Below are 287549 nucleotides of genomic sequence, written 5' to 3' on the forward strand. Positions count from 1 at the left end.
GGAGGTAGGTGGGTGGCGGCGGCGGCAAGGACGCCTCTTCCTCGTCTCTTCCAGGCAAGCTACACGATCGCTTTGGGTGCGCACTGGGGGCGCATGGAATCGCCCTCAGTATGCCGTGTGGAATCCCCCTCAGTCCCAAGCCATATAGAGCTTTATAAGTCATAACCAGCTCTCTGAATTATGCCCAGAAACAGTGCAATCACATGCTCCGCTAACTGGCCTTGCTTAATAGCCTGGCTGCAGCATTCTGGACCTACCTCCTACTCTTAGAGTACAATTCCGTGTCCTCTACGGAGGAAAAGGGACAATTAAACCTGTTCATTTAGTTAAGGCTACTCGTCCATATTAAACTCCCATAATAACGTTACAAGAATCAATAATATTACAATAAAACTGCATAGAAATAACCAAAACAAGATAAAAGTAGAGAAGAAACAGCAGCCATAAAGGCTTAATTGTGAAGTAATCTCTTACCTTTACCTAGCAACTCCAGTTGTTGTGTCTCTTTTGCAGCCAGGAAGGTGTTCCAAAGAAACTCTCACACACCCACGCTTCTGCTCAGAATCATGGTTCAAAGCAGCACTGAGTTATTCCCGGAAGCAAATGACAGTGGGCTGATTTATGGACAATAGGCAGGCTTAGCAAGCACTTACATAGGGAGATAAGCGTGCATATGCTCAGGTGGCCATGTGCCCTGCTCTACAGAGGGCAGGCCTCTATTTGAAGAGCTTTCAGAGGACAGCCCTCACTTGTAAAGGCATGCTCTGTTTGAAGGGCTGTCTGGTTCAAGTCTGGTTTAAGTTAGGGTGGCCTTATGAAAAGGAGGACAGGGGCTCCTGTATCTTTAACAGTTGCAAAGAAAAGGGAATTTCAGCAGGTGTCATTTGTATATATGGAGATCCTGGTGACATTCCCTCTTCATCACAACAGTTAAAGTACAGGAGCTATACTAAAGTGACCAGATTTAAAAGAGGGCAGGACACCTACAGCTTTAACTTTTGTGATGAAGAGGAAATTTCAGCAGGTTCCCCATATATACAAATGGCACCTGCTGAAATTCCCTTTTCAATACAACTGTTAAAGATACAGGAGCCCTGTCCTCCTTTTCCTATGGTCACCCTAGTTTAAGGTCAGAAAGGACCTTGGAGTTGCACCCAGGGCCGGGCAAAGCTGGTAGTAGGCCCGGGCCAGATGGGAAATGTAGGCCCCATTTGAAACTGCTCATTAAGTATTTTTAATCAGTTCTAAATACATATGAACTAGAACGATTTATAAAAAAGGTAATGGCAAGCACTTTTATTCAAGATGTATATAAGACATCACTTCTTCACATTCAGAAATGCTTTACAGGAGAGCTACTTTGTAACAAATCTTTACCAAAGGGTCCCCCTTTATCTCTACCAGGGGGACTCGGAGTAGGCCCCTTCAAAATCGTAGGCCCATGCCAACTGCCCCCACTGCCCCCCCTTCTGCCCAGCCCTGGTTGCACCTCAACCGGTGTTAGCATCTGAAGGGCAGACAGATCACAGATCACCTGGTCCACAGTCTTTCCTACTATGAGAACAGGTCTGTGTTTCTCATGTCTTTTGAAATATTGTTTAATTCAAATTGTTCGGTCTTCTGCCTTGATTAACATAGCTCTGCTTTGGATTGTAACAAAAGCTCCATGGTGCTTATCAGCTGCAGCAGCAAGAGGCATGGGAGAAAAGGAGGTCACCAGGCTGGCCATTGTAGTAGCCTTGAGTGATGGTTGTTATGATGGAAGTTAAAATTATTCCCAAACTCCATGGAGACCAAAGAGGCTCAGAGCTGGCCTTAGGCTCCCTTTCCAAGTGGTTTGTCCTGGCTTGTGCCGCTGGAATAAGCCCAAGCACTGGGAGTTTGGGCAGTAACAATAACAATAGGACTCACATTACTAAATCTCCATCTGCCCTGAACTAACTCTGGCAGGCTCCCATGTCAGGAACATAATAATTTAACCGTCTCTGGCAAATTCCAGTGCTCCTTTTTTATGTAGCTACTGAATGTACCCTTTCCAGGCTGAAGTAAACAGTTTGGCAGTTTGAACGTAGCCAGTGAAGGAAAGAGAAGCCGGAGCTTTTGCTGCTGGCTAGCAAGAAAGAGGAGGGACGGAGGCTTAGGGAGGAAGGGCAAAGGCATAGAATTGCTTTTTAGGAACTGATACTGATTTAAAGTAGGGGTGCACAACCTTTTTAGTCCTGATCATATCAGGTGTCTGCTAGGGTACCGGGGGCTGCACAAATATGCATGCACACTCCCATATAAGTCCCTTTCTCTACACACACACACACACACACACACACACACACACACACGCTTCTTGCTCACATTCATCCCAGCAGCAATAACATCAAGGTACTGAAGCATTCACCCCCGCCCAGCCTTGCCACGCCAACACAGTAGCCAAAAAGAGAGTGAGAAATGCTCTAGAAACAGGCGGCGGTATGGTTACTGCCACAGAGCAGGCACCCCATTCCTAGAGCATTCCAGGAAGTAAGTAGGAACCTTCAGTCACTTGTTTCTTGGGGTGCTCTAGGAGCAAGGACACTTAGGCCATGGCTAGACCAGGCGATATCCTGGGGATCGCCCCAGGATCATCCCTGTGCATCCTGGGCGCAGGGAGTGATGATCCTTCCCTCGCCCCGGGGATATCACCCTACCTTTTTAGCCTGCTTTTCCCACGGTCTCGGAATGATCCCAAGACTGCGGAACGTGTGGCCAGGCATCGCAGGTTGTCCCAACTCCTCGCGAGTAACCACGAGGAGCCAGGAGCTGGGCAAGGGGCACAGAGCCCATCGGGGGTGGGGTGGGGGGAGTGGATGTATATATATATATATATATATATATATATGTGTGTGTGTGTGTGTGTGTGTGTGTGTGTGTGTGTGTGTGTGTTAAAAAAAACTTATGTTTGGCGTTTGAGTGCTCGTGCGCTCCTTCTCCTTTAAAAAAAAGTGGGCGTGACATCCTCTTCATCCCTGGACATCGCACACCGCATTTAGACTGATGGGGGGGGGGGGGGAATCTCGTGATCATAAAATCGCAAGATCATCCCCCTCAGCCTCCCTCATCTTGGCCTTACAGCCTGTTTCTTGGGCATTTCCGCTCCTCCATCCCACACATTGCTTTGGTGGCAGCCAGGCTGGACTGGGGTGTGTGTGGAGACTTGTAGGCCACGAGTTGTACTTTTTCCACACCTGCTTTAAATACTAACACTTGTCTGTCTGGGTGCATATCTCCTCCCCTCTGCTGGACTTGTATTTATGCAAACCACTGACACAAAATCAGACATTACAACCAAACACAAGGAAGACTCCAGTACTGTTTGGTCAAAAGGACAGTGACCTTTCAAAAGGCAGCTCCTGAAATTTGTTACCCTTTGGAGAAGTGGTGAAAGTGAAACCGTGTGGTGGCACTGAGGACACAGCAGAGAACTACCATGAGTTTCCCCAAACACCTCGTTGCCAAGTTTGCAGGGGGCTGAGGCAAGGTGGTTTCAGATGGGGCGGGGGGAAGTTGTCCAGTCACCCTGCTGTCCTCCAAGTCCTGCTTTTTCTCTCTTTTTTAACCTAGTACTAGTATTCTAGTGGCTTCTGGTAGGTAGCAGCAGGGCCAGTGCTACCATAGAGGCCACTCAGGCGGCTGCCTAGAGCGCCAAGCTAAGAGGGACGCAGGGCACAGCTCAGCACTCATGCGCATTGGCTGTGAGCCGGCCCGGCCCGAGGATTCAGCTGGGCCTGGGCGGGCGAGATGGTGCCCCGCACCCGCCCAGCCAAAGCGAAGCCAGGGGTGCTGGGGTGAGGGTGGGGCGGCTCCACGTTCGGACTTCAGAATGCGCCCAGAAGAGAATGTATGGGTGCATGGGGTCTTTGTGTGAATGCATGTGTTCATGCGTGTGTTTGTTTGGAGTGAGTGATGCTGAGTGTGTGTGTGCACGCGCGTGTGAGTTGGGGGGGATGATTTGGAGGTGATATTCCTATTAAATAATGCATTTTAGACCCGTAGATGTTCCTTTCCAATTTGTTTGCTATAATTGGCATGACGTATTTCTTGCACTTTAAAATAAATTTAGCAGTTTTAAGTTTTGTGCTTCTTATTTTTTCCAGAAAACATCTGTTCTTAAAAATCAAAGTTGCCATTTTGGGGGGGGGGGGTCTGTGAAAGTAGCTCACCTTGCCTAGGGCGCAAAATAGTCTGGCCCTGGGTAGCAGTAGAAGCCCTCCATCTGGAAGCATCCAAGGACAAAGAGGGGACCCAGAACCTGCCACTGCCTCATTTCACACACCACAGATCAATCTGGGCCTGGAAGCTTTTAGGACCAGGGTGGGCAGAACATAACACATGACCTGTTTTGGCCTGTTGCTACCCAAGAGACTCTCTTACTGCCGTGATTGGCAGGAGACCCTTCATTCCTGACTTCTGGCCAGGGCTTGGTGGTTGTGCCCCTGCCCATCCACCAATTGTAGCCAATAGATTGAAGGGGCAGGATGAGAGAGAGAGAGAGAGAGAGAGAGAGAGAGAGAGAGAGAGAGAGAGAGGAGGTGGGGCTGTCCATGGTCCTTGCTCTCTCTTCATCAGCATATAAGCCATTCTGAAAACCGCTTGCAACTCCTCCTACGCATGTGTGCACTACACAGACACGGCCTGTAACCTCTGGCAGCCTTCTTTCAGAATTGCCTGGCGCCTTGCATATAGAACAATTCCCACCCTTGAAAAAAACAAACCAGTGTTCGCCTTTAAAAAGCAGAAATGTAACCCTCTTTCAAGGCAACATTCTGCTGCCCCAAAACTCCCCTCAGTTCCCTATTTCCTCCTCCTCCCTCAGCATGTGAGACGCACGGTGTTTGCCGCTGGACTTTCCCCATTTTGCTCCACAGCAAACAAGACCTCTCAAGTGCTAGAAGCCCACAGCGGAGAGTGAAAGCAATAGTTCTGTGCTTCCCTCCCCCTCAAAAAAAAAAAAGTCCCAGAGTGCAAGATCCAGAGGGTGCTGACTGCTGAGCCCTGCTGCTGGCAATGGCCCAGAGTACAGAGTGAATGGAAGAGTGAGTGGGGGAGCAAGTGAAGGGAATGATGCCAACCATGGATAGCTGTGATGAGACACAGCTGGGAGCTGGCCACGTGAGCCGTTGGTGTAGACTTTTATTTTCACTGGCTCGTTCCCTCCCGGCGCATATGGAGATGGTGGGGTCCCATTCCACAGATGCCTGAGGCACAAAGAATTTGCAAAAGGAAGATGCGCCCAGCGGTGGTTCAGGGACACTGTGAAGAGGGGAGGTGGTCATAGAATCATAGAATAGCAGAGTTGGAAGGGGCCTACAAGGCCATCGAGTCCTACCCCCTGCTCAATGCAGGAATCCACCCTAAAGCATCCCTGACAGATGCTTGTCCAGCTGCCTCTTGAAGGCCTCTAGTGTGGGAGAGCCCACAACCTCCCTACATAACTGGTTCCATTGTCGTACTGCTCTAACAGTCAGGGAGTTTTTCCTGATGTCCTGATTTCCTGGAATCTGGCTTCCTTTAACTTGAGCCTGTTATTCCGTGTGCTGCACTCTGGGAGGATCGAGAAGAGATCCTGGCCCTCCTCTGTGTGACAACCTTTTAAGTATTTGAAGAGTGCTATCACGTAGGAGGAGGAGGCAGCAGCGGCGGCCCCGCATCGCCCCTTGCGGGGACGAGGCGAAAAGTTTCCAGCCTCGGCGGCTTCGCTGGGGAGTCCTTGCTGCCGCCCACCTCCCCGCCGGCCTTCTGCTGCCGGCCAAAGAGCCCCCCAGGTCAGAGAGCTCGGCAGAAGAGGCGGCTTCTTCCGCCGAGCTCTCCAACCCGGGGCTCTTTCGCCAGCAGCAGGAGGCCGGCGGGGAGGTGGGCGACGACGGCGGTGGCAGCAAGGACTACCCAGCGAAGCTGCCAAGGCCGGGAACTTGTTGCCCCGTCCCCGCGAGGGGCGATGCGGGGCCGCCGCTGCTGCCTCCTCCTCCTCCGTCTCTTCTGGCCAGCAGGTGGGCAGGATCTACACAATCAGTTTCAAGGCGCACTGGAGGCGCACGCAAGCGCCTTCAGGACGCCTTCATGGTGCTGTGTAGATCCGCTCCTGTAGTGAAGTATGGAAGCGACATTTGCAGCAAATAGCTTTTCAACAGGAAATTGGTGCAGGGGCTGTAGGGGGTGGGGAAAGGGTTCAAACTTTCCCTTACATGCTGCAGTCATGATCTGGATTTCACTCTGCAACCTTCCACTGCCACTATTAGAGAGAGAGAGAGAGAGAGAGAGAGAGAGAGAGAGAGAGAGAGAGAGAGAGGAGAAACTGAAGCCAGGCATCTGAAGAGGTGGTCTACCTCACATGTAATTTGACCCTACAGTTGTCCCCAGTTCCAAACTTGCATACCTCTGCAAGCCACATTCTCCTAGACTTAGCCCTGCAGCACCTCATTTGCAATATGGAGATAATAGCATTGACATACCTTACAGGGTGTTTGTAAGGATTTTTGTTGTTGTTGTTTATTCGTTCAGTCGCTTCCGACCCTTCGTGACTTCATGGACCAGCCCACGCCAGAGCTTTCTGTCGGCTGTCGCCACCCCAGCTCCCCCAAGGTCAAGTCTGTCACCTCCAGAATATCATCCATCCATCTTGCCCTTGGTCGGCCCCTCTTCCTTTTGCCTTCCACTTTCCCTAGCATCAGCCTCTTCTCCAGGGTGTCCTGTCTTCTCATTATGTGGCCAAAGTACTTCAGTTTTGCCTTTAATACTATTCCCTCAAGTGAGCAGTCTGGCTTTATTTCCTGGAGTATGTATGGACTGGTTTGATCTTCTTGCAGTCCAAGGCATTCTCAGAATTTTCCTCCAACACCACAGTTCAAAAGCATCTATCTTCCTTCACTCAGCTTTCCTTATGGTCCAGCTCTCGCATCCATTTATTTATTTGCATTTTTAGACTGCCCATTAGCCAAGGCTCTCTGGGCAATGCACAATTGAAATCATAAAAAACAACAGTGTCAGGTAAAATTTAAAATATAAGAAGTTAAAAAGATGGTATAAAACCAACTGGATACTGTTGTTTTTATGCTTTTGATGGTTTTAGATTTTTATATATTTGTTTTTAATGTTCACTGTTTTTAACTTTTGTAAACCACCCAGAGAGCTTCGGCTATGGGGTGGTATATAAATGTAATAAATAAATAAATAAATAAATAAGTTAATTTCCAGGGAGCGCCTCTATAAAAATTACGTTTTCAGAAAGCGCTTAAGAGATGTTACGTTCCCTGCCTCCCGAACCGCACGAGGGAAGGGTCCATCCGAGTGTGGGTGCCACTACAGAGAAGGCCCGCCGCCGAGGGTCTTCATGGTAGCATTCCGTTTGTTTCGGAATGGCCAGAAGGACCATGCATATGAAATAATGTATATGAAGGACTTTGAGCACTCTAAAGTGTTACACAGATACTTACTTCAAGTAAGCTTTTGTGCGGTCTAGGTGGTAGGAAGACTGAAAATTGTTGGGGGTGGGGTGAGGGCGAGGTTTTGTTTTTTTAAAAAATACAATTTTTTCACGAGCATGAAAAAGAGAAATATGAGAGGCTGTGCTTTGGCCTGCCTGAGAGCACGCCATGGCACCTGCCCTATAAGCCCTCCATCATTCTCTGTGTGGGAGGTGACAGGCTGCACTTGCAAAGACACTCTGCACAGGCTCAGCGGTTCCTCTCCTCGGTGTATTTTGTCTCTGCTTGTCTCACCTACACTGTGGTTGGGACTGTGTGAGAGTTGATCGCACAGGAGAGGGCAGGGGAACTGAGGAGTGGAAGGCCCTGGTTTTTTTAAGGCAGGGATGAGGGCCTGGACCGGATGGCTTTGATGGTCTCTTCCTGCAAGGCAGTTGTGGGCCAGCAGCCTGGTGCCGCTGCGTCCAACAGCTGACTTCGATCAGAGAGGAAGAGGAAGAGAAAGTAGTATCACATCAGGCCATGAGGGGGTTGAATGTTGCGTTCTGCTTTTACATTACCAATAGAAGCATCAAAGGCGGGGGCAGGAGGACCCCCTTACATTAAATACATGGCTAATTTGATGGATGAATCTTAGGCTGCAGCCTTCATACACAGTCACTTGGGAGCAAACCCCATCGAATTCAATGGTGCATACATTCAAGTAGACATGGATAGGATTATGTGCTATTGTTAGAATGGAACTTCTTCAGACTGAGATGTTTGTGCAGGCCTCTCTGAGTCATGGATAGGTTGAATAAGTAAGCAAAATAACAAAGGACCATATTGCCTTTAAATTGGGCGGTGGGACCAGTGAGGTGGGATGGGAGCTAGGCATGACCATGGACCAAGCTGCATGTGACCTTTGCATCCAAGGTGCAGAATTTCAAAAATGCAAATTACATCAGCTGGGAAACTGATAGTAACCCTTTTCTCCCATGCTCCAGCCCAGAGGAAAATCCCTCTTCTTAAAACAGTATTTGTTTGCACACATATGAACTAAGGTTGCTGTTCTTGAGGTTAATTTCAAGTTTCTCTGCCCTTGGACTCTAGAGATGAAATCTTTGGAAGAATAGAGAAGGCTCAAGTTGCAGCTATCCTAGAATGAAGAAGTATTTGTGAGATTAAACATTCTCAGGTGGTTGGTTGTTGTTTTTTACAAGAAATCCTTGATGGTTAAAACAACAAAGAGTTTTGTGGCAAATTAAAGCCTAACACTTTCATTACACATAAGGTTTTGTGAACTGGTTGCCACTTCTTTAGATGGATGGTTATCCCGAGTTCATGATATGCAGTGGAAATCCATTCATCTCACCAATTTAAAGATTACACTACATGCATCAGATGAACTCAACTCTAGCTCACAAATGCTTACGCCATAATAAATGTGTTCCATCTTTAAAGTGCCAGAGGAGTCTTTGTTGTTTTTGCTGAAAGGGACTATTAACAGCTACCCTCTCTGGAAACTGTTATAGTCTGTTCATTACGTGGAGAAGCGTAGTAAATTACGTCTGTTTGTAGCTCAGGCATTGGTGTGAGTACAGCACCCTTGTTTTAATCTGCATAATGTTGGGGGCCCTATGAGAGGGATTAGAGGACACATTCAAGCATGCAAACTGCCCTCTCTTCCATATAAAGCGGTAAAGTCCAGGCACAAGGTCTGCTGTTTATGTAAACTAGCCCACAAGCTGAGAATCTTCTCAGCTCAGACACAGTATGACTTCCATCCAGGGCTACAGCTGTACGGGCTCTGTAACTCACCTGTGCTGCGCCTTCCCCCGTTGCTCGTCACATGACGCAGCTGTCAATTTGCTGCTCCACCGGTTTAAATGCCCTAAGATGCGCATATTCGTAGGTGCGGATTTACCTCGACTTTTGTTATTTACCGCGCCTTTGGTGACTTTTAAATCGCATCATGGTAATGTATCATTGGGGTACTAAAAGCGTCTGCCTTGCAGAAGTGGGGGTGGGAGGGAGTGGAGAAGATGTACCCTCCGTGCGCAGGGGGAACTTACTTCCGAGGAAACACATCTCCCTGCCCGCATCTATTCCTCCCCGTGTCAGAGTAACTTAAACAAATGCCTCAGAACAGGCAGGGGCGGTGGTGGGTGGAGGGGCTGACAGGGCCGGCGCTACCATTGGGCCAACTAGGCAGCCGCCTAGGACGTAGACCTCAGAGGGGCGCAGTACTGACCTTTAAGGGTCACAGTTTTATACAAATGAACTGTTTTAAGAAACATCATAAAAGGAAAATATAATAGTTCAGAAACTCTTCTTGAACAGCTGAATCGAAGTTGGCAATTTGTGTGTGTGAGAGTGCAAGTAGCTCACCTTGCCTAGGGTGCAAAATAGTCTGGCAACCCTGGGGGCTGAGACAAGGGCAGGCTGCTGCAGCGTAACGCTCTTTGAACAGGAGCGAATCACGGAAAATGCAGGTTAAATAATAATGAGATGCAATCCAGCGGCGGTATAGCTGAGGGCCAGGACTTTCTCACACTTCTTCGTCAGCATGTTTGGGAATGCTACAACATTCCGATCAGTTGCACAAAAACCGGGCTGGGCCAAGGCTTATGCTGAGTGCTTAAATATGTTTGTCCTCTCTAGCATTGGCTGTGTTGCTTTCTCAGGGATTCTGCCAGGATCTCTGCTTTTCTGAAGGCAAAAAGCAAATTTTTCCTTATATGGCAGGGTAAGGAGCTGAAAGGAGCCGGATTTTAAACATGTTAAGAAATTAACAGGGGACAGCCTGAACTGACTTAGATCTGGTTTTGCCACCATTTCCTTTCTGATAGGGGCAGTGCCTATAATATGTGGCAGGCAGGTATCCAACAGGTGCTGCTTTCTGTCTTATGGCATCTGGACTGCTGCATTTGTTGAGCTTCTGCCTGTTGTGTGACATATTCTCTTCAGAGATGTGCAGTGCCTTTAGTAGGCAAATGGGCAAGCAGAAACTGAAGAGGCACAGCTTGGTGGATGCAAAGCAAGACCAGGGCTGGACCATTCAAATCTGACATTTGCAACTTTTTATTTCCTGACAGATATACATGTCCGATAAAAGAGACAAAATGCTTTCAATGGGAAGTTTACAGATTTATTCATGCAGAGAGCTTTACCACACCAGCATTATACTGTGCAATCACTGCGAATTGCATGCAAAGGACTCCGAAGTTTTCCAGCTTATATTGTGAAGTACTCCCATGAATCCTGCTTTAATTGCGCTTCTTAACCAAAAGAAGTGCAATATTTTGCTACTAGTTTTCGAGTGTATCATTTGTTGTTTTCCGAGCGGCCACTGGGGCACAGGAGCATGATTTGAAGAAAAATTAAACAAATGCTTACATCTGCGTAAGCTTTAAAGATAAAGACATCAAAATTGGCACAATAATAGATATTAAGGAGAGCTTTAAGCATACCAAATTTGAATCAGATTGGGTCATCTATTGATTTTTAATGATTTTTTTTTTACATATCCCCCCTTAAACCCATTTCCTGGTATGCAGAGGATCTAGCCACCTGGTAGCAGCAACAACAACAACAACGGCAACAGCTTAGCGCTGTAGGGGATAATTTGAGGGAAACAGGTACGTGGGATGAAGCTCTGAGTCATGCATTGTTGAATATATGTAATGTATGTTTGGGCTTATGATTTTGGATGTCTGCTGGAAACAGGAAGAGCTGGTTGCTCCTGAACTCAGTTTGGAAGTTTGTATGTCTGTCCAAAAGGGGCAAGTGCAGGGCTGTCGCTGCCATAGAGGCCAGTCAGGCAGCCGCCTAGAGCGCCAAGGTAAGGGGGTGCCGAACGCCGCACCCAGAAGTCGCCCTCACACTCCCAGAGCTGCTCAGGCCAAGTGAGGGCAGCTTCCGGGTGCGCCGTTCCAAAGACGCCCTTACGCCCCCACCCCAGCGTCCCTGGCTTGGCTTTGGCTGGGGGCCTGCCCAGCTGGAGCCAAACTGGGATGCTGGGTGGTGGTGGCAGGTGGACGGCTCCACATTCTGACTTCCAGTGCATGCTGGACATCAGAACATGGAGCCGTCCGACTGCCCCCCACCCCACCCCAGCGTCCCGCCCAGCCGAAGCCAAGCTGGGACGCTGGGGCGGGCGGATGGCTCCACGTTCTGATTTCCTGCACGCGCCGGATGTTAGAATGTGGAGCCGTCTGACCGCCCCCACCCCACCCCAGCGCCCCACCCAGCCGAAGCTAAGCTGGGACGCACGTTCTGACTTCGGGCAAGGGAAAGGTAATGTGGCCTTCGCCTACCTGGTGTGGGAGTGGGGGGGGTACGGTGGGGGGGGTACGCTTGGGGGGTTGGGATGTGTGAAAGCAGCTTACCTTGCCTAGGGCGCAAAATAGCCTGGCAAGTGTGAATCCTGAACAGGCTCAGTGCTCCAGATACATATGTCTGCATACAGCCTGACAAATAAGCAGTCTGGGCAGAGGAATGCAGGCAGACTTGCTGATCTGGAATGCAGGAGGACACCACCCCCCATCTTCCCCTTGCCAGCCAGCTCTGAAAACCAGTCTGTTCCTTCTTTCCTTGGCCAAATTCACCCTATGAAGCGATACAAAAACCTAGAGAGAGGGAGAGAGAGAGAGACGACGTGTTTGCATAATCAAACAACATGCTTACCACATTTGCATTATTTATAGTCTTTGAAAAGGAACTTGAGGGCTCATTGCACCAAGGCGAGAATGACATTTGGGTCTAGGTTTGCCAGGCTGGCAATCCAAGAACTCTGTTACCTTTAAAATGGCCAATGCAGGCAATGATGTGGAATGGGAGGATGTGCTTGGCACCCCTGCTGAGCAGTGATCGAGGGATGGGGTTCACAACAGCAGTGGCTGAGTACTACCTCATGTCCCACCTCTCAGGATGGGTGGGGATTTAATTTCAGTTCACTTCTGATACGAACCTTCTCAAACTGGGGAGAGGCAACGAGTGGGATACCGCAGGGCTCAGTCCTGGGCCCAGTGCTCTTCAACATTTTTATTAATGATTTGGAAGGTGCATGGAACGCTTATCAAATTTGCAGATGACACAAAATTGGGTGGGATAGCTAATACCCTGGAAGACAGGAACAAACTTCAAAGTGATCTTGATAGGCTGGAGTGCTGGGCTGAAAACAACAGAATGACATTTAATAGGGATAAATGCCAAGTTCTACATTTAGGAAATAGAAACCAAAGGCACAGTTACAAGATGGGGGATACTTGGCTCAGCAATACTACAAACGAGAAGGATCTTGGAATTGTAGATCACAAGCTGAATATGAGCCAACAGTGCGATATGGCTGCAAGAAAGGCAAATGCTATTTTGGGCTGCATTAATAGAAGTATAGCTTCCAAATCACGTGAGGTACCGGTTCCCCTTTACTCGGCCCTGGTAGGCCTCATCTAGAGTATTGCGTCCAGTTCTGGGCTCCACAATTCAAGAAGGATGCAGACAAGCTGGAGCGTGTTCAGAGGAGGGCAACCAGGATGATCAGGGGTCTGGAAACAAAGCCCTATGAAGAGAGACTGAAAGAACTGGGCATGTTTAGCCTGGAGAAGAGAAGATTGAGGGGAGACATGATAGCACTCTACAAATACTTAAAAGGTTGTCACACAGAGGGCCAGGATCTCTTCTCGATCTTCCCAGAGTGCAGCACACGGAATAACGGGCTCAAGTTAAAGGAAGCCAGATTCCAGCTGGACATCAGGAAAAACTTCCTGACTGTTAGAGCAGTACGACAATGGAATCAGTTACCTAGGGAGTTTGTGGGCTCTCCCACACTAGAGGCCTTCAAGAGGCAGCTGGACAACCCTCTGTCAGGGATGCTTTAGGGTGGATTCCTGCATTGAGCAGGGGGTTGGACTCGATGGCCTTGTAGGCCCCTTCCAGCTCTGCTATTCTATGATTCTAAGTACTTCATATTCGGGACAAATTCGAGATTTAAAGAATGCAAATATGGGAGAAACCAAAACGTACAGATGTTTCCATCTAGGCCCAGGGTTGCTCAGCCTTTAAAAGTCGGGGGTTGGATCCCTGTGTCTTCAACCATGTCAAGGCTGAATTAGAGTTGTCACCTCTTTTTTCTGACAGGCTCCTTCTGGTGCTGGAAATAAGTGTACTGATTGAATGTGGCTGATGTAAATGGAGGAAGTTTTTGTTTGTTTTCGATAAGAATTTACCAAAGTTCTTCATAAATCTCAAGCAAAAGAGGTTGGGATTTAAAAAATCTGAATGTGGAAGAAAGGAGAGTTGACAGCTTAGCTCATCCTTACCAACTTCCCTGATGCCAGCAGCCTATTATTTATGGCAAACTGATTCGTTGTTTTGCTCACCCTATCATGTAAGAAGCCCACCTGTTACAGAGCCATGTCTGTCACTCAAACCTCTAGAGATTATCCTAAATCATGTGATAGTGACTCTCCTGCCCTTGAGCAATTGGCTAAGTAATTATCAGGTGGAGCCTGACTCCAGTGTCAACAGAAATTTCATGTCTTGCCCAAATTAGCTCTGATCTCATGGTAAATTCCCATGCGATAGGAAGTGCATGTTGCAATTATACATTCAGTTTCTCTATTGAGCAGACCAAAAGGTCAGAGAGCTTCAGCCCTATGGAATGCCACAGATGCCTTTGCCCATCACGTACCTGACCATAGAAGTGTGTTTAGTGGTGTGGGGTGGGGTTTTTTAAATGGTCAATGTTCCTGCCTTAACCAAACAGAGACTGTGCAGAGAAGAAACTTTTTCTTCCTCATATACTAGAAATTGTCACCCAGCAAAACTCACTGGCAATACATTTAGGATCGATGAAAGAAAGTTGTCTTTCACATAATGCCTAAGGCTGCTTCCAGATGAATTTTAAGGAGTGGGGTGGGGTCCAGTCGTCGCTTTCCACTCATAAACTTCCAGTGTTTTCCCATTACTTCTTCCATCTTTTTTGTTACCACAGCAAATCAATTAAGGAAGAAAAGACTGAAATAGCTGCACAATGAAACTAAATGGTACTGCTCGGACCCGTCCGTCTGGAAGCAACCTCACTAACATATGGATTTCGCTAGGACCGGCCCTACCATTAGGCAGAATGAAGCAGACTCCTCAGGTGGCAGATGTTTGGAAGTGGCACCAAGTGTTGGAAGAGAAAGCTTGGAAGAGAGTTGTAACTTTCTCTTAGAACTTCATTGGCTGCCAGTCCAGGTCCGGGCCCGATTCAAAGTGCTGGTATTAACATTCAAAGCCCTAAACGGCTTGGGGCCAGGTTATTTGAAGGAACGCCTCCTCCCATATGTGCCTGCCCGGACCTTAAGATCATCCACAGGGGTCCTTCTCCGTGAGCCCCTGCCAAAGGAAGTGAGGCAGGTGGCTATTAGGAGGAGGGTTTTCTCTGCTGTGGCACCCCGACTGTGGAACGAGCTCCCCAGAGAGGTTCGCCTGGTGCCTACATTGTTTTCTTTTCGTCACCCACTGAAGACCTTTTTATTTTCTCAGTATTTTAACACCTAATTTAACTTAAATTTAAGCTCTGCTGTTTTAATTTCATATTTTAACCTATATCAATTTTTGCTGTGTGGTTTTATCCTGGTCGTGCTTTTTATATTGTATTTTGTATTTGTGTTTTAAATTGTTGGTTGTTTTATTATGCTCTTCATGGTTTTGATTTTTGTGAACCGCCCAGAGAGCTTCGGCTATTGGGTGGTATAGAAATGAAATGAAATGAAATAAATAAATAAAGAGTCAAGAGCCAGGCAGGCCATAAAAAATGTACAAGGGACTGTTTTACACCGGAACAAAGAATGGGACGTACTGTATTCCGCACAATTAAGGGGGGGGGAAACACCTTGCAGTCATTTCCTGACATTCACACCTATATATTGAAAAGAGGTGTATAGAGCCACCTTCATGTGGAGTGGTTTTCACACTGCAGCTGCCATGCCGGATGAAGAAACAAGACATTTAAATGAAATAATACATTACATGCACTCGTGCACAGATAGGTCAGTGTGAGGTGAAAAGGCAGTGGCTTGCACCCTTAAACAGAAAATGTTTTTGGATGGAGTCAAAACACTGTGTTACGTGCCTCGCTAGCACTACAGTTCAGGGGTAGAGCGTGCACACTCCGTGCTGAAGGTCCCAGGTTCAATCCTCACCATTTCCAATTAAAAGCATATCAAGCAGAAGAGGAACAGAGACTCACACATGCAATCTTGGACACCGGCTGCCAGTCAGAGTGGACAATATTGGGCTAGATGGACTAGTGGTCTGACTTCGGGTGCTTCAGATGAGATTCTCATTGTGCCATTACCCTGCCTCGTTCACAGAATGTTATCCAGACAACGTGACTTTCATTTGCAATCCTTCCACGTAATAGTAATACCATGCCTTGTACTTGGTTGCTTCTTCTGTCTTCTTCCTTAACACAAAAAAAAAATCTGTTAAGACAGAATAGCTGTACAATGCCTTCCGATTGATTATGCTAGGAATCCTGATTGGTAATGCTAGGGGTCCTGATTGGTTATGCTAAAAGTCCAAGGGGGAGGGGATAAGGTAGACCTGATTGTTAATTGTTAGGAGTACCTCAGTGTAAGGATCTTTTCAAGGATTAGATCTCACGTCTCCAATATTTGAGTTCAAAACAGTGGTTTTGTGTTTTGGTGCTCAGCCCCCGCCTTGTATCTAGGTTGTTCGGTAAGTTGCTTTGCTTTTAGTCTTGCCAGTTTATCTTCTGGAAATGAGTTTTTTGTGATTGGCCATCCCACCCACCCTACTGCAGCAATGCTGGCAGCCATTTTGTGATAGCACCCATGACACTCTCAAAATTCCAAATGTGCCCACTGCCCCCCAAAAGGTTGGGGACTCCTAGATTACATGATTTTACCAATTCAGGCACACCCTTCTGTGCACGAGAGCTGACATGAAATAAGACAAAAGTGTTTGTGCTGTCCTCGGAACTGCCCAGAGATCCTTCCAGTTCATTAATCCATGGTGGCAGGCAAAAGTCCAAAAACCAAAAACGGAAACAAAGTTTCTTCTAATGCTAGATAAGGAGTTTTTGATGTCACAGGAATGCAAGACTGCATACACATTTTGTATTTTTTATGGCCTATTTATACACTTTTGTGTTGTGTCTTTTTAACCCTTTATATGCTACCTTGAGAGAGTTCTACCCTTAAAGGCAGCCTAAAAAGTAATCTTAAATAAAGCAAGGAAATGTCAGGATACAGGAACCTACCTTCCGCTGACAAGGACCATGTGCCTCATCAGCTGATGTCTAATGGTTTTGTTTGGACTGTAATGTGACTTAGATCCCCATTGTCAACATGCAGGGCTTATGTGTTGCTGGGACTGGAGAAGGGAAATGAGGTAAAGGAGGGAGGCCATGGATTTCTTCTTTTTACCATACAAGGAATATAGTCAAAGGAAGCTTCACAAAGTGTGGCCCTGCAAGGACTCTACCACTTCAGAATGCAACTGGGGGAATCACGTTTTTGGATACTCTGCACCGATAACTGCCTTCACTTTGAAAGCCTGGGAGAAGTTTTAGCTCAACTTTCTCTCCAATGCGATAGTTTTCTATTAGCAGAGAAATCTGCACCCCTACCCCAAATAAGGGAGAACATTCAAAAATGTACTTCTGCCCCATTCCCCATTCTGAAGTGATAATGTTCCAGGAGGCATGTACCATGGCTGTTTCTGAATGCGTAGATCAGCAATTAATTCTTCTGAATCTCCACTTGTATTTTAATGACTGGAACACAGAGACGTGGATCTCACATCATGTTGTGATTCATTGATCTTTTCATTCATTCATAGAGCGATGGATAGATAGATATAGAACTATGGATGTCTATGGCACTTTATACATAAGTTAAAAAGACAGATTCCTGCACCAAGTAATTTATCAATCTAAGTTTTCAGTCAAGAGCAGAAGGAAGGAAGGAAGGAAGGAAGGAAGGAAGGAAGGAAGGAAGGAAGGAAAGAAGGTAGGTAATGGGATGAACACAGAGGGGAACTAAGGAGTACAAAGATGTCATCACAGGTGCAGTTCCTGTGTCTGCGTATCAAAGGGCTCCATCACACCACCGATTTATAGCACACTCACCATGCCTGGTTTTGCAGCCTGTCCTGCACTCATTTCGCCTCTTCCCCTCCATGTTTCGTTTCTTTTTGGAGCCTGTTTTTCCCCCCTCCATGTGAAATATCTGTACGCTACCCTGAGATCTTATTGATATAGGGCGGGATATAAATGTTTTAAATAAATAAATGTGCTCCTCCTTCCTGTGTGTCCTTGCATTCTGTGAGACCATCCCGTTCTTTGTTGAGTGTGTGTGTGTCTAAGGGCGGTCTCGCTAACAAAAGAGGAGGGCGGGATGTCTGTGGAAGGGTGAGTGTGTAGGGCGGTGTCACTGATGAAAACAGAGGGCAGGGTGGTGATCCTCCAGTGCGCCATTTCAATTTCTTTTCCTCATCATTCTCCTTGGGAACACCTGCTGGATCACTGGTACAGAGTTCGCTGAGTCAGGGGGCTTCCACACACAGTCTTCGGGGCGCCCCGAAAGTGCTTCAGGGCGCCCCGAAAGTCCTAGTGTAGCTACCTGGTCAGAAGAGACGGAGGAAGAGGCGGCGGTGGCAGCGGAAAGTTCCCAGGGCTCGGCGGCTTCCTTGCCGCCGAGCCCAACTCCCTGCCGGCCTCCTGCTGCCGGCAAAAGAGCCACCCGGGTTGGAGAGCTCGGTGGAAGAAGGTGGGCTCTTCTGCCGAGCTCTCCAACCCGGGTGGCTCTTTTGCCGGCAGCAGGAGGCTGGCGGGGAGTTGGGCTCGGCTGCCGAGCCCTGGGAACTTTTCGCTGCCGCCACCGCCGCCGCCGCCTCTTCCTCCGTCTCTTCTGACCAGGTAGCTACACTAGGACTTTCGGGGCGCCCCGAAGACTGTGTGTGGAAGCATAGTCAGTCTATCGTACTTTCGTCCTCCAACACGGTTTATAAGGATCCTAGGGAAAACATTGAGTGCTCTTTTTCTCCCCGCCCCCTTTCTCCTATGTTTTACAGTGCAACAATACTTCCTTGAAACTAGGATAGGTAGACCATTCCATGGGCATGCAAGGGGTTGACTTTCTCTAATCTCTTAGGTACACCATTGCATCACAACACCATTTCAGCCTACCAGAATTGCATTCAAAAAAAAAAAACATGGGAAAATAAGAACTAGGCCGGGGGAAGGAACCCACATCCATCTCAAAGTCCCTCCCAGCCACAGCAACCAATGAACTGCAAGGGGAAAGAGAAGAGGGGAGACAGGGCGGTGTGTTAGCGATGCGAGCCCGCACAGGTGAAAGGATGCATGCTCTGAAATTGCGCAACAACGCACACACGTGAAAGTGATCAGCGCTTGATGGGCTGTCGAAACGGAGGCGGATAGTGCGAAGACAACCCAGGGGGGAAACCGTGGTGTGATGGAGCTCAAACTTTACAAGTTCAAAAGCAGGAAGGAAAATCATATTTTGAATCTCCTTTCTTTGTAACATATGAACAGGCCCAGTGATGGTCAATTCCTAGCCTCTTATTTATCAAAAACAAGGTTGAAATGACAGGATAATCCAAGCAGATTAAATTAGGTTTCCTTCCAAGCAGGAAGGAAAGATCCCATTCCACACTGTCAAAAAACAGCAGAACAACCAAATAACTCTCAGTTTCTTGGGTCACAGAATCCTCCCAGCTTCCCCCTGAGCCTTTTCTTCCCCAAACCATCAATAGGCATAATAGTAAACTTGGTCCCAGGGCAGGTACTACCATAGAGGCCACTTAGGCGGCCGCCTAGAGCGCCAAGCTAAGAGGGGCACCGGGCGCAGTGCAGCACTCATGCGTGTTGGCTGTGAGCCGGCCCGGCCCGAGGATTCAGCTGGGCCTGGGCGGGTGAGATGGCGCCCCACGCCCGTCCAGCCATAGCAAAGCCAGGGACGCTGGGGTGGGAGTGGGGTGGCTTCACGTTTGGACTTCCACCCGAAAGATGTCCTGGAGGGCGCCATGTCGCCCGCCGAAGCGAAGCCAGGGACGCTGGGGTGGGGGGTGGGCGGCTCCACATTTGGACTTCCAGAACGTGAATGAGGTGCATGGGGTCTTTGAGTGAATGCATGTGTTCATGTGTGTGTTTGTTTGGAGTGAGTGATGCTGAGTGTGTGTGTGCACGCGTGTGAGTTGGGGGGATGATTGGAGGTGATATTCCTATTAAATAATGCATTTTAGACCCATAGATGTTCCTTTCCAATTTGTTTGCTATAATTGGCATGACGTATTTCTTGCACTTTAAAATAAATTTAGCAGTTTCAAGTTTTGTGCTTCTTATTTTTTCCAGGAAACATCTGTTCTTAAAAATCAAAGTCAGCATTTTTGCGGGGTGGGTGGGGTGAAAGTAGCTCACCTTGCCTAGGGCGCAAAATAGTCTGACACCGGCCCTGCTTGGTCCCCAAGCTTCTGCATATGTACAAAACCTTAAACAAAAACCCCAAACCCAGCCCAAGGAGGAATGAGCATGCTCAATGGCTTCCAGGCAAATTGAAATCGGGGGGGGGGGGATGTGAATTGGCCTGACTGAGACTGTACTGCTTATAGCAGGAGCGGGCAGAAGGTAGGCCGGTATCTCTTAAATGATTTGCAGAAGTTTGGCAAGGTTTTTTGATTCCCATACCAGACCCTAGTTTTTGGGGATCAGCATAATCATGGCGGGTTTCCCGAGGTACGAATGTTTTCCTCCTGGGATTGTCCTGCCTACCTTTCTCAGCACCAAACCATCAGGGCACTGCAGAGAGAAAGAAAAGGTTTTGTCGCTGTGTGCAAGATCTTGTGTGGTGAGCTTGTTTGTGACTAAAGAGTTATATGACTCAGCCTTTGACTATTTTTAATTGAAAAAAGGAACAAAGAACAGAACTAGGGGGGAACTTTAAACTAAATACCTAGATTATCTTTTTTACGCAAGCATGCTTCTTTCCATGTGATGGTTGGAATCCCTTCCCACACTCGTAATCTAGAGTGATTTGAGATCAAATCCTTTGGCAATTCAGGGAAACCATGGGAAGAAAATGCTGTTGCAATTCTCCAGTAGCTGATCTGGACAGGAAATAAGGCATCCAGGGCTGGCGCTGCCATAGAGGCAACTCAGGCAGCGGCCTAGAGCGCCAAGCAAACGAGGGCGCCGAATGGTGCACCCGGAAGCTGCTCTCCTAGAGCGGCTTCCAGGTGCGCTGTTCCAAAGCCGCCACCCCGGCCGACCCCCAACCCCAGCATCCTGGCTTTGAAGTCAGCGCCTGGCTGGAAGCCGCTCCTGGCTTCGAAGCCAGGACGCTGGGGTTGGAGGTGGAGGCTTCAGAACGGCACGCCAGGAAGCCACTTCCGGGCATGCCGCTTCGAAGCCTCCATCCCGACCCCCAACCCCAGCGTCCTGGCTTCAAAGGCAGGAGCGGGGCGGAGGCTTCAGAAAGCGCCTGCCTAGGGCGCAATATAGTCTGGCGCCGGTCCTGAAGGCATCATCTACTAGGCTGTACACAAGCTTCTAGACCTCCTCATAGCAGGGGATTTGGGGAAGATGAAAAAGCATGCAGCCAGTGCTTAACATGTAAAACAAGCGAAGTCACACACACTCAAGATATTTATATGCCTTTGCAACCTTATTTTTCAAAAGTATATTCTGTTCCCCTGCTCACCGGAAGCACTAACAATCTTACCTCTGGGCTGGTCGACATGCAGCAGAATGAGATGGTCGTCTGGGTAAGAGATATTTTTCAGTGCTCGCTTCCATGAAAGGCTTTCCGCAAGTACAAAACTAGCCCAGCAGGGAGCAAGCTGGCCTCAAAGCTTTTCCGTCGAGCAACTACTTTGTTTTTATTTGAAGACAGTTTGTTTTGCACAGGAGAGCATTCACAAACAGTACCGTCTAGCTGCAGTTTGAATCTGTACAATCCACTATGCCCAGGGGGGGGGGTCTATACGCTCTATCAACCCCCGTAGCGGCTGCACAGTGGCGCTGCATTGTTTATATGACACAGCTGCCAACTCGCAGGCACATCGGGCCTTTACTCCCACCGAAACTGTGCGTTTCCAAAGTCTCAATTTACTGTGACTTTAACCTTTGCTCTGAAGTCATCATGTTGTTTCCCGGCTTCGGTTTGGGTTATCCAGTGGACGTAGCTCTGCAAGTACGGGGACACAGGGCAGGGGGCAGGAGACGGGCTTGACAAGGGAAGGCGCTGCAATTTTTCATGGCTGGATAGCCTGCGCTCCCTCCTGCCCCGTCTAGCTTTTTTGATTTCGCCTTGAAGCTGCGGTGCTGCGGGCTTTTGAGCTAATCACCTTCTACCACTTCTATACACCACCACCACCCGAGCTAGCATTTTTGAGTGGGCAGGAGGAACTTGGCCAATATGTCTTTGGTAAACCTCTGTCTCCGAGTGGGGACTGTTTCCTCTGGGGCCAATCTGCACAGGCAAAGGAATCAGGCGCAGCTCTTCTGTTCCCTCTCTGTGGCTATGCTGCTATCACGGCTTGGGTGGGGTGAGTTGTGCCCTTAAGGAGGGGTCAGAGGTAAAATGCTCTCTTTCCAGGGTGATGCTTCAGGCTGGGCAGGAGAGAGAGAGAGAGAGAGGGGGGGGCAAGCAGGTGAACCACATCTTCTTCTCCTCTTCTACACACAGCATAAACCAGACTTTCCCAACCTGGGACCATGCATGAGGAATTGGTCTGTGATGCTGACAGAAAAAACAGCAAAACCACTGAGTAAAAATGTCACAGCACCATAACTTTATCCTAATCAAGCAAAAAAAAAAAAGACTTATCAAACATTTTACAAACTTTGACTTTATTTCCCTTTATTCCACTGTATTCTGAAAAGCTGACAAATGCATGGCAAATAAATAACCATGTGTATGCCAAAACTGCACATATAAACATTTTAAAGAATAGTCAAGAGTAAAACGTGTTCTTTTTTTTATTACTTTTTTTTTTTAATGAAGTTAAAGGAATAACAGGAAAACCTTGAACAGACAATTTCTAGGAAGGAGTGCTTCCGTTTTACGATTTATTGTAAAACAGGCCAGCTATCAACAGAAACCTTCTGCCTGTTTACCAGGGATGAGCAGAATAAAGCAGACTGTGGTGGACCTCTGGCCAATTTTTGATGAGCAACCAAAGGCATGCAATTAAATAATAATAACAACAACAATAATAAGCAATTAGTTAATTAAACCCACTCCTACCAGAACTGATTAATTAAGGTCTTGCTCAGGAATGCCATGACCATGCCAGTGAACAGGAAACAACTGATTCTGAGGGAAGAACAAGCCAAGAAGCAGAAACTACTTTAAAATAAAAAAGGAAGGAGGAAGCCACTTGTTAAGAGCCAGTTCCAAGAAAAAAATGGGACTTTTGCTCAGCGAGATTGCTTCTCATTTAATTTTAACCCAAATTTTCATTGATTTGAATCTAGGTAAAGAGTGTCACACTGCAGCAGCAATAGCGATTTATCTCCTGATTTTTTTTTATAGTGCAGTTATTAATGTGTATATGCGCACATTCGCATATACGAGGCTATGGATTATAGATGAGGGAAGCTATACATTTTATCTGCAGAGCTCTGCAGATTCATAGAAAAGGATAAGTGAGTGGGGAAAGGAACGAGGCAACAGAGGAGGATGCGAGCGGGGGACTGAACATGTCTCCTGTCTCTCGCTGCCTGTTCGCCCCTCTTTATTTTCATTTTAAAAGCTGTATCTGCCCGTTCCCTATGTAAGTGGAAAAGTGAGTGGGGAAAGGAACGAGGCAACAGAGGAGGATGCGAGCGGGGGACTGAACATGTCTCCTGTCTCTCGCTGCCTGTTCGCCCCTCTTTATTTTCATTTTAAAAGCTGTATCTGCCCGTTCCCTATGTAAGTGGAAAAGCGAGTGGGGAAAGGAACGAGGCAACAGAGGAGGATGCGAGCGGGGGACTGAACATGTCTCCTGTCTCTCGCTGCCTGTTCGCCTCTCCTTGTTCTCATTTTAAAAGCTCCATCTTAATTCAACATGAAAACGACAGGAAGGAAAGAGGCAGCCAGAGAACGAGATAGGTGGGAAGCCAGGGAATCAGCCAATCACTTTGTCCTACCCTCAAAGCTCCGCCCACATGTCAAAATGCAATTTAACTCCCCCAACGACACATAACCATAACGCGGTGCAAACTCAGACGTGATCCAAAAGATGCGGTAAATCGCAACTGCGAATATGCACATTATTGCGTTAAAAAACTGGCGCTATGGTGAATGGATAGCTACGTCCTGGAACGCAAATATGCACATTTAGGTCAGGGTAAAAGCTGTATAGACAAGCACTGGACTTCTGATTACTTAAGCTGCAGTCTCTTTCCCAATATTCTCTGGCATGGAATTTGCCTCTGCATCTGCTATTTTGTTGTGCATTTCCATAACTGCCAGCTCAGACCCCCATCACTTTATAAGTGATGTTGGAATTCTCTGTGAGCCCCTGCCAAAGGAAGTGAGGCAGGTGGCTACCAGGAGGAGGGCCTTCTCTGCTATGGCACCCCGGCTGTGGAATGAGCTCCCTAAGGAGGTTCACTTGGCACCTACAGTATATGCCTTTAGACACCAGGTGAAGACCTTTTTATTCTCCCAGCATTTTAACAGTCTATAATTAAATTTCAACTTGGTGTTTTAAATTTGTAATTTTGCATTGCTGCTGTTTTTATCTGGTTGAGCTTTTATATTGTATTTTATATTATGGTTTTATACTGTTGTTTTATACTTTGAATGTTTTTAATTTTTGTGAACCGCCCAGATAGCTCCGGCTATTGGGCAATATAGAAATGTAATTAATAAATAAATAAACAGTAATCCAAGGTGCGCTTTACCCTTACATTGGATCAGGATTGACGTCATGAGTAGGCATTTTACCTTTACATTGGATCAGGGCTGACGCTAAGGGTCCAGCAGGAGTCCAGTGACGAGAACCTCTTGGAGTTTCTCCACCTCTTCACCAATGCAACTTGCTTGTTCACCTGCCTCTCATAGGTGAAGGAGGAGTTGGAAATGCCCCGGCCTGAGCTTGCTCCCTGGCTCTCTGCCCGTCAAGCAAGCAAGTGGTAGCGATGATGAGAAAGCAGTAGCAACTGGTGGTGACAATGGTGGTGAGAAAGGAGACTCACTGAGGGAGGGGAGCCATGGAGGGGTTCTTGCCCAAGTTCATAGGGGCAAGGCAGTGCATCTCCCCACCCCACCCCATGAATACCAGTCCTGACATAATCTTGAGACTGGGAACAGTGACTGCTTATACTGCGCCTGCCCCATTCATCTTTGCTAGGGTGACCATATTTTGGAAACCAAAAAGGAGGACAACATGGTCGCCCCATAGGGGCGTGTCCAGTACCAAGGGGGCGTGCCCACCCAAACATAGCCTTGGTCACATGTCTGATTTTACAGCACACAATTAAGACAAATCTGTCCTACATAACATCTTAATGTTAAAATCACTGAAACAATGTCATAACCCTCCAGTTTCTCTCTGTTTCTTCAGTGCAGTTTCCCGTTTTTGTTTTTGTTTTAGAACGGGGAAAATGAGGTATTATATCTAAGAATGCTGTTTCACCATACGCATTTGAGCTATTCTAGGGTGACCATATTTTGGAAACCAAAAAGGAGGACAACATGGTCACCCCCAAGGGGGCGTGTCCAGTACCAAGGGGGTGCGCCCACCCGAACATAGCCTTAGTCACATGTCTGATTTTACAGCACACATTTAAGACAAATCTGTTCTACATAACATCTTAATGTTAAAATCACTGAAATAAAGAACAAGTGAGAGATTCAATGTATCTGAAATTAACTTCACTCACTCCTACTTTTGTAGGTTTTGCTGTACTTTGAAGCTTTTGCTATACTCTGTGTGTTACATTCTCCCCTTCCCTCAAATATCTTTTCTGACTGTATCTTCACTCATTGCAAGCTGCTGTTGTTGTTAACAGGGTTTGCTACTGGCCCCAGATCTGTTTCAAATTTGGTATGGCTAAAGCTCTACCTAAAAGCTATCATGGTGCCAACTTTCAGCTCTTTATCTTTAAAAATGACGGATTTAAAAATAATAATTTTAAAACCTCCTTTTTAAAAAAAATCCTAAAAAATCAATGGATGAACGTATCTGTTTCAAATTTGGTGTGGCTAAAGCTCTACCTAAATCCTATCATGGTACAAAGTTTCATCTCTTTATCTTTAAAAATGACAGTTTTAAAAATAATAATTTTAAAACCTCAATTTTTAAAAAATTCCTAAAAAATCAATGGATGAACAGATCTGTTTCAAATTTGGTGTGGCTAAAGCTCTACCTAAATCCTTTCATGGTGCAAAGTTTCATCTCTTTATCTTTAAAAATAACAATTTAAAAATAATAATTTTAAAACCTCAATTTTTAAAAAAAATCCTAAAAAATCAATGGATGAACGTATCTGTTTCAAATTGGGTGTGGCTAAAGCTCTACCTAAATCCTATCATGGTACAAAGTTTCATCTCTTTATCTTTAAAAATGACGATTTAAAAAATAATAATTTTAAAACCTCAATTTTAAAAAAATTCCTAAAAAATCAATGGATGAACGGATCTGTTTCAAATTGGGTGTGGCTAAAGCTCTACCTAAATCCTATCATGGTACAAAGTTTCATCTCTTTATCTTTAAAAATGATGATTTAAAAAATAATTTTAAAACCTCAATTTTAAAAAAATTCCTTAAAAAATCAATGAACGGATCTGTTTCAAATTTGGTGTGGCTAAAGCTCTACCTAAATCCTTTCATGGTGCAAAGTTTCATCTCTTTATCTTTAAAAATGACGATTTAAAAAATAATTTTAAAACCTCAATTTTTAAAAAATTCCTAAAAAATCAATGGATGAACGGATCAGTTTCAAATTTGGTATGACTAAACCCCTTCCTAAGAGCTACCATTGTGCCAAGTTTCATGTCTTTACCTCAAAAAATGACGGAGTTATAAGCATTTTTGTTAATTCCCATTTGAGCTGCTCTTCGAAAAAATCCGGATTTCCCCTCCCCCCGGATTTGCCATCAAAAACCTGGGCAAATCCGGTGATATGGTCACCCTAATCTTTGCTTTCAGTTTCCAGCCAGGTGGAGAAGGCCCAGGGCAGGACAGGAGGTCAGTTATTAAACACAGGAGTGAGGAGGGGATGCCCTGGAGTTTAACTAGCGCTGCGGGAGCACTTGCCTCGCAAAGAGCTAGTAGCATGACCAGGCTCCTCCGTGCCAAAGTAGCTCCGTTCTGAGAGGGGAAACAGCACTCGTGCTGTGCGCATCTGCCCCGTGGTCCATCTCTACCCTAGTTCCTCACAACGTGGAGGACAAGGCTCAGCCAGGGGAGGTCAGTAAATTAAACCTGGGAGTGGGAATGGGGATTCCTCAGTTCAGAGCGGCTGCAATGCAAATGGGAAAACATGGAAGGGGCAATGAGTGTGGCTTTCTGGCAGGCCCAGCCAGGCAGCACTGCAACCTGTTAGGCCTTCGGATTGGTAGCCTGTGGGAACGCCTGCTTCATAAAGCATCCCTCATTGACTGTGGGCCTAGACCTACCTGTTAATCCGATGGAGAGTAGGGGCGAGCCCGTGCTGCAGCTAGCGCGGGCCGTCGTCCCAGTCTACATGTGACACGCGATGGGGTAAGGGAAAGCCCCGTCGCGTTGGCCATTTTGTTTTAAACTTAAAGGGGCCATGTGCGCAGGAGCGCACCAACAAGGTAGGTCTTTTTTTTTAAAAAGGGTTCCCCACTCCCCCTGCCCCCGATTCCCCCCACAATGTCTGATGCCCCCGCCCGCCATGTCCGATCCCCTGCCCACCCCTGCTCACCCGCTCGCCATGTCTGATCCCCCGCCCACCATGTCCAATCCGCCTGCCCCCCCACTCGCTCGCCCACCATGTCTGATGACCCCTCTGCCCCCCCCGGCTGTGATCTCCGATCCCCCCCCGGCTGCAATCTCCCCACCCTGGCTCCGCTCTTCCCACTCTGGCCCCCATCTCTCCCCCCCCTGCGATTCCCCCCCCAAGCCCAATGGGCACAGCGCTGTGCCCAGTGCACAGCTTCTCTTGGCTACTCGCGAGTAAGCCGCATAGCCGGGAAAAGCCGCAGAACCTGCTAGACCTTCCGCAGCCCCAGGCTCAGCCCGGGGCTGCGGAAATACTGGGCCACAACCGGTGCAGGTTATCCCGAGTCAAGGAAGGGTTTAGCCCAGGCTGACCCCGGGATCCCTTGTGCATCATCTGTGCAAACTCTCATCTAGCAACGGCCTGTGACTATGGAGATCATTGGCTTCCTGCCCTGTTCCATGTGGCACTTTAATTTAAAGTGAAGCAATGGGTTGCTTTTCAGCCCACAGTGAGGTGAGGTGAAGTGGTGGTGATGGTGGACACATGAAGGTCACCCATCTTGGAAGTGTGTGTGTGTGTGTGTAGGAGCGGGAAGGTATTGTCTGAATCGTCAATCCCTGCCAATTGCACAATTATAAGGGAAGAGGCATGCCTTATGTACACTGGCTTTTTGTGGTCTAACCGCCACCTCTGACCTCCATACACATGCATGGGATTGAGCTGTTAATGTTGGTATGTGAAAACATCATAAAATCATATACTTTCATCCACAAAGGCTGAGAAAATGCTGAAAGAGAACATAAGGGAAAGGGAAAGATGGCCAACGGTCACATTATAAGGATCGCCGTTCCAAATTTCATTCATGCACATGGACATCCACAGGAAGGGGAAAGGAGAGGCAGTTGACCCCTTGGGGATAAGCATCATCTCTAGATTCCCAGGTTTTATTTATTTATTTAAATCATTTAAAGAAAGTCAGGCTGTAGCTCTTGTAAAACATGAAATTGACTGTAGCAGCAATGCAATTTATTACAGGTTAGAATAAGGGGGGGAGGGGCGGGGAGGGGGAGGGGGAGAGAGAGAGAGAGAGAGAGAGAGAGAGAGAGAGAGAGAGAGAGAGAGAGAGAGAGATTGATTCAAGGGAACCTGTCATTTTCAGCTCTTGCAGAAGGCCCAAGTAGAATCTCTCCCCGTCTCTTCCTTGGTTTTTACCATCTTTTCTCATTTATTATAGAAATAAAGAAACCTCTGTGAATGTATTGTGCATTGCCTGTAAACCAGAGCCTAGTAGTGGATTGCAAACTGAGCAGGTAAGCCCCACCCCCAAACCAATATTAACCATGCCCTTCAACCCTGTAGGGAAAGCCTCGTGTGGTGCAGAGTGGTAAGCGGCAGTTACTGCAGCCGAAACTCTTCCCACGGCCTGAGTTCGATCCCAGCGGAAGCTGGTTCTCAGGCAGCCGGCTCAGGTCAACTCAGCCTTCCATCCTCCCGAGGTCGGTAAAATGAGGAACCAGCTAGCTGGGGGAAAGGGAATAATGGCCGGGGAAGGCAACAGCAAACCACCCCGCTACAAAGTCTGCCAAGAAAACGTCAGCGAAAGCAGGCGTCCCTCTATGAGTCAGCAATGACTCAAATGCTTTGCACGAAAGGTTCCTTTCCTTTTTTCCTTTCAACACTGTAACGACCTTTGGCCTAAAAGACCATTAAAAGGACGAAGGGAGTCATGGAAAGAACTGAGGGTTTCACCTGTGGGTGGAAAAACATTGTCTGGTACAAGTTCTACCCACGGTGAAACAAGAGACGTTGTATGCACATTTCTCAGTGGCCTGTCTATACACTGTCTATACTCATAGAATCATAGAATAGTAGAGTTGGGAGGGGCCTATAAGGCCATCGAGTCCAACCCCCTGCTCATTGCAGGAATCTACCGCAAAGCATCCCTGACAGATGGCTGTCCAGCTGCCTCTTGAAGGCCTCTAGTGTGGGAGAGCCCACAACCTCCCTAGGTAACTGGTTCCATTGTCATACCGCTCTAACAGTCAGGAAGTTTTTCCTGATGTCCAGCCGGAATCTGGCTTCCTTTAACTTGAGCCCGTTATTCCATGTCCTACACTCTGGGATGATCAAGAAGAGATCCTGGCCCTCCTCTGTGTGACAACCTTTTAAGTATTTCGAAGTACTCCGTTGTGGCTGTGCATTTGCGCTCTGTTGTTTATATAACTCAGCTGCTGATTCACAGCCACATCGTACTATTGCTGCGATTCAGTGTTAAACACCATTTCGGACTGCTGTATTTGTGAAGTGAATGAACCAGCACTTTCTTGTCCTATTTCTGTCATTTGTGTACCTATTCCTGTACACTTCTAGTGGGTTTCCTTCTTTAAGATACAAAATACAAGTTACATGCAAATAAATGCAACTCTGAGTTAACTGCAGCCCAACCCCCAACCCCCTTTTCAGAAAAGCTGATTTTGGAGGAGGAGAAGAAGAAGAATGAAAGTCGAGAAGTGTGGGAGGGGCAAAATATTTCCCCCTTTCTAAGTCATCCTCAGCTCCTTCTCCTCCTGACCCCCAAATTTCAGACAAGTATTTGATCACCCATTAGCGGTGGAAAGGCCTTCATCAGGCTAGATGGTGCAAAAAGCAAGAGGTCAGGAGACAACAAAGGGCTTTGCTAGACCTGCCAGGATAAGCCGGCAGGGAGGCGGGGCGACAGCGCGCTGATGTTAGCGCGCGCTGCCCGGGCTACCAGACGCGCGACGCGCGGGGACGTTGGGATCCCTGCAGCGTCTGCCATTTTTTTTTTTAAAGTTTAAAGGGGCCACGTGCGGCCCGAAGACTGCGGAGAAGGTAAGGGTTTTTTTTTAGTTAAACCCCCCCCCATCCGCTCCTGATCTCTTCCTGATCTTTCTCTCCCTCCGTGTCCCGTGTGTCGTCTCTCCTCCTTCTCCCTCCGTGTGTGTGTGTGTTTTCTGTGTCGTCTGTGCTTCTTCTCCCTCCGTGTGTGTGTGTTCTGTGTCGTCTGTGGTCCCTTCTCCCCCCCCCCCCCGGGATCTCCCCCCCCGGCGGGCACAGCGCTCAGCGCTGTGGCCAGTCCGCAGCTTTTTGCGGCTACTCGCGAGTAAGCGAGTAGCCGCAAAAAGCCACGGAAGTCTCTAGACGTTCGCTTATGGCGCGTTAGAGGAGGCTTCAGTGCGGCCTGGAGCCGGATTCCCCTGTGCGTCATGTGGAAGCACAGCAGGGAAACCGGCTCTCAAGGCGCGCTAAGGCCTCGTCTAGGAACGCCCAAAAAGTCTAAACATAAGGCCAGATGTTGTGGCCATGAGTGAGGTCTGCATCTTAGATCCAGTCTCAAGATGGGGGCACGCAATCCTATGCATCTTTAGACAGAAAAGTCACGCATTTCCCAGAACTCCCCATCCAGCAATGCAAGTCGGTGTGGCATTTCCTTCTGGCAAAGTATCCAAGAAAACGTTGCCAGAGAGTACTACCTCATCTCTATTTTGGGTCCCCACCTTTATTTATTTATTTATTACATTTCTATACCGCCCAACAGCCGAAGCTCTCTGGGTGGTTCACAAACATTAAACCATCATAAAACAACCAACAGTCTAAAACCACAAATACAAAATACAGTATAAAAAGCACAACCAGGATAAAACCACGCAGCAGAAATTGATAGAAGATTAAAATACAGAATTAAAATACAGAATTAGAACAGTAACATTTAAATTTAATACTGAGAGATTAAAAAGGTCTTCAGCTGGCGATGAAAGGAGTACACTGTAGGCACCAGGAAGACCTCTCTGGGGAGCTCATTCCACAGCCGGGGTGCCACAGTGGAGAAAGCCCTCCTCCTGGTAGCCACCTGCCTCACTTCCTTTGGCAGCGGCTCACGGAGAAGGACCCCTGAAGATGACCTTAGGGTCTGGGCAGGTACATATGGGAGGAGGCGTTCCTTCAAATAACCTGACCCCAAACCGTTTAGGGCTTTAAATGTCAATACCAGCACTTTGAATCGGGCCCGGACCTGGACTGGCAGCCAATGAAGTTGTAAAAGGACTGGCGTAATGTGGTCTCGCCGGCCAGTTCCCGTTAGTAAACGGGCTGCCCTGTTTTGTACCAGCTGAAGTTTCCAGACCGTTGGCTTCCAAGCTTCCATTCCCCTCCCCCCGCCCCTGGAAATATTAGTCTAACCAATTAGGACTGTGTGTATTTTGCATGTTTCTGACAACATTCTCTATTGCACATCTGGAGGATACTAGGTTGGTGAAGTCTGCTCTATTGAAATGGAAAAGAGTGTGTCCCAGCCCTCTGTATGCTGGTCTGGGGACTCTAGGATGAACTCAAGTCAAAGCTTCTCTGCTTCCTCCTACAATCAAGACAACACGATACTACTTATCAATTGGCTATTGAGAGCCTCAAGTTCTTCTCATTGGTACCCAAACACACCCACCTAGAGTCAAGCACTCCTCCAGTTGGCAATGCAGGCAATCAGCTTCTCCTTTGGTGCACCTGGAAATCTTTTTAGTTGCCAACCTAGTCCTTTGGCAGTTTTATCTTTCTACCACCATAAATGGTCTACTATTCCTGTACTCAGAGAGAATCCCCCAAGATCCCATCAGGAGAACAGTCTTGTTGGGAACGGAGAAATGATCAGCCTGACAGAAAGCTCCATCACCCCTGAACGTTTGCCCTTGTATTATCCCCTTCCGTTTACTTAGCGTTTGAAAGCCTTACGTTTCATTCATCTTCACACCTCTCCTCGGAATCGCTGTTTCCCCACACCCTGCAGATCTAATTTGTACCTCCCCTTACAATCTATTGGTTGTTCGCAAGGACACCTCGATGTGGCACACACCCTCCCTTTCATCAGCAATGCTGACTGCCCTCAGAACATCAGATTGAGTACGATGAGATAAAAATACACGTAGAGGGTCAAGCGCATTGCTGGAGAAACCGTTCCTTCCCTGCACTTGGAAACCTCGCAAAGAGGGGGGGAAGAGGCAAGATCAGGGCAGGACATGGACAGCGTCATCTGAGTCCTTTGTATGCCATGTGCTGAGTCCTTTGTACACCATGACAGCGGGCTATACCGCTGGTGTGATGGAGCTCAGAGTCCTGAAACTCCTGGTGTTTCCTTCCAGGCTCTCCATCAAACGATCCATGCCCAGTAAAGCCTTGCTATAGCTTGAGGATGTCTTTTCTTCCTGCCATCTTCCGGATTTACCCTGACAGTGAGGATTGTCACTCCCCCTCCCTTAGATGTGTTTTCAAACAGATCTTAAAGAAAGTAAAGTATACTATGAGCTCCATCCAATGAGCGTTTATTGCACACTTGTTACTGGGCACTCACAGAGTTTGCTCAGATCCCTCACATGACGTCGTCTGCCTCCCTTCTGCCCCTTCTGGCCTTCCTTTCGCAACAACAACAACAACAAAACGGGTTAAGTCCGATGTATTTTTAAACACGGAATTGCTGCTCTCTCCTGCTGTGTGCAGGAGAAGCAGCGCCATTAGAACAGCGGACTCAATGGGCCTCATGCTCATTGAGTCCGCTGTTTCCAGGAGTCTGGAAACAAAGCCCTATGAAGAGATACTGAAAGCACTGGGCATGTTTAGCCTGGAGAAGAGAAGATTGAGGGGAGACATGATAGCACTCTTCAAATACTTAAAAGGTTGTCACACAGAGAAGGGCCAGGATCTCTTCTCGGTCTTCCCAGAGTGCAGGACACGGAATAATGGGCTCAAGTTAAAGGAAGCCAGATTCCAGCTGGACATCAGGAAAAACTCCCTGACTGTTAGAGCAGTACGACAATGGAATCAGTTACCTAGGGAGGTTGTGGGCTCCCCCACACTAGAGGCCTTCAAGAGGCAGCTGGACAACCATCTGTCAGGAATGCTTTAGGGTGGATTCCTGCATTGAGCAGGAGGTTGGACTCGATGGCCTTGTAGGCCCCTTCCAACTCTGCTATTCTACGCGTCTATGATTGTGTACTTCCTCTTTTGAAAAGACGAAGTAACTGAGGAATGAAAACACAGGTGGAGAAGCAAAGGTAGGAAGCATGTTATGGAGCTTTATTTCTCTCTCTCTCTCTCTCCCCCCTCCACCAGTTTTCCAGCTTCCATTACTCCACCCTTCTTTCTCTGCCAATGCTGAAGCATCGCCATGCAGGTACTCTAGGCAGGGCCGGTGCCAGACTATTTTGCGCCCTAGGCAAGGCGAGCTACTTGCGCGCACCACCCCCACCCCCAAATTTGCAACTTCGATTCAGCTTTTCAAGAAGAGTTTCTGAACTATTATATTTTCCTTTTATTATGTTTTTTCTCAAAACAGCTAATTTGTATTAACTGTGACCCTTAAAGGGCAGTACTTCGCCCTTCTGAGGTCTGCGCCGTAGGCGGTTGCCTAGTTGACCTAATGGTAGCACCAGCCCTGACTCTAGGCTTACTATTGCCTTATCTCTCCATATCTCTCACCCTCACTCTGCCTTTTGGGACAAGCCTTCAGTAATTTAATTTATAATTTGCTGCATTTTTTTTTACTCCCTCAACAAATCTCTGCCTTTTCTGGAAAAGCTTTGGACTTCTTTCTGTTACTCCCTCCTAAATACCTTTTAAGGACATGCTGCTAGCTCAACTAAAGTTGCTACTGTTGCGCAAACTGAAACTCAATTATTCTTCAAAATCAGCGCTGCACCAAATTTGGCAATGGAGCGCTCCAATCAAAAAACGCACGCAAAAATGCATCTATTAATGAAAATATATTCAAATGTGTTATATTACCAAAAAAAATGCTTGCGAAAATGTGTATGTTGGGCAAAATTGTGTACAAAAATGCACGTGTTAGAAATGCACACACAAATGTGTACACATATTCATGCAAAAATATTCTCAAGGTTTGCTATGAAAAAAACTTAAGATGGGGGGGGAAATCTCAAAATTTAGAATAGAATAATGAGGAACTGAAAGAAACTGAAATTGTCAGCTTTGTCCATCACTGACAGTGTCTGGTGGCAATACCGTGTTTGAGCAGAGGCTGTTGCAGATACTTCGTATGGGCTTCCTGCAAATGATTGGAACTACACAGTGAGAAGTGACACTTGATTTCGTTTATTTCCTTTACTATTTGAAACCTGTAAAGTCAGTCCCAATAACAACAACAGCAGCCCTCAGCTCCAACCAGCTTTGAGCTCACAGGCCATTGAGAAAGACCTTGCGTCGAAATGCTTCTGGCCAATGGAAACAACTTTACTGAGCGTTTTTTGTTGAATTGTTGGATGGATTGATTGTATTTTTGCACATGTGATAGAATGCTTTGAATATATTATTTTTAAACATTGCTATTCATAGAATCATAGAATAGTAGAGTTGGAAGGGGCCTACAAGGCCATCGAGTCCAACCCCCTGCTCAATGCAGGAATCCACCCTAAAGCATCCCTGACAGATGCTTGTCCAGCTGCCTCCTGAAAGCCTCTAGTGTGAGAGAGACCACAACCTCCCTAGGTAACTGATTCCATTGTCGTACTGCTCTAACAGTCAGGAAGTTTTTCCTGATGTCCAGCTGGAATCTGGCTTCCTTTAACTTGAGCCCGTTATTCCGTGTCCTGCACTCTGGGAGGATCGAGAAGAGATCCTGGCCCTCCTCTGTGGGACAACCTTTTAAGTATTTGAAGAGTGCTATCATGTCTCCCCTCAATCTTCTCTTCTCCAGCCTAAACATGCCCAGTTCTTTCAGTTTCTCTTCATAGGGCTTTGTTTCCAGACCCCTGATCATCAATCTATAAAATTGTTATTTTTAATCTTCTTCCTTAACTTCTTTGTTGTCTGTTGTGGCAATATTGATGCCAGGGACATAGAAAGCAGTCTGAAAGATCTACTCCCTTGCAGTGTTACAGGAAATACTGGGATACCTGTCTCAGATTCCACACACAGCAACGCACGTTTTGTGAGTCATGTCCCCCAGCAAAATTGCCAGGGACCTAGCTCCTTCCTATCTCTCCTCTCTCATCTCACACTATTGCCCCGCTCGTGCTCTTCGCTCCTCTGATGCCATGCTTCTCGCCTGCCCAGGGGCCTCTACTTCCCTTGCTCGGCTTCGTCCATTTTCTTCTGCTGCCCCTTACGCCTGGAACGCTCTTCCAGAACATTTGAGATCTACAAGTTCAATCGCAGCTTTTAAAGCTCAGCTAAAAACCTTTCTCTTTCCTAAGGCTTTTAAAACTTGATGTTGTTTGGACTTTATACTGTTAGTTTTACCCTACCCTGTGCCTGTTTGCATTTTCTTCCCCTCCTTATTGTTTTACCATGATTTAATTAGAATGTAAGCCTAAGCGGCAGGGTCTTGCTATGTACTGTTTTACTCTGTACAGCACTATGTACATTGATGGTGCTATATAAATAAATAAATAAATAAATAATAATAATATGTAGTCCTCTGATTGTTCAGAGCAGCCACACTTGGGAGTTCCCAAACAGACCAGCCTTGATTAAATTTCCCCCTTCCCTGTACAGTGAGACACGTTGGAGCCAGGTGGCACCATTTTGATGGCTACCAAAACATGACTAATTAGAGATGTAAAAAGTATGGTAATTTTTTTTAATAAATTTTAAAATCAACCCAGCTCCTATAAGTGAGTTCAATACTGTCCTTTATACTCCACTGTGCTTAGAGGCCCAAGAAACTATAATCAGACATCATAAGAATAATGATTTCATTAAAACTTATTGGATGGATTAAGACATGTACAAGGCAGGATGCTGTAAGACACTGTCAAACAGTTGATCTTTCTGCTATAATTGGAGTTGCATGGATTACAGCGAAAAAGCACCAAAAGGTAATTTCCAATTTGGCCCAGGCTTCCCCCAATTCCCTCCAGGCCTCAATTATCATATTTCTTCTCTGAATCAGATCTTTCACTCCATTGTTTGTTTGTTTTTTAAATAAAGAAGGACAGGGACATTTTCTCCATTTTTTCTGGGGGGAGGAAAATTAGGGGGAAATGGAAATGTATGCAATATTTACCAGCTCATCAAATTTATACTTTACTGATCTAAAAATATTAAACGTAACGTGTATAACTTATTTATTTATTTATACAGCCCAACAGCCAAAGCTGTCTGGGCGGTTCACAAAAATTAACTTAGCATATAAAATGGTATTGTTTGGTATATTTATGAAATGTAAAAGTATAAATGCTTTTCTTTTATTCAGAAAATATTCACTTGTGTCATATTGGAGATGAAGATAGACATGTAAGCTGTTCTATCCTATGGTACGTAAAGCATATCTTCCCTTTTGCCAGTGGGTAAAATAGACGTAAGGTGGAGAAGAAGGCAAACAAAAACCATCAAGATTGTATTAGACTAAAGGAGTTTGTATTATTTGAATGTTGAAACTATTCAACATTCTGAGTATGTAGACCTCAGCATTATCATGCAGAAACAGAAGAAATTTGTATTTTTATATTATTATTATTATTATTATTATTATTATTATTATTATTATTATTATTATTATTATCCCACCTTTTGCCCAATACTGGGCCTCAAGGCGGTCTTACAAAGTTTAAAATATACATTGTAAAACCTAGGAAAAGAAATGTAAAAACAAAACAAAAAAATGTTTAAAATACACAACAAAATTATAAGTCATTAACATAGATGGAGGACCAAATTACTCTCCAAAGGCCTTCATTAAGGAGTGGCAAACCATTTGCTTAGTCAGTTAAATTTGATAACAATATATCTTCATTGTACATAGTAAGGCACAGTCCTGTGTAGACTTAATTAGGACTTAATTAGGAGCAAACCCAGTGGGACTTGATTTGGAATAAACATTTTTAATCAGTTTTTTTGTTGTAAGTTTCAACAAAACCTAAACAGTAAAACAAAAAATAAAAATAAAATTTAACTACATACTTTGAAAGCTTTGGTTTCAAATATTATAACGTCCTTAAAAAATGGGGAAAGGAGTAAATCACACAAAAACTTCAGTACAGACAGATCAAATATCCAAAAATAAGTCCATTGAATGGTGCCTATATACTCTTTCAAATGTTGCTAGTGATGTTAGGTCTTCAATCCATTGCATTATAAGTGGTGAGTTTTTATCTTTCCAATGTTGTAGTATCAGTATTTTAGCAGTCAAGAGGGCACAAAAAAATCCATGTATGTTACATTCCAAGAAGCAGGTACATGATTTAAGAGAACGTGTAATCAGAAAATATTAAAGAGCTTTCTAATACGAAGTTTATCCATCTGATGACTTCCTCCCAAAAGGAGGCAGCTACTGGGCGCTTCCAGAACATATGAACAAAAGAAGCATTAACAGCAAGAAAATCAGCAAAGTTAGATAAAACTTGCTTAAGGAGATTCAGGGCCTTGCTAGACCCAGCCGGATAAGCCGGCAGGGAGGCGGGGCGACGGCACGCTAACTTTAGTGCGCGCCACCCCGCCTCCTAGACGGCCGACACGCAGGGACTACGGAAGCCCTGCAGCGTCGGCCATTTTTTTTTTAGTGTTAAAGGGGCCACGTGTGCCCCGAAGACTCGGACAAGGTAAGTGGTTTTTTTTTAAAAAAAAAATTATCCTTCCCTCACCCCCATCCCGTCCTCGGCTCTCCGGCTTTCCCCCTACCCTGTGCCATCCCTGGCTCTCCTTCCCTTGCCCCTCCATGCCATCCCTGGCTCTCCTTCCTTCGCCCCTCCGTGCCATCCCCGGCTCTCCTTCCTTCGCCCCTCCGTGCCATCCCTGGCTCTCCTTCCTTCGCCCCTCCGTGCCATCCCCGGCTCTCCTTCCTTCGCCCCTCCGTGCCATCCCCAGCTCTCCTTCCCTCGCCCCTCCGTGCCATCCCTGATGTCTGGCTTTCCCCCCCCCCTCTCTCCTGGCGGGTCTGGCCTTCCCCCTGCCCCTCTCTTCCCCCCCCAGGATCCCCCCCCCGGCCCGATGGGCACAGCGCTCGTATGAGCGCTGTGCCCAGTCCGTGGCTTTTCCCGGCTACTCGCGAGTAAGCGAGTAGCCGCAAAAGGGCACGGACCCTGCTAGACGTTCCGCAGCCCCAGCCTCGGGCCGGGGTTGCGGGAAAGGCGCGCCATAAGCGAATTCGCTTATGCCGCGTTAAGGGAGGTCTCACCGCGGCCTGACCCCGGATTCCCCTGTGCGTCATCTGGATGCGCCTCACAGCATGCTAAGACCTCGTCTAGCAAGACCCTCAGACTAAACATCCATAGGAACAAGCTGCAAATGCCATAGTAACTGTAGAGAATGTGCTGAACCTCTTTTTAATTTTATTTACATCCCACTCCATCTCAGTAAATAATCTGTCTTTGGAAATCCTTGCAAAATTCAAGTTTATTTCTCCAGTTAGAGTCCTTAGCTTTCCTTATGAATTTGCTCTGAACTTCCGGGATTTCAGAAAGGAGATGAATTAAAACAAGGTTTTAGCCTTTTTGTTGTTCTTTGATTGCGTGTATTCTTCAATTATTTATTTATTTATTAAAAACTTTACAAACTCTCAGAATGGAAGAATCTGAGGCAAGTGAGAAACAAGAAGGATCAGAAACTGCCTTGTCTCTGTGGGTGCTTCCAGGTTTTATATCACCATTGCCTTTGCGACATCCACAGAATGTTATAGGGTGGTGTCCAGACATTGTGGTCTTCAACTTCTAACCCTCCTGTGTTTTCCCACCATTTCTTCCGTCTTTCCTCTTAGTGCAGGAAATCTACTAATGAAGAAAAGCTGACCAAAGCCGTCTTCTTCACGTCAGCCGCCCTTTGACTCGGACCACACTTGCATGAATAATATGCTTGTCAGACTCATAGTTTCGCCCAACTACATGAAAATGCTCTGAAAATGCTCCTCCCATATGTACCTGCCCGGACCTTAAGATCATCCTCAGGGGTTCTTCTCCGTGAGCCCCTGCCAAAGGAAGTGAGGCAGGTGGCTACTAGGAGGAGGGCCTTCTCCGCTGTGGCACCCCGGTTGTGGAATTAGCTCCCCAGAGAGGTCCGCCTGGCACCTACACTGTACTGCTTTCGTCGCCAGCTGAAGACCTTTTTATTCTCTCAGTATTTTAACACTTAATTTTAACTTAAATTTAAATTTTACTGTTCTAACTCTGTATTTTCATCTTATATCAATTTCGCTGCGTGGTTTTATCCTGGTTGTGCTTTTTATACTGTATTTTGTATTTGTGCTTTTAACCTGTTGGTTGTTTTATGATGGTTTTAATTTTTGTGAACCGCCCAGAGAGCTTTGGCTATTGGGCGGTATAAAAATGTAATAAATAAATAAATAAATTCCACAACTTTTTGAAGCACACTTTCAACATCAGCTCATACTACCTGTTTAGTAAGCCAGGGAAATACTTGCAATTTTCAGTCTAAAATATTCCGCATCAATATTGTTACTGGTTGTAACAATACTATTTTAAAACACTACTTTCAGGCATGAATTATACACCCACACTGAAAATAAATAAAATAAATCTAAAAATATATACTCACCGGGAGGACTGCTAAGAAGCTGTTGGATACTAAGGCCCAACGTGCCCCCGCGAACAGAGTTGGCACAGGGCGTGTCTATACCTCCCGGCGGTCCGGGAGGGAGGGTGGAGGATCTCGTGATATGCAGATCACCAGATCCTCCCCCTGCATTCACACATGGCGCGTGATGTCCAGGAAACAAGGAGGATGTCGTGCCCTCCATTTTTAAAAAAAGAATACCAGAGCTGGAGCACCTATGCTCCAGTGAAAAAGTTTTTTAAAAAAAGCTCCGACCCCACTCTCCATCCCAACTCTAGTGGCCCTGGACTTTTCCCATCCCGGCTCTCCCTCCCTGCTCCCGGGATCCCCTGTGCGGTGTACACATGCCCATAGTAACTTCCCTCTCATTAGAGGCAATGGGAGCAGAAAAGAAAAAGAAACACACACACATTCTGCCTTGGCCAGTGTGAGCCAGCAGAGCCTAAGTGACACTTCCATCCCCATGACACTTCCTGCTTTCACCTTCGGATTCCTCTGTAAAAGTTATGGGAAGGGCTGCAATTCAGCCTCAGGGGTTGAAGAGACGTTTCAGTCTCCAGTATCACCTGGAAGGGCTGGAAAAGATTCTTCTCTGAAGCACCAGTGAGCCACTGCCAGTCAGTATAAACAAGACTGAGCTTGTTGGACCAATGTATGACTCGGCATAGACAACTAAATACGTCCGTAAAACTATTTCACTTATCATTCTGAAGGGCGGGGAGAAACTATTGCAAGATGAGGGTTTCCACTTCCCCACAAATTTCTCATTTATTTCTCTGGAAATGGTGAGGGAAAACTCCATGGTGAGGGAAAACTCCAAAAATGGGGAAAATGCAGGGCTGGCCCTACCATTAGGGAGAGTGAAGCAGTCACCTCAGGCAGCAGATGCTGTGAGGTGGCAGCAAGATATTGGAGGACAGAACTGTGTGCAATTCATGCCACCTGCTCTGTGAACCATATGGCCCTTTCTACACCTAAGAGCCTTCAAGGAGGGAAGGGGGGAAATTCCAGACTTACCTACTTCCGGGATCGTTCCCTAGCATACAAACGCCAGTGCGACAGCCCAACGACAATCGGGGATGTTGCAGGCAGTATTTAAACAAAAAACAAAATCAGGAGCCGGGAACACAGTTGTGCTCCACCCAAAAAGTAAGTGTTGTTGTTTTTTAAAAAAGCCCTGACCCCACTCCCCGCAAGCCCAAATTCCCTGGACTTCCCCCCTCCCCGGGACTGGCTCCTTCCCTCTTTGCTGATCCCCGCTACTCGTGGGGAGGAGGGAAGAAGCCAGGAAGGGTGTCCACACCACCCATGGTCCTCAGGATGGTCCAGGGACAGTGAGAAAAATCGGGATTATCCTGGGAAAATGGAGGAGCCATCCCTGCTTGCCCCCAGGATCCCCTGTCCATCATTTGGATGCACAGGGACACCCTAGGGATACCCCTGGGGGCGAAAGGCAGGTGTAAAAAGGCCCTAAGTTAGCCTGCAGTCTTTAGGTGCAGCGGAGGTTGCGGTCTCTTTAGGACTGAGCCCTAATAGTAAGACAAAAGAAGGAAGCATGTACTCACTACATCAGCATGGCTTCTGCAAGGTAAATCCTGCCTCGCTAACCTTTTAGAGTTCTTTAAGAGTGTCAGCAAGCATGTGGATGGAGTAATCCTGTAGACATTGTATTTGAGGACTTTCAAAAAGCTTTGGGCAAAGTCCCTCATCAAAGACTTTTGAGTAAACATAGCAGTCTTGGGATAAGAGAGGAGGTCCTCTCAGAGATCCGTAACTGGTAAAAAAAACCAGAAAGCGTAAAGTAGGGATAAATGGACAGCTCTTAAAATGGAGGGGTGTAACAAGTAGGACCTGTGCTTTTTAACGTCATCATAAATGATCTGGAGTTAGGGATGAGTAGTGAGGTAGCCAGTGACACCAAATTGTTGAGGTGGCAAAGACTAAAAGGGATTGCGAAGAGCTACAAAAGGATCTCTTCAAACTGGGTAAGCGGACATTAAAATGGAAAATGTGGTTCAATGTATGCAAATAAAGTGATGCACATTGGGCAAAAAATAATAATCTTAACCACATATTCACTAAGGGGGCTGAATGATTGGGGTTGAACGAAAGGGGTCTTGAGGTTGTGGTGAACAACTCAATAAAAATATCAACCCAGTGTGTGGCTGCTGTGAAAAATACAAATTCTGTGTTGGGGGATCATTAGGAAAGCAGTCAAAAATAAAATTGCTAATATCATCATAATGCCTTTATACAGATTTATGGTGTGACAACGCTTGGAAAGGGCTGCAATATTTAGGGTTATTTTGTTTAGGAAAAAAAGGGGGAGAAATGATAGAGATGTATAAAGTTATGCATGGTGGATAGGACTTCTCCCTCTCTCGTAATACTAGAACCCAGTGGGATCATCCAGTGAAGATGATGTGTGGGAGATTCAGGACAGATAAAAGGAAGTACCTAGAGTATTGCGTCCAGTTCTGGGCTCCACAATTCAAGAAGGACGCAGACAAGCTGGAGCGTGTTCAGAGGAGGGCAACCAACATGATCAGGGGTCTGGAAACAAAGCCCTATGAAGAGAGACTGAAAGAACTGGGCATGTTTAGCCTGGAGAAGAGAAGATGGAGGGGAGACATGATAGCACTCTTCAAATACTTAAAAGGTTGTCACACAGAGGAGGGCCAGGATCTCTTCTCGATCCTCCCAGAGGGCAGGACACGGAATAACTGGCTCAAGTTAAAGGAAGCCAGTTTCCGCTGGACATCAGGAAAAACTTCCTGATTGTTAGAGCAGTACGACAATGGAATCAGTTACCTAGGGAGGTTGTGGGCTCTCCCACACTAGAGGCCTTCAAGAGGCCATCTGTCAGGGATGCTTTAGGGTGGATTCCTGCATTGAGCAGGGGGTTGGACTCGAGGGGCTTGTAGGCCCCTTCCAACTCTGCTATTCTATGATTCTATGACTTCTTCACACAGCACATAGTTAAACTATGGAATTCACTACTACAAATTGTGGTGATGGCCACCAGTTTGGAAGGCTTTGAAAGGGGATTGGATAAATTCCTGGAGGAGAAGGTTAACAATGGCTATGTATAATATTACCACCAGTATCAGGAGCAGTATACCTCTGTCTGCCAATTGCCAGGGAATACAAGCGAGAGGGTGCTCTTGTGCTCAAGGCAAAACCAAAACATTTTGCTGCCTGAGGCAAAGGGCATGATGGCTGCCTCCTCCCACAACAATTCCATGTACAAAAGACAACCAGACTGGTAACTGAATCTTGGTTCAAGGTGGGACAGCGTCTTGCACTTCAAATGAGGGGAGCAGGGGAGCTTAGGGGATTCTGAGATCTGTCCTCTTATCATTTTGCTGCTGCTCCCCTCCAGCATCCCCTCCACCCTCCAGCATCTGCTGCCTGAGGCAGCCGCCCTACTCACTTTGCCTAAGGGCAGGGCCGTCCCTGCTTGCACTCATGGGAAGACCATGCTCGCAGTTTTATCATAAGCATCTGGTTGGCACTTTGGGAACAAAATCCTGAACAGAATCAGGCCTCTGGTGTGATCCTGCATAGCTGCTATGATGATGGTGACGATCTGATCAGTATGGGAAATGATCATAAAGGCATTTAGCTAGAATCAGATAACGGTTTTAAATGAAGTTGCAAGTGGCACCAGTGTCTTTTGCTTCCCATGCCGTACACTTGTCTATTTCCTTTGACCGCCACCCCCCCCCCCCCCAGTCACCATTGGTCGAACAGGTACAGCAGGCTTTTCAGACCATGCGAAAGTCCGTCAAACCGCCTTGCCAAAGGGGGGGGGGAATGCGCGCCTCCCTGGTGGAACGGTTTTCTCTTTAAAACTGTTTCCGACTCTCGGGTGAGCTTACCACCGTTCCCTGTGGCCCGTCCCCAGCCCTAAAAACGTCCCCTGCCCTCCACTCCACTTCCTGGAATCCTTCGCCCTGCGCGGGAGGGGGTGTGGGGTGGCGAGATGCAGCCGAACAGCTGCGTAAGCCGCGGCCTGGCTTGAGCAACCCCTCATTCCTCGGCCACGAGGGGCGCGGCGTGGAGGGGGGCGCGTCACTTCGCGGCTTTCCTCCCCCCCCTCCCCCGGTCGGAGGGTCTGCTTGAAAGCGTGGGGAGGAATCCAGCAAGCGGGAGTTTCCCTGGCCCCTCGTGAGAGCTGGAGGCGTCCCGGAACTGCCTCGCTGCGTAAAAACGCTCCCACCGAGCTAAGCTCTGGCACAAGCGCGCTCGCCGGGGTTCTTGCCGCAGCATCGTGGTGGACTGCAGCCATCGCGGTTCTTCCTTCCTCTGGCTACTGGACTGCTCGCCCGTCTCAAGGGGTCTCGCCAGACCAGAACCCCGCACCAGCCCTTTGAGCGACGGATTTCCCCATTGATCAACATGCAAAGCTTCCTCGCCTTCCTCCTCCTCCACCTCCTCGTCTCCGGCACGTGGGCAGGTAAGGGCAGGATGATTTCCGCTGCTGCCGCAGTTATGATTTCTATCTCCAGGCTTCCCTGGCACCCTTTCTCTCCTCGCCACTGTAGTTGCGGATCTGGCCCATTAAAAAAAGTTAGGGATCTGGCCCATTAAAAGAAACGGATCACCCACCCGCTCAACAGATGGGATGAGAAATTCTAGCAAACGCACAGGGCGTAATTGCTAGAAAAAAGTGAACCTGGGGCTCAGCTCTGTCTGGAAAAACCAGGCTCGGATCTGGAAGAGCTCCTTCACTCCAGATTTCCGAAGGGGTGAGAAATGCACTCTTTACATGCCCACGGGCGCTTTCATCCTTCATTCATCCTTCCAAGGGTTGTCATCAAGAACGGATGCTGGGAAATTAACACAGATCAAAAACCTCGCCACAAATTAATCCCGACCTAAAGTTTAAGCCGATTTGTGATTTTTCTCGCTTTTCTTTTCTGGAAAAAGACAGGGGTGGTTTTATTTGGTTAATCTTAAAAAAACAAACAAACCCAACAACAACAACTGCAGAGCAAAATGAGAAAGTAATGCATTACAGACAGCCAAAAAAGCATCCTTAACGATGCCCAAAATCTGTTGCCAGAGGCAGCTATCTCCCAGTTTGCTTCCTGGTAAGACTCCCTCTGACTTTTTTCCTGTTTTTGTGTGTGTGTGTGTGTGTGTGTGTGTGTGATTTGGAAGGAACTACCATCACCACCCATCCCCAAGTTGGTGCCTTCCAGATGTGTGTGGACTACCACTCCTAGCACTCCCATTTGGTGGATGCTGGGCATTGTAGTCCAACACATCTAAAGGGCACCAGTTGGGAAAAGCTGTGCTCAGATCCCTTTAGAGATTTCCTCCTTTCACACACCCACTACTGTGAACACACACACACACACACTCACACACCAGTTTGTCAGATATCAGTGTTGACTATTTTTGCACATTTCTTTCCTGATCTTGCTGTTGTATTTTCTGGAATGAACACGGTAGGAAGTAAAGCCTCTTTCAAATGCAGAAACTACAGCCCAGCGTGACTTTCCCCAACCCCAGATAGAATATTACACTCTGCCTAATCTTGCGAATGACCAAAAAAGTGTATCGGTGGAATAATAATAATAATAATAATAATAATAATTTATTTATTTATTTGTTACCCGCCTCTCCCTCTGGATCGAGGCGGGGTACAACACAAATGCAAACACCATAAAATACATACAACTAATTCAAACGTTTAAAACCAGCGCATCATTAAAAGCAGCACACCATTAAAAAAAGGCATCTTAAAATTCAACTGGGTAGGCCTGCCGGAAGAGATCAGTCTTTATGGCTTTCTTAAATTCTGGAAGACTGTTAAGGACTGAAGCTGTGGGATACACCAGAAGTGAATGAAAACTTTGAGATTTGTCTTTAGTAAGAGTGGTGCAGAATGACAATGAAGATGTAAATCAGCCTTCCCCAACCTGATGCCTTCCAAATGTTTTGGACTACAGTTCCCAGCATTCCTGGGGCTGATGAGAGTTGGAATCCAAACCATTTAGAGGACACGAAGTTGAGGAAGGATGATGCTGAAGATGTCATGTAGCCAGCTTATTTAAAACCAACGTCTGATGTGAAGCTTTTAATATTTTACTGTAGTGCCATACAGTAATGAATTCACATTCACCAACACCAAAGGGTCTCACCACTTTTAAAAACTCCCCCCCACACACACACACACACTTCAATTTGGTGGGGAAAGCACTGCATGGATGGTTGTGTGAGTGTTTGACAGTCACACTTTTTAATTAGCCCAAAACTTCTCATCCAGCAATGCCACCCCCTTATCAAAATCAGAGCCCCCTGGTGGCGACTTCAAAACTAAAAATGGGAGATCTACTTATGGATTTCCCATGCTATATTAGTTTCGCCCTTCTGAGAAATGGAAATTGGAGCTACAGCCAGGTATCTTGATGAACCGATGCACTGCAGTGTTTAGAATATTGGTTTTGCATGGGGGAAGCCCAGATTCAAATCCGCTTCAGCTTTAGCCACAAAAGATCACTATCACTCATGGCACCAAAATGCTTCTCCGAGCTCTTTTTATGAAAGGCATCTGCGCATGTGTGTAACTCAAATAATACTGACGGCTGAACTCCCAACTTCCTTGCTAAATGAGGCTGCCACATTTCCAATTTTAGATTTAGCCGCTATTGGACGTATCTGGCATTGTGTTTCTTGTGCTTTTTAAAATTGTATTGCACTGTATTCCTTTAACTTTATATAATCTGCCAAGCAAACCTTTGTTATTGGGCAGATTAAAAAATATATAATAAATAAGTATATTAGAAGTGGGGCTACAAACATTTTAAAAAATCAGTGTTTTTGTTAATTTATGCCTCTTTCACCACATGCTCAGGCCTTTTGGTATATTTTATGAATTGTTAGCATCAAAAAACAGGGTAGATAAAAATGATTTTTTTAAATTTAAATTGGATTTTTTTAAATAAAATGCTTTTTGAGAAAAAAATCTATCTAAAGATAGTTTTCTATTTAAGATACATTATAGTCCAAAGGTTATTCATCATGAAAAAATGATTAGTTTTTAATTATGTAGCATGAGGCTGTTTACATTTTTTGGTAAATGAATTCCATGTCATTCTCTTCCAGAGGTTTCTGTAAGATTATTTTTCTCCTTCCAATAAAGTACAGCAGAAAAGTTCTCCAAATATGAATGATTAACCTATTAAACTGGAGATAGTTCTACTTGCAATAAGTTTATAATTATCTATCTATGATGTGTTTCTAATAGTATAGCCAAATCAGTATTTTATATATATATATAACTGTAAAACTAATCTGAAAAGTTGCTATTCTAAAAATGAAATCTTCTTCTGGTTGAAAATATTAAGATTATACCAGCAAGAATGAGTCTTTGGTAACTCTTGAGCTGTGTGAAATATAACGAGGAAGAATGCACTTTTTTGGGGGGGGGGGAGTCACATGATTAAATCAAGCCTTTGTGAGTAGTAATTTAAATCAAATCCACCCTGTCAAAAACATATAAATTGAAAAAGACAATGTCTTTTTAGCTTAGTTTTTACATGTGTAAGAAGCTTTCCCCTCCTTATAAACATTTTCTGAAATAAATGACTTCCTAAACAGTTACTCTTAACTCCTCCCCCCTCCCTCTTTAAACACCATGACTAAAGGGGAACTTTTGTCAGGGTTAACCAAACATGATAAATAAGTGTGATTGTCACCTTGAAAAATTCCACTCTGAATCAGGGGGAATCTTGGGTGGGCAGAACTGGATGGGTAAAGTGGGTGGGTGTGTTAACCAGCTACCACCAATTATTATTTTTTAAACCTAGTCATTTTCCTATTCTAAAATAAAGCTCTCATTCTTTAAATGGCATAACGTCACAAAATAAAAGGCGTTTTTTCAACAAATTCTAACGTGGGGCTGATCAGCTCTCCAGGTGTGCTGGTGGACTTAACAACCCTGCCTTGGCTAAAGCCCTGCACACATTTTTACCTTTAGGATCCTCATATAGAAGCCGAACAGGAGAGAGGATAGGGCGGAATCCAGCCGGATTCATAGACAACAGATTCCCTGGGTGATGATGAGCACATCTCAGTAGCTGATGTAGCCATGTAGTAAATTCCAGTAATACTTTGTGTCAGGCTTGTGTCTGTGGCTCAGGCCATAGCTAGACTGGACTTTATCCCGGGGCGATCCCTAGGATTGTCCCTGTGCATCCACAGGACACACAGAGGATCCTGGGATCAGGGAGGGATGATCCCTTCCTTGCCCCGGGACCCACGCACGGGGTACAGAGATCCTCAGGAGCACTGCGTAGGGTGACCATATGAAAAGGAGGACAGGTCTCCTGTAGCTTTAGCAGTTGTATTGAAAAGAGAATTTCAGCAGGTGTCATTTGTATATATGAAGAACCTGGTGAAATTCCCTCTTCATCACACCAGTTAAAGCTGCTGGTGCCCTGCCCTCTTTCAAATCTGGTCACTCTAGTATAGCTCCTGCAGCTTTAACTGTGGTGATGAAGAGGAATTTCACCAGGTTCTCCATATATACAAATGACACCTGCTGAAATTCCCTTTTCTGTGCAACTGTTAAAGATACAGGAGCCCTGTCCTCCTTTTCATAGGGTCACCCTAGCACTGCGCCCATGGGTGGGGGGGGAGCAGAGGAAAAAAATTTTTTTTAAAAAAAAACCCACTTACCTTTTGTGCATAAAATTCTGTGATGGCACTATAGAAGCTTCATCTGGAACTCCCCTGTGCATGTTGACTCAGAAATAATGTCCACTGTGTTCAGTGGGATTACTCTCCCTAGTAAAAGTCCAAAATCTATATTATGTACGTAGTAATTATATTAGGTCAACCAAAAGATCACTAGAGATGTACAAGACCAGATTTTGGTGATCTTTTGGTTAACCTAATAAAGGTATTGCACGAATACGGATTTGTATGTTTTCAACACACCTTTTCCCCCCTTCCTACTAAGTGTGTTCAGGAGTGCAGGCTCAGCATTCCAAAGGTTAAAAGGGTTGGTGTTTTTTTTTTGAAGAGTTCTTTTATCATTCATATTGTCAGCTAAGCTTTTCCTGGAAAGGAGCTGTTTTTCTTTGAAGAATGAGCAGACTAAGGAGTGGCAGAAAATTCCTTTTTTCGATAACTGGCAGTCTAAAGAGCAAATAAAACTTGAATGAGTCATTATACAAAGGAAAAAGGAAGCCTCACCATCTCTTCAAGGCAGATCTCACAAGTCACACAAAAGTACATGTGTTTCAGTGGCAGGGTGCGTAATCCCCAAGCATCCCAATGGAACCATCAAGGCTGTGGATTTCAGGAGCAGAGGACAACAGCAAGCTCAATTTAAAAAAAAAAAGCAGGGAGGGGCTACAGTGTTTTGTTGAGTGATGCGTTAGATCAGTGGTTCCCAAACTTTTTCAGGTCACCGCCCCCTTGGTTCCACCAACTCATGCCCAGTGCCCCCTACCCTACACTATAAAAATCATTATTCAGAATAGCGGTTTTCAACGACCCACTAAGGAAGATAATAACAATAAAATTCAAAACAGTAACACTTAATCGAATATTTATTCAAAATCTGAAGCACCCGCCACAGGCTTGCCGAGGGAGGGAGGGAAAAGAGAGCAAACGCCTCTGTTTTGCAGCCGGCGTGGCGGGGCACACCAAGCAGGGTATGTCTCTTCATTAGCGTTTTGGTGCTTTTGAAACATTTCAATTCACCGTTAAAAGGACTCTTTCTGTAAACCGCCCAGAGAACCCTGGCTATGGGAGTGGTATATAAGTGTAATAAATAAATAAATAAGCGGTATTAATACATGTGTGAATTCTTCCCCTATATGGCTTGGGACCAAACTACCTTCTCCCATAAAAATGTCCCTGGGTTTTAAGACCTTCTGGAGAGGCATTTATTGGAAAAGACCACCTCGAGTGCCCCCCTGCCACCCCCTTGCCTCTTAACGCCCCCCTATGTAATCCCACCGCCCCCAAGGGGGCAGTACTGCCCACTTTGGGAACCACTGCGTTAGATTAACTGATGAAAAGTATCTGCGCTGGGCAAGGCAATCCTATTGCAGCTGGAGAGGAAGACTCCAAAGCCGAGGATCTGCTAGCTCCAAAGCCCTGCCAGGCTCATGCTTGCAGAATGGAAAGTCAGGAGGAGGGAAGCGCATTCTTCTGGAGGTTCCCTTCCTTTCTGGCCTAGTTTTGTTCTTATCAGATTTCCCCTCCCACTAGTCTCAACGGGATGGAAAATAAGTACACCAGCACCAGGGATGGTGTACTTCCCCCTCTGTTCCTGGTGCATGTTGGGGGGACAGGAGGGTCCCCCGATCCACTCCTGGCATGGCACCTATTGTCATTACCGCTGTTGGAGCACCAATGGTAGAGGAGGTTTCCATGTTCACAAGTACGGGTCTTGCAACGGCAAACCTGCTTCTCCATCCACAGACCTCCTTCTCTGCCTTCAGACCTCCCTCTTTGTGGGTGGAGACGGAGATTCTCTTGAAGGTTCCTGGGACACCCTCCCAGGGATCATAGCAAAGCACTCCAAGACAAGCACCTACACAAAAGGAAGGGCAACTGGTACAATCTTAGACGAGGCATTTTCCCTTCTCAAATGCATAGCTCCCACAAACAGGGCATTTCTACGTGAGGCTTCTATCCTGCACCTTTACTGGGGCTTCTGCTTCTGAATTCTTTGCAGGATCAAGATTGGCTAACAAGCTACCTGCAGAACATGTTCCAGTTCAGACAACACAAAAACCCACAGTTCAACGAACAACCCCCCCACACACACACACTCAACCACTGAGTGTGGGTTACCGTGTTGTGTGAACAGTCCCTGCTTTCCTTTGCCCCAGCTCACTGCACGAAGTACACAACAAACACAAAGTCAACAAACTCAGCTCAGCACTCCCTTCAGCTTGGCGCCCTGGGCAAGCACCCAGCACATCCACCCCAAAAACCAGCCTTGTACTTAGAGTAGACCCATCGATTTCAATGAGACTTAAATTTGAAATTGTTGTCTCTCTGTGTGTGTGCTCACTGTTATATGTTTTTATGTAAATGGTTTCACACTTTGTATAAAGCATTTTAATGGTTTTTAATTTGTCTAAACCACCCAAACAGCTTCAGCTATGGAGCGGCATAGAAATGTAAACAATAATAGTAATAATAATTAGTGCTTTTTTCCAAGTGTTTTCTTTCTCTGCCTTTCTGTGTTTCATTATACAGCCACTAGATGGTGCTGTGGTATAGCAGAATTGTGCAATTACACAAGAGTTTAATGGTGCCATTCAGGATATACCAGACTTTCCCCATTAAGAGAAAAAAATTGATAATGGGCGCAAATTACAGAGGATAAAAACATCATGTGAAGGACTTGCAAACTATGATGAGTGAACAAGCACAAGCGCACAATAAAAGCCTCGTGTAGAAAGGCTCACAGTGGCTGCTCATCAAATGCTAGGTCAAAAAGTGGTACTGATTGCATGTGTGAAACAGCCACGTGTGAAACAATTGTCCCCTCCTTACTAGGAACATAAATAATGCAACGTAATATAAAAGCAGGACTACATGTTTTCAGCAATTTAATGAGATTGCAGAAAAGGTGCAGTCTTCCTGACACATTATTATTATTATTATTATTATTATTATTATTATTATTATTTATATAGCACCATCAATGTACATGGTGCTGTACAGAGTAAAACAGTAAATAGCAAGACCCTGCCGCATAGGCTTACATTCTAATAAAATCATAATAAAACAATAAGGAGGGGAAGAGAATGCACCAAACAGGCACAGGGTAGGGTAAAACTAGCAGTATAAAGTCAGAACAAAATCAAGTTTTAAAAGCTTTAGGAAAAAGAAAAGTTTTTAGCTGAGCTTTAAAAGCTGCGATTGAACTTGTAGTTCTCAAATGTTCTGGAAGAGCGTTCCAGGCGTAAGGAGCAGCAGAAGAAAATGGACGAAGCCGAGCAAGGGAAGTAGAGGTCCTTGGGCAGGCGAGAAACATGGCATCAGAGGAGCGAAGAGCACGAGCGGGGCAATAGTGTGAGTTGAGAGAGGAGAGATAGGAAGGAGCTAGACCGTGAAAAGCTTTGTAGGTCAACAGGAGAAGTTTATATTGGATTCTGAAGTGAATTGGAAGCCAATGAAGAGATTTCAGAAGTGGAGCAACATGGTCAGAGCGGCGAGCCAAGAAGATGATCTTAGCAGCAGAGTGGTGAACAGAAACCAACGGACTGATGTGAGAAGAAGGAAGGCAAATGAGAAGAAGGTTGCAGTAGTCCAACCGAGAAATAACCAATGCATGAACAAGAGTCTTGGCATTAATAATAAAGCAAGTTTCTAGACCTTATGACTGCAAAAAAAATGCTAGAAAGTGTGTGAGCAATTCCTGCTCAGAAACCACAGGGGAAGCTAGTCAAGGTATTCTGTGGTTTTTGAGGTGGCTGTTCAGTGCCCTCGTCATCCTCTGCCCCTTCATTTGACAAACAAAACCAGAATAAGCTATGGACAATTGTAAAAAAATAAAAATTAAAAAAATTGCAAAATAGGAGAAATTGTGCAATTTTGTTCCATTTGCAAATGTGTTCCAGCTTTTGTGGAGGCAGAAATTTTAACTTTATGTATGTGGGGTACATATAGCATGAGAGGATGTTTGGATCCAGAACATTTCCTTGTTGATAGCTCTTTTCTGTTCATGTGCAAAGATGAACAAAGATGGGCACCTTTATCTAAGAAATCACGTGTGTGAAAATAGGCTTCCATGTAGTTATTACTTGCTGGATCAGGAAGAACAAACCTAAATGTGATGCTCAAATGGGAAAACGAAACTAGAAATTATGTCCTGACCATTTAGAAGCAGGGATAAAAAGATGAAGTCAAGAAACCCAGCACATTTTACACCAGAAATAAATTAAAATAATTGATGGAACACAGGCTAAAAATAAACAATTCAAAGTACAAACATATGAAACCAGATAAACATAGGATAAGTTAGACAAGTTCACAAAGCGTCAGCTGCCTGCCTCAACAAGGATCCATTCTAGACCAGGAGGCCCAGTCTCAGCATTTAACATATACTAGGGTGACCATATGAAAAGGAGGACGGGGCTCCTGTATCTTTAACAGTTGCATAGAAAAGGGAATTTCAGCAGGTGTCATTGGTATATATGGGGAACCTGGTGAAATTCCCTCTTCATCACAACAGTTAAAGCTGCAGGAGCTATACTAGAATGACCAGATTTAAAAGAGGGCAGGGCACCTGCAGCTTTAACTGTTATGATGAAGAGGAAATTTCACCAGGTTCCCCATATACAAATGACACCTGCTGAAATTTCCTTTTCAATGCAACTGTTAAAGATACAGGAGCCCTGTCCTCCTTTTCATATGGTCACCCTAACATATACTTAAATTAGATACTGTAAAGAGCTCCTTTATTTAGACTTTTAGGGTCTAAATGAGGATTATATATTTAAAAGTTGGTCATTCCAGAGGGACACCAGGACTGTTCATGGGATTTTTTTCCTTGGAGGTAGATGTAACTGGAAGTAGGGCTTGGAGTCCACCGATACACAAGGTGGTTCATCAGAGGTTACGTTGTCAAGTCCTCCCTCAAATTTACAGCAGGACCTGACAATTATTCATATGTTAAGGTTTTTTTTTAATGTAAAACAAGGAGTTGGATAAAGGGCAAGGGATATTAACAGCCAGGTACCTGTTTCCTGAGAAACATAATTTACCTTGTTGTCTATTTTTGTGAACCGCCCAGAGAGCTTCGGCTATTGGGCGGTATAAAAATGTAATAAATAAATAAATAAATAAATAAATAAATAAATAAATAATTGTCTATACCCTCCTTCTATATTTCTTCATGTCTGGCGTATCTCCTTTATTCATTTATTTTCCTATCTACTCTTTATTTTTCCCATAGTAATCTTACCACTTTTATATTCCCCTTATATGTCTGTATTTTATACAAGTTATATCTATTGTGCTTTCAGGTACTAAGGAGGCAAAATTCATTAGAATTTGGCCAGAAAAGGCTGTGGTGGAATATGGAGGCTCCATTGTGTTAAATTGCAGCTCCAACTGTGAGGGAATTCGCCTTGAGAGCAACTTAAACAAGATTTCCGCAGGAAATGGGACGTCTTGGAAAGCCTTCAATCTCACCAGTGTCAATGACTGGGAGCCTGAATCATTGTGCTTTGCTCCATCGTGCTCCTCAGTAGCACCTCCGCGTACAAAGATCACCGTTTACAGTAAGTCATGTATCAGGCTGAGTTGGAATAATAATTTGTCATGAAGGGCTGCTGACAATCGAGAGTGTCAGTTGCCTTGGGGAAAACTGGAGGTTATTCACTGAAATGGGGAGGTGTCTCCCTTTCAGGGAGGTTGAATTTCAGCTGGAAAGGAAGTGGCTGACTCAGCAAGCTGAATTGAAATCCCTGAGCGAGCGTATGACGCTCCCTTAGGCTGGCTGACTCTCACCACGGGTCCATCTCGCTCAGTAATCTGACTGGGAGCTGTTCTCCAGGGCATCGCACAGGAATCTTTCCCAGCACAGTTACCTGGGATCCGGGAACATGGTGCCCTGATTTTAGAACTGTTTCCCCACAGAAGCTAGCCTTAGTGCCATTGACCCTTTGGCCTTTTTGACCCCAGTTGAAGAACCATGGACTGAGTTCAGACAACGTGATAACTAACAGCGGTTTAAATAGTCAGTGGTTGGTTATTTAACTCACGTGGGTTATCGCGTTGTGTGGAGGGATTTTTTAATCAACATTTGGTTATTTGGAAAAAATAATCCACACACAGAACGAACACTGTGCCGAGTTGGCTATTTGAAACACCATTGTTTATCGTGTAGTGTGGTGTGCATCGTTGGTTATTTCGTCAGACACTGAGTCGCAAGGCAAGGTCATAGCAGCATCTGGCACTCTAGTCCAGCCAGCAATGGCTGATGGGATACTAGTGCGAGGACTGATGGGGGAGAGAGAGGAGGGGATGAGTGACTCAACTCACAGTGGACTAATAGTCAATTCAACGCTGACCCTAATCCACACCATGGTTGATTTTTATCATGCTGTGTAGGGAGCACCCCCTAAATTAACCACTGTTAATTATTGCCCCACTGTTGTTGTTGTTGTTGTTATTTATTAAATTTATATAGCACCCCATAGCTGAAGCTCTCTGGGCAGTTTAAAACAGTGAACATTAAAAACAAATATACAAAATTTAAAACCATAAAAAGCATAAAATACAAACGAAAACAGACAATATCTGTTTAAAACAACTTTTCTGGGGTCAGTTAAAAAACTCAGCATATGCTGTTAAATGTTGTTAAATGCCTGGGAGAAGAGAAAAGTCGTGACCTGGCGCCGAAAAGATAACAATGTTGGCGCCAGGCGAGCCTCATCGGGAAGATCATTCCACAGTCGGGGGGCCACCACCGAGAAGGCCCTCTCCCTTCTTGCCATCCTCTGAGCGTCCCTTGGAGTAGGCACGCGGAGGAGGACCTTAGATGTTGAGCGCAGTGTACGGGTAGGTTCATGTCGGGAGAGGCGTTCCATCAGGTATTGTGGTCCCAAGCCATGTAGGGCTTTATAGGTTAAAACCAGCACCTTGAATTGGGCTCGGAAACATATAGGCAGCCAATACAAGCGGGCCAGAATCAGAGTTATATGTTCAAACCTCCTTTTTCCAGTTATCAATCTGGCTGCCGCATTTTGCACAAGCTGCAGCTTCCGAACCGTCTTCAAAAGCTGCCCCATGTAGAGGGCATTGCAGTAATCTAATTTGGAGGTTACCAGAGTATGGACAACTGAAGCTAGGTTATCCCTGTCCAGATAGGGGCGTAGCTGGGCCACCAACCGGAGTTGGTAGAAAGCACTCCGTGCCAGAGATGGTTCTAGGAGAACCCCCAAGCTACGAACCTGCTCCTTCAGGGGGAGTGCAACCCCATCCAGAACAGGTTGAACACCCCCCCATCCGGTCAAGAACCCCCCACCAGCAGCATCTCAGTCTTGTCTGCATTAAGTTTCAGTTTATTAGCTCTCATCCAGTCCATTGTCGCAGCCAGGCACCAGTTCAGCACATCCACAGCCTCACCTGATGAAGATGAAGATGAAAAGGAGAAGTAGAGCTGCATGCCATCAGCGTGCCACCGAGGCCACCTGAGCCTCCAGTGACAGAGATGGGTCTAGGAGAACCCCCAAGCTGACTATCATGTTGCCTTTTGAATTCCATTCATTCCTAATTTTATCCTGTTCTTCATGTTGCAGATGTTTGATTTCATGTTGTTTTCTGCCCTTTTAATCACTGCATTGTTCCTGTTATTGAAATAGTTTTGCAATATTTTGTAAACTACCCTTGACTTTTCATTATAAACTGATGTATAGGAGATTAACATAAAATAAAATAAAATAAAATTAGGGATGTCAGAGATTGAACCTGGATGCTTTGCTTGCAAAGCATGTTCTTTACCACTGAGTGACAGCTCTTCCTCTAATCTTCCCTGACCAATTGAAGGGTGATGTAGACTCCAAGCTCTGAGAAAATTATAATTTGATATTTGACCATTCCAAGGTTTATGCAAACGTTTAACTGCAATCCTCACCCAGAGTATGTAGCCATCTCTTTTTAAAAGGAATTTTTACATTGCCTCGTCCTAAAAGCTCATGGTAGATATCTATATATTGCCATCCATGCAAAAGTATCTGAATAAAATGAAACACTAGGAAAGTCCCTCCACAAGCACATCAGGTGGTAAATTGGGGAGAGTCTCGCGGGTTGTGTACAGGTGAAAACATTGGGAGCCCCTCTTCTGCAAATGCTCCCTTTGCTCATAGCCAGTCGTGCACCAAAAGACAAGGCTATGTATTCTTTGCCCTGGAAAAGATCAATTCTGGGACCTTATAAATTGGGGTGTGCACGGACCCCCCACTCCGCCCCGTGGGCCGATCCAAAAATTTCGGATCGGCCCGCTCCGCGCCGCTCTGCCCATACTCCGCTCCTCTTCGCCGCGGAGCTCCGGCTCCGAATCGGAGCTCCGCAGTGGAGGGGAGTGGTGCCAGGTAAAGCAGGGAGAGAAGGGCGGCCTAGACTTCCTGGTTGAACCGCGGGCTCAATTGAAGAAGCTGAGGGACCGCGGACGGAGGCAGGTAAGGGAGAGGAGGGGGGGTTTACCGGGCCCTGCCGCTGTCGCCGCATGGGCGACAGCAACAGCGGCAGGGCCCGTAAACCCCACTTACCTTTCCGGCGGAGCTCTGGATCGAGGCGAAGGATCCGCCTTCACCTCGATCCTCTTCGCCACGCTCCGCCGCCCCCCCAATTCTCTTCGCCTCCGCCTTAAGGGGAGGCGAAGCACCCCGCTCCGCTTCTAATTTGCCGGTCCGATTAGAAGCGGAACACATCCCTACTTATAAATGATTTGAATTAGGCACTTTCCCCTATTTCCATATGGATTGTATCATTTAGTCTGCCATTTTTACTGTCTTGCATAATGCAATCTAATTTTCTAGAATGCAGGCCCTGAAGCGTCACCCCTTGGGTTTTAAGAGGGTTGTTGAAGCCTGAAACAACGTACACTGCCAGGGTTCACACAATATGGCAAGCCACGGCATGCGCCCACTGCGGTTTGCATATCCAAAGTGGTGGCCTACGTTGGCTTGTCATGATGTGCAAATCATTTTATACTTTTACTACCTCATATATATTAATAAAAATTTACCATGTTTTATTCTGTTCCAGGCACTCCAGAATTTGTAGTGCTGGACCCAGTACCAAAGATGGAGGTGGGCAAAGAGTATACCTTGACCTGCCAGGTTTCCCGTGTTGCCCCCATCCGGAACCTCACTGTGACCTTGCTCAAAGGGCAAGAAACTCTTCTGGTGAAGACATTTGAGAATCACATTAATGTTAAAGCCGATGATGTAATCGTGACCCACAACATGACCGCTCAGCGGGCTGATCATGGCGAGAGGATTACCTGCCACACAGCTCTGGATCTGAGACCCGAAGGGCCGCTCTTTGAAAAGACATCCAGCAGTCAATCACTAAAGAATGTTGGTGAGCTCACCTCTCTTGCTCCATTTCCCGTATAGAAAAGTTGTAACAAGACAAAAGGCATTCAGTCATTGAATTTCTGCTAACGGGCATAAATCCCGTCACACATTTTGATGGTGCAAACTTACCACCACTCAGGAGATTATGGATTCCCCCCTCATTGGCTATTCAGCTTCCTGAATAACCAAGAAGAATTTCTTTTTGGGCTTCAGTTTTCCATCCATGATAGAAATATTTCATTTTGTTATTGAAACAGAGTTGTTCCTTGCAATATGCATAGAAACTACAGCTGACTATAAGCGCATGTGCACATTGTTTGCAGGTTTTTGCTCATAATTTCCCCCCATTGTGCCAACATAGTTGCTCCTATATAGGCTGTTCATTGTGGGGTTTTCTAACTCTTTAGGTTTGTTTTCAATAATATTAATAATAATTTCTTACTCGCCTCTCCATTTTGATCGAGGCGGGGAACAACAGTAAATATAAAATACATAAAACTGAATTAAGAACATAATATACATTGTTAAAACATCCTAAAACCATTCTAAAAACTTCTTAAAATTCCCCTGGATAGGCCTGCTGGAAGAGATCCGTCTTGATAGCTTTCTTGAATGCTAATAGATAGACTGTCAAGTTGACGAGGCCATTCCACAGCCTGAGAAGAGAAGGTTCCCTGGATAATAAAAACATTTTTAGACTTCTGCAATGTTCAGGGTTCCCCCACCCATGTTGATACCTCACTCTTTTTTCTCTGTGGCGTTGTTTTGACTCCATTTCTGTTGGCATCTCCACTTACCACCACAGTTTGCTCTTTGAGGACGATATTGTCTTGACTGTGGTTGCTCTTTAAAAAACTGCCTTGGTTCTTTTATTATCTTGACAGTTTTTCCAGTGGATCCCAGTCTCAAAACCCTACCTTCCATTGAGACCAATACCGAGATGACTGTGACATGTGATGCGTCTGGAGTTTTTCCAGCTGAAGAGGCCCAGTTTGTAGTCTGGTTTGCAGAGGAGAGAAGGAACTTCAGCAGGAGTGTGTCTGGGGACACAGTGAGTGCCCAGGCTCTGGTGTCCACTTCATCAGCAGGAGAACATAAGTTGATCTGCACAGTCTCTCTGGGACCAGTAACCAGAACTGTAGAGAAGAGAGTGGATGTGTACAGTAAGTATCATATGTGTAATAAGCCGGTCTGAATTCCTGACATAAAATTCCCCTCCTTCCATCCAATCAAAATGAAAAAAAACTTATTGAAATTGCCTTCTTTGGGAAAGCAAAAGCCACAACAGTGGGTTGGATCCAAATGAAGTTAGATGGATGTAGTTCCAATTGACATCAGTGATGGATATCTTGTCCCAGTGTTATTTTGAATCAGACCTATGTTCAGTTAACACCCCCATGCCCCCCCATTAGCCAATTTGTCACACTAATTTGTTGTTGTTGCAAAAACAGCTTTCTATACTATGTTGATATGTGTTTTTGGCTGAGAGCTGCATTGGAACACTTGGGCTAGGCAAAATCCAGTGAAAAACTAAGTTCCAATGTACACATTAGTCCAGGAAGTCAAGTCGTATCAGAAGTTACAAAGATCAAAATTCCCTAAGTTTCCCTAATCTATTACCCAATTCTTTGCCTGAAGGCACCCAAGGAAAAGAAAGGAAAGGAACCTCTTGTGCAAGCACTGAGTCATTACTGACTCTTGGAGGGACGGCAGCTTTCGCTGACGTTTTCTTGGCAGGCCTTATAGCAGGGTAGTTTGCCGTTGCCTTCCCTGGCCGTGATTACCTTTCCCCCAGCTAACTGGGTACTCATTTTACCGACCTCGGGAGGATGGAAGGCTGAGTCGACCTGAGCCGGCTGCCTGAGAACCAGCTTCTGCTGGGATCGAACTCAGGCCGTGGGGACAGTTTCAGCTGCAGAAACTGCTGCTTTACTGCTCTGCGCCACACACAAATGAATATAAGTAAATTGATTCTCTTTGTTGCTAAGAGGGAATAGTATAAATGTTGCACCTGAGGAGCATGTTGTGATGGGGGCAAAACCTGCCCTGAGAGCAGGTGAACAGATGTCCAGAAAACAGGGCCCCAGTGGGGGTGCAAGTTGCAGGCCTCCCCTCCACACCCTGGGCCTGCCTGTCAAAAAGACAGATGTGGTTACCATTCATAACAGTCAAAAGGATGGGTATTTGGCTACCATTCATTAACAGCCTTTCAGAACATTGTTCCAGGAGGTGGAGTCAGGACAACTTCTCCATGTCAAGAGGGGTTGTAGTGTGTGTTTTGGTGTGTGTGACAAAAGATTATGGATGCCCTTCCACTGCCTGTCACAAGTGGGGAATTAGTGGTTCTCCAGGTGTTGTTGGACTACAATTCCCATCTCCTCTAAGCATCACGCAGGCTGGCTGTGGCTAATGGGAACTGGTACCCAACCATACATAAATGGTCACAGGTCTCCCATCCCAGCCTAGATGGGTAAAACTGGCCCGGCCACATGTTTCCAGGACGCCCACAAAGAGGAAAGGACAGAAGCAGTCTATTTTCCACTTCACCCCAGTTTCTTCCACAGTATCTGGTATTCAGTCCACCACAGATATACTACTTTTTAAAATGATGGACAAATTTTATTATCATTGCTAATATAGCCACTGATTGACACAGAGCTAAGTTACAAACCAGCTAAGTTCATTTGACAGGATTGAGCTAGTATTGTAATAACTGTAGCAGGTCAAGCAAATGGGATGTGTAATGGCTGCTCTGCTGTATTCTTTTACAGGTTTGCCCAAACCCATCCTGAACGTTGACCCACAAAGGAGCCTCGTCAACGAAAGCGTGGTCATTAATTGCAGCTTGGATGGCACGGAGTCCCCTGGTATTGAAATGCAGATCAGAGATGCCAAGGGAATCTTAGCAACCGGAAGCCCTCCTTTCCTGATGTTTCCGGTGAAAACGTGCGAAGAGGACGATGGGAGGGAATTCATATGCCGAGTAGAGTTGACGGTTGACGATCGCCCGGTTGTAAAAGAGACATCTGTAAACCTCATTGTCTTCTGTGAGTAGGAAATTCTGTGAATCATATTTTATTCTTAGAGATTAAAAACGGTTCATTTTATTCCGCAAAATAACAAATTCTGCCATCAGAATGAATCACGCTCATTACTGGGCACTCATGGAGTTTGCTCAAGTCCTTCACATGACGTCTGCCTCTTGCGCCCCTTCCGCCCCTTCTGGCCTTCCTTTCTGGACAACACCCCCCCTCCTCGTTAAGTCCGATGTATTTTTAAACACTGAATCGCTGCTCTCTCCTGCTGTGTGCAGGAGAAGCAGCGCCATTAGAGCAGCGGACTCAATGGGCCTCATGCTCATTGTTTACTTCCTCCTTTGAAAGAGGAAGTAACAGGAATGAAAACACGGGTGGAGAAGCGACAGTAGGGAGCATGTTAACCCCTAGTGTGATGAAGCTTATATACATATATTAATCTTTGTAAAAAAAACAAAAAAACAGAGCACTTCAGCTACGGGGCTTTATATAAATGTAATAAATAATAAACTAAACCAGTTTAGTGTTTGCTGTAGTGGTAAGCCTGTGTTTGGGCTATACCATGTCAAACTGCAAGTGGGAGTTCAGATGTCTCAGTGCTAGTACAATTAAAACAAATCCTACTCATTGCAAACTAGCTCAGCCTTCTCCCTGGCATGATAGTTTCTGTTGATGAGAGATTTTGGTATTCAGGCAAACTAGCCCCCACCTGCCTTCCCAAGTGGTAAAGGTCGATGTTTCTCAGAAATCTGGGAGGCATCTGCATACTTCGATTTTCTTGTCAGTTAATTGCTGAACACCTGATCAGCATTCACATCTGATGCGCTCTGTTAGAGAGTTGTGATCAGATATCCTATGACATTTAAAGAACATTTGAAGGACCTGTAGACAGTGGACACAGAAATAACCCTTTCCCCCATGCTGTTTTCTCAGTCCCAATTGTCGCATTCAGAGCTATTATTTGCCCTGTGTGGGGGAGGTAAATAAATAGGTACCTATCAACGGTCAGGGATTTGGATTGGGAAAACGAAACAACAGCACTGTGGTCCTGATCCAGTCCGCTCTTCCATGGTTGCCTTCAGCATTTTTAAAAACTGCAGTACCATCTGCCTCGTTGGTATACATAAAAGGAAGTACTTCTTCACACAGTGCATAGTTAAACTATGGGATTCGCTACCACAAGATGTAAGGATGGCCCCCAATTTGGATGGCTTTAAAAGAGGGTTGGATAAATTCCTGGAGGAGAAGGCTATCAATGGCTACTAGTCCTGATGGCTATGTGCTAACTCCAGTATCAGAGGCAGTAAGCCTGTATGCACCAGTTGCTGGGGAACATGGGTGGGAGGGTGTTGTTGCACCATGTCCTGCTTGTGGGTCCTTGGTTGACAGCTGGTTGGCTGGACTAGATGGACCCTTGGTCTGATCCAGCCTAGCTCTTCTTATGTTCTTATGAGACCCGATTATTGATCTCGACTCCCCAAGTCACATGTAGTTTGTGTGAACTGACTCCATTGAAATGCTTCTGTTTGGGGTACATGAACTTATATGACAGTTCAATCTGTGGTGCTTGTTCTGTGACAACTTATTCACACAGAGATGCCTTGTGATGAACATGTATCCATCCATCAATTTATCAATTTATTTATTTATTTATTTATTACATTTTTATACCGCCCAATAGCCGAAGCTCTCTGGGCGGTTCACAAAAATTAAAACCATCATAAAACCATCAATTGATGTATTGACCTCACAATAAGACATTTACACCAGTTAACATAATCTCTTTCCGTTCCCAGTCAAGTAAGCCAGTTCATACGTGTGTGAGAGCCAACCCCAGATCCTGTGCAAACTCCTAGATTCAGCATTGCAGGCCGTGTTCCATGTTCTGCAGCCTGACTGCTTCCATGTAGATTCTGGGATCCACTCAGGATCCAGCCTGCGTTGCCTAAATGACTACCAATTCTGCTGGCGTTTTGTGTGAAGAAATGGGATGCTGCACTTCATCCGTATTGCCAAGAAAAATAACCCTATTCTTCGTTCTAGATGGACCGTGGATGAACGATTCTAGCTGCCCTGGTATGTTGACTTGGCAGGAGGGCAGTGAAGAGACTTTTACCTGTTCAGCTTGGGGAAACCCACTGCCAATGGTTGAATGCAAGAAAGGTGACAAGGTTTACAACACTGGAGTTAAACAGCTGGTCAACGGAGGGCATCATGGCATCTATCATTGCATTGCCACCAATGGATTTGGCTCTGACGTTAGGAATGTGACCATACATGTTGAACGTAAGTTAACCTCCTTGTCCTAAAAAAACAAAGCAAAAACAATCTTTGGGCTTTCAGCAGATATCCAAGGATGGCATAACTTTTAGGTTTATTCCCTTAACCATTTTGTGGTTAAGCAGCATGGTTTAGTGTGTTGTCTGAACCAGGCCTGTGAGTTATAACAGATATACATCCTCATCAATGACCTAACAGAGCCCTATGGAGAGACTCCTTTGAGTTTGGAGCTGAGAGATGCTCGCCTGAGGCTGGCTGAGTAGCCTTTGCCAGTTAACAGCCTTGGTGGAAGTCAAACATTCTCAGCTTCAAAAGCCAGAGACTAGAGACGGCCTTTCCTGATTATTATTTCATTTTATTTATTTATTTATTTATTAAATTTTTATACCGCCCAATAGCCGAAGCTCTCTGGGCAGTTCACAAAAATTGAAACCATGAAGAACATAAAAACAACCAACAAATTAAAAAACAAGAATCAGATTTATAAGAATTATATCATAAGGTCTTTTAAAACTGGCTTTAAAATGGAGAACGTTGCCCTCCAGCACCATCTGTACCTGGGTTCAAAAGAGTGGGTTTGTGTTTTGGATTTTTGACCCCACCTTTGCCTCAACTTTTCTTTTAGTTTCACCACTTTGTGTTCTGAAAATTAGTGTCTTGTGAAGGGCCACTCAAACCATGGTGACTATTTCATGAATAGCACACACACACACACACACACACACACACACGATATCCATTTTGTGAGTATGCCCACAGCACACTTTCAAAATTCCAAATGTGCTCACCACTCCAAAAAGTTTGGAGTCCCATATTGTACATCATAGGGCAAGTTTGCACAACCTTTATGACCCCGAGGACTGCATGTGCTTGGGGCTCAGGATTATGTGCACAGACACATAGATGCATGCACAGCAAGGAAAGAGCAAGCTGTATCCGGATTCCCTGAGGGAGAAAACTTGGCAGGGGTTTGGGGAGGGTACCTGGGAGGGTATAATTTAGGCCTTGAACAGGGGAAGGATTGTGCACCCTTCCCATAGGTAATGTTGTCTCTGTTGGACTGCCTTCAATTCACTTTTTAAAAGATTGCCTGTCTCCCACCTCTGTGGACTTGATTGCACTGATGCCTAATTCTATGCCCCCTTTGGTATGCAAATACTGCTCCACAACTTTAAATTATTGGGTGATTTCCATTAAAACATTCCAGATCCTGCTTTTGGAGTCAAGCACATACACAATCAAGTTTCTTACAACACTAGGGGCATCCAGAGAGTGGCAGGTGTTAGAGGGTTAAGTATGCCTAGCATTCAATAGCATCCCAGTTGTAGGAATCAGGAGAGGTTTGGAAGCCAGGGAAAGACACAGGAGAGCCAGGCAGTGCTCCTACACTGTGGTCCCTGGCACAAGCGTCGTCCAAGCCCATACCTGAGCATTTAACATTTTGCGACTTCCCGTGTATTTCCTTTCATCCATGAGAGCTAGAATGTTGTCCTTTCCCAAACAAAATGACGTGCTTTTTCCCCCTGCAAATGTCTTGTCTAAATGACGGAACTGCAACTCTGTGGAATTGTGTTTTCCTTTCACAGCTTCACAGCTCAACATCCTTGCAATCATCCTACCAACTCTTGTGGCGGTTATTGGTCTTGTGGCTGCAGTGAGCTATTATATGTATTACCGAAGCTATAAAATCGGGGAATACCGCCTAAGGAAGCAGCAGCAGCAGCAGCAGCGGCAGCAAGAAGCAGGATGCCCCATGGAGCAAAAATGCCTGAATGGCAACGCACATAATGAGACCGTCTAAGTGGACAGGTGGCTGCTAGGAACGGAAGAGGAACTTGGCCCCATTCCAGCAAAGGTGTAGCGGCTATCAGCGATCGTCACCCCACCTAGCTGGGGGCATAAAGTGGAAAACCATTCCTCAGGTACGGAACAACAGATGAGCAGTGCTCTAATTGGACGTAGCCTTAGAGATTTCTGCACTTCCAGACAATGGTCAGTAGCATTCACTACAAAAGATGGGTGGGAGAGACTTGTGCCTCATGTCTTCTTCTTAAGACCCTCCTCTTCCACCCAAGAATTTCCTCCAGATTCTTAGCTCAAGAGGTGTTGAGACAGTTGTGGATGATTTGAAAGAGTTCTGACGGCATTCAGTAACTCAGCGGGAAGCGACACTAGGAGAGACCAGGTTGGTGCACTGGAGAGGAAAAACCAGCGCTGGCTTCTTCTCCCAGTAATGGACAATCCAGTACTAAACTTTGATTTCCTGCCATGTGAAGTGTCTGCCCTGAACCTTTTTGTACCATCAGATTTATTGGGATTATCAGTGGGCAAGGACATGATCTCACATTGCGTTTCAGAAAGAATGTCTATTTCTGGAGCTATTCACTAGCAGACTTTTCACAACGCAAGCCAAGAAAAGCCACATTTCTTCCATCGCATGTGATCAAGTGGCAGGAAGCCTGGATGGTTTTCTGCTTTGTCTCCTGGTCCGCAAACTCGGGATTATCTTGTTCAAAGATATGACTCTAAGTCGACTCACATTTATGAATGTCAGCCTGAACTCTGACATGAAGCTTTTCCTAACCAGGGGAGCCTTTGGATACTGAAATGAACTGCAATAAACAAAGGGCGTGGAGCAGGCCCAAGTCACCCGCTGCAGCTGAAAATAACATCCTCTTTAAGGTGAAGGGTAGGTCTTAAAATGAGGGATGTTGGGTCATGCCCAGTTTTCCCACACCTCTGCTGGTATAAAAGCATCAGAATCAGTTCAGGTTTTTTTCTACACATGAAGCTTTTCTACACGTGTGACAAATGGGTGCATGGGTGAAAGCACCTTCTTGCATTGCACTTTTAGGGGTACACATAACACATGTGAAATGGCCCTGGTCTGTTAGGATAGCAAGAAAACTCTCTTCAAGACCCTTCAACTTGTGGAACCATCTGGATTTTTAAAGAACTCCTTGACTGAAACCGAACATTGTATGTGAGTGTTTTCCAGTCTTTGAATTTACATTCTGGATAATGAGCACCCAAACAACAATTTAATTGAAGGGATGGCACATTACTTTTCATACATCTTCTCAAATGTGATGGATTCCCCCCCCCCTTACAAAACCCAGCAGGTCATTCTAATACTTTCTTTGATGCATTGAGTTTTACATTCATGTTTTATTGCAGGAAGTATTATAGCAATTTCTTAATTGCTATCATGCCATCAGCGGGAAATTGTATCAGATAAAAAGCACAGCGGGTGGCCGTAGAAGTAGAGTGAATCAAAGAGTTTAAATAGTAAAGGTGATGTAATGTTTAAAACTGTTTCGTAAAATAAATAAAATGTTTACTGCAACATGCTGAGTCTCTCTGTGTGACTGCAGAACACTGCAGGTTGCTAGCAGTAAGTTGGATCAGGAATCTTCCGAGCAATATAAGGCAGACAATGGTGGTACTTCCTTGGCTGCTCTATCATGTTATTAAACAACCATCTATAAAGATAGGAACAATCTGAACAAAAAATTGCAGATGCTGGAGTGAGACTGTGTGAACACCTCCTAATACAGGGAAGGCTAAATTTGGATTCTGGTAAGACAACAAACCTGAGCCACTGAAAAAAGAGAAGGAAGGATCAGCAAATTGGGGCAACCACAAGGCCTGCTGAAATGTAAAAATTAACAAACCAAGGGGGCAGCCCAGTGTGGAGGGAGCAGGCTCAATGGCCACAGAATGGAAAGTGTCCAATAAAAAAGAAAAAGAAAACTGGGTGTGGAATGGAATGGTATATCCGGAAGAGCATGGCTGGCTAGCTGGCTGGAACTCTGAATAGGAGCATTCCTGTTAGAAAGTGAGGGTATGCTGCAACATTTTTGCACGGGTGGTAGTATCTCCTCAAAGAGACTTGGGCCTTGTGTCTTTTGCTTAAGACCTCCTCTTCCATTCAAGATTGCCCTCAAGAGGCGATCAGACAGCTGCAGTTGGGTTTGTTGTGGGTTTCCACTTGTAGTAAATGTATTTTGAAAACACATTGGAAATAGGACAATGGTCCTGCAGCGGTGATCAGGTAGAAGGGAAAGAATCAGATCTCTCTCTTTTTTTAATCTCTAAACTTCCCTAAATTTACCCGACCCCGCACTACGATAGTTTTAGCTCCACAGCTCCATCCACTCAGTCTGGGTCTGAGCCCCAAGACACCAAGCAGCCATAATCAGGAAAAGGTATAGTTAAAATACGCCAGTTAAAATAGTGTCCAAACCTCACATTGGTTCCCATCCTCCTCCTTGCCTGGCCCTCTGAAAACACATCAGTCGCTTTGAATGGGAAAATGCCTCAAGTCGTCTCTGGAAATAGGAAGAGCGCCTCCAAATTGACATCTCTGCAGTGGACCGGGGAAGACTTTTACAGGAGGGCTAAGAGCATCAGCTAGCAATAACAACACCCTCAATCACCCTTCAAGAACATAGGAGAGGACTGAAACTGTGGAACAAGAGAGAATTTTGCAGGATGCGGTTTCCCCTTACTTTTTTTTTTTTTTTGGTAAGAAAGGAAACCCACCCAAACATGCACAAATAGTGCTCTTGCTGTCACCCTAACTGATTGCCATTTCAGTCCCAAAGTAGTTTTGCTATGTGTGTCTGTGTGAGAAACATTACTGGATAAAAAGGTAAGAAAAGAAGTGCCCTGATGCTGGATCAGACCAAGGGTCCATCTAGTCCAGCACTCTGTTCACACAGTGGCCAACCAGCTGTTGACCAGGGACCAACAAGGCAGGACATGGTGCAACAGCACCCTCCCACCCATGTTCCCCAGCAACTGGTGCACACAGGATTACTGTTTCAGATACTGGAGGTAGCATGCAACCATCAAGGCTAGTAGCCAGTGATAGCCTTTGCCTCCAGGAATTTATCCAACCCTCTTTTACAGCCATCCAAATTGGTGGCCATCACTACATCTTGTGGTAGTGTGTTCCATAATTTAACTATGCACTGTGTGAAGAAGTCCTTCCTTTTATTTGTCCTGAATCTCCCACCAAGCAGCTTCATGGGATGACCCCGGGTTCTAGTATTTTGAGAGAGGAAGAAAAATGTCTAGGTAAAGGTGTATATTAAAAAAAACCAAAAATGGAGTGCAGAAAAAACATAGTTTTTCCCATCTGTTTTCCTTATTGGGACTTAGATACTTGGTTCTATGGAACTCCTTGCCTCAAGGCTTTCTCAGCTATAAAACTTTCAAATGCTGCCACCCTCTTTTCCTTTGAGAAACCCAGTAGTTTGGTTCCAATGGCATAGGCATGGAATTGTAACCATCACTGGATGCAAAGTGATAAGATGAGTAAAATTAAGGAGTTTATTAAGGGAATTAATTTGTGCAAGGGCATAACAGAATGGGATTGCTTAAATTCAAATAACAGAATGGGATCTCCAATGTGGTGCCCACACCAGCTGCTCTACCCACAAAGCCAAGCTGAGGCACCCAGTAAGCTGTTACCCCGCCTTCTGCAAGTTAGGTACTGCAAAAATTTGTCTGAGAAATTTGGTCTGCACAATCTCCAATGATTTTAAATTGGTTTCATCCCAAGTTGGAATCCCAAAGAGCAATTGTGACATACATGTTTATTCTGCTGGGAAAGGTTTAGAAAAGTGCAAGAAGAATGACCAAGGCAGCAAGTCCTCTACGTGAAAAGTTTACAACAGTTCAGGCTATTTAGTTTAGATAAATAGTGAGCAAGGGTGGGGTGGGGTGGGTTCATGAAAGAGGTGTATAAAATTCAGCTTCATGGAGAAAGTGGGAGAGGTTTTTCTCCCAGTCTTATAATACTAGAACTTGGGGACATCCAACGAAACTGAATGGTGAGAAATTTGGGACAGACAAAAGAAATTTCTAAAGTACTTAACTCATATAGCACATTGTTCAATTAAAGGAATTTGTTATTAGGGATGTGCTCCGCTTCTCCTCGAACCGGAGACGCAGGAGCGGAGCGAGGGGATTCGCCTACCCTTAAGGCAGAGGCGAAGAGGATTGGGGGGCCTGCGGAGCGTGGCGAAGAGGATCGAGGTGAAGGCGGATCCTTCGCCTCGATCCGGAGCTCCGCCGAAAAGGTAAGTGGGGTTTACCGGGCCCTGCCGCTGTCGCTGTCGCCATGCGGCGACAGCGGCAGGGCCCGGTAAACCCCCCCCTCCCTCCTCTCCCTTACCTGCGTCCGTCCGTGGTCCCTCGGCTTCTTCAATTGAGCCCGCGGCTCAACCAGGAAGTCTAGGCCGCACTTGCGGCCCAGACTTCCTGGTTGAGCCACTGGCTCAATTGAAGAAGCCGAGAGACCACGGACGGACGCAGGTAAGGCCCCCCTCCCCCTTGGTCTTTGCAGGTAGGGGAGAGGAGGGAGGGGGCCTTACCTAGCGCCACTCCCCTCCACTGCGGAGCTCCGCAGCGAAGAGGAGCGGACTATGGGCGGATCAGCCCGCAGGGTGGAGCGGGGGCGTCCGTGCACACCCCTATTTGTTATCACAATATGTAGTGATGGCCACTAACTTTAACAACCGTAAAAGGGAGTTCATAGAGCATGTGAAGTGATCAATGGCTACTATATTGCTTCTAATATCAGAAGCGGCATGACTGCATATGCCATTGTTGGGCAACATAACAGGGAGGGTGCTGTTGTGTTTATGTCCTGCTTGTGCGATTCCCATTGGGGCATCTGCGTTGCCCCTGTGGAAACAGAATGCTGAACCAGAGTGGCCTTTCATCTGTTTCAGCATGGCTTTCTTACTCATCAAACGTTATCTAAGGAAGCCAGATTCCGGCTGGACATCAGGAAAAACATCCTGACTGTTAGAGCAGTACGACAATGGAACCAGTTACCTAGGGAGGTTGTGGGCTCTCCCACACTAGAGGCCTTCAAGAGGCAGCTGGACAACCATCTGTCAGGGATGCTTTAGGGTGGATTCCTGCATTGAGCAGGGGGTTGGACTCAATGGCCTTAGAGGCCCCTTCCAACTCTGCTATTCTATGATTCTAATGGGCAATAAGGCCTATGATAATAAAGGTGTTAGCTCTCTTTAGTTAGTATCAGATAACAGTTTTTAATATAGTTAAAAGGAAGTGGAGATGATGAAAAGTTGTGTGCTTCTTCGGGAAAAAGGCATGAGAGCGATCACTGAAGTGATAAAGAAAGGAAAAAACGTGTGAGGAACATGTAGGAACCACAAGTACCTATACCAACAAAAACTACATTTAAAACTATTCGGGGAAATAGATGAGCTTAACACAGAATTCCATGGCTCAGTTTTGATGAAAACTGTTTACTCTGCTTCAAAGTTATAAAAGACAAAACAAAACAAAAGGCAGGAGGACACGATTTGTTTCTGATGTCAGGGCCATGACAATCAGATAAATACTTGATGTAATTTGTAACAGAAGAGGAGATACATGGAATGTATCTCCCTCATCTGGACACATCTGCCTGGAAAATCAGTTTGCCACAAAAGGTTGGTGGCGCTCTCTGAAGTGCTCACCTCACTGGAGCATGGCATTGGCGTTGGGGGCCCTCCTGGTGACAGGAGGGTGCACAATTTGCAGCTCCACTGGTTCACCCAGCCTCATTAGAGGGCTAGCCCTGCTGCTGTGGGTTACAAATGAATTTAATTTTATTTATTTATTTATTTATTTATTTATTTCATTTTTATACCGCCCAATAGCTGAAGCTCTCTGGGCGGTTCACAAAAATTAAAACCATTAAGAACGTAATAAAACATCCAACAATCTAAAAACCCAAATACAAAATACAATATAAAAAGCACAACCAGGATAAAACCACACAGCAGAAATTAAAACAGCAAAGTTTAAATTTAGGTGTTAAAATACTGAGAAAATAAAAAGGTCTTCAGCTGGCGACGAAAAGAATACAGTGTAGGCGCCAGGCGGACCTCTCTGGGGAGCTCGTTCCACAGCCGGGGTGCCACAGCGGAGAAGGCCCTCCTCCTAGTAGCCACCTGGCTCACTTCCTTTGGCAGGGGCTCATGGAGAAGGGCCCTGTAGATGATCTTAAGGTCCGGGCAGGTACATATGGGAGGAGGCGTTCCTTCAAATAACCTGGTCCCAAGCCGTTTAGGGCTTTGAATGTCAATACCAGCACTTTGAATCGGGCCCAGAACTGGACTGGCAGCCAATGAAGTTGTAAAAGGAGTGGCGTGATGTGATATCGCCGGCCAGAGATCACATCACAGTTCAGATGGTCAGGGTAAACAGAGACTGTCTCTGCAGCCAGACGTGTATTCCACATTGTTTCTACAACTGATCAACTTAAATCCAACTAGTCCCAGTTGCATGTATACCACACTAACATTCATATGTGCAGAATTGCAGGGGTTGGGTATGGATGTGCCTGTTGTTACTTTCCATCTGATTCTGTGGATAAAAGCAATTTATGTAGTAAGTTCCTGTCCTGCAGAGTGTAATAAGATTGTTATACGTCTCAGAGGATTCCACCTTTTGATGCCATATTTGGGAGCCATTGGAAAACTGATGATATTGGTATTGAGGAAATAACTGATGATATCTGGTATTGAGGAAATCCTGGAGCTGGCATTTGTGGGTAATGCTGTGGGTCATATAATGGTAGGCAAAGCATACTCACATGCTCATATCAACAGCAGCAAGTGCTCTACTAATAGCAGAAGTGTACTACAATGGACCAATACAATATTCCAGAGTTGGGAACTGCTAGAGAGCCCACATTGTTTTCACCTTCAGACATCAATAAAAACACCACAGCAAAGATCTATAAAGAGAAGAAAGAACTGTCCCCCAAATCCAGTGAAGCAATGGGGATTGACCATCAAGGAAATCCATTACTAAGGGAACACCAGTGTAGCAGCTAAAGTCTTCAATAGTTCTACAACTATTATTCAAAAGGCTTGAAGAAACTAAAGAAATGCTGAGAAAGAATAGAAGAACAGTATACTGTTCCTTTGGATTATGTGCCTTCACATGGTTGATATAACGAAGGGCAGAAATGCCTGGAAACTGGAGATTACATCTGCAGAGTCTTGAAGTAATATTTAAATTTTTTCAAGTGTTGGACACGATAATTACACCAAATGTGCCAGACTATACATTCCGGAAATGACGGAACATAAAGACAAATAATTAGAACTTAGACAAAGTATTCCAGGAAAGTAATTTCAAGTTAAAGCATCAGAATATGGGCTGCAATATGAACAGATATGTTCATAGAGCAAATGTTCCTGCAATCATCCAAAGTTCAAGGAGGGTTGATACGTGGGGGTGTGGAGAGAAAACATTCAGCACGCAGAGAAATAAATTAAGAACATCAAGAAACTATCTACAGAGAGCTTAAATTGATTGTCTCCCTCCAACTGTTAATGTTGCTATGCACCACCTGTGCAGGTTTTATTTCCAGAGTTTGGTATGGAAAACTTCTGGAATTTACAAGATGTTTCCACAACTATGGGGATGGTGACATTTACATGGATATCTTTATCTAATAGCCACAAGAAGAAGAAGAAACAGCACCAGAGAAATGGTTAAAGACAGTTCACTTGCCAACTTTCTGGTCTTATATGGTTCCTCTCTATTTAGCCCTGGTCAGGCCTCATCTAGAGTATTGCGTCCAGTTCTGGGCTCCACAATTCAAGAAGGACACAGAAAAGCTGGAGCGTGTTCAGAGGAGGGCAACCAGGATGATCAGGGGGCTGGAAACAAAGCCCTATGAAGAGAGACTGAAAGAACTGGGCATGTTTAGCCTGGAGAAGAGAAGATTGAGGGGAGACATGATAGCACTCTTCAAATACTTAAAAGGTTGTCACACAGCGGAGGGCCAGGATCTCTTCTCGATCCTCCCAGAGTGCAGGACTCAGAATAACGGGCTCACATTACAGGAAGCCAGATTCCAGCTGGACATCAGGAAAAACTTCCTGACTGTTAGAGCAGTACGACAATGGAACCAGTTACCTAGGGAGGTTGTGGGCTGTCCCACACTAGAGGCCTTCAAGAGGCAGCTGGACAACCATCTGTCAGGGATGCTTTAGGGTGGATTCCTGCATTGAGCAGGGGGTTGGATTCGATGGCCTTATAGGCCCCTTCCAACTCTACTATTCTATGATTCTATTTGTACTGTTGTCTGCAAGGATTCCATTGGCAACTGCACAAGTGCATTACCTGATCTTACCAATGAGGAAGAGGACTAAACAGTAACACTGGCAGTGAAAAAAAAATGCATATGAATATTCTTGTCAATTGTTTCAGCTTCAAGATTTGCATGTAACATGTTACAATGACTATTTCACCATCTAGTATAATTACCATGTTGACATATTGCCTATACCTACCTATATTTTTGGTCTGATAAGACATTAGATATACAGTAGATAACTTGATGTTTCATGTCGAACATTTTTGGGCAGTTCTGTTATAAAGGCAATTTACATTTGAATTTCATTGACATATTATCTGAAAAAGGCCACCATTTTTTTCAGGCCCACTTCATTGATTCTAGAGATATTTAATATAGAATACTGTCCTGAACAAAATGCAAGTGGGACAATTTTGGGTGGAATTTTTTTACAGTTACGCATAGTCTATGCAGAAGGTCTACTGGAAGGAGACTTCCTGACTGTTAGAGCAGTACGACAATGGAATCAGATGCATGGTGAGGTTGTGGGCTCTCCCACACTAGAGGCCTTCAAGAGGCAGCTGGACAACCATCTGTCAGGGATGCTTTAAGGTGGATTCCTGCATTGAGCAGGGGGTTGGACTCGATGGCCTTGTAGGCCCCTTCCAACTCTGCTATTCTATGATTCTATGGACTAAAAAAGTTTTCGCACAGAAGGCTGTAACTAGGACATGGAATAATGGGCGTAGGTTACAAGAAGGCAGATTTTGGTAGAACATCAGGGAAATAAATTCCTAATGCTCAGAGCAGTCAGACAATGGAACTAGCTGCCTAGGGAGGCTGTGGGCACTCTGTCGCTGGAGGTATTCAAGAAGAGACTGCACAGCCAGCCAGTGATGCTTTCAACTGGATTCCTGTGCTGAGATGGGTCTTGGACTCCATGGCATAAATGGCCCCTTCTGAATCTAGGAAGTGGGTGTATGAAAGGACACCATCCCTCCCGAGCAAAAGACACCCCCACTCTCACCCTCATTCACTGGTGATTCAACTCACAGCTTTTGGGGAGATGACAAGCAAGTCACTCATTGGCTGTTCCCGCCCACCTCCCAGTGGGTCAGGTTTAACACATGGCCTGAGGTGGGGTGGGGAGTTGAATATTTATTTATTTATTTATTTTATTACATTTATATACCGCCCCACAGCTGAAGCTCTCTGGGCGGTTTACAACATTAAAAATAGTAAACATTAAAAGTATACAATTTTTTAAAAACAACAACAACATAAAAACAGTATAAAAACAGTATCCATTTAAAAACAACAATTCTGGGGTCCATTAAAAACAAACTTAACGTTGTTAAATGCTGTTAAAATGCCTGGGAGAAGAGAAAAGTCTTGACTTGGCGCCGAAAAGATAACAACGTTGGCGCCAGGCGAGCCTCATCGGGGAGATCATTCCACAGTCGGGGGGCCACCACTGAAAAGGCCCCCTCCCCCTTGTTGAATAAAGCAAGCAGGACTTTCTCTGGTGCCTCGTGAGCTCTGAGAAAGAGCTCAGGGCTTCCCGGAACCGATACAGTGGAGGCGGGTGGCTCCGATGGTGGGGCTGTGAATCCGCTCTGAGTTTCAGCCAGACCTCCACAGAAGCTATCCGAGCTGCTGAACCCAAACCTCCAAACTCGAGATCAGGTCCTGGGACAGCTCCTTTCTAGTTCCGACTAGTTCCGACTGAAACCCAGAGCAGATTCACAGCCCCTCTGACATCTGAGCCATCAGCCTGCACTACCGGAATTGCCAGGCTGCGTATAACGGTCGCCACGAAGCGCGCTCGCCTGGGTCTCTTCGAGAGCATCGTTGTGGCGCCCCGGTCGCTTCCTTCCTTCCTTCCTCCGGCTACTGGACTGATTCGGGTCGGTCCACCCGCCCGTCTCAAGGGCTCAAGGGCTTTCTCCAAACCAAAACCCCTCACGCGCCCTTCGAGCGGCGGATTTCGCCTCCGAATAAAATGCAAAGCGTTCTCGCCTTCCTTCTCCTCCTCGCCTCGGGCTCCAACGGTAAGGGCGGGTTTCGCTTCTCCTGTGACCCCCTTCTCTCCTCCCAACTGTAGTTCTTCCTTAGGGACCTGACTTATTGAAAGAAGTGGAAGCCTGCCACACTGGATTTCTCTCTTTCCGTCCAGCAGATGGAATGGGTGAGCGATGAGTAGCCAATTCATCCCTCAAAACCCCGTGCGTAAAAAGTGATCCCGGGACTCCAGTCTGTCTGGAGAAACTAGGCTTGGGTCCGGAATTGCGCCTCCACCCGTCATTCCCAGGACGTGATGGCCTAAATGCAAGGAGGCTTGAGAAATGCTCTTTGCCTGCTCAGAGGCACTTCACATCACAGGCTGGATCACAGTCGTGATGGGCCCAGGGGCTAGCAGATGGGAGTGGTGCGCCTCCATATATATGCCTGCCCGAGACCTTAGATCTGTTGGAGGAGCCCTTCTCCGCATCCCACCAATGCAACATATGTTATGATGGGACAAGGGAGAGGGCCTTCTCTGTGGTGGCACCCCGACTGTGGAATGCCCTCCCCTTGGAGGCCTGATTGGCGCCAACATTGATTTCATTTCCACGCCAAGTAAAAACATTTTTGAATAAGGATGTACTCTAAGAACTATGATAATTCAAATGGTGTCCTATCGGAAGCCATATGTGGAATAATACTTTGTAATATAATGTAATATATGTATTGATGTATTTGTTGTATTTGATTTTATATATTTTTGTATTTTATTTATTTATCATACTTATACCCCGCTCCTCAGCCAAAAAAGGCTCCCGGAGCGGCTTACACTTAGCAAAAAAGACAGTCCCTGACCTCAGGCTTACAATCTAATAAAGACATGACACACGAGGAAAAGGAGTCAAGGAGGGAGGGAGGGAGGAGAGAGAAAGAGAGAGAGAGAGAGAGAGAGAGAGAGAGAGTCCAGCAGGAGCAGGCCCCGATGTTACTTCTGCCTGCTCCTGTCCCCTCGGTCCTTCTTCTTCCCCACAGGGCCAAGATGGCAGTTTGCCCTGTGGGGGGGGGGGGGAGAGTCCAGCAGGAGCAGGCCCCGATGTTACTTCTGCCTGCTCCTGTCCCCTCGGTCCTTCTTCTTCCTCACAGGGCCAAGATGGCAGTTTGCCCTGTGGGGGGGGGGGGAGAGTCCAGCAGGAGCAGGCCCCGATGTTACTTCTGCCTGCTCCTGTCCCCTCGGTCCTTCTTCTTCCCCACAGGGCCAAGATGGCAGTTTGCCCTGTGGGGGGGGGGGGGAAGAGTCCAGCAGGAGCAGGCCCCGATGTTACTTCTGCCTGCTTCTGTCCCCTCGGTCCTTCTTCTTCCCCACAGGGCCAAGATGGCAGTTTGCCCTGTGGGGGGGGGGAGAGGCCAGCAGGAGCAGGCCCCGATGTTACTTCTGCCTGCTCCTGTCCCCTCGGTCCTTCTTCTTCCCCACAGGGCCAAGATGGCAGTTTGCCCTGTGGGGGGGGGGGGAGAGTCCAGCAGGAGCAGGCCCCGATGTTACTTCTGCCTGCTCCTGTCCCCTTGGTCCTTCTTCTTCCCCACAGAGCCAAGATGGCAGACTTTATATATGACTTATAATTGGCTAAAACCCATTCAGGGTTGCCATAATAATAAAACAAACAAAGCCTTTGATGGTTAAACTCACTGGCACATTGCTTTAACTGTTTTAACTGTATCTATTGCTTTTAAATTATATATTGTTTTAACTTGGATCATGGTTTAATTTGTTTTTAACTATATATTTATTGTTTAATACTGTATGTTTTTATCTGTACGCCGCCCTGAGATCTTAGTGATATGGGGGGGGGGGATATAAATATTTTAAATAAATAAATAAATAGATTCTGGACTTAAAGCTGTATAGCAACAGCAGCATAATTAGACAACGATCTGCATTATTTCTCTTCTCCGCCAGTCCAACAGCCCCATTCCATGCTTTACAACCGCGTCCACATTCCCGCCAAAATAACAAAACCCTGTTTACCAACGCTGATGTATATAAGATAGAGATAGAGATATGAAATACTCTGAGCATGTGCACTTTTGCATTTTGAATGCACATAAATCATTGCATCTTTGGGGCTACAGAAATTCACGAGGTGTGCTTTTGCTGTCTTCATGCTCCACTTGGTTGTAAAGTTGTAAAAGAAAGGGATAAGGTGTATATTTAGGCTGTTTTAAATTGCTCTTAAATTGTGTATGTTGAAGGTTTTATCTTATGTTTTTGCTTTGGAATTTTTGTGACCCACCCAGAGAGCTTTGTCTATTGAGCAGTAAGGGAAGGAAATTAATGAATTAATATAGTTAGTAAAAATAACAAAATGAGCACCTGCCTGCCTTGCTGTCCCAACTATAAAATGTTTTTGAAACTAAGAAGAAAGGAAGGATACGGTTTGTGGGCAGAACCAGGCCAGGTGCTGAAGGCTTCTGCCGCTACTCCCAGCACCTGCTGCTCTCTAGGTGATAATTCCACCCACACCCCCGTGCCTTAGGACTCTGGCCATAACTGCACCACTGGGGGTTGTAGTGGGACCCCAGCACTGAATTCACATATGACATTTGTGTGCATGGGCACTAATGCACAGACATGCACAACTATTTTATGTACTTAGCATAAATAAACTTTTGAGCTTTCTGAAAGCAAAAGACTCTACTTCCCTTTTTACAGGATACATTACACAGATACAGGAAACCTAAATACTCATGGGTTTTGGGTGGAGTGTGGGTAGCTTAGTACCCCATCAGCAACCTGCCCTGGCCGGATATGCATGAAATGGCAGCCTGTGGTATGTTCCCGCCTTTTCCCAACGACAAACCCTGGGGGTAAATTAACCCACCACTACTTGCAGGGTTGTGGGTGGTCTGTTAACCATGGCAACAACCCACCTTGGTCAGGTTTGCAGGACACGACATACAGTGGCATGTCTTAAATTGCATTTTTAAAATGTTTATTTTATTTATTTATTTATTACATTTTTATACCGCCCAATAGCCGAAGCTCTCTGGGCGGTTCACAAAAATTAAAACCATCATAAAACAACCAACAAGTTAAAAACACAAATACAAAATACAATATAAAAAGCACAACCAGGATAAAACCACGCAGCAAAAATTGATATAAGGTTAAAATACAGAGTTAAAACAGTATAATTTAAATTTAAGTTTAAATTAAGTGTTAAAATACTGAGTGAATAAAAAGGTCTTCAGCTGGCAACGAAAGGAGTACAGTGTAGGCGCCAGGCAGACCTCTCTGGGGAGCTCATTCCACAACCGGGGTGCCACAGCGGAGAAAGCCCTCCTCCTAGTAGCCACCTGCCTCACTTCCTTTGGCAGGGGCTCACGGAGAAGGGCCCCTGCAGATGATCTTAAGGTCCGGGCAGGTACATATGGGAGGAGGCGTTCCTTCAAATAACCTGGCCCCAAACCGTTTAGGGCTTTAAATGACAATACCAGCACTTTGAATCGGGCCCGGACCTGGACTGGCAGCCAATGAAGTTGTAAAAGGACTGGCGTAATAATGACAAATCATGTAACTAAATTAACTATTGGTGGTTTGTCCTGACATGCAGATCAGGTCTGTTTGTCACAAACACACACACTCTAGAAAGAGACACAGATTTACTGTCTCAGAGATGACAGCACAGCAGGATAAGAGTGAGGCAAACAGGGCTGGCCAAAAACATTTTGCTGCCTGAAGTGGACCTCACTGGGTGACTTTGGACCTTTGAGAGGTTAGGTGACTCTCAGCCTAACCTACCTCACATTGTTGTTATGAGGATAAAAATGTGGAAGTCTTTAGCTCTGGGAGAAAAGATAGAATATAAATTTAATAAAATAAAGCAAAAAAATGATCCACCTGGAAACACAATGAACTTACATTATGTTTTTAAAAGTTCAGAATAAGCTTTCAAAACATGTAAAATGGCCAGCCGTGCACTGCATGCTGCCTTACTGAGACTACACATTTATATGCATGTGTTCTGGAGACAGGATGCAGGGAATACCCCACTTGGAAATGTATCTTATAGAGACCCTGGGGAGGGATCTACATCCTGAAGATTGACGCTAAGAGCTTCATCCCACGTACCTGTTTCCCTCGAATTATCCCCTACAGCATTAAGCTGTCGCTGTTGTTGTTGTTGCTACCAGGCAGCTAGATCCTTTGCATACCGGGAAATGGGTTTAAGGGGGGAAATGTAAAAAAATCATAAAAAATCAACAGATGACCCAATCCGATTCAAATTTGGTATGCTTAAAGCTCTCCTTAATATCTATTACTGTGACAATTTTGATGTCTTTATCTTTAAAGCTTACGCAGATATAAGCATTTGGCTTAATTTTTATTCAAATCCTGCTCCTACACCCCAGGGGCCGCTTGGAAAACAACAAATGATACGCTCTGAAACTAGTAGCAAAATGTTGCACTTCTTTTGGTTAAGAAGCGCAATTAAAGCAGGATGCATGGGAGTACTTCACAATAAAAGCAGATTATGAGCTGGAAAACTTCGGAGTCCTTTGCACGCAATTCATAGTGATTGCACAGTATAACGCTGGTGTGATAAAGCTCTCTATCTTATAACTCATACTAAAGAAGCAAAGACAGAATTTGTAAAAGATAACTTCTTGCTTCTCATTTGCCGCACACATATGGCTCCATCTTCCACATGATCATCAGCTCACAGAAACTTAATAACAGGGCAATCCTATACATGTCTACTCAGAAGTAAGAACCAAGTAAGTAATGGAGGTTACTCTCATGCAAGCGTGTATAGGACAATCCTAGGTATGTCTAATTAGAAATAAGTCTCATTGCCTTCAAATTATTTATTTATTTATTTATTTATTTAAGGATTTTTATGCTGCCATTCAGCCAAAAAAGCTCTCATGGCGGCTTACAAAAGTATTTCTTGACAGTCCCTGCCCACAGGCTTACAACCTAAAAGACATGACACAAAAGGAAAGGGGATTGGGAGGGAGGAGGGGGGGGAAAGGAAAGCAAATTCAGGCACTACAATCTTAGTTGTAAAGTTCAGCAGTTACAGTTGACAGCAGGAGGGAGGGGGCTCTCAGCTGGAGCTGGACCCAGGCACGGTGGAGAGGTGCCTGGCTGCTGCTGCTTCCCTCACTGGTGGCCTCTGCAGAGACAGTTGACAGCAGGAGGGAGGGGGCTCTCAGCTGAAGCTGGACCCAGGCACGGTGGAGAGGTGCCTGGCTGCTGCTTCCTCCCTCACTGGTGGCCTCTGCAGAGACAGTTGGTAGCAGGAGGGAGGGGGCTCTCAGCTGGAGCTGGACCCAGGCACGGTGGAGAGGTGCCTGGCTGCTGCTTCCTCCAGTAGCTGCATAAAACTGCAGTCTAAAAACTCACTCACTTTCGTCAGGTTGTTGTACAGGCCCAGGGCCGGCGCTACTGTTAGGCTAACTAGGCAGCCGCCTAGGACGCAGACCTCAGAGCGGTGCAGTACTGCCCTTTAAGGGTCACAGTTTTATGCAAATTAGTTGTTTTAAGAAAAAACATAATAAAAGGAAAATATAACAGTTCAGAAACTTTTCTTGAACACCTGAATCAAAGTTGGCAGTTTGTGTGTGTGTGTGTGTGTGTGTGTGTGTGTGTGTGTGTGTGTGTGCAAATAGCTCGCCTTCTCTAGGGCACAAAATAGTCTGGCACTGGTACTATGTACAGCCCTTATTTCACAGCCTCCCTAGCTGTATCCCAACAACCAGCGCGCTGGGTAGCAACACTGAACTACACTGCAAAAGTGTCATACACTCTCCTGTCCAGCAGCGATATGGGTATAGAAAGGAAACTCTTGTGCAAAGCACTTGAGTCATTGCTGACTCCTAGAGGGACGCCTGCTTTCTCTGACGTTTTCTTGGCAGACTTTGTAGCGGGGCGGTTTGCCATTGCCTTCCCCAGTTGCAGTTACCTTTCCCCCAGCTAGCTGGGGACTCATTTTACCGACCTCGGAAGGATAGAAGGTTGAGTCGACCTGAGCCGGCTGCCTGAGAACCAGCTTCCGCTGGGATCGAACTCAGGCCATGGGGAGAGTTTCGGCTGCAGTAACTGCCGCTTACCACTCTGCGCCACACGAGGCATTAAATATGGGTATAACAACAGACTAATCTGCAGGATGACCTTAAACTATGCTCAGCCCCACTGCCCCACCCCATCCCACCCTACCAAAAGTGGGCATAAGGCTGGCCTTTATTTATATTGGCAGAGTAATATTAAAAAAAAAAATTACAAACACAGTACAGAAAAAATATATTTTATACTGTAATTTTAAACTTTTGTATTGTATTTTATCATGTTGTATTTTATTGTTTTAATTGTTGTCAATTGGCCAGAGAGCTTCAGCAATTCGGGGGTACAGGTATTTAAGAAATAAATAAATTAAAATAAAAGTCCCAGCTGCCTTTCAAAATTTGTGGTTTCAATGGGGGGGGGGAGTTTACTGAGAGCAAATTGAACTTACCTGTATGTTCATTATTATTATTATTATTATTATTATTATTATTATTAATATTTCTGTATCTTTCTTGCTGAAGTTGAAGAACATCATAACGAAATGTATTATATCATGTATGGTTGTGTATATTTACCCATGAAGTTGTATTAAAATTGTTTGTAAAATTGTTTTAATATTGAAAATCAATAATAAAGAATTTTAAAAAACATGAACAAAGCGAAAGAAAGAAAGAAAGAAAGAAAGAAAGAAAGAAAGAAAGAAGAACCCAATATTTGTCTGTTCTGTGTCACAATACACCACAGATATTTGACCTGAAACATTTGAGGGGCGGGAATTAAATAAAGTGATTTAAATATTATATTATATAGACATTTTTACTGGAATATTTGTAGATTTTTTTAAAAAAATCTCTTACATTGTTTAAATTGTAACAAAGATACTGGGAATTATTGACACACCAATAAATTTTAGCCACCCCAAAAACTCTACCTGATATACTGATAACCACTCTTCTATTTTAACTCTCTTCCACTGAGGTTGTTGGGGCACCTTTAATTTTTATGTCACTAACTATTAGTTCCATTTCATGGTGAGATATGTATTTCAATGTCTTATATGTATTTCCACATACATTCCAAGGATGATCGCGTGAAAAACTTTAATTACAACTTTGAAACTGCCAAGCTTGTCTTTTATTGTATTTGTAACTTTTATTGTATTTGCCTTTTATTGCATTTGTAACTGGCATGCAATTGACATCCATTCATTGTTACTAATGAAGAATGAAATGGAAAAATTTCCATAGAAAAAATTCATAGAATCATAGAATGGTAGAGTTGGAAGGAGCCTATAAGGCCATCAAGTCCAACTCCCCGCTCAATGCAGGAATCCACCCTAAAGCATCCCTGACAGATGGCTGTCCAGCTGCCTCTTGAATGCTTCTAGTGTGGGAGAGCCCACAACCTCCCTAGGTAACTGGTTCCATTGTCATACTGCTCTAACAGGAAGTTTTTCCTGATGTCCAGCTGCAATCTGGCTTCCTTTTACTTGAGCCCGTTATTCCGTGTCCTGCACTCTGGGAGGATCGAGAAGAGATCCTGGCCCTCCTCTGTGTGACAACCTTTTAAGTATTTGAAGAGTGCTATCATGTCTCCCCTCAATCTTCTCTTCTCCAGGCTAAACATGCCCAGTTCTTTCAGTCTCTCTTCATAGGGCTTTGTTTCCAGATCCCTGATCATCCTGGTTGCCCTCCTCTGAACACGCTCATTTGTCTGCGTCCTTCTTGAAGTGTGGAGCCCAGAACTGGACACAGTACTCTAGATGAGGCCTAACCAGGGCCGAATAGAGAGGAATCAGTACCTCGCTCGATTTGGAACCTATACTTCTATTAATGCAGTCCAAAATAGCATTTGCTTTTTTTCCATTTCGCAAAATTTTCCACCCCATGAGACTGATCCCCATACCCATTTTGGCACAACTAGCAGCCCAGTGTCACCACTGGCAGGCCCAGCTGATGAGGGCACCTGGCATGGGAACCCAGCCATGGGTGTATACTTGATAGGACAGTAGCGGGTAGAAATGTTGATTTCCCACAATGCCTCAGCATGCCTGGCAGCATATTTCCTGTGGGAAGTCAAAATGGCTGCTCTCTCCTGCCAGGTAAGCCTGTGACAAGGGACACAGCAATTGGTAGGAGGGCCAAACAGAAGGCTCCACAAACCTGAATCTACTCATTCTCGATAGACATCACACCTGCACCAGGCCCCATAAACCCTCTCTGTGGCCCTGTAAAACTGACTCCAGGGTGGGAGTCAGGGGGCACCAAAGGCACTGCTTGCCCAGGCCACTATTTATCCTCGGTCTGCCCTGGAGTCCACAGGTTATAAAAATTCCTTCTCTCTTCCTTCCTTTTAAAATGATGTTGGAGGGTAGACATGAGGTCTTGCTTAACCGAGAACATTGCGCTGGGTGGTTTGAAGTATTTCAGACAAAATGTAGATTACACATTTTCTTATTAGATTTTAATGCAAATTGTACATGTGCTTTCAGAGACTCAGGAAGAATTCATCAGAATTTGGCCAGAAAAGGCTGTGGTGGAATATGGAGGCTCCGTTGTGTTAAACTGCAGCTCCAACTGTGAGGGAATTGGCTTTGAGAGCAGCTTAAAACAGGTTTCCGCAGGAAATGGGACATCTTGGAAAGCCTTCAATTTCACCTATGGAAATAACTGGGATCCTGAAATATTATGCTTTGCTAAATGTACGAGTGCCATAACACCTCCGCGTACGAAGATCACAGTTTACCGTAAGTCACATGTTGGGCTGTGTTGTAGGGTGGCCATGTGACCTCTCTGACAGAGGACTGTCCTCTGTTTGAACATTATCTTTGCAAAGTGAGGAAGGAAACTGACCATAGGGTGCGGGGAGTTGGCTGCTGACAGCAGAGGCCTCATAGGCTACCTAGGCCAGAGCAGATCATTCACTGTCCCTGGGTTTCTTACTTCCAGAGCTACCATAGAAAGAAAGTCCAGAAATTCATTCCATGACACTTCCACTACCTCTAAATTACATTAATCAAGATTTAGCACTTTTTATTCTGTTCCAGGTGCTCCAGAGCGAGTAGTGCTTGACCCAGTGCCCAAAATGGAGGTGGGCCAGGAGTATACCTTGACCTGCCGGGTTCCCAACGTTGCCCCCATCCGGAACCTCACCGTGATCCTCTTCAAAGGGCAGGAAAAAATTCTAGTGAAGACGTTTGAGAATCACACTGCACCTGACGCTGCAGACGTTAATGTGACCCACAAAATAACTGCTCAGCAGAATGACCATAACGCAAAAATCACCTGCAACGCAGATCTGGACCTGAGACCTGAAGGGCCACGCTTTGAAAAGGCATTTGGTGGCAATGAATCACTAACAACTGTTGGTGAGTTCATACTATCATAGAATAGCAGAGTTGGAAGGGGCCTACAAGGCCATTGAGTCCAACCCCCTGCTCAATGCAGGAATCCACCCTAAAGCATCCCTAACAGATGGTTGTCCAGCTGCCTCTTGAAGGCCTCTAGTGTGGGATAGCCCACAACAAATGGTAGCCATGGGGAGGGTTTGCTCATTCATAGAATGGCTACCATGATGGGCATGGCCGGTCACAAATTTCTCTGAAGGCAAGCTGGTGAGACTAAAAGAAAACTAAGTTGCTCAAGAACCTGATACAAGGCAAAGGCATAGTCTGAGTGTTTGTAGCATGCCAGTATCCCAGTTTAAAAAATAATGTAATTTTTAAAAATCTTAATTAAAAAAACCAGGAAGGTCAGGAGCCTGGTGGGCACCATGAGAGGTGTCCATGGGCACATTGGTGCTCACAGGCACCATGCTGGAGACTCTAGAACTAAAACGAGTGGCATGTAGCCCATTCGGGGAAATAGCTGTGGGGAAGAAGTAGAATCATAGAATAGTCGAGTTGGAAGGGGCCTATAAGGCCATCGAGTCCAACCCCCTGCTCAATGCAAGAATCCACCCTAAAGCATCCCTGACAGATGGCTGTCCAGCTGCCTCTTGAAGGCCTCTAGTGTGGGAGAGCCCACAACCTCCCTAGGTAACTGGTTCCATTGTCCCATTAAGTTCACGTCTAGTGCTCCAGTTCACTTATAGGAATGTTGCAACAAAAGTCAAAAAATGGCTGAATTTCTTGATGATGGAAATATTTCGTTTTGAAATGCAGTAGTTCCTTGCGATATGCAAAGAAACTTCATCTGATTATAAGTTCATTTGCACATTGTTTTCATGATTTTACTTATAATTTATTTCCATTGCCCCAATCAAAGGAGGTAGCAAGCGCACAGAAGTATTTCATGGCTACATATTTACTGAGAATTGGGCCATTCTTTGTTGGGATTTCTATCTCCTTAGGCTTGTTTTTACAAGGGTTGGTATTCATTTTTGTTTTACTTCTGCAAACCTTGGAGATCCCCCCCAGCCATATTGATATCTCCTCCATGTTTCTCAGAGGCATAATTTGGACTCCATTTCTGTTGGCGTAGGTACTGAACACCTGAGTTCGCTATTTAAGGGAGATATTATTTCAACTGTGGTTGCTATTTTAATAACTGTCATGGTTTTATCTGTTGTCTTGACAGTTTTTCCAATGGATCCTAGTCTTGAAACCCCACACTCCGCTGAGACTAATACAAAGATGACCGTGAACTGTAATGTTTCTGGAGTTTTTCCAGCTGAAGAGGTCCAGTTTGAACTCTTGTTTGCAGGGGAGAGAAGGAACTTCAGCAGAAGAGTGTCGGGGGACACAGTGAGTGCCCAGGCTCTGATGTCCTCTTCATTAGCAGGAGAACATAAGTTGATCTGCACAGTCTCTCTGGGGCCAGTGACCAAAACTGTAGTGGAGATAGTGAATGTGTACCGTGAGTATCATATCTCTAATTAACCTGTCTGAATTCCTGACTTAACATTCACCTCCTTCCATCCAATCAGACTGTCATGTCTAACCCTACTGCCCCTGTCTTGGGAGAAGATGTTTCAGGTTATCAATCAGAATCAGATTCAGAACTGGAAGAAACAGCGCCAGACACCAGCCAGCCTGTACTGGCGGGGGAGGAAGCTCTCATGGGCGATTCCCCAACTGGAAGTCAGCCCTCTCCAGAGCTTATCTCCTCAAGGCCAAACCCTACACATTCAGTGGGAAGTGAGGTTTCTTCCGGAGGTGAGCATCCCAACAAGCTAGCTGATGTGAGGGTCCGCCGGAAGCTCAAATGCACAGCACAGAAGGAAGGTGTGAGAAAGTCGGTTCGATTACGCCAGAACCTGCCTCCGCACCAGGCTCCCTGAAGTTATGGGCATTTGGGAAGTGGTTTCCTATTGTTCTTGAGCAGACAATTGTCTTGCTTAGTTTGCATAGTTTTGCCTAGGGGGATGTTTTCAAGAGGTTAGACTCTCTTCAGATTGAAGAGATGTTTGTTGCTTAATAAAAACTTTGTGGATTACTTAGCAAGCCTCATCATTTGCCTGCCATCGAAAGAAGGAGTTTTCCGAGAAACACGACACAAACTGGAAAAAGCTTAATCATGGAATTGCCTTCATTTGCAAAGCAAAAACCACAATAGTGGACTAGATCCAAACTTAGTTGAACTTTGGCCTCAGCTAGACCTACAGGTCAAGCGCGACGGAGGGGTGAAGATCTCACGATATTATGATCGCGAGTTCGTCCCCCTCTGTTTACACGCAGCGCATGATGTCCAGGAAGAAAGAGGACGTCACGCCTGCCATTTTGTGTTGTGTTTATCAAAGAAGGAGTGCTCAAGTGCCGAAATGTGAGGTGTTTTTTTTAAAAAAAATCCCGCTCAACCCACCCCACCACCAATGGCCACATTGCTCCTGAGGAGCTCTGTGCCCCGTGTGCAGTTCCCGACTCCTCGTGGTTACTTGCAAGGAGCCAGGACAACCCTCAACGTGCTCCACATACTTACAGGGTAGGGTGAGATCCCGGGGAAAGGGAGGAATCATCCCTCCCTGCTCCTGGGATCCCCTGTGCGTCGTGTGGACACACGGATAATCCCGGGGATTGCCCCGGGATATTGCCCCATCTAGCTATGGCCTTAGTTCCTTTTGACATTGATGGGATGTGTGCAGGGGCTTCCTGTCCCCTTTCATGGTGCCCCTTTCATGTCAGTTCACCCACTTTCAGGGCCGTTGGGCAATTTTTGCCCCCATCACAGCATGCTCTCCTAGACCTAGTGTAACTTTTTGCTATTCTTTCTTTGTAATGAAGAGAAGGAATTCTGAAATGACTTAGCCTCCTGGACTAGCAAGTACTTTGGAACTTAGTTTTTCAACGGCTCTTCCACCTATCCTAAATGTTCCAACTCAGTACTCAGCTCGAAAAGAAGAGAAAGTGTCCACATACTATTCACAATGCAGGTTTTGCCACACACACACAAAAACTTAGTGCAACAAATTATTAGAGGCCAACCTTTATACATCATTTGCTCTACAAGCATGCTTAGTTGCACACTTGCCCCAGCATGGATTATGTTCATTGATCTTCATTGAGTTCCAAAATACTCATTAGTCCTGGAGGTCCAGTCATATCAGAATTCCTTCTCTTTGTTGCTGAGAGGGAATAGTATACACGTTGCACTTGAGGAGCATGTTGTGATGGGGGCAAAACCTGCCCACCAGCCCTGAGAGCGGGTGAACAGATGTCCGGAAAACAGGGCCCAAATGGGGGTGCCAGTTGCAGGCCTCCCCTCCACACCCTGGGCCTGCCTGTCAAAAAGACAGAGATGTGGTTATACCATTCATAACAGAATAATGTTCCAGGGGGTGGAGTCAGGTCATCTTCTCCATTTAAACAGGGGAGAGTGTGTGTGTGGAGAACAACAAAACATTGTGATGTCCTTGCACTGCCTGTCATTGGTGGGGAATCTGTGGCTCTCCAAATGTTGCTGGACTGCAAATCCCTTTCACCTCTGATCATTGGCCATGCTGGCTGGGGCTGATGGGAATTGTAATCCAACCATACCTGCAGGACCCCCATCCCAGTCTAGATGGGAAAAACTGGCCCAGCCATATATTTTCAGGAAACCAAGAAGAGGGAAGGAAAGGAACAGTCTATTCCCTACCTCACCCCAGTTTGTTCCACAGTATTTGGTGTTCCGTCCACCACAGGTATATTGCCTCTCAGCTAAATTATTTTGACAGGATTTAGCTAGTACTGAAATAACTATAGCAAGCCAAGCCATTGGGATGTGTAATGACTGCTCTACTATATTCTTTTGCAGATTTGCCCAAACCCATCCTGGGCATTAACCAGCCAAATATCCTCATCAACCAAAGTGTGATCATTAATTGCAGTTCTGATGGCACTGAGTCCCCTGGTACTAAAATGCAGATCAGAGATGCCAAGCAAACCTTTGCAATCGGAAGCCCTCCTTTCCTGACGTTTCCGGTGAAAACACGGGAAGAGGACAATGGGAGGGAATTCATATGCCGAGTAGAGTTGATGGTTGATGGCCACCCAGTTGTAAAAGAGACATCTGTAAACCTCACTGTCTTCTGTGAGTAGGAAATACTACAAATAATATTTTAATCCTAAAGATGCAAATCAGTTAACATAATCCAATCCAAGAGAACTTGCGTTATTGGGTGGTTCCATGAAGATTCCAGGACCCACTTGGCATCCAGCATTGCATACTGCCTAAGCTGCATGAAATGATGACTCGCTCTGTTACAATTTTGCCTGGCAGAATAGGATGCTTCCTTTCATTCCACATTGCCAAGGGAAACAACTCTCTTGTTTTCTCCATTCTAGATGGGCCTCAGATGAACGATTCTAGCTGCCCTAGTATGTTGACCTGGAAGGAGGGCAGTGAAGAGACTTTTAACTGTTCAGCCTGGGGGAACCCACAGCCCACTGTTAAATGCCAGAAAGGCAGCGAGCCTTACAGCATTGGAGTACAACAGCATGTCAGCAGAGAACACAGGGGCCTCTATCATTGCATTGCCACCAATGCATATGGCGCTGACGTTAAAAATGTGACCATAAATGTTGAATTTGAATGTAAGTTAACCTCTCTGGGGGTGTTTTGGGGTGTGTGTGTGTGTGTGTGTGTGTGAGAGAGAGAGAGAGAGAGAGAGAGTTAAAGCAGTCTTTTGACTTGCAGCAGATATCCAAGGATGGGGCATCTTTTAGGTTTACTGTGCTAAAATATATGTCCAAATACACATCCAAATTATAAGTTATAAACTTATCCCAAGGAGGCGGACAGAGAGAAATCCTGGCTAATAACCTGGGAGACATGCAGATCTCACCTTAAATATCATTGAGGTAGCCTTTGTCAGGTGATAGACCTGGGGGAAGTCGAACATTCTCAGCCTCAAAAGTCAAAAACAACAGTGGGCTGAATTAAACGAGTGTGTACACCCTAGGTCACAGGTGCACAACCTGTTTGGATCCAAGGGACACATGTGATGCTGGCTCAGGATTTGGGGGCGGTGCGAATGCACACACCCATGCAGTGAGGAATGAGCAGTCCCTCTGGGGAAGGGATCGTTGCTGTAGCGGGGGTTGGGGCCACCACTGAAATGTCCAATTCAAGACTGGGGGGAACACAGGTTGTGCACCCCTGCCAAAAATGCTGCTGTCTCTATTGGACTGTCTTCAATTCTCTTTTTAAAGGATTTCCTGACTCCCACCTCATTGGATTTGACTCTCCTGATGCTCAATCTTGTGCCTCCCTTGATAGGCCAATACTGCAATTTATATTAAAATACTCCAAATCCTGCTTTTGGAGTCGAGCACAAATGCATACATGAGCTCCATTGTTGTAAACTATCAAATTTCTTAAAGCACCCAGGAAGGTACTTTAAACCTTCTCAAACTGGGGAGAGGCAATGAGTGGGGTACCGCAGGGCTCAGTCCTGGGCCCAGTGCTCTTCAACGTTTTTATTAATGATTTGGACGAGGAGGTGCAGGGAATGCTGATCAAATTTGCAGATGACACAAAATTGGGTGGGATAGCTAATACCCTGGAAGACAGAAACAAACTTCAAAGTGATCTTGATAGGCTGGAGTGCTGGGCTGAAAACAACAGGATGAAATTTAATAGGGATAAATGCCAAGTTCTACATTTAGGAAATAGAAACCAAAGGCACAGTTACAAGATGGGGGATACTTGGCTCAGCAATACTACAAACGAGAAGGATCTTGGAATTGTTGTAGATCACAAGTTGAATATGAGCTAACAGTGCGATATGGCTGCAAGAAAGGCAAAGGCTATTTTGGGTTGCATTAGAATCATAGAATCATAGAATAGCAGAGTTGGAAGGGACCTACAGAGCCATCGAGTCCAACCCCCTGCTCAATGCAGGAATCCACCCTAAAGCATCCCTGACAGATGGTTTATTTTATTTATTTATTTATCATATTTATACCCCGCTCCTCAGCCAAAAAAGGCTCTCAGAGCGGCTTACACTTAGCAAAAAAGACAGTCCCTGCCCTCAGGCTTACAGTCTAATAAAGACATGACACACAAGGAACAGGAATTCAGGAGGGAGGGAGGGAGGGGGGAGGAGAGAGAGAGAGTCCAACAGGAGCAGGCCATGATGTTTCTTCTACCTGCTCCTGTCCCCTTGCTCTTTCTTCTTCCCCCCAGGGCCATGATGACAGTTTGCCCTGTGGGGGTGGGGGAAGAGTCCAACAGGAGCAGGCCATGATGTTTCTTCTACCTGCTCCTGTCCCCTTGCTCTTTCTTCTTCCCCACAGGGCCAAGATGACAGTTTGCCCTGTGGGGGTGGGGGAAGAGTCCAACAGGAGCAGGCCGTGATGTTTCTTCTGCCTGCTCCTTTCCCCTTGCTCTTTCTTCTTCCCCAGAGGGCCATGATGACAGTTTGCCCTGTGGGGGTGGGGGAAGAGTCCAACAGGAGCAGGCCGTGATGTTTCTTCTGCCTGCTCCTTTCCCCTTGCTCTTTCTTCTTCCCCACAGGGCCATGATGACAGTTTGCCCTGTGGGGGTGGGGGAAGAGTCCAACAGGAGCAGGCCGTGATGTTTCTTCTGCCTGCTCCTGTCCCCTTGCCTGCTCCTGTCCCCTATGATTGTCCAGCTGCCACACTGCCTCTAGGGTGGGAGAGCCCACAACCTCCCTAGGTAACTGATTCCATTGTCGTACTGCTCTAACAGTCAGGAAGTTTTTCCTGATGTCCAGCTGGAATCTGGCTTCCTTTAATAGAAGTATAGCTTCCAAATCACGTGAGGTACTGGTTCCTCTCTATTCGGCCCTGGTTAGGCCTCATCTAGAGTATTGCATCCAGTTCTGGGCTCCACAATTCAAGAAAGATGCAGACAAGTTGGAGCGTGTTCAGAGGAGGGCAACCAGGATGATCAGGGGTCTGGAAACAAAGCCCTATGAAGAGAGACTGAAAGAACTGGGCATGTTTAGCCTGGAGAAGAGAAGATGGAGGGGAGACATGATAGCACTCTTCAATACTTCAATACTCCAATACTTAAAAGGTTGTCACACAGAGGAGGGCCAGGATCTCTTCTCGATCCTCCCAGAGTGCAGGACACAGAATAACGGGCTCAAGTTAAAGGAAACCAGATTCCAGCTGGACACCAGGAAAAACTTCGTGACTGTTAGAGCAGTATGACAATGGAGTCAGTGACCTAGGGAGGTTGTGGGCTCTCCCACACTCGAGGCATTCAAGGGGCAGCTGGACAACCACCTGTCAGGGATGCTTTAGGGTGGATTCCTGCATTGAGCAGGGGGTTGGACTCGATGGCCTTGTAGGCCCCTTCCAACTCTGCTATTCTATGATTCTAAAGGACTAGTTGTGGAGGGGCAAGCGTTCCTAGCATTAAATAGCAAGCTAGTTGTGGGAATCGGGAGAGGTTTGGAAACCAATAAAACGGACAGAAGCAGCAGGCGCTGCTCCTATACTGTGGTCCCTGGCAAAAACTTCTTCCAAGCCCATCTACTTGAAAACGTCCCATGTATTTCGTTTCAGCCACAAGAGCTAGAATGTTGTCCTTTGCCAAACAAAATGAAGCTTTTTCCCCTGCAAAAGTCTTGTCTCGATGGCAGAATTGCAACTCTGTAGAATTGTCCTTTCCTTTCACAGCTTCCCCGCTCATCATCCTTGCAATCATCCTACCAACTCTTGCGGTTATTGGTCTTGTGGCTGCAGTGATCTGTTATAAGTATTACAGAAGCTATAAAAGTGGGGAATACCGCATAAGTCAGATGCAGCAGCGGCGGCGGCGGCAGCAAGAAACCATCGAGCTAAAGCGCCTGACTGGCAATATACAGACCATGAATGTCTAAGTGGACAGGTGGCTGCTAGACAAATGTCTTGTCTAGATCAGTGGTCTTCAACTGGTGGGTCACAAACCAAAAGTGGGTCACAAGATCAGTCCGGAAGGGTAGCAGCAAAGCTGTTGCCGCCATGTGGGACAATTGTGAAAGTGGGTCCCATGTTGCAGGTTGGGAGTCCAAAGTGGGTCTTCGATCTGGACCAGTTGAAGACTACTGGCCTAGATGGACCTATGGAATTCTTAGGCACCTAATTTTAACTCATCTGCCTTTTCCTTTCGCAGATTTCCAGCCCAACATCCTTGCAGTTATTCTGCCGATTTTTGTGGTTATTGGTCTTATACTTTTGGTGGCCTTTTGTGTATATAAGAAATGGGAAAAGATCAAGAAATACCATGTGAGGAAGGCGCATCAACAAGCAGGAATCCCCATGGAGGAAATACCCCTGAATGGCCATGTGTAGATCGCAAACGATTAACCCAACAGGTAGCTGCTAGGAATTAAAGAGGAACACAGTCCCATGACTGCAAGACTGTTAACTGTTATCAAGGTTCATCACCCGATCTAGTTGGGGACAGAAAATAGGAAAGCATGCCTCAGGTACTCAACAACGGATGGACAGTACTCTAATTGAACTTGGAGGTTTCTTTGGAGAGTGATGGTTTCTGAATTCTCAGGCAATGATTGGTAACATTCACTACAAAGGAGTCCATCTAGACAGACGGGTTGAGAAACTTGTGCCTCGTGTCTTTTTCTTAAGATCTCCCCTTCCATTCAGAATTGCCCTCCAGATTCTTAGCTCAAGAGGTGATGAAACCGTTGTGAATGGTTTGAAAGAGATCTGATGGCATTCATTAACTCAGTGGGAAGTGTCATTAGGAAAGAGCAGTGGGAAGTGTCACTAGGAGAGGAAAACTGGAAGTGCCACAACCAGAACTGGCTTCGTCTCCCAGTAATCAGGGCTGGCCCTGTCATGAAGCAGCCTGATGCAGGTGCATCAGGTGGCAGAATGGGAAGAATGGCAAATGGCGCCACTCTACCCCTCAAAAGGGCCCACTGCTTCTTGTTCTACTGGCTGCCTGCTTGGCTGGCTGGCTGGCCACTTTCTCCCACCCACCTCACCTGCTTGCTCACCTATCTAGTTGCTCACTCACTCACTCCTGTCTGCCCAGCTGCCACTCCCACCTAGCTGCTGCTCCCGCTTTGGGACCCAGCTGTGGGGCTCCTGGGAAAGGCCAGCGGAATGTCTGGAGCGATTCGCTACCAAAATTTTCACAGTGCAAACTGGCATCGGTTGAGACTTCAAGAAAGACCACAGTTCTTCCATCTCATATGATCAAATCGCAGGCAGCCTGTATGGTTCTCTATTTTGTCTCCTGGTACACAAACTCAGGATTATCTTCTTGAAAGATATGTGCTATGACTCTAAGTTTACTCGTATTTGTGAATGTCAGTATGAACTCTGACATGAAGCTTTTCCTAACCAGAAGAGCATTTGGACACTGAAATGGACTGCAATAAAGGAAGGGTGTGGAGCAGGCCCAAGTCACCCGCCGCAGCTGAAAATAACATCCTCTTTAAGGTGAAGGATATGTCTTAAAAAGAGGGATGTTTAGGTTTGCACATTCCAGGTTTCGCACACCTCTGCTGGTATAAAAGCATCAGAATCAGTTGATTCTATACCTGAAGCTTAAATGGTCTTTGGCTTAAAAAATATTTTGTAGAGTGAATTGCCTACAACAGATGTTCAGTTTCTCCTCCATATTCTGCCCTGGATGAACAACATTCACATGTGACAAACGGGTACAAGGGAGGGTCAAAGTCACATGCATGTATGAAAACACCTGCAGAACTCTTCATGCACTGCACTTTAGGTGTACACCTAACACATGTGAAATGACCCTTGTCTGTTAGGATAGAAAGAAAGCTCTCTTGCAGACCCTTGAACTTGTATCATGGAACCAACTGGAATTTTAAAGAACTTGATTGAAACGCAACATTTTATGTGAGTGTTTTCTATACTTTGAGCGTACATTCTGGATGATGAGAACCCAAACAACATTCTGGATGATGAGAACCCAAACAACAATTTAATTGAAGGGGTCGCACATGTTCATGCATCTTCCCATTTTCTCCTCCTTTAAAACCCAGCAAATCACTTTAAACCAACCTTGCATCTATTTGGTTATACAGTCGTGTTTTATTGCTGGAAGAAGAGTATCAATTTCTTAATTCTGCTTGTGCCGTCAGCTGAAAATTATAGCAGATGAAAGCACAGTGGGTGGCCATAGTAGTAGAGTGAATCCAAGTGTTGAAATAGTAAAACTGATGTAATTTTAAAAAATGTTTTGTAAAATAAATAAAATGATCACTTTAACATGCTGAGTCTCTGTGTTAGTTGAAAATGCTGCATGTTGTTAGCACAAAGTTGCCAAGTTTATAAGGCACATAACGGTGACTGTTCTCTGGTTGCTCTGTCACTTTATTATACTGTGTGACTGTGTGCACATCCCCTAATTCAGGGAAGGCAAACTTTGGATTCTGGAAAGTCAGCAAAACAGGGCTACCAAGAAACAAGAAGGATCAGTATGTTGTGGGGACAACAAGGCCTGCAGAAATATTAATAAATAAAACTAAAGGGGAGCCTCTCAGAAAAACAGCCCAACGAGGAGTGTGAATGCCTAGTGGTCACAGAATGTAAAGTGTCAGATGAAAGAGAGAGAGAGAAAGAGAGAGATAGAAACCAGGTAGAAAATGGAAAGGAATATCCAGGAAAAGAGCATGGCTGGAACTCTGAACTGGAGCATTCCTGTTAGAATGTGAGGTTACACTGCAACATTTTTAGACGTGTTGGTAGCGTTCTCCTCAAGGGAGCCCATCGAGAGAGATGGGGTCAGAGACTTCAGCCTTGCACCCTTCAGCCATGATTGTCCTCCAGACTTAAGAGGCAATCAGACAGTTGCAGATGGTTTTGTTGCAGGTTCCACTTATAGTAAATGTATTTTGAAAACACATTGGGAAGAGGACACCCACCCTGCATTGGTGATCACGTAGAAGGGAAATATCGAGATTTCTTTTTTATTTTCTCTTAGTCACGAAATGCCTCCAGGCTCCGAACTCTGCACTATATTTATTTTTATAACTCCCAGGCACTATCCAATCAGTCTCTGGGTCTGAGTCTCAAGAGACCATGGCCAGATCTACACCAAACAGGATATTGCACTATGAAAGCGGTATGAAAGCAGTATAACCCGTATACAAATATTTGTATATTTGTTTTTAATGTTTACTGTTTTTAACTTTTGTAACCCACCCAGAGAGCTTCAGCTATGGGGTGGTATATAAATTTAATAAAATAAACAAATAAATAAATAAATTGTGCACACATCCTCAGGCAATCATTTAAATTAAAATCACAAATTAGGAGCTTTATCACACCAGCGTTATACTGTGCAATCACTGTGAATTGCATGCAAAGGACTCCGAAGTTTTCCAGCTTATAATCTGCTTTGATTGTGAAATACTCTGAAGTTTTCCAGTTTATAATTAATGGTTTGAGGGTGAGGGTTTTAATGGAATTGTTTTATATGTTATTGTAACGTGCCTCGATGCACGTTACAATAACGTTACAATAACAAGTGGTGAGGCGGTGCTATAAAAATGCTTTAAATAATAATAAATAATCTGCTTTGACTGAAGTACTCCCAGGCATCCTGCTTTAATTGTGCTTCAAAGGCAAAAGACCCAACCTATTTTGCTGCTAGTTTTGGAGCGAATCATTTGTTGTTTTCCAAGCGGCCACTGGGGGCGCAGGAGCAGGATTTGATATGTTTAAAGAAAAATTAAACAAATGCTTACATCTGCGTAAGTTTTAAAGCTAAAGACATCAAAATTGGCACAGTAATAGATATTAGGGAGAGCTTTAAGCATACCAAATTTGAATTGGATTGGGTCAACCATTGATTTTTTAATGATTTTTTTACATTTCCCCACTTAAACCCTTTTCCTGGTATGCAAAGGATCTTAGGAGCGCTGCCGCCCGGGGTGTGATTTAGCTCGCAGCAACAACAACGGCGACAGCTTAGCGCTGTAGGGGATAATTCGAAGGAAACAGGTATGTGGGATGAAGCTATCAGTAACTGAGAAACAGTCATGTAGAAACCTGTGGGGTGAGGCTCTTGTTCATTATGTCCTCAGTCCTCCCTATACACTCAGCTAGAGGATGAGGCCCTAACTACAGCTGCGGAGTGTGTGTGTGTACAGTGACCATATGAAAAGGAGGACAGGGCTCCTTATCTTTAACAATTGTAGTGAAAAGGAAATTTCAGCAAGGGGTTATTTGTATATATGGGGAACCTGGTGAAATTTCCTCTCCATCACAAGAATTAACACTGCAGGTGCCCTGTCCTCTTTTAAATCTGGTCACTCTAGTATAGCTCCTGCACCTTTAACTGTGGTGATGAAGAGGGAATTTCACCAGGTTCTCCGTATATACAAATGACACCAGCTGAAATTCCCTTTTCTATGCAACTGTTAAAGATACAGGAGCCCTGTCCTCCGTTTCATAGGGTCACCCTATGTGCGTGTGTGATGTGTAAATCTGCTCTCTCCAAGGCCCAGGGGGGACTCCAAAGGTAGTGGGCACTCCTCCAACTGTTTGCATTTTATATGTAGAGTAAGATCTTTCACTGCTAATAATGGTCTTTGCGACATTGTTGCTCTCCCCCAAGCTTGTAGTTTTCTGGAATTCCCCTACAAAGGATGTTAAAATCCCACTTAAGAGCACAAAGAATCCATCCCACTGGCCTGGTTCAGACGACACTCTGGACTTTGTGGATAGCTTAACCATGTTCAGCTGTGGTTAACGCTAACCACATGCAGAATGCTTGCAGACAACACTTTTAACCCTTTTGTGGTTACGTTTTCCTTAACCACACGCTAACCACAAAGTGGTTAGTGGAGCACCTGATTCCTCCAACTGATCCACCCTGTATCCCAGCAGCCCTGGCGGTAGGAGCCCTGGCAGTTACGGCTGGCATTTTAGTGCAGGCACCAATCAAATCAGCAATTACCTACACACATCGTCCCATTTAGTGAGGAGTTCTTTTGCTTTCTGCATCGCCATTCCTGCTATACCTCTACAGTCATCACAGGGGAGGCGGAAGCTTTCATGGACGGCTGCACTAGCTGCGTCAGGCAGCACCACCACAGTAATCAGAACCTGAGGGGTGTCATGGCGCTTCAATGAGGTAGGAGGAATGGATGTTTCGTGTGGGGAAATTGCAAGCGGGAATTTAAAAAGCTCTACTGTAAGCACACTCTGCTAAGAAAAGCAAAAACCGCTCCAAAAAACTAATGTGAAACATGAAATGGCAGCCACAGCGAGCAAATCAATCAGCAGTCCAGAGCAGCCATAGAGCCTGCTGGCTAGAGGGGCCCCGCCTAGTAAGTCCGCTCTGTACTGGAAACTCTATGCCTTAACCATGGCCCCTTAACCACAGACACGTGTCAGACGACACTTTAATGGGGCAGATGGTTAGGGAAAATGTGTGTCAGATGACACGGTTAATCACGGTGAAGCATTCTGTTAACCGTTTTGTGGTTAAGCAGCATGGTTTCGCGTGTCGTCTGAACGGGGTCACTGAGTTGAATTGGGAAGGTTTACATTTCAAACTATGTTAACTCCCTTCCGTTTGAAACCAATCAATGTGAATTGTGCTTAAAAACTGCGTATTCCAGTTCAATGCTCAGTCGACTCCATGTCATCTGAGAATCCGTGCGTCTGCGCCATCTGCTGATGAATGGCAAAGCTGCAGCTGCCATAGCAATAAATTATGTAACAAACCCTAAGAGATGCGGCATTATCCTTCCCCAAGGGCTTCAGATCCACTCCACTCCCCAAGGGTGAGCCGGTCAAGGACAAAAGAGCCACATCTCTTCCTCATAAGCAAGCAACAAATAATCCTTTGGACTTGGCCCAAATCCCATAGGTTAGACTCTCCTAAAGGGAGACAGTCAAGAATTAACCTTTAGCAACTGTTTTAGAAAGTGGTGGTGGTGGGAGGGGCAGGGGGGAGGGGCAGGTGTCATGATATGCTTAAAATCAAAAGGAATCAGGTCAGAAGGTGGGAGTTGTGGATTTCACTCTTCTCCCATAATTCCAGTACTAATGAGCATAATTTGAGTACTACTGTTGTCATATATTAAGTACCGGACTCTTCCAACCAGAGTGGACAAAGACAACTGCAGATGGACAATCAGGGTCTGGCTGAATCAGCCCCTTCCATTGATCTGCAGTCTTCTGGCTGTTAGTAAATTTTTAAGGTGTCACAGGCCTCTCTTCATTCTTTTTCACCCTTTTCACCAAGCACAATCCAATCAAAGTTAAGCATTTTATTAAAAGATCCCATTAATTTCAATTGGAGAGATGTGCAGGGCAATCCTATGCACCTTTATTTGTAAGTAAACCCCACTGTGGTCATTGAGGCTTACTCCCAAAGAGGTAAGATTGTAGCCTTAAAAGTAAGCTGAACTCTCCCATTATAATCAAAAGATACTTACAGCTCCTTGACATTGGCTGGTTTATGCCCAGTATTTCTCCTTGATGCAAACTACCACTCTGCAAGAGTTTTCTTTCTAGGAATTCAGAGTCTGTTTTCTTATCTTCACCCTGCAGCCCTCACTTGCAGAAACTTTCTTGTCCTCTGTCCTGTAGAAGATCCATAGCAAGAGCAGAATACCATCCAACCAGCCACACAGAGCACCTAAGCTAGTGGAATGGGCTTCATTCTCTTTCTCGCTGTCTCAGTCTTCGTTGCAGGTAAGTGATAATGGCAATCTCTGACATCACTTCCTCATCGATGTATGGGGAGAGTGCAGAAAACCTGGCTTGTTCTAACTAGAAAGAGGTGGAAAGTGGAATGTGGGAATAAAACGGCTGCCTTCAACTGAAGTAGCTTGGGTGGCTTGGGGCCAGACATTCTTTCTCAACCTAACCTACCTCATAGGGGTATAAGGATAAAATGGGATAATCTCATATACATTAACTTGAATTTACTACAGCAAGGTGTGTGGGTTTTTTTAATCATTTATGTATATACCTTACCTCCTTGAAAGCGGCAGTAAAACTGTAAACGTTAAAAGCCTGTTGAAAGAGAAAGGGGTTGCAAAACCAATAAAAACGATATAAAAATATAAAATCAATGAAAAGCACGCTTAAAAATAGTCAACAAAAGACAGAAGAAAAGAACTAATTCAGAAAGCATGCAATTCATACTCCCCCTCATCTGCTCATAGGGCTCTCAGAGCAGCTTCATAGCATAAGAAATACAGAACAAAAAAATAGATATCAAAAAGCAAAAATGTGCATTTAAGACGCTACCTTAAATAGCAACAAGCTAAAATATAGTGCAAAAACCAGCAGCAGTAAAACTGTAAACTTTAAAAAGCCTGTTGAAAGAGAAGGTTCCAGCTTGGAGTGAAAAACTGCCATTGAGGGAGGGAGTTTGATTAACCTCAACAAGGAGACCGTTCAGGAGCCAAGCAGTCAACATTAGCTGAGCAACATGGACCCAATGGTCCCATTCATCATAATTTGGATTCACATTTCCTGAGTGTGCTAGTTTTCTACTTGCAGGGTGTGTGTGTGTGTGTGTGTGTGTGTGTGTGTGTGTGTGTGTGTGTGTGTGTGTGTATTAGGCATGTGGAGCACTGAGAAGTTAACAAGGGAAGGATGGTGTGGATAAGTTCTTTTGCACAGTGTTTCATCATCAAGAGACAGTGTGGTGTAATGGTTAGTATAGCGGACTGGGTGTCGGGAGATTCGGGTTCTAGTCTCCACTTGGCCATGGAAGCTCACTGGGTAACTTTGGGCCAGTCACAGGCTCTCAGCCTAATTTACCTCACAGGGCTGTTGTTGTGAGGATAAAATAGAGAGGACGAGGATTATGTATGCCGCCTTGAGTTCCTTGGAGGAGAAAAGGCAGGATATAAATGTAATTAAATAAATAAATAAATAAATAAATAAATAAATAAATCATCTTGACTCCCAACTGTTAAGAACTATGCATAGTACAAAGCAGAATTTTGTTTACCTGTTGGGGTCCTTACCTGCCAAAGATATCTGGGTGCTGAAAGTTTGTGTAGGGATACTGAGCAAAGATTTCTCAATACCAGCATGAAACTACAACTTGCCTGGGGAAACCTTGGTTTCCCTTTCAAACAGGTTGAAATTCAGAGCGTTGTCTGAATACAAGGATGGATTTGAAGCCTGGAGCCAGTAACCAGAGCTCAACCTTCCCTAAAGCCTAAAATTCATCCTCACAGTCACTGGGAAGTTACCTGCTATAGTCTTTGAATAAATTGTTTAGTAAAACCTCCATTTCTGTCTGCTTCTTACTAGTCATGATGATGAGACCCTCACAGTTCTCTGCTGTCTGTCTGGTACTGTATGCTCAGCTTAATCCCAATTTAAAGTCCTTGGGTTGATCTTTAACTTAATGTATTGTCTCTTCCCATATGTACCTACCTGAAATCTGAGGCCCTTCTTCAAGTACCCACTGGCAGTATGGCAGGCAGCTACTTTTCAGTCATGAGACACTGATCATGGAATACCTCCCCCAAAAAGTCCACCTGGTGCCTACTCTAATGTCATTTTAGTGCCAAATGCCATTTTATTTCCCCAGGACTTTTATTTATTTGTTTATTGCATTTTTATACCGCCCAATAGCTGAAGCTCCCTGGGCGGTTCACAAAAAAATTAAGTTATGTTGTACCTTTAAACTAGAGGTATGGAGCTTGTGTTTCAGGGGTTGCATACACCCCCTAAGGTGTTCGCCGCGGCCCACCTAGTGCCCTGATTCCCCTGCCAATTTCCCACCAATTGGACTGATGCTACCAGCAATATCAATTGTTCTTTCCAGTGAAGATAGAGTGATCTATATGGGAATCTCTGGAGGAGGGAACATAGTCTTCCACATCAATCCTCATGCAAATTGCTCTTCCCCACTGGTGCTAGCAGCAGAGAAAGTCTCTTGCTTCAAGGCCAGCAAGTGCCCCAGTCAAGGCTCAGATAGTCCCATGAGTCACAAAGAGCTTTATCACACCAGCGTTATACTGTGCAATCATTGTGAATTGCATGCAAAGGACTCCGAAGTTTTCCATCGTATAATCTGCTTTGACTGTGAAGTACTCCCATGCATCCTGCTTTAATTGTGCTATACAAGCAAAAGACTCGCCGTATTTTGCTACTAGTTTTCGAGCGTATCATTTGTTGTTTTCCGAGCGGCCACTGGGACGCAGGAGCAGGATTTGAAGGAAAAATAAACAAATGCTTACATCTGCATAAGCTTTAAAGATAAAGACATCAAAATTGGCACAGTAATAGATATTAAGGAGAGCTTTAAGCAGACCAAATTTGAATTAAATTGGGTCATCCGTTGATTTTTTAATGATTTTTTTACATTTCCCCTCCTTAAACCCTTTTTCTGGTATGCAAAGGATCTAGCCGCCTGGTAGCAACAACAACATCAGCAACAGCTTAGCACTGTAGGGGATAATTTAAGAGAAACAGGTACGTGGGATGAAGCTCAACGAGAGAATCTGGACCAGTCCAGGGCCATACACACATTCCCAAGTATGCTTGGCAGGAGAAGGTAGGGACAAGGCCAGCCAGAGGGTGTCTGAGAGAGTTGTCCAGATGGGTCATCAAGGCTCTAGGAATCTGCAAAGGCCCCAAATAGTGAGGCAAAGCATGAGGGTTAAGGCACTGTTGTTTGTAGCAGAGAGCTTGCTTCGGCTTTGCTGATTTGTAGCTGGTTGTTAATCAGCACCGTTGGTTAATTAGGTTAGCATGTGGTTTTTAAGGGAGGCCCCGCACTGTGGTTTCCTTTTGCACTTTTGCTGCTCGTTCCTGAGCCTACACCCATTCCCAGCCTACACCCATTCCCAGCCAGCATGGTCTGGCTGAGATTCATGGGAGTTGCAGTCCAACACATCTGGAAGGCGCAAGGTTGGAGAAGGCTGATCTACATGACGCAGCTGCTATTGCGAAACCATCCAGGGCCAAACCCAAGAAACTCCACTTTAGAAAAGTCAGGCACTTACAGCTGATGGCGCCCCCTGATTGGTCACCATCGGGTGGGCTGTTCAGGGAAGGGAGAGAACCTCCAGGAGCTGCAAGAGCTTTATCACACCAGTGTTATACTGTGCAATCACTGCAAATTGCATGCAAAGGACTCTGAAGTTTTCCAGCTTACAACCTGCTTTGATTGTGAAGTACTCTGAAGTTTTCCAGTTCATAATCTGCTTTGACTGTGAAGTACTCCCATGCATCCCTCTTTAATTGTGCTATAAAGCCAAAAGACCCGACCTATTTTGCTACTACTTTTGGAGCGAATCATTTGTTGTTTTCCGAGTGGCCACTAGGGCACAGTAGCAGGATTTGAAGAAATATTAAACAAATGCTTACGTCTGGTAAGCTTTAAAGATCAAAATTGGCACAGTAATAGATATTAAGGAGAGCTTTAAGCATACCAAATTTGAATCGGATTGGGTTATCCGTTGATTTTTTATGATTTTTTTTACATTTCCCCCCTTAAACCCTTTTCCTGGTATGCAAAGGATCTTAGGAGCGCTGCCTCCTGGGTTGTGATTTAGCTAGCAGCAGCAACAACAACAACAGCTTAGCGCTGTAGGGGATAATTCGAGGGAAACAGGTACGTGGCATGAAGCTACCAATCAGGAGAGCCGGTTGGTGCTGCACGTCCCTGTAGAAACCAAATGCACAGTTACAAGATGGGGGATACTTGGCTCAGCAATACTACAAACGAGAAGGATCTTGGAATTGTTGTAGATCACAAGCTGAATATGAGCCAACAGTGCGATATGTCTGCAAGAAAAGCAAATGCTATTTTGGGCTGCATTAATAGAAGTATAGCTTCCAAATCACGTGAGGTACTGGTTCCTCTCTATTCGGCCCTGGTCAGGCCTCATCTAGAGTACTGCGTCCAGTTCTGGGCTCCACAATTCAAGAAGGATGCAGACAAGCTGGAGCGTGTTCAGAGGAGGGCAACCAGGATGATCCGGGGTCTGGAAACAAAGCCCTATAAAGAGAGACTGAAAGAACTGGGCGTGTTCAGCCTGGAGAAGAGAAGATTGAGGGGAGACATGATAGCACTCTTCAAATACCTAGAAGGTTGTCACACAGAGGAGGGCCAGGATCTCTTCTCGATCCTCCCAGAGTGCAGGACACGGAATAACGGGCTCAAGTTAAAGGAAGTGCAAAAGCAAGGAAAATCCCGTGGGGGAGTAAAAAGAAGCCAAAGGCAAAGGTAGAACCAGGCAATCTTCAAAACGAAAATTTACAAAAGTTTATTTACAATGCCAAGGTGCTGCCTACGCATTTCGAACGCAAACTGCGCTCTTCCTCAGGGCTGTTATAGAGTTCGTTAAGTTAACGAACTCTATAACAGCCCTGAGGAAGAGCGCAGTTTGCGTTCGAAACGCGTAGGCGGCACCTTGGCATTGTAAATAAACTTTTATAAATATTTCGTTTTCAAGTTAAAGGAAGCCAGATTCCAGCTGGACATCAGGAAAAACTTCCTGACTGTTAGAGCAGTACGACAATGGAATCAGTTACCTAGGGAAGTTGTGGGCTCTCCCATACTAGAGGCCTTCAAGAGGCAGCTGGACAAGCATCTGTCGGGGATGCTTTAGGGTGGATTCCTGCATTGAGCAGGGGGTTGGACTCGATGGCCTTATAGGCCTCTTCCAACTCTACTATTCTATGATTCTATGAAATAAATAAACGGGGTGGGGGGGGAGAAGAACCTCCCCGTTGCTTCCCCCCTTTTTATTTTTTAAATTATTTTTTAATCTGTAGATGTGAATAAAAACAAATCCAAACATAACAGAAAAAAGGAAAGCGGGAGGATGCAGGTAATGGAGGTTGAAAACACATGATGTCATTTCAGGCACGGTTGGGCCTGTTCTTTTCAAAAAGATCATTTAGCTTTTCTTTTAAGTTTTCAAGCTGAAAACACGTGACAGAAAATCAGGTGCTGTTTGGAGCAGAACAAATAAGCCGGCACTGAACTGTAGAGCAATAGGAGACTGTTTGGCTGGCGTCCACAGAGTACCATCTTGCCTCTAGAGTTGTTTAACATCTATATGAAACTGCCGAGAGCGGTCACTGGGGATTTGGAGCCAAGTGCCATCAGTATGTTGATGACACACAGCTCTATCTCCTGGTGACATCTTAATCAGGTGAGGCTGTGCAAGCCTGGATCAGTGCCTAATCTCAGTAATGGACTGGATGAAGGCCAATAAACTGAAAATCCTGGCAGGATGGAAGTCCTGTGGGTGAGTAGATCCCAAGCCCATAAGATAGGCTCATTGCTTGCTCTGGATTGGGTTGCACTCCCTCTGAAAGATCAAGTTCATAGTCTGGGGGTACGCCAGGATCCCTCACTGTCACTGTAGGCCCAAGTGGCCATGGGAGCTCAGAGTGCCTCTTACCAGCTTCAACTGGTTTGCCAGCTACAGACTCTCCTAGATGGGGATAGCTTGGCCACAGTGGTACAGGTGCTAGTAATCTCAAGTCTATGTGGGGCTGCCCTTAAGACTGCTCCAGAAGCTGGAGCTAGTGCAGATGCAGCAGCGCGGCTGTTGTCAGGAGCTGCCCCTTTTCAGCCTGAACTTCTTTGCTCAGGGAACTACGCTGGCTGCCTATTTGCTACCAGGCCTGGTTTAAGGTTTTGGTACTAGTGTACAAAGCCGTAAACCATTTTGGGACCAGGGCCTCGTCTACACACAGTCTTCAGGGCGCCCCGAAACTCCTAGTGTAGCTACCTGGTCAGAAGAGACGGAGGAAGAGGCGGCGGCGAAAAGTTCCCAGGGCTCGGAGGCTTCTCTGGCGAGTCCTTGCCGCCAAGCCCAACTCCCCGCCAGCCTCCTGCTGCCAGCGAAAGAGCCACCCAGGTTGGAGAGCTCGGCGGAAGAAGGCGGGCTCTTCTGCCGAGCTCTCCAACCTGGGTGGCTCTTTCGCCGGCAGCAGGAGGAGGCCGGCAGGGAGTTGGGCTCGGCAGCAAGGAAGCCGCCGAGCCCTGGGAACTTTTCGCCGCCGCCGCCTCTTCCTCTGTCTCTTCTGACCAGGTAGCTACACTAGGAGTTTTGGGGCGCCCTGAAGCACTTTTGGGGCGCCCCGAAGACTGTGTGTAGACAGTGCCCAGGATACCTGAATATCCAGCCAGCTTCCTTTCCAACCTGCCCAGTCATTGAGGTCATCAGAAGGCATGCTCCTGGCAGTTCCACATGAACCTATGGCCTGACTTGGAGTTCGCACAGAGAAGAGTCTTCAGTGTTGTGTCCCCCTTTCTATGGAACTCCCTGCCTCTGGAGGTCAAGCAGGTGCCAACATTGTGTTGCTTCTGTCACCTCCTGAAAACAGCTTTATTCCAGGAAGCCTTCCTTGTCTGACCAGCTATATGGTTTGAGGGGATGACGACTCTCTTTTTAAAAAGAAGACTTTTAAGGGACTGTTCAGATAATACGCTAAGCATATCATGGTTGAGGGTTTAGAATCAACCATGATGTCTTAGCGTGTCATGTGTAGGACATTTTCCCTAACCATGTTGGCCATATAATCATGGTTTAACCACCCTCAGTAAACATGTACTGCAAAAGGGTTAGTGACCCTAACCATGGGTTAATGCATCACGCCCCGGTAGTTAACCTCATGGTTAACCTATGCTGCCATTAAATAGGGTGACCATATGAAACCTGGTGATATTCCTTCTTCATCACAGCAGTTAAAGCTGCAGGAGCTATACTAGAGTGACCAGATTTTAAAAGAGGGCAGAGCTCCTGCAGCTTTAACTGTTGTGATGAAGAGGAAACTTCACCAGGTTCCCCATATATACAAATACCTGCTGAAATTCCCTTTTCTATGCAACTGTTAAAGATACAGGAGCCCTGTCCTCCTTTTCATAGGGTCACCCTACATTAGAGGCGTGAATAATCTTGTGTAAATGGCAGCTAACTGGCCACCATTTCCGTAAAAGACCTTTTTTCTCAGAATGATGAGCTGCCATTTTTATACATAATGGCAGCTCGCTAAGGAACTGGCTGGCTGCGGGGTACTCCCTAAGCATTCATCAAGCCAGTCCAGCAGGGAATAAAGAGGTTTTCAATCTCACGCTGCTGTTATCAGCACAGCGACCTTGAGCGCTCCGCGCTCCCGCTACACAAACACCTGCATAAAGCGAATGAATCCCCATTTATTCGTTGTCGGCCAAGGAGCCCGGAAATCTCTTCCCATGATTATCCATGTACTTATAGAAGAGTGGGCACCCCACGCCCAGAAATGCCAGGAGAAGCTACACTCAGTCAAGAAGGATGGTTAGGGTGGAGGGTGGCTAGGCAGGGTGGTTAGTGAACATGTGGCAGGCGCACTCAGTGTGGTTAGTGCTAACCGCTATGCATCATGGTTAGTTTAACCACGCTTCCCCAAGTTAGGTCTGAACGGGGCCAATATGTTTTATTCCTTTTTTTGTTTGTATTATTTTATTTCTTATTGGTCGTAAGAAATATTTAGATGTGAAGTGGTATAAAAATGCAAACAAATAAAAAAAGAATATAGTAGTACAAATGCAAATTCTAGTCACCACAATTATAATCAGAGGAGGGAGTGTTCTCAGCCCCTCAGTTATACTGTTTGTGGGGAGGAATTCAGAGTCTTCAGCTATAATTTAGGAGGGGAGTTCTTATCCATTCTTTGCAAGGCATTTTCATTTCCCCCTCTCTTATTTTCCTGTCTTTCCTTCTTTTCTCTCTTCCTCTTAATATCTGTAGAAATTCTAATTTATTCTTCACTCTTTCATATATATTTTTCTTTTCCACTAGAATTTTTTTTTGGAAGGTGCTCATGCACAAGGATGGGAAGTTTATTGTGGTTAGACATCATCTAGAGTATTGCGTCCAGTTCTGGGCTCCACAATTCAAGAAGGACGCAGACAAGCTGGAGCGTGTTCAGAGGAGGGCAACCTGGATGATCAGGGGTCTGGAAACAAAGCCCTATGAAGAGAGAATGAAAGAACTGGGCATGTTTAGCCTGGAGAAGAGAAGACTGAGGGGAGACATGATAGCACCCTTTAAGCATACTTAAAAAGTTGTCACACAGAGGAGGGCCAGGATCTCTTCTCGATCCTCCCAGAGTGCAGGACACGGAATAACGGGCTCAAGTTAAAGGAAGCCAGAATCCAGCTGGACACCAGGAAAAACTTCCTGACTGTTAGAGCAGTACGACAATGGAATCAGTTACCTAGGGAGGTTATGGGTTCTCCCATACTAGAGGCCTTCAAGAGGCAGCTGGACAACCGTCTGTCAGGGATGCTTTAGGGTGGATTCCTGCATTGAGCAGGGGGTTGGACTCGATGGCCTTGTAGGCCCCTTCCAACTCTGCTATTCTATGATTCTATGGAAAAAATGCTTAGAATAAATCCTGCTGCATAAATCCAGCTTTGCTGTGTCGCACAGTGCCCTGTGTGGCTTTTCAAACTTTGGCTTGTGCAAACTGTAGCAGATCAAGGTTTTAAGTAATGTCATTCTCGATGGACATCACACCATCACCAGACTCCATAAACCCTCTCTGTGGCCCTGTAAAACTGACTCCAGGGTGGGGTTCAGGGTAGGGTGACCCTATGAAAAGGAGGACAGGGCTCCTGTATCTTTAACAGTTGCATAGAAAAGGGAATTTCAGCAGGTGTCATCTGAATATATGGAGAACCTGGCGAAATTCCCTCTTCATCACAACAGTTAAAGGTGCAGGAGCTATACTCGACTGACCGGATTTAAAAGAGGGCAGCTTTAACTGTTGTGATGAAGAGGGAATTTCACCAGGTTCCCCATATATACAAAAGACCCCTGCTGAAATTCCTTTTTCAATACAACTGTTAAAGATACAGCAACCCTGTCCTCCTTTTCATAGGGTTACCCTAGTTCAGAACCACCAAAGGCACTGCTCGCCCAGGGCACTATTTATCCTTGGTCTGCCCTGGAGTCCGCAGGTTATAAAAATTCTTTCTCTTTTCCTTCCTTTTGCAATAATGTTGGAGAGTTGACATGAGGTCTTGCTTAATCGAGAACATTGCGCTGGGTGGTTTGAAGCATTTCAGACAAAATGTGGATTACACATTTTCTTACTAGATTTTAATACAAATTGTACATGTGCTTTCAGAGGCTGAGGAAGAATTCATCAGAATTTGGCCAGAAAAGGCTGTGGTGGAATATGGAGGCTCCGTTGTGTTAAACTGCAGCTCCAACTGTGAGGGAATTGGCTTTGAGAGCAACTTAAAACAGGTTTCCGCAGGAAATGGGACATCTTGGAAAGCCTTCAATTTCACCTATGGCAATGACTGGAATCCTGAAATATTATGCTTTGCTAAATGTACGAGTGCCATAACACCTCCGCGTACGAAGATCACAGTTTACCGTAAGTCATGTGTCAGGCTGTGTTGGAATAATAATTTGTCATGAAGGGCTGCTGACAATCAAGAGTGTCAATTGCCTTGGGGAAAACTGGAGGTTATTCACTGAAATGGGGAGGTGTCTCCCTTTCAGGGAGGTTGAATTTCAGCTGGAAAGAAAGTGGCTGACTCAGCAAGCTGAATTGAAATCCCTGAGCGAGCGTATGACACTCCCTTAGGCTGGCTGACTCCCACCACGGGTCCATCTCGCTCAGTAATCTGACTGGGAGCTGTTCTCCAGGGCATCGCACAGGAATCTTTCCCAGCACAGTTACCTGTTTGAATTCCATTCATTCCTAATTTTATTCTGCTCTCCATGTTGCTGATGTTTGATTTCATGTTGCTTTTTGCTCTTTTAATCCCTGTATTCACCTCGAGCACCAACAACATTGTAATTTAATATGTGACAATTCAAAGTTTAATGGCAACCCAAACCCAGAGTATGTAGTCATCTATTTTTAATAAGGATGTTTACATTGCCCACCCAAAAGCTCAGGGTACATAGCTATATATTACCATCCATGCAAAAGCATCCAGATATAATGAAATAAATGAAATGCCTCCATTACCCCTTTGGCTATTGCAAAAGCCATCCCCAATACAAATCACTTTCTGCAGATGATTAGAATCTAGCTTTGGTGAGGGAAAGTGGTCCACCGTTGAGGAACAAACACTGGGAAAGTCCTTCCACAAGTCCCTCTAGAGATGTCTGACCTGGCCACGGTGACACATGCCTTAGTTACATCCCGATTGGATTACTGTAACACGCTCTACGTGGGGCTGCCTTTAAAGAGTGTTCAGAAACTCCAGCTGGTTCAAAGAGCTGCAGCCAGATTGTTGACTGGGGCTGGTTACAGGGAGCATACAACTCCCCTGTTAAAACAGCTCCACTGGCTTCCAGTCTGTTTCCGGGCACAATTCAAAGTGCTGGTTATGACCTATAAAGCCCTACATGGCTCGGGTCCAGGTTATCTGAAAGAACGTATTCTCCCTTATGAGCCTGCCCGTGCTTTGAGATCTTCTGGGGAAGCCCTTCTTTCAGTCCCACCATCTTCACATGTGCACCTGGTGGGAACATGGGAGAGGGACTTCTCGGTGGCTGCTCCAGTGCTCTGGAACTCTCTTCCCAGGGAAGCTAGGCTGGCTCCCTCCTTGATGGGCTTTCGGAAGCAGGCAAAAACTTGTTTGTTCCAGCAGGCCTTTGGAGAATAATCTGGTCCTCTATCTATGTTAAGGACTTGTAAAACTGTCGTGTATTTTAAACGTTTAATGCCTTAATATTGTAATTTTTTTTTTAAATGTAGATTTCTTTTCCTAGGTTTTAAAATGTATATGTTTTAAATTTTGTAAGGCCGCCTTGAGGCCCAGTATTGGGCAAAAGGTGGGATACAAATAAATATAATAATAATAATAATAATAATAATAATAATAATAATAATAATAACAGCAGCAGCAGCAGCAGCAGCAGCAATACTGTCTTGGCACACAGATGATAAACTGGGGAAAGTTTCTCAAGCTCTGTACAGATGAGATCGTTGAGAGAACCTGCTCCCCCAATTTTCACTTTGCTTATAGTATAGGTTGAGCATGGTTTGTTGTTGAACTGTGGTTTGTTGTTGAAACATGGGTTGTCATGTTGTCTGAACCCAATCACCATAACAAGCCATGGAATGCAGTCGCACAACACAGCAACCCATAGCAAGAGACAGGCTACACGTTGTGGGTTGTTTTCTGAACCACCCACGATGCATGGTTTCTGTAGGCCCCTTCCAACTCTGCTATTCTATGATTCTATGATTCTGAATTCAATAAAAAATCGGCGTTGCTGTGGCGCAGAGCAGTAAAGCAGCAGTTACTGCAGCTGAAACTCTCTCCATGGCCTGAGTTGGATCCCAGCGGAAGCTGGTTCTCAGGCAGCCGGCTCGGGTCGACTTAGCCTTCCATCCTCCCAAGGTCGGTAAAATGAGGACCCAGCTAGCTGGGGGAAAGAGAATAACGGCCGGGGAAGGCAACGGCAAACCACCCCGCTATAAGGCCTGCCAAGAAAACGTCAGCGAAAGCTGGCGTCCCTCTAAGAGTCAGTAATGACTCAGTGCTTGCACGAGAGGTTCCTTTCCTTTCCTTTCCTTTCCTTCCCCCTCAGCGCTTCAGCCAGCTCTGCCAGGCATCCCAGGGGATATGATGGCAGAATCCACCTTGTCTGCCTCCAAGTTACCTGTCCCTACTCCGATCATTATCACAGACAAAAGCCTTTTTTTTAAAAAAAAAATGCACAAAAAAAGGGCTAGTGGTTTTTGTGTGTGTGAAACTCCTTTTCTCTTAGCTGTGACTACGGCCATAGCTAGATGTGGCGAAATCTCAGGGTGATCCCCGGGATTGTCCCTGTGCGTCCACATGACACACAGGGGATCCCGGGATCAGGGAGGGATGATCCCTCCCTTGCCCTGGGATCTCGCCCTCCCCTTTAGGCCCGGTTTTTCTGCAGTCTTGGGCTGAGCCCGAGACTGCAGAGCGTGTGGGTGGGCGCTGCAGTTTGTCCCAGTTCCTCGAGGTTACTCGCGAGGAGCTAGGACCCATGCATGGGGTGCAGAACTCCTCAGGAGATCTGCACCCATCGGGGGTGGGGTGGGGTGAGCAAGAAAAGTAATTATTTTTTTAAAAAAATCACTTACCTTTTGCATACGAGCGTTCGTGCGCTGCTGTCCCTTTAACAAAAAAAATGGCGGGCACGCCGCATGTGAAGAGAGGGAGAGATCTCATGATAAAAAAATTGCAAGATCTTCACCCCTCCGTCCCGCTAGAGCACTAAGTCTAGCTAAGGCCTATGTTTAACAGGTCCTTTGACAGCTGTCAAAACATAGTTGTGGTTAAAAGAAAAGGGGACTAAAAAGGGGTGGTGTGCAATTTTATATGAAAAGGGGGTACTGCCAACTTGGGGTAGGGTGGACTAAAAGGGGGCACCGCAATGGTCAGGGCAATACTTCAAATCCCAGGGATCACCTGGGTAAATTGGTGACCTTGAGCACTTTCAGAGGTGGGGGAAAGTGCTCAAGGTCACCCACTTACACAAGCGATCCCTAGGATCTAAAGTGTTGCGCCAACCCTTGAGATCTCCTCCTTCTAGTGCACCACTCCCTGAATCGGCAGTGCCCCTTTTTCATAGAGAAGTGCATGCCACCCTCTTTTTTTGCTTCCAAATGCAGTAACTGCTTCTAGTTTGACAGCTGTCAAACTAGAAGCAGCTCGTGCATTTTGGAGTGAAAAAAGGGGGTGGCATGTCTGGCACCCTGCTCAGGAGGTGAGATCTACATCCATTTCCCCACCAATCAACTGTGCAAGGCTGTGAAAAAGGCCCATACATGCAGTGCAGCCTTGACTGTTACCTTGAATATTTGGCAACAGCAACATGCAAGGCAACCAAGGCAAGCCTCTGTATTTTGAATAGCTGCTACTAATCAATTTCTGAAAATATATATATTAAAAAAGGGAGTCATTTCCACGCATTGCTCGGGGCCGGGAAAACGTGAACAAATATTTCCCAACTCCGTTTTTGCACCCCCAAAAATAAAAATGAAGGGCTCCAACTGTGATCAGGATCGTAATAGGAGCGGGGACAGGTTGTTGGTGGCAGACAAGATGGGTCCTGCTGCCAAGTCCCCAGCTGATGGACTGAGGGAAAAGGAGGGGTTAAAACAACCTACACCAGCCCCGATCATCTGTCAGCTGACCAACCACACACTGGCCTGGTTCAGACAACACGCTAAACCATGCTGCTTAGCCACAAAATGGTTAATGGAACGCATTAAGGTTAATTGTGGGTTGTTTGCAAAATATAGAGCCTCATGTGGCGCAGAGCGGTAAAGCAGCAGTTTCTGCAGCTGAAACTCTCCCCATGGCCTGAGTTCGATCCCAGCGGAAGCTGGTTTCAGGCAGCCGGCTCAGGTCGACTCAGCCTTCCATCCTCTCGAGGTCGGTAAAATGAGGACCCAGTTAGCTGGGGGAAAGGTAATAACGGCCGGGGAAGGCAACGGCAAACCACCCCGCTATAAGGCCTGCCAAGAAAATGTCAGCGAAAGCTGGCGTCCCTCCAAGAGTCAGTAATGACTCAGTGCTTGCACGAGAGGTTCCTTTCCCTCCTTGCAAAATATACCAACAGGGCGTAGCTTGTCAGCCGCAATTGGTTGGATTGTTGTGCAAATGCACCCATTGTTTTTTAACCACAACCTATGGTTTGTTGTTGGGTTGTGAACAGTGGTTTGGTCATGGTTAACAAACTACGGTTTGTTATTGTGGCTGGGTTCAGACAACATGACAATCCATGTTTCAACAACAACCCATGGTTCAGTGACAATCCACGCTAAACCCATACTCAACACTTGAGTGTAGGTATCATGTTGTGCGAATCCAGCCATTTTCTTCTTTGTACTAAAAAACAACATAAAAGAATTTCTGTACCAAACTAATTTAGATTCTTGTCCTGGAAAAGATCAGTTCTGTGAACTGTATAAATTATTCAAATTGGGCACATTTCCTTTGAGGTTGGATAATTTACTTGGCCATATTTTGCATAATTCAATCAAATTTTATAGAATGCAGGTACTGACCTTTATTGATCTCCATCTCAGGTTTGGGCCCTGTTCATAATGAACTTTGCGTCCGTCAGCCCTCTCTGTCGGCCCTAAGGAAGATTAACTTCGTAATCTGCTAGTGTGGGAGGTTGTGGGCTCTCCCACACTAGAGGCCTTCAAGAGGCAGCTGGACAAGCATCTGTCGGGGATGCTTTAGGGTGGATTCCTACATTGAGCAGGGGGTTGGACTCGATGGCCTTGTAGGCCCCTTCCCGCTCTGCTATTCTATGATTCTATGAAGAAAGGAGGGAAATTGTCGGTGGGATGAGGAATGGTCTGACAATAGTGAAAAATCCTCAAAGGCCTCATCCTTAAGTCCTGGACAAGTGATTCACTGTCCCTTAGATGCACAGGAAATAATACTTATTACTTTCACTTACTTCCATAGCTGCTATAGAAGGAAAGACCGGAAGTTCATTCTTTTACACATTCACCTCTCTTAGTTATATTAATCAATATTAATCGTGTTTTATTCTGTTCCAGGAGCTCCAAAGCATGTCGTGCTGGAGGTACCAAAGATGGAGGTAGGCAGAGAATATACCTTGACCTGCCGGGTTTCCAATGTCGCCCCCATCCGGAACCTCACTGTGACCTTGTTCAAAGGGCGGGAAAAACTTCTAGTGAAGACGTTTGAGAATCACACTGATGCTAAAGCTAATAACGTAACAGTGACCCACAACATGACTGCTCAGCGGGCTGACCACGGGGAGGAAGTCACCTGCCACACAGCTCTGGATCTGAGACCTAAAGGGCCATTCCTTGAAAAAGCATTCGGCAATGAATCACTAATGACTGCTGGTGAGCAAAGCTCTATTGGTCCAGTTTTCCTTACAGGAATGTTGCAACAAGACAAAAAGCATCCAGTCATTGAATTTCTGCTAATGGGCATATATCTAATCACACATTTTGATGGTGCAAACTTTCTAGAACCGTAGAGATGATGGAAACCCACTCACCCCACTCATTATTCGGGTTCTCTTGTGTATCTCCAAGGAGTTTCTTTTGGGCTTCTGTTTCCTATCCATCATTTTATTATTGAAATAGATTTTGGGGGAGGGCAATATTGAAAGAAATTACAGTTAATTATATGCTCATATACACATTGTTTTCAGATTTTTGCTTATAATTTATTCCCATTGCTCTAACCACAGAAGCATTCTATGGCGACTGGATATATTTACTTCTAATTGGGTCGTTCTTTGTAGAGATTTCTATCTCTTTAGGTTTGCTTTTCAAAAGGGTTTTTTTTATTACTTCTACAGTTCTCAGAGATCCTCCACCCAACTTGATACTTCCTTGTTGTTTCTTAGTGGCATCATTTGGACTCCATTTCTGTTGGAGTGGGCACTGAACACCTGAGTTTGCTACTTACAGGAGATATTATTTCAACTGTGGTTGCTATTTTAATAACTTCCATGGCTTCTTCGTGTTGTCTTGACAGTTTTCCCAATGGATCCCAGTCTCAAAACCCTACCTTCCATTGAGACCCATACCAAGATGACTGTGACATGTGATGCGTCTGGAGTTTTTCCAGCTGAAGAGGCCCAGTTTGTAGTCTGGTTTGCAGGGGAGAGAAGGAACTTCAGCAGGAGTGTGTCTGGGGACACAGTGAGTGCCCGGGCTCTGGTGTCTGCTTCATCAGCAGGAGAACATAAGTTGATCTGCACAGTCTCTCTGGGACCAGTAACCAGAACTGTAGAGAAGACAGTGGATGTGTACAGTGAGTATCATATGAGTAATAAGCCGGTCTGAATTCCTGACATAAAATTCCCCTCCTTCCATCCAATCAAAATGAAAAAAGCTAATTGAAATTGCCTTATTTTGGAAAGCAAAAGCCACAATAGTGGTTTGGATTCAGATGAAGTTAGTTGGACATAATTCCATTTGACACCAGTGGAACTTAAGTGATGAATACCTTTTCCCAGTCCCACTGATATTTTGAATGGGACCTATGTTCAGGTAACGTAGATTGGTCTCAGCCAAGTCCACTGGGAGAGATCATGTGGGGAGATATGGAATGTGAAGTATTGATGCCAGCCAGGCATACGCCGAGCAGGGCTTTTCACTGACATTCCCAACTTGAAGTGCCTACCTCAGATCTCTCCCCACCCCACCCTGAAAAAAGACAAGTATAATCTCTCTCACAAATTACAAAAAGTTCCCAAGCTAGTTGCTTAGAGGCTATTCTTATTCACCACAGAAAAGTGGCTATTTACAAGTCACTGGGAATGTAACTGGAAATGTGGTGTCTTTTTGGTCATTTTAGAGGTGTTTGAAGTAACCATTTCTCCACGGACCTCTATGGTGAGACAGGGCGGTTCTGTCTGGTTAAACTGCAGCTCCACCTGCTCCACCTTAGCCCAGCGTTCCCTGGTCACAAATCTTCAAAAGGGGAGAGTACTTTGTGGGCCAGGAGGGGTGTCCGCTCAACTCCTGAATATGGCCGTAGCTAGACCTACAGGATAATCCAGGATGGAGGAGGGGTGATCTCACGTTGTGAATAACGCGAGATCCCGCCCTCATTTACACGTCAGGCGAGGCGACCTCAACAAGAGAGCCGTTGTGCCCACCATTTTTTTAACTTTTAAATGGCCGGCTGCACACGAGTTCAGCCCGGGACTGCGGAAAAAGCGGGGCCAAAGTGTAGGGCTATATCCCGGGGCCAGGGAAGGTTGATCCCTGCCTGAGCCCGTGATCCCCTGTGCGTCATCCGGATGCACAGGGACAATCCCGGGTATCACCCTGGGATATAGCCTGGTCTAGCAAAGGCCTATCACAAACTGGATATCCTTCCCTGAGTGCCATTTTGGATGTGAAAACACTACTGCAATCTTCCACGAGTATTTTGTCTGCTGTTTCGAGCAGATCTCTTGCATGAACATTCATTTTGCACTTACCAGCTGGCTTAGTAAATGTCCAAACAGTTTTTCAGGTCTATGCAAACAAGAGATCACATGGTAAAACTATTCCCGGATTGTACCATTTCTGAGTGCATGAGATGACTAATGTTGAGCACCTCATTGTTGGTGTTTTTTAAATGAAGACACTGTGCACAAGACTCCTACTACTAGGTTCTTTCTTCCTGATATCTCAGCCCATTCCAGGCAGATGTAGGTCAGGGATGGAACCTCCCTAAAAAGCAATTTCTGACGAGAAATTGAAGAGTAGAACAGGCCATCTCTGACTCCAGTCTAAAGCCACACACAACTATCTAATAAAGAAGCAGGTCTTAATGAGTGACCATATCAAGTAGGGATGTTGAAGAAATGGAGTGCAAGGCCAGGGCTAGCATGTAGCATTCTTGGGCAAATGTCAGAGCCCGGGGGCCCTTGTTGGACCTGATGCTGCTACCACTGGGCTGCTGCCACCATGGGTCATCTTGGTGGTGGGAGAATGGGGGCTGACTGGGCCTGGCAATGGTGCTGAACCTCCAAGCCCATGTGACATGCCTGAAGTCAGCCGAGATACCCACTGCCCTGATGTGGAGGATGCATCCAACCCCAACAGGTCCAACTGGATCAGTAAAGGCACTACCAGGGACCATTCAATCCATCCAGATCCTGGCAGAGCAGGCGAGAGAAGGCTCCATCTTCCTCTGGAATGGAAGACCAGCAGTCACTCCAATTATCTTGATGTGCATGCTTGATGTGTCATTTCAGACGCTCCGGTGCAGTTGACAGTGGAGCTCCTAAAGTCTTCACCAGGCCAGAGCTGGGCCTACAACCTGAGCTGCCATGTTATAAGGATGGTCTCTCACAGCAACGTCACCGTGACCTTGTTTAAAGGGCCAGAGAGGCAGCATTCGCAGACATTTTGGAACCCTACCACACCTGAGCGTGCAAACTTCACAATCACTCACCCCATGACCCTTCAACCGCAGGACCATGGGCGGGAGGCTAATTGTCACATGACCTTGGATTCCAGCCCTTATGGAGAGCCATTAACTTCTACAATAAAGCTCAAGACTGCTGGTGAGTTATGCAGGCACAACACATGCTTTGAGCAAGTTCCTTAATCCAGTTCTTTATTGGAATTAATAGTCCATCTCATCCTGTCATTTTAGCAGGGCCTGCAACGTTTAAAAAGTGTCTCCACTTTGGATTGTATCCTACCAATGTTAGCAAATGCCAGGGAAATGACTGCCCCTGCCCCCGCTTCACTATTTCTTACTCCCCACAAGAAACCCATATTTGCCATATTTAGTTTAGGGCACAATCCTGTGCATGTTTAGACAGAAAAAGAAAGTCTTACAACTCCCGGCATGTTCCAGTTCCTGACTGGAGAATGCTAGAAGTTCTAGGACTTTTTCCTGTCTAAACATGCACAGGATTCCACCCTTAAACACATAAAGACTTAGGGAGAAAACAGATTCTTTCCTAACCAATAGCCTCCCACTAGTACGGTGACCCTATGAAAAGGAAGACAGGGCAGAAAAGGGAATTTCAGCAGGTGTCATTTGTATATATGGGGAACCTGGAAAGGATCTACACTAGTCAAGTTAGAACGTGTCTTACCGTTTTTAAGCGTGCGTTTGGTAGTATTTCGCCGCATGACGTTCAGTTTGTGACGTTTTTATTGTTGTCTGTTCGCCGGTTTTTATTTTGAACTTCTCTGAAATGAGTCGTTCTATTTGGTATGATGTGGCCGATTGTATTAAATGGGTTTCCTGTATTTCTTAATGTTGCAACCCAATTAAATCAAATAAAAGGCATCTGGATGCAGTTTCAAAAAGAAAGTTTATTTTCCACCTCAGGTACCAAAAATCTCTTTGTACAAGGTCCCCTTCCCTTGCCAATGTAAAGGAAAAAAGCCTGGATCAGAAGTATACATTTCATTTTATACAGAGGGAAACATTGTACACAAATAATTGGTTGCTAGCTCAAATCGTCACAGCTGATCCTCCTCCCTGTTTTCTTGACATGCCCAGATGGGGAGAGACCCTGTTGACCTTGCAAAACTCCATTATCATGTGATTCCCTTAGTAGTGAATCCTGGGACATTCCTGTCACGTATTCCATTGTCTTTAACTAATCCCTGTCCACTGCTCCCTCCCTGGTCCCCCCCCCCTTCGCAATGTCTCCTGGGACATTCCTGTCCCACCTTCCTTCCATCCAATCAGTATTCACTGTCCCTTCCCAAATTCCCACCGGAGTGTGTGGAAAGGAAGGTGAAGAAGAAGCCCCCGCCCTCAAGATGGCACCTGACATTCCTCTCGATGGGCGAGATTCCCACCTCTTATTTCTCTCCCTGGTTTTCCACTGAGCTGTGGGGAAAGGAAATAAGAGGTGTGTGTGTGTATGTCAGCTGCGTAAGCAAGCGCCTGGCGATTAACCAGCGACTAGGGCTCGTCCTTTACACCTAAGTAAGTGACCTTACCCAAATAGGTAAAAGGGACTTTTCTCTCCTACCTGGGAGTAGAGGGTCTATTCTACTCGTCTAAATCACTTAGAAATCACCCAAGGATGGTATTTTGGGAAAGGGAAATGAGGGATCTTGGAAGAAGGAGGGGAGAGAAGAGATGAGCGAAGGAAGTAGTGGGAAATCAGTTATTTTTCCATAACATTAATTATCCAATCACATTCTGGGGGGGCATGTTTATGTAATTTCCGCGCCCAAAGTTGGAGCCGTTTTTTTCTTTCAAGACTCTTTTTTGCAGTCACTTTTAGTTTCACTTTTGGGAGGCTGCTTGCTGGATCGTATGTAAGTGGAGGATTCTCAGAGAGAAGAGGAAGTGGGAGGGGAAATTGGCAGATGGGGGAAAAAGAACAAACGGATTTCTTTTCTTAGTGTGGCCAAAAGGAATGCATTCATACGGAAAGAGAAAAGAAAGTAAACATTTTAAAATCTGCTACGTTTTAAATCGTTCAAAAACAAAACGTTCAATGACTGTAAAAACAACGTTTCATATACTAGTATAGATCCCGTCCTGGTAAAATTCCCTCTTCATCACAACAGTTAAAGCTGCAGGAGCTATACTAGAGTGACCAGATTTAAAAGAGGGCAGGGCACCTGCAGCTTTAATTGTTGTGATGAAGAGGAAATTTCACCAGGTTCCCCATATATACAAATGACACCTGCAGAAATTCTCTTTTCAATATTTATTTATTTATTGGATTTCTATACTGCCCAATAGCCGAAGCTCTCTGGGTGGTTCACAAAATACAACTGTTAAAGATACAGGAGCCCTGTCCTCCTTTTCATACGGTCACCCTACCCACTGGCCTCCTACCCACTCCTTTCTCTTTTACAGTACAATCAAACGCACATTTACTTGGAAGTACGTCTCATTGAATACAATGGGATTTACTTCTAGGTAAGTGCCTATAGGATTGCAACCTTGCTCTCTTATCCAGCTGAAATAATACAGCCCGAACTCTCTAGTGGTGAAATGAGTGGGCAAGGTTCAAGTGCAGAAACCCAGCTAAGAGTTTAGCAGTAAGCATATAAAGCCAGACCAATAGTCTGCCATGCTCAGCAACATCTAGTGTGTTTCGCAATATCTCCCCAAGGTCTCCAATAGAGGTTAATTCCCAGCAGCTGCTACCTGAGATCCTTTTATCTGGAGATGCCAGCGATTAAACTTGGGACCTTCTGCTTGTGAGGCATGTGTTCTACTATTGAACTGCACATACATTACAAGATAAAGTAATCTTGTGGCACCTTAAAAACTAACCAGTTTACCCTGGCATAAACTTTTATGGGTGACCATATGCGCCTCTGCTTTGTGCTTGGTATCTTGGCCATGTTACTTATCTCTGAATTGCATCAGTTTGTCTTCTGCAAAATGGGTGTGGAGCAGAGAACTGTGGGTTCAAAGGAGTGTTTTTGTATTTTAGAGCTCAGACATAGAATCATAGAATAGCAGAGTTGGAAGGGGCCTACAAGGCCATCGAGTCCAACCCCCTGCTCAATGCAGGAATCCACCCTAAAGCATCCCTGACAGATGCTTGTCCAGCTGCCTCTTGAAGGCCTCTAGTGTGGGAGAGCCCACAACCTCCCTAGGTAACCGATTCCATTGTCGTACTGCTCTAACAGTCAGGAAGTTTTTCCTGATGTCCAGCTGGAATCTGGCTTCCTTTAACTTGAGCCCGTTATTCCGTGTCCTGCACTCTGGGAGGATCGAGAAGAGATCCTGGCCCTCCTCTGTGTGACAACCTTCTAAGTATTTGAAGAGTGCTATCATGTCTCCCCTCAATCTTCTCTTTTCCAGGCTAAACATGCCTAGTTCTTTCAGTCTCTCTTCATAGGGCTTTGTTTCCAGACCCCTGATCATCCTGGTTGCCCTCCTCTGAACACGCTCCAGCTTATCTGCATCCTTCTTGAATTGTGGAGCCCAGAACTGGACGCAATACTCTAGATGAGGCCTAACCAGGGCCGAACAGAGAGGAACCAGTACCTCACGTGATTTGGAAGCTATACTTCTATTAATGCAGCCCAAAATAGCATTTACCTTTCTTGCAGCCATATCGCACTGTTGGCTCATATTCAGCTTGCGATCTACAACAATTCCAAGATCCTTCTCGTTTGTAGTATTCCTGAGCCAAGTATCCCCCATCTTGTAACTGTGCCTTTGGTTTCTATTTCCTAAATGTAGAACTTGGCATTTATCCCTATTAAATTTCATTCTGTTGAAATGAAATATTAAAATGATAATATTAAATTTCATTCATCACTTCTGCCTTGTACTTAAGTTCTTGGGCATGTGATTTTTCTTGCAGCCTTACCAATTTGCCTTCTGGGAAATGGGTATTTTGTGGATGGCCATGCTCACTATGGCAGCCATTTTGTGAGAGTGACCATGACAAATTTCAAATGTCCCCTCCAGTACAAAAAGATTGGGAACCCTTTTCACTTCATGTTTAGAGACAATGTTGTGTCATGGAAACAAAATGACCCTGAATTGTGTCTGCTTTAATATTGACTGCTGGTTCGGAAGTATAGCCCAGCTTAGTGAATGCATCCCAACTTATTTATTTATTTATTTGTTACATTTATATACTGCCCCATAGCCGAAGCTCTCTGGGCGGATTACAAAAGTTAAAAACAGTAAATGTTAAAAATATAAAAAATTTAAAACCATCAAAAACAAAAACAACAGTATAAAAACAACAGTATCCATTTAAACAGTTCTGGGGTCCGTTAAAACACAAACTTAATGTTTTTAAATGCTATTAAATGCCTGGGAGAAGAGAAAAGTCTTGACCTGGCGCCTGAAAGATAACAGTGCTGGTGCCAGGCGAGCCTCATCAGGGAGATAGTTTTGCAGTTGGGGGGCCATCACCAAAAAGGCCCTCTCCCTTGTTGCCATCCTCCAAGCGTCCCTCGGAGTAGGCACTCGAAGTAGGACCTTAGATGTTGAGCACAGTGTATGGGTAGGTTCATGCCGGGAGAGGCATTCCATCAGGTATTGTGGTCCCAAGCCATGTAGGGCTTTATAGGTTAAAACCAGCACCTTGAATTGGGCTCGGAAACATATAGGCAGCCAATGCAAGCGGGCCAGAATCAGTGTTATATGTTCAAACCTCCTTGTTCCAGTTATCAATCTGGCCGCCGCATTTTGCACAAGCTGGAGCTTCTGAACCATCTTCAAAGGCTGCCCCATGTAGAGGGCATTGCAGTAATCTAATTTGGAGGTTACTAGAGTATCAACAACTGAAGCTAGGTTATCCCTGTCCAGCTAGGAGCATAGCTGGGCCACCAACCGGAGTTGGTAGAAAGCACTCCGTGCCACCGAGGCCACCTGAACCTCAAGTGACAGAGATGGTCCTAGGAGAACCCCCAAGCTACGAACCTGCTCCTTCAGGGGGAGTGCAACCCCATCCAGAACAGGTTGAACACCCCCCTATCTGGTCAGAAGAACCCCCCACCAGCAGCATCTCAGTCTTGTCTGGATTGAGTTTCAGTTTATTACGCCTCATCCAGTCCATTGTTGCAGCCTCACCTGATGAAGATGAAAAGGAGAAGTAGAGCTGCGTGTCATCAGCGTACTGATGACAACGCACTCCAAAACTCCGGATGACCACACCCAACGGTTTCATGTACATGTTAAACAACATGGGGGACAAGACTGAGCCCTGCGGAACCCCATACTGGAGAATCCATGGGGCCAAGCAATGTTCCCCGAACACCACCTTCTGGAGCTGCCCCGCCAACTTGCTCGTCAATGTTCTAGAAATCCCTGCCTAGTTGGACGAGATGATGAATGCTCTTTCTGTTTTTCTTCGTCTTGGGTCGAGATATTTTGTCAGTTACCTTTATGTGATTTGGAAGGACATTTACCCTCTTCTTTTCTTTTTTTTCAATTTCAGAAACCTCTAAGGCAATCATTGTGGCTGCTGTGTCTATAGCTGCGCTAGCTGCTACACTGATGGGCATTCTTATCTGTCATCAGATCTGTGTGCGTGGATCCGCTAGCAAAACAAGACTAAGAATGGCAAAACAAATATGAAGCTAAATGAGCCGAAAAAGAAAAAAAAGCTTGTTGTAACAATTCAGCAGAACTCCTATTTTATCAACATCTCATATGCAAGCAATGATTTATTAGTCATGAAGCAACTGTGAATGGCTTTGTAAATGAGAAAAATACCACTAGTATAAAGTAATAATAATGAAAATTGGAATCACAGTCAGGCTTTGTCCTGAGCCTGATGCCCACGGAAGATGGGGTCAGGAGAGCTATTATTTCCTTTTGGCCTCAGGTGTCCTCTACCACATTTTTCTTCCCCACTGTTTTCTTTCTTCTGCCGGAGGTTATTCAGATCCCAGAGCCACAGTAGCCGGTGGGTGTCATAAATCTTCTTGAAGTTATATTTTGTAAAGATTGCCACCCATTCATCATTTTTAAGGGTTGTTTATTTTTGGGGAGTTTGACTACAGTAAGTAGAAAACATACAATAGAAAGGTGTTGTTCATATTTTTCATAAGAATCAGGATCACAATAGACAACAATACGTTTTATAGGATTGACCAATCACGGACGATATTCTCCCTCTAGAACAACCTCCCCTCTCTGATACGTCAGGCATCAATGATCATGTGCAATCAACAATGATTAAAAACTTACTTATTTACCCTGGGTTTTCCCAACCATTAACTTGTATAAATGTTACTGTGCTTTTATAATATATATTTTTTCTAATTTGCTATAAATCATTTTGGGATTTTCATAATGATAAACAATATATAAATATTCTTAAATAAATAAATGCATCCTTTGATAATCTGACAGCACAATCCATATGCATGTCTACTCAGAAGTAATCCCCCTTGGTTCAAGAGAACTTACTTCCAGGTAAGTGTGCATAGAATTAGAGCCTGAATCATGTTGATACCAAATTGGGAGATGTGAGCACAAATTTGTACAAAAAAGGGTGATGAAGTGATGTTGTGATGAAGAGGGAATTTCACCAGGTTCTCCATATATACAAATGACACCTGCAGAAATTCCCTTTTCAATACAACTGTTAAAGATACAGGAGCCCTGTCCTCCTTTTCATATGGTCACCCTAGCTTAGACTATCCATAACTGGCCAAGTTAAAAGGGGGCAACCCCACATATTAGCCAGGAGGCCAGGCTAGGATATTGCTGCCACCACCAGAACCTTCTTTATACACAGGTGTTCTACAAATAAGGGGTATATGAAGCTTCCTGCATGTCTCGGGCATGCTCCACTCTGCTCCAAGGCTTCAAGTCTGGAATGTAACCTGGAAGTAGTCATCTTTGTCCCCAAAATGCTGTTCCTTGTGCCCAAGAGGGCCAGGTTTTATGGCATCCACAGGGAACGCACCGCTGAAGATGGTGCTGCGCAACATGTGGCCAGGGCCGGCGCTACCGTTAGGCCAACTAGGCAGCCACCTAGGGCGCAGACATCAGAGGGGCGCAGTACTGCCCTTTAAGGGTCACAGATTTATACAAATTAGCTGTTTTGAGAAAAACATAATAAAAGGAAAATATAATAGTTCAGAAACTCTTCTTGAACACTGAATCAAAGTTGGCAATTTGGGTGTGGGTGGGTGGGTGGGTGCAAGTAGCTCGCCTTGCCTAGGGCGCAAAATAGTCTGGCACCAGCCCTGTGTGTGGGCTTCCATATGCTTTGATCTACAACTCCTAGCAGTCTAAGGGCCTTGCTAGACTTGGGGTTAGCGTGGTGCAAGGCCCGTGCTCGTCCCTGTGCATCCAGATGACGCACAGGGGATCGTGGCCTCAGCCAGGCCACAAGCTGCCCTGGCACCGCACTAGTGGGAACCGCTTGTAGTGCGCTTCTTCCCGTGGTCCTGGCCTCAGGTCGGGCTGAGGCCGGAACCGCAGGCGTGTAGCCAGGTCCGCTGCTTTTCCCGGCTACCGGATTTACTCCCAATTTGCCAGGAAAAGTGGCGGATGGGTGTGCTGCGGCCATCAGGGCTACGGTGGGGACATGGGGGGGTGAGAAACGGAGGCTGGGGAGATCGGGGGAATCGCGGGCCAAGGGACATGGTGGGATTGTGGGCGGGGGGGCTGGGGGGAATTGGACATGGCGGGCAGGGGGACGAGCGTGCGTGCATGCGTGGGATTGGACATGGCAAGTGGGGGGGCGGGCGAGCAGGGGATCGGACATGGCGAGCAGGGGGGGCGAGCGTACAGGCAGGTGGGGGATCAGACATTGCAGGTGGGGGAGTGGGTGGAGGAAGGAGAATAGGGCCGGGGGGGCGCCAGGCGGGGGATTGGACATCGCGGGCAGGGGGGGAAGGAGAACGGGGCAAGGGGGGAGATCACGGATGGTGGGAGAAGGAGAATTTTTTAAAAAACCTACTTACCTTTCCTGGCTCCTGCCGCTTTAAAAATAAAAAAATGGCGGCTGTGATGGCTCTCCTCCAGAGCTCGTCACGGGTCATGTCTTAATAAGGGCAAGATCTCGCGTTATTCATAACGCGAGGTCTCCCCTCCTCTCCCCCGGATTCTCACTTAAGTCTAGCAAGGCCATTAGTCACCATAGCTAATGGTTAAGGATAATGGGAGTTGCAAGCCAAAACGTCTAGAGAGCCACACGTTGCACACCCCTGTCATACATTACGTGCAGACTATAGCAGACACTCTAGGAGGGCTGAGAAGAGTAATAGAGAAATGCCATCTTGAAAGTGCCACCCAAGCATGCTGCTGTGGACGGCCCGTTTAATAGCACGATGCACCCCATGTTCTTAAACTAAATCTGCAAAGGACAGGGGGGGGGTAGATCACCTCGAAGATGGTTGGCTTGAGCACACTTCTTTTAGGGTCCTCTGCAGCCCAGCTAGGAATACTGCTCACTGAATAGAGTGGCAAAGTGATCTCTTTAGTTATAAAGGCACTAAATTGCTCAGAGCCATATACCTGGGGCGGATCCACACGTCGTTCCGAAATCGCTTGCTTGTGTCTGGAGTGCGCCCCAAAGCTCATCGGGACACAGAGGCGTACTTTCAAAGCGCCTTTTCCCGGCTTTTGGGCGCTGTTATTTAGTCCGTCTTAGGTCAGTTTAAGGCGTCCCTTCTTCCAAGGTGTGAAACAATTAGTCTCTCTTTCCTCCCCGCCCCGCCCCGCCCACCAGACTTACTTTGTTGCCTTTTGACTTCCTCTCCTCTTCCGATAACATTTCCTGCCCCAACAACACCATCCATCTTTAATCATCAACTTTTCCGCTTGCGAGGACAGGTGAGGTCGGTTCCATTTACCTCAGTCGTTTCCGCTTTTGGCTTTCTCATTTCTAATTTTTTTTTATTTGTTCTGATCTATGCGCATCAATGCATATTCGTTTAAAAGGCTCTTTACAGAGCGCCGGCTAGTATAGGCAAAGCCCCAAATCCGGCGCGAAAAGCAGCCTCCATTTTTCCTCTTCACCTTTAAAGGGAGGGGGGAGGGGCAGGTATCCATTCTCCTCAGCCTTCCCTCTTTCGCCATTCCCAGTTATAATTCTTTTTTTAATTGTTATGACCTATGCGCATCCGTGCATATTCGTTTAATAGTCTCCTTACAGAGCGCAGCGGAGTGCGTGTATAGTGTATAGCCTCAGAGCGCTGACTGGTGTGCTTTGAACTCTATAGGCAAACCTCAATTCTGGCACGAAAAGCCGCCATTTTTCCGCTTCACCTTTACAACCAGGGATGGGGGATGGGGCAGGTATCCATTCTCCTCAGCCTTCCCTCTTTCGCCATTCCCAGTTGTAATTCTTTTTTTATTTATTTATATCCCACCTTTTCCCCCTTTACAGAGGGGGGAAAAGCTGTAAAGGTGAAGCGGAAAAATGGCGGCTTTTCGCGCCAGAATTGAGGTTTGCCTATAGAGTTTCAAAGCACACTAGCCTGCGCTCTGCGGCTATACACTATACACGCACTCCACTGCGCTCTGTAAGGAGAATATTAAACGAATATGCACTTATGCGCATAGATCAGAACAATTGAAAAAAAAATACAAAATGGGAATGCCGAAACACTGAGGAAAATTGAACGTCATTTTCAATTGTGCATCCAATTTTACTTAGAAGAAATAAAAAATACCTTTCGATGATCGCCAAGGTAGACTGTGCGACGAAGAAGAACTAGCTCCATTGCCAAGCACACTTCAACAAAGACCTCGCCAACTGTCGAGCGGCCAACCCCAAACTGCTCTGCTGCATTTTTATAGAACCCCGGGTTAGCCAGCTTCCAAATAGCAATTGCCACACGCTTAGCCACTGAAAGCGGCTGCCTCATGGCCGTCTGGTTCCTCTGGAGTGCAGGAGTCAGCTCAGCAACTATTTCAAACAGCGTGGCTCGAGTCACCCTGAAGCTCTCGATCCACCTTTCATCGTTCCATACTTTCAGAACTAAATTCTCCCATCAGTCCTTGCTACTGGGACGGACCCAGTAGCGTCTGAAAAAAGCAGGGAGACGAATGAACTCGGTGCCTAACACAACAAAGTTCCTCTCCTGCTCCAGCTGCTGCAGGAACAGCATCCTCTGTCTCTGGTGCATGTTCATGATTTTAAGGAGTCGCAAGCGCCGACGGTGGTAATCATCCTCGATCACAAACAGTGCTCGAAGAGCACATAGGAGTAAATTGATGGAAACAGCCATGATGCTGACTAACTCCATTTGGCTATCCATCTTCTCCACAAAGATCACCACGAACGACCAAACAGGGAATTCTGGGTTTGGAGGAATTATTTAAAACAGAGGGGGAGCAAGAGAGAATGTCACAAGCATCCCCCAAAGCCAGCCCCTAAGAAATGCCCACTTGGGACGGAAGGGAGAGAAGTGCGAACCGCTCAGACGAAACGAAACGAAAGAAAAGCCGCATCAAGCAATAAGAAAGAGCCGCCTCATTTAGGAACGTTCTTTAAAAAGGCGAACTTAAGCGATTTCGGAACGACGTGTGGATCCGCCCCTGGTTCTATATCCTAAACAAGAATGTGTTTATTCAAGGCAAGACTTCACACAAGGATCCTTCTAAAAGAGGAAAATAAATGACTGTAGCATCCTATGGGGTCTCTGGATCCTTTTTGATGGAACAGGTAACATCTAAAGTGCAATGAACTTAGCCCAGTATTTCCAGGTTTTGTCAACCATTGGTGCCTTTTACTCCCTAAAAGCTGGCCTTTCCCTGACAGTGTGACCTCCCTCACAGTGAGTACAACTAGGCGTCCCAGGGAAATCACAAATAGTACAGAAGAGACCCTTTGAAGTTCAAAACCTATATTATTTCTCCATCCTACCCTTGCTTTCTTTGAAAATCAAGCCCTGGGCATGCCAAACGCTCATTTCCAGCCTTCCTGTTAATGAACACAGGATGAGATAAAATAACTGTTTTCTCACTCACAGCAGAACGCCAAGGTATAAATTAGCAACCCACAACAAAGGGACGTTCTGTACTCAACCTAAAATGCTAGGTTGTTCATGCAACTTACATCCAAGTGCCTTCCATGTGGACATTTTGAAAGGTGTTGAACCGCTTTTAGCAGTAAAGGGGTAATGATAGGGTCCTTTTAAAAGAATGATGGGAAATATATCATCCCATTCTGATACATCAGTTCTCCAAAGCATCCCACCTCCTGGAACTTACTGAAAGCAGCAAAAACGTATGAGAGCAAAATGGACTATAGATAGAATGACTATTTGCTTGGGATCAAGGTCAGGGCCAGCATGGCTGATATTTAAAAAACTAAATACCCTGTTTCCCCGAAAATAAGACAGTGTCTTATATTAATTTTTGCTCCCAAAGATGCGCTAGGTCTTATTTTCAAGGGATGTCTTATTTTTCCATGAAGAAGAATACCTTATATTACAGCGAGGGGCAAAACTGGAAGTAGGTCTTATTTTCGGGGGATGCCTTATATTACAGCGAGGGGCAAAACTGGAAGTAGGTCTTATTTTCGGGGGATGTCTTACTTTCGGGGAAACAGGGTAGCAAGTGCCTCCCTCAGATCAGATCAGGGCCATAACGTGTGTGTGTGTGTGTGTGTGTGTGTATGAGAGAGAGAGGGAGAGAGAGGGGGGGCGGATCTACACTAGTCTTATAACGTTGCTAGTGTCCGTTTCTAACGTGGTTCTCTGTATCGGTTCTCTGTATCATGGGGCACACTGGCATTACTTACGCTTAGCTGTAACGTTACTTCAGGGCACACTGTTCAATCCTTTCTGTTCTTCCTCTTCTCTGAGAGTAAGCAGAGCTGCTCTATTTGCTCCACCCACTTCCTGCCTCGTTCCTAGCCAGCAGTGCATAAGCACACACAAACTCCCTCCCAAAACATTTTAACACAAGTCCTGGGGAATAGCCTGAATGCATAGGAGCCAACCACTTTGCTGAAGCTAAGAAGTTCAGGGTTTGGATGGGTGACCAAACGGAAAAGTTTTAGCAGTGCAGAAGGGGAGGCCTGTTTTTGGCAGCCCCACCTGTAGGGATTATTTCAAACACACCATTTAAGCCCCACTGGTTAGAGTACTGGACTGGTAGCAGAGACCCATGTTAATTTTCCTGCACGGAGCTACAGCGATCCTTTGCTTACCAGGAAGTGATTTGAGCGCTCCTCATCTCCTTTGCAAAGAGGGGGGAAATGTTAAAAAAAATCATTAAAAAATCAACAGATGACCCAATTCGATTCAAATTTAGTATGCTTAAAGCTCTCCCTAATATCTATTATTGTGCCGATTTTGGTTTCTTTATCTTTAAAGCTTACACAGATGTAAGCATTTGTTTAAAATCCTGCTCCTGCGCCCACAGCAGCGGCTCGGAATTAGGGCGAATCTTTTGCAAAAGGACCACAATTAAGGTAGGATGCATGGGAGTACTTCACAATGAATGCAGTTTCTAAGGTGGAAAACTTCTGAGTCCTTTGCATGCAATTGTCAGTGATTGCATAGTATAACGCTGGTGTGATTTATCTGCTGTAGCAGATAAGATAGCAAACAGGGCAAAGGAAGGAGAACAGGAAGTGGGCGGAGCAAACCCAGCAGCTCTGCTACTCTCAGAGAAGAGGGAAAGGAAAATTACCGGTAGAACGAGGCACATGGATCAGTAGCAACGCTACAACTAAGCAACAAGAAAGGGGACAACGAAATAGAACCAGTAAGTACAACTCATTTACAACGTTAGAGATACAGGGTCACATGACGCTGTGCGTCACAGTAACCCGTTCAAAACGTTAGAATAACATCAGTGTAGATTCCCACAGAAAGAGAGAGAAAGAGAGAGAGAACTTTTATCCTTTGTGCGTGTTCCCCTGTGGTCGCAATTCACTTCCCCACTTCCTTTTATATTTTTAAAAGGAAGATCCATTCAAAGGCTGGATCTTTGATGTGAAGAACTTCATATCTAGTTTGGCCCTCACTCAGCCAGAGCAAATGGGGAAGAGTTGCTAGCCACATAGAATCATAAAATAGCAGAGTTGGAAGGGGCCTATAAGGCCATCGAATCCAACCCCCTGCTCAATGCAGGAATCCACCCTAAAGCATCCCTGACAGATGGTTGTCCAGCTGCCTCTTGAATGCCTCTAGTGTGGGAGAGCCCACAACCTCCCTAGGTAACCGGTTCCATTGTCGTACTGCTCTAACAGTCAGGAAGTTTTTCCTGATGTCCAGCCGGAATCTGGCTTCCTGTAACTTGAGCCCGTTATTCCGTGTCCTGCACAGAAGCAGGAGATGACACAGTCTTTGTTTACTTCCGCTTTCCCCTCAGAGAAGAATGAAAAAATGCGGAGAAGCGATGGTAAGGAAATGCAATTCCCCGCCCCATCCCCGTGTGTTGACACTCATAGACAAAAGATGCTTGCACACTACCACCCCCCATCCCTCTTTGGTCGTGGGCAGAAAGCATCAGGAGAATCCCTCTCCCCAAGTTTGCAAGTCCTTTTTGATGGGATGGGGAGTGGGCTGAACGGAGACCAAGGTGGGATCCTGAGGTGGGCTAATAGTGAAGAAATCGTCACGGGGCTGCAGAGGCTGCTGCTGTACTCAGCCCATTAATCTCTTTATCACTATGGTACGACATGTGGTGCTTGCTTTTGAGTCATTGTGCGTATGAGTCATGCTCTCATGCTGCCTTGAATAGGCCGAAGGTCTCCTCCTCCAGGGCATGAGAGGGTGGCACTGCGGGGCAGGAGCTTGGAGGGACTTTGGAGTCTGGTGGGAAGGGAATTTGGGGGCAGAGTTGCCAGGGGAAACAGGCAAGGGGGATTGTGTGTCAGCATGTAAGGAAGGGAGAGGTTGGCAGAATTGTGCAGCTGCAGGCACGGCGTGTTCATATTCACCAGCCTTCCTCAGCTTGGTGCCCTCCAGGTGAGTCAGACTACAACGCTCATGACCCTGAGTCAGCATGGCCAAGTGGTGATATAAACTGATATCCCAGAGCAAAACTGGAAGGTCCCATCATCATCCAAGGTCACATCTGTAAATGAGTAGAGAATGATGAGCGCACGATAAATGCCTCTTGTAGCAAAGCCCTGAGATAATGCCTGGTTTGACACACTTGTGAATCAGCAAAAGCAAAGAAAGTATGCTTTTTGCTTCAGAACTGTTGGTCTAACTCATATACACATTTATGCAAATCTAATCAAGAACTAAAATTATATCGTAGAATCATAGAGGTGGAAGGGGCTTCAGTGGCCATCTAGTCCAACCCCCTACTCAAAGCAGGAATACAGTTGCAACTACAGTGTGCCTGACAGACAGCTGTCCTGCCTTTGATTAAATACCTCCAGCAAAAGAGAACACACTGTCTCCTGGGGCACTCTGTTCCACTGTCAAGAACTCGTGCTGTTAGGAAGCTTATCTTAATGCTTAGAGCTTTTTCACAAACGGGGAAAATCCCGCAGCCTTACCGAGGCTTTCGCCCTCTGCCATCGTCCCACCGTGGTGACACAGTTCTTTACATGCAACCAGGTGATTTTGAATTGAAAATGTCCCTTTGTGGAAAAGTTCCATTGCATTTAATGAGACAGCGCCTTCTAGTGGTAGAATTATAGCACAATGCCGAGTTTACACATTGGGAGATCCCACTACTTCCCAGATAATACCACATTATCTCTGGGGGTTTTTTAAAAGTGAAATTTCCAGGGAATAGCACAGAAGACATCCTGGACATTGACGGCATCATGTAACGGAGCTGCAAATTTCCGTGAGCGGCCAATCATGAATGTGCAATAAATCACTTTTAAGAAATTCTTAGTCAAAATCTGCTTCCATATAATGTTCTCCCACTGGTTCTAGTCCTGACCTGGAGCCACAGAGAACAACTCTGCTCACCTTCTGTGTGATAGCTCTTCATATACTTGAAGACAAGTATCACATATCCCCTTGATCTTTTCTTTTCCAAAGTAAACAAGTCCAGCTCTGTCAGCCATTCCCGATTATTAATTGACCAAGATTTCTTTAATGGGCACAGTTTTGCAATGCTCATGGAACTTTCTCTCTCCCCCGCCCCCCGAAAGCTCTTTGCTGAACCTATGGGCAGCTTACCCAAAAGCGATATTTTTAAAAGGGACAGGAGAATATCTTTCCCTGCACAATTCTCTAAGCATCTCTAACTCAGCCTGTGCCATTTGGCAGCCAGCCAGCCACCGACCCACAGCACATCTAGGCCCTGTGTTGCATGTTCTTGCCAGGGTGAAGGGGGCATGAGCTCTCAGCAGCTGTTGGTCCTCCAGCAAGTAGCTTGGCGAAACTATCCTCTTCCTTGTTTCGGTAGCCAGCCAGAAGGCAACTTATAGCTGGGGTTTGCCTGGAACTCTTAACAACAGTTGGTCCAGTGTCTGAGGACAGACTATTCTTCTTCCTCCCTGATGAAGTTCATGCAGAGTGGGATGGGCCACATGTTCAGGGCAGCTGTTCATCCTCTGGCTGGTAGCTACAGGGCCCTGGCTGTCCCTTCCTTGCCATGAGTAGGAAATGCATCTGGTTAGACTCTTGCAGGAAAAGCTCTCTCTAACCATCCTGCCCCTGCTTCACAGCAACACTGCTGTCACCCCCTGTTGCCACTTCCCTTCCACTCTCTTATTTATTTTCTCTGCTTTCCCCTCTTTCCTTCCTTCCTCCTACCAATCTCACTCCTGCTGCTGAACAGTTAACGAGGGTTCACTGCTAAAGTTATTGAGGGTTTATTTAAAAGAAAAGAAAAACACAACAGTACAATCCTAACTGTGCTTACTTGGGGAGCAAGTGCAAGACTTAAAAATGCATTCACACTGTTCCAGCTGGAGATGTCATATGCCTGTGATAAAGTCCTTGCTGGATATGGAGCCATGGGTGCAAACAAACAAAAGATGAGTGTTCCTAGGCCCAGAGTCAACTGAAGACATTTTGCTGCCTGAGTTGATGGACAAAAGGGCATCTCCTCCCATTCTGTGAACAAAAACTAACAGAAGTCACAATTGAATCTTACTGAAACACTGGCAGTAGAATTGCGCTAGAAGGCAACATGGTACAGAGAGCTCTGTTCTCCTATACCTGGCCATTGCTTCCTGCCTCCCAGAACTTCAGTATTCCAAGCTTTTATCCCACATCTTTACTAGGGTATCTGCTTCCAGATTCCTTGCAAGATTAAGACTGGCTCTTTTACATGTGCTTTTTTCTGGGGGGTTTCTTTCTCTGCAAGTTCTGTATGTTTCATTATATAGCCACTAGATGGTGCTGTGGTATAACTGTGATATAGCGGGATTCTGGAAATTTACCAGCCATTGGAGCACTTTAAAGCACAATAAAAATGTATTACTGTATTTTCATAGTTAAGAATAAAGCTGCTATAATGGCCATAACATATGGGAGAGGCCCTGTAGGTTGAAGACATTGTGTAAAGCTGTGGTCTTCAACTGGTCCAGATCTGAGACCAACCTTGAACTCCCAACCTGCAACATGGAACCCACTTTCAGAATTGCCCAACATTGCCACTACCCACCTGGAGTGATCTTGCGACCCACTTTTGTGTTACAGCCCACCAGTTGAAGACCACTGGTGTAAAGGGCCCACAGAAAGCCGTTAGTGACCAATCACGAGTTCACAATAAAAACATAATGTAGAGAAGTGCCCAGCATCTGCCTAATGGTAGGGCTGGATCTGCCTGTGGATTCTGCACACATCCCCCTTCAAAGAATACTGGCTCTTAGTGGGAATTTGCGGCGCACAGCAAAAATGATGATTTCTTTACATGGGGGCGGAGGGTATCTGTGTTAGTAGAATAGTTCTACAGGGTATCAGACTTGGGGAGTTTCTGGGTGAGGCTTTTATTGCGCCATCACCTTGTCTCATTTATGGAATGTTATGGGGTCCAGACCTCATCGCCTTCTTCAAGTTCCAATTGTTCCAAAATAACAATACAATTCTACTTGAGAACATCACCAAATTCCTATTTGTCTGAAAACAGGGCCACTGTGTGTGTTGCATGCTGTGGGGGGGGGGCGCATTTGAGTGAGGCTTTGCACTCCCAACTCCACTGAAATTTGAAATGGCAAGCCTACACTCAGTCCCCAAACAACCATCTGGAGCCATCAGTGGTGTGCTCAAGCCACCCACATTTTATTTATTTATTATTATTATTATTATTATTATTATTATTATTATTTCTGGGACCACCTCCCACCAACGCACAGAGTTGCCTCCTGCTGCTGCTGTGAAGTATCCTTGCAGCCTCTTGCTTCCAAGCAGTGTAATAATGCATGTTTCCTCAAATGTCAGTCCCACTGAATTTGATGGATTTTATTCCAAAGTTAGTGTATTTAGAATTACACCCTCTGCTCTTTTCAATAGAGCCCGTTTTTACTGTGTGTAGGCATCTCAGTTGCTCAGTACATAGCTTGAGGAGAGAGACTGGATGCATTAATGCAATGTAAGGGGGCAGCACACATTTATCTGTTTGTTTTAACATTTTACCATGCCTTTCAACATAAAATCCCCAAGGTGGTGTGTAAGACATATTTTAAAACCTATTACAAGAGAACAATTAAGACAAATAAAACGATATCATTTCCCAACAGAGGCTGAATCCTCAGGAGTTGTTGAACACCACAAAACCACTTAAAGGCAATTAAAAGCACAGGAGAACAATGTTATTTTTACTTGGCTGCTAAAAGCCATGAAATCTGGCACCAGACAAGCAAATAAGAGCTCTGCAGATGAGGTGCCACTACCGAGGAGGCCCTGATTGCCACATACAACCGAATGAGGGCCAAATGACACATTAATATAAATCATTTTTAAATAAAAAGTGTGCACACACAAAAAGATGGGGAAAAGAAAATGGTGCGAAATGACCACTTTTACTAGGGGAGGGGGGAGCAGCCTTGAGACCTTAATCTCGAAGATGCTCCAGCTTCTATTTGCCCTGAACATGCTGCTTGCAAATTTGGGATTTTCTGGATTTCAGGCAGGAAACCAGTGCAGGGTCCTCATCCAGATCTATAGCATCTTGTGAATTGGGGGCCCTCATCTGCTTTTCCTTCAAAGTTAAAGGGGCTGTTCAGACAACACACTAAGCCATGGTCAGGCTGCTAAACCTTTTGCAGCAAATGATTAGTAAGCAAGTTTAAACTGTAGTTACGTAGCCACCATGGATAGGAGTGATTCACAAAACATGCTAAGTCATGGTTCACATAACACGCTAAGCCATAATATTTAGCTCAAAATGCTTAACCCCCGTGGCTTAGCATGTGAGCTGAACAGGAACAAAGTGGTCAGTTTGAGCACACCTGAGCAATGCTACGAGTGGTGATGTTGCACTGGGGTTAGTGGTCCATGTGCACAAGCAACCCCAGTGATTGTTTGAGGAGGCAATGCTTTTAGATAGGGTGACCCTATGAAAAGGAGGACAGGGCTCGTGTTTCTTTAACAGTTGCATAGAAAGGGGAATTTTAGCAGGTGTCATTTGTATATATGGAGAACCTGGTGAAATTCCCTCTTTATCACAACAGTTAAAGCTGCAGGAGTATACTAGAGTGACCATTTTAAAAGAGGGCAGGGCACCTGCACCTTTAACTGTTGTGATGAAGAGGGAATTTCACCAGGTTCTCCGTATATACAAATGACACCTGCTGAAATTCCCTTTTCTATGCAACTGTTAAAGACACAGGAGCCCGGTCCTCCTTTTCATAGGGTCACCCAGTCCAGCACTTGAACCACTAAACCACACTGGCTCTTCCATATATAAGGAAGGGAAGGGGGCGTGGCTTGAAGAAAGGTCTGGCTCAGGATGGGAGTGCAGGGCCAAGGTGAGAGCAGGGCCAGGCCAGGGCAAGGGAGCAGCTTGATGTGTCTCCTAGCACCAGCCTAGTTTTTGTTGCAGAGCCAGGGAAAGGGGCTGTAGGCTCAAATTTGGGGCTCTCCTAAAGTTTGCCTTGGGGCTCTTGCTGAGAGGCAAGACAGGAAAACAAAACCAATCCAGCCAGCTCTGCTTTTGTCTCTGGAGCATCCTTCGAACAAGAAGCCTCTCCCGGAGCTGGCAAGCTCATAAGCACACCCACAGGACCAGATTCTCTCTAAGGCGTCCAGAGTGCCACATGGCTCCTAGCTTTCCTACCTAAACAGGGGATGAGCCATCTGTCACTATAATTATGTCACCCACACTTATTTTTGTCTCAGTAGTGGCTCCCCAGCGTTTTCTGCATGGCATTCTGGAGCTCCCTGTCCTTGTATTTTAAACTCTCCTTTCTCTCCACAACACCCCCAAATATATATTTCGTTCTCCTTTTCTATATCAGGATTTTTGAACGGTGGAAGTCGTATGTTTCTTTGGCTCTCTACCACGTCATCCTTGTCAGTTTTCTTCCTGCTGCAGTTCTGTGACAGATACCTTGGACTTCTCCGTTTCTCACAGTGCACTGTTAGAACATTCCTGCCAACGTGACTGCCAGGGATGGCTTGAGACATTTTTGAAGTGTGTGGGTGGAAAATATAAATGACAGCTTTCACTGCTACCCTCCAAATTCCACTGAGTGTCACGGATCACAGTTCACTAGTAAGTCTCATTGAAATTTGCATTCTGGCACAGTTCTGTACCTTTACAAATATACAGGTAGAGCAGGTAGGAAGCAAGTAGGCCTACAAACAGGCAGTGCTGGTCTCAGAGAAGCATGCCATGATGGTGATGATGTGCCATCAATGCACATGGTGCTTTAAAGAGTAACATAAGCAAAGAAAAAGGCAAGCTTCTGCCCCAAGAAGTTTACAGTTTCAACCACCAACAAAGCAGGGGGGGGGAGTGCCTGGAAGGATTGGACTAAGGATGAGAAGGGGAGGGGCAAGCCCTCATCTATATGGAGGCACTTTGGCGCCAGGAGATGCCTTGCACCCGCATTTGTCATCCTTCCTGGCATCTGCACAGGAAGGAAGGCAAGTGCAAGTTTTCCTGCCTGTTGCCTCTGAAAAGTTTTTTTAAAAAAAGAAATGGGGTGGAGGAAAGGGAAGGGGCATTATTATTATTATTATTATTATTATTATTATTATTATTATTTAATGAGCCCTATCTGCGGAGCTCTGCATAAACATAAATGCAGGTGGGTTGGGAGGAACGAATGGGCAACCCCCGCTCTTGCGTCCTGCTCTGGCTGACTCGTTCTTTTCTCTCCCCCCCCCCCATATATAACTCTGCAGAGCTCCACAGATAGAGCTTATAAAATTAAAACAAAGGGGGGGGCAACTGGCAAAGGGAGGACGCGAGAGGAGGCCTGGAGGTTTTCCGTTCCTCCCAACCCACCCGCATTTATGTTTATGCGGAGCTCCGCAGATAGGGCTCATAAAAATTTCAAAAAGGGAGGGGAGGAACAGCACTTTTCCTCTCCTCTCCTCCCCGTTTTTAATTTTCTGTTTTTGTTTTTAAAGGCACGGGGCTGCATCCGCTGCCAAAAAAGTCGTGGTAAATGCCCGACTTTTTTGGCGCGGATTTTCAAGGGTTTGCCCCTGGATGGCATCGCAGTGGAGGATGCATCATGTAACTGACTTGCCGCTACTGCAAACTATTTATTATTTTATTTATTTAAAGCATTTTTATAGCGCCGCCTCTCCATTTCCGGCATCGAGGCGCTTTGTAATAACATATAAAACAATTCCATTAAAACCCTCAACCCACATTAAGACAATTCCATTAAAACCCTCACCCTCAAACCATTAAAATTCCTCAACTCCAATTTAAACCACCCCCTCCCCAGACTCTTGTGAAAATAAAAACGCCTTACAAAGGTGTTTGACGCAATTGAGAGTGGGAGCCTGTCTACTCTCCAGTGGCACGTTGTTCCATAACCGGGGACCAGCCACTGAAAAAGGCCTGGCCCCGGCACATTCGAATTTGTAGCGGGGGACCATCAGGGCACCCTGCTCCTGAGAGCGAGTCTGCCAATGGTGAGACACAGGGGAAAGGCGAGTGCTCAGGTATCCAGGACCCAAGCAATGCAGGGCTTTATACGTGGTCAACAAAACCTTGCAGCGAACCCTAGCAGCCACCGGCAGCCAAGGGAGCTCTTGAAGCACCAAAGTGATAGAAGACCACTTCGGAAGCCCCTTGACCAACCTGGCTGCTGCATTTTATACAGCCTGTAGGCGTTGGATTTGCTTCAAGGCAAGCCTTGAAGCAAAGCACCCCCGGGGCAAACCCTCCGTGTAGATGTACCCCCCCCCCAGCAAGTTCAGAGCCAATCCTTGTGAGAACTGTAGACGGCTTCTTTCCCCTTTGCCTCAAGAGTACCATGCCTGTTCACCTAAATTATCTGACTCCTCCAACACGATCCTAACAACCACGCTTTTGTACACCGGTGAGCTGGGTTTACATCCCAAAACTCAGGTGAGCCCATTCCTGTTATCATGTGCACGGAGTGGTCCAAGAAGTCCTGCGCTTTGCCCCTCGTTAGGGGCAAGGCTTCCTCAGGGACTCCTGCTCTAAAGCATCTGACCACGATATTGGGATGCAGGAATGGATGGACCATTCCGCTGACGCTACAGGACTGGCTCTCTGTTCCCTGTGAGTTATTGGGGAGTGGGAAGAACACACACACAGAGAGAGAGAGAGAGAGAGCTTCTGACCCTGAGAACAGTTGGACTCCTGCGGCTGCTGAGCTTTCTGTACCGCCTCTGCTTCTTCCTCTTCCTTAGATACCAAGTTACCAACGCTAAACCAATCGAGAGCTCTATTTCCCCTCCCACCCCTCCCCTCTCTCTCTCTCTCTCGCTAATCTCTCTCCCTTTTTCCCCTTTCCCTTTCTCCCTCCCTCTGTCTCCAGCTCAGCTTTGCTTCCTCAGCCATGAAGCCCGGGAGGCTTCGGCATCCTTTTCCCTGCTGCTCCCTGCTCCTGCTGCTGCTCCTGGCAGGTAAGTGCCCAGTGCTCCATGCTCCCCACCCGGTGATGCTTTCCCCTGCCGCCTCCCAGTCGATGGAGATGGGATTGGGGGGGGGGGGGGCTCTCGCGACAAAAGCAGGGGGTGGGGAGCTTGTCTTTGCTTGTCACAAACGGGATCTGCTGGATGGATGCAGCTGGGTGAATTTGCCTGGGCTGGGTGAGATCAGAACAAGGGGGGCATTCTCCATCCGTGTGTGTGTGTGTGAGAGAGAGAGAGAGAGAGAGAAAGAGAGAGATTCCTCTGGACTGTGCAGGCATCTCTGCCTAGATCTTGCAAGGAATCAGCACGTGTATGAAACCAGACAGCTTGTCGTTCTTCTAGGGAAATCTCCCAGCCCCCTAGGTCTCCTCCATGCTCTGTCTTTTCGTTCACTCGTTTGGTTTTTGGGAAAGGGAAGAGGAAGAACCGTTCTTTTTTGGCACATTTTTATTGTTTATATTGTGGCAGTTAATTCCACACTCTTACAAAGAGAACAGAGGGTTCGAGCAGTGTGTGTGTGTGTGTGTGTGTGTGTGTGTGTGTGTGTGTGTGTATCTTGGTGAACCCCTCTTGGGTTCTCGCTTCTAAGCTATGTCTGGGATGAAGGCAGAGGGTCTGGATGGCTGGGAATTTAGGATGCCCTGAGTTTTTCTCACTAGCTCTGAGAATGCAGTGCCTTCCAAGATGCTTAATTTCTAAAACAAGAGGTACAGGCGCTAAAGACCACCTAGATTGTTAAAAGACCAATTTCTTACTCATTCCACGCGTGTGCGTGTGTGTCAGGGGCTGTGGTTACTTAGGAGTACAAGAAAGGCACTCTGGACATGGTCAATGGCAATATCTTCACATGGTCCATGCCTTAACTCAAGCTGTGTCTATTGGGCTAGGGAGAAGGGCAGGGGTGAAAATCAGGGATCAGCGTTAGTAGGGAAATCGGGAACTGCAGGGTGTTAAAATGGACACACTGGTTTCATCCTGTAGGCTCAGATACCTTGCAACATTTCAAAGCACTTCTCTCTTGTTGCATTCACACACAGCGAGCCTGATCACTTAGCTACAGAGGAGAACAGCAGGGCGCCTGTACTGTTATTAGGCATAAAAGAGGGGATTTTTTTTTACAGGTGGCAGCTTGTCATACAGGAGTGTGGAACTGCTGTCTTCTGCACAGCTATTAAAGGCACAGGAGCCTTGTCCTCCTTTTGTGACTGATCATCCGACACACACAATCCCATAGTCCCCCCCCTCCGGTCTTCCCTCACCTCCATCTTCTTCCACATCCTTTATTGCTTCCCTTGTGTTAAAGCTTAGACTGCAAGGGCTTCAGGGCAGGGGGTCTATCTTTTCCTTATCATTCTGTTTCCCTTATATTTCCTCTGCCCCATCTCTACCTAAGCAGCCCAAATGCCTTGCTAACTACTTCTGCTCGTTTTGTTCCGCTGATGGGAGCCCTCTCCTCTCCAGTGTAGAAACTCTCCCTTAATCCAAAGCACTCCACCAGCCTTTATGTTCTCCATCTGGAGTCACCCAAGCATAAAGTGGAGGACAAGGTTCCTGTGCCTTATATTGGACTACAACTCCCAGCATGCTCCAGCCAGCCATACCCCAAGGTAGAAACTGGATCGATGGAAAAGGTTTCCAGCTAAGCGTTAGGAAGACCTTCCTGGTGGTACAAGCTGTGGTGCTTACTGCCTTGGAGGTTGGTGGGTTCTGTTTCATTAGGGGGGCGTTTAAGCAGATGATCACCTATCAGCAATGCTGCGGCTGCAAATTTGCTGCATTGGCAGGGGGTTGGACATGATGGCCTTTGAGGTTCCCCCCAACTCTGTGTCACAGAGGCTGTAAAGCTGCTCCTAACAAAATTCCCTCTTCTACACAATAATGAAAGGTAGAGGAACCCTAGTACTGTCCTTTGCTTCTGGTCAACCTGCTTCACCCATGGATTCTCCACACACACTTCATCACCACCAAACAGAAGATGTTCTTCAGACACATTAGTGTTAAAAAAGCACCACACTTCAATAAGGATGCAGACAAGCTGGAGCATGTTCAGAGGAGGGCAACAAAGGGTCTGGAAACAAAGCCCTATGAAGAGAGACTGAAAGAACTGGGCATGTTTAGCCTGGAGAAGAGAAGATGGAGGGGAGACATGATAGCACTCTTCAAACACTTAAAAGGTTGTCACACAGAGGAGGGCCAGGATCTCTTCTTGATCCTCCCAGAGTGCAGGACACGGAATAATGGGCTCAAGTTACAGGAAGCCAGATTCTGGCTGGACATCAGGAAAAACTTCCTGACTGTTAGAGCAGTACGACAATGGAATCAGTTCCCTAGGGAGGTTGTGGGCTCTCCCACACTAGAGGCCTTCAAGAGGCAGCTGGGACAACCATCTGTCAGGGATGCTTTAGGGTGGATTCTTGCATTGAGCAGGGGGTTGGACTCGATGGCCTTGTAGGCCCCTTCCAACTCTGCTATTCTATGATTCTATGCAGTGACTCTCCAGGTTTTGAGGCAGAAGCCTTTCCCACCCCTGTCTGCAGATGCCAGGAATTGAACCCAGGACATTCAGCATGAGCTATGGACCTCCTCAAAGCAATCCCCAGCAAAGTGCTCAGGTGCTGAATTTTGTGACTGGTTTTGATGCCTTTGTACAGATGTTGGCATTTTTATTTGATCACTCTTGCATATCACATGCACTGATGTTTTGCATCTTTCTATGTATTCGAGCTCCTGCTTCATCATAGTTTACACCATTTCCAAATACAGCACGTAAACTGCTCTCACAAGTAGTAAAAATTGCACGTGCACACACAAAAGAGACTTGTCAACTCAATAGTTTTTTAGCATTTAAGAAAGCTATAACGACTCATCTATTCCGGCAGGCCTACCCAATGGAATTTTAGGATGTTTTTAGGATGTTTTAATAATGTATACTACATTTTTAATTCAGTTTAATGTATTTTATTGTTGTTCCCCGCCTTGATCCAAACAAAGAGGCGGATAAGAAATAAATTTATTATTATTATTATTATTGTTGTTGTTAAAACACGAATCATGCAAGATAGAAATTGCCTCATTTATGTAGGTCACAGAATTCCATTTTTCTTATTGTACAATTAGGGTCACCTTGATGTAGGATTTGGTTGTTCTTATTCCTTAGTACAGAATACACACTCATAGGGTGACCATATGAAAAGGAGGAAAAGGCTCCTGTATCTTTAACAGTTGCATTGAAAGGGGGATTTCAGCAGGTGTCATTTGTATGCATGCAGCACCTGAAGAAACCCCCTCTTCGTCACAACAGTTAAAGCTCCAGGGGCTATACTAGAATGACCAGATACAAAAGAGGGCAGGGCTCTTGCAGCTTTAATTATTGCAATGAAGAGGGAATTTCAGCAGGTGCTGCGTGCACACAAATGACACCTGCTGAAATTCCCTTTTCTAGACAACTGTTAGAAAAGATACAGGAGCCCTGTCCTCCTTTCCATATGGCCACCCTACACACTCACCCTGCCTGCAGCCTGCCATGTAAGTCAGCATTATGACACCTATATTGCACACGGTGTGAAACTGAGGCCTGGTTCTCACTGGGATGGAGAAATCCACCACAGTTTACTTGTCTATTGGAGTGTGCTTCCACGCACACAATTCTAAGCGTATTTACTCAGGATTATATCCAGGTGTTTTCAATGGTATTTAGTCCCTAGTACAGCCTTCCTTGATTGGCTGCCCTCTAGATGTTTGGGACTACAACTTCCAGCATGCCTGCTCATCCAGGGCCATGCTGGCTGAAGCTGATGAGAGTCGAAGTCCAAAACATCCGGAAGGCCAGGGTGGAGAAGGCTGCTCTAGTGAAATAATTAAGATTGCAGCTTCATAGAATCATAGAATAGTAGAATTGGAAGGGTCCTAAAACGCCATCCAGTCCAACCCCCTGCTCAATGCAGGAATCCACCCTACAGCAAACTTGACAGATTGGTTGAGAAAAGGCCCATGTTCTTTTAGTTCTTTCAATACCATGGCCACCAGAATTGTGTTTCTAAAGTGCGATGAAAGGACTGGGATGAGATTTCTAAGTCTCTGCCACAACCCTGGATGTTACATCCTCTCTATCTCTGGACTGGGGTCCCTGGGACCCTCTTTGTGACCTTTTTTTTTCTTTTGGTCTGCCGACACCCTGGCAAACGCTTGTGGATGCCCTGTTTCAGGAGCTGAGCAGCCCGTGTTTGATGTGACTGCTTGGCCGGAAAACCCTGTGGTGGAGCGCGGAGGGTCTCTCTGGCTGAATTGCAGCACCAGCTGCCGGGAGGCAGATGCCAGGGGAGGCTTGGAGACGTCGCTGATCAAGGAGGAGAGAGACAATGGGACCGGCTGGGCAACCTTCCAGCTTGTGAACATCACGGAATGGGCGTCTGCCACGGAGTGCTCCTTCAGCTGTTATGGGGAGCATAAATCTGTCCGCACAAACATCGTGGTGTATCGTAAGTGGCTGTGAAGCAACGATTTGTTATTTATCTGTTGCGTTGGTGTCTCTTGCTTCCTCCAAGGAGCTCGGTGCAGCTTCCCCAAGGGCTTTCCCAAGCAGGTGCCGCCCAGATGTATGGGACTACAACTCCCAGCATCCCCCAGGATGAGCCCAAGATTCCTGGCAGTTTCCATTTCGGAGACGTTCTTGGGGCTGCATTCCAGTGGTGGGTGGACCTGAATGCAAACAGCGTGGGGCCAAAAGGCAAAAAGGGTGGGCCCAACATTTTTTTAAAAACACCAACATATTTTATCTTAAAGCTCTTATTGCCAGTAAATAAGCCTTAGAAGAGGCATCTCAACCATTTATAATAGGTGGGGCAGGTTGGAAAGCTGCACAAAAGCCAAGAAACTATGACACAATTGGTGTTTGTGGGGAAAGGGGATCGGGCCTTCTGGGAAGTCACCCTGGGCTGGATTTGGCCTGGTCTAGAATGATGTGACCTGTCCCTTCCTATGGGACTTCTACAGCATCTTCCACCGCCATGTGGAACCCCACCCCAATGTGCTTCCATGTGTCATTCCAGAGATTCCAGAGCAGGTAGCTTGGGACCCGGTACCCATGATGGAGCTGGGCAAGGTGTATAACTTGACATGCCAGGTTGCTAATGTTGCCCCCATCCGGAACCTCACCGTGACCTTGCGTAAAGGAAAGGAGAAACTGCACCAGGAGACATTTGAGTATCACAGTGCACCTGAAGCCAGTGATGTTGCAGTGACCCACACCATAATTGCTCAGCAGGAAGACCATGAGGAGGACGTCACCTGCCATGCAACTCTGGATTTGAGGCCACAAGGACAGCTCCTTGAAAAGGCATCCCTCAGCAAAGTCCTAAAAGTCTTTGGTGAGTTATCTTGCTGTAATGCTGTATCTTCCTTTTTTCATTTGTTAAGAATAGAAATTAATAATAATAAAAATCCGACTGAACATAACTGTATAAAGAGAAAGAAAACAGTTCAAAAGCTGAAGAATGAACCAGCAGAAGTATTTTTGTTTTTAAACAAGAGACCAACACACATTAAAACAGAGGAGAGCAGGCACTACTCTGTAGTGGGATCTACTTTGTTTTTAGTAAGAACCCTGAGATCCACCGACTAGAACCTGGTGTAAAAGTCACACAGTTCCAATTCTGAGCCCAGGAATTTGTTGGAGTACCGGAACTGAATACAGAGCACAGCTTCTTTCACACAAAAGCCCACTGCTAATTACACAAAGGCCGTAGCTAGACCTAAGGTTTATCTCAGGATCGTCCCTGCCTGAGCACTGGATGCCCTGTGTGGCACTTAGATGAACAGGTTTGACCCCAGGACAATCCTGGAATAAACCTTAGGTCTAGCTACGGCCCAACTGTTCTATCTTCATTTCATGAGGTGAGAGGTGATTCATTTTGTTGCTATTATTATTAAACAGTTTGGAGTCAGAAATCCTTGCTATCTTCTGCAAATGACCCAGAAATCTTCCAGTTGATCTAGATCTACTTTCTGCCCACCCCTGGTATCAAACCACACACACACACACACACACACACACACACCAGGGCCACTGTCAAGGGTTGGCATAGTCAGGCACCTACTAAGGGCCCACAACCCAGTTGGGGGCCATTGACAAGAGCCTTTGGACTTGCTCCTCCTCTTCACCATGGCAACCGGCTTGTTCCCCTGCCTTTTGCTTCTAGACATTGGTGATGCTGAGAATGACCGCAGTAGATGACACTGCCTCTTGCCTGTGAAGCAAGCAAGTGGAAGCACTGAGAAAGAGGAGGAGGAGCAGAAGCAGCAGCCGGTGACAGTGGCAGTGAGAAAGTAGACTCAGGAATCTACACGGCATACTGAAGGCGCTTGCGTGCGCCTCCAGTGCGTCCTCAAAACGAGGGTGTAGACGGAGAAAGAAGAGACGGAGGAAGAGGCGGTGGAGGAGGAGGCTGGGGAACCCACCGCGTCCTTGCCGCCGCCGCCTCCCCGCCGGCCTCCTGCTGCCGGGGTAAGAGTCCCCCAGGTTGGAGAGCTCGGCGGAAGCAGAAGCTGAGCTCTCCGACCCAGGTGGCTCTTACCCCGGCAGCAGGAGGCCGGCGGGGAGGCGGCGGGTAGCGAAAGAAGAGGCGGAGGAGGAAGAGGCTGGGGAACCGGCCGCATCCTTGCCACCGTCGCTGCCAGCCTCCTGCTGCCGGGGTAAGAGCCACCCGGGTTGGAGAGCTCGGCTTTCGCTTCCGCCGAGCTCTCCAACCTGGGTGGCTCTTACCCCGGCAGCAGGAGGCCGGCGGGGAGGAGGCGGCGGCGAAAGAAGAGGCGGAGGAGGAAGAGGCTGGGGAACCGGCCGCGTCCTTGCCACCGTCGCTGCCGGCCTCCTGCTGCCGGGGTAAGAGCCACCCGGGTCAGAGAGCTCGGCTTCCGCTTCCGCTGAGCTCTCCGACCTGGGTGGCTCTTACCCCGGCAGCAGGAGGCCGGCGGGGAGGCGGCGGCGGCAAGGACGCGGCCGGTTCCCCAGCTGCCTCCTCCACCGCCTCTTCCTCCGTCTCTTCTTTCTCTGTCTACACCCTCGTTTGGGGGGCGTACTGGAGGCGCATACAAGCGCCTTCAGTACGACGTGTAGACTCCCTCTCACTGAGGGAGGCAGATCCGTTGAGAGTGCGTCTTCCCAAGGGCCACTCCACAACCTGAATTAGCCCTTCTTGCCAGTGGTGGGCAGGGCCAAAGCCCAAAGTGGAAAGGGGCACCCGGTGTGGTGTAGTGGCTAGAGCAGAGCTTTCCAAACTGTGTGTCACGACACGTTAGTGTGTCGGCTGCGGCGTGTAGGTGAAACCTCTGAGTCTATGCGAAATAAGCAATACCAACTTGCGTGCATTTTTACGCAGCAAAGGTGCCGATTAGTATGGTGCACTAGTATATTCCCCTTCTGTCATATCCATGTATGCACACCGCGGTCGAGGGATCATACAGGTACTGCACATGCACAGTATGCATAATCGGGTCGAAACAGCTGATTCCGCGTCACTTCCGGTGACGCAGCTGCACCTGAAGTGACGCATTCAAGAAATTCCACGGGTCCAGTTTTTTGATAGAACACTGTCTCAACCGCCGCTCGATCGCAGCTCGACAAAATTGGTTCAATGTGAAAAGTCTTGGAAATGGATGTTATTACCTTGCAAATCATATATTTTAAAAAATATAAATGAAAGGTTTTCATGAGATATGTTGTGTTCCCATACATTTCGTTATTACAATTTATGTATGTGTCTGTCTCTCTTATAAGGGGTTAGTTTAACCTCCGGTTTGCTAGTAAAACTGAATTACTGTGTCGCGAAATGATGCATGTCTAAAAAGTGTGTCGCCAACATGAAAAGTTTGGAAAGCTCTGGGCTAGAGTGTCAGACTGGGAATAGGGAGATCCAGATTCTAGTCTCCACTCGCCCATGGAAGCTCCCTGGGTGACTTTGGGCCAGGCACAGACTCTCAGAACAACCTACCTCACAGGGATGTTGTTGTGAGGATAAAATGGAAAGGAGGAGGAGGATTATGTACGCCACCTTGGGTTCCTTGAAGGGGGGAAAAGGCAGGTAATAAATAAATAACACACGTTCTCTCTCTTTCTGCCATCCCAGTGGTCTGCCAGATGAGGGACACATCGCTTTTGCCAGAAGCCTGAACTGATTGCTTGCAGAGGACTTTTGAAATTAGGAAGAGGGCCGTAAGCAGCACTAGGGCTACACAGGCTGCCCACCTCTGCTTTAAAGGCACTTAGGATGGAATTTTATGCATGTTTAGATTAAAAGAAGAAGAGGTTCTACAACTCCCAGTGTGGCTGGCTGGGGAATGTTGGGAAATGTAGGGTTTTTTTCTGTGTCAACATGCATAGCATTACGCCCTTCAGGACTTTTTAGAACTACTGGTTGAATTTTTGTGAACCGCCCAGAGAGCTTTGGCTATTGGGCGGTATAAAAATGTAATAAATAAATAAATAAATTATATCGGCAATAGGGCCACCTGGATTTTATTTATTTATTTATTTATTTATTTATTTATTTATTTATTTATTTGATTTTTATACTGCTCAATAGCCAAAGCTCTCTGGGGAAAAAACCATTCATAATATAAAACAAATAGGGGTCAGGACTGAAAACACGCTGACGGTAAGCTCTCCTTCTTCGATTAGTGAGATTAGAGGGCCTCTACTTCCCTTGCTCGGCTTCGTCCCTTTTCTTCTGCTGCCCCTTACACCTGGAACGCTCTTCCAGAACATTTGAGAACTACAAGTTCAACCACAGCTTTTAAAGCTCAGCTAAAAACATTTCTTTTTCCTAAAGCTTTTAAAACTTGATTTTGTTCTGACTTTATACTGTTAGTTTTACCCTACCCTGTGCCTGTTTGGTGCATTCTCTTCCCCTCCTTATTGTTTTATTATGATTTTATTAGAACGTAAGCCTATGCGGCAGGATCCTGCTATTTACTGTTTTACTCTGTACGGCACCATGTACATTGATGGTGCTATATAAATAAATAATAATAATAATAACTAGATTAGGATTTTAGTTTCAGTTTTTTTCAGCTTCTTTGCTATTCCTTCATATTTCTCTATAAAACAAATAGTATAAAACCATAATATAAAATACAATATAAAACCACAACCAGGACAAAATCAAGCAGCAATGCAGAAATTAATACAGATTTAAAATACAAACTTAAAACAGCAAAGTTAAAATTAAGTTGCTAGACTGTCAAAATGCTGGGAAAATAAAAAGGTCTTCACCTGGCGTCTAAAAGAGTATAGTGTAGGTGCCAGGCGAACTTCTTTAGGAAGCTCATTCCACAGCCGGGGTGCCACTGCAGAGAAGGCCCACCTCCTGGTAGCCACCTGCCTCACTTCCTTTGGCAAGGGCTCACGGAGAAGAACCCCTGAGGATGATCTTAGGGTCCGGGCAGGTACATATGGGATCCTGAATTTAAGAGAGTGGTCCATTTTACAGCCAAACATAGATAACAGCTGTTTTACTCCTTTCATCTGTTAGCTTTTCGGACATGTCCTCTGAGCAATTATAATTCGGGGCAAGGATGCTGGGTTTGACAAGCCATTGGTGTGAAGTAGGTTACCAAGGACCTCATCCTTAGCACAAAAATAGTAGCTCTGGACCTTGTTTTTCTCTCTCCTCATTACCACCAATTCCCAGTTCCATGCTCAGGAACGCATTCTACTGCCAGTGGGCATGCAGGGAATATGTAATTATTATAATCCTGTTAGTGAGCGTCTATTAATAACTCTGTGACAAAGACGCTGCCTATTCCCCTCAATCTTTTCTTTTTTTGTCTCTGAGCTTGGTGCTTTAATGAAGCTGTGATGGCTGGTTCTGATGTTCTGATGCCCAGAGTTCTTTGTTCTGATGCCCAGAGGCAAACTGCCCCCAGCCTCACCTGGCCTTTGAACATACTGAAAAGGCATTAGCAGCTTAATAGAAGGAGGAACTGCAGGCATCTTTCTATGAGGGATTACTTTGCAGTGTGCTCACACACACGCACACACAAGCACAGAAGGCACCGAACACTGAAAATATTATTTATTTGCTGTGTTTATTTGTCACCTTTCCTAAAAAAAAAACACCTCCAGGCGACTTTCAGGAATAAGTGTGCCATAGAATTAAAACACACCAAAGCCTACAAGAATATCACTCTAGAATAGGGTGACCATATTTGGGAAACCAAAAAAGAGGACACCTAGTGTGTGGGGGGGGGGAGCAGCTTTCTGAGTCCTGCAGAAAGTACGCTATTCCCCCGCCACCTTAAAGAACCCGATTGGAGTGGAGGAGGGGAAAGGATTTCATTCTGCACCACCACCATCCACTCCAATTGGGGCCTTTTCTATAATGTCCACGAATGACCCACTTTCCCCTTTAAGACCTCAATTGGAGCTCGGGGTGGGGGAATGATGTGCCTCAGGAAAGCATGTCATTCCCTCCTGCCATGCTAATGGCAGCCTTAAAGGGGAAGGTGTGTCATTCCAGGACATTATTGAAAATTATAGAAAATCCCCCCTGACACCATGGAAAGAACAAAACCCAGGACAAATCCGGGGAAATCCTGACAGTTGGTTACCCTACTCTAGAAGGGCAGGGGAAACAGCAGTAAGAACAAAACAATGAATGGATGTGTTATGTTCAAAAAGCATTCATGCGCTGCTCCGGCTCTAGCGGAACATAGTTGCACATCGCTGGTTGCCCAGAATGTGAATGGGGATACGCATTCACAGCTATGTATATCCCATTGAAAGCTGTGTGTTGTGGTGTGGTTGGCCGGCATATGCTTTTGGAAGGGCATACAATTACACTTGCTTTTCCCAATCCAAAGAAGGGATCCATATATGGAAGATGGTTCTGTGGGTGCAAATCTCTCGTCTGGATTGGGGCAAGAATGAATGACTCCTTTCTAGTCAGAACACTGATTCTCATGGGGTCCCTTAAGGCTCCATCATACATGGGAAAACATGCTCCCTACCATCGCTTCTCCGCCCGTCTTCGTTGCTCAGTTACTTCCTGTTTCAAAAGAGGAAGTAAACAACGAGGACAAGGCCCATTCTGTGGGCTGTTGTAAACACAGCAGGAGAGAGGAGCAACTTCCGGGTTTAAAATTATATCAGACTTTTGGAGAGGTTTTTTGTCACGCGAGGAAGGCCAAAGGGGCAGAAGGCGCGTAGGAGGCTTGGTTGGCAGAGAAAATAGCTTGAGAACCTCTGTACTTGGACTTGCATCCTGGGGGAGATCTATACTAGTATGTGTAACGTCGTTTTGTCAGTCAGTAAATGTAATATGTGATACCGATTTAAAACGTTGCTGGGCACACGTAGGTATTCAGACGTTTCTTACCGTTTTCCCCTCCAGTAGGAATGCAGCACTTTGGGCCACACAGCGTATGTTGAAACGTGGGGGGGGTGGTGGTTTTCAATTCCCCATCTGCTTATTGTTCCTCCCACTTCCCCTTTTCTTTCATTGTCCCTCCTCCGAGAGAAACGTGAAGGGTGGTGGTGGACAGATTTCCCCTCTTTCCTTAGTAGGAGCCATGGAGGGAAACAGGGAGGGAGCTTCCAGGCAGGGTTAGGGGATTTACTTTACTCAAAAGTAAATCCCATTGATTTCAACTGCTAACGTGACCTGCTGCCCCTTGGTCTGTGCTTGGAGGGGAGAGAAACGGAGAGAAGGGGGGCTGGAAAGATTTCCCCTCTTTCTGCGCCCTTTTCCTAAGCACAGACCAAGGGGCAGCAGGTCACGTTAGCAGTTGAAATCAATGAGATTTACTTTTGAGAAAAGTAAATCCACTAACCCTGCCTGGAGTCTCCCTCCCTGCTTGCTTGCATCTTCAAGTTCACGAACAACAGCTGTGCTGGTTCCCTTACTCAAAAGTAAATCCCATTGAGTTCAACCGCTAACATCACATGCTGGCTTACCTTTGAGGAAAGCCCATTGAACTGAGAGAGTCTTACTTCTGAGTAAACACATATAGAACAATGCCCATTCACATGCAGATCATGGAAGGGGGGAGGGAGGCAAGGAAGGGGGAAAACGGCTGCTACTTTGGGCGTGGAAACACAAGAAACACACCCCGAGGAAGGTGATTGGCTAAGGAAAAGCATATGAAAAAAAGCAAGGTTTCTTACGATGCAATCGGCCACATAAGAGAAAATACAACGGCTTATACGGATAAGATCAGAAAATAGAATGACAGAAAGGGTAAGCGATACAACGTTACAAGGCAAGCGTCATGTGGCAAGATAAGACTCAATACACAATAAAAATATGAATGAATGAATGAATGAATAGTTTATTTGTTTGTGGCACAAAGACCATTACAAAATATAAAGTTGCTAACATCGCAACACACATTTGTTTGTGGCACAAAGTTTGTGGCACAAAGACCATTACAAAATACAAAGTTGCTAACATCGCAACACACATTATTTACAATATTCATAATCTTTAGGGTACAATCCTTTATTATCCACGGAGACAATCTGTAGATCTTTCTAGGGGTGTTCCGTTTGTCTGGAATAAAAATATGTTTATAAGCGGTGTATCCAGCTTAGTGTAGATCTCCCCTTGTTCCATCAATGGCACGGTTTCAACTTTCCAGATTTCTCGGCGGATCCACAGCTTCATGCCTCGCAGTACTTAGAAGCTAACACCAACATGACTGTGCAGTGTGATGTAGTCAGGTCTTTCCCAGTTGAAGAGGCCCAGTTTGACCTGACCTTCGCAGAGGAGAGACTGAACGCCAGCATCATTGCGCTGGGCACTACAGTGAGAGGCCAGACTCAGGTGTCTTCTTCAAGAGCAGGAAGCCATACATTGAACTGCACCGTGTCCCTGGGACCAGTGACCAAATCTGCAGTGGAGACCGTGCATGTTTACAGTGAGTGGCTGTTTAGATTTCCAGAGAATAATACTTCATATCAAAAGCGACCTTGTTAGGATCTTTTCTTTTGATTGTCATTCCCATTCACAGAAGAAAAAAAATCCTAACAAGGTCACAACACGTGCAATATAGAGCTTGTCTACACAAGGCATTTATTGTACACTTGTGTTTCTTTACTCACGGTTGTTTACAGGCTCTTTAGACAATGCCATAACCCTCCAGTTTCTCTCTGTTTCTTCAGTGCAGTTTCCCGTTTTTGTTTTTGTTTTAGAACGGGGAAAATGAGGTATTATATCTAAGAATGCTGTTTCACCATACGCATTTGAGCTATTCTAGAGTGACCATATTTTGGAAACCAAAAAGGAGGACAACATGGTCGCCCCAAGGGGGCGTGTCCAGTACCAAGGGGGTGTGCCCACCCGAACATAGCCTTGGTCACATGTCTGATTTTACAGCACACATTTAAGACAAATCTGTTCTACATAACATCTTAATGTTAAAATCACTGAAATAAAGAACAAGTGAAAGATTCAATGTATCTGAAATTAACTTCACTCACTCCTACTTTTGTAGGTTTTGCTGTACTTTGAAGCTTTTGCTATACTCTGTGTGTTACATTCTCCCCTTCCCTCAAATATCTTTTCTGACTGTATCTTCACTCATTGCAAGCTGCTGTTGTTGTTAACAGGGTTTGCTACTGGCCCCAGATCTGTTTCAAATTTGGTATGGCTAAAGCTCTACCTAAAAGCTATCATGGTGCCAACTTTCAGCTCTTTATCTTTAAAAATGACAGTTTAAAAAATAATTTTAAAATCTCATTTTTTAAAAAAATCCTAAAAAATCAATGGATTAATGGATCTGTTTCAAATTTGGTGTGGCTAAAGCTCTACCTAAATCCTATCATGGTACAAGGTTTCATCTCTTTATCTTTAAAAATGACGATTTTAAAAATAATAATTTTAAAACCTCAATTTTTAAAAAAATCCTAAAAAATCAATTGATGAACGGATCTGTTTCAAATTTGGTGTGGCTAAAGCTCTACCTAAATCCTATCATGGTACAAGGTTTCATCTCTTTAACTTTAAAAATGACGATTTTAAAAATAATAATTTTAAAACCTCAATTTTAAAAAAATTCCTAAAAAGTCAATGGATGAACGGATCTGTTTCAAATTTGGTATGACTAAAGCCCTTCCTAAGAGCTACCATTGTGCCAAGTTTCATGTCTTTATCTTAAAAAATAACGGAGTCATAAACATTTTTGTTAATTCCCATTAGAGCTGCTCTTTGGGGGGGGAAATCCGGATTTCCCCTTCCCCTCCCGGATTTGCCATCAAAAGCCCGGACAAATCCGGGCGAATCTGGTCATATGGTCACCCTAGCTATTCCACTATAGCACAGTTCCACGTAGTGGTTATGTAGTGGAAAAGCAGGAAAGGAAAAGCTGTTTGTGTAAAGCTCGGATCTGTATTCTGCAAGGAAACCAAAAGGAGATCCAGCAATTAGCAACCATGTTTAGAAAATCTCATAGTCACTGGTAGGCTTCACTGTGCAAAAATGGATGGCAGGGAGATGGGCAATCCATACATGCCATTTATAAGTATACAGTGTGGACAGCAAGTGAGGCTAACCTTGTATTCACTATCACATGTTCCATATATTGGCTCTTTTGCAGTGGAGAGCACGGTGAGGCAGTTGGCTAATTTTAGACTCTGAATTTAATTGTCTTATAGTGGTAATGGTGGTAACGCTTTAGATGGTAGTGTGTATTACTGGAAATGGACTCAGAGCGGCCCAGCTCCTTAGAAAATACTGTGCATCTTCAAAATGTGGTAAGGGTGCGTTTGGAGGCCCTCCTGCTCATGCTACTGAGTGGGGCCCTGGATGTCCTGCCATGATGACACCACTTGGGGAAAAGCTGAGGAGGAGAAGGTGATGGTTGTCTGTATTCCACAACATCAACTCTCCCAGTTGCTCAAAATAGCAAGAAAGCCTGAAACAGGAGTTTTCATAGGGACCAGGTAGTATCACCTAACTCTCTCTGGCCTACAGGTGCAAGGAAGGAGGCTTCCTTAACTGGTCAAGGCTGGTCTCCCTGCAGTTCCTTCCTCCACAGCTGGGTGGCAGCACACAGTCCGAATGAACCCCCTCGCTCCCTCCCTCACCCCCACCCCCTCCTGCTGTCCCCCATGTCACCAGTTCAAGGCTCAGGGTAGATGTGAGTGCCGCTGACAGGCAGATGATATAATTCAAAGCTTCTTCCTGCTGCCCTCCTATAAGAGGAGGAAAAGACCTCTCTGGCTGCCTGAGAAGCTGCTGACAGAACAATTAGTATTACCCCTCTAGATGGACCAATGCTCTGCCTCATTAGAAACCATTGGGCTGGCATCCAAAGAACTGTGCAACTGTGCAAGGTGTATGTGTGTGTTTCTAAAGCAGCCTTTTCCCTCATGCCTCATAACAAACCACTTTTGAAATGGAGGCTGGGGAGAGTGATCACAAGTGCAGTTCAAAGAAAAGTGGGATCCTCAAACATCTCCCAAATTAGTGCTATGGATTCTCAGGCCTATTCTTCATCCTTGCTTATTTAGGGTGACCATATTTTGGAAACCAAAAAGGAGGACAACATGGTCGCCACGTTAAAATTATTTTTAAAAAATAATTTTAAAACCTCAAACTTTTTAAAAAATCCTAAAACTCGATGGTTCAACAGATGTTTCAAACTTGGCATAGCTAAAGTCCTTGTTAAGAGCAGTCATGGTGCCAAGTTTCATCTCTTTATCTTTAACAATAACATTTTTTAAAAAAAAAATAAATCCTCAAATTTTAAAAAAAATCCTAAAAATCAATGGATGAACAGATCTATTTCAAATTTGGTATGGCTAAAGCTCTACCTGAAAGCTATCATGGTGCCAACTTTCATCCCTTTATCTTTAAAAATGATGATTTTAAAAATAATAATTTTAAATCCTCAAATTTTAAAAAATTCCTAAAAATCAATGGATGAACAGATCTGTTTCAAATTTGGTATGACTAAGCCCTTCCTAAGAGCTACCATCATGCCAAGTTTCATGTCTTTATCTTTAAAAAATGACAGAGTTATAAGCATTTTTCTTAATTCCCATTAGAGCTGCTCTTTGGAAACAAATCCAGATTTCCCCTCCCGCTCCCGGATTTGTCATCAAACACCTGGGCAAATCCGGTCATATGGTCACCCTAGCTTATTACTACCTTCCGGTTCCCACGTTCCCTAGCAGCAGCTAAGCTCTGCTAAACCCTAGTTTCTCTCCTAGAATAGGCAATAGCAACAAGTCCTGGTCCCAGACCCTTCAATGAACTAGGCTTTTATGGTAAACATTTTAGGATGTTTTAAGGATGTTTTAATTATGTATACCATGTTTTTAATCAGTTTTATGTGTTTCATATTCGTTGTTGTTCCCCGCCTCAATCCAAGTGGAGAGGCGGGTAAGAAATACTTATTTATTTATTTATTCATTTAAAACATTTATATCCTGCCCTATATCACTAAGATCTCAGGGCGGCGTACAGATAAAAACATACAGTATAAAACAATAAATATACACAGTTAAAAACAAATTAAACCATGATCGAAGTTAAAACAATATATAATTTAAAAGCAATAGATACAGTTAAAACAATGTGCCAGTGAGTTTAACCATCAAAGGCTTTGTTAAAAAGCCATGTTTTTACTTGGCGTCGAAATGCAATCAATGTTGGCGCCAATCGGGCCTCCAAGGGGAGGGCATTCCACAGTCGGGGTGCCACCGCAGAGAAAGCCCTCTCCCTTGTCCCATCATAACGTATATGTTGCATTGGTGGGATGCAGAGAAGGGCTCCTCCAACAGATCTGAGGTCTCGGGCAGGCATATATGAGGAGAGGCGCTCTCTCAAGTATAGAGGTCCTAAGCCGTCTAGGGCTTTAAACGTCATTACCAACACCTTGAATTCCGACCGGAAGCGTCTAGTTGTTGTTGTTGTTGTTGTTGTTGTTGTTGTTGTTGTTATTGTCAAAAACAAATGCCACATGTCAAGTTTCCCCTTTCCCATTGCATCTAGCAGAATGTACCTCATTTTAGGGTGCTACAATATTTTGTATTTCACTGCCTCCTACCAGCAGCTGCCAAGTTGGGAAATGTGAAATTTAATTATTGTATTCATTTATTAATTAAAATATTTCTAGCCCACCCGATATCAAGAAATGTCACAACATTACAACTGGAGGAAAATTCTACTAGTTGTTATGCAGGGGGAGAGGCAAATCAATCCACATGGCAGCTGTTTGTAGTGACAGTCACACATTTAACCACCACATCTCATTTGGCCTTAACACCTTTGTTACAACGGTCTGGTGGCCAACTTCTCAGAGAAGAGCTGGCATTTAATCTCCTTAACAGAGGGCACTAGATACTGTTTTCTGAGCGGTTATAGGAATAACAGTCTTCTATATGTTAATTGCAGGTTTCCCGGAGCCATCCCTGGAGATCCAACCACCTCAGACACTTGTAAATAATCCTGTGACCATTATATGCAATTCTTCAGCTATTCAGCCACCCAGCATTTCAATTCAGATCAAAAATGCTTCCGGAAGGACCTTAGCATCTAGTGATCAGCTTCCTCTGCGATTCACACTGACAGCTCAGGAGGAGGAAGATGGGAGGGAGTTTGTGTGTGAAGTGGAACTGGCAATTGGTGGAGACAGGATCATTAAACGCACATCTGCCAATTTTACTGTCTTCTGTGAGTACAGAACTTCCCTTCAGTAATACCATTTGATTTACCTTTACATTAAAAAAAATGTGTGCATTATATGATGTTCAGTGGCACCTCCATAAACCTACATCCTTCAAGTAGTGAAGTATTACCTTTTAAGCCCACCTAGCAGTGAGCAAAAGACCACTTTGGGAAGCACTCCCAAGATGCATTGCTTTTTTCTTGTTTGTAATAACATTAACAGGCCAAGTGTGATATACCAGAATGCTGCACCAAGGTACCCTAAATTCTCTCCCAAAGAACTGCTGAATTGTGCAACTTATGTCTATTATGCCATTTGGGCAACTTTATATAAATTTGTCTGTCAGACAAAATTTATTCTACTTTTGTTAGGGACAGTCTATATCTGGCCTCCCTGGGGTCCCAATCCGGCTTTTGGGAGTTCCCCAAATAACCATGCCCCTCCCCCCCGAACCACCTATCATTTGGTGGTTTCTCAGCTTTTGTGCAGTTGTTCCTCCCATTCTTAGTTACTGGCAATAAGAGGTTTAAGCTACAATATGCTGGTATTTTTCGAACTTTTGGCCCCACGTTTTTTGCCTTCAGCCCAAGACTCCTTTGCCCTCAACCATGCCAACTGCAGGAATGTGGCCCTTAAGACCTTCTCTGAAACCAGATATGGCCCTCAGGACTCAGGCAGAAAGAGACTCAACATCCCTGATCTCTACTTTCAGGCTCATCACTCCTGGGAATTTCCCAGTTCAAAATGCAGCTGTGGGAGGTGGCAGGATTGCCTGTTACTCAGAGGCTCCATTTCAACTGAGAATAGCCTTCTTCAAAAACTATATAGACCAGTCTTCTTAATTTTATATATAACTCACTACAAAAACTGATATCAGAAGAAAAAATGGCACTTCCTATATATTATGTATTTTTAGTGGTGTACTGGTTAATTGAAGAAGGCCGAATAGCCAAGTATATTATAGATTGTGGGCTGATTAATTCATCTGGAGAAAACTTTTGAATATAGAATTTCTGAAAAGAGAAACAAATATATTATCGATATTATATATTTTCCGAAACTGAGCTAGCAAAGAATTGCCATAAGCTACAAATGATTTTCACCTGATTTTCTCCAACTCACTTGTGCTTCAAAAGCCAGTCACCACAAAATAGAGAATGCCGTCAAAGCAGCCATATATCAGGAAGTGGATTTGGCCTTATATGCAGGGCCGGTGCTACCATAGAGGCCACTCAGGTGGCTGCCTAGAGCGCCAAGCTAAGAGGGGCGCCGCGCAACACAGCACTTACGCGTGTTGTTGGCTGTGAGCTGGGCTGCCCTGCCCAGAGGATTCAGCTGGGCCTGGGCGAGTGAGATGGCGCCCCGCGCCCGCCCAGCTGAAGCGAAGCCAGACGCTGGGGTGCGGGGGCAGCTCCATGTTCGGACTTCCGCCTGGAAGCCGCCCTCCCAGAGCCTCTCTAGCCAGAACTGCCCTCCCAGAGCCACCCTTCCAGAGCCTGGAGGTCGCCGCCAGAAGAAGAAAAAGCACGAGGCGAGCTCGACCCTGGCTCAAGCCAGCCTCTGCCTTACTCCCGAGGAAAGGGCACCGGGTCGCCTCGCCTCTCTCCTCAAACAGGCCGCAATGTCCAGGCAGGCGGGCAAGCGGGACTCCCTCTTCCTTCCCCCAGGAAGCTAGGGACTTGTGGACTCCTCGCAAGGCAAACTCTCCTGCTTCCCAATCCTGCACACGTGGATCAACGGGACTTGCATCCAAGAAAACGTTGCACCGGGAGGCACCAGTGCAGCCCGATCCGCCTATGCCTCCTTATTCAGAGGCCTTATTCCCCCGAATAAACGTGTGGAAGGGATTGGGACACCAGGATGCATAGCGGGTTGCATTCGCACGGAAGTAAGTCCTGGTGAATTCCAGACAGCTCGGTCCTAAATCGAAGTGAGCCAGTCCCAGCTCTCCACTCGGCATACACGTTCGGACTTCCGTGCAATTTGGGTGGGTGTGTACAAGTAGCTCACCTTGCCTAGAGCGAAAATAGTCTGGCACCGGCCCTGCTTATATGTACAACACTCCTCCATAATAAAGTCTAGGGTCTAGCGTTACCTAGTAGCTCCCCCTGGGTGTGATACAATATCTATCCCAATTCTAAAGAAAAGTGGGCTCTTGTACCCTCACCACCCTCAAACCAGAGCTAAGCTGAGGCATTTTGTCACCTCAGACATTTTCACCATGTAGCTCAAGAGGTGAAGCCCCCTCCTCGCCCTCCAGCATCTTCTGTGATATTGCAAGAGATCTTGCAATGGCCCATTTCAAACTGCTTTTGGCTTTGCAGGTGCCACTTGAGTTGGGCTGTCAGGCCGCAAGAACAGTTGGTTGCCCCTGGCAACAGTATGCCCACTCTTGTCCCCTTGCTCCACTTGCAAGTGCCCACCCCACCCCAGCACCACTTGCCTGCCTGCTTGCATTATCAGCAGCCCTCTTCAACACTCGCAGGTCGCTGTGAAAACGGAAACCTAGCCATACTCATGCCCACCACTGCCACTTCACATATAATAAATACAGCGCCAGCCGAATTTAACAGCCAGCGGGAAAGAAGGAGACAGACTAACCTATTTGCAGCTTTGTGTCTGTCAGGAAGAACCAAGAAAATGCTATCATATGCTGCAGCTGTGTCAAGGGCTCCTGGAATTAGTTCAGGGCCACGTCTACACAGCGTTCCGAAGGTGCCCCAAAGCCCCTTGAGGGTGCCCCGAAAACGCTCGTGTAGTACGTACCTTAATCATCCCCAGAAGAGGCGGAGGAGGAGGCGTGCTTCGGCAGCGCAGACTGCGGGCAGGCTGCTCCAGGCTCCATTTCCCTTTAGCCAGCAGGCCCTGCGAGAGCTCCCAGCAGCGGGGCTGGGTCGTGGGAGGGAAGAGAGCGGACGGGCGAGGAAAGGGGCGGCGGCGGCGGCAGAGGCCCCTGCGCGGTCCCGGGGGCGTGGCCTCTTCCTCCGCCTCTTCTGGGGACGATTAAGGTATGTACTACACGAGCGTTTTCGGGGCGCCTTCGGAACGCTGTGTAGATGTCCCCCAGGTGATTAATAAAGACAAGGGCTAAAGAAAGAAGGGGTGGCAGGAATGAGGACTCCTGGGTTTAGATTCCGTCATGAGCACAGGGAAAGGGAGCAAAATCAGAGGAATCTAGTGGGTGGGGCCATAGAGTTGAGGCATGCAGCGTCGTGGGGTTGTGGAAACTGATATAATTAAGAGCTCCATCACACCTACTTTTTCCCTGGTATGCATCCACAATTTTCACCTCTGTTTCATTAGCGCGTCAAGCACTGGTCACTTTGTTGCGCTATTTCACCTTGTTTACCTTTTCACCTGCGCTGGCTTGTGCTTCCTGGTATTGCCACCCCACTCCGTCCTTTCTCTTCCCCCCTCCAGTTTATTGGTTCTTGTGGTTGATGGACATTCTGATGGACCTGGGCACCGCCCCCCTTCTCGCTCTGGTTTTGTTGTCTAAAGTTTGGCAATTTAGCATTTCATTGTCTGGGCACCTTGTACAGCGAGCAAAAAAAAAAAGAGGGAAGTTGAAATGGGTGGATGATAGAGCAATGAGAGTGGGGTTAGAGCAGCGAAAGTCCATTTGAACCACCCGGCGTGCTGGAGGAGAACCGCCCCTACCGTCCTCTTTTGTCAGCAAGACTGCCCTTCAATGCACACACACACCCCGCAAAAAGGGACATTCTGCAACGCTTTGAGAGGGAAACACGGTACAGGCTGTGGTTCTCCTGCTATGAGCACCTGCGTCGGCACGTGGTTTTTTTAAGGAGTTTTTTTACCACGTTAAAAAGAGTTTAATGCTATAAAGAAAAGAAAACAGGGAAAGGAAAGGAACCCCCCAAATTATGCTAAGGCCTGATCTACACCAATCAGGATATTGCACTATGAAAGCGGTATATAAAAGGCAGGAGCTGCACCAAGCAGGATGTAGCGGTATGAAAGTGGTCTATGGTATGTGTCAATGGGCCCCAACAGTTGTCAGTCTATAAAAGGCAGGAGCCTTTACAGTGGTATCGAGGTGCACTAGTGTCACTCTGCTAATGTTGTTCCAGGGACATCAGGGAAGAGGAGAACAGAGTCCTTCTTGGACGGCTGCCAACTCATATAGCAGTTTTTAACCTGTAAAATAAAAAGTGCAAGAGAAAAATTACCCAACCTACCCACCCATTTGTTAGATGCCAACAAGAGAGCCAGACTGGATAGGGCATTTTGTGTCAGCCCTACTTGGAAGTAGATAGGGGTCAGCAACTTGATACCTGTGTTGAGTTGGGTTCTGGTTCTGCCAGGTCCAAGTCATCAATCAGGTTCTTCTGGTTATCAAGATGAAACAAAAATTATGGAAAATGGTGTTCAATGAGATAAAAGAAATTATAGGAATGGAGATAGAGGAGACACCAGTCGTGGCATTGTTATCAGTGTATGGTGAATTGAAATATAATCAAGAGATCAAAGAATTGATAACGAATTTGTTAACAGCCGCAAGATTAATGATATCCAGGAACTGGAAGGTTCAAGGGGATTATCATATAGAAGATTGGTACAAAGAAATATGGGATATTGCTCTTAATGATAAATGAACATGCAACATCAGAGTTAGAAGAGGAATGACAAAACCGAATGATTTTGAAGTAATATGTAAACAGTTTTTGGACTTTGTATTATTAAGGGGGAGAGGGAAAACACCTCCAGAAGAATCAATGAGATTTTGGAAATCAGAATAAGATCCCTGGGTTGGGGGTACACTTTAATGTTAGTCAATGATTAGATCAAAGCAGAATTAAGTGAAGAGAATGAATGTTTATTAGTTTGTTTAAGTATGTATTATTATGTATTACAGGGTTATTATTATATATCGTATTGTTTGTATTGCTTAGAAGTATGGTTATTATGTAGTTATAGAAAATCTCTCTCTCTCTCTCTCTCTCTCTCTCTCTCTCTCTCTCTCTCTCTCTCTCTCTCTCTCCATATAGATAGATAGATAGATAGATAGATAGATAGATAGATAGATAGATGAAACAAGCCACTTGTGCAAAAATATGACAGTTTATTGATGGGAAATGGATGCAGAATATATACCGTATTTTTCGGCGTATAAGACGACTGGGCGTATAAGACGACCCCCAACTTTTCCAGTTAAAATATAGAGTTTGGGATATACTCGCCGTATAAGACTGTGCCTCTGTGGCCCCCCTTCAGCCTCCCCTCCCCTCCCCGCCTCTCCTCTCCCTGCTCTAGTTGTGCGCCTGCAGCTGGCGAGAAGCGGCTGCCTGAGCTGAGGAAGGCTGGTGCTGCTTTCTCACTCTCATTCTCTCCCGGTTTACGAGTCTGCGTCTGTGGCGCGCTGCCGGGCTAGACTCCGTCAGGAGTTGCTCGCTGAGCCGCTTCTCCTCTCTCCCTCGCTCAGTCGCTCTCCTCCCCCCCTCGCTCTCCTCCTTCCTTCCCTCCCTCCTGCTCGCTCTCTCTCTCTCTCGCTCGCTTTCTCTCTCTCTCTCTCTCTCTCTCTCTCTCTCTCTCTCTCACACACACACACACACACACACACACACACGAGCACACACACAGAACTCAGGAGCTCGTGGCTTCGGTTGAAGGCGAGCGGCTCGCGCTCCCTTTGCCTGCCTCAACCACCGACACCCTCAGAACCCAAACAGTAAAAAAAGGGGGGGAGGAGAAAAAGAAAGAGGCGGAGGGGGGCAACGGTGTGTGTGTATATATATAGGCAAGCCTTAAACAGAAGGATGGGGATTTGAACCATATGCGGCGACCGCAGATTCTCCAGTCCGGCTCGGAAGTTACAGCACCCGCCCTATAAGACGACACCCGGCGTATAAGACGACCCCCGACTTTTGAGAAGATTTTCCTGGGTTAAAAAGTCGTCTTATACGCCGGAAAATACGGTACATGCAAAGAAAGTTAGCATCACTTTCCAAGCTCTCATAGCTGGGTGTCTACTGGGGATCCCACCTATGAAAGCTTAATTAGCTGGAAGGAGGTGATAATTGTATTCTGCATCCATTTTCCATCTGTCATCTTTTTGTGTTGAGCTCAACACAATATCCTCCAGATATTTTGGAATAGAACTCCCCAGCCACCATGGCCAATGATCAGGAATTATGGGAATTGTAGTCCAAAACATCTATAGGGCACCAGGATGCCCTGGGATAGGCTCTAATGAGCTACTGGCCACTTTCTGGCATCTGTTGTCTAAAAGTAGCTGGGATTCTTGCAAAGAATGCTGGACTAGGTTGATCTTGTTCTGATCCAGAAATGCACTTCCATATAAATAAATAAAATAATAATAATACTTTGGGTCCCTTAATACAGATTGGCCATGCTTGAACTAGGTATGAGTGAGAATTTGGACTTGGATTTTGGTAAGAAAATAGTAAAATTTGCATTTTTTTCATAAATGGTTGAAAATCAATTATTCAAAAAACAATATGAATCTGGGGGGAAACAAAACCAAGTGGTTCATCTACTCATACCCAGGGCTTAAATGCTTATCTCTTAAAAGTTTGGGTTTGGATCAGGGTTGTCATCTCTTTTTTTCCTGGCAGGCTTCTCATGTTTAATAGCTCTGTGGCAGGCAAGTACAACATGGTCCTCTCCTTGTTGGGAATAGCTATACCCAGATGGGTGAGAATTTTGTTGGGTTCATTTTATTATAAGTCCTTAACCAAAATTCACAAATTGTCTTCATAAGTGGGATTGAAAGAATGTGAGATTTAAACAAATTGAAAGTGGGAGAAAGTAAAACTGACAGATTTGTCCATCTCTAGCTTTAACTAGTTATGCCTTTATTTGTTTATTTATAAAATATAGCCTGCTTTTCCATTGCCTAATAGCAATGCCAGATATGTAAGCATTCTCACTTACTAGGCTCCCGTCTATACGACAACAGGATTGCTCCTCATTAAATATAAACCCGATTTTTTGTTGGTTTGAATGTAGGCAAAGAGTGTCACACTGCAGCAACACCGATTTATGTCTTGAAATTTTTTTTGTACTGTAGTTATAAATGCGCACATGTGCATATATGCACATTTGCATGTACAAAGCTACGGAGGAGAGAGGAGTGAAGCTATAAATGTTATATGCAGAAATCCACAGATTCATATATAGACGGGGGCAGACAAAATGGGAGCGGAGGGGGGAAGAAATGAGGCAGCAGAGGGAAAGGAACGAGACAGCAGAACACATCTCCTTCGTCTGGCTGCCCGTTTTCCCCTCTTTGTTTTTGTGAACTGCCCAGAGAGCTTTGCATATTGGGCGGTACAGAAAAACGATAAATATGTAAATACATAAATAAATTTGTTTTAAGAAGCTTTCTCTGCGGAGCTCCGCAGAGAGACTTCAAACTAAAATCGGCGCGAACAAACGAGGCAGCCAATTGGTGCGAAATCGGCCAATCATGTTGTCCTACCCTCAAAGCTCCACCCACATGTCAAAATCCGATTTAACTCCCCCAAAGACACATAGCCATAACGTGGTGCAAACTCGGACGTGATCTAAAAGTCGTGGTAAATCATGAATACGAAGATGCGCATTATTGCGGTTAAAACCCAACACTGCGGTGAATGGACAGCTGCATCAAGTTATCTAAAACGCAAATATGCACATTTAGGTCGGGGTAAACAAGCCGTATAGACAAGCCCTAGGTTTAAAGCACAATGGTGGATCACTGGTATTCTAGTTTTTAAATAGTAGGGCCCAAACTACAAGAGAACAATATGAGAAGTGCAGTCTGGTTATATCTGGATGTTCATGAAATTGAGCAACAACGAAGCAAAAAAATTAGAGTATACGCTACCTAAAAACCTGCTTTCATGGCACTTGAAACTGCCATACTTCAGGGTTGGGTGGGCAGAATCCAGCAAGTAGAACTGAACACTATCAACCACGTAGGTGCTACTTAGTGAATGACAGAGGCTTGTTCCCCGCCCCTGTCCACACTCCCCTGCTCGGGGAATTTTAATGGAAGTGCTGAATTAAGCCCATGTAGTTTACCCCGCATCTCTCCTGTCTCATCCACCATTGAGTAGGGTGACCATATTTTGGAAACCAAAAAAGGAGGACAACATGGTCGCCATGTTAAAATTATTTTTAAAAAATAATTTTAAAACAAAAAAAAAAACCCTAAAACTCAATGGTTGGACAGATCTGTTTCAAACTTGGCATAACTAAAGTCCTTGTTAAGAGCAATCATGGTACCAAGTTTCATCTCTTTATCTTTAAAAATAACATTTTTTTTAAAAAAAATTAAATCCTCAAATTTTAAAAATTCCCAAAAATCAATGGATGAACAGATCTGTTTCAAATTTGGTATGGCTAAAGCTCTACCTAAAAGCTATCATGGTGCCAACTTTCATCTCTTTATCTTTAAAAATGACAATTTTAAAAATAATAATTTTAAAACCTCAATTTTTAAAAAATTCCTAACAAATCAATGGATGAACGGATCTGTTTCAAATTTGGTATGGCTGAAGCTCTACCTAAAAGCTATCATGGTGCTAACTTTCATCGCTTTATCTTTAAAAATGACAATTTTAAAAATAATAATTTTAAAACCTCAATTTTTAAAAAATTCCTAACAAATCAATGGATGAACGGATCTGTTTCAAATTTGGTATGACTAAAGCCCTTCCTAAGAGCTACCATTGTGCCAAGTTTCATGACTTTATCTTTAAAAAATGATGGAGTTATAAGCATTTTTGTTAATTCCCATTAGAGCTGCTCTTTGGAAACAAATCCGGATTTCCCCTCCCCTTAAAACAGCATTACTGCACTATTGTGAATGGGAGAAACAGGCTACTGCACTGTTGTGAATGGTTAAAACAGCACTGCTGAGAAGCGATACTAAGTGGGAAAGGAAAGCTGCCCTTCTGTGAATGGGGGAGAAGAGGGAAGGGGGGGAGGAAGGGGCATCCCTACCCCTTCTCCAGTTATTACCAGGTCACAGAAACACCCATAGGCATGCCCAGAATTTAATGCAGAGGGACAGGGCACACTGCAGCAAAGGCCTGCGGGAGCAGCCTTTAAGGAAAACAATGCACTAAGACGACTTTGTGAAAATGTGCCTTTTCCAAAGGGGAGCAATGGGTTTTCTGCAGATTTGTGGCAGTGTCATCTGTCACGAACGATCCTGATGTGCTCAAACTCCATACTAAATTGTCTGTGGCCACACAAGACTGAAGTTGCCCAAACCCCTGGTGCAAATAATACTACAAGGATTTCCAGAGATGGAGGTTCAGAATTTGCATGATAACCTTGTAATTCAAGTGTAACCTGAAAGAGTGAACAAGGAACTAAGGCCATAGCTAGACCTAAGATTTATCCCTGGATAGTCCAGGGGTCAAACCTGTTCATCTAGGTGACACACAGGGGATCCAGTGCTCAGGCAGGGGCGAACCCTGGATGATCCCAGGATAAACCTTAGGTCTAGCTGTGGCCTAAGTGAAAATACTTGGGATTGCCCTGAGTTTACAGCAAGAGACTAGCTCGGAATCCACAATAGCAGGGCAAGAAACAGATCATTTTATTTTCTTACTTAGAATATTTATACCCAACCTTTCCAGTGCTCACGGCTGCTTACACGTTAAAAAGCCAATTAAAGCAACAATAACATGTAAGTCAAAGTGCTGAAACTGTGGCCAGCCCAAGATATTTTGATATATGAAGCAGAAAACCACAGCAGGAAAGGCCAGCTCAACCGTAAGAGTTTCTTGGGTAGAAAATCTTGCTGGCTTATAATAATAATAATTACTAACAGACCATTTGACACTCTTAAAGATAGCCAGAAATTTCAGCCCCACCCTAGCTCATGTTAGGACTGGATATTCCTAAAGCAACCCCATATACCTGCACTCATGTCAATGAGGCTTAAGTAATGATCTCTGTCCAACGCCACCCAAATATTCCAGAATGACATTCTCCAACATTAAACCTCCCCCTTTATTTCTTACCCAAAGAGAGAAGAGCCTCAACCAATGTGTGTGTTCCCCTCTGCACACTGCAGATGTGCCAGGAATGGATGAGTCCACTTGCCCCAGCAGCCTCACATGGGTAGAAGGAACATCGCAAGTACTTCGCTGCATGGCCAAGGGGAACCCCAAGCCATCGGTAGCTTGCACCAAAGATGGCCACCCTTACGATGTGGAAAAGGAAGAGCAGGTCAACCGGAACCATACTGGCATCTATAACTGCACTGCCACCAATGAGTTTGGCTCTAGCACTAGAACAATTGCCGTCTGGGTGGAATGTAAGTGACATTTCCATGTTTTTGGATATGAGGCAAGAGATGATGGTGTCCCAAGCTAGTTAATCTGATCAGTTATCCAGGGATAAGAGACCCAAACTTAGTGCATGACATATGTCAGATGCAACACCCTGTCATGTCCTGATCTCAAGCAGAAGCCCAGAAAGGATAATGGGCCCATAGCACAGTGGGGTGGTTTATGAGGCTCATGGCTCAGTGTCTCCAGGTACACACCTATCAACCTCAGGTTCAACCTGGTTGTGTTCTCCAGTTCGCAGTGCAGTGGCCATAGATGCCACCAGCTCATCCTCCTCCATCTCTGAGCCTTACCTGTCGCTCAAGGCCAAAGCCAGGGCCCCGACACATCCTTAATTCTAAAGACCCTGGAGCGGCTTTGTGGCATATTTGAAGTTTCCTCAGCTATCACTAAATGCAATGTTCCATCTCCTCTTCATTGCAGACGGGCCTCAACTGGGTGAGTCTGACTGCCCAAGTAACCAAACATGGCTGGAAGGGAGCCTACAGAATCTCAGTTGCCAAGCTGAGGGCATCCCAGTGCCAGAGGTCTCCTGCATGAAATACGGCAAAGTGTACGATGCCAGAAGGGTGCAGAACGTCACACAAAGCCACGCTGGTGTCTACCACTGTAATGCTACCAATGCACATGGATCAAGCAGCAAGACGGTCACAATCAGGGTGGAGTGTAAGTGCAGCTTGCACATTACATGCAGGACATGTGAGCTGATGCTGAAGAAATAAAATACTTATTTTTAAAAAAGGAGAAGAATCTGGGCACAAGTCTGGTTCCTGCAACTGGGCATGTGCAGATGGGTCCAAACTTTAATGGGACTTAAGAGCATGTTACTCTCCACAAACTTTTCCATTGCAAAATTACTGTCTATATCTTTTTTTCAATCTTCTAGATGAACCTGAAATGGATGCTTCCAGCTGTCCCCAGAACTGGACCTGGACAGTAGGGGAAGAGCAAATTTTCACCTGCTTTGCCTGGGGAAACCCAGAGCCAGCTGTGGAGTGCACTAAAGATGGCATAGTTTATAGTCCTGGGATTCTCCAGGTTGTCACTAGAGAATATGCTGGCATCTATACCTGCACTGCCACAAACATCCATGGCTCCAGCACCAGGGCTGTGCGCATCCAAGTGGAATGTGAGTGAACACTGACTTCGCAGGTTTTTGACTGCCTGTTTGTTTAGGGCTAAGCCAAAACAGCCTTGTGTGGCGCAGAGCGGTAAAGCAGCAGTTTCTGCAGCTGAAACTCTCCCCACGGCCTGAGTTCAATCCCAGCGGAAGCTGGTTTCAGGCAGCCAGCTCGGGTCGACTCAGCCTTCCATCCTCCCAAGGTCGGTAAAATGAGGACCCAGTTAGCTGGGGGAAAGGTAATAATGGCCGGGGAAGGCAACGGCAAACCACCCCGCTATAAGGCCTGCCAAGAAAACGTCAGCGAAAGCTGGCGTCCCTCCAAGAGTCAGTAATGACTCAGTGCTTGCACGAGAGGTTCCTTTCCTTTCCTAAGCCAAAACAACTGATGTCATTTCGTGTTCTTTCGTTTTTTGTGAGTGTCCAAAAGTGCCTCTCATTTTAGGGTGCTATCCTATGCATGCTTAAACAGTTGGCTAAACATGCATAGGATTGCACCCTTAATTGATTTGGGGTTCAATTCTAATGATATGATGGAATGATAATAGGCAGGGAGATTTATTATGGATTCTGAAGCAGAGCTGTGGGGTACACTAGAAAACCGAGGCCCTGTTTTTGTTTGAGCTCAAAGTAATGCGATGAGCTACTTTTAATCTGCAATCTGAATTCAGCTGAATGACTAACTGGCGTTTCTCCCCTCCCCTCCCCCCTGTGGAAGATGAGGAAACCTGTAATCATAGGCAGGATCCTGACCTTAATGGCTGGGTGGCTTTTATGCAGAATGGATAGCTATTACCTAGCCCTGTGGTTTTCAAATACTCCAGCTGAAGGGAAACTGTCAACATCTATCATAGAATCCCTGCACATTGTGAAGGATTTGGAGAGTGTTCCCAGATGCATAATCAGGTGCTGGCCAGGCTTTTTGGGCCTCACTGTTGCTCTACATCAGCGGTTCTCAACCTGTGGGTCGGGACCCCTTTGGGGGTTGAATGACCCTTTCACAGGGGTCGCCTAAGACCATCGGAAAATACATATTTCCGATGGTCTTAGGAAACTGTATTGACTGAACTATGTCATGTATCATCTTTTGTATTATTAAAGCTATTGTTATGTATTATTTTCATTAGCAAACCATCCCATGACAATGGATCGTGTAGAGAAGAACAAAAATAATTTTATGGTTGGGGGTCGCCACAACATGAGGAACTGTATTAAAGGGTCGCGGCATTAGGAAGGTTGAGAACCACTGACCTACATGAACCAAGAGGGCACCCTAGAGCACTCTCAAAACTCCTCTGTGGCTGCATGTTGCAAGGGAAGTTCAAGCTCTCTGCCATGCATGATCTTATCATTGAGGAAACCCCTCATAAGCTTCCCCCCTGCCCAGAAATACATATGAAAAAGACTGACCTAACTATTATTATTATTATTATTATTATTATTATTATTATTATTATTAATATACCGCCCCATAGCCGAAGCTCTCTGGGCGGTTTACAAAAGTTAAGCGGTTTACAAAAGTTAACTTTTTGCAAAATCTCTCTCTCTCTCTCTCTCTCTCTCTCTCTCCCTCTGGATGTTTCAGATAAACCAGAATTGGATGAATCTAGCTGTCCAAGTACCTGGACCTTGGTGGAAGGGGCCCTGCCCACCTTTGCTTGTAAAGCTGAGGGGATTCCTCCTCCAGAGGTCATATGCACCAAGAATGGCATGTCATACCACCTTAGCCAAGGACAAAGGATCCCGAACTACAATGGAACCTTCTGGTGTAATGCTACAAACCGGCATGGGACTGTGGCCAAGGCAGTCAGGGTTGAAGTTGAAAGTGAGTAGTGCTTCCAATTCGGAGCAGCAACCTATTGAACCTATCAGCCCCTCATTCTAACCCATACTGTGTGAACTGATCCCAGGTCTTTGGTTCGTTTAAGTAATGTTCTTTTGCTCTGGGAGACACCTTTCTTTCATGCCTTTAGTTGGGGGTGAATGGTTTGCTCTTTCTGCCAGGTGAGGGGGAGAGGCAGAATATTGTAGCCTGGTCAGTGCCTCCTTGAGGGATGCTGAGGTTCAATGGCTTTGAAGGAAGCAGTGGTGAGGCCCTTGTTAAAGAAACCAAATCCAGATCCTCTGGTTTTGGACATCTAATTCCCTCTATCAGATTTGCCATTCCTGGGTGAGGTGCTAGAGCGTGTGATGTGATGGCATTGCAACTTTAAGCAGTGTTGGATTAAACTGATTATTTTGGTCCATTCCAATCAGGTTCCAGACCTGCTTATGGGATGGAAACAGCCTTTGTCTCCCTGGTTGATGACTTACACTGGGGAATGGATGGGGGAGAGCAGTACCATTGTCGATGGGTATATGCCACCACACGGGCTCTGAACAACAGGCCTGGCCGCGGACACTCCCGGCTCAAGCTAAGCCCCACCACTTGAGGAGCCTGAGGCAAGGGACAACCACCACCTTTCTCCAAACTATGTGGAGAAAGGGGTGAAATTGGAAGGATTTCAGTAATAAATCAAAGCGCTGTGAATTATATGTGCTGATGGTGATTTAATGTTAGTGTGGGTGTTAAATGTATATAACTGCAGATGATAAATGCCAAAGAAACATGGGGGATTTTTGTGGTAGTTAAAACAAACTGAATAAAAAAATATTTTAAGGTTCACAAACTTTGTTTCAAAATGAAACTTTTCAAAACCGTTTTAAAACCTCTCATCCAATCCTTTCTCTCTTCACATACACACTTTTCTTTCTCTCACACAATCACTCTTGAGTTTTCTTTATTATCAGTGTAGTTTAATATACATCAACTGACTATGTGCACACCACACTCAAAAGACACCCCTCTATACACTGATCCTCAAACTCTCCAGAACAATAGTACTCTATACACAGAGTGCTCAAGCACTAAAAGCTAAAGACTCAAAAAGTACCTAAAAGTACCTCTCAATCCCCTCAGTCATTCCCTTATATATCACTCCCCCCACTCAGGTCAACTCCACTCACTCGGGTCAACATTCTAAGCACCACAGACTTACCAATGTCAGATAGACATTAGGGAACTGACTTGTAACGCCACAGTCTCCTTCTGGGTTGCTTATTTTATTTTATTTATTTATTTATTAAACTTATATACCGCTCCCATAGCCAGGGCTCTCTGGGCGGTTTACAGAAATTCTAAAATTGAGGTAAATTGATATTTATCTGGATTGGGCTTAGGAGGCATGGGTTTAAAATGGCTCTGGTTCTTTCTGGAGGAGCCATCCCAGAAGGTAGAGCTTCAGGACTTTTATTCCACCCCATTAGACTACGGAGTGCCACAATGTTTCTATGACCCCCCTGGAAAAAGTGAAGCAGAAGTTGAGGGGGCAGGATTACAGTTTGAGATTGATAAACAAATGGTCAAAGAATACCTAATTTCCTTGAATGAGTTCAAATCTCCAGGGCCCGATGAACTGCATCCTAGAGTAATGAAGGAGCTAGCGGAAGAACTCTCAGAACCTTTGTCTATTATCTTTGCAAAATCATGGAAGACGGGTGAGGTGCCGGACGACTGGAGGAGGGCTAACGTTGTCCCTATCTTCCAAAAGGGCAAAAAGGAGGAACCTGAGAACTACAGACCAGTCAGTCTGACATCCATCCCTGGGAAAATTCTGGAGCAGATTATAAAGAAGTCAATCTGTAAACACCTTGAAATCAATGCAGTGATCACTAGAAGCCAACATGGATTTGTCAAGAACAAGTCCTGTCAGACAAATTTGATCTCATTTTTTGATAAGGTAACCTCCCTTGTGGACCGTGGGAACGCTGTGGACGTCATATATCTTGACTTCAGCAAAGCTTTTGACAAAGTACCACATGACATTCTGATTAACAAACTAGCTAAAAGTGGGCTAGATGGAACAACTATTAGGTGGATTCACAGTTGGCTACAGAATCGGACTCAAAGAGTACTTATCAATGGAACCTTCTCATACTGGGGAGAGGCAACGAGTGGGGTACCGCAGGGCTCAGTCCCGGGCCCAGTGCTCTTCAACATTTTTATTAATGATTTGGACGAGGAGGTGCAGAGAACACTTATCAAATTTGCAGATGACACAAAATTGGGGGGATAGCTAATAAGAAACAAACTTCAAAGTGATCTTGATAGGCTGGAGTGCTGGGCTGAAAACAACAGGATGAAATTTAATAGGGATAAATGCCAAGAAACCAAAGGCACAGTTACAAGATGGGGGATACTTGGCTCAGCAATACTACAAACGAGAAGGATCTTGGAATTGTTGTAGATCGCAAGCTGAATAGGAGCCAACAGTGCGATATGGCTGCAAGAAAGGCAAATGCTATTTTGGGCTGCATTAATAGAAGTATAACTTCCAAATCAAGTGAGGTACGGGTTCCTCTCTATTCGGCCCTGGTTAGGCCTCATCTAGAGTATTGCGTCCAGTTCTGGGCTCCACAATTCAAGAAGGACGCAGACAAGCTGGAGCGTGTTCAGAGGAGGGCAACCAGGATGATCAGGGGTCTGGAAACAAAGCCCTATGAAGAGAGACTGAAAGAACTGGGCATGTTTAGCCTGGAGAAGAGAAGACTGAGGGGAGACATGATAGCACTCTTCAAATACTTAAAAGGTTGTCACACAGAGGAGGGCCAGGTTCTCTTCTCGATCCTCCCAGAGTGCAGGACACGGAATAACGGGCTCAAGTTAAAGGAAGCTAGATTCCAGCTGGACATCAGGAAAAACCTTCCTGACTGTTAGAGCAGTGCGACAATGGAATCAGTTACCTAGGGAGGTTGTGGGCTCTCCCACACTAGAGGCCTTCAAGAGGCAGCTGGACAAGCATCTGTCGGGGATGCTTTAGGGTGGATTCCTGCATTGAGCAGGGGGTTGGACTCAATGGCCTTGTAGGCCCCTTCCAACTCTGCAATTCTATGATTCTATGATCCTGTCCTCCATATTTCTTAACATCTACATGAAACTTTTGAGTGAAGTTATCCAGAGTTTTGGGTCAAAGTGTCATCAATATGCAGGTGATAATTATATCCCCCATTTCCATCTACATATCCCAGGGAGGCTGTGGAACTCCTGAACCAGTGTCTGGTGGCTGTTTTGGGGGTGGATGAGGGTGAACAAGCTGAAACTTAATCCAGACAAGATGGAGGTACTGTGGGTTGGGAAAGCAACTACCCTCGATGGAGGTTTACTGCTGGTCTTAGATGGGGCTGCACTCACCCTAAAAGACCAAGTGCATAGTCCAGGAGTCCTCCTGGACTCTGCACTAATTGGGGAAGCCCAGGTGACTAGTGTCCAGGAGTGCATTTAGGGTATGCCAGCTGTGGCCCTATCTGAAGAGGACGGACCTTGACTCGGTTATCCATGCGCTGGTCACATCCAGGATGGACTACTGTAATGTGCTTTATGTGGGGCTGCCTTTGAAGACAGCTTGGAAACTTCACCTGGTGCCAACTGTGGCTACCCAACTGTTGGTTGCAGAGGCGAGGTGGGGGGCAGATCATATATCACCAATATTGTGGCAGCAGCACTGTTTACCAGTGTGTTTCTGGGGCCAATTTAAAGTGCTGGTTTTGACCTTTAAAGCCTTAAACTGTTTAGGACCAAAAATTTTGAAGGACCGCCTTCACTCATATCAGCCTACCTGCACTTTAAGAACAGCAACAGAGGCCCTTTCCACTTGGGCCAGATCTGCACGTTTGCTTTATTGAGGTATTGAAATGCACTGTTGGGGTACAATCCACATTCCATATACCGCTTTCATATTGTTATTTCCTGCTTTTTATTCCACATTTGTAATGATTTGACACAAGGTCCAAATCTGGCCTTGGCCACCTTTGGGGTCATAGGTGGGCGAGTACATGAGAGAGAGCCTCTTCTGCAGTGGGCCCAAACCTCTGGAATGGGTTGCCATTGATGTTCGGTCAGGCCCCAACATTGTAGGCTTTTAGGAAAGTTCTGAAAACTTACTTGCTCTCTCTATGTGTTTCAGCCAAGCCTAAGATGGATGAGACCAGCTGCCCAAGCAACCAGACGTGGCTGGAGGGGACTTTGCAGTCACTGGCCTGTGAAGCAAATGGAATTCCCACCCCACTTGTCTTATGTGTCAAGGAGGGAGCTGCTGAGGAGTTCTACAGAGAGAGGAACGTCAGCAGGAATGACTCTGGCATCTACCAATGCAAGGCCACTAACGGCCATGGGATGGAGCGGTGGATGGTGAACGTACAAGTGGAATGTGAGTCCTCAACTTACTCATAGCTCCTACTCAGGAAGTCCAGGGGCGTCTGTGCCTGACAGTGGGTGGAGTAGCAGTGGTGTCTCTCTTTATCCGTAAGTGTCCCAATAATCCCATGGTTACCAATTATTGGGCTGGCTTTTATTGAATGATGGGAAGACAAAGGGGTGGGGAGCAAGAGTCCCCTCACCAAGTGGTTTGCCGGTAAGAGAGGTCCCCTCACACACCCATTTTACCCTCTCCCTATTAGTAAAGTGTGTGGAAGGGGGCATAAATAGGGTGGCCATTTACCCATCATCCAAAAAAAGAGCAAAAGGCATATATGTTTGCATATATTCATTTATACATATATTTGCAAATGTAGAAATAATTGCAATAATTTCAATAGAAATACATCTCACCATAGTGGAGAAGAATGTGCCTGCCCGCCTGTTCAGTCTGCTGTGCAGGTGCTCATTGTTCATGGGCAACTCCAGGGCCCTTCCTTGCTCCCTCTTCTTACAGTTCTTTCTCTGGACTTGGATAGTTGGGTTGGACAGCCTTTGAAATGGAGGAATGGCTTCAAACAGAAGACCCTTCTCCTTCTCCTTCTCCTGTTTCAACCCTGATGTTTTGGAATGCCCTTCTGTGAGAGGTGCGTTTCACCCTCTGTTGTCCTTTAAGAGGCAACTTAAGACTCTTCCATACGCCCCCAATCTGCCCTTGAAGGCTAAATTACTGCTGCTTCTGAATTGCTGCAATTGTGATAGTTTTATTTTTTGCTAGTTTTATACTGACATGTTCTCAAATCTCTTTGAAATTCATGGAAAAGCAGTGCATCTTAAACAAATATTTCCAGGTCTTTCCTCTGACCAAAAGGATTCCTGAGTCATTGGGGGTCTAGGTTCGCTAGGATTCACATTAATAAATGTGAAAAAGTCCAACCAGTTTCCCAAAAATGTGTCTGATGTTGTTTCCCCTTTTGCTAACCTGCTATGTTGTGTCAATTTATCATTTAAAGCTAGTTTCCAAATCTTATCAAACCAGCGTTGATGGTCAAAAGCTCTGTCGCTTTTCCAGAATTGGGCAATTTCCCACCTGGCTGCAACCAGCAAATGGGTGACCAAGGCTTTGGGAATAATGTTTCTATTGGCATTCCTAAAAATAGAAAGTAGAGCCAGTGCTGGGTCAGTTTCTACTTCCGCATGAATAATGTTTGTAATGGTTTGGAAAACCCTTGACCAAAAAGTTTTGACCTGTTGACATTCCCATCAAAGATGAATATAAGTGCCAGGAACTGAGCAACCACGCCAACAGAGCGGGGATATATTACCACTAATATGGTGCAGTCTAACAGGGGTGATATACCACCTGTGAGTGATTTTCAGAGTGAGCTCTTTAACTTTTGCTGATATTGTTTTATAGGGTGCTGATTGCCACAAGCTTTTCCATTCACCTTCAGTGAAACTGGTGCACAGATCATGTTCCCAAATAATTTTTAACCCTCCCTTATCTGGGAATTGACAATCCAACATCATGTGATATATATCAGAAGCTCCCCCTTTAACCTTTCTAGAATAAGTCAGGCAAGCTTTCTCAAATATAGTAAGCGAGCGTGGAATGTTATGGAATTGATATAGAGCATTTGCAAAAGAGACTATTTGCATTTTTTGGAGCCAGGTACAAGGGAGTGGGCTCAGTTTTGCCTCTAATTGTTGCATTGATATGATTTTTCCTTGTATAAAGAGATCACGAATATGGAAAAAACCTTTTTCTTCCCAACCTGCAAATTGTCTATACTTAAATTGATCTCTGAATTGGGGGTGGTCTAAAATCGGGGTTAGGGGGGAAGGGGATGGTGCAAACCATTTTGCCCACTTTGCCCATACCTTTAAATTTGCTTTCAAAAACGGGTTATTAATTATTTGAATATGTTTTTTCAGTGTTGGAAGGAATGGGATCGCCCTGATCATAGGGATGCAGGGGGCGCTTTCAATTGACACCCACGGGATTGCTGTCTCATTTCTAATTATTTTGAGTAGTTGCCTCAATTGAAAAGCATCATGGTACAGCCTAAGATTTGGGACACCAAACCCCCCTAGTTTAGTTGGTCGGAATAGTGTCGCCTGATTGACCCGGATGCGTTTGCCCCCTCCACTGAATGTGGATAGAGCTTGTTGCCAACATTTGAACTCATTTCCAGGAATCTCTACTGGCAGGGTATGAAATAAAAAAGACAGTTTAGGCAACAAAGTCATTTTCAGGGCTGCATTCCTCCCTAGCCAAGATAATTTAAGTTTCTTCCACAGTGTCATATCTTTTCTTAGCGCATTCCATAAAGGATCAAAATTGCGTATACGCAGTTGTTTGATTTCCTTAGTGATCTGAATGCCTAAGTATTTTAAACTGCCAAATCTTAAAGTGACTTTAAAAATTCGTTGAATATTTTTCTGTTCAGCCAAAGGGATATTAACACAGAGCAAATCAGATTTCTCATAATTGACCTCCAGACCAGCAACTTCCTTGAAGGTATCCAGATGTGTGCGAAGAGCAGGAAGAGCAACCTTAGGTTCTGTTAACATAAGCAATATATCATCAGCAAAAAGGTTGATGCAATGATGTCTCCCATTTATTCTAGGCCCCGATATAGCTGGGTCTGCCCGAATTGAGGTTGCTAGGGCTTCTATTGCAATGGCAAAGATAAGTGGGGAGAGTGGGCAGCCCTGATGTGTGCCTGTAGTTATTTGAAACCTTTTTGATTCCCAAGAGTTAACACATACTGTTGCCTTAGCATCAGAGTACAATTGCTTCAATACCTTAAGAAATTGATTACCAAACGCCATTTTATGAAATAAGCGGAAAATAAAAGGCCATTCCAAGTGGTCAAATGCCTTGAAAACATCAAGAGAAAACAGTGCCAAAGGAGACTTTTGGCTTTCGCTGTGGTGAATTAAGTTAAGTATCCAGCGCACTGAATCTGCCAAGTGTCGACCTGGCATAAAACCTGTTTGATCTTCATCTACATATTCTGTTATAAACTGGTTCAGACGATGAGCAAGCAAGGATGTGAAGAGTTTAGCATCCTGAGTAAGAAGTGCTATTGGGCGATAAGAGTTCACTAGGTGGGGATCTCGTCCTGGCTTAGGAATGGTTATCAAGCGCATGCGTTTCCAGGATTCTGGAATCTCCCCACCTTCTAAAATAAAATTAAATAATCTCACTAAATAGGGAGTAAGGGTGACTTTAAAAGCTTTATAAAATTCCCCCCCAAGACCATCTATGCCTGGTGATTTCCCATTTTTAAAACGTTTTATGGTCTCTTCTATCTCCTCAGCTCTTATGGGACTATTAAGAAGAGTTCTATGTTCTACTTTTAATTTAGGGATAATCAGCCTGTCTAAGAATGTGTCTATCTTGGTCACATCAGGGCTGTCTGTAGTATATAATTTTTGGTAGAAATTTTCAAATGCCTTACAAATTTCCTCATTCTTATAAAGAAGGTCCCCCTGAGGTGACTTGATATGTGAGACCCGAGATTTAGCCATTTTTCTGCGTAAGGCTTTGGCTAAAAGCCTAGAGCTTTTGTTGCCAAATTCGTGATAATAACGATTAAGAAATGCCAAGGATTTATGTACAGTACGTGTGTCTAAAGCAATAAGTTCACCACGTTTGCCCATTAGTTGTCTGTATGTCCTTTGACTGCCGGTGCGTTTATGAAGTGCTTCGAGATGAGAAATGTCGTACAGTAGCCTGGTGCGTGCTGCCTCTCTCTTCTTCTTTATCTGTGAAGCCTCTTTGATGTACGATCCTCGAAGAACCGCTTTCATAGAATCCCATAAGATATCAGCTGAGATTTCTGGCAGGTCATTGAATTGGAAGTATTCAGAGAGATCTTTTTGCAGTTGTTCTCGAACTGATTGTTTAGTTAAAAGATGAGGGCCCAAGCGCCAGAAATAAGAGTTGGTGCAATCTTCTGAAAGTGTCAAGTCAATCCAAATTGGGGCATGATCTGACATTGTGATGTTGCCTATGTCAGCTGTAGTCACTTTGTCCTTTAAGGGCTCAGATAAGAGGAGGAGATCTATACGGGAGTAGGAGCGATGTCTTGCAGAAAAACAGGAAAAGTCTCTATCCTGCGGATGTAGAACTCTCCAAATATCATACAAGCCCTGTTCCTGAAGAAGGTCCATGAGAAAAGTTGAGGATTGGGGTCGACCAGACTTAGCCTTAGAGCGATCCATCTCATCATTGGGTACAGTGTTGAAGTCACCTCCAAGGATTACCTGACCCTTTTTAAAAGTGTCTAGGGTAGAAAACATACCCTGAAGGAATGAGCATTGATTAACATTAGGGGCGTAGATAGATCCAATTGTGAGTTGCTCAGAGCCCAAGAGTCCCGAAATGAAAATGTAACGGCCTTGTGTATCACAGCATGTGTCCAAGATCTGAAATGGGCATTGGTTAGCCACAATTATGGCTACTCCTCTTGATTTGGAAGAACCAGGGGAGCATACGTAGTGTTGAATCCATCTGGCCTTAATTTTGTTTTTCAATTGAGATTTCTGATGGGTCTCTTGTAGCAGAACGATGTCGGGTCGCTCTTTCCTGAGCAGCAGTTCCACTTTGGCACGTTTTATTATGGAACCCAGGCCCTTTACATTAAATGATAGAATTTTCAGTTTGTCAGCCATCAGAGTCCAGAAAAAACAAAGCTATTGGTAAGTAGCGCTTAGATGATATGAACCACTGCATAGAAAGCAAAGTAGAGGATATAGGACACCCAGTGAAAGCATGCGCGTGGAGGGAACTACCATGTTGAACAACATTAATATAACAAAACAACATAACAAACAAGCGCCACCGATTGGCTGAGGTCTGAACAAGCGAGACCTCCACGAAATCACCAGAAGTGATCGTCACCTGTGGGCGTTTCCAGGGGGCAGCAGGAGGGGAAATAATTCTAAACATCTGATATGAAAATCATAAAGTTCTTTTGAACTGTGGGCATTGCTGAAAGCCCACACAGATGGGGTTATAGGTATTCAAGGAAAGCCTGTTAAATATGTGTGTAGGAGGTGCAGTACAGGGGATTGGGTGAAAGCCAAGCCTCCCTAGTAAGCCGTACAAATCAATGAGTATCCATATTCAATCTGGGTGAGGGGAGCGACTGTGGTCTGGAGAACCATCTGCCCTTGTTAGACGACGTTGAATTCCAGCCCTTCTATTGTGCCCTCGAGCAGTTGACCAATCTGGAGAGTGGCCACGTGAGCCCATGGGGGTGTCACCTGTAGCAAAGTCTGGAGGATCCAAGTGCAGGCTTTTCAATAAGGCAATCGCCTGGGTTCCAGATGAGGCTGTGTAGAAACGACCATCTTGCTGAACCACTAGTTTAAAGGGTAAGCCCCACCGGTAACGAATGTTGGCCATACGGAGAACATCTGTGAAAGGTTTAAAATGCTTACGACGTGCTAGGGTGTCTGGGCATAAGTCCTGATAAATCTGAAGATCTACGCCCTCATATTTGATTGTACGGAGATTGCGCAAAGCTTTGTATATTTGCTCTTTCTTTGTATACCGTTCAAAGCATATAATAATGTCTCTCGGAGCACCGCCATTGTTGTTTGCCCTTCCCAAGGATCGATGTGCCCTCTCTATGTCTTCTCCTGAAATCTGGGTTCCTAAGTTTAAGCCAGAAAGCCAGGTTGTTATGAACTTGATCATGTCTCCCCCCCTCTTCTTTTTCTGGGATCCCACGTACCCTAAAATTTCTACGTCTGCTGTGATCTTGATGTTCCTCCAGCTCAATGTGCAAATCTCTCACTGCATCTGTCATTTTCTTAATTTGGGATTGTGATTTCATTCCCATTTCCAGGGCTGTATTTGCAGATACGGCCGTTTCAGCTTCTTTGTTGGCTAATTCTTTTACTGTGACTTCTAGCACTTTAAAGGCTACAGTCCAGCTTTCTGTTAAATGATGTTTTAATTGCTTGATGTATTGAAGGAGATCATGATTGCTAACAGTCTCCTCTAATTCCCTGCTATTTTTTCCGGCCTTAGGCTTTGTTGCTGCCATTGCGGCCTTCTCGGTTTTATCTGCACTGTCAAATAGGCAGTCAGTGTCAAGGCCTCTGAGACTTGTTTTTTTTGCAACTTCTCTCTTTGGCTGCAGTTTCTGTTGCATCCCCTCACTATTCCCCCCGCTTTTAAGAAAAAACTAGTGCTTAAAGCCAGTTTCCAAATGCTTACTGTGCCCACGGTTCAGAGCAGCAAGAGATTAGGCCTCCATCTTGAGCAGAGCCAAGCCACGCCCCCCCGAAGTTCGCTTTGTTTTGAATAGTTGCTTGGCAGCATTTTGATTTAGCAGTATATCACATGTTGCTGGGGCTTGGAATCATGCAAACAGGTATGACACAGAGGAGAAGACTAGAATAATAACGTCTGATAATACAAAGAAAGCATTCGTGTGAGGTTCCTCGCCTTCTGCCAGGGGATTAACTCCCCTCCCTCCGAGTTTCCAGTGAAACCTCTCCTGACCAGGCTGGGAAAATGGTTTAGAAGGAGAGTGATGAGTTCAGATAAGTCATGGGTCTCTGGTAACTGCTTGAGCTCTGCTTTCTAGCAGCAGTGAAATATCAGTGATGAAGAACCAAAAAGAGGGCCTCAGCTTGCGTTTTCTGGGTGAACTGGAACCACCTTTTTCTTCCACTTTTGTTTCCAGACAGGCCTGTTATATCCACTCTGGCTGTCAGTGCTTCTTTACCCATCAGAAGGGGAGAAAACGTCACCATCACCTGTCAGGCGGATGGTTACCCGGCTGCCAGCTATACCTGGAGGGTGCCTCAGGCCTCCAACCTCAACTATGCGGGCAACAACAGTACAGTGACCATTGTCGGCGCAGATGGGCAGAACAGTGGTGTGTATGAGTGCACAGCTAGAAACAAACATGGCCAGCAGCACAGCCAGGTGGAAGTCCAGGTGGAAGGTAAGGCCACAAAGTGGAAAGGATTTGAAGTATACAACCGGCAATTGCATCTTGGTTGCAAAGATTACAGAGCATCAGTGTTTCTAGATGGAGGGGTCCTAGCGCTAAAAACCAAAAGGCACTGTGCAATATTCTTTCTTTTCCTCCTTAATGGATTTTCTGCAATAAGAAAAAGGATGCAAGTAGTTGTGGGAAAAGCACAGGGAGATACAAAGGAAAGATGTGGGTGGACTTCAAGCTTGCGGGATCCACTTTGTTGCTTTCCTGGAACTCTGAGATCATTAGCTGGAGCCAAATGCAAAATAGTAGCTTAAAAAGAAGGGCAGACTAAGAATTAAGAAATGGAGCCCCTCTGATGGTATTCAGCCAAGAATTTGTTTTCAGTACCAGAACTGAGCTCACAGCCCTTTCACACACAAATCCATTCCTGGTTTTCCTCCAAGCATTCTTCATTTTAACAGCCTAATTTTGGAGTGTGTGTGTGTTGCTACGATTAAACAATTGTGAGTGAGAAATCCTCGGTGATCTATTTATTTATTTATTTATTAAATTTTTATACCGCCCAATAGCCGAAGCTCTCTGGGCGGTTCACAAAAATTAAAGCCATCATAAAACAACCAACAGGTTAAAAACACAAATACAAAATACAGTATCAAAAGCACAACCAGGATAAAACCACACAGCAAAATTGATATAAAATTAAAATACAAAGTTAGAACAGAAAAATTTAAATTTAAGTTAAAATTAAGTGTTAAAATACTGAGAGAATAAAAAGGTCTTCAGCTGGCGACGAAAGGAGTACAGTGTAGGCGCCTGGCGGACCTCTCTGGGGAGCTCATTCCACAGCCGGGATGCCACAGCGGAGAAAGCCCTGCTCCTAGTAGCCACCTGCCTCACTTCCTTTGGCAGGGGCTCACAGAAAAGGGCCCCTGTAGATGATCTTAAGGTCCGGGCAGGTACATATGGGAGGAGGCATTCCTTCAAATAACCTGGCCCCAAACCGTTTAGGGCTTTAAATGTCAATACCAGCACTTTGAATCAGGCCCGGACCTGGACTGGCAGCCAATGAAGTTATAAAAGGACTGGCGTAATCCCTACTGCAAATCACCCAAAGATCTACGAGTAGATGCCAGTCTAGTTTCTGCGCACCCCTGGGCTAGATCACCCACCGCAGCTCAGTGTTGGCAAAGGAACAGATCACGTCGAGGGCATGGTAGGTGGCGTCTGCTCAACAGGCCTGTGTCAAGGAAATCTTAAATCCATACTGAGGAAAACTGGATGTTACACAGCAGACGCTTTCTCCCAACGTTCTTCTTTTTTAATGGAACGCCGTTACAGGAGGCTGCTCCCCTCAGATTGGCAATGGAAAAGGGACTGCTTAACCTTTTCTCTTCTGGCGCTTTTTATCTGTTCATAGCTCAGGGCTGGGGAAACCGACATATAAGAATTGAGTTTTTGCTCGCAAAACATGCGAGCACACCCTGTTCAAAGCTCCAAATGCAGGCATGAGCGACTGTCCACCAGAAATAACCGCAAATTGTCGAACACGTGCTTGCGTTCATCTTGTTTGCGAGTCCCAGTTTGATTTGCACAAATTTCCTCTGCAGACTGAATCATGTCCACTTTAACCTATGGCGGAAAAAGTTACACAAATTAGAAAATTCACCAAAATTTCAGGAATTTTGAGCAAATCCCGATCACAGCTTCATTTGCGCAATTTCCCGATTTGCTCAAAGTGAGCAGCGATTGCAAATGCAAACAGGAATTGGGAACAAAGGGCTGTCTATACATTTTCTAAGCTCCACAGTGGCTGCGCAGTGGCGCTGGATCAGTACGCATGATGAGGGATGACTGGAATAGTAGTTCATCTACACCTAGCATTGGTTCCCTAGCATTTACTCTAGCTGCTTTTCCATTTGCAGGGGGAAAGATTCAAGGCTTCATCCCACGTACCTGTTTCCCTCGAATTATCCCCTACAGCTTAAAGCTGTCATTGTTGTTGTTGTTAGCTAAATCACACCCCGGGCGGCAGAGCTCCTAAGATCCTTTGCATACCAGGAAAAGGGTTTAAGGGGGGAAATGTAAAAAAATCATAAAAAATCAACGGGTGACCCAATCCGATTCAAATTTGGTATGCTTAAAGCTCTCCTTAATATCTATTACTGTGCCAATTTTGATGTCTTTATCTTTAAAACTTACGCAGATGTAAGCATTTGTTTAATTTTCTTTAAACATATCAAATCCTCCTCCTGCGCCCCCAGTGGCCGCTCGGAAAACAACAAATGATTCGCTTCAAAAGTAGTAGCAAAACAGGTCGGGTCTTTTGGCTTTATAGCACAATTAAAGAGGGATGCATGGGAGTACTTCACAGTCAAAGCAGATTAAAAACTGGGAAACTTCAGAGTCCTTTGCACGAGGTACCTTTCCCCACACATAAGGGGAGGTTGAATGGAAAAATGAGTGGGAAGGGGTACGTTAATCAGCATCTCCCCATTACCACTGCCACTCAAACAACTTAATGTCAATCCCCTTGGATGCTTTTCATTAAAAGAAATCCCAGTCATACAGAGACCGTGGGTGCTTCCTGGAAGAGAGCTCCTAGCACCACCAATCAAAAAGCATTGTGCAGCCTTTTTTCATCTTCCCCTCCTTAATGGGGTTTTTGTTTGTTTGTTTTGTGGAAAGAAAAAAAATGCAAGAAGTGATGGGAAAACACAGGAGGGCTACAAATGGAAGAGGATGGCGTCTGGATGCCCTTACCTCGTAAAATCCCATGAATGAGGGCAGGGCAGCTGCATCGCCTGGAAGCATCCTTTCCAACGCGTCTGTCATGTAACCTCTAGTTAGAATAAATTATGCAAATGCAACAATCCAATTAAATCCATAACGGTTATGCAAATTTTGTTCTGAAGCCTCTGCAGACTTTGGAAACGTTTAGGAAAAGACTTTGAGGGGGGAAGACAAAGAAGAGGGGTAACAGAGGGGCAGTTGGCGTATATTATTATTATTGTTATTATTATTTATTTATATAGCACCAACAATGTACTTGGTGCTGTACAAAACATACAAATAAAACAGCGATACCCTGCCTAGAGGCTTACAATCTAAAATCACATTAAAACATATGAAGGGCGGGAAGGGGTTCACAAACCAGAAATAAGAGAATAATCATAGTAATAAGAACAGTAAATCAAGCTAAAATACCAAAAGCTATTGAAAACAAATGAGTTTTCAAACGCGTTTTAAAATCTACAATGGAACTCATGGTACGTAGTTGCTCTGGAAGAGCATTCCAAGCAAACGGGGCAGCCAGAGAGAATGGGCGAAGCCGGGCAAGAGAGATAGAGACTTTTGGGCGGGAGAGCAACATAACATTTGAAGAACGGCGGGTACGAGGGGGGTGGTAAAGTGAAATGAGAGAAGAAAGATAAGAAGGTGCAAGACCATGACATGGGGGAGGGGGAGAATCTGACTGGTTTCTATGAGGGGTGGTGTGGTGTAGAGTAGATTTGCTCACCAAAGAAGACCCTAAGAGCCCTGCTGGACCAGACCAATTCAGTCCAGTATGCTGCTTACAGCATTGCCCAAGTAGATGCTTCCAGATTCCCAGAACCAGGACAGGAAGACAGCATTCTCTCTTGTTGATTGTCCCCCAGCACCCTGCCTCCCCCAAGATGGAGGGGCCCCCCCACATGTCTTGGATCACAATTCCCAGCATTCCTGACCATTGGCCCTGTTGGCTGGGGTTAATGTGAGTTGAATTCCCAAACATTTGAAAGGCACCAGACTGGGGAACATTGATCTAAACCATTTGTTCAGATAAAACAGCCCACCTAAAACAAATGAATAAAGGGAGGTTTATAAAAGGTATACTTCTCTAAGTTAGAGGCAGGATGAAATGTAAAAAGAAACAAGGCACCCTCATGCCACATGTAATCTGCTCGTATGGACTGACATGGTTTGCATTTAAATTTTTACTTAGGACCTAGTGAGGGCATCTGAAAGCTTCCCTGGTCCTCATGCAAGAATTCCTTTTGTAAGGCAAACACTGCTCACAATATGCTGTATGCTGCTTCCTCCTTTGCAGATCACTGGCTGTATATTGTTGTTGTCATAGCTATTGCTGGTGCCACCATGTTGGTCCTAGGAGGAATGGCTGGGATCATTTACTATCTCAAGTCCACAGCTTGTAAAAAAGGAGAGTACAACGTGCGTGATGCAGAGAACTCTACTGAAGCCACTTGTCTCAACCGGGAAAGGCCCTGTGACAGTGACATCTATGGTATACAACTCACCAGGACCTGAACAAGTCTGGGCAGGTACCTCTAGACCTTGTCTCCCCAGACAGAGGAACAGGTGAAAGCAGACTTTGTTTACAACCCTCCTTCCTACTTCTGTCACCATCTCTGCCTCTGAAGAAAGGGTGTCTGAACCACACAGTCCTCTGCTTCACTGTGGAATTTATTAACAGCCAATTGATGGGCAAGCACACTGTTGAGTGTTCTCAGGATGGAAAGCCAATTTTACTGTTTTGGTATCAGCCAGGCACTTCCATGGCACATGCCCAGATGACTCTAAAACCAGCCTTCCTCCATCCAGCTTCAGCCAGGCTCTCTGTTACCTCTGTAGCTGGAAATGTGCGACTACACTGGTCCTCACTCGGAAATGTTGCATTTGAGTAACTCACTGTTGTTTTGATATGGGATCGATTTATACCTATCAAAACTGGTTATCATGATTGCAACTTCAGTCACTTTGGAAAGTTACAGCTGATTGGTGCCTTACCAAAACGGGAAGTATCATCTTTGGACCACAGATCCTCATATATGGAGCAGGACTTCATGCTTTCTAAGACGACAAGATGAAGATTGTAATTTTAAAACAAAATATTTATGGAGACAAGGTACCTTAATAGCACATTGAATAAATGCAGTTATTAACTGATGGTTACACAGAGTTACTCTGAGAATTAGTCAAACTGGATTAAGATACGAAGGACACACACTTAATCTGGATTTATGTAATTTTGTTTCATCTTGGTTTAACTATGTTGCTAATTAAATTACACTGAACTAAACCAAGCCCAGCACTCGCTGAAATAAGACATAATAGGGGAATCAAGCCCAATCAAATGAATCTTGTAAATTCATGCCTTTCATTAATTTAGTTTCATTGGTTTGCCTATGAGATTCAAAAGTTTACTAGTGTCCTAAAGTCAATGTCATCTGCCCGGCCCTAATTATTTAAGCATGACCAAGGAAGTGCCCATGCACTTTGCGAATGGGCCAAAAAAAGCCTCCGGTTGAATGTTAGCATGGGTACACAATTGCATACTTAAAAAGTAAGGGGATTTGGGGAACCAGTAAGGTTGGGGTGGGTAGCCTCAGGCTCAGGGTCCCAATCTGGCCGTTCTGGGGTCTCAATATCCACGCCCCTTTCTCTGCCCCATGCCAACCACAGATTGGTGGTTTCCAAGCTATTGTGCAGTTTCCCCTTCATTCTAAGAAGTTTAAATGCCTCTCCTAAGAGTTAGCTACTGGCAGTCAGGCCTTTTTGTATTTGGGGGCCTCATCCCCTTTGCCTTCGGTCCCAATCGAATGCGCCCCCCCCCCCCCCGAGAGCTTCTCCAAAACTGAATGCGGCCTTCAGGGTGAAAGAGGTTCACCACACTCTGTCACGCTAACACAACTGTCTCCCCCATGCTCTGTCACGCAAGCCTAACTGTCGTGCCCATGCTCTCTCTTGCAAGCTTCTTCTCTCCCTCAGCCTCCTGCCCCAGTTCAGCTCTGATGCTAGAAGCAGGCCAGCTAGGAAGAGAGCAAGCCAGCTAGGGGTGACAGATCAGGGAGAGGACAGAGGAATCAGCTCTCCTCCTTATGTCTAGAGTGCCATTACCAGCAACTTCCCACGCTCTTGATCAGCTCAGTTGCAGATGCAAGTCCAACCCCTGCTATGCCTGCATTAGTCCTGCAGTCACCAGGGCCAACCTGACACATTTTGCTGCCTGTGTATCATAGAATAGCAGAGTTGGAAGGGGCCTACAAGCCCCTCGAGTCCAACCCCCTGCTCAATGCAGGAATCCACTCTAAAGCATCCCTGACAGATGGTTGTCCAGCTGCCTCTTGAAGGCCTCTAGTGTGGGAGAAGAGCCCACAAAGGACAAGACGGTTTCCCCTACACACACACACACACACACACACACACACACACACTCCCCATACAGCAGCTTCTAGGGATAGCAGTGGAATCTTATTACAACACTCACAACAGGACAGCATCCTCCACTGTATCCAAGTGCTGCTCGCTTATGGGTTCTTCTGGTTCCTACTTGCTGCCTGCTTGAGTAATATATAGCATAATATAGCAAGAGAGCTCACAGTGGGTTCCTCCTCAGCTGCAAGGAAGGGAGCCTGGCTTTTCTCCAACATTGCCACTGAAACAACAGACATTTCCTCATTCTAAAAGGTTGAAATGTTTCTATGGCTTAGTTACCAGATGTAAGAGCTTTAAGATACAATATTCCAATATTTGGGGGGGGGGGTCCACCCCCTTTGACTTCAGCCCCACCAACACCTGGGAGCTTTACAATCTGAAAGAGGTTCAATATCCCTGATATGCCGCTTACATCTGTCTTCTTCCTTGGATGCTTTAAAAAGCACTAGAGAAATTCACGAAGGACAAGTCTATCAACAACTCTTAGCCAGGACAGTCAAGATAACCAAAGTGAACTGCCAGGTGGAGCAGTAATATACTGCTGAATATTACATGCAGCCTTTATGCCCTGCCGAGGCACTTGGCTGGCTACTGTTGGGAAGAAAGAATAGCAGGCCTAGATAGATAGACGTTGGTCTGAGCTAGCAAGACAAATTCTTATCTTCATACTAATGCTGAAGATGTGGCCAGTTTGCAGGAAAGACAGCTCCAGCAGCATCTCATGCACTGGGAGCAGATGTGTCTTTTCCCTCCGTCCCCAAAGTGGTAGCCAGCCAACAGCTCCTTGTTAGCTCATACGTTTTGTAAGATGATCAATGGCAGCTTCACACCTGAAAAGATAACTTCTTTGGCAAGGAGACTGCAGCCTAACGCCGGCATAAAAACAACCCAAGGAAGTGGTGAATCCTACACCAAGTATGGGTGCTGAGGGTGACCCAGAAATAAAGGAATTTTATATCCTCTCTCTTTGACGAAGGGGACTGTATTCTATGCTTATGGCAAAGGCCTTATGGCAAATCCTCAGTGAGAAACATGGTCCTAGACCAACCTTCCACAACCTGAAGCCCTCCAGATGTGTTGGACTGCAACTCCCATCTTTCCAAGGGCACCAAATTGGGGAAGGCTGTCCTAGAGATTGCATGATGTAGCATATTAGCTTCTTGTGAATGCCTCTAGACTCCTTTCTTCAACTAATGTTTTACAGACCTCACTTTGTAGACTGCTCTATTTATTTGGCCGTGGCCTCAACCTTACTAGCCCTTAGATGGCTTTAATTTGAAGGAACAGGACTATCTCAGTTCCCTTCATCCTTTCAGTGCAGATATTTGGGGAATGTAGTAGCTGAGAACATAAGGCCCTAGGCTCACCCCTGGCACAGCCTTCCCTAATCTGGTGCCCTCCAGATGTTTTAGGACAACTCCCATCAGCCCAAGGCATCATGGTCAATGGTCAGGAATTCTGGGAAATGTAGCCCAAAACATCTGGAGTGCAAATTGGGGGAGGCTGCCCTAGCATCTCCAGTTAAAAGAAATTTAGGGAATAAGACTAGAAAAGCTTCCTGCTTAAGTCAATGCTGGCTAGATTGGGGTGGGGTGGGGAACACATGGCCCTCCTGATGTTGTTGGACTCCAACTCACAACAGCCCCAGCCAGCATGGCCAATGGTCAGGAATAGTAGTAGTTTAATAACATCTGGAGAGCCACAGGTTGCTCACCTCTGTGCTTGTCGGAACCATGATCTGAGTCCGAATAAGGCAGCTTCATATGTATGTTCATTTGGGCAGATGTTCATATATTTGCTCCTTTGTGGGGGCGGGCGGAAACTACAATCCTAACACCTTTATTTTAGTTGCCTGGTTGCAAGCCATTGTCTGAGGCTTAACCAGGAATCTTGAGAAGTGGGACATTCTGTCCACATAGCACCTAAAGATCCTATAGCCCTGCTCGAGAGATGCATAACCCACACATCAAGCAGACAACAAATTTTAACAGGGCTCTCCATGGCAGATATCTTGATTGAAGGAATAAGACAATCCAGATGGTTCCTGGATAAATGAACCAAACCATATCTATTGGGAAACCAGCCCTGCAGGGTTATTGGGTTATACTGGCTCTTGGGCAACCTTTCTGGTTCAAACGAGGAAATCAGCTGTACTCCAAATCTGGCCAGATAATAGTAATGTGATCAGTTGATTTGTCCGTCTGTCCAGTGGCGGCCCCTCCTTCTCTCCCAACTCCAATTTCTTCCTGCTTTTTTTCTCATGCATCTCTCTTCAGCCAATATTCTCAAAGAATAATTTTTGCCTTTTTCAGAATGACAGAAAAGGAACATTAATATAATTTAAACTTGTTTCCTACGACCAATTCCCTGAAAACCAATCCCTTTCCAGGGACCACAGTGTTTTCATAGGAATTACTTCCCAGCAAATCATTATTTCTACAGATCAAAAGGAACACTGAAATGGAAGATGGACGTCCAATCTCAGAAATAAACCTGTATTATGATTCCCTCATTTTTAAAATTGCAGCCCTATTTTTCATGTTAATTGAATTGTGTAGGTTCACTTTGGGCTCACATGGCTTGTACAGAATTTAGAAGTTTCATTTTGAGGAAGACAGATTTTTAATAGTAAATATTTAAAGGGAGAGGAAGAGTAGTCGAATTCATTAACAAAGTTCTTTTTTCTTTCTTTTTTAACAAAAGCAGTACTAATTGCAATTTGTGATTGCTTGATTGTTGGGGGCAGTGACCTATCTATTTTTGCCTATAAAATTCTGTAGGCTCTGTGTACAAAATAAAATAATACCGTATTTCTTCGATTCTAAGACGCACTTTTTCCCCATATAAACATCTCTAAAAACGGGGTACGTCTTAGAATCGCGGATGCGTTTATTATTTCTTAGAATCAAAGCTTTTTTTCCTGTTGGTGGTACTGAAATTAGTGTGCGTCTTAGAATCGAAGAAATACAGTAATTCTTGACATGTAAAACCCCCCAGCAAGTAACCAGTTTAGACACCAGTCCTTTCTTACAGAGACATTTTTCAAGTTGTGTTTTAAATCTAGTTTTGTAAATGTACGTTTATGGGACAGCAGTAAATTTAATTACAGGCTGGGTTCTGTACTGCTGCCTAATTACTATTCCACTACCAAGTCCTTCAGGGAAGTATGTGCAATATGGATGGGTAACAAGTATTCCCTCATTGTATGTAATGAAAGGTTTTTTATTTTAAATTGTGAAAGGATTTGAATCCTTCTGATTCTGGGCGCCTTGTGGAGGAAGAAGAAACCACAGTCTTACTGAACTGGGTCAGCAGCAAACAAAACAGAAACGGGAAGGGAATAACAGTGATCCCTTTACTGGTGACTTGCTACCCATTTGCCTCCAGCTACAGCACTGTTCTTTCATCATAAAAAGCATGGAAAATGTGATGCATCAAGAGTTAAAAGCAATACAATAAGGAACCTCTTCCAGAATGCAACGGTATGGCTTTGGCAAGAACGAACTGGAGAGATTTTGCATCATGTCAGGAATTATAGTGGAATGTATTTTTATGTTGTGTACATATGCAAGTGTGTGTGTGTGGGGGGGTAGCTTTTAATGGAATGGACACTTAATAAAATTTCATGAAACTGTTGAGCGAGAGGCTGAGTTTGCCAGCAGGTTAAACTGTGCATAGAAATCATGGTTGCTAGAAAGATACTGTAATTCTTACATGTTGACCAAAGGGAAAATCTGCATGTATGTTGTGGCCACTCCTCGCCCCCATCATATTATTTGCCAAAAACTTTTAAATTCTCACTTAACTTCAATAATGCATGTCTGCTTTTTTAGGGTGACCATATGGAAAGGAGGACAGGGCTCCTGTATCTTTAACAGTTGCATAGAAAAGGGAATTTCAGCAGATGTCATTTGTATATATGGAGAACCTGGTGAAACTCCCTCTTCATCACAACAGTTAAAGTGTAGGAGCTATACTAGAGTGACCAAATTTAAAAGAGGGCAGGGCACCTGCAGCTTTAACTGTTGTGATGAAGAGGGAATTTCACCAGGTTCTCCATATATACAAATGACACCTGCTGAAATTCCCTTTTCTATGCAACTGTTAATGATACAGGAGCCCTTTCCTCCTTTTCATAGGGTCACCCTAGCTTTTTAGTATAAATGCAGTCAGTGGGATGGAAGATTAGAGTGCACCCAAATAATATGTATTAAAAGTCTTTAGCCTAGATCAGCCTTCTCCAAGTGGTGCCCTCCAGATGTTTTGGATAACAACTCCCAGATTTCTGACCATTGGTCATGTTGGTTGTGTCTGACAGGAGTTGAATTCCAAAACATCTGGAGGGCACGGGGTTGGAGAAAGCTGGCCTGGAGTCACAGTATGCAGCAACATGAATTGGGTTGCTTAAGTGGGAAACTAACACTAAACTTCAGCCTGGACTCTTACTTCAATAAGCAAAAAAAAAAAGTTTAGTATAATGCAGTATGTTTTCTTTTCTTTTTTACACAAAAATATAAAGATGATTACATATGCAAAACATGGAGGAAACTTCAGAGTGCAGAGGAAAAGATAAATGGAGTGATATGTGAGTATGTCACTCCGTTCAACAGGGTAAAAGTTTTTTTTCTTTCAAGACCCTGCTGTGATCCAGTAGTTCATCTTGTGAACTGGAATTCTGGAATCATGGGGTTCTTTCCTTAGCCCACAAAGTACATTCTGTTGAGGGTACAGCAAGGCACTGTTGGCAGGATACCACAAAAACTTGGTAGGTGGTCCTCTTGGGAATTTTAACTTGCCGAGTATAAAAATAATAAAACCTGGTAGCTGGAGGAGTGGAGACTATAGGAGATGCTTGTAAATGGTGGTAACATAAATAGGGGTGTTTGAGGCTAAGATGGCTGGTGGCCTTACATGGAGACAGAAACACTGAACAGTGGGACCCTTAACACACATTATGCAGCCAATGACATCTCCACATCCAAAAGAATTATACTGTTTTAACACACACACACTAAAACTGAAGCTTCTGATGTGATGTGGTTCTGTGCTAGACTCACAAAGCCAAACTAGATATAAGGGGTTTAATCCTTTTATCAAGACTAAATCTACCATTTTTCAGAGTAATGCAGCTGCCTGAGTTGGCAGGTGCTGGAGGACAGGGAACGTCAGAGGATATGATGGAAAATAGAGTTGTGGGTGCCTTCCTATGCTAGCTTGTTGTTCTTAGGTGGATGATGCTATTTCATTGCCAGTGTTGATTCAGATTCAGTTGCTAGTAAAATGGACAGTCTTCTTGCATTCAGGATCCAGATGGTCCTACAGCCAATATAAATCATCTATTATTTTTTAAAAAAACTAGAAATATTATTTTATAACCAATAGCAACGAGAGAGAAAGCTTGAATGTAGTTTGATCCTATTTAACCAATGCAAGATTGTTATTAATTAGCACTTGGTAGCTGCCTGAATACAATAAACCTTTAATGATTTCCCATTATAAGTAGTACAATAGCAGATGGATAAGCCCTAATAAAACCTCCTGGTGATAAAATTGCATCAAAGGATTCTTTTTCTTTTCTTTTTTTAAAGCAAAATAAAAAAGCATATAACTAAGATGTTTCACTGGATGGAAGAATTTTGAATACACATTTAAATGTTTTCTTGAAAGGAGATTGAAGTTTAGGGGGTGGGAAACAGCTCAGGGAAGGTGTTTCTCCAAAAGTGGGAGGTTTTTCAAATCATTTGGAGATTGAGCTACTCCATCTGGAGGCTTGAATTGTACTGCAGGAGCAGAGAAAATAGACAACTGTACAACGGCTGATTCAGAATAAACTAATTGGATAGTGAGCGTCCCCTTGCTCTCTCACCATTGTACTGTTTCAAATTCTGTATGAAAAAAGTTGCAGAAGCAAATGATAATACTTTAGTTTACCATTTATCATCTGTGAGGAGAGGCTGAAACAATTGGGCATGTTTAGCCTGGAGAAGATTGAGAGGAGACATTTGTCCAGCTGAAAACAATAGCAGCATGTCAGCTTAATCTTCCCCTGTGAGTGCAAGTCAGATAGTAGAAAGTTTTGGAGATTCCCTCCTACAATCATAAGGACTAGAATTGTGCAAAGTGTTGCAAAAGTAATCCCACGTTAAGTAGAGGTCATATATTGCCAGGGTACTTTTCTTAAACCACCACTACCCTGACGCCAAGGAAATTATGAGTTAGGCAGTTTTCCATAATCAGCTACAAGAATATTTATTGCACAAGTTTGACAGTTATTTAGTTATAAAATAACCATCAATAATCTCAGCAGCTATCTTGAACAAAATCTTGATTTAGGATATTAACTGAAAAATGACAGAAAATCAAAGTAATTGCTTTGAATTTGACAACACATCAGATTTGCTTTTGCTTTTCTTTAAAGAACAATCAAACACTTCAAGTATAAATAAAATTTACAAAAATAAATACACTTCCAAAGGAAGTTTTATATGACACAATCCCAACTGGTGAGCAACACATATAGTGAAACACACTATAGGTTAGCAAAAGTACCAATATCCACTCAAACTGTCACACTTGCTGCATTTGTACTATCAAAGGATGTTTATCAGCATCACTAACAAACCTTTTCACCAAGTATAACAATATTGCATAGCAAAAATGTTATGTATTTACACTTGGTACATTTTGTGCAAAATATAAACGCCATCAGGAGCTTCATTAGAGGTGACTATTGCTAAAAGGGAAAAAAAAGAAAAAGAAAAGAAAAAATAATTGATCTCTTGCATTCAAAGGGGTAAGGGGAGGCATTATTTGTTTAAAATAAATTCCCCCACCTGTACTCAAAGGCTACATTTTGGGAGAATGCTTTGTGTGAATTCCTCCTTAAAGAATGTAAATGGCACTATTAGTACCCCATTGTTGCAAGGTGGGGTGGTGCAGATGCCAAATCCAATACACAGTGGCAGGAGTCATTGCTTGAAAGAGATTTCAGCATATCTGTCTTCCAATTGCTTAAATGCCTGAAATTTTAATTGAAACACCTCTTCCCTTGCAACAGTTTCAGATTCTTTCCTGCCTCCTCCCAAACACGCTGCAAGCAAACAGTCAACATGTGGCAGTGCTGCAACTTCAAAACAAGGAACAAAACAAACAGATAAACCAAAAACCTACATCCGTAGAACCTTGGTAAACATATCTAATGAACATCCACCTAGCTGTCCATCCAGGCCCCTCAGTCAAGTTGGTCAGATTCCCCAAGATCTCTTTTGGTATCCAGCTAACTGCAAAGCCTTAAGACGTTTCCACATCTAGAAAAAGAAAAGGAATCCCTTAGGTTGGCAGCACTGACTTTTCTTAATGCTGGTGAAGGAAGGGGGAACTGGCATGTTTGAGAACATAACCACACGGTCTTAATTTAATCTTCATTCCTTTGCCCTGGAGACTCCTGGAAACTATGGTTTCATGAAGGAACTAGGCATCTCTGTCTGAGAATTCTCAACACAATCCACTAAAGATGGTAGTGCATGTGCTGGTAACTTCAAGGCTCCACTTCTGCAATGCGCTCTACATAGGGCTACCTTTGTGCCGAGTCTGGAAACTTCAACTAGTTCAAAATTTGGCAGCCAGGTTGGTCACCGGTACACCTAGGGGGGGGCCACATCACACCAGTCTTAAAATCTCTTCACTGGCTGCCAATTAGTTTCCAGGCGAAGTAAAAAGTGTTGGCCATTACCTTTAAAGCCCTAAACGGTTTGGGTCCAGGCTACCTGCGGGATCACCTTCTCCCATACAATCCACCACACACACACAGGTCCTCTGGGAAAAATCTACTTCAGCCAGCAAAAACTAGATTGACAACTGTTACCCAGAGGACCTTCTCTTCTGCTGCTCCCAGACCGTGGAATGGCCTGCCGGAGGAGACTCGTCAACTTAACAGTCTATCAGCATTTAAGAAAGCTATTTAGACTGATCTCTTCCAGCAGGCCTATCCAGTTTAATTTTAGGATGTTTTAAAATGATTTTAGGATGTTTTAAAATTGATTTTAGGATATTTTAACAATGTATATTATGTTTTAATTCAGTTTTATGCATTTTATATTTACTGTTGTTCCCTGCCTCAATCAGAATGGAGAGGCAGGTAAGAAATATTGTTGTTGTGGTTGTTGTTACCACCAAACTACAGTTTCCAAGAATCTTTGGGAGAACCTGCAACAGAAAACCACAGTAGTCCTGCTACAATGAATTACAGCATACCCACAGTACAACCGTTAAACACAGTTTTTAAAAGATCCCTAAAGAAGGGGGCAGCTGGCTGTGCAGACTGCACATTTATCCTCCCGTGGCCCCCTCTCTGCTTCTAGTCATGTGGCAGTCAAGGTTGAAGCCTGATGTATGTGTGGATAATGCAGACCCATGTGCATTTCTAAGAGTGTCCAACCTCTGAACATCACCCAAGCAAGGGCACCCCACTCTCTGTCCTAGAGGATGTTGAAGCAACCATGCAGAACCTAGGAAGGAGTTATCAGAACCTCTGCCACTGGGGTGAAATGGCGAGGGGGCATTTCTGCTGGACATCAGCTCTGCGGTGCAAAGACACTTAATCGAGGCCTATCACATGCAGAAGCTGAAGTTTGAGGCTAATCTACAGCTACTGTGAACCAAAGCAAGAGTGTGGATGCACACCAAGTACAGGACCCCATGAGGAGTGGCAGTTTCTGTGAGCATCGTCACACCTGGGGGGAAAATAGAAATTTCCTCAGTCCAAGGAATCCTGGCAACTGTGGCTCTGGGTATCAGGATTTATTTCCTCCCCCCGAGAGAATGCTCAGCACCCTCCCCAAGCTATTAATTCCCATGATCTGGCTGAGAACAGGGAAATATAGTGAAACTGATATAATACCAGTATAGGTTTGTAGTGTAGATATAGACTCATAGAATAGCAGAGTTGGAAGGGGCCTATAAGGCCATCGAGTCCAACCCCCTGCTCAATGCAGGAATCCACCCTAAAGCATCCCTGACAGGTGGTTGTCCAGTCTTCACTTGCAAGATAATTTCTGTTGCATTCTGGACATACCATTGGTATCCACATGGTGTGCATTCAGTGTGTGGTGGCAGTCCTTCTAGCTCAGAATTGTTCATACTGACTGGCAATGGCTCCCGAGGGTTTCATTTAAGGATCTTTCCCAGTGCTATTTGACCTAAGAGAGTGAACCTCGAGCCTTCTGCATGGAAAGCAGGTGCCCCACCACTGGCTATTCCTCTATACAAATTGTCTCAAAAACAGCAGTCATGACTAATTTTCTGTTTTATTCACCCTTATTTATTATTTAGAATTATTTAATAACCCTTTCGAAGCCCCAACACTTTACATGATATTTGGGGATATTTTGTGAAGTTCCACAGGGTCACAAAATGTGATTTCACCTGTGGAGAAGGTCCTGATAATGAGGCCTTCAGTAACGCTTCGACTTTGCAGCTGTATATTTTATTATTTCTATGCAGAACTGCCATTGGACTTGAAATAACTGTAGCTTAAGATACAAATTCAAGGACCATTCATCTTCACTTTCACAATGAAGTTTGAATTGTAGAGTTTTCTTTGTTATGGCTCCACGAATCAGCTTCACCTGAGCAGCACATGTTTCATTCAGCACATCAACCATTCTTAGGTTGTAACCTCACACACACACATACCTACGTTTACCTTTTTCCAGATTCTGCTGGGCAGCTCCTACATGCAATTTCCCTTCACAATTGGAACAATATGAGTAGGGTTTCCCTCCATGCTTTGGAATATACCAGCACTGAAAACATCGAATTCTGTACTTTTTGTACCTGGGGGTGGAAAAGAGTATTTACTTAGTTGGTTCAGTGATGCGACTGGTCATTCCATTCAGTGATTCGTTCAGGTCTCTTTTCACCTTTATAACACCCCTGCTCTAATCTCCCAACTCATTAAAATCTCATGAAGGTGGAGTTATTCTGTTTTTCAATGGTGTATGTGAAATGTCTGGTGGCACAAAATGAAGATACTTCCACTTCCCCTGAACAGCAAGCTGAAGATCCCAGGTATCAGGATAAAGAAAAGAAGAGCGACCTGTGTGGTGTTAGGGCTCTGCTATGTAAAGAGACATAGGGGACCCATTGGCCCTCCAGATGTCATTGGACTCCAACTCCCATTATAGCCCCAGCCAGCATGCCCAAGGGTCTGAGATGATATGAGCTGTAAGTCACCAACACCTGGAGGACCACAGGTTCTCCACCCCTGCTTTAGACTCTTTATGATGAATAAAACTCTATCTAATATCTTAGGATATTTCAGCAGTGCCAACTACCTAATGCCACAAGCATTGCAGAGAGGGGTCCCGTCTTCAGCAACTCTCCACAGTGGTGTTTTCCAGGTCTTGCAAGAAGCACAGCACCTATTCCCTTGAAAGCAAAGAGCAACTGGGTCAAATAATTTGCCTAAGCAACTTAGGATAATTGCATTTGCTGACAGTATTAAAACTACAACCCTGCCCTATAGTTTCTCTCTCACTGAAACATCACTGGACAAATGTTTTAAAATGTTTGCTTTTTAGCCTCTTATTGTTTTAGGCAGCTTTAAATATTTGGGAGGAATCATGTTGCCATTAATATTTCAAAATTGTGTTCATCATACAATTACATATTTTTTAGAATGCTTAACATTTCACAGCTGATTGGGAAGCGCTGGGAGTTGTAGGACTTTTTTTTTCTAAACAAGCATAGGATTGTGCCATCAGGCTGGGATTAATTCCCACTGAATAGAACTAACTTCTGAGTTGACATGCATAGGAGTACATTGCTAGTAAGTTTGTGGCTAAAGCCATACTTGAGCTGGAGAGGTCTTGCCTCACAGCTCATACTATATGACTACGTTGGAAAAGCACCTTGAAGCTCAACAATTTGAAGGGGAGGTGAAAATTAACTGCACATCCTCACCTTTTGAGCAAAATGCACTGGTGTCCTATTCCCTACACTTTGGGCACCTATGCTTAATGTGAACCAAGGCTCCCTAAGGCTCAGCCCTAGAACCCAGCATTCCCTAATGTGGTGTCCTCCAGACTAATTCCACCCCACTGATTCCCTTCCACAAGTGGGTCTGGCCAATTACGTTGTACAAATGGGACCCACGCAAGGGAGATTTTGCACTTCCTAGGGGAAGTCCTGAAATAAATGGAAACACTTGTTTCTGGAAGGAGACAAGTTGAAGTTCCTTTATGCAAGCTCTGTTGACCTGCCTCTTTCCAAGAAAGAAATGTTTAGCTCATTTCAGGTTGCCCTGGAAGTGCTAAATTGCTTTTGCAATACAATTGGCAAAGTAGAAGCGAATTGGAGGGGGCGGAAGTACCCTGTTGAGTTCTGCCTCTTGAATACCAGGCCTCAACCACATAAAATTTGAAGTAACCCAAGAGGAAGCCACTAAGCATGTACACACCAGTTAGGTGGCTTTTGCCTGATCAAGTGAGCTTCTGTGCCCCATGCACAGATCATTAGTCTTGAATTAACACTTAATCCTAAATTCTACTAAGAACAACTGGAATTTCATCAAAGTGGAATTTAGAATTTTGATGCCATCTGCAAAGTTCTTCTGTTCAACTGGCTTGTGATCAAACAGACAGGGCAAAAATCAAAAGTCACTAGCTTTACAAACAGGCGTAATTAAAACTGTGCACAGTGGTTTGCTAAAGAAATATTATGTTTGGGGAGTGAAAGAACACTTTCACAATACACAAGCCTGTCAGCTGTGATCGTATTACAAAAGGATAATGACCAAACATTAGACTCACAAAACAGTGGTTCCCAAAGGGGGCGCTACCGCCCCCTTGGGGGCGGTGGGATTGCATAGGGGGGCGTTGAGAGGCAAAGGGGTGGCAGGGGGGCGCTAAGAGGTGGCAGAGGGGCGCTAAGAGGTAAAGGGGCAGCAGGGGGGCACTTGAGGTGGTCTTTTCCAAGAAGCGCCTCTCCAGAAGGTCTTAAAAGCCAGGGACATTTTCATGGGAGAAGGTAGTTTGATCCCAAGGCGCAGATTGAGAGACTAGCTCTGGTGCCGATAAAAGTGATTAAAATCTTTAATGATTCTTGTCTGTCTCCAGAATGCTCGACGTTTCGGATTAAAAATAATCCTTCTTCAGGAGCTACAATCAATCAGATTAACACAGTTTTTAAATTTATTTACAAAACCATAAGTAAATAAGTTTTAAAACTGTGTTAATCTGATTGATTGTAGCTCCTGAGGAAGGATTATTTTTAACCCGAAATGTCGAGCATTCTGGACACAGACAAGAATCATTAAAGATTTTAATCACTTGTATCGGCACCAGAGCTAGTCTCTCAATCTGCGCCTGCACAGTGGTGCCTTCTTATCCTGCCAACTACAAGTTTGATCCCAAGCCATACAGGGGAAGAATCCACACATGTATTAATACCATTTAAGAAGAGTCCTTTTAACGGTGAATTGAAATGTTTCAAAAGCACCAAAACACTAATGAAGACACATACCCTGCTTGGTGTGCCCTGCCACGCTGGTTGCAAAACAGAGGCGTTCGCTCTCTTTTCCCTCCCTCCCTCAGCAAGCCTGCGGCAGGTGCTTCCCATTTAAAGGGGCTGTGCGCAGGGGGCACTGGGTGTGAGTTTGTGGAACCAAGGGGGCGGTTACCTGAAAAACTTTGGGAACCACTGTCATAGAGCTATGCTCATGTTGCCAAGCTCTCTGGTGGCCAAAATACCTTCAGGATGCCATGCAGGTGAGCCCTCCCAGTTTTGCCCCTTGCCATCCGTTCCTGTGCCAATGCTGCACACTGAAGGTGTGGCAGGGCTGACCCCAACCCCTACCCCCACCCTGCTCCATCAGAGCAACATTCACCTTGGTTTACAAAGCCAGCACATTACCATAGGTTATGACACCATGATGACAAGACAGATGGCTGCAACCCAATCAAGACCCTTAATTGCCTAATTTATAAGTTAAAAGCAAAGATACTCAATCTTTTCATCTGCATGTGATGCTGGGCCAGGAGCTGCATGTGTACTCTCACACACATGCATATCTACATATATGCACACATCCTAGCAATCCTGATACAGATTGTTCTTTGCTCATTGCTGGCGGTGGCAGTAATCTGTCTATCTGAGGATCTCCGGGCAAGGAGTAGAAAATCTTCTCTCTCCTCACTGCTGCACTGATTCAGCTCACTTTCCTCCTTGCAGCAGGAAAAGAGCCACCTGAATCAGGACCACTGGTGGAGGAGGAGAGAGTATTGCCAAGCAGGAAATCAATAGTGCGGGATGAGAGGAAGTTGGCAGTGGCAGCATGGCTCATGGCCATAGGGCAGCCATGCAGGGCTGTGGTTTGTGCACCACGACTTAAAGGATCAGACCATTGGTTTGACTGTTCTTACTCTGTTGTCTAGTCCTTGGATTCCTTCTGCTGCTGCTGATAAATGGAATGGATTGCAACATGGCTTTGCTTTTAGAAACTCAAATACTATGAACTGATATTACAAGTATTTAGTGCCTAAAAAGTTAACATACTGTGAGTAGAGAGACATCCTTCTTCTTCCTTCGAACTGCCAGCTCTGCACTCTTCTTTTGCTAAAGGGACTCGGCGTCTTTTCCTAAGTTTTTCACTGAACACAGATTAGATGTGTAGTAGTAAGACCTGCTTTAAAAATCTGAATTCCAAACTATTTTATATATGTTTGTATCTGGCCTTCTTTCTAAGATTCAAGAGGACCAACAACCTATCCTCATCACACATATTTTCTCTGAGACAGATCACCAATACTCCCTTTTTACAGACTGAGAGAACAGAAGCAGAGTGACAAGTAATACATTCAAGAGCAGGGGTTTTTGGACCTGTGACATCTCCTAGAACCTATATCCAAAGCCACAATATTGTCCACTTCAATAGTTTACAGAAGAGTTATTAACATAAATGATAGAAGAACTCAGAATGTTGCTACATAATGCGTATTTTCAAATCTTAATGAAAGCCTATGGACTAGTAGAAAAAAATGCCCCACAACATTTAAGCATACAGGTCTGCTTGGGAATAGTTCAACTCACTAAGAACATACTAAGAAAAGAAAAGAAAAATACTGCTAAGCAAATACACATCGGATCAGCATGCAAGGAATACATCTATGCTGCTATTGTGCTTAAGGTAGGGAAGAACACGAAAGAAAAACAAAATTAATATTCCTTTCAATATGGGTTTCATGGTTGCTTTTGGAGTCAATTAAAGATAAATCCAATTTAAGCTTTACTTGTGAAAATGGCCATAGTCTTTACCCCAGTTAGAGCACAATCCCATGCATGTTTAGACAGAAAAAAAGTCCTACAACACCCAGTTTCCCTCTCAGCATGGCTGCCTGGGGATTGCTGGGAATTCTAAGACTTCTTTCCTATCTGAACATGCATAGGATTGCACCCTTAATCATATTCCTACCTTATCTGCTTTGCACTCCCCATTACAACAACAACAACAACAACAACAACAACAACACATCTGGAATATAACCCATGATAAGATAATATCTGATTAATATGTCAAGTGAAAAGGGAAAATGTTTTTTCATTTCTTGGAGGGGTACTTTTTACTCCTGATAATAATCGAATCAATAAAACTGTACTGAATAAACACCACTTTTAAAAATTAAAAATATAATTAATTTAAAATGCGTACTGTAGACTGGAGAACAGAAGTGAAGTTAAGAAGGACAATTAAATCATAGAAAGTGCATGTAAATACAAGGCAGTTTTACTAATAGGTTATTTTTCATGTCACATTTCAATTAACCTGCTGCAGCTTCATTTGTAGGCAATTTCTGGTGCAACTGGTATGAGAATACTTAAACGCAATTTAACTAATCTTATTTCAAGCAAAGCAGAGAAGATTCCTCTCTCCACAAATCAGAATTGATCCAAGGCATGCATGTATCCCCAAAGGAGCATGCATATGTCAGAATGTATCACCACAGCACAAGCTTACTAGTGTACAGTTCAATGCTATACTTGACTACTGAGATGCAAGTCCTATTGCCTTCAATAGGGCTTAGTCTCAGGTAAGTGAGTACAGAGTTGCAACCCCAAGAGCCCAGCTAAGGCAGGATAGGAAACAACATAAAAACCAAGTGGAATCGTTGGAGCTTGAAAGGTTTTGGTGCAAATTATCACAACACAGAATTCCTCCCCATGCATTAAACCAAACATCTCTTTTGCAGGATGTGTTTTTTTTTTACTAGGACATTGAAATTTACCAAGTGGAATCAGGTACAAAAGACATGCACATATAATTAAATAATTCTGAGACCAGGAATTTGTTTTGAGTCTTCCCGTACAAAAATCCATCCTGAAATGAACCTTTCTTCATTTCAGTAGTATAATCTGTGGGGTGTGGGAGACTCATCGTATTGTTGTCATTGTTAAACAGAGTGGGAGTCCAAAACACTTCCAGATCTACTGCAAATCACCCAGAGATCTACCAGTAGATCTGAATCTATTTTCTGCCAACTCCCACATTAAACTGTTAACATCTTTTCTGCAGGATTATCCCATCTCATCTGAATCACAACATGCCACAAAAACAGCATAGCAAGTTTAGTAGCAAGTTTTGTAGTTAAAGAAGTGTTTTTCTCGGTTGCCACCCATTTTCTTGCGAGGGGGATATGGAAAGTGGACCAAAAAAAAAAACCAGAATCCAGGGGAGTCGGGATTAAAAATCTACAGTTAGCCAATAACTTTATTAGGAACAACCAAAATGCCATAAAAGATTGTGCAAACTTTCGAGTTCTCCAGAACTCTTCATCAGGCCAGGTGGTATGAGAGGTAAGGGATGGGGGAAGGAATAGAAAAGTTTTTCAATTAGACCTGCTATTGTGGCCATGAGTTCTGCAGTAGAAATTCAGTTTCAAAATGGTGATTGCAGACTGAATGAGTCACTGTAGGTGTTGCAGGTATTGGATAACACATTTAGCATTCTGGGACAAAGAACCCATTGCTGACCCCCATTTCTGAAAACATAAAACCTGGCTTGGTTCACCGCTCCCCGTTCTCCTGGATTCTGGATTTTTTAGTCATGGATATTTTATGTGCCTAAAATAATAATAGACTGTCTCATTCTAGGAACATATAGCACAAGAGAGAGAGAGAGAGAGAGAGAGAGTGTATCCCTTCCCTGGTATTTCCTTCCTCCTAAACAAAATCACTTTAAGAGTTAAAGGAGAAATCATGGGAGGCTTTTCAGAAGCTGTGAAATGATTGTGTGATAGGATGAGTGGAAGGCTGAATCTTTATGGTCCCTGCCCATCAGAACAGAAATCCTCAACTACTACTTTCAGCCTCCAGATATCCCTAAGGTTTGACTAGACAAAATGTCAAGAGATCCATGATCTGCAGAAGGGTTTGGGAGGGGGCGGAGTTTAAAGGGCCCAATGCAGCCTCTGGGGATCCGGAGTGCTACCAGAGGGATAAGGAAGGTTTAAGTCTTCCGGGGTGGGGTGCGCCATTTACCTGATCAGAATCACACCCCTTGCCTTGGGGAATAAAACATAAATTGGTAGAGGGATGGAGAAATGATACGTTAGTCCCCAAGGACACGTTTGGTCGATATGCTTGGGAACCCTCTGAGCAACTAGCAGAGTTCTGCCATGGGTTCCCTGAAGGCCCTCCAGACTCTACCTGCTGTATCTGGCGTTAATAAAGAGCCGACAACCCTCGGAATCGCTCTGGCAGGGAAGCAGCTGCATCTGAAACGCCACCCCTCGGAAGGCCGGGTCCAGGCTCTCACAGCTCCGCCTAGGTGTAGGCTGCTTGCGGGAGACTCTCCTCCTGAGCCCCTGAGGCTCAAACTTGTCGGGAATGCTTGTCACCTGCAGCTGTGCTGCCCTGGGCTCCTCCACACAGGCTGACCACAGACACTTGCTACTGTGGTCTTTGGAGAGGGCAGACGGGGGGCTCTCTTGCGCAGCTTCTGGGGACTCGATCCGATTTAGAGGCTCTGACTCGAGGCTGGAGCAATGAAGGCTGATAAGGCTCAAGGCATCCAAGGCACTGAAAGAGGCCAGGGCAGGGGAGAAGCAGTCGCCTTGAGGTGCCGTGGCGCTACACCTAGGACTCATGGCTAGTCCCGCCTGCCGCAGAGGCCTCCCCAGTTTGCTGCTGATCGGCTCTGGCTGGGAGAAAAGTTGGGCAGTCTCCTGCAAGAAGCTGAAGGCTTTGCTGTCCGGGGACTGGAGGCAGCAAGCCATGCTGCTGAAGGGCTCAAACCTGTGGGCGAGAGAGAAAGAGCAAAGGGCAGCGCATCAGCCGGGGTGGGAGAGGAGATCCTCAGGTGCGCGTATGGAAATGGGGGCAGAGGGGCGCCTGCATCCAAAATAGCACGCTGAAGCATCTTAGGATCACCCACACGAAAGAAACGCCAGTACTGCCAGGCCAGTGTCGCTCACCTCTCACATTCATACACATACACCCAATAACAGTATCACCCCCACACAAGGAACCCTTCAAAATACAGGGCCAGGACCATTTTTGAACAATAGCTCCTTCACACATTTTTTTTAATCCACAAGACAACTCCCTTCTCACCACCATCCCCGGCAAAAAAAAACCCTCTTATTTTCAGCGCCCTCATGGGACAGTACTCCCCTCGCCCAAATAGCTCTCTTAAGGCCTTCAGCCTTAGCTAGACCTAAGGTTTATCCTGGGGTCGTCCCTGCCTGCTCCCGGGATATCCTGTGTGTCATTTACATGAACAGGGATGGCACCAGGACAATCCCGGGATAAACCTTAGGTCTAGCTAAGGCCTTCATCTACTCCCACCATCTCATCCAGTGATAGCATCGTCCCCCAAGGGAGGTCTCCTAGAATCCGGGGCACCCTTTCAAGATTTAGCTGCAAAAATGGAAGATTGGTTTTTCAAGAGTTGGCTATTAAATGGTATAAACATGTAATGAATTTTTTTGTTCTATTCCTTTGCCATGAATACTTAGTACCTAGGGGCCTATTTAAGCTGAAGTCCTTTATTCTCTTATCAGAGAGTAAGTTGCATTGATCTCAGTTGGTGTTACTTTCAAATAGACTTATATCAGATTACAATGTTAATGGTCCGACCAAGGGCAAGATGGATGGATGATATTCTGGAGGTGACAGACTTGACCTTGGGGGAGCTGGGGGTGGCGACAGCCGACAGAAAGCTCTGGCGTGGGCTGGTCCATGAAGTCACAAAGAGTCGGAAACGACTGAACGAATAAACAACATAATTCTAAAGAGTCTTGTGGCAACTTAAAGGCTAACAAATTATTATAGCATAATAGGCAGTATGCACAGACAGAGAATTCCAGACCTGGAAAATCTGTTGTAGCAATAAAACACAACACACACACACACACACAAAAGCAAAGGCCTTGGTACCTGATGGACTAACAATTATTGTGGCACAATCTGCTATATAAACCTGTGAGTTGACCAGAACTATAGCTGTCCCTAGATAGATAGCCTTTCAAATAAATTAATGGAAAATCAGTACTATACTCAGAACAAACAGAAATATTTATATTCTTCTTGCCAAATTCCCAAATGTCTAGGTACATTTTAGTGTCTACTTGGGATTTATTAACATCTGATAACTTGAATAACACGGTTGTTTTTAAGTCCAGAAGAGTTTAACTCGTCACAAAGAAACCTCTCTCAAATAAATGACAAGAGCTTCCTGAGGTAACCCTTTTAAGCATCTTGCCATGATCAGAGCCGTCATAAGATCAAGGGTTTGAGCGTTATATACACACACCACCACCACCACACACCACACTTCAGCAGAAGGCTGACCCTGGTCTTCAGAAATCCACCCTGAGCAGAGAAATCCTTGGGTGCGGGGAGGCCTGGGCAGGTCAGGGGTGGAATTTGGAACCCTAACCCTCTGGGGGTGAGACAGCAAGGCCTGTTTTTGTTTTCAGTGGAAAGCTTTCCCCTTGTAAAAACAGTTTCGTTCTTTAAATGGAAGCTGATGGGTCAGAAATTTAAAATAAATTTATTATTACTATCTCGTGGAATTTTAAGATGTTTTAAAATGTTTTTAATATTTTTAGGATGTTTTTAACAAAGTATATTACTTTTTAATTGAGTATTATGTATTTTATCGTTTATTGTTGTTCTCCGCCTTGATCAAGAAATAATTTTATTAATTATTATTATTAATAATAATAATAATAGTAGTAGTAGGCCGTTTTCATAGGAATCCCTAGTTTCTTAGCTGAAGTGAACCAGGGCCTGGGTTGGGTGCCGCACCCACTGGTCCGCCCCACCTCTGCCTGGGGAAACAATCCAATGTCGTCTCCAAACACAAACTGCGGAACCAATGACGCCTCCGCCTCGAATCTCCCAGCTGAGGTAAGGGCTGGCTCCTTCAACATTTCTCCCTAGCTTCTGTTGGCACCCCTCTCTTCAGAGCCGTCCTTGCGGGATCGGTCCGTGGAGACAACTGCCTCAAAAGAAACCCTTTTCTCTTGCCAACTGCAGGAAGGAGCCAACGAGTGGCGCATCTTTTCCCCACCAGCAGGGCTGGTGCTACTATAGAGGCCACTCAGGTGGCCGCCTAGAGCACCAAGCTAAGAGGGGCGCTGGGCACAACGCAGCATTCACGCGCATTGGCTGTGAGCTGGCCCGGCCTGAGGATTCTGGGCCTGGGCGGGCGAGATGGCGCCCTGCGCCCACCCAGCTGAAGCAAAGCCAGGGATGCTGGGGTGGGGGTGGGGCAGCTCCACATTCGGACTTCCAGAACGTGCCCAGAAAAGAGAGAGAGAGAGAGAGAATATGTATGGGTGAATGGGGTGCATAGGGTCTTTGAGTGAATGCGTGTGCTTGTTTGGAGTGAGTGATGCGGAGTGTGTGTGTGCGCACACGCGGGTGAGTTGGGGGGGTGATTTGGAGGTGATATTCCTATTAAATAATGCATTTCAGACCCATAGACGTTCCTTTCCAATTTGTTTGCTATAATTGGCATGACGTATTTCTTGCACTTCAAAATAAATGTAGCAGTTTCAAGTTTTGTGCTTCTTCTTTTTTTCCAGGAAACATGTGTTCTTAAAAATCAAAGTTGGCATTTTTTGGGGGGCGGAGGTGAAAGTCGCTCACCTTGCCTAGGGCGCAAACTAGTCTGGCCCGGCCCCTGCCCAACAGCCCTGCCAAGGCTCCACCACGTTTGGCGCCTCCACGACCTGAGGCGGCTTTTCCTCTCTCTCTCTCTCTCTCTCTCCCCCTTGACCGCTTGTCCCTCCGCCAGCCAGCCAACCGGCGGCTACTTTGGAGGCAGCGCCCTCCCGCTTTCCCCTTCACGGGCCAGGGCCAGGGCCAGAGCCAGGTACCCCAACCCGCGCGCACCTCCCCATGCGTTTTGCCGGGGCGCCTTAGCGCCCCCACCCTGACCCCGGGATTCTCGGCCAATGGAAGCCACGCATGCTCTGCGGGGCTCGCGAGCCCCAGGCTGACCTGGGGGCGACGCGCGCGCAAACCAATTGCGGAGGAGCTGATCAGAGGGCCCGGGGGCGCGGCGCGGGCGCGCTTTAGGGCGGGGGAAGAAATAGCCCACTGGGATCGTGCCTCCCCTTGCATTTGTGGGCGGATCCGAGAGCACCCGCGCACTCTAGGCTCGCTTACTTGGAAGTAAGTCCCGTTGAGTCAATCGGGGTCCTTTCTTACGTACACGTGCAATCCCGGGCGAGCATTTCCTGGAGAGTAGGCGCCATTAGACACATTCTGAGGCTTACTTCCCACAAAACATGCAGAGGGTCGAGCCTAAAGTACTTTTTACGCAGAAATAAATCCCACTGAGGACCATAGGACTTACTCCCAGGTAAGAATGCAAATCGCCCAACATCCCAATCCTGTGCACATGGACTCGGAAGTAAATCCCTGGGGAGTTTCGTGGCGTTTGTTCCCAAATTAGCGTCCATAGGATTCAGCCCTCGTCTGTTTCCGACGCGGGGCTCCAAGTGAGTTCGGCGTCTCTTGTCGTCCGCCGCCGGCAGCGGGTGCTCTGGGGACAAGCGACAAGGCGGAGCTGCTCCGGATCCTCCCTCCTTTCGGGGGGGGGGGGGAAACGGATCTGGATCCACCCCGTTCTCACGAGCAGATGCCAGTCAAAGAAGCTAACCTGGATTCTCCGTTGGCGGCTGTTTCTAGCCCGACGCCTCCCGGATTGCGGGGTGGGCCGTTGCTAGGCTCGGACTCCAGGCAGGGCGGGCAGAGCAGCTCCAGCAAGACGGAAAACTCCGGGGGCTGCCCGTCCACGAAGAGTTCCCCCGCCATACCGAAGGCGAGGCAGGGGCGGGCTCCTCTCGCCTCTCCCCACCCCCCTGATATACCTTGCGAGACGCAGGGGAAGGTCAAACGCCGCTTGCCCGGGAGCCCAGAGAGGGCGCGCCATTGGGCACACCTGGGAGCCCAGGCCCCTGGGCTCCTCATAAAGGGAGGAGCTCCAGCCCTTTCCTCACCTGGGCTGCTTCTTCTCTAGGATGCTTATTTATTTTTTATTTATTACAAGTTTATACCGCCCAATAGACAGATCTTGATAAAATAGTTAAGAGCAGAGACGCCACACTGACAACAAAGGTCCGCAGAGTTAAAGCAATGGTATTCCCCGTAGTAACCTATGGCTGCGAGAGCTGGACCATAAGGAAGGCTGAGCGAAGGAAGATAGATGCTTTTGAACTGTGGTGTTGGAGGAAAACTCTGAGAGTGCCTTGGGCTGCAAGAAGATCAAACCAGTCCATACTCCAGGGAATAAAGCCAGACTGCTCACTTGAGGGAATGGTATGAAAGGCAAAACTGAAGTACTTTGGCCACATAATGAGAAGACAGGAGACCCTGGAGAAGAGGCTGATGCAAGGGAAAGTGGAAGGCAAAAGGAAGAGGGGCCGACCAAGGGCAAGAGGGATGGATGATATTCTGGAGGGGACAGACTTGACCTTGGGGGAGCTGGGGGTGGCGACGGCCGACAGAAAGCTCTGGTGTGGGCTGGTCTATGAAGTCACGAAGAGTCGGAAGCGACTGAACGAATAAACAACAACAAAAAACTGAGACACAGGTAATAAGAGACTCCTCAGCGTCCTGTGGTCAAGCAGGAAAGGAGAGCAGTTAGCGGAGGGGTGGCTCTACCTGGGGTTGGAGCCTCCAGGTTCAAAGGCAGTCAGTGTACCTCTAAAAAGCAGGTAATGGCTTTGCTTATGAGCTCAGCGCTCCATAGGCATTGGGCTGGCTGGTATTGGAAACAATGCTGAACTAGATGGACTTGGGTCTGATCCAGGAAAGTGGTGTTTCAAAATCTAGAATTTGAACCCAGGTCATTTTAGACATGGCCCCCTTTCTGTGCCCATTCGCTTAAAATTATGAAGAGTGCACCCACAGCTTGAAATAGGCCTTGCTTTAAACTCCTGGTGGCTGAACATTCTGCCAGTGTTTGACTTCCAAAAGGCGGCACAGGGGTGTAAACCTTTCAGGAGCATATAGAAAATGAAGATAGTTGTGGTCTATCAAAATCGTTGTGACTACCTGAAAGTGATGCTCTTCTAATATAGTTATATGAAGGCTGACAGTTTCTCTGCAGATTAGATGCCTTGGGGCATTCTTGATGATGTCCTATATCCCAGCATTGTGTTCAGGAGTCAAGTGTAGCCTAGTAGTATGCAGGTGCAGACAGGCATGAGTACTTGTGGGGTCTTGTTGCTGTCATTTTTACTAGAACCTGGAGGTCTTCCAACCAGAGCCAGGTGCAAAATGGTGGATCAGTGTGTAGAGCCAATTATCAACTCATTGGCTCATTTTCCAATTAACATTGCCTCATCGTTGTCCTATGTAGAATGCAGTAGGACAAACTATTCAAAAGAATAAATGGGACACTGCAAATGGCAATGTTCAGAAGCCAGTGTGGGAAACATTTCAACCTCCCAGGGCAATCTGTCAAGAACTTGAAGGTGGCCATTCTTGAAGAAAGGAATTTCAAAGACTGATATCAATGCAAAATGGTTAAATTACAAATCATCAAGTCATTCAGCTCTATTTCCTTTGGTTTGAATTAGGACAAAGGTTTTGTTTGTTTTTAAATCACAATTGCAAGGACATCTGTGTTATCACCCAGCAATGTTTTGTGAATGGTAGCTGTTAAGGAAATTACCACTGTCTGCACTTTTTGTATTTTAAATTCCCTCTGACATTTTGCACCCCGCCCCTCAAAACTGCCAATCTGAGGTTCATGCATCTGATGAAGGACAGTGCCCCTGAAAGCATTATGCTGGAATAAATTCATTAGACTTTCAAGTGCCACGCGATTTTTTTTCCTGCAAAAGACTAACATGGCTATGGTTCTGGAAATGATTGCATGTATAAGGTTTATTTTATTTAAGTTCATTTCCTTGAAGAAGCTTAGAGTGGCATACATAGTTCCCCCTCAAGTTTATCCTTGCAACAAACTGAGGTGGCTGACTAGGAAAAACTTTGGGACAGTATGACTGGCCTGAGGTCATTGTGCAATCCACCCCCAGCCCATTCAAGGAATTCTATAGTGTGTGCATGTCCAGATGACATCATCATCTATTTGTAACCCACCTGTGTTTTCCCACTGCTGCTTCCTTTTTTTATTTAGGGGGGGGGGGAATCCATTAAGGTCGGAATAGTTGCACAATGCCTTTGAGTGGTAGTGCTAGGAGCCCTCCAGCTGGAAGCAACCTGTATTTAAGGTTGGGATTTGTACTGGTCTCCACTGTACTAATCTAACATTAGAGTTAACTACCAATCAGAGATTCCAACAGCCTAATTTAGACAGGGAAAGTCTTTGTTGTTCTTAAACAACTGGGAGTCAAACTCCTGCTGACATAGTACAGATCTGTCCACCTCTGTCTGGACTAGTGTTGGGTGTGTGTATGAAAGACCCAGGTTCAAATTCACAATGGGCCACAAATGTTTCTCACCTGAACTTCTCAGGCTTCTTGTGAAGATAAAACAGTCATTTCCCCCCACTTACTTGCTTTTTCTGCCTGCTATAAGCCTTGGGGATAATGTTTGAAATATAAGAGTTTATACTAACATATATCAGTCCTAAACTGTAGATTCCCCTCAAGAGGCAGCTGGACAGCCATCTGTCAGGGGTGCTTTAAGGTGGATTCCTGCACTGAGCAGGGGGTTGGACTCAATGGCCTTGTAGGCCCCTTCCGACTCTGCTATTCTATGATTCTTCCATTCCTTCTCCATGCATCCGAAGAGCGACGTTGTATGAAGGCAAAAACAGTAGCTGCCACTGGTGCCTGCTTTTACATCTTTACTGATACAAATAAGAGGGGAATGTGGACCAGGTGACCCTCTTCCAATGCTTGTTAGGTGATACAAATTGTAACAGAAACAGATTTCAAACAGATTTTGCCACAGTTAAAAGACAGATGAGAGACAAGAAGGCCCCAACAGAGATCAAAGCGCAGGAGAAAACACAAAAACAGAACTAGAAATAATACAACCAAAGTGCTCGTGAAAATAACCCCGTTTCTCGCTTCTTTCTGCCCATGCAGTCGAAAGTACCCGTACGGAAGCCTATGGCCCTCTATGGGTACTATGCAGGAACGTCTCTTCTCCCTATGAAATATTTTTCTGGCCACAAGGCTTGAGGAAGTGGGAGTTTCTTCCCCCAGCATCCTTCTCATGCTGCGAATGAGGTGATGGGTACCCAGTGATGGCTTATGGAAGAAGGCACAGAGAGATGGAAGCTTGGGCTTTATGAGAGGCTGTATTGGGCTGATCCAAAATTCCTTCCTCTGCACCCTCCTCTTGCTCACGGAGCAAATTCTCTCTCTCTTTTGAAAAGAATAATGTCTGCTTCAACCGCATCCCCTGCCTCGCTCTCTGACACCTGCTTAAAAGGCTCAGGCCAGCCCTTGCCTCTTGCCCTCAGTGGGGTTTGGGGACATGGCCATCCACGTAAAAGTTCCTAGTGATCTTGGGGAGGGTGAACTCTGCTCCTTCCAGTTCTTTGCTGAGGATGACCTGGCAGCCCAAGCGGGAGTTCTCCTGAAGCAGCGGTGCCATGTCCAACATATCCTCTTCCCTAGGAGCAGAAGAGAGGAAAGGCAGGACAAGAGTTAGTATTACAATTTATATCCTAACTTTCTAGCAGTCAAGGCAGATAACAGTAATGAAGGAAAGGAAAGGAACCTCTCGTGCAAGCACTGAGTCATTACTGACTCTTGGAGGGACGCCTGCTTTTGCTGACGTTTTCTTAGCAGGCCTTATAGCGGGGTGGTTTGCTGTTGCCTTCCCCGGCCGTGATTACCTTTCCCCCAGCTAACTGGGTACTCATTTTACCGACCTCGGGAGGATGGAAGGCTGAGTCGACCCGAGCCGGCTGCCTGAGAACCAGCTTCCGCTGGAATCGAACTCAGGCCGTGGGGAGAGTTTCGGCTGCAGTAACTGCTGCTTTACTGCTCTGCGCCACACGAGGCTCTAAAAAACAGTAATGATTTTTTAAAAACCGTTAACAATAAGATGGAAAAGTAACTAAACCCAATCAGCCACAAGCACCAACAGTGGCCACATAAAACATGTTTAAAAGGAGCCATAAACATAAAACCAATAGTCAGCTTGATGTGCCAAAGGCCCAGCTAAATAGAAAAAACCGGCTTTGCTTGACCAGAGGAGGACATCAGAGAGTAGGCTAAACAGGCCTCTTTAGGGAGGGAATTCCAAATCTTGGGCACAGCCCCTGAGAAGGCCCTATTGTGTCTGCAGAAAATATATCTCAGATACTGGTGGTATTTCAAAATTATTTTCTTATTAATCAACTAAGGCTGAAATCCCACGGTCCCTGGAGGGGCCTCCCAGTGACCATGGGATTCTTGGATCTCCCAGACAAGGGCAGGTAGAGAGTTAACCTTGCAAACCTCCTCTGTGAGCCTGTGCACAGGTCTGGAGCTGGTGTGAACCGCCCAGAGAGCTCCGGCTATTGGGCGGTATAGAAATGTAATAAATAAAATAATAAAATAAAATAAAATAAACATCAGAGAGCAGCAACAGCAACAACAAAAAATCATGCCTGTTGAAATGGCTCATGTTGCAGGGCAGCAAAAAATAAAATAAGATGGCAGGTTGCCACCAAAATTCAGTGGCAAACTACTACAGAACCTTAAAAAGGCCAAATGGAGCTTGTTTCTAAGCTCCATTTGGCCTTTTACAGCATATGTACAGCTTGTTGCTGAATTTCAGTGGCAAGCCACCAGAAGTACAGCCCATAGAGAGGTGGAAAGTGGTCCCCAGAACCCTTGAAGTTACAGGGAGTATACCTGCCATTTTCTTCAGCCTGGTCCTTCCTATGTTGTTCCAAAGGAAGATTGAGGGGAGACATGATAGCACTCTTCAAATACTTAAAAGGTTGTCACACAGAGGAGGGCCGGGATCTCTTCTTGATCCTCCCAGAGTGCAGGACACGGAAGTTAAAGTTAACGGAAGTTAACGGGCTCAAGTTAAAGGAAGCCAGATTCCAGCTGGACATCAAGAAAAACTTCCTGACTGTTAGAGCAGTACAATGGAACCAGTTACCTAGGGAGGTTGTGGGCTCTCCCACACTAGAGGCCTTCAAGAGGCAGCTGGACAACCATCAGTCCAGCTGCCTCTTGTGAACTGGTGAACTCAGTGGCAAAGAGCACCTTTTATCAGCTTAGGTTGATATACCAACTACGCCCTTATCTGGACAGAGATAGCCTAGCTACAGTTATCCATGCTCTGATAACCTCTCGCTTGGATTACTGCAATGCGTTATACGTGGGGCTGCCTTTGAAAACGGTCCGGAAGCTTCAGCTGGTACAAAATAGGGCAGCCCGTTTACTAACAGGGACTGGCCGACGAGATCACATTACGCCAGTCCTTTTCCAGCTTCATTGGCTGCCAGTCCAGGTCCGGGCCCAATTCAAAGTGCTGGTATTGACATTTAAAGCCCTAAATGGTTTGGGGCCAGGTTATCTGAAGGAACGCCTCCTCCCATATGTACCTACCCGGACCTTAAGATCATCTACAGGGGCCCTTCTCCGTGAGCCCCTGCCAAAGGAAGTGAGGCAGGTGGCTACTAGGAGGAGGGCTTTCTCCGCTGTGGCACCCCGGTTGTGGAACGAGCTCACCAGAGAGGTCCGCCTGGCGCCTACACTGTACTGCTTTCGTCACCAGCTGAAGACCTTTTTATTCACTCAGTATTTTAACACTTAATTTTAACTTAAATTTAAATTTTACTGTTTTAACTCTGTATTTTAATCTTATAATCAACTTTGCTGTGTGGTTTTATCCTGGTTGCGCTTTTTATACTGTATTTCATAATTGTGTTTTTAACCTGTTGGATGTTTTTTGTGGTTTTAATTTTTGTGAACCGCCCAGAGAGCTTCGGCTATTGGGCGGTATAAAAATGTAATAAATAAATAAATAAATAAATAAATCAGTCAGGGATGCTTTAGGGTGGATTCCTGCACTGAGCAGGGGGTTGGACTCGATGGCCTTGTAGGCCCCTTCCAACTCTGCTATTCTATGAAGTTGGGAAAGGACATCAATAAGCAGCCCAGTCCCACAACAGTTTGGCTAAGTAGGATCTAAAACAGTCTTCCCTTCAGATCTTTGGGACTTCAGCTCCAGATCTTTGGCCGTCAACTCCAACCAGCATGGCCAACGGTCAGGAATTCTAGGAGTTGTAGTCCAAAACATCTGGAGGGCACCAGGCTTGGAAAGGCCTCTCTAGAAATTGGCTATTTGTACTATAAGAGTGAGCCAACGCTATATTGTATAAGCTACAACGCTTATATTGTACTATAAGAGAGAGCCAACGCTATATTGTATAAGCTACAACGCTTATATTGTACTACAAGAGAGAGCCTACCGTTCATCAGGGGAGGGAAGCTTGTCCACAGCGTCATGGCTCACATAGACGTGACAGGTGGAGCAGGCCAGGGAGGCTTCACAGGCACCTGTGAAGGCAAGAGGTAGTTGTCAGGGGGAGGCCAGCAGGAAAACAAGCCAAGTGCTCAGAGATTGGCTCAGTATAAACCTGTACTGTCCCTGATGAAGCAAAGCAGGCTGTGTGTACTCTCTGACCACCTGGACTTTCAGAAAGTATCCATCATCATAGAGCTAAAAACAGGTAACCAAAATGATGCAATGGTTGTGGCACTTTAACTATGAGAAAATATTTAACTCTTTGAGTCTTACATTTCTAAACCACCACCAGCACACCCCATACAGAGCAGGGACATGATAGTCATTTTAATACACTAACAAATAATAGGAAGTAAAAAAAATTATTAGAACTCTGGGTCACTTGATGTAGTTCTTGGGGGGTTTCTTGGGTCACCTGATGAAGTGGCTAAATTGCATCAGTAACTTAGGGCACAATCCTATGCGTGTTAAATAGAAATCTTACAACTTACAACATTCCTGTTTATTTCTGTCAAACATGCATAGGATTGTGCCCTTATACGATTCAAAAAAGAGTTTTGTGGCACTTTAAAGACTAAAAATATATATTCTGGCATACGTTTTCACTTCATCAGATGCCTGAAGTATTATTGAGTGTTTCAGTTATATATGTGGTACATATTTGGGGTGGGAAATTATAAACAGTAAAGTCAAAAGGAATTAAAAGTGCAGAAAGTACGAACAGTGATCATTTCCCCCACCCCACTCCTCTCAACCATGTATACTGTATATAAGCACCTGAAACTCTCAGTAACACATCATGCATTCTATGAAGTGGACTATAGTCTACAAACACCAGTTGCTGGAGGACACATAGTGGAGGAGGACTATTGCCTTCATGTCCTGCTTCTGGGCTTCCATTTGGGGGCAGCTGGGTGCCCACTGTTAGAAACAGGCTGCTTGACAAGACAGGCCTTTGGCTGTCCAGGAGAGCTCTTCTTACATTCTTACGACATACCTTCTAAGTCAATGCCATGTTGTTGAGCCAAATGCAGCACGTCATCCCCAACTTTGCCTTGTACTGGGATCCTTTGCCCAGATCGATCTATGAACACCACGTTCACTCTGAGGCAAAAGAAAAAGCATAGATATACCCTCAATCCATGGACCTCCCATAGTTGTCAGATGCTTAAAAAGGTACAGGTATGATCATAAATGTCTTCTGCAATTCTGCATGAAGGCACAGATTGCCAATCAACATCTAATAGAACTGTTTCACTTTAAATGTTCAGCCCTTTACTTATTAAAAGCTAATTCACTTTTTGGTTTTTAAATGTTCAAACAATTAACTGGTTCCATTTACACTCTTTAACTTTAAAACAGGACGTGCATCCACACCTATTGATTTTGAAGGGAGGCAGATGGACCTAGTGGCAATTGATACACGTGCACCAAAGATAGTCCTTCCTCATTTGGCCCTGCCAATGCACACTATCAGCAGCAAGTGACAGAATGGGCTGAAGAGCTGGCATAGTAAGAGTTGCACAATCGGATTCAGTTTGTCCCATTTCCTGTATTTCTGATTAGCATATAGATGTACCAAATCCAACCCATGGAAAGCTTACTGAATTTAGCCTGATGGGGACTCTTGCTACCCCATATCTAATTACACTACCATGCTATCAACCAATGGCTTCTCATTGGGCCTAGACAGTCTACAATAAAGGACCCCCCTGACACATATGCACACAAGCCCAAGTTTAGTTTGATCCCAGAAAGTTACATTTTCTTATACTCACACTTCAGCCGCACAGTGCTCATCTTCTGACTGAAAGGCCACTGAAAGAAAAACACACACAAACAAGCAGCATTATCAACATTCATCAGTAATACTTGGCTTGAACTTATGAGTTGAAATGCATGGCTTGATCTGTTAGTCTATCCCAAAGTGCAATTTGCTTCTCTGGCCAATTTGTCTGATGCCTTCACAAATGCTGATTGGATATGTTTTATCTGCTCCCAGTCCTATTTCTCCTGTTATCCTGCACAGGGGTAAAGAAATATTCTTAGCTGTACAAGAGTAATTTGAGAAAATCCACATTTAATACATGCTAATAAATGTTAATGAAAATGTAAGATTCCATATTCTAAACTAGAATATCTGGGCAAGTGCTAAAATAGTGCCACCAATATAGTAGCTGTCTGGCAATGAGGGAAGTTGTAATCCAACACATCTGGAGAGTACAGGTTAGGGAAGACCTTAAAAAGACTGGGCTATGAAGCAGGAAATCCCTACTTCATAATCTTGCCTCTGCCACATGGCCTTTCTCACAGAGTTGTTATTGAGATAATGTAGATGAAATACTTATGCCAAGTATTATATTTAGTAGAAAAGCACAGGGTACAGTATGTGTATAGACAAATGGAGGTCATTATTAAGCAAGAATGTCGTAGGACCTGGGGAGGATAAAATGAAATACTTCCTAAACTTTATAAAATGATCTCTACATTACTACATTTAAAAAGAAACATGCCAGTTAAAAGTTGAGCTGTCATTGCCTTCTGTACCCAGCAGACACAAAGGTTATTTTGTTTTCTCCTAAAGTGAAACTGGGCATTCGTTACAAATTCCAGGTTTTCACCAACTCCAGGTTTAATGTTGTAGCAACAAAGCCTGACCAAAACATCAAAACATATGTGTCTTTATGTAGTTGGAATAGCTTCTCTGTCACGCATTGAAGGGTGACAGGTGTGTGTCCTAAGTTCTTCTTTGCAATACCAACACTCTTTGTACTGGGGAAGGCAGAAATAGGAATAAGAAGAGTTGAAATGGTCCTGGCAAATCAGACTCCTTTCTAAAGGGTTCTTTGGAGCTGTGGGGCCCAGAATAAGAGACATCAATGGTGAAAAATTCCAATAGAGTAGCCATGTTAGTCTGTTGTAACAAAACCCCGCTAAAGAATCCTGTGGCATGTTACTGACTAACAAAGCTCCCGCTTCAAGACAAAGCCCTACTTTGGTATATCATAGATGCCACTGCCCAACAAAGCTCTGGCCCACAAATGCTTATGCAACAATTGAACTATTAGTCTTCAAGTAGTCTAGCAGATAGAGCAGCTTTCCCCAATCTGATGCCTTCCAAATGTGTTGGGACTACAACTCCCATCAGGGTCGCAGCCCAGCATATCTGGGGGGCACCAGGTTGGTGAAGGCTGAGAGCATACTGCACTTGGGAGTGGGGAGACCTAGATTCAACCCGTCAAATCAGCCACACAGGCTTATTGGGTGACCTTGAGGTAGTGGTGCACTTACAGCCTAGCCTACCTCACAGGGTCACTGTAAGAACGAAATGGCAGGGTGAGGTGAGAAGGGACAACACACATGTACACTGGCACATGTTCCTTCTCAGGAAGAACATTGGGGGGCTTAGGAGAGATTTACAAAGACCCAGGCTTCTTGGAGGAAAAAATATCTAAGTGTACAAATGGTGTGTGCACGGTGGTGGTGGGACATTTCTTTAAAAATATGCTATGACCCAGGCAACTGGAGTAGTTCATAATAAAATCCGGAGAAATGGCGAAAACAAAGGTTGGGAGGGGGGCTTTTTTCGGGAAGAGGGGGAAAGCATTCAAAAGAGAGAGCTAGTGGAGGCATTATAGTGCCGTCCTTCTTGGGCCGGTGAATTTATTTATTTATTTATTACATTTCTATACCACCCAATAGCCAGGGCTCTCTGGGCGGTTCACAAAACTTAAAACCATTCAAAGTATAAAACGGTGAAGGCCCAACTCCCACCCAAAGGGAAAAACTGGTGTCCGCCCTGGGTCCTCTCCTTGCCCCAAGGAGAAAAGGGTCACTGTCTGGTGAGGGGAAAGCTCGCCCTCCATCATCTTTTGAGAAGCGCGAGGGAGGAGAGAAGAAGAAGAAGAAGACTCCTGTCCACAGCTGCCTTCCCACCTGCAGTACGGAAGCCCCGAACCAGGAATCGCCCAGCACTCCCGAGGAGCAGCCGGAGCCGACGACGCGCCCCGCGCTGGGTCACACTCGCCCCGCCACCCGCAGCCCAGGAGGCCGCCATGACAGGCTCCACGTGACTGACGGGCAGAGGGGTCAAAGGTAGTTCCTATGGAGACAGAACGAGGTGGGCGGAGAAAGGAGGGCGAGGGCGGGGCATTGAGCTAGTACGTCCGTAGAAGGGGTGTGAATGATGAATAGTCATTATTATTCACTTATTATTTATTATGCAGCCCTTTAGAGTACTGAAAGCACTTCCCGTACATTATCTTGTAACCTCCCTATTGCAGGTGGAACAGGGTTTATTTATTTATTTATTTATTATTCCCCTCCTTATTGTTTTATTATGATTTTATTAGAATGTAAACCTATGCGGCAGGGTCTTGCTATTTATTGTTTCACTCTGTACAGCACCATGTACATTGTTGGTGCTATATAAATAAATAATAATAATTGATATGTATGTATGTGTGTGTGTATATATATACATACACACACATACATACACACACACAGCTCCCCATTGAAAATTTCCGAGCGGTGTACAAGAGAAAATAAAAACAGAATAAAACACTTAAAAACAGATTTTAAAAGAAGCAAATACAGTTCCTGACAGAGACGGGGCCGCATTCAGATCTGGAGGCGCCTGATTCGAAGTTCTGCCTCTGGGGCACCAACTACAGGAGGGTAGCTGGGGTAGGGGGTGAGCTCAGGGTTGAGGGCTAATAATTATTTTTTATTTATTTATTTAAAGCATTTTTATAGCGCCACCTCACCATTTCTGGCATCAAGGCGCCTTACAATAACATATAAAACAATTCCATTAAAAACCTCAACCCACATTAAGACAATTCCATCTTGGGGCTAATGAAGAAAAACGCCCATTTCTAATTGCAAAAATAACGTGGTTCTGAGCATGTGCAGAGTGTATTTCCTTTGGGAAGAGAACCAGCTTCTGGTTTTTGTTGTTTGTTTTAAAATGTCACATAAAAATTGTCCCGAAGGTTTGCTTTCATCTCTCTGGCTATTGGGCGGTATAGAAATGTAATAAATAAATACTATCGGGAGATCAGATGGGCCCTTGATTGGATCTGTCAGGGCTCTCGTGTCCTTAGTCATTTGCAGTAGTATCGCTTTGAATTCTAAATGCAGAGGACAAATGGCAAGGAAGAGCTATTACCTTCACACCCAGCTTGTTTGAATTTGCCACCAGTATCCATTTCCTTGTCATTCTGCATAATTTGATAAAGGCCTGTTGTGTTCCTCCTCACTTATCTTTTTTCTAAACTAAAACCCTCTAATACTTAGCGTTTTATTATAGAGAAGACTAGCTGATATACCTGGTGTTGTTCAGGCCCCCTAAGTTATAGGTCTGTGAGGTAATCATCTTAGAGTAGTAAGCAGTTGCTAGGCCTGTGAATTAACTTTTAATCAAATTATATTTCTCTTTCCCCCCTCACCCTCACGACAACCCTGCAACGTAGGCCAATGCCAGGCCTGTGAGGTAACTTTACAACAAATTGCATTTGTTTTCTCTGTCTCTCTCTCCCAACGCATGGCCAGGGAGGAATTCTTTGCCCCAATATTCATGTAGAGCTTTATACTTACTTATATGGAAACTCACTTGCCTTTTTTGTTTTGCCCATTCGTTTAGAAATATATTTTTAGAAGTCCGCTTGGGGGTTTATTATCATGAATTAATTTTGTGTTATCCACAAAGACGGCCACTTCATTACTCTCTCCTACTTATATTTCTAGAGAAGCTGGAAAGAGTTGAGAGTAATGCATGGTCAGAAGCTGGGCATGGGGTGGAAAAGCTAACAAGAGTAGCGTTTCAGATTAGCAAGACCATACATAACTCTTCACCCTTCATTTATTATTAACAGATGCAAAGTAATGTAATGCAAGTACATTTGCTTAATTTGTATAATTTTACATATTAGCCATGGGCAGAATATGAACACTAATGATAGTGCACAGTAGTCAAAAGAAAATTATGTCTTAATTACCTAAATACACCTGCAGAGAAATGTCTTACCAAACCTGTTGTCCCTGCACAAAAATGCTAGAAGGCTGATGTGATTACTAGCTAAGAACCAAACTATACAAGGTGATCCGATTTTTTATTATTTAAAAGCAATAAAGTAATACAGATCTGTAATCAGATCTCCCAGTGCTCCTTTCTATGCATGAAAATAGCTGGGGTGTGTTTTGTTTTCCTATCCTGGAATGGCTCCTCCTATTTGCTCCATACTTTAAAAATAAATTGTAGAGCTGGGAAAAGGGCAACTAAAATTATCAAGGGGTAGCAGAATCTCCCCTATCAGGAAGGTTACAACAGCTAGGATTGTTCTAGCTTGGAAAAAAGGAAGGTAAGGGGAGACATGAGACATGTACAAAATTATGCACGGTGTGGATCACTTTAAAAGGGAATTGGATAAATTCCTGGAGGAGAAGGCTATCAATGGCTACTAGCCCTGATGCCTATATGCTACCTCCAGTATCAGAGGCAGTAAGCCTACGCACACCAGTTGCTGGGGAGTATGGGTGGGAGGGTGCTGTTGAATTCATGTCCCGCTTGTGGGTTCCTGGTCAGTAATTGGTTGGCTACTGTATGAACAGCGTGTTGGATTAGATGGGCCCTTGGTCTGATCCAGCAGGGCTCTTATGTTAAAATAGGCAGAGCTTATGCAAATCAAATTTATACAAGCTTTTCTGTGTGGGAGAGAACCCCCTCCCAGCCTTGGGATGTAATATAGCATCAAGATGACCCACCATTAATTTTTATATTTTCCCTTTTTAGACGCACATTGGTACCAGTCATCACTTTCCTCTGGCATCAAATTCAATAGATTACTGATATGTCGTAGGAGGGAAATAATACCTCCCCATACTGTAAGTGTACAAAACAGGATAATGCTAAATTGAGAGGTATACACTTCTATCTAGTCACATAAAGTATCATTTCTGGATGGTGGTATTTATAGCAAAGCCATAGTGATGCTGTGGGTGCCGGTGCAATCACACAACCCGTCCTAAGTGCAAGGCAAGCTTCTCCAAAGAACCTCTCCCACCAGTTAGATTCCAGCTGATTGTACATGTCCTCATTGAGGAAGGAAACATACCATAACCACAAACATAACAGACTAAGTGGTGAACAAGTGGTAGCAGGAGTCCAGTAAGGCCTTATAAAACATACAATACTGCCAACATGGGCCTGCCCTATCCCTCTTCCAGATCATCCTGTGGAGGAGCACAAATTGTACCGCTTAAGTGGTCCTCTGAACTAGAGACTGCACAGTGAGTTGGGTCTCAAAAGGGGAGTAGTCCTCCTAAACAGGAGCATAAGGTTAGATTTGGGTGAGTTCTTAAATGACTGACAGAGCCATCTATCCATCCAAAACTACCCCATAGTCCCACCTCTATTTTGAATCCTCTCCCCCGCTCAACCCCACCCCATCCCACCCCACCCACAAGCTGCTTTTCCTTTAATTGGCTTTTGTAAGATAGGGAGAGCTAAATATATTTCCTGCAGCTTTATTCTAAGAGCCTGGCCACATACAGTATTCATTTATTCAAAAGGACCCAACTTGTAAAGTCAAGCTCTTACCGTTGAGAATTCTCAAGCTGCATGCACCCCTGGCAGGCAGAGAATGCTGAAGGGAATCCTAGGCACAAGCACTGGGAAGCAGATGCTACTGGTCACATTCCTTCACACAACTCTTAGAAGAAAAACTGAGGGATGGAGAAAGGTAGCCAGCAGCTGCTGCTTTCCTGTGTTTGTCTATAATCTCCTCCAGCCTCCTTTGCTTGCCGAGAAGCAGGGAGCTTTAGAAATCTTAGTAATTAGAACCAGACTGACATGTTAACTACTTTTTGTGTGAGTGTAATGTGGAAGAATGGAAATGCAAGACAAGTTTTGATATAAATATAATTTTACTCTGGAAAAGTTGGTATCCAGCTGCCGAGAAATTTAAAATCCCCTGACAAATACAGCAAACCAGTCAGTATCTACAGTAGAAACATAGCATGTTTATACAACAGAAAAAAGTGTACCTTGTATAGGCAGAACTATAAATCCCCCAGGGAGAAGGCCACAAACTCTCATTCTCTCTTAAAATAACCCCACACTGGTCTTCGCTAAGAATAAGCAATATGCCCATCCGGAACTTAAGTCAGTTTAAGCAACCAGTTGAACTCTCCACTTCTGTAGCAGGCCTTGGTCAGGAATTGTGCTGGTGGGAGAGGTTGTGCTTTCAACTATTCTCCCTCAGCTCAAAGTAAGGTAAAAGAGAAATATTCACAACCCATTAAGTTAGAGAGGAGGTCAAAACTGCCAGTACAGTGGAATCAGCTTCAGCATCTTAGCTCTGCTCAAGCACGGACACAGCTTGGACTGGGCGCTTTTAAAAAGCCAAATGAGGTCTTGTTGCCACTGAAATGGAGAACTGCTGCACAACATTCTATGTCACCCTAGCAAGCAATGTCCAAAGATTGTCCCAGCCACAAAAGTTTGGCCTGAAAGATATCTGACTATAGGATCATTGTTAAAAACAACTGTCAAAATAGAAAAAAAAATTGGGGGTAGGGTAGGAGGAAGAGTGCTTCAGTAGGAAATAGATTAAAATATCCTCTTTCGCTTCAGATAGGAGTCTGCATAGTGCCCTCCCAGGCCCTGAGAGTGCTGGCCGACATAGCTGCCTTCTGGGCTGGGTTCTGGGGATGGGAGCAGGTGGGAAAAGGCCCGTTTCTGGCCACCAACTGGAGTCTGCAAAATGAAGGAGGGGTGTGAAAGGGAAGAGAGGCAGCGTTAGAGGGATGTTAAGAAGACATGGAAGAGCTAAAGGTGTCAGAGTTCCTTCCTGATTGCACCATCTCACCTTTGAGTATGTGCCCTGCGACTGACTAGCGGGTCCTAGTCCCAGGATGCTGTCGCCCATACTCACAGGTGGCATCCCAACTGCCTGGAAGACAAAAGAGCAACTAGCATCATATTTGCCCGGAGGTCTTCTGTGACACGCTTCTCCACTATCCAGGGTGAGAGGCAAAATTGATAAAAGTAAGATCTCTAGAATCTTTCACGAATAGAGGGAGAAATATTGGTCTCACGAGTGCAGAACCATTACAACTGAATCGGCATTTTAAAACTAAGGTTTAGTGAACAGAGTGGGTTGGGTATATGTGTGGTTTGTACCTGTTTACATAACATGGTTTTAACACACACCCCCGAGTCCCTGCTCATACTGAGCTATTTCCCGTCCCACATACAATACTTTTCCTTTAAAGCCCCTTAAGAAAACCGTCTGAACCTTTTGCATTGCTAATAAATAAAAAGACCAAAAATAAGAAGTACATTAGCTACTTTGATTTACCCCAGGCCTGCAAATCCTATCCCTTGCTGGTAATATTTGGAAGTATTTTTTGTAATTTGCCTTGGCCACATTCTACTGCGGTTTAAGCCACCTCTTATCTTCAGCTGTATGAGCCTCGTGTGGCGCAGAGTGGTAAGCGGCAGTTACTGCAGCCGAAACTGTCCCCACGGCCTGAGTTCGATCCCAGCGGAAGCTGGTTCTCAGGCAGCCGGCTCAGGTCGACTCAGCCTTCCATCCTTCCGAGGTCGGTAAAATGAGTACCCAGCTAGCTGGGGAAAAGGTAACCGTGACTGGGGAAGGCAATGGCAAACCACCCCGCTACAAAGTCTGCCAAGAAAACGTCAGCGAAAGCAGGCATCCCTCGAGGAGTCAGCAGTGACTCAAGTGCTTGCACGAGAGGTTCCTTTCCTTTCCTCCCCACCCCCCATCTTCAGCTGTACAAGCAAGCAGGGCTGTTGTCAAAAGAGAAAGCTGGTGGCCACAGACTCAAGAGTAAGGCATGTGGTGATGGTGCAGTCCCAGAGAATCAACTTAATCATACCACAGCAGGGAGAAATTAGCAAAGAACAAATTAGCATAGTGGCAAAGAACAGCTCTCAATCTTACTTTGTTCAGGTGGCTCTGTCTGAGTCCAGCTTGAAGACCACTAGTGAAATAGGAAGTTGGGGATCCTGAATAGAATGGAGGCAAAGGGCCCCCCAGGTTGTTCCGCTCGAATCCAGGTGATGACACCTGAAAGAAAAGCAGAATTCACCACTGCTGTTTGTAGGTAGAGCCTCACACCCTTATATTTTAGGGTAGCAGGGAACAATGGAGAATGATCAGATTACGCCACTGTTACTAGGCTCAGCATCACTTCAAGGTAACAGCTTGTGCTCAATACTGTTGCTAGAGAGAAAAGAGGAGAGCGACAGGAGGTTGTTACCCGTTCAGCAGTAGAGAATGGCAGAAGTGTTGCAAAATACATTCTGTCTCCACCCATCCCTTCCATAGCTCAACATTACATCTTTCAGCAGCATCAAGAAATATTATATAGCTCAGTGCACAAAGAAGGGACAATGTTCATGGCTGCTTTAAGGATGACATGCCCCTAAATACCAGGACTGGGGATGTCCATTGACAGACCCGCCTTCCAATGCACTGAACATATTTAGACCAGTGTACATCACAACATCCTATGTTCAAGGGTAAGCAACCTGGTGCTCTCCAGAGTTTTGGATTACAACTCCCATCAGTTCCAGGCAGCATGGCCCAGGTTCAGGGATAATAAGTATAGCCCAATTTTTTTGGAGGGCACCAGTTTGCCTACCCCATCTTGGTTAAGTACTGTGTGATCATAAACCTGTTGTCTTTCAGTGGTTAAGGTCAGGAGCATTCTTTCAGGATCTGGTATTTTATAGTGTCACTACGAAGTCAACACATAATTTTTTAAAATTTATTTTATTTGAAACATTTCTTAGCCTCCTTTCAGGGCAGAAGCACCCCCAGGTGGCTTACAATAAAACACAGGAAAGGAAAGGAACCTCTCGTGCAAGCACTTGAGTCATTGCTGACTCCTAGAGGGACGCCTGCTTTCGCTGACGTTTTCTTGGCAGACTTTGTAGCGGGGTGGTTTGCCATTGCCTTCCCCAGTCGCGGTTACCTTTCCCCCAGCTAGCTGGGTACTCATTTTACCGACTTTGTAAGGATGGAAGGCTGAGTTGACCTGAGCCAGCTGCCTGAGAACCAGCTTCCGCTGGGATCGAACTCAGGCCGTGGGGAGAGTTTCGGCTGCAGTAACTGCCGCTTACCACTCTGCGCCACACGAGGCTCTGCACAATAAAACAGAACACTTAGGAATATAGAGGAGTGGGACCTGCAACAAACAGTTGCAACCTCAGTGGGCCTGTTCAGTGTCTCTTTCCAGGACTCCCCATTCCCAGCCCTACCTAGTTTCCATTTGTGAGCCGACAGTCAGTGCTCTTTGCCTGTACTGGGCTATTTTGGGGAGTTTTCTCTAGTTTTTCCCCCCCTAAATATTTTTCTGCAAACCTTGGAATTCCCCCAAATTTGCTGATACGTTGTGTATGTGCACGCATGTGCCTCGTTTTGGTTACATAAGCAGCAGCACTCACAGTCTAAACATCAGAAATACAGCTGCCTCCTGGAATCTGTCCTGTCCTAGCTGGTTGGAGACCATTTAATACAATGGGTGTTTACCTTCTGCTTGTTGTGTGCAAATCCAGATAACTGGGGCCCTGTCTCTCTGGCCTGGGGATACATTCGTGATCCCAAGTCCTTTTGAAAGAAAATAGGAAGATAGAACCTATTTAATCAAGAGTAGCATACATCAAAGGAAACTACACATCCAAAAATGTTCATGTACTACTTTTAAAATTAGTTATTGATTTTTACACATAAAATAAAACACAATGTGGGCTTATAATGACAATAGTCTGGCATCAATATTCTGTATTACATTACAGAGATAGCTTCACCTATAATCTACTCTTTTATCCTACTGCCTTTATAGCCTGTTGTCCTAACCAATCTTTCTATAATAGAATATGAATCTGTGGTGGTTTTAATGTTTCCTTGTGTTAATCAAAGTTATAAATTGATGCCACAGAAGCCTTCCTTATAGTTAATGTTCCTAGATGCCCTTTTAACTTTGGTCAACCAAACTGTGAAGTAACATAGCTGTAGTGTGGGTTTCCTTTCCAGCTGGCTGCAATTTCCATCCAGGCTGTTGCCCATAAGAAAGGCAATAGTTCCTTGTTTTGAAGTTTGTCATCGTGTTTGTCATTTAATGATAGCAGACCCATAGCTGGAGACAGAACAATCACTTGTCCTGTTATTTTGCCAGCTTCTACAAACACTTCCTGCCAAAATTGAGTATAATCACACAACCACCGCATATGAAGAAATATACCGGCCATATTATAGTTCTGCCACTGCATAGGGGTGATTGATTTGTATATCCGGTTTAACTTTTGTGGTGTTAAGTATCATTTGTATAAAATGTTAATTGTACTTTCTTTTATTTTTATAGAAGAGATTGCATTGAACCTTGTCTCCATAATTTTACCCATTTTGTTTGCTTAGCATGCCCATGGAACTTGATCTTACGATCACCAATGCATAAAAGGAACCTGGCACATTACATTATGGTCTCATAGATACTAAGATAAATAAAATCAGCTCCAATGCTTTATTTCTCGTTGTTCATACTTCGAAAGCCACAGTCACAAATTCTATAGTACTCACTGGCTGATAGTCAAATGCACAGTTGTCTCCTGTCAGTCCAGGAGAGGGCAGTACTGGGTCAGACATGGAGGCCTGTGGAATTCTAGGGTTGGAGACATTGCCAAGTACTCCAGTCTTCAAGCTGAATGCTTTATTAGCTCCACCTGCAAAGGAGGAGTTGACCATCAACATGCAGGGATATGATTGAAGAACCAAGCACTTAAAACGAACCCCAGGAGTACAGAGGACATTCTCATTCTGCAGCCTTTTTGAATATTCAACCTCCGAGCAGGCCAATCAGGTGCTGCATGACGTCTGAACCCAGCCACTATATATAAGTCAATCATGGGTTGGTTAAACAGCCCACAATTAACCAAACCACAAATTATTATCCCACGATTTGCCACTGTTATATGTGCAAATTGGCTTACTGTTTGACAGCTTGTGCAGTGGGGGAGGAACGCATGCAGAACCCAAAAAGCAGGGTAATGAGGCAAAGTTCAAAGGTACCTGGCTGCTTCCGGCTCCAACAATTTTAAACAAATGCACCAGTCAGAGGCTATACCCTGCTGTAAAATATCACTTACATTTCAATTCAAAAACACATTTTACATCATGTCCCAATGAATTCAACAGGACTTCATTGATGTTGCCAATATTTGTTCCAGAAGGCCTTTGGAGAATAATTTGGCCCTCCATCTATGGTCTTATAATTTTGCTGTGTATTTTAAACGTTTATGTCCCCCCCGTCCCCGTCCCCCCCCCCCATGTATGTTTTAAACTTTGTAAGGCCGCCTTGAGGCCCAGCATTGGGCAAAAGGCGGGATTAATAATAATAATAATAATAATGTGTGGGGGAAATCCAATGTAGGAGGAGGAGGTTAACACCAAAGGAAGCAGCATAGGAACAAAAAGAAAATCCAAAATGCTGTTGAACTATGTACATTATTCTAGAATTCACATGCCTAGAGAATCTAACTAAGTTGTTTGTTAATTATGTCCCTGAATAAGAGAGCCTTTGTTCACAACACATCAGGAGTTATGATTTTCCAACAAGTATTAAACTTTCTAACAAGTATTGGCCAATACAATTGTCTCTTTTTATGCCAAGCACAATTTCTCCCTGCTCTTCTCGAGTCACTGCCGTCTTACCTCCAAGCTTGCTGGTAGGGAGAAGACTGTGAAGGTTTAAGTAGGGATTGAGTGGAATCTTAAAGTCTTTAGGTGGTTCTCCTAGCAGAGAGACCTGCAAGAGAAGTAACAGTGATCAGCATTTCCTGGAGTGTTGGCCTTCAACTGGTGGGCTGTGACCCAATTAAGGCAAGCTACACCAGTTGCACCATTAAAAAAGGTTATTTAAGAGAGGAGAAAGACCAATGTGTACTGAAAAAATAGATTCAACAGATGTTGCATGCTGGGGTTAATAATGGGTCCTGGCTGCAATAATACTAGGCAGATTTTTTTATATTAAATCTCCAGGAGGATGTACAAACATTTGAGAAACTGATTAGGTTACAGAAGGGTAGACAGACTAGGCAAAGGAATTACACTGATCATCTTACACAGCTGATCACCTGTAACTCCAAAAGTAAAAAGAAAACAAAATCCAAACCTTTATTCTAGTTATGCTGGTCCATATAAAATGTGTTATTTTTGCATCCATTTACACAACTTTTAATACCGTATCTGAATCTGTACAGGTATTATAACTACAGAGCATGGAAGAACTCTGGAGCAGAAAGAGAGCTGTGGGTGATCGGGGGAGATGTATGGGAAGGGGGAACATGACTGGAGGCTCAGCTGCAACGTGATCCATCCCAACACACAACAGCCTTTTGATTCACATGTTTCTAAATGCATTAATAAAGACTAGAATGACACTATGAACAAATATTCTGATTTTCCCTAATGCACTGGGTACTAGATCCTCAAAGAAGTTCAGTAATGGCCCCTCACTTACTCCAGATGAGGGAGGCCCATTTTCTGTCTGCTTTGGCTTCTGAAGCCCACTAATCACAGATCCCAGGATGGAGGTGGTGAGGCCTTGCAGGCCAGGCTGAGTCAACTGGGGAGTCTGGGCCCCCAACACAGAGTTCTCCCTCTCCATTCCCAATGGTCCCATAAAGGATGGCAAGGACAAGTTTCCTGAAGGCAAGATTGGAGACTTCACAGGTCCTGGGGCCATATCAGTAGGCAGAGCACTACCTGCAACACAGAGAACACACGTGCAGTTAAGAACCAGTTCCTAAAGTGAAGTAGTTTTGAAACCCAGATAGAGTTGGGACATCAGTTGATTTACTGGCCAGATGTTATCCACCTCTTATTTCACCATGGTTCACACGGTGAAATTTACTGGCCAGATGTTAGCCACCTCTTCACACACCCTGTGAAGAGCAGAATGCCTACATGCCAACAAGTTGAGCTATGAGACAGAGCCATTCACAGACTAAGTAGGGATCTCTGCATACTCTGATTAGGCTTCTTCCTAATCAGAGTTGCTCATGTGCAAAGTCAACCCACAGGATCAGAATGCTAAAAACAGTTAAAAGCTCTCAGTGACAAAAGCAGGGTGAAATTAGCCCTGAAGAGATTAATTCACTCCCCCCACCCATCACTTTCGACAGAAGGGGGGAGGAAACTAACTCTCACAAAGAGTGTGGAGAGGGAGATAAATCATGCTTCATTCACTATATTGTCAAACCCAATTAAGCCACAGAGGGCTGCGTGAGCTACTTTGTTATAGGGGGAGGAATCAAAACCAAATGCACACAAAGATACTTCCGATAAGATCCCATTCATAGAAACAAATCACAAGTCAGCTAAAGTGTTTTACTTTAACTAATTGCAAGTCTTTAAAAAAAATTTAAAAAGCCAAGCTTTCTAAACGTAGTTCCACACTGCTTCTACATCAGAACTAGCATACAAATTTAGGCAATGGCTGGTGGACGTTGCAACCTGCAGAGACTCTTTCCAAAGACAGCTATCAATCCAACCAAGAAGCAGCCTGTTGCCAAGCTGACAGATGAGTAGTTTAGAGATGGTATTCACAATGACAACCAATGCAGAAGCTTATATTTTATTTTCGAAGCAGAAGCGGAAAAGCTCAGGAGGCAATGGGGTTGTTCCCACTGCACTTACCATTAAAGCTATTATGGAAACTTTTGCTAGGCTTGGAGGGTGGTGGTTGGGAGAGGGATTGGTCCAAGAGGGCCCCCCTCTGAGTACAAGCCCCTCCTTGCTGTCCTTCAAATTTCAAGGGGGCACTGGGCTTGGAGACAGACCTGATTCCACCCCACCCTTTTAGGCTGAGAAGGAGCAAGTAGCGGACTGATTACTTCCCTTCAGCATAACTCTCAACTATTCTTTGCAGCCAAATTTGTGAAATACTCTTTACTTTACATATTTTTTATGTACATGTTGAAAAACACAGGTTCACATGGACACAAATAAATGCAATCCTGTTGTCAAAAAGTGGCACATTGATGTTGATCACATTGTCTTGTGTTCTGCTCAGATTCTGTACATCTACTTCTTCCACCCTATTTTTAGCTCTAAGCAGCACTTGACAGGCACCCAGTTTCATTTGGATTTATTTAAATTTTTGTACTACATAAAATACAAAGATACAAACATAAAATACACACGGAAATACACTAAAACACATCTAAGGTTAAGGTATACTTTCGGCCTTCTTATCAGAAATGGATTTATAATCATTTGGATTTATAATCCATTCTACTCGTTGGGTTCAGAATGGGTCAAAACTGTTTTCAAGAGCTCCTTCTGAAAATTTATTTATTTATTTATTTATTACAATTCTATACCGCCCAATAGCCGGAGTTCTCTGGGCGGTTCACAAAAATTAAAACCATTCAAAGTATAAAACAACAGTATAAAACCATAATATAAAATACAATATAAAAGCTCAACCAGATAAAAACAGCAGCAATGCAAAATTACAAATTTAAAACACCAAGTTAAAATGTATTTATAGACTGTTAAAATGCTGGGAGAATAAAAAGGTCTTCACCTGGCGTCTAAAAGAATATAATGTAGGTGCCAAGCAAACCTCTCTGGGGAGCTCATTCCACAGCCGGGGTGCCACAGCAGAGAAGGCCCTCCTCCTGGTAGCCACCTGCCTCACTTCCTTTGGCAGGGGCTCGCGGAGAAGGACCCCTGAGGATGACCTTAGGGTCTGGGCAGGTACATACGGGAGGAGGCGTTCCTTCAGATAACCTGGCCCCAAGCCGTTTAGGGCTTTAAATGTTAATACCAGCACTTTGAATCGGGCCTGGACCTGGACTGGCAGCCAATGAAGCTGGAAAACTATGAAACTATGCCTTAAGGCTTCCCAATGAAGTTATTGTGAAGCACAACAAAAATATGCCTAAAGGGAAAAACACTCTGCCCCCTTCCATTTAATCCCAAATCCTAATCTCCCATCCAAAGGAGAGCCTGTGGTACTTTTACCCAAGTAAACACTCTTCCTTCAATTAAGAACAAAGAATTTGAGTTGGGTGAGTGAGCTAAAAATAATCCCATCTAATGGATAAGCCACATTTTGTGGTCAGTCAGTTCTAGCAAGTCACAGGAGCTTCCTTTAGTCTGTCTCCTTGTTCCGTTACTTTCTTTCTTTTCACGGCCCAGACGCTATAAAACAGAATCAATCCAACTTCTGGTAGAAACCATTGCTCAAAGACTGTAGACTAAAGGGCTTGTTGATATGACCCCCACACCACAAAGCACTTACCTGAGGACATCTCACCCAGTAACTGATTTCCTGCCTGAGAAGCAGGGGTATTTAGCATCCCGAGAGCACTGTGCTGCAAGGAACCCAATGGAGACTCTCCCAAGATTCCTGGTTTCTGCAACAAGTAAAAAGTTTCAACAACTGAGATGGAAGGCAAGACTACATGTGCTAAAAGACAAACAGATCCAAGCCATAAGCCCACTACAAGCAGCTAATCTCAAAAAAGGCAATGCCCAGGGCATGCTGGCAATGAATCGATCTGATTGGCATGATGTGCTAAGCAGAACTAGAACAACTAAAGCCACACCATACGGGTGAACTGATGCTCAGAGAGAGAAACACTGAGATGCTGAGCAGACTACTTCCCAGAATCTAGGCCCAGTTAATACAATGCTCCCACACTGCTCCTTCTTGCAAGCCAGGTTCAGATACAGAATATCCCAAGGAAGGGCGGAACTTTACAGGTGCCAGGCAAGGAGAAGAGTGGGAGAAGTGCCCTGACACCTTTTAGATGCTCAGTGGATTGGTCTAAGCCCTTTGTGGGGGATGACCTAGGTGTGAGTTTAGCTGTCACAAGTGGCCTAAACACAACACAACATCAACAAAATTCCACAGCACAAATTGTTAGCTAAAGCTCCAGCACACCCACTACCTTTCTCCACTACTGTGAGGGGCATGAACAGTAGTTGCCAACAGGTCTTCTACAGCCTTGTGTTGGCCTTTCAAAGCTAGCTTTGAAAGTATCCAACAAAGAAAGCCTTGGCCGCTGCAGTTTCCTTGAGTCACTGTTATGAGTAAACAAGTTACTCCTATTTGAGACTCACTGTTAAGCTCTGACCAGGCCCTGCAAAGGAACAGCTGGGACAATACTAACAACATTGACAGTCGGGGAAACCACAACCTTCAAGGCAATTTAATTGCCATGCAAGTTCAGCCGAACCACTGTAGGTTCTAGCAGCCATTTGCCCTAGATACTTTCGTCAATGGCTGGAAGCAGCAAAAGAGAACAGAAGCCTAAAAAGCCACGTTCTGAAACCCAGAGGGTTGAAGTCAGAAGACTGTAGCTAGATAAGCAGCGGATTCCAAAAGAGCCTGAGTACATTTTATTAAGGACGGAAGAGCAGGCTTGCTGTGCGCAGGACACTAGGAACCAAGTGCACAGGGAGGCATCAGGAAGAAGCTTGCCTTGCCCACATCCAGTGGGCCTGTCTCAATATTACCAGCAGTGCTTTGTGAAACGGAGAAGTAATAAACAGTCCCATTCATTTTTTGCAACACTGCAAACAACTCTGCTACCCTGCTGCTCCTTGCCAAACAATGCTAGATTTTAGCAAAGACTCTAACCACCAAGTCCAGACCATAAGACTGGTAAACTGACCTATTTCACTAAGCACAATTTATTTCGGTGTGGGATGACCTCACTACAGCCCTATTGATGACACAAAGGCACACAACGTCCTCTAGAATTAAACATCTCTGCCATCATGAGATGCTCCAATCCAACCTTGAGGGGAAGCAGCAGAAGGCAGCGGAGTGACCTGGATTGAGAAGGAAGAGCTCCTCATCAACCAGCCCCCCTCCCCCTTTACCTTCAAGAGCCACCAGGACTGGCCTAGCTCCAGAGTCATACTAAAGGCCAGGGAACGGGCACATCTCTTAATTCTACCCTACATGTTAAACTCCCAGCCTGCCACTCTGAAATTATGGGGTAAAAAAGTTCAAACAGAAGGACTTCTTACATCTGGGGGTTGTGCTACATAGCACATCCTCCCCACTGAGACAAGAATGTACTTAAAAGCTGGAGAATGGTCACTGCAGTGCACCTTCTATGGAGCGCACACACACATACACACACACACAAGCAGCATGATTTCCACACACAGGCTAGGCCCACCACTCACATGGAAAATGACCTGGTTTTCCTTGTTCTGCAGGAGTTGTGTCCAGACCTGGTTTTGGACTAAGAGCAAGTTTCCAAGAAATGCCTTCTGGAGCAGAAAGCAAAGAGAAACCAGAGACAGGGTCACTAAAAGCCAGGAGGGTTATGAAGGAGGAGGTGGGTGGAGAACAAGAGCCCATTTGTACGCTGTGTGCAAGTACCCCAAGGACATTTCTATCAAGAGCAGTTCTGAGTGAAGTCTTGCACTGCAGTAATGGGAAAAGCCAGCCACAGCTGCCAAAATTGTCCCTGCCATTCAGAACAGCACTGCAACTGTATGCAGAAAGGCTCTAGGGAAGAACTACAGACCACTAAGCTATCTTGACTGAAAGGCTAAAGGGAGCTAGGCCAGAGATGGGGAGTGTAAAGCCCCTCAAGTCCAGTGGTGTTTGGTCCACATATATAACCCCAAAGCACTTGTTTTCAACAGTTAATGTATCCCTGTAGAGCTGAGACATGCACCTGTATGAAATAGGTGGAGCACTGACTGCCAGGTTTCTGGGAGCAGAAAAGGGGAGAGACTGAGAAAAGATTAAAAGCACATCATCTCCAATCTACCCATCATTCTGGAGGACAAGGTACCTGCTGTGCTTGTGTTTGATTCTGGAGCGCTAGCTGAAGTAGAGCTGTGGACAGGGCTGGATTGGTTAGGAGAGGCACAGTTGGTGGGGCTCCTAGGATTCCTGAAAAGAAAACAAGACGGAGCGTTTTTAAGAACATTTATGTAAATGGAAAAAATTTCAAGGCAGAAGCTGAACCAAAGCGAACGGCCCAAAATTCTGAGACCTCTTTGGCTTTCAACAACTGAGGTTATGCCAATGTTTTTTAACCCTTATTATCTTGACTATGCTTGATTACCAGGTACAAATCCTCACACTGGATAGGTTAGGAGTGGGAACTAGTACTGTTGGCGTTTGCCTGATGAAGAATCCTGTGGAACTCTGAGAGGTGTGTGCTACATCAGCAGAAAGTATCATATTGTATCCAATATTCTCCTGTCTGAGAATAAGCATCTTTGGGAAGTATGGCATAATCAATGCTGAATACTGGCCATTCTTTTTAATATTTGGTAGAGGGCAAAACGCCTGAACCTGGCCTCCTAACTAGATCGGTGATGGGTAAGTATCACAAGCATCTAACCAAGTTAGTGATAACATCTCTAATGATTAGAAGGTTCTACTATGGCCAAGGAAATCCAACATGATCAATGGGCTCATAGAGTGGAAAGAAACCCAAAGATCATGCAGCTCAAGCCCAATGGGAGCTTTCAGACATGACCTATAATAGGGTCACCGAACCATACTTGCCTTGCTTTCCTCCAATGGCTCCATGAAGAAGGGGGCTGAGTAACAGCTGGATTGAAGTAGGATTCCCTAAACTGTTCAGAATCTGAAGAAGATTGGGCTCAGGTAGAAGCCCCTTTCCACGGTTAAGTGCCTATAAAAGCAACAGCAGCAAAATCAAGTGGCAGAATGAAAAACACACACACATCACAATCATGGCAGGAAGGGAGCATCTATGCGTACAACTGAAGCGTCAACTTACATAGCAGCTTGCACATTATAAATACTGCAGCAACCCAGAGCATTTAAACGGAACTTCTGCCAGTTTGGGTGATTGCAAGGAGGAACATCCAGTTTCTACAAGTTGTATTTTGCTTTGATTCAAGTGTTACTTCGAGAAGGGGTGGGCTGAGAATCTAATTAAATTGCCTTGCCTTGCCTTTCACTTAGAGTCTGTCACCACAAAGGCATTTGTTTAATAGAGGAGATACCCATAAAGAAGAAGCCATGCAACAACAAAAGGAGACACTGTCTCAGCCAAAATATAAGACTCTTAGAAAGATGCAGACATGGGGAACAAGATGGACAAATCAACAAAAGAAGGAACTGGTGAGGGGTTTATTTCAATTGATACACAGTCAGAGCTATTACTGAGGGTTGAGTCTTACTGTTGCCTGGGCAGCTATCAGAGCAGCTAACATGCTTCGCCCAGGAGGGCCTGGAACACAGAAGGAGACTCTGATATGGTTCCCAGCAAGTAGCAAGCCGTTGGTGGCCTGTTGGACCATCTCTGTAATCTCAGGTGACTCGTACTCCAGGACTGCAAAGCCCTTCAGCTGTCCATCTTGACCACATGCCAACTATGCAAAAGAACAGCAAAAGCCAGTTAAGAAAGTAACATAGCACGAAAGGAAGACAGGAGATCATTGCGTTATTGCTTGAAACGAACTAAGGCTGGTGGGCCTACAGCCTCTTCTAGGATTCAGCATCACTACTGAGCTTAGGAAGTGATATCTCAAAAAATACATACAATTTCAAGAAGGTAATTCCCTGATCAGGAGTGGATTTTGTCAAAGAATTACATTGAAAAACGATGGAGGAAAGTGATAGGATAACTCTTCCACTCCCACACAAGGGAGACTTGCTACCATTATTACAGCTACTGCCTCATCCTTCTTTTGCCTCAAGATTGGTAAATGATTCTCACTTTGTCCTTGCAGTATGTTAATGATGCAGCCTAAACACCCCCTAGAAGACAAGCCTAGCTTTTACAAATGCTACCCCTGCTGTTTCCACATCTCATGTTTGGGGGGGGGATCACAAAATGGAGGCAGCAGTTGCTAACAGTTTAACTTTAGAGGATATGGATGAGATTTGCTATGGGATAAGGCTTTCACCTGCTGCACATTTCCCTGTGCCTCTCTTTTCCCTCCTATGGCAAGTGTCTAGCAAAATACTTGCTGTGTTGTATCAGAACTGCAATCTAGTCAATGTCTTGAACACACAGATTAATTAAATTTTGCTTTTGGGAACAACTATGTTGATCAATCAATTTTCTTTCAGTTGAAAAAGTACAGAATTTTTAGCCCCCTGGAAAGAAAAGCAGGAAACTTCTAGATTTCCTCTTTGAACGCAGCACTTTGTTGTACTATTCACAGGCGCAAACTGTATTTGTATACAACTTGAGAAGGAATGGCAACCCGGCCTTCAGTTGCTTCACAAACACCCTGGGAAAGGCATTCTAAGGCAGGCACAGTCTTGCGGTGAGACGATCATGTGTGAATATCGAGCGCTGCACTCACCTGACAGAACGTTGGAGGACATATGGCAGAGAAGGTCTGCCTCAGTTCTTCTACATCATTGTAATTGTGGGGCAGTTTATCTACACATAAACACTTTGAATGGATAAGATCTAGGGTCAACTGATTGACATCTGTCCAATGCACATATAAAGTCCGTGTTCCCAGCTGTTTGCCCAGGAGGTCAGATTTTGCCCTGGCTGCTGAATCCTTTTTCATGTACTCCACAAAGCCATAGCCTTTGGAGTGTCCCGTTTTCTCACTGTACACCAAGAAGCAGCGCTCCAGGTTCCCAAAAGGTCGAACAAGGTCTTCAAATTGCTGCTGCGTGTAAAGTTGGGGCAGGTTGGCAATGCACAGGAGGGCATCCGTGGGTTGCAGCTGCACTGTAATCTCCTTGTCTCTCAGCTTGCTCAAGTGAAATTTCTTGATGGCTGATTCTGCCTGTTCCCCATTCAATAAGGTTACGAAAGCTGGAAAAAAAATGGGACGGCTGTAAAGACTATTGACAAGAAGCAGTACAGCAAACACTCAAGTCAAGGCCTGGAGCCCTCTGTTCCGATTTCAACCACAATAATTTATGCACAACAGAGGGATTTCTTTGCTGGACCAGACAGGACGTTCATCTTGTCCAGCGTTCTGTCTTCAATAGCAGCCAGTCAACTAATGTCTTCAAGAGGTTCTTAAGCATGGGATGAACAGCCGCTGCCTATTTATCATCAACATCTAAAGAGGTGCAAGATGGTTTAGCCAAGTTGGCTTTCGGTGGCCAGGGATAAGGTAAACATTGTTATCTACCCCATGCCCTTTGTATGTGAGAAGTGAGTGATATATCTCACTAAACAAATCCATCCATTTTAGAGCACTTCACAATTTTTTTTCACATTTCCCCATCCTGAGCAATTTTTTTTATCGTCTATTAAAAGCTTGGTGAACATATCGTTCAGCCCTGGTTCCAAATAATATATAAGTTAGGTAAATTTATTCACATTCATCCTTTGTTACATTTACTTTCCTCTCTTTCCTCCTTGTGCTTTTATTTACTCATACATAGATTTGAACCCAATCTTTCCTCCATAATTGAACCCCCTTAGGGCAAAGATTGGTCTTCTCTTGTCACTCTATAAACACAGTGATAGCACTATATGAATTACCGGTTTAGTACCAATCTGAACACAGGCCCTTGGAGAATCACACTGTTTAGTTTCCTCCATTATTAAATTCTTATTGTCTAGTTTTCAAAAAAAGGTGGCTACCAATTCATAAGAGGATCAGTATTAATTTCTGAGAACTATATTCTTAGTTTTGCATAAGAAATGTTGTCAAAAGTGTTTTGAAAATGAACATATATATCTATTGGATCATCGCTAGTACATATCTTTTAGCTGAGTTTTATTTTAGGTGCTGCAGAAGAACCTACTGACACTCTTAAGCCTACAGTCATACTGGATTTTAAAACCACTTGGAAGCAAGAAGTCTTACTGCTAAGCATCTCTGAAACGCAGTGTAAGATCAGAGATAAAAATATGCCGCATAAAATGATATACTCACCAGTGATACACATATCTGTGGACCTCTGAATTTAAGTGCTTATGTTATGATCTTCAATTGCCTATTTCATGCAGATACAAACTGGTCGCCCCTAGATGATTTGTATTACAACGCCTATTAGCCCCAGCCTGCATGGCCAATGGTCAGCGAATATGGGGGCTGTAGTCCAAAACACCAGGTTGCCTACCTCTGATCATGGGCTGTGAGGCCCTAGCACTTCTATATTTGTGTGTAGAATTTCTTCCATGACACTTTAATTTGTTTGGCTCCTTAACCTCCACATTGAGAACATAGATAATCCTCCCCAGAGTAGATACTCCCCAGCATCCAGCAACCTTCTCCCAGACATGAGTTTAGAAGTTGTTCAACCTCTTTCCATTTCTAGCTCAGGTGACACTCATCTTTTAGACCAGCCTTCCTCAACCTGGGGCGCTCCAGATGTGTTGGACTACAACTCCTAGAATGCCCCAGCCAGTTCTGGGAGATGCAGTCCAACACATCTGGAGCGCCCCAGGTTGAGGAAGGCTGTTTTAGACAGAGCCACCCAAGTTTTCTCAGTGATTACCAAATCTAAACCCTTTCTCCCCACTCCACAATCTCATCCACATATTGAAACTCTCAAAGCTTTGTCTAGCTGGCCCTATTCATAAAAGACTCTTCCTTTCCTATTCAGCTGGCCTGAAGGCATGTAATGCATCCACCTTGCTGAAACTAAGCTGGTCTGGGTCTGGTCAGTGCCTGGATGGAACTGCTTGGGAATCCCATTTATACCACCTTGAGTTCCATGATTTAAAACAGGCAGGGCATAAATGCTCTAAATAAATAAATAAGTGAAATTATAATCCAGAGGCTCCCAGATCTGACATCCCTAACTTAAGTGACACTTAGCTCTTGCTCAGTTTTTAGAAGATTCTGCAATAGCTACCACTAATTGACAAGTTTTCTGTTCTCTAAAAAGTGACTAGTATTCTAACCAGTCATTCTGCAGCTACTATATCCATTAAGCAACTTCAAAGACACCCACTGGAAGGCAAAAGATAGGGGCTTTATATAATTGCTTCCCTTCAGAATACTAACCTCTAAAATCATATCCCAAAATGCAGGGCAACTGGCGGAACGGAGTTAGTAGTAATCATGTGTTATCCAAAGACACATGCATGTCAGCTGTGCTTCCCCTTGATCAACAGCCTGTTTATATTCCGGATTTCAGTAACACATGAACCACAGTTTGTGGCCACAGCCAAGCAGAATGCCTTATAGGGAATTGCATGCATTCATGCTTTCTTTGTGATGAGTTCACCAATGCATGTTAAAACTCAACTTCATATATGTCAACAAGTGCTTTCCAGAGTCATCAATACAGGCCCATGCAGAGTGCAGAATACCTTGGCCTCTGTCATGCTTTCCATTTCTGGGCAGATGCATAATAAGCGTATGATTGACAATGTCTCTCCCAGGCAGTAACTTGGCCTAATGCAAAATCATTGCAGCTAAAGCCACCACAATCAGTATTTCCCAGGAAGGCTGTTGAATCTTTGGAGATTTCCCTCGGAAAGGCAAGAGGGTAATTTATTTATTAAGGGTATTACAAGTACAGGGTATTCTGCCTTAGAGAGAGGAGCCCAACTACACTATCTATGGCATTCCAGTTTGCTGATTCTATGTTAGGATTAATGGAATGAATGGTCGAGCAACAAAATAACCAACTCTCATGCATGCCAGAAACTCTTCCTGTTCATTAAAACTTTCAATGGACTCTTTAAATGATGCAGCAGATACAATGTGCAGCCTTGCTCAATGAGCAGGGAGTTAAGGGTGTTCAGCAGTGAACAGGAACAGCCAATGGCTTTGTTTCCAGCACAAAGACAGACACTCCCATGCTGCACGTACAACACCTCACAGGGCTTTACACTCCTCAGCTTCTATTTTCCAACCGAAGTCACTAGTCACCTCAAACAGGGTCCAATGTGCATAACTGAAGAAAGATCACACACAAAGGACAGTAAGACCAAGACACGCCGTGGCAAACATGATGATCACACCAGCGAGAGCAAGCAAGAAAGTGAAAAATTGAAAGAGCTCCCCTCCCAAACCCACCATGTGTAACACATCTCTGCATTTGGGGTGGGGGCAGCTGTTTTCAGTAGACTTTTCAGTATATCAACATTTAAACAGAGCCCACCCACCATATGAGGCAAAGAACTCAATAATGCACATTTACTCACCAGTCCCCTTGTATTTGTCCACAAAACAGTACTTAAGTTCGTAGTCACTCAGCAGATCATGAACTTCCTGCATAAATTAAACAGAAGAAATTGTGTTGAGGCAGAGTGGTGAAACATTACTGCTTTCAACAAAAGAACACCCAGCAACCTCTTCAGCCCCACCACTTCAGTCCACAGAAGACAAAACCTGCCTGGAGGACAAAGTTTTTGCAATACAGCCAGCCCACGTTCTTGGAACCAGTCAAGCTCCATTGCTAAACTTTATCACACAAAATGAGTGTTGCATTTTAGAGAGAAGCGCAGACAGTTGCACCCACATCTTGGCAGCAGTTCCAGTGAAGCCAAATCAATGCTTTGAGCATTTCCAGCTGCTGGAATTCTTACCTGCAGATTTAGTTTACAGGCTTAAACAAACAAAGGCCAACTCAAAATGCTAGACAGTGCTTCAAGTTGTGACAGAACTGGTTTGAACAGTTGCCTCTTGTTGAATAGAAGAATAAAAACATGGCAGCATTCAGGACAAATGAACTTAAAATCCAACACAGAACTGGCTTGCTCTTCGAGGTCCCCTGCCTGGGTTCAAACTCAAAAATATTACTGTCATTCCCACCCAGTACTCACTCACCATTAAAGTAATCTCTCTCTCTCTCTCTCTCTCTCTCTCTCTCTCTCTCTCTCTCTCTCTCTCACACACACACACACACACACACACACACACACACACACACACACAGAGAGAGAGAGAGAGAGAGAGAGAGAGAGAGAGAGAGAGAGCAATCCAAAGATCCTCAAACCCCAGAACAAATAAATGTGTTATTTGGGAAGTCAACTTAACAACTGAATTCTTTAAAGTTGTCTAACACATGACTTAAATGCTTGTAACCTTCAAAACTGCGGAGAGAAGTTGAAGTCTCTTTACTGTTCTGCTATCCTTTGTTATCAAGCACCCAATTAAGATCTCCAACCAGCCATCACAGTTAAGATAGCAGAAACAGATACTATTAGGTGCATTTGTATTGCAGAGGCATAGCAAGAAAGTCAACGTTTGTCAACTTCTAATGTAGACCATAATTGCTTGGCTATGAATACTTTACTATGAGACCACCTCCTGATATTTCAGATGCTAGAAACTGCCAGAGCATGTCAATTTAAGGAGATGAACCATCAGAATCTCATTCAGCATACATAAACCCCATCTGCCCAGAACAGCAGCTTTTTTTAAAAAAAAAAGTCTGGGTTGTCATGAACAAGCCAGGGTGCCAAATCATCCTGCTTGATTGCTCTTCCTACCAGCAGGAGCTGCTAAACAACCCAGGGATGATACATCCTTGGGCTGTTTAGAGTGATTTCTGAACCTGGAACTCTGGCTTGTCTCTCCCCCAACAAGTTAAAGAAATAGGATAAATGGAAATAGGATAAATGGATAAATATGTGAACTAGCCAAAGGAGACAAAGGAGGTGAGTGGTAGGAAGAAAAGCAAGGGATTCCATGAACTCCATGTAAAATTATTTGAATCCAATACGGGTATGAAGTAGACCACTACAAAACAGCACCTAAAAGCAGATCACCCAGCATTATCTTTCTCTTTTAGCCTGCAGGTGAGTGTCTTATTCCATTAACGGTTTTGTGAAGCTATGTATTATTCAGAGATTAATAGAATGTTGTTAGGATTTTTTAAGGATGTTTTAATCATGTATGCTATGTTTTTAATCAGTTTTAATGCGTTTTATATTCACTGTTGTTCCCCGCCTCGATCCAAGTGGAGAGGAGGGTAAGAAATAAATTGTTATTATTATTATTATTAGTGCCAATTATAGCCAGTTAATACATATTTAATAAATTTATAGTCTGTTTTCCCTCTCCAACACAAGTGTCACAGCTTGTTTAAAAAGAAACATCTTCACTTGTGGAACACAGAAAAAGAGAAAGATGGCCTAACCTCTTAGGGCAGGAAGTTCCACCTACATTAATGTTTGTATCTATAGCATCTGCAAGCAAAGTTTCATTGCAAGTTAACTATTTTATTTTCTCCTTCTTTGTAGCCAAAGTACACTCTGTGCAGGGAAATCAGCATGTTTGCACCACTCTCCCCTGAAATTTGCTGAGATGTACTAAATTGCATTATTGTCTAGAGAGGCAGTCCACAAACCCTGAAGTCAATAGAAGTTTGCTACAATTTAATACAGACTGCACTTGACTTTCATTCCCACAATGGCAAGTCTCCACTGACGCTTAGTAAGATCCAGATGTACTTGGGTTGTTTATTAGGCCCTACGCACATTCAACACTACAGCCATCATAGTTTCAGCTAGGGTGGGTTTTGGGGTGCAATGGGAGAGTCTGTTAGTCTTCAAGTGAACAAATTTTATATGTGACCTGCCACAACTGAAAGGAAAAAAGCCACAGCACACAACTGCCTGCATCCACCAAGTGGATCTATTACTTAATCCATTTATTTTGAAGAAAACAAGAGCTTCCTGCTGTGGTAAGGCCTTTTAGGCAAGAAGTTAGAATGAACTATGCCTCCAATCAAAGACGGCAAAAAACCAAGTTCCTTCCTAAACCACAGTCTTCTTTCTGACTAGCACCTACCTGATATTTAGCATGTGTTTTGCTGCTGCCAAAGGCAGCACTTTCCCTTATTACTCAACACACCTTTCAGCTCAGGCAGGGAAGTAATTTATGAACTCTAAGCTGCAGTTTACACCCCGCCCCCAAATAAGGTATTCGCCTTTGCAGATACAAGGAGTCGACCTTGCTCAAGGTCACACCCCAAGAAGCCAGCTGGCTCCTCTTGATGTTCTGGCCACAACACCAATTGCTTCAAAAGGAAACCTCATGCATAAATCGACAAGCAAGATCCTGTTTTGAAATGCATGCCCCAGAGGCAGCATGAAACACTCCAACACCACAGTGTATTCCTCCGGCACAAACCCAATGTTATTTATGCTCTTGAAAAGGCAGATAATCAGTTAAAGGCAATTCTAGAAGCCTGCCTGTGATACTTTAGCAGCAGTCAATAGAGCTTGGAAATCAAGTGATCCCACCCAAACAATGAGGGCAGGTCACAGGGTCTAACATTTACCTGGTAGGTTGTTGAACCATTTCTATGCAATAATGTAAATTGTACACGGTAAGGATTTCCTATGAAGTTCCATTGTCCATTCTGACCAGACCATATGCATCACTGCAGGATGCAGACATAAATGCAATCACAACTGGAGAGGAAATTAAAATGAGACATTTATACAGTAGAGCATCTTATGTCCCTTTCATAAGAGAGGCATTTCTAAGAAATGGTATTCACCTGCTTCTGAGCTTCAACCCAGCTGAAATTAACAGTTATAGCACAAGAGCAAACAATGATAGATCCCATAATTCAAATCCAAATCTAAGCTGGTTGACCTTCTAAAGGGATTAGTATCAAGCACTCAGACCATTACATATGTCAGTTCATCTCTAATTTCCAGTTTGGATTCAAAGCTGTGACTGAAACTGTACAAGTCTGGTTCTAATTTAGGCCAGACCATACCCAAATCTACTAATTCATATTGCACTACTGAACTGTATATGTGTTTCTTATTATGCCTTGTTCCTACTACTAGGTGGTTATAGCATACACATACTTTTCTGCATAATATGTGTAGAGGAAGTTGAAACATTGGGAAAGAGAGAAAGAGCAAAAAGAGGTGCACTGATACAGGATTAAATAATAATAAGTTCCCTTTCTTTCAATCTTTTGGATTTATCTGCTTTAGAGCTAAGAGCTGCTTCATTCTGCACTGCTTCAGACTCTTTAAGCACTACCACTAAATTGCTTTTAGTTTGTCCTTTTGAGGGTCAAAAGTCAGAAAAATAATGTTTCAAGCACGTTTAAGAGCAACAGAGACTGGCTGAGCACCAGAGCATGGGGAAAGTACTTTACAATGCACAGAAATGCTGCCATTTCTCCTTACCATGTTGACATGGTGAGCCTCCAGCCTACCTATCCCTTTCTAGGCCAAAGATGGAAGAGTAGTACAAGACTTGATAAACCCAAGGCATATAACAATCTTCATAGTCCACTCCATTTGGAGGAGGGTATCAAGAATACCACCCCTGTGAAGTTACATAGTAATAGCAAAATGAGAAACTGTAACATTGGTAAGGAAGTTAGGGATTAGTTAGTTGCCATGTTGAGCGCATGACCCAACGTGGTTACCAACACACCTAGCAAATAAACAGCAGAGATAGAGAGTCTAAAGGCAGAGCAGGTACCAAGTGGCATGAACAGGTAGGTAATTTGCAATACATCTGAGCATGTAATTAGTTACTGCATATGTGCCAAAGGTTGGAACTGATAAAACTTTTTAATAAAAAAATCAGAAGTCAGAAGTCAAAAAGTCAGAAAAGAACAGCCTACTATGCCTTGCCTGCAGCCACCTACCACATCCACAGTTGAAATGGAACTTGAAACCAGATCTTTTTTTTCTAGGGATCATATTGGCATGCAATTAACTCCAAAGACTATCCTGACACGTAGCTGTGTGTTCTTCAAAGGGAAAAGCAACACCCACAGGTACAAGATCAGCTTTCCCCATTCCAGCACTCCTGAAAAGTGGTTTCCCTTCTCTGCACTTTACCCACAAATACTTATTACCATCCCTCTTCTTGACTTCTTCCTGCCTTATTCTTACTACTACTACTACAACAACAAGAAGAAGAAGATAGTAAGCTCTTTGGAGCAGGGACTTGTATTTGATGCCCACATTACATGCATATTGATAGATCAATTATAAATCATAGTATTTCCCAAGTCATTTTTTTCAGCATTCCCAGAACTCCATTCCCTCCACTCTTCAACTTTTCCTAGTAAGGGATTCTTCATCATCCCACCAAATACTTCAGGAATTCCACCTTCCCCCCTCAATTCCAATACCGGCCCTCCATCTCTATACCCTGGGTCATCTAACGATTCTGCTTTAGCCTTTTAGAGCTGGCATAGCTAATGGCTAGAAGTATGAACCAAAGTCTCCCCAGACAGCCTTAGTGTAAACTATGATTCTCTCATCCACAAACAGGCCAACCCAGGATTGGGAGCACAAGCTGTTCAGAATAGGGTAGCACTCACTCTGAAGGATTGCACCTGCACTGCTGGCAGCAGTGACCAGGAGTGCCTTTGCTCTGCTGGTACTCTAATTGTGCCCCTTCATGGGGAAGGTGGATCTCACCACAGTCATTCATGTTGGGGTTTGTTGTGATGTCTGAAATGGTCCAAAGAAAAGCCTTTATCAAAATATAATAGGTTCTTCTTTCTGTCTCAAGACTACTGCTAATCAATTTCATTGGGTGAACCCCAATTCATCCAAGTATTTATGAGAGGAAACAAATATTCATGCTCTCTACTGCAGTAGTGAGAAAAGCAAAGAAGCTAGAAATCTTAATGTGAAGAATTATCCAACAGATTCACAAGAATATCACATTCCAGAGAAATTGGTGTGTTAGTTTTCGGCAGCAATAAAACAAGGAGACTGGTGGCACCTTAAGGGCCAACAGATTTTTTACTACATAAGCTTTCATGGACAAAAATCACTTCAGCAGATGCATCTCATGTCAGAGGAAAAGTATGAACACTGAAAGCAAAACACTATCAGGTACAAGGAAGTAAAAGGTGTGTCACGTTCTACACAGAGTCCAAATGTGTACACGATAACAGTGAGTCATTCACAGTAGTCACTGTTACTTTGCATACATTTGGACTTCGCATAAAAAATACCAGTCTTTTCGTGGCCTTTTGGATACACTGTTTACCACCAGCTCTCTTCTCTGTACATATGTGTTGCTAATAGATGCATAATGTGCAACCAAAGATAACACTCCATGCAACTAAGAAAGTCCACAAAACCTGTTGGTAGTTAAGGTTATCACAGGGCTCTTTGCTTATCTTCAGCTTTAGAAAATAAAACAAGACCCCTCAAAACACAAACAAACTACAACGGAACAACAACAAGGAGCCCTGCAACTTCTTAAAAAACTAACTGATACACTGTAGCACACCTTGCTAGGGCTAACGCCCACTTCATGAGACGTAGTGTATAAGTCTTAGAGTTTACTACAGTGGTTCCCAATTGCTGGTCCACGGACCCCAGGCGGTCCACATAACCCACCTGGGGGGTCTGTGGCACCATTCACATATTCACCATTCATTTCTAGAGTCCACGGATGACGAATTCCTACCAGAAATAAAATATAACATCACTGAGCACTTGTGTGATTTTGCGACTAGCTTCAGAGATTACTTCCCTGCACCTAATCCTGAGAACTCATGGATAAGGAATCCTTTTGAATGTGATGTACAACTAACAACTCTCTCTGCAGAAGAGCAAGATGCACTTGTTGACATGACTTGCGATGATTCATTGAAATCATTTTTCAAAGACTATAGACTGGACCAATTCTGGGTAAAAGTTTTTCCTGATTATAAGAAGTTAGGTAAATAAGCTTTGAAACATCTAGTTCCCTTTTGTGAACAAGCATTTTCGACATTTTGTTATATGAAGAACAACCATTGGATTTTCTCTCTCTCCAAAAATTGCTTTGCACCATAGAGATAACAAATTTTTCAAAAGTAGGGGGTCCATGGCTTGGCATTTGAAAAACAAGGGATCCGCAGAGTTCTGCTATTTTATTGTTTTACTCTGTACAGCACCATGTACACTGACAGTGCTATATAAATAAATAAATAATAATAATAATAATAATAATAATAATAATAATAAATACTAGAACTCTTCCCCAAGCAAGAGGAAAAACAAAACGCACGCCTGTGTGTGAAAACGAGGGGGAGGTCGTGTGGATTTTTACAGACCAATTTAAATACTTGTGTTCTTTATCCATGTCGGGAGATTAAATACTACTAGAAATCCTCACTGAGTTCGCTTTTCTGCCCTCATCCTCGACAGAGCTTTAACCCGCCAGGACCCACCAGCCAACCCACCCCGCCTTCCCTCTCGCACCTGGTTGGCGACGTCGGCGGGCAGCCCCCGAATGAGCACTTTGCGTCGGTTACGGAACTGCCGGGCGCTCCTCTCCAGCCGGCTCCCCACCTCACCCGGCTCCAGGGGCGGCATCTCTTCTTCAGCGGCGTTAGCCAAGGCTTCCTCGGGGCTGGGCACCGACCCGGCAGCAGCGACGGCGGCCGCCCCCACAGAGAGCCCAGCAGTAGCCGCTACCGCCGCCATCTTGGAAGCCAGCTACCCTCTTCCTCCTCTCAGGCTAAGACCAGCGAGAGGGAGAGGCGGGAAAGAGCGGCGGTGGCGGCGCCAGGACAGCAGCCCATTGGTCCAGAAGGACTCCGCCCATCTCCCGGACGGCCGTTAGATGAGTCGGCCAATGAGATGGGAGCGTCGGAATTAACCCTTAGTCGCGCGGAGTGGGCTGGCTTGTTGTTTCTGGGTCCCAGAATGAAATCCTTGGTTGTATCTTGATTTAAATCTCGGCAGGCATCAGTGTATAGGGGGAGGCACAAAAGGGGAAATAGCTTTTCGGGGTCAAGGAGCTTTGTACCACATGCTAAGTTTCTGAGTGAGAAATAACGGTCTAGTTCACATCCTAAACATGTTTTCTTTAAAGTCCTATTATTATTATTATTTATTATTATTATTATTATTATTATTATTATTATTATTATTATTATTATTATTATATATTTGTATCCCGCCTTTTGCCCAATGCTGGGCCTCAAGGCGGCCTTACAAAATTTCAAACATACATTGGGGGTTGGGGGACAAAACCATAAACGTTTAAAATACACAACAAAATTACAAGTCATTAACATAGATGAGGGCCAGATTATTCTCCAAAGGCCTGCTGGAACAAACAAGTTTTAACCTGCTTCCGAAAGCCCATCAAGGAGGGAGCCAGTCTAGCTTCCTCGGGAAGAGAGTTCCAAAGCACTGGAGCAGCCACCGAGAAGGCCCTCTCCCATGTTCCCACCAAGTGCACCTGTGAAGATGGTGGGACTGAAAGAAGGGCTTCTCCAGAAAATCTTAAAGCATGGGCAGGCTCATAAGGGAGAATACGTTCTTTCAAATTGATTTGTTGATGGTAGTTTTTAAGTATGCATGATTAGGATTCCAGTCTTATTTAAACTTCTAGTTTATGGTTCGGTTATCATTTCTACAGGGGTCCAGCTGCTGCCTCAAACATAGTTAAACGCAAAAAAGAATTGAACATAGAACCCTGTCGCACCTCAGTATTTGGCAGTATTACAAAGAAGTCACTGTCTTATTTAGGGTTTCATTTGGGCGCCCTGGGCTTATAGGGGGCATCTATTCGCCAGAACCTGCAAGTTCCCTTATTTATTATTCTATTTATTTAAAATATTTATATCCTGCCCTATGTCACTTAAGATCTCAGGGCGGCGTACAGATAAAAATATACAGTATAAAACAATAAATATACACAGCTAAAAACAAATTAAACCATGATCCGAGTTAAAACAATATATAATCTCTCAGCTTAATTGCCATGCACAGGGCAATTTTCAAGGGAGGTTGCAGCTGGGGATGAAAGGATTAGCCCACCTCTCTCCCAATACTGCAACACTCCTTTCCCAAAGTCCCCTTGAAATTAAGTTTGGGGAGGGGGAACTTACTTCAGTGCCAATGGGAGTTTCCCCCACTTAATTTAATAGCCATCTCAGGTGTGCGCATGTGTGATTCCAGGAGGATAGCCGTCAGGGAAGACAAGAGTTTATCACTCCCTCCTTGCACACTGTGCCCCTCCAAAATATCCCCTTCATGGCAATTAAGCCTGGGCAGATAAACCCTATTCCATTAGTACCAATAGAAGTTTTCCCCAATTAAAGTTAATTTAGGGTGACCATATTTTGGAAAACAAAAAGGAGGACAACATGGTCACCCCCAAGGGGGCGTGCCCACCCGAACATAGTCTGATTTTACATGTCTGATTTTACAGCACACATTTAAGACAAATCTCTTCTTCATAACATCTTAATGTTAAAATCACTGAAATAAAGAACAAGTGAGAGATTCAATGTATCTGAAATTAACTTCACTCACTCCTACTTTTGTAGGTTTTGCTGTACTTTGAAGCTTTTGATATTCTCTTTGTGTTATTTTATTTATTTATTTATTTATTTATTTATTTATTTATTTTATTACATTTATATACCGCCCCACAGCCGAAGCTCTCTGGGCGGTTTACAACAATTAAAAATAGTAAACATTAAAAGTATACAAAAATTAAAAAAACATAAAAACAGTATAAAAACAACAGTATAAAAAGTGTTACATTCTCCCCTTCCCTCAAATATTTTTTCTGACTGTATCTTCACTCATTGCAAGCTGCTGTTGTTGTTAACAGGGTTTGCTACTGGCCCCAGATCTGTTTCAAATTTGGTATGGCTAAAGCTCTACCTAAAAGCTATCATGGTGCCAACTTTCAGCTCTTTATCTTTAAAAACGACAGTTTAAAAAATAATAATTTTAAAACCTCATTTAAAAAAAAATCCTAAAAAATCAATGGATGAACGGATCTCTTTCAAATTTGGTGTGGCTAAAGCTCTACCTAAATCCTATCATGGTACAAAGTTTCATTGCTTTATCTTTAAAAATGACGATTTTAAAAATAATAATTTTAAAATCTCAATTTTTAAAAAATTCCTAAAAAATCAATGGATGAACGGATCTGTTTCAAATTTGGTGTGGCTAAAGCTCTACCTAAGTCCTTTCATGGTGCAAAGTTTCATCTCTTTATCTTTAAAAATGACAATTTTAAAAATAATAATTTTAAAACCTCAATTTTTAAAAAATTCCTAAAAAATCAATGGATGAACGGATCTGTTTCAAATTTGGTGTGGCTAAAGCTCTACCTAAGTCCTTTCATGGTGCAAAGTTTCATCTCTTTATCTTTAAAAATGACAATTTAAAAAATAATAATTTTAAAACCTTAATTTTTAAAGAATTCCTAAAAAATCAGTGGATGAACAGATCTGTTTCAAATTTGGTGTGGCTAAAGCTCTACCTAAGTCCTTTCATGGTGCAAAGTTTCATCTCTTTATCTTTAAAAATGACGATTTAAAAAATAATAATTTTAAAACCTTAATTTTAAAAAAATTCCTAAAAAATCAGTGGATGAACAGATCTGTTTCAAATTTGGTATGACTAAAGCCCTTCCTAAGAGCTACCATTGTGCCAAGTTTCATGTCTTTATCTTAAAAAATGACGGAGTTATAAGCATTTTTGTTAATTCCCATTAGAGCTGCTCTTTGTAAAAAATCCTGATTTCCCCTCCCCCTCCCGGATCTGCCGGTTTGCAGCAAAAATCCGGCCATATCCGGACAAATCCGGGTCATATGGTCACCCTAAGTTAATTGAATGGGGTGAGCCAATTTTCCTCCTAGAGTGGGGGAGAGATGTTTACTGCCCTACCTAGAAGGTTAAACTATCTGGGGATTGCATATTCAAAATCTAACTGGCACATTCTACAGCTCCTTGTAGATTAAACAACCCTCAATCTGGGTTGTTCATGGTCCGCAAACCATAGTTAAACTGTAGTGCAGGGTTTGTATGGAGCACCAACCCACCACTCAGTGCCAACCCAGGGCAAACTGTCATCTTGGCCCTGTGGGGAAGAAGAAGGACCAAGGGGACAGGAGCAGGCGGAAGAAACATCACGGCCTGCTCCTGTTGGACTCTTCCCCTACCCCCACAGGGCAAACTGTCATCTTGGCCCTGTGGGGAAGAAGGACCAAGGGGACAGGAGCAGGCGGAAGAAACATCCCGGCTTGCTCCTGTTGGACTCTTCCCCTACCCCCACAGGGCAAACTGTCATCTTGGCCCTGTGGGGAAGAAGAAGGACCGAGGGGACAGGAGCAGGCAGAAGAAACGTCACGGCCTGCTCCTGTTGGGCTCTTCCCCCACCCCCACAGGGCAAACTGTCATCTTGGCCCTGTGGGGAAGAAGGACCAAGGGGACAGGAGCAGGCGGAAGAAACATCACGGCCTGCTCCTGTTGGACTCTTCCCCCACCCCCACAGGGCAAACTGTCATCTTGGCCCTGTGGGGAAGAAGGACCAAGGGACAGGAGCAGGCGGAAGAAACGTCACGGCCTGCTCCTGTTGGACTCCCCTCCTTCGGGAGCAGGACTATCCCATCAGCTCTGTTCCCAGTCCACTTAATCTCTCTCTCTCTCCCTCTTTACCTCTACCCCCCTGGACTCCTTTTCCTTGTGTGTCTTTATTAGACACACAAGGAAATTACAGTCTTTATTAGACTGTAAGCCTGAGGGTAGGGACTGTCTTTTTTGCTAAGTGTAAGCTGCTCCAAGAGCCTTTTTTGGCTGAGGAGTGGGGTATAAATATGATAAAATAAATAAATAAATAAACCCATGCCCAGGGTTGTTATGTACAAGCCAAGTCTGTGTGTGTGAGAGAGAAAGAAAGGGATGGTGGTGGAACCTGGCACTTGGGCTGCTGAAGTGTCAGGTGGGAAGCTGATTTCTCCCGCATCTTCTAATATTTAGAAGATCTGGCCACTAGTTCCTCTTCTTCACCCCAGTCACACTCCCATTGCAGTTTGACGTATTCCATTCTTAACACTCTTTCCATTGTCAATACAAAGTACCAGAAGCTTGTTTTCATCGACAACAGCAGCTGCTAAAATTATGATTGGCTTCACAACCCTGCTAACAACCCAGAGTTCACAACCCAACAATAAACCATGGGTTCTATGGGTAGTTCATGGTACATTGATGGTGCTATATAAATTAATAATAATAATAATAATAATAATAATAATAATAATAATAATAATTAACAAAACATGGTTTGTTTACTGGCTCCACAACAATGGGAGTATTTCCTGACAAATAGAAGTTGCAAAATGAAGCTGTGGAATCTTCTCCTGGCTGATGGCATCTTTCAGTATGTTTAAGTCAAGGCCACCAGTTCCAAAAGTAAAAACTGGGCCTCACTCAGGATTATAAGGATTTATATTTATACTCTTAGTATATAAGAGTATATATTTATACTCCTAGTATATAAATCTTAGGATTTATATACTAAGAGTATATAAATCAAAAATATCTTGTTGAACCTTAAAGACAAATGGATTTCTTAGGACATAAGCTTTCATAGACTAGATTTCACTTCTGTATCTACTAGATCTGCTGGGGTTAAATCAAATATTAGTCATACTTAGAGTGGACCCACTGAAATGAATAGGACTAATAGGATTAATTTCAATAGATCTACTTTAAGTAGGACTAATGTCCTTAGGCCTAGTCTATAAGGAGCCACAAGATTGTGTTTATGTACATTGACACAAACAAAATTATAAGCTCTTTAAATGGATAACACTATACTTTGGCTATATATTCTAAATAGCAGTTTTCTAGCACCATTTTTTTAAAAAAGCAATCTATAGTAATCAAGACTCCACAGAGCCATTAAAAGTTACATGATGTTTATTTGAAGAAAATTTAAAAGACATTACATGTAGTTGATTAGTCTAGCTGCTGCTAGCTCAACTAGCATAGAGTATATTCACATTAGAGCAAGGTTTCCAATAGAGAACTCTCTGTGCACTCTCTCCACACACGCACACGCAGAAGTACAGCAGCTTTGGACACAGAAAAAGCAAGGGAGGCTGAGTTGAAGGTTGTCCATGCTTCTGTGGAGGGAGGAGTCCTTGCCTCAAATCTTCAGTGCAGTTCCAGATGCAAAAGGCACAATGCTGTGAAGTTTTCCGGTTTAGCTTTGTAGGCCAAAGATAACTTTTCAGCTAAGACAGGTGGCATTGTTCCACACTCCAGAGACAGCGCTAGTAGTGCAGGCTCAGGGTGCAAATCTACCCAAAAAACAAACAAACAAAATGTACAGGGGAGGGGAAGATAAGAGTAGTTTTAAGGCCAATAACACAAGTTTATCAATAGCTGTGCATGCAGTCCTTCAAAATAAAAGTGATTAATTAACACCACTTTTATGCTAAGTGGTCCCATAGACTTGGAAAAAAACAAAAACGCTGCAGGTCTTTATAGAATTATAGTCCAAGTGATAATCTCCTCATCTTCATGCTATAAACACTTTAAAAAAATATCAGGGTCAGGATTCAAGGAGCTGTTAGCACAGTGCAATATTAAAACAGCTAACCCCACAATATATTGCAAATTGCTTTTTAAAATCTTTCCAACAGCAAAAGCTGTTTGCCATGCACTGTGGGGGAGGGGGAAGGAAGAATATTGTTCAACCAAAACATATCCTACTATCCATGGACACCCAGTAAGATTTACTTCCAAGTAAGCATGCATAGGAATGTGCTACACAGCTGCCTTAGGCTCACAGAACTAATTTCACAATTCTCTAGAGATCCTCCTCATCTATGTCTGCTAGGAGTTGGAGAGGACAAAAATTAAATGGCTCTTACCTTCCTTGTACAAGATCATGACAGGTACATTTGGGTGGGTTTACCCATGCCTCAACCCCTATTCCAGAAAAATTCAGTGCTCCCCACTTTGAACTATTCTGACATGCATTTGGCCTTTGAGCTAAAAGAATCGGGAAGTCCAGTGCAATATGCTGCCAAACCCTTTTGGGTGACTGAGGGTAGTCAAGATAGGTCTACCAAAGTTTTATGTCAGTATGTCTAGAATGATATTAAGGTTGCCAGCTGCCTTTTCTAAAAATCAAAAGTACAAAAAATATGCACATCTATATTTGTTCTCAACTTATTTAGTAGGCATTTAGGTGATCAAAGCCCCAGAGAATAAATGCTCAGTACTAAGCATTTTAATACACCCTGCACCCACTCCAATTCTGGACATTTGGTATTCAGAGCTGTGCATCAAAATGGACATCAGCCAAGAGTCTTAGCCTGGATAAAAATAGATATTAAACCCAAGGGGACTTGTGGCTTCTCATGCATTAGAACATCAGAAGTGCCATGCTGGATCAGACCAAGGGTCCATCTAGTCACCACTCTGTTCACACTGTGGCCAACCAGCTGTCGACCAGGGACCAACAAAGCAGGACATAGTGCAACAGCACCCTCTCACCCATGTTCCCCAGCAACTGGTGCACATAGGCTTACTGCCTCAGATACTGGAGGTAGCACATAACCATCAGGGCTAGTAGCCAATGATAGCCTTCTCCTCCAAGAATTTATCCAACCCCCTTTTAAAGACACCCAAATTGGTGGCCATCACTACAACTCATGGTAGTGAATTCCATAATTTATGCGCTGAGTGAAGAAGTACATTCCCTTCCTCTTCATCACCTGCCTTCAAGTGGTAAACCTCAACCAAGTGGCCACCTAGAATCAGAATAGGGATTGTTTCTAGCCTTTGGTGAACTGGAATGCTAGGAAAATATTCAGGGATAAGCAGTGGCATCAAGTTCTTTCATAAGTCCTAGCATATGACTGGCTTTTACAGTAAAAGCAGTATTTATTTCTCCTTCCATTCTCTCAGAAAGGAGATTTAAAACATTTGAAATACTTAATTCTTATGGTGTTCTTTAATGATTCAGAGACCCACACAAGAAGCAGGCCCACAGCTGCCCCCCCACAATGTCTCTCAAAGTAGAAACAGCCTGAGACAGGCTTTGTGATATTCTGCAGTCTCAGGTTCAGCAAAAACAGTCATTCCCAGTCCTCAATTAGACAACAGCCCAAGAATGCAAGTTAGCAAGGGGCAAATTTGTACTGAAGGCAACTGGGAGACTGGCTTTGCAGCACCCTACAGATCACAAATATAATTTGGAGCCTGTATCACTTCAAATGATCTGAAATGCATCTATGAAAATGGATCTGATACTGCTTAAAGTAGGTTTGGTGAGGATGGAGAATGGTCCTGAAGATTTGGAATGAAAATAGCTATGGCTTAAACAGCAAGAAGGCATTTTAAAAAACTAAATCAGATAAGAGACATCACAGTCCTTCTGAGATGTATGAGGCAGCTGTTTTCCCCCCAGTATGCGGGCTTCCAGCAGGGACCACTGTTACTTTGCTACATAAAGCTTGATTATTGGGCAGTAGCAACCAAGTTAGTGGCCAAAGGCATTTCTTGTCTAACTGTGATATGATTTAAGGCCTGTAGCCCCCTTTCTGCCCTCAACTTCAAATTTAAAGTTTATGGTTGGCAACAGCAAGGGGTGGGGATGGAGAGGTTTCTGGCTGCTTGTTCCAAACCAACGATAGTTTGGAGAATGGTTCTTGGTATAACAAAAGAGAAATGTCTGTTTATATTATCTAGAAAGCAAGGTGAGGTCTCAGAAAGTTTACAGAAAGCACAATGGTTGAGTTCTCATGAGTGGGGATGCATTTCTGGAAAAATAGGAGAACTGCAAGAATAGTTCTTTAGGCGCAAACCTAAGACTTCTATATGGAGATACAACATTTGATCACACATTCACCTCTCTAGTCAGCTGACGGTGTATTTGGATCCACAAATGGACTTCTAGAGGGTAGAAGAGGGCCTCCTCCAGAAAGAAAGTGCAAAGATGTCTATACTATAGGTGGAAGATGGTGGTATCTAAGAGATGTAAGAGCCCCAGCAACTCTGAAATACATCAAAACTAGGTGAATGGGAACAAAAGCCAGGTCATGCATCTTTGGGAGTCCAAAGCATTTGCTTTGAAAAAAGTCTCAGAAAAACCACATTTTCTTGGAAAGGTGTTGCAAGGAAAGGACTAGATTGCCCCTCTTCCATTTAGTAAGCAGATGCAGCACTAAATATTCTGCATGCTACACACCATCCAAGACAGACATTTATTATAGCAAGCCAGATTATTGCGCTTGAAGATCTTGGTCTCCTTTCCAGTGTCCTTTCAATCCAAGCTGTCTGCAGCAGACCAGCAGGCCCAGCAGTCCATTAAAATACAGTGAAGAAGTCAATCCTTTCACTCACTTTCCTGCATTTGTGATATCCCATACTCATGGCTTTCCAGATTCCTCAGGCCAGGGTTTGTTGCAGCGATATACATTGTTTCATAACTCTGCCTTTCTTCAACTCAGAGAAACTGGGTGTTTCCCCCACCCACCCCCAAGCTCTGCCACATTTGGCATGGAGAAAAAATTGACGCTCTGCACTGGCTCTGAACAACGACACAGTAGGTGTTAAGAGTTCTAAGGCGGGCTGATATTTTGAAGCAGCTTCCATGGCACTGTGGCATTCCAGACACACAGAGACAGCATCAGGACACAGATTACGGGTACGGGTGTGGCCTTTGACTGATGATCTTTGCAACCCGCTCAACCCATGTTGAAAACTGAGAGGGCCTGGGCCCTGTATTTTTCGTGGAAGGTTCTGAGGATGGGCACGAGGTTTGTGAAGGCTGGTCGAAATGAAGCTTCTGATTCCCAACAGTTTTTCATCAAGCGGTAAATCTGTGGAAAGACGCACAGATTTAGAACAGAAAGAGGCACATAGAATAAAAGGGGGGGAAAGTAGCTCAGAGAATGGACTGAAGGCACATGATGCAGTTCTACAGCTGAAGCCAAGCAGTTCCGGGACCATCAGTTGTCTGAAATGCAACTTATATATAAGCCATTCTAAGCTACTTGGAGAATGGGAGAGTTAGCCATTTTATAAAATAAAAAATAAATAAAAGGACAGCTCACCAAGTCACAGGTGAACCGTCCTATGGCTTCAGCTCTAAGAGCCGTGGGCTAAGACAGATACAATCAGAAGCTATTGTAATTCTTTATACCTCCAAGAGAGCAAGTGTGATGTAGTAGCTAGAGTGTTGGACTGGAAGCCAGGAGCTCTGATTTCTAATCCCCACTTGGCCATGAAAGCTCACTGGGTGACTTTGGGCCAGTCACAGACTCTCAGCCCAGCCTACCTCACAGGGCTGTTGTGAGGATAAAAAGGGAGAGGAGGAGGAGAATTATGTACACCTTGAGTTCCTTGGAGGAAAAAAGGCAGGACATAAATGTAATAAATAAACTCTGGGCTTCTACAGCATTAGATGCAAAGTCCTCACAGCTAGCAACTATCCTTTGGAATCACAGAACACATTAAAAGACAACCATTCTTAGCACTCAACTGAGCTTACATCTGAATACACATGCATAAGACTGTGCTGTAGATAGTGTTGCATCATCCCTTACTAAGACTAAAGAGGTTGTGACAAAGACTACAGTCCTACTATTATTAGTAGTAGTCTTCTCACTTTCCCAAGGATCTTCACCTGGCTGGTAGCAATGCTCAGACTGGTCTTGCTGACCTACATTAAAAAGGTTAGAGAATAGCCCAATCTTGTTTAGCTTGCTCAGGCCATCCTATGAGACATTAGTACTGGATATTGCATTCACCCATCTTCTACCAACATCCTCAATTGTCAAACTTAATCCCATACCCAATCTCTTATACTCTAGGAATGAATTACCACTAGTGACCTAAGTTAATTAACAAGTTAATAAGCTAATTCTGACTATAGGTGTTTGAATCTAATGGACCTGGAGGTCAAGTGTCAGGTCAATTTAACAAGCAAGAGTTTCTGTTATAGGGTGACATTTTAGCATCCTTTCCATATGCTTTTTGGGAAAGTATGAAAAGTATTATAATCACTCAAAGCGGTAAACTCGATAACTATCCAATTATATATAATCAAATGCTGAAATATGAAACTAATTTTCATGATTCAACTCTGACTTTATTTAAAAGGTTCAGGTTTCAATTTTTTTCTTCAAGTTGTTTTGATAAACTAAGCAAGCAGCTGAGGAAGAAATGTTATGACTCGTGAGAACATGAGGGTGTTGAGCTTATGGGGTAAGCCTGGGAACTGCCCTGCGTAGAGATCTGCATCTCCTAACCATTCCCCAACACCCTCTGGTTTCTAAATCTTTAGCAACAGCCATAAAATCTACTCTTTTAAGGACTTTCTCAATACTGCATGAGAGAGCTCCCCTTGTTCCACCCCCACAGAAGCTAAAGCATTAATGCAGTCGAAGACACAAGTGAGAACCAGACTCACCTCACAAGGACAGTCCTTTGGGCTGGGCAGCCTTTTCCCTCTATCCAACAGCTCTATAAGCCTTAGCACTGTCATCTGACCCTGAGTTGCTCCAATCATCTCGATGAATTTCTAAGTCAACCGAAATAAATCTATTAGTGAGTGCTCTGATAAGCGAGCGTGTGTGTGTGTGTGTGTGTGTGCCATAGGCCATGAGTTATATTTGTTTATCAAATAGAACTTGAAAAGACTTCAAAATGTACATACCGTATTTCTTCGATTCTAAGACGCCATCGATTCTAAGGCGCACTCCATTTTTAGAGATGTTAATTTGGGGGGGAAAGGGCGTCTTAGAATCAAAGAAATACGGTAGTTTGTTTCCTGTCAAAAGCTGCCTGAATTTCCTGCCTGTGTCTGCCCTCCATCCCGGAGCTTTGTTTCTGCTGCAAAGCAAAGCCCCACTGCCCTCCCTGCGCAAACGCAGGACGAAGCAAGAGCCCTTCTGCCACCCTCCTGCTTCCTCCCCGCTGAGCCCAGGGTGGCGGCAGGAAGGAGCTGCGGGCAGGAGGGGGCCGGCCGAGGGGCAGCCTGAAAGGTTCGGGGGTCCTGAGCACAGAGGGGGAGACGAGCCCCGAAAGGCCTCCAGCCGCTCCCCGCTGCATCCAGGGCGGGAAACGCCAGAGTTTGGTTTCGCGCCTAAGAAAGGAGGGAGAAGGGGCGGGGAAGACGCGAATGGCTCCGTTTCCTTTATTGGCTCGGAGTGAGTTCTGCGCCGCCTCAGGCAAAAGGTCCTCCTAAGTGCCGCCCCCCCAAACCCTCATATAGGGGGGCGGATTCAGTCGTTAACCCTCATTGGAGCTCAGAGGTTAAAGCAGCAGCAGGTTTCCAGAAAGGAAAAGCAACGCCCCTGCAGAGGAACTTAACCACCAGGACTAAATAGCTTTGGATAGCCTTCTCCTCAGAGGATTTATCCAACCCGCTTTTGAGCCATCCAAATCGGTGACGGGACTTACTAAAACAAAGGACAATACCGTATTTCTTCGATTCTAAGACGCCATCGATTCTAAGGCGCAGTCCATTTTTAGAGCTGTTAATTTAGGGGGGAAAGTGCGTCTTAGAATCGAAGAAATACGGTAATTGTCTTCCTTAGAGACATACTCCCTTAATTCCCAGCACTTTCTTGCATCCCCCAGTGAGCCTCGTGTGGCGCAGAGCAGTAAAGCAGCAGTTTCTGCAGTTGAAACTCTCCCCACGGCCTGAGTTCGATCCCAGCGGAAGCTGGTTTCAGGCAGCCGGCTCGGGTTGACCCAGCCTTCCATCCTCCCAAGGTCGGTAAAATGAGTACTCAGTTAGCTGGGGGAAAGGGAATAACGGCCGGGAAGGCAACGGCAAACCACCCCGCTATAAGGCCTGCCAAGAAAATGTCAGCGAAAGCTGGCGTCCCTCCAAGAGTCAGTAATGACTCAGTGCTTGCACGAGGGGTTCATTTCCTTTCCTATTGCATCCCCAGTGACTGGACTCACCACTGGAGGGCTCTGACTAGAATCACAGCATGTCAAGAGTTCATATAAAGTAACCCCAAAGGACCAGACATCAGAGGCATAGTAGAATTTACATTCCTTCAGACACTCCACAGCATACCTGCAGCAGACAGAAAAACAAGAATATAGAGCTGGTGAAAAGCAAATAAAAAATATAAAAACTGTCTTGCTGGACCAGAACAAGATCCATCTAGTCCAGGAACCGGATAGATGCTTCGGCAAAACTCACAAGCAGATCTCCCAAGTGGGACATACCGGTGGAGTATACCACTTCTTGAAAATGGAAGTAATATTGAAATATCATGTCTAATAAAAACATAAGAATTGCCTTGCTGAATCAGACCGTCCATCTAGTCCACCTTTCAGTCTTCAACAACAGCCAGTCAGGTACCTTTGAAAGCTCACAAATAGGACATTTACATTTGACACCCCTTTGTTTTCAAGCCTCCGTTTTTGTGATCTTTTATGTAAGCTGTAGAAGCATGCAGCTGTCACATTTCACTCCAGCGATCAGAGGAAATAGAATGTCAACCATTTCTGCAAAAGTTAAACGTATGGCAGCATCGGAAGAAAGGATAGCAGTAAAAGGGCACCTAGTTCTGTTAGAGAACTTAGTTTTAGCTTTTAATTTTATTGCTTGGGAAGCTTATTCACAAGAACATCTTGCCTTATCTCAAGCCTGAAGTGTCCCTATTTTGAGGCTTGGGCTCTTTATTTGTTTTCAGCATAGTGCCTACATGCACGTGTTACGTGTTTGAAAGCCATGCAATTTTGTCATCAGTTACTTACCAAAACACAGGGCTGTCCCCATCTTCACAGACACGATAATACTCATGGCCTTCAGGGATGGCCTTGGCAAGACCGAAGTCTCCAATCTTCACAACATTCTCATTCTCCAGGAGTACGTTTCTGGCTGCCAGATCCCTGTGAATGTACCGCAAGGAGTGGAGATAAGCCATACCCTACAAAGAATAAATAAAAGGTTATTCTCCCAACTCTGAAACCAGGGTGACCAAAACATCCAACAGCTAATGACTATACCAAAAATCAGAGCCAGGAGTCCTGAATCTAAGCCTAGACTGTTCCAATTACCGGGGGGGGGGGGGGGAACACTCCTCCTTGAGCCAAGAGATAGCCATGCAAGCAAACCTCCACCCTACTTTAACCATTACAATCTATTTCTCATCCAGAACAAGAAGAAGAATATCAAGGCAAATGAATATTATTCACTGGGTCAGCAGCCACATGAATTTTGCATCCAAAGCTGATGGGTTTTACCTCACAGATCTGTTGAGCAAAGAGGAGAATGTGAGCCAGGCTGACATTGTGCTTGGGTAGATAATCCCTCAGACTCCCCAAAGGCACATACTCCATGATAAGCTGTACCACCTTTTCCCCTGGAATTGAAAAATTCAGTCAATTATTTCTATTACTCCAAGGAAGTGTTGTTACAGTTATGTTATTTCTTGACTACAAGGCCTGTGTGGGCAAGCTGCAGCTCTTGGGGGGACTCTTGTGCGGTCTGCTGGGCATTGTCAGGGCCAGTGCTGCTGCCAACTTTGCAGACAGGCTCCATGGGGCTTTAATGAGGTGGCAAACTCGGTGGTTGGCCCTCTGAGTGCAGATTTCAGAGTGTTATTTAGGAGATGCTTTGGCAGGCAGCCATGCTCAGAGGGCTAACCACAGAACATTCTAGGTAGTGCCCCCACTTGGCACTCTTATCTAGTGTGCTATGTGGTCTGGCTGCTGCAGCCACTCAGCGCTTTTTCTCTTCAGAAAGATGTGCTTCTGAAAAGATGGCAAGAGTAGACGGGACTGGGGGCAGCAGGTACAGTGAAGCAGAAGGCGGGCTAGCAGACTGACCAACAGGTTTGCAGGGTGCAGACTGGAGCATGCTGGCTTGTTGGCATGTTGTGGGGAAACATGTGAGAGTGTGGGAGAACAAATGAAGAGAAGTGAGGAGGTCCCACCTGGTCCCACCCTGCCACTGGTGGTATTATTATTAGTAGTATTAGTATTATTAGTATCCCGCCTTTTGCCCAATACTGGGCCTCAAGGCAGTCTTGCAAAGTTTAAAACATACACTGTAAAACCTAGGAAAAGAAATTTTTTAAAAAACGTTTAAAATACACAACAAAATTACAAGTCATTAACATAGATGGAGGACCAAATTACTCTCCAAAGGCCTGCTGGAACAAACAAGTTTTTCTCTGCTTCCGAAAGCCCATCAAGGAGGGAGCCAGTCTAGCTTCCCCGGGAAGAGAGTTCCAAAGCACTGGAGCAGCCACCGAGAAGGCCCTCCCCCATGTACCCACCAAGTGCGCCCGTGAAGATGGTGGGACTGAAAGAAGGGCTTCTCCAGAAGATCTTAAAGCACAGGCAAGCACATAAGGGAGAATACGGTCTTTCAAATAACCTGGACCCGAGCCATATAGGTCTTTATCGGTCATAACCAGCACTTTGAATAATATGGTCCCTAACCACTTTTCCACAACAGAATGCAGCCTTTGACCCCCAAAAGTTTGCTTATTCCTGCTACATGGAATGGAGAATGACAGAGAGCAACTAGTTCAAGGCCACAGAAGATGCCTATGGTTGAGCTGGGATAGAAATCAAGGACTTTTGGAATCCAAGCCGATTCTATTAATTGGATCTCACACACATGGCAGATGTAATAATAATAATAATAATAATAATAATAATAATAATAAAATTTATTTCTTACCCGCCTCTCCCTTTGGATCGAGGCGGGGAACAACATTAGAACAGGAATCAATACATCTTAAAAAATCATGATTTAACATTGATCTGGATAGGCCTGCTGGAAAAGGCTAGTCTTCAAAGCTGCCTTAAAATCACACATAGTGTTAATTTTACGAATCTCCTCCGGCAGGCCATTCCACAATCTGGGGGCGACAGAAGAAAAGGTCCTCTGGGAAACTGATGTCAGCCTAGTTTTAGCTGACTGAAGTAAGTTCACCCCAGAGGACCTGAGTGTGCGGGGCGGACTATATGGGAGAAGGCGATCCCGCAGATGTAGCTGCAGGCTGAAATACAATGGGCAGAGAAATATAGCTTTGGCAGGCTTTACAACCTCAGCCTCCTAAAAATCCCCATTCTAATCAATCTACCCTGATTAATTCCACAGGAAGGGTTATTTTAGTCATCATCCTGACTCTCCCTAGAAGGACAGAAACAAAGGCAGTCCCTCATCCTGACTGATTCTCCAAATAATTTCCTATAATTCCTAGAAACCTCCCAAAGTCATTTCCCCGGTCCTGAGCATCAAAGCAGAAATTCTAAAAAGAGAGAGAGGTGGGGATGGAGAAGAGATGCCACTCCAGCTCTGTATAGGGATCGTCAGGCTGTGTGAGTTCTGGAGATAACTATGAAAAATTAATGTCACAGAAGAGAACATGTTCCTTTTGTAATTGTCTGTGCGACTTTCCCTGAAAGGCACTCCTGTGCTAAGCCAGCTGACATTCAGACCCTGTGGTGCCAAAGCAACAGATCCCATACCTTGCTCACTGCAGCAGCCCTTGTATTTGACAATGTTCTCATGGTAAAGCGTCTTCAGGATCTCAATTTCCTTTTTCCAGCTGGTCAGCAGCTGCTGGCTGCAGCCTGATTTCAGTGACTTCACTGCAACCATCTCACCAGTGCCATCATTGGTGGGATCATAGCAGTACAGGCTCACTTTGCCAAAGTGACCCTAGTAGAACGAAAGAGAAAGAAACAAGGAAGGGATTTGATATTAGACAAACATTCTAACCTCCCTCTTTGTACTGACTAGGTGTACAGTTTTCTCAGATGGAGAACTGATGTCAAGAATATTCTCAGGTGCAAGAATGTGCAGAAATTAATCTGTGGACAAGGAAGATCATCTTTGCCCAATATCCCAATCAGCTCTGCCGACTGGTATAACCTAAATAATGGATTTCACAACTAAGTCTGAACTGAGCAACACCTTCCAGAAATTCCCCTTCATAATACAAATAGATATAGCTGCACAAATAATGGACACTGAGACTCTTTTCTGGGTATTAAAAATTATTTAAATATTTTATTGCATTTAGATACTGCATTATTTTAATACATCTTATTAGACTGGGTGCAGTCTTTGAATGTTTAAATTGTATTTTGTGAACCGCCCAAAGAGCTTCGGCTATTGGGCGGCATAAAAATGTAATAAATAAATAAATAAATAAAATATTTTTAATAGACATTTCCCTTGATAAAGCTTTTCCTAAAAATGCTTTGGGAAAATATATCTACTCATGCCTTTTATTGCTCTTAAGTTTTCCTATGGCTGAAACTGATCCTCTCTATTTGTGACCCTACTTCATAGCCCACTTTGCCTTTCTCACTGGGTTGCAGATCAAATTCTTCCCCCTACCAGTGTGCCCCCTAAATCTGATTCAGTGGGTTAGAGGACTCTCTGGGACAGATTGGGAGGCATGTGGGGGAAGCGAAACTTTTGTTGCCCAGGCATATCATTCCACTTAGCCCATTGTTCTACTAGTGGAATAGTCAAGCCAGTTGAGCCCACTACACCACGTGGATAATACTAAGCAGGCTGGACTGTGGGAAAGTGGCATAAACATCTAAAAGAGCACGCCTTGAATGCATTCTCAACAAGGTAGTTAATAATTTGTTAAAACAGAAAAACAACGTTATAGACATATCAAATCATGATTATGGAAACTTAGCTATGGTTTGGTCTGACGCTTGAATTAACAAAGCCATGGTTTCTGATCAGCCAGCAAGAAAGAATCAGAACTCAGGGTTTGAAGTGGAATGGCTGGTGGGATGTCTGGACAAACTATAGTTTTGGCTGCTGTTCCGCTTCTGGAGAATACTGTCTCTACAGATGAGAATACTGAGCTAGAAAGAAAATGAAAGCTTCCAAGCTATGGTTGGAAACTATGGTTTGTCCAATTGTTTAGAAGTTGAAACCATAATTTGGTTCTAAACTATGGTTAGCTCAAGCCATGGTTTGGCATGATATTATTATTATTATTATTATTATTATTATTATTATTATTATTATTATCCCGCCTTCTGCCCAATACTGGGCCTCAAGGCAGTCTTACAAAGTTTAAAACATACATTGTAAAACCTAGGAAAAGAAATGTTTTTTAAAAAAAGTTTAAAATTCACAACAACATTATAAGTCATTAACATAGTTGGAGGACCAAATTATTCTCCAAAGGCCTGCTGGAACAAACAAGTTTTAGCCTGCTTCCGAAAGTCCATCAAGGAGGGAGCCAGTCTAACTTCCCCGGGAAGAGAGTTCCAAAGCACTGGAGCAGCCACCGAGAAGGCCCTCTCCCATGTTCCCACCAAGTGCGCCTGTGAGACTGAAAGAAGAGCTTCTCCAGAAGATCTTAAAGCACAGGCAGGCTCATAAGGGAGAATACAGTCTTTCAAATAACCTGGACCCGAGCCATATAGGGCTTTATAGGTCATAACCAGCACTTTGAATTGTGCCTGGAAACAGACTGGAAGCCAGTGGAGCTGTTTTAACAGGGGAGTTGTATTCTCCCTATAATGATGTCTGAATATAGCATCAATATAGCATCAATACACATTAAGCTTTTCACTATAGTGTTCTCATATATATATACACACACACCATTCAACGAATGCATGAGGGCAGAGCACGATTGCACCTGCTAGCCACCACCCCATGCAATGTGCCCCGTCCAGTAGCTCTACATTCAGTGTAGTAGAGTGAAGGTTTGCTCAAGTATAGGAGCCATACATAGGCACATGTATAAATGCACAGCCCCCTTCATACTAAAACTGAATGTGTGGCTACATTGGCTGGGGTGTAACTAGCAGTGGACACAATCCCTGTTCCCTTCACGTGTTCACTGAATGTGTGTGCATGTGCCTGAATACCACTTACAAGAGCTGAAATATCAGGTCAGACTCTCATCTGTATCTGTGCTGGGTTACAGGTTTAAGGTTGAATGTTTGAATGGTCCCCCATATAAAATACTCTCTAATCATATAAATGTAGCATATTAGGAAGTGGTTGTTTAACTTTTCCCTGACACACTAATTATGTATGTATAAAGATAAACAAGTGTAGAGAGGATTGAAACTTTTGATCATCAAGTTGCAGATGGAATAAGTACAGTGCAGGAACAGATAAATCAAGAGCAGCTTTTGCTCACCTGTTTCAGTTCTTACTTGGAAAGAATTTCGGAAAGACAATGAGTGATGCTTCACTTGTAACAAAAGCAATTTACCTCACCCAGATCCCGGATCTTCTTCAGGTAGCGCTTCTGAAAGACAGTAGGGTCAGATACAGGAAATTCAGGGTTCACGGAGGAGATGTCAAGGGGGTCTGGAAAACAAAAGGAAGGAATTTAGAAACATCAAGTGAGATGTACACTGGCCAAAAGGAAATAGACTCAAACAGAAAAAATACACTAGATCAGCGGTTCTCAACCTGTGGGTCGGGACCCCTTTGGGGGTCAAATGACCCTTTCACAGGGGTCGCCTAAGACCATCGGAAAACACATATTTCCGATGGTCTTAGGAAACTGTATTGACTGAACTATGTCATGTATCATCTTTTGTATTATTAAAGCTATTGTTATGTATTATTTTCATTATTAGCAAAGCATCCCATGACAATGGATCGTGTAAAGAAGAACAAAAATAATTTTATGGTTGGGGGTCTCCACAACATGAGGAACTGTATTAAAGGGTCGCGGCATTAGGAAGGTTGAGAACCACTGCACTAGATGATCTCAGGAGGAGGGAAAAGGTAGCAGAAATGCAGCCATGTCATACAAGTCATAAGCGATCCTTATTAGAGTCTAATATTAGAACAGGACTAGATTTTGATTGCATCACTACTTTTTCATTCTCCATTTGAGCCAAGTATCAGGTTCCTAGGTTATCCTAAACATTGCATGTTTCTTCTATTGTTCTATATTACATTGATCTAACCTTCTCCTAGGTTTTACATTTTGCTGTTCCAGATTTGACCTTTTATTCTGTAGCTTGTGGTAATAAAAGCTTTACGTTCTGATCTCTGCAGTTCCAGTCTTCATGGTACTCCAACTTCATTAACTGTGATGAGACCACAAACTGTTATCCTTAACTGGATCTGATTTACAGTCAGACCCTTGCATACACTGTGAGGCTCTGAGGGAGGGAGCACTATCCCACTGATTTATACAGGACCACTGTTATCAGTGCCCTGGAACCCTCTGGAATACTTACTATGTGGCTGCAGTTGAGTAAGATCTCGCAAGATGGTCCGGAAGGACGGCCGCTCCTCAGGAGCATAGTTCAGGCACTGGCTGATTAACGTAGCTAGTTCTTTGAAAGATGGCTCTGGAAGGTGATGTTTTTTTTCATAGAAACGCTCTTTCTGCAGGAAAAAGATTTATAATGGTTGCAAATTGAAGCCTGGCTACAAATGGAGAATCCTCAAACATTTCCTACATTAAAAGGTATTGTGAATGTTCACCAATACACCAAAAAGGTTTAAATGGGATATGTGTACACAAAACTCAAAGACCATAGCTAAATCTCAACTAAATTTGCAACTAGAAAATAGGATGAAAATTAAGCAATTTTATACCTCTATGCAATAACTACTAAGCATTGAAGGGCAATTAACCTTATATCTGCTTACTTCAGAGTAAGCTTCATTGAATCCAATGAGGCTTACTTCTGAGTAGATACGTGTAGGATTGCACTATTAGCAGATAAATAATTTTTCTCTCCCTAGTGCAGATGAGGGCTGAGAGAATAGAAGCTTGCCCAAGGCCATCTAGAGTGTTCATAGCTAGGGACCTTCCCAGCTTACAGCCATGACATATTACCTTAATGGCTAATTCAGCGTATCTGCTGTTTCTCATAACATGCTCAGTTCCCTGGTTCAAAAATCTAGATCCCCTAATAATACATCTATAACCTGGCACAGCAGTCTTACAAAAGAACTATTGTTATTCTCTGCATATTAGTTTCTTCTATGTTTCCCCACATGTGACTAAGGTCAACCACTGTGAACTAGGTCAACCACTTTCTCAGGGAACCTGCTCCAAACCCTTCGATAAGATACAGGGGTCTTGCATGAATACATGGACAGAAAGGAAGCAGAGGCAGACACTACCTCAGAAGGGGTACGTTCTTTTAGTGGCATGTCCGCATCAAAGCATATCTCCAGTAGTGTAGTACCAAAGCTCCACTTGTCAGCTGCTGTACTCAGGTTGCTTACATCTTTGACACACTCTGGAGCAATCCATGGGATCCTGTCAACTCGCTCTTTGCAAACAGAAAAAGAAATCAAGGGTTAGTGGCTGCCTGGAAGAGAACAGATAGGTGAATGCAAACAATAGGCAGTATCTGGCATGCATATTTATTTATTTATTTATTTATTTATTTATTTATTTATTACATTTCTATATCGCCCCACAGCCGAAGCTCTCTGGGCGGTTTTACAACAGTTAAAAATGGTAAACATTAAAAAGTATACAAAATTTAAAAACCATCAAAAACATAAAAACAACAGTATCCATTTAAAAACAACAATTCTGGGGTCCACTAAAAACAAACTTAACATTGTTAAATGCTGTTAAAATGCCTGGGAGAAGAGAAAAGCCTTGACCTGGCACCGAAAACATAACAATGTTGGTACCAGGCAAGCCTCATCGGTGAGATCATTCCACAGTCGGGGGCCACCACCGTGAAGGCCCTCTCCCTTGTTGCCATCCTCCGAGCTTCCCTTGGAGTAGGCACTCAGAGGAGGACCTTAGATGTTGAGCGCACTGTACGAGTAGGTTCATGTCGGGAGAGGCATTCCATCAGGTATTGTGGTCCCAAGCCATGTAGGGCTTTATAGGTTAAAACCAGCACCTTGAATTGGGCTCGGAAACATATAGGCAGCCAATGCAAGCGGGCCAGAATCGTTATATGCTCAAACCTCCCTGTTCCAGCTAGCAATCTAGCCGCCGCATTTTGCACAAGCTGCAACTTCCGGACCGTCTTCAAAGGCTGCCCCATGTAGAGGGCATTGCAGTAATCTAATTTGGAAGTTACCAGAGTATGGACAACTGAAGCTAGGTTATCCTTGTCCAAATAGGGATGTGGGTTCTGCTAAGTTATTAAACATAGTTCAAACACTTACCTAGGCAGTGACTGTCTTCATGCAAGCCCCTTTAGAATGTAATGTATAATGTGGGTACGGTACATGCAGCCACTTGACTCATGTAAATCTTCACCCTCAAAAAATATGGAGGTGTAATTGCCTGAACTAGGTTGTTTAACTTGTATGGGCTAGTGAATTAAACCTCTGGCTTTTTGATATAAGACAAGAGGCTATAGATGCTATTACTTGGGAAACTGCAAAGGAGGTAGCTGTAAAACAAAGTCAAAAGACTAGAAAAATACATGGAGGACAGGACAATTATACTGAACTGGTTTTAAAGCAAGTTGTGCAGCTGCTGATTTTATGTTGTTTGTGTGTGTTTTTAGTACTGTTTGCGTTGTCAGTTTGAGTATTTTGTTAAGGCAAACACAACTTAGAAATTTTATGAAGAAAATAAATCCAAAGAGGCTATCAAGGGATGGAGCATAATACTCAGGCTGCAGCTGCCTGACAACAGAAGCAAGTCACAGATGATCAGTTGGCTCCCAATCTTTAAAACAAACAAATAAGCACATGAAACATTCCCATGCTGCTTTGGAAGATGTGATACTGATTTGCTGTCAGGGACTGGTGTCTGCTGGACTGTTTATGAGCAGAGACAGTTACTTAATGGCCACTCAGGAGATTTATGGAAGGTGAAACACCTTCACAATATTGAGACTGGCCTGACTCAGGCACAGAGGAAGTAAAGCGAGGTTGCCTACTCTCAACAGCAGGTCTTTGGCCTAGTTCTTACTAAAGCGCTAAGCCTTTGTCTGAGCTGTAGCATTTTGGACTGCGGGTAGGTGGGTGAATGTCACATGATGGAATGCTCCTCCATAGAAAATAATTCCCTCCTAAAAATCCTTCTCCTTAGCATTCTACCTTTCTATGTGCAAATAATTATTTGGATAGCGGAACAGCCCAGATTTGGAATGGTACAGCACAGCTGAACTAGGAATGTGTCCCCCGCACCATTAAGGGTGGCAGAATAATTTGCCAGATCTGACCTGTGGGATATAATCTACTGGGAAATTCTCCTGCACAAGCCTTATTGAAAAGAATGGGAGACTGTGCAGGAGAAATTCCCAGTGCTCCATGTTAATTCCTATCTCTGAGTAGTCCTGCTCAGGCTGTGCTTGGCCAGAAAGCTCTACCTAAAATTTAGTCTGAGATATGGCTGCCAGTATTTGGGCTGCTTCAAATCTTTCTCCACCTGTACTTTTGAGATATACACTTTCAGTACTGCAAAGCAGCCAAGCGAGCAATCATTTTCCCTCATTCAAAAGACTGCTGAGTTCCAGAAGAAGAGGGTAAAGAAACACCTGGTTCATTCACAAATTGTCTGTGCAAATCCCTCATTCCAATGAAACTAACTGGCAGTTAATTTCAGGACAAACTGATGGAAGTACTATCAGCTGATAACATTTATTGTCACAGGATGTAATGGCTGAGAACGGCTATTAGGTTTACACAACTTCATAAAGAACAGATCTATCAATGGCTTTGATCTGTTTTCCAAAGAGCTAAATGGAATCTTCAGGGGCCAAACTAGACATGTTTATTGGAACGTCTGTACTGTTCATATAAAAATTGGGGAAGGGGTGTTTAATTTTTATACGAAGAGCAGTTCATAAACTGTTATCCCAGCCATTTCCCCCAGCTCAGCTCCAATACTGGAAGTAAGTTGGGTTGGCAGGGAAAACTGCCTGAAGTGGCAGAGCACAGGGAAGTAGGAGTGGAAGAAGAAAGAGTTTGGCTTTATTGTAACGATCAGATCCTCTCCCGTCCCACCCCCATTTAAATGTGAATAGGGCAGACATGAACAAACAAGTATGGCTGCCCCAGTCACATCTAGTTTGGCCCCATAATCAGAGACAATATACTTCTGAGCGCCAGATATGGGGAGCAAACAGGGGTGGACCTCCCCAGGCACATCTGTCTGGTTACTATTGGAGACATTTTTGTCTGGTCCAGCAAAACAAATATTATGTTCTCAGTGTGACCCATGAATCTAGCTAGTCTTCACAGAAGAATGAGAATATGCCAGCTGCTTTAAGTAAGATTCCAGGGTTTCGTGTCTCTTTAAAGTTGCTACAGAACTAAGACAGAGTTCTTCTAATGTTCATTTTTGCTTGGGGCAGGCAGGCAATGCATTCCAGGGCCTCTTCTGAAATAACACTTGCCTCTACAGTAGCAAATCAGAGTCACAATTGGTACCAGTTCATACATTAATAAAAGCTTGTTCAAGACAGCTCCTCCCCCCGCCTCCTGGAACATTTCTGATGAAAAGTCACATATGGAACAACGTATCTGATGATCCTCCGCATAGATGTGCAACTGTTCAGCAGCTGTTCAGTGGTTTTTCCTTACAAACAAACAAACAAACGCAAAAGACTCACAGCTGACAACGTGCAATGTAATGTGTCCAAATTAATCCCCTCCACCCCACCCACCCCCAACAAAGGCAAATGTGAAGAGAGAACCATCAGGGTCTACCTTCTCGAGAGAGCACTGTGAAGCTGACTCCAGGGTCGCTGAGCTTAATGAAGGGCAGCAAGCCGTCATCCAAGCCTTTCCTGGCCAACAGGATGTTCTTAGCACATACGTTACCATGCACCAGGTTTTTGCCTTCCTATTTAAATAAACACATAATGGCAGCCTGTGAAAAGCCCGATCTCTGACATGCCTACGTCAGAAACACTTCTGAAGGGAAAGTTCTGCTCAACAGCAAGAAATGGAGAGAGCTCCCAACTCCAGTTCTTTGTAAGTAACTCAGTCATCATTCCATTGTGCCTCAGCTTCCTCATGGGGCTAGTTAAGCAATAAATCAAAAGCTTTCTGGTTCAGTAGTCAAAGAACACAGTCGTAATTCCTTGCCATACCATAAACTCCATGTAAGCAAAGTAGTTTACCGTCTGTGCCTAAACTCCCGTTCTATACAGCAAAGAAAGCTGCTGCCCAGCTGATTTGAGCATTTCAAGTCTGAGAATCATAGACTTGGAAGGGGTCAAAAAAGCTTGCAAGTCCAATTATGTGCCTTAAGGCTGGATCACCATGACCCTGGAAAGTACAAGTTCAAGGCTTAAACGGTTTTACAATGGATAAATATCTCCAGTCCTGTGATCCTCATCTATCTGGTTATGGGACTTAATAATGCTCCTTAGCATACAATTCTGCCACTCTTGCATCTCTCAAGGTGGGGCCCAAGAGCATAATTTACAAGGAAAACATACATTGGTTTAATGGCTATTCTCCTCCTCAGAGAAATGCAATTTTGTGAGGAAATCTGTAACCAATACCCACACCGAACTGCAATTCCAAGGAATTTTGGAGGTAGGGACAAGGAGAGAAGCCCTGGAAATTAAAGTAATATATGTTATATCTGTCAGATATAACCTTTTAGTGGAGACTTGGCTCAAGTGACAACCCAACATTCTCACAATGTCCACTCCAAATCCTCCCGAGGAGACTTACCAAGTAACTCAAGGCACTAGCTAACTGTGCAGCAACAGTGAATTTCCAGCCCACCGTTATCCGCCCTTTGTTTTTCCTCAAGAAGAAGTCCAGGGGGCCATGCTCAATGTATTCTTCCACCATGATATCTGAGAACAGAAAAAAGGATGAAAAGTGAGAACCCTGAAGCCCAAAAAGGCTTAGCACTCTTGTTCCACAGCAGCAGCGGAACAGACCGGCTACAAAACATAAACGGGAATCGGAAAGGACTATTTGTCCTGCTCGAATAGATCTAAGACAAACACAAACGGGTCAAGAGCCACAGGCTGGGGATGGAAGGCAAGTGACCACCACAGAAATCTGTCATAAGAACATAAGAAAAGCTGTGCTGGATCAGGCCAAAGGCCTGTCTAGTCCAGCATTCTGTTTGCACAGTAGCCAACCAGATGCCTCCAGGAAGCCCATAAGCAGGACATAGGTGCAATTGCACCCTCTCACTCAGGTTTCCCCCATCAACTGGTTTTCAGAGGCATACTGATATATTATAGCTATCATGGCTAGTAGCCATTGATAGCCAATAGCCTTATCCTTCAGAGATTTGTGTAATTCCCTTTTAAAGCCATCCAAGCTGGTGACCATCACTATATCTTATGGTAGATGTTAAGAGATGATTAAACATGGGTAAGTTGTCTCAGATGCAGAATGAGAGAAATGGGATTGTGCAAGGAATAACAAACATTGCAAGTACAAATGATTGAAAACTGTAGGGCAGCTAAGAGGCGACAATTATATCTCAAAGACCAGGCAAGGCAGGGATTAACACTCACTCTCCGAGCCCCGTACACAAACCCCATGAACAAAGGCCAAATGGATGTGGGAGACCTGGCTCATCAGGCTGGCTGTTTCAAAAAATGCCTGTGGAAAAGAGAGAGGAGGCCATCACATGAGGGCCACTATCCAAAGAACACAGCTGAGGCAAAACAAAACAAAATGAATAATAATAATAATAATAATAATAATAATAATAATAATAATAATAATATTTCTTACCCGCCTCTCCATTTGATCGAGGCGGGGAAAAACAATAAATGATAAAATACATAAAACTGAATTAAAACGTAATATACATTGTTAAAAACATCCTAAAATTCCACTGGATAGGCCTGCCGGAAGAGATCAGTCTTGATAGCTTTCTTGAATGCTAGTAGACTGTCAAGATGACGAGTCTCCTCCGGCAGGCCATTCCACAGTCTGGGAGCAGCAGAAGAGAAGGTCCTCTGGGTAACAGTTGTTAATCTAGTTTTTGCTAGCTGAAGTAGATTTTTCCCAGAGGACCTGAGTATGTGGGGCAGATTGTACGGGAGAAGGCGATCCTGCAGGTAGCCTGGACCCAAACCAGGTAGGGGCTTTAAAGGTGATAACCAACACTTTATACTTCACTCGGAAACTAAATGGCAGCCAGTGAAGAGATTTTAAAACTGGGGTACCAGTGACCAGCCTGGCTGCCACATTTTGAACTAGTTGAAGTTTACGGACTAGGCATAAAGGTAGCCCCATGTAGAGCGCATTGCAGAAGTCGAGCCTCGAAGTTACCAGTGCATGCACTACCGTCTTTAGGTCTTCCAACTCTAGGAAGGGGCGCAGCTGGCGTATCAGCCAAAGCTGATAGTAGGCACTCCTGGCCGTCGCATCTATCTGAGCTGTCATTTGGAGCAATGGATCCAGAAGCACCCCCAAGCTGCGAACACAGTCTTTCAGGAGGAGTGTAACCCCATCCAGAACCGGTTGACACACCTCCAAACCCAGGTTGTGTCCTTTGACAGCAAGCACCTCCGTCTCGTCTGGATTCAGCTTCAAAATACTTTGACTGCTCTGCACCAGCAGTGAATTCCGTATCCACCCTTACATTCTTTTCCCACCCTCCAGCAGGGTGACAATCCATTTTAGTAACCATGATAAATAAGCATTATAAATAAACTTTTTTAGTAGCACTCACTAGCTATCTATTTTATCCTTGTTCAGGTGTATTTTCATTTATAGTTTTGTAATAATTTTGATACTGTTATACATCATCTTGAGCATCTGTGGAAAGAGTTGCTGCCTTGAGTATTCTTTATTTTATTTTTTTAGTAAGATGGGATAGAAACACTGCAAATAATTGTGTAACTAAATAACAGAAATAATTATTGCCCATGTACTACATATCGCATTTGCTGAAGACATGTTTTCTACCAGAGGTCATCACCTGTAGGATAGAGACAAAAATGGGAAACCTAAGTACATGGGAGGAACATGCAAGTGCCTATTTACCACAAATACACATCTGGGAAGTTGCTTTTTGTGCAGGTTTTCTCTTAAGTGGAGATTAATTACGTGTAGGGAAAATGTTATGTGTGAAGCAGCCCTGAGAAATGGCTTTTGGAGCCATTCCCATTTTCCATCATTGGCTTAAATTAGGCTGCAAGCTGGAAAAGGCAGAGTGGGTCCAGCGCTGCTCACAGCCAAAAGTGGCAGCTGCCCTAACCCAAGGTCTCATACAAAGATGAGGGGTTCAGTCTCACCAGTGTGATGACAACACCCAACTCTCTCTCTCTCGTTTCCATGCAAGTTCAAGGAAGCTGTTTTAGTACTAAATCAGAATCTGATGTCAATAACAGACTGGATGAGGGCAAACAAATTGAAGCTTAATCCAGACAAGACAGAGTTGCCCCTGGGTCAGCCAAAAGATAGACCAAGGAATAGGGATTCAACCTGTATTGGATGGAGTTACACTCCTCCTGATGACTGAGGCTTGCAGTCTGGGTGTATTCTGGAGTTGGCCTTTAACCTGGATCCCCAGGTTTCGGCAGTGGCCAGGAGTGCAGTTGCGCAGCTGAGGCTAATACCAACTCTGCACATTCCTAGAGACGTCTGATCTTGTCATGGTGACATATGCCTTTGTTACATCCCAATTTGGACTGTATGTGGTTCGGCCTTTGAAAACCGTTCAGAAACTTCAGCTGGTCCAGAATGCTGCAGCCAGTCTGTTGACTGGGGCTGGTTAGAGTTAGCCCACAACTCCCTTGCTACAACAGTTTCACTGGCTACTAGTCTGTTTCTGGGCAGAATTCAAAGTGCTGGTTATGACCTATAAAGTCCTATATAGCTTGGCTTCAGGCTATTTGAAAGACCATTTTCTTCCATAGGAGGCTGCCTAGTTTTTAGTTCTTCAGGAGAAGCCCCTCTTTTGAGACTGCCACCTTCAGAAGCAGGTTTGATAGCAATGCAAACGAGGGCTTCTCGGTGGCCGCTCCTGGCTGTGGAACTCCCTGCTAAGGGAGGCTAGGTTTGCTCCCTCTCTTTTGTCCTTCTCCCGGAATGCAAAGAACATTTTATCCAAGCAGGCCTTTGGCTTCTAACAGGATCTGCTGGCTTGGATGCTGTTTTTACTCTGTTGTTGTGTTTTTAATGCTTTTACTTGTGTCTTAGTGTATTTGACGCTTGTTGTTTTTTATCAGTGATTGTAAATTGCCTTGAGTGACATTTTTGGTAGAAAGGCAGGGTACAAAACAAATCAAATAAATAAAAATAAATAAACAAACATGCTGGATCCAACCAAAAGCCTTTCTAGTTCAGCATTCTGTTCTCCACTGTGGGCCACCCAGTGCCAACCAAGGAAGCTCACAAGCAGGACATGAGAGCAATAGGTCTTTCCCTGGATTATTGCACTCAGTGACTGATCCTGGAGGTAGCATACAACCATCATGAGTAGAAGGCATGACTAGCAGTCTCTGGAGGAAGCAAGCTCACCCATCTACTCCAGTAGCTGGCTGATAGATAGGATACTGTGCTCTCGGAACATTTGCTAGTTTCCCCTCTATTGCTCTCCCGCTGCCTACTCACCAGGGCAATGTCCCTGTGGCTAGGGTCCAGCATCTTGAGCACTACGTGCATCTCACGGCTGTTGTTGTTCTGCTCAGTGGAAAAGTACTCCGTCTCGTCGTCACCACTGGCCCCTCCACACACATGCAGCACACCATCATAAATATTGGTGCGCGTCCCTTGTCCCAAGTGGGCTCTCTAAAAGGAGGTTAAGACACCACTGTGTTAGCGAAAACATCATATAACCAGTCTTATAATGCACACACACACCCCTGTAATTTCATATGCATCTTTCATTTCACCTGGAGCCAAGGATAGGATTCATGGCTCTGGAAAAGAAGACAGTAATCCTTCTTGTCAGGCATTCATGTTGCTTTAATCCCTTAAACTCCATTTTCACCCCACTGGGAGGCATAGAAGTCAAATTGGATGCCACCAGACTAGATATATTAGCAGCTCAAGTCACCTCTTCAGTAGCTCCTAAACCATGGTTTGGAATTACATATGAAATCAGCACTCTGCATGGTCCTAAAACTGGGGCTTAAAAATTCCTTGCATGGAAAGAGAATGCTAGGTCCTTTCCAGGTTGATGCACCTTTATAATCCTAACCATCTCCAAATAGATACAATGCAACTATGCTGACCTGAGTGATCTCATTCTTTCGGATCTGATGGAAGCTCAGCTGGGTCAAATTCAAAATTGGTCGAGTGCTGTCCTTCATTTTTCGTGTGATCAGCAAGTTAGAGACTTCTGTAGTACACAAGGTTAGCCCAAAATATTAGATCTAGGAAATCACACTACGACGATAGCACAAAAGCAGACTATTTATTTATTTATTTATTACATTTCTATACCGCCCAATAGCCGAAGCTCTCTGGGCGGTTCACATAAGTAGTCCGGTTCACGGACTACTTATAAGGAAATATTTAGCAGCTTTGTTCACGTATGAAGAAAATTATATACCGCAATGTATAAGCAGCTGAATAGAGCCTCTTGCAGGACACTGCTTCTGATGATTACATATGACAAGCCTATGGCTAGCTGACAGCTTCATAAACCTCAGCAGAAATACAAATTTTTTAACAAAGCATCGGGCATGTGAATTTCCTGAAAGACGTGGGTTGAGGAATAATCAAGTGGTGAAAACTGTATTAACATAGAAGCTGAGATGCTTAAAAGCATTCCCAGCAAGCCACAGTGCCCTGGGAAGATATGACACTAACACTGGAAAAGTTTAGGCCACGTCTTCCCAGTGATCTAAGAGGTAAGTATTCACACAGCTGATACGGATAAGGGGCAATTCTTGCTACACTCTGACACAGTGGTCCAATTCAGATGTAACTGACTACAATTTCATCTGACTATGGAAAACTAATTTGTGCAAACTAAAGTTAAAAAACCAAGATAGCAACCCATAGTTTGATCATAGTTTGATATCCTGGTTTCTTAGCTGTAGTTTGTACAAATCACAGTTCCCCATGTTTGGGTGAAATGAGAAACTACACTTTTAAAAAATAATCTGTGACTCAAAGCTTTAAATCTCTCCTCATGCACAAAAGCCTTGCGTTTGCTTGTTGTTTTAAGGATGAACTATGCCTTGTCATTATACCTAAATCAGCCAGTGCATACAGCTAAACATATTAGAGAGCCAGGTTTATACTTAACCTTTAGTAAAACAGCAGACTATTCCTACTCCTTTCATTGGTACCCAAAACATACCCTCAGCATATTTAAATATGGCCAATTAAGCAGACACTACCACATTACTGTGATCGCATATCCCTTCTATTTAGTCATGTCATTAACCCTGTTCAGGTGCTCTAGCCCAGGATGGACAGAAAGTAGATCTCTAGACGTTTTGAATTTCAACTCTTATCGTTTCTGACCATTGGCTATGCTGGCGGGTGCTTCTGGGAGCTGGTCCAAAACATCTGGAGATCTACCTTCCGCCCACCCCTCATGTGATACGGAGAGGGTGGGGATGCATTTCATAGAATAGCAGAGTTAGAAGGGACCTACAAGGCCATCGAGTCCAACCCATCTCTTCCTCACAGCCCTGCTTCCCAGTCCTGCTGCCCTTTGCGCATTGGAGGATAATAGTCTGCAGTGGGGATTGCGCTCTACGCATGTCGGCTGATTGCCCAGGATTCTAAATCATATGAAGAGCCTGCACACATAGAGCAGGCTGCCCATGGAAAACCTTCACTCTCCAACACATTGAAGGCAGCAAGGCCAGGTAACAGTGATGTCATGGAGGGGGTGGAGCCAGTGAGTTTGCCCCTACTCTCTCCTCACGCAATTCTAATTGTGTGAGGGCTAGAATGCCTGAAATTGTAACTTAGCCTCACAAGTTCTGTTCAGGTTCATAAGTCTTTTATCTACATTTATTATGCTTTGCCTAACATTCGGAAACTCTAGGATATACAAGCAAATGCTAAACCATTACAGGTCTTATGGTAGGAAAATGCCATGCCATGTGCAGACCTATCTCTCCTCCTCTTATACTTCTCCTTCCCTAGGGAAAATTTCACTATCAGCTTGTATCACAGGAAAAGAAAGATTCTTTAGATGTTGTCTGGTTTGTACCTCCTGGCTTTGGGAGACAACACTTCTTCAAAATGAAGGTCTCATTTTCAGATCTTAGTGTGCAGCCTTTGAGAGCATTCATCAGTTCTTGGACACTAGAGAACTCTTGCTCCCAGCCTTCAAGGACAAAGGATTTTTCCTTTTTCTTGATCCGGAACTGCCTGTAGCTTGTGGCATCTTGTATCCAGAGGTTCTGGTAAAAACAAGCAACAGGGGAGAGAATAAGAGATGTACATCATCCTGCATAGTCAGCCAGCAGCCTTGTTTGGAAAGTGCATAACATGGGACACACCGGCACCCACAGAAAACTCTATTTGTCCCAATTTTCAAAAATTAACAGAAGCCAGGAACATCCCGCTTACTCCTTCCATCTTTATGATCTGACCAAGGTGCTACCTAGTTCTGCATCCTGTTTCCAACAGTGTCTGGTCAAGAACAGGGAAATGAGTGTTTTATATATTAAGCTGTTTTTTAGAGAAGTGGCCCATTGGACAGGGGCCTCCTGGGAAGAGATACAAAGAGCTCTACTCTAGTAATATTTGCTGCCCTGGTAACAACTAGTAACAAAGCAAGCAAATACAGATGGCCTGCCAACTGGCTTAGTTTATTTTTAAGTAGGGAAAAGGAATCACAACAGAGGTGACTACAGTAGAAAATGGCACTGTTTACCACACATGAACTCTTCTGCATCATTCAGTATTCTTGAACCCCTATTTTAGAAATACATGGTGCTTTCCACTAAGACAGGAAGCTTACTGTGGTATCAGCAGAAAAGAAAGAATAAAACCTACGATTTACTTATCTGAAATTAAGAACCATCCATTTTGGCAATTTTCAGTTTGCCGTTTGTCAACCATAATAAACTACAGACTGACTGAGTTCGCCTGACACAACAACCGATCATGGGTTGTCATGTGAAACAAGCCACAGTGGGTTGTTGTGTCATCCAGACCACTTCCCACAGGGTGGTTGTTTTTGAACAACAAGCCACCCTGACATCCCATGGTTTGTTCTAGGGATTGTTTGACCCATGATGGGTTGGTGTGTCATCCCAACCCAACAGAGCCTACCCATCATGGCACAGAGCGACTTAGCAAAAGCCTTGCCACTCTTCCTGATTGCACCTGCCCAAGCCTCCCTCACCAATGACAGCCCCTCCAACCATGCCCAAATGGCACTCTAATTTTTTTTTGGCCCCAGAAATTTGCACAAATAGGGCCGCAATGTGTTAAAAAAAAAAAAAAAACTGGCCCCAGGAATGTGCGCAAATGTGCTCAGAATTTTTTTTATTATTCTCAAGGATATAGCACCCATCATGCTCTTTGAATGACAGTCGACCTGATGCCTTGCGGTAAATAGCTGTTGTTTCGCTATAGCCGAGGCTTCGGCCTGAAAAACTCTAGCCAACTCTCTCTTATCCTCTGGGAGATAATCACAAAGTGAACCTACTTTCTCCCAGAGGAAGAGTTGGTATCGAGCCATCGTTGCCTGGTAAGTAGAGGCTCGAATACCAAGAGATGCAGAGGAATAAACTCTTCTACCTGTGAGGTCTAACTTTCTTCCCTCTTTATCGACGGGGGCGGAATGAACCCTTTGAGACTGACCCTGGGCTGATTCTACAACAATAGAATTGGGTTTTGGACGTTGCGCTAAAAACTCGGCGTCCCCCTCTTGAATACGGTAGAGTGTCTCTAATCTCCTTGATGTAGCTGGAGTAGAGGCTGGTGTCTTCCATGACAGCTGTGCTGTTTGTTTCAAAGCAGGTGGAAGGGGAATAGCCACTGTTGTGTTCGTTTTAGTACAAAAAACATCGTAAATGGGATCATCCATAGGCTCATCCAATTGTTGAATGTCCAAACCAAGTGCTTGGGCCATTCTTAGCATATGTTCAGAAAATCTGCCCATGTCTTCCGACGGTGACGATGGATCTTGTGTGTGTATGGTATCCTCTGGTGTAATTGATATTCTAGACTCGGGATCGGATGGATAATCGTCCTCAGGTGAGGACAACGTAATTAAATTCAGTTGCTCATGTTCTGGGTCCAGTTGTTGGTTCGGTACCGTAGCGGTTATAGATGCCGGTATCGAAGGAGCGCGTCGATGAGTAGATGTAGGAGACACTTGATGGGATGGAGGTGGTGGCAATGGTATTTGGAATACCCTAGATGTTGGTGGCGGTTGTGCAAAATAAGCCTCAGGTGGGTATTGGCAACCCTGATCATGATGAAAGTATCTTCGCGGGCGATAGTAGTCCCAGTCATAATAATCATGCCTTGACTGGTGCTCAGAATACTGGGAGGCTCTATCCCACTCACGTCTTGGCGTGCGCTCTGTAATCGTCGGTCTTGGCGATGGTTGTGACAGAGGAGCGATCTCTTCGGTCTCTAAGAGCCCTACAGTGTCTCTAAAAGAAGTCGCGGACGCCGAGTCCCGTATCTCACCCTCCAATAGACTTGGAGGATGGGTCGGTAGCGTGGTTGTCGGTACCGAGTGAGGTTTCGGTAGCGACTTAGGTCTCGGTACCGAGACAGTTGCGGAAGCTGTTGGTACGGACGGCGGAGTCGAATGACTTTGAGTCAGCATAGAGGGTCGGGAAGACCTTGGTGAAGGCTTTCCTGCATCCCTTTTCTTTTTCTTCCTCTTCTTCTCTATCTCAGAGGAAGATTTAGGAGTTCTGGCCTTTTTTGTGATCTTCTTGGCCACGGAACTCGCTAACGACCGTCCAGGTGTGAGGGGTATCAATGCCCTACTATTCGCTCTGGTTTCATCGCACACTTCGGTGCTACGGTCTGCAACGGACTTTTCAGTAGTCGTTTTGTCCATGTTTGGTGTCTCTGTGGCTCTAAGAGCTTTTTCCCACAAAATGGCACGGAGACAATCTGTTCTGTTCTTTCTGGTTTGCTTGGTAAATGCCATGCAATGGTGGCAGGCCTCTACTTTGTGGCCTTCGTCCAAACAAAGAACGCACAGGGAGTGCCCGTCTGTAGGGGGAAGCTTAGCCCCGCACTTAACGCATTTACGAAAAGGGGCCTTCACTGCCATGCGGGTCAGGCGCCCGCGACGAAGTCGCTGAGGAGAATTTAACTAACTACAATTTTTTTTTTTTTTTTTTAGATAAGAGAGAGAAGAAGAAATATGAAAGAACGGAAGAGAAAAAAGGATTTAAAAGATTAAGGAAGAAAACTGGGGAAAAAACGCTAGAGGCTCGGTTCTATAGGTCTAGGCACAATGGCGGACGACGAAGAACTGAAGTAAGGGCGGGAACCCCATGGACATGCGCGGTAGCGTGGGGGAGGGGTTCCCGCCAAAAATGTTCCACTTAGCTATGTAAGGTTCCGGTTCGGTCTCTGCGCAGGCGCAAAGCCCATATGTGTGATGCATAGAGACCACGATGAAGAACTGCAGCAGTAACTGCTCCGAATATAATCCACACTGTGTAGCTTGTTCGCAAGGTGGGTTGTTGTGTCGTGCAAACCTAACCATTGCATTATTATACAGGAATTATACAGCATTATTGTTAAAATTACAGTTCATTCAATAGTATTAATGATCCTAAAGTTTCTTTGAAGTGTGTTCAACATAATTAAGGTTTGTAAATAGCAACTCCTTTGTTTGCCTGCAGCAAGTAAGAAATTGTCTCCAAGTAATGAGTTATGGGAACATTACAGCCTGCTTCTCTATCACTCCAGCCTTTTAGCCCATAAGTTACTAAATGACTAATGTAGACATATTGTGGGAAAATATGCTAGTAATTTTGGTTGACTTTTTAATGCAACTCCAAAGTGTGACTCAGTTCAGACACAATGTGCTTCCAACAGGAAAGCCATAGTTTAGAGCTACTTATTTGCTTTCATTTTCCATTTACTTTGCCCTCAGCTTCATCCCATCTCCATGGCACAGCAGCCTCGAGAGGCAGAGTAATGGCCATAATTACATTCCACCAGGGTGCAGAGCAGAGGAAGAGAGGAAAGCAGCTGTCATTCCATCAGGCTGCAGAGGTGTGAGAGATGAGAAGTAAGGTCTGCTGAGGGACCAAATCCTTTTGGCAACTCCTCTCCCAGAACTGTTTCCATCCCAGCGAATCATAATAAGAATTCTGTATCTTTAAGAACTGGTGCCTGATTTGGCTTTGCCCGCCCCCTCTGCAATCCTTTTCTCTTTTGTGTTGTGTCTTTAAGAATGAAAGCCTGAGGGATAGTTATGGATCTGCAAGACCTTCTGGAACCCTTTTCAGTTGAAGAGCAGGGAAGAAATGTATTAAATTAAATAATTATGGTTTGTCAATTCAGAAATCATACCAAATCATAGTTAAGCTTTACTGTTTTGAACCAATCCAGTTTGTTTAATTGATCTTCAGAAAGGTGGTTGTAAAGGAATGTTGAACCCCTATTTTAAGGATTTTCACCAGATACAAGAACCTTAGCCCCTGCTTCCCAGGTGATTTTTCTATTATCTTTATTTCTGTCTGTGATGTTGATTAGTCAATATATTGCCAAAAAGACAGCACAGATTTAACATAAAGACCCACGCAGCCTTTGACAAAGGTTGCTTAGAATCAAGCATTGCATGTTTAAACTTTGAAAAGGCTCCTCCACAGATCATCAGGACCAAACCACCATTTGGGAGAATCTATAGAATCAGAACAGTCCCTTGCCACCCCCCCACATCTCACCTGGCCTCGCCTCAGTACGGACAAGATCAGTCTATTGAAGTCAAGGACACTCCAGCGGAGGATGTACAGCCCATCCTCCTGCTCCTCCCTCTTCAGTTTAGCCAAAATGAACTCTTCCCTAGAAAGAGAAAACATTTCAGACACAACCTATGAAGCCAAGTGCTCCCCAGCCTGATGTAAGAGAAGATAATGGCTGGCAGTTTAAGTAGAGACCACTTACTGCATGGGTCCATGAATGCCATTCTGGATGCTCATAACCAGTCGCGGTGGGGCTACGTCATGACACAGATAATGGCTAGAATCAGCTGTCAATCGGAAGTAGCCATCTACCAGTGAAACCAAGGAGAGGGCATCCTCATGGGATGAAAGAGACAGATCCTGAATAGATTTTTTTTAAAAAAAGCATAGTGATTAGTTCTAAGCACGGTGTTGGATTAAAGGTCCCTGTAAATCTATGCTGGAAAGCTATATCACGGGAGTCTGCAGTGTTCTGTCTCCATTTGCCACCTCTGCTTGCACTCACTGTCAGGACCCTTCTGCTGTCCCATTAATACTACACTGTTTCACACAAAGCCTATATTCTGAGTTGCAGAACACTTAAAATAGGCACAACATAAAGAAGAGACACAGAGATAAGACTATAAATGGGATGCATCTGGTTGGGAAGCTAAGCGGATAATCTATCCCAATTTAGGAAAATGATGACAGGACACCTTCCTTATCTTATACATAATTTCACTAACCTCAGGCTGCTATGTTGTGCCATACTAGACAAACAGAGCTGTGATCCTAAGACAGGCCAAGACATAGCAGTGGACAAAAGTTTTGAACTTTGAACAAGGAGATTTCGGCTCAAATTGCTGCAGTACTTTAACAGTACTTTTAAAAAGTTTTCCACCAGGTGGTCATCTTGGCCACCATCTCTGTCTGTTCCTTCACTGGAAGATTAGTGGGAAATCACAGGAATTTGGGGAACAAAAGAGCAATCCTACTTTCACAGCTAAGGGTACACTTTCTTCCTGGCTTAGGCTAATCAATCTATCCAGCTCAACTTCTTGCCTCTAAAAGCACCAGTAACCACTGGCTCCAGAAGCAATACACTAGCCATACAAGGCAACACTGAGCAGGCCCATCCATCCTGTGCAATTTTCTAATTTAGAACTGGCTTTTGTTTCTACATGATTTTCAGAATCTGAAGTGCTTTTACAGTCTTTCTCATTTTTTCTTCAAAAATCCCTTTAGAGTCCATTGAAGCTGAAAGAGTGTGCTTAAGGTTATTGACAAAGAAGATCTTTGTTGTTGAGCAGGGAACTCATCTCCTACATCCAAATGCAACATTTTGTCCACAGTACCATAATAGCCGAGGAAAACTGTGATTTTAAGAAAGCCTGGGTGGTGGTGCAGAGAGTGTTCAACCTTGACTGCGCAGACCCAGGTCCAAATTCCTCACTGGAATGAAGCTCACTAGGTGACCTTGAGTCTCAGCCTAATATACATCACAGGATTATTGTAAATATAAAAGAGTAACAGTAAAAGAGTGGGGAGAACTATGATTAAAAAATAAAACAAGGCTAGAACAAGCAGCAGTCTAGTTCCCCATTTTCCCTCTAAAACATGATCTAGGACAACTGATGTCATGACACTGACTGGGTTCATATGACTGGGGAAGGAAAATAAGCCGCTGTGGAATATTTTCCGACCTTGCTACGGTGGCTTAATTTTCTTCTCCGACTGTGCGAACGTGACCATTGTAAGTTACTCTGCATCTACCCCTCAGTGGTTGGCAGCCACATGATACCGACTACATAATGTTGTGACATCAAAACATGGAAGAGAGAACCAAATACGCATGTATATCCCAATGTTTAGAGATTTCATATGTGCAGAATTTTTATTCCTAAGAAATCTCAATTAAGTTTAATAATGTTTTCCCTCTTCCTCTCTACTCCACCACTCTTACACAAACACACACTGCAGCACTCCAGTGCTCTGAGAGTGTTCTTTCAAAGGTAGTCGCTATTG

At 44.7% G+C, this 287549-nt stretch overlaps 8 protein-coding genes and 1 long non-coding RNA gene across 12 annotated transcripts in view; 4 read left to right on the forward strand and 5 right to left on the reverse strand.

Moving 5' to 3' along the window:
• The first annotated feature begins 44159 nt into the window (after window positions 1-44159).
• LOC134394126 (intercellular adhesion molecule 5-like) lies at window positions 44160-66092 on the forward strand. The gene is made up of 7 exons (XM_063119303.1): window positions 44160-44359; window positions 53913-54170; window positions 57661-57978; window positions 58859-59137; window positions 60746-61021; window positions 63053-63295; window positions 64876-66092. Exons 1-7 carry the CDS (start codon window positions 44302-44304, stop codon window positions 65088-65090), a joined length of 1647 nt encoding a protein of 548 aa, XP_062975373.1. The 5' UTR covers window positions 44160-44301; the 3' UTR covers window positions 65091-66092.
• An 8958-nt stretch (window positions 66093-75050) lies between these two features.
• Window positions 75051-93114, forward strand: LOC134394127 (intercellular adhesion molecule 5-like). The gene is made up of 7 exons (XM_063119304.1): window positions 75051-75460; window positions 83969-84223; window positions 84524-84844; window positions 86055-86333; window positions 88710-88985; window positions 89240-89488; window positions 92546-93114. Exons 1-7 carry the CDS (start codon window positions 75412-75414, stop codon window positions 92746-92748), a joined length of 1632 nt encoding a protein of 543 aa, XP_062975374.1. The 5' UTR covers window positions 75051-75411; the 3' UTR covers window positions 92749-93114.
• LOC134394129 (uncharacterized) lies at window positions 85694-99336 on the reverse strand. Its single transcript, XR_010025165.1, has 3 exons — window positions 99298-99336; window positions 88840-88983; window positions 85694-86306 (listed from the first exon to the last, which is right to left on the reverse strand). It is a non-coding gene; the product is annotated as an uncharacterized LOC134394129 (long non-coding RNA).
• Window positions 99337-99467: 131 nt separating this feature from the next.
• On the forward strand, window positions 99468-124112 carry LOC134394128 (intercellular adhesion molecule 1-like). Its single transcript, XM_063119305.1, has 6 exons — window positions 99468-99556; window positions 108971-109225; window positions 114371-114685; window positions 115329-115607; window positions 117547-117858; window positions 123196-124112. The coding sequence occupies exons 1-6, from the start codon at window positions 99514-99516 to the stop codon at window positions 123333-123335; spliced, it is 1344 nt and encodes a 447-aa protein (XP_062975375.1). The 5' UTR covers window positions 99468-99513; the 3' UTR covers window positions 123336-124112.
• Window positions 124113-139586: 15474 nt separating this feature from the next.
• On the forward strand, window positions 139587-186707 carry ICAM5 (intercellular adhesion molecule 5). Its single transcript, XM_063119301.1, has 12 exons — window positions 139587-139654; window positions 143869-144141; window positions 144712-145029; window positions 152294-152572; window positions 157054-157332; window positions 167382-167624; window positions 168082-168324; window positions 168545-168787; window positions 170364-170603; window positions 174781-175023; window positions 181721-181984; window positions 186072-186707. The coding sequence occupies exons 1-12, from the start codon at window positions 139588-139590 to the stop codon at window positions 186287-186289; spliced, it is 2910 nt and encodes a 969-aa protein (XP_062975371.1). The 5' UTR covers window position 139587; the 3' UTR covers window positions 186290-186707.
• An 8049-nt stretch (window positions 186708-194756) lies between these two features.
• ZGLP1 (zinc finger GATA like protein 1) lies at window positions 194757-209521 on the reverse strand. Its single transcript, XM_063118950.1, has 6 exons — window positions 209367-209521; window positions 204899-205486; window positions 201752-201846; window positions 198532-198625; window positions 197901-198031; window positions 194757-195504 (listed from the first exon to the last, which is right to left on the reverse strand). Exons 1-6 carry the CDS (start codon window positions 209519-209521, stop codon window positions 195488-195490), a joined length of 1080 nt encoding a protein of 359 aa, XP_062975020.1. The 3' UTR covers window positions 194757-195487.
• A 2937-nt stretch (window positions 209522-212458) lies between these two features.
• On the reverse strand, window positions 212459-220221 carry FDX2 (ferredoxin 2). Its single transcript, XM_063123061.1, has 5 exons — window positions 220100-220221; window positions 217942-217981; window positions 217161-217267; window positions 216108-216195; window positions 212459-213302 (listed from the first exon to the last, which is right to left on the reverse strand). Exons 1-5 carry the CDS (start codon window positions 220218-220220, stop codon window positions 213146-213148), a joined length of 513 nt encoding a protein of 170 aa, XP_062979131.1. The 5' UTR covers window position 220221; the 3' UTR covers window positions 212459-213145.
• A 3852-nt stretch (window positions 220222-224073) lies between these two features.
• Window positions 224074-249532, reverse strand: RAVER1 (ribonucleoprotein, PTB binding 1). 3 transcript variants are annotated; one of them, XM_063119307.1, is made up of 15 exons: window positions 249297-249532; window positions 242301-242367; window positions 238528-238997; window positions 237394-237585; window positions 236750-236879; window positions 236025-236125; window positions 235405-235491; window positions 233504-233618; window positions 230714-230958; window positions 229906-229999; window positions 228775-228917; window positions 227728-227805; window positions 226135-226260; window positions 225037-225120; window positions 224074-224924 (listed from the first exon to the last, which is right to left on the reverse strand). In XM_063119307.1, exons 1-15 carry the CDS (start codon window positions 249519-249521, stop codon window positions 224778-224780), a joined length of 2304 nt encoding a protein of 767 aa, XP_062975377.1. In that variant the 5' UTR covers window positions 249522-249532; the 3' UTR covers window positions 224074-224777. The 3 variants fall into 3 exon arrangements, with proteins under 3 accessions (XP_062975377.1, XP_062975379.1, XP_062975378.1); XM_063119309.1 differs by lacking the exon at window positions 235405-235491; XM_063119308.1 differs by lacking the exon at window positions 227728-227805.
• A 5218-nt stretch (window positions 249533-254750) lies between these two features.
• The window catches only part of TYK2 (tyrosine kinase 2), a 57694-nt gene continuing 24895 nt past the window's right edge, over window positions 254751-287549 (reverse strand). The window contains exons 7-24 of one of the 2 annotated variants that reach the window (XR_010025166.1): window positions 285748-285905; window positions 285528-285645; window positions 280856-281048; window positions 278913-279019; window positions 278290-278466; window positions 275235-275322; window positions 274429-274556; window positions 273451-273586; window positions 269938-270089; window positions 269040-269190; window positions 268055-268152; window positions 265317-265509; window positions 263076-263194; window positions 262587-262759; window positions 261780-261897; window positions 260278-260388; window positions 257713-258685; window positions 254751-255151 (exon numbers count right to left, since the gene is read on the reverse strand). Coding sequence is in view for 1 of the 2 variants with exons in the window: in XM_063119310.1 (XP_062975380.1) it covers window positions 258551-258685; window positions 260278-260388; window positions 261780-261897; window positions 262587-262759; window positions 263076-263194; window positions 265317-265509; window positions 268055-268152; window positions 269040-269190; window positions 269938-270089; window positions 273451-273586; window positions 274429-274556; window positions 275235-275322; window positions 278290-278466; window positions 278913-279019; window positions 280856-281048; window positions 285528-285645; window positions 285748-285905 (2355 nt within the window). In the remaining variant the exon portion in view is untranslated. Of the gene's footprint in view, window positions 258686-260277; window positions 260389-261779; window positions 261898-262586; window positions 262760-263075; window positions 263195-265316; window positions 265510-268054; window positions 268153-269039; window positions 269191-269937; window positions 270090-273450; window positions 273587-274428; window positions 274557-275234; window positions 275323-278289; window positions 278467-278912; window positions 279020-280855; window positions 281049-285527; window positions 285646-285747; window positions 285906-287549 lie in introns of both variants that reach the window. The other variant, XM_063119310.1, reaches the window with a different exon arrangement.

This window comes from Elgaria multicarinata, chromosome 3 (assembly GCF_023053635.1).
Source record: "Elgaria multicarinata webbii isolate HBS135686 ecotype San Diego chromosome 3, rElgMul1.1.pri, whole genome shotgun sequence".
Lineage (NCBI taxonomy): Eukaryota > Metazoa > Chordata > Lepidosauria > Squamata > Anguidae > Elgaria > Elgaria multicarinata.

Bases quoted from the DNA above. Each gene is read 5' to 3' on its own strand.
- ZGLP1 (XM_063118950.1), bottom strand. From the start codon at position 209,521: ATGGCGGGGGAACTCTTCGTGGACGGGCAGCCCCCGGAGTTTTCCGTC. The intron at 205,487-209,366 runs GTTAGCTTCTTT...TCTCGCCCACAG, and splicing joins GCCGCCAACGGAGAATCCAG to GTTTGAGCCCTTCAGCAGCA. The intron at 198,032-198,531 runs GTAGTTGGCACT...TTCCACCCCCAG, and splicing joins TGCAATGCTTGTGGCATTAG to GTACAAAAAGTACAGAATTC.
- ICAM5 (XM_063119301.1), top strand. From the start codon at position 139,588: ATGAAGCCCGGGAGGCTTCGGCATCCTTTTCCCTGCTGCTCCCTGCTC. The intron at 139,655-143,868 runs GTAAGTGCCCAG...GCCCTGTTTCAG, and splicing joins CCTGCTGCTGCTCCTGGCAG to GAGCTGAGCAGCCCGTGTTT. The intron at 152,573-157,053 runs GTGAGTGGCTGT...TGTTAATTGCAG, and splicing joins GGAGACCGTGCATGTTTACA to GTTTCCCGGAGCCATCCCTG.
- LOC134394127 (XM_063119304.1), top strand. From the start codon at position 75,412: ATGCAAAGCGTTCTCGCCTTCCTTCTCCTCCTCGCCTCGGGCTCCAAC. The intron at 84,224-84,523 runs GTAAGTCACATG...ATTCTGTTCCAG, and splicing joins TACGAAGATCACAGTTTACC to GTGCTCCAGAGCGAGTAGTG. The intron at 84,845-86,054 runs GTGAGTTCATAC...TTGTCTTGACAG, and splicing joins TGAATCACTAACAACTGTTG to TTTTTCCAATGGATCCTAGT.
- FDX2 (XM_063123061.1), bottom strand. From the start codon at position 220,220: ATGGCGGCCTCCTGGGCTGCGGGTGGCGGGGCGAGTGTGACCCAGCGC. The intron at 217,982-220,099 runs GTGGGAAGGCAG...TTTTTCTTTCAG, and splicing joins TCGGGGCTTCCGTACTGCAG to TGGCCTTTCAGTCAGAAGAT. The intron at 217,268-217,941 runs GTGAGTATAAGA...CTTTTGCCTCAG, and splicing joins GAGCACTGTGCGGCTGAAGT to AGTGAACGTGGTGTTCATAG.
- RAVER1 (XM_063119307.1), bottom strand. From the start codon at position 249,521: ATGGCGGCGGTAGCGGCTACTGCTGGGCTCTCTGTGGGGGCGGCCGCC. The intron at 237,586-238,527 runs GTGAGTGCAGCG...TCTTTTGCATAG, and splicing joins GTCCTCCAACGTTCTGTCAG to TTGGCATGTGGTCAAGATGG. The intron at 235,492-236,024 runs GTACCTTGTCCT...TTTCTGCTCCAG, and splicing joins ATCAAACACAAGCACAGCAG to AAGGCATTTCTTGGAAACTT.
- LOC134394128 (XM_063119305.1), top strand. From the start codon at position 99,514: ATGGGCTTCATTCTCTTTCTCGCTGTCTCAGTCTTCGTTGCAG. The intron at 109,226-114,370 runs GTAAGTCATGTG...ATTCTGTTCCAG, and splicing joins TACGAAGATCACAGTTTACC to GAGCTCCAAAGCATGTCGTG. The intron at 115,608-117,546 runs GTGAGTATCATA...GTGTCATTTCAG, and splicing joins GAAGACAGTGGATGTGTACA to ACGCTCCGGTGCAGTTGACA.
- LOC134394126 (XM_063119303.1), top strand. From the start codon at position 44,302: ATGCAAAGCTTCCTCGCCTTCCTCCTCCTCCACCTCCTCGTCTCCGGC. The intron at 54,171-57,660 runs GTAAGTCATGTA...ATTCTGTTCCAG, and splicing joins TACAAAGATCACCGTTTACA to GCACTCCAGAATTTGTAGTG. The intron at 63,296-64,875 runs GTAAGTTAACCT...TTCCTTTCACAG, and splicing joins TGTGACCATACATGTTGAAC to CTTCACAGCTCAACATCCTT.